At 38.1% G+C, this 243,793-nt stretch overlaps 2 protein-coding genes across 10 annotated transcripts; both read left to right on the top strand.

The window, feature by feature from the left end:
* Positions 1–51,625: 51,625 nt before the first annotated feature.
* On the top strand, positions 51,626–84,499 carry ARSJ (arylsulfatase family member J). Its single transcript, XM_063310418.1, has 2 exons — positions 51,626–52,362; positions 81,793–84,499. Exons 1-2 carry the CDS (start codon positions 52,040–52,042, stop codon positions 83,177–83,179), a joined length of 1,710 nt encoding a protein of 569 aa, XP_063166488.1. The 5' UTR covers positions 51,626–52,039; the 3' UTR covers positions 83,180–84,499.
* Positions 84,500–103,840: 19,341 nt separating this feature from the next.
* On the top strand, positions 103,841–240,066 carry CAMK2D (calcium/calmodulin dependent protein kinase II delta). Of its 9 annotated transcripts, XM_063310617.1 has the most exons (20): positions 103,858–104,791; positions 106,157–106,251; positions 168,124–168,183; positions 181,220–181,274; positions 183,665–183,730; positions 185,926–185,998; positions 191,494–191,596; positions 192,455–192,538; positions 193,642–193,736; positions 199,027–199,149; positions 199,957–200,040; positions 200,854–200,896; positions 207,756–207,793; positions 213,715–213,774; positions 215,181–215,222; positions 218,785–218,833; positions 233,047–233,122; positions 234,058–234,152; positions 236,339–236,567; positions 237,943–240,066. In XM_063310617.1, the coding sequence occupies exons 1-20, from the start codon at positions 104,724–104,726 to the stop codon at positions 237,944–237,946; spliced, it is 1,542 nt and encodes a 513-aa protein (XP_063166687.1). In that variant the 5' UTR covers positions 103,858–104,723; the 3' UTR covers positions 237,947–240,066. The 9 variants fall into 9 exon arrangements, with proteins under 9 accessions (XP_063166694.1, XP_063166695.1, XP_063166688.1 ...); XM_063310624.1 differs by lacking the exons at positions 185,926–185,998; positions 237,943–240,066 and adding an exon at positions 187,005–187,077 and having other exon boundaries at positions 103,841–104,791; positions 236,339–236,571; XM_063310618.1 differs by lacking the exons at positions 213,715–213,774; positions 237,943–240,066 and adding an exon at positions 237,086–237,516 and having other exon boundaries at positions 103,852–104,791.
* The last annotated feature ends 3,727 nt before the right edge of the window (positions 240,067–243,793 follow it).

The following is a 243,793-nucleotide window of genomic DNA, read 5'->3' on the forward strand; positions in this document are numbered from 1 at the left end:
GACGTAGAGGCGGCCGGATTTCCAAGCGAAGCCTCGGTCAAAAGTAACATTGTCTTTATTTGCAAGCAACCAAGCATCGGTTTTCAGTTCTTTTAGAAACTTTTGTTGCAACTGGGAAGGAATTGACAAAGCGTTCGGCTGGGCGGCGTCCGCCACGGGTGGCTGCTGCGTGCGTGTTTGGCTACGCGTCACAGCCTGCATACCCAATTGAGGCGCTGTCCATAGGGTGCTAACCACTTCTGGCGCTGCCCCCGAATCCTGAGGTTGCCTTGACAATGCATCAGCTAGGAAATTCTTTTTCCCCGGAATAAACTTCAAATGAAAATTGAACCGATTAAAAAATTGAGCCCAACGGACTTGTTTCGGGCTCAGTTTTCGAGGGGTGCTGAGAGCCTCCAAATTTTTATGGTCAGTCCACACCTCAAAGGGGTGATTTGCCCCTTCTAACAGATGCCGCCACGCTTCCAACGCGGCTTTTACTGCGAATGCCTCCTTTTCCCATACATGCCACCGTCGCTCAGTCTCGGAGAACTTGCGGGACAAGTAGGCACATGGCTTGAGGCATCCTGTCTCGTCTTGTTGCATCAACAATGCCCCAATGGAATAATCGGAGGCATCCACCTGTACCACAAAAGGTTTGGAGGGATCAGGATGTTGCAAAATGGGCTCTTTGATGAAAGCTGCTTTCAGGCGCTCAAACGCCGTTTGACAAGCAGGCGTCCATCGCAGCAGCGCCCCTGGATTCTTTACTCTCCGAGTATCTCCCACACCTTTAGTTCGGAGCAGTTCCGTCAGTGGCAAGGCAATTTCAGCGAACCCCCTTATGAATGATCTGTAGTAGTTGCTGAACCCCAGGAAACTTTGAAGTTGCCTGCGGGTGCGGGGGCTTTCCCAATCCATGATAGCCTGCACCTTGGCAGGGTCCATTTCTATGCCTTTATCTGAGATTCTATACCCCAAATAGTCAATTTGTCTCTGGTGAAAGGCACATTTAGACAGTTTGGCATACAGTTCAGCTGACCTGAGCTTACTCAGCACCTTTTTCACCAGAGACACATGCTCTTCCATGGTTTCAGTATAAATCAATACATCATCCAAATACACCAATACCCCTTTAAACAGATGCTCATGCAGTACTTCATTGATCAGTTGCATAAATACCCCAGGGGCCCCAGCCAAACCAAAAGGTAACACCTTATACTGGAACGCTCCCAACGGGCAGTTGAAAGCAGTTTTCCACTCATCGCCCTCCTTGATTCGTACACGATAGTAGGCTTCTCTTAAATCAAGTTTGGAGAAGATCTTTCCCTTAGCCAGATGTGACAACATGTCCTTGATCAATGGCAAGGGATATTTATTGGAAATTGAGACGGCATTTAATCCGCGGAAATCGGTACAAAGTCGCAATGTCCCATCCTTTTTTGGGCGAAAGAGGACCGGCGCCCCCACTGGTGAATTCGCCGGCTCGATGAATCCGCGCGCCAAATTTTTGTCCACAAAGTCCCGTAACAGAGTCAGTTCCTTTTGGGTCATGGAATAAATCTTTGGCTTGGGCAATTGGGTGTTAGGCACCAGTTCAATGGCGCAGTCCGTCTTTCTATGGGGGGGTAGCTGGTCGGCTTCCTTTTCGCCAAACACATCCGCAAAAGTCCTGTACTCCATCGGCAAGCCTTCCAGAGGAGGGGCCGGGACATGCGGAGTCGCAGCTGCCGCAATCCCCACCATCTCCTCTGGGGCACCCTTCCCCTCAGTTGCTTGGTAGAACCCATCCCTAAACGTGATAGTCCGGTAAACCCAGTTTATTTGGGGATTTTGCTGAACCAACCAAGGTACCCCCAACACCACCAAAGGACCCCCTACTGGAGCCACGACAAAAGACAAGCCTTCCTGGTGGCTGCCCAGCTGCAGTGACACCCGCCCTGTGAAATGGGTGACCGGTTTGCCCCCTGCCATGGACCCATCCAGCTGTGTAAAGGCGATGGGGCGTTGTAAAGGGAAAGTGGGTAGCTCTAGAGCCGCTACCACATCAGGGTGCATTAGACACCGGGAACACCCCGAATCAATCATGGCCCATACTTCTATAGTCTTGGACTGGGAGCCCAACTGCAACTTCACCGTGAGAATGCGGTAACTGCCACTCACCGATGGAGGCTCGCGCCCTTCTTCCACCACCTGCCCTGCGGCGCCCTTTAAAGCAGGTGGCTGGCGTTTCCCGCCGGTTGCAGGATTTCGGGCTCACCCTCCTCCTCGTAGAACATCGCATCGTCTCCCACGGTTTCAGCCACCGCGGCTTTTTGCTTCCTCGGCAGGGCAGGGGACTTTGTCGGTGGCTTGCCGGGCCGTTCCTCTCCCTTTGCCTTCGGGCACACCGCCACTCGATGCCCCTCCTTACCACATCTCAGACACAGGCCTTTCGCATACCGCTTCTCTCGCTCCTCATCCCAGGGTCGTTGTCCTGTTCTCCCCCCGGTGCTCGATGGGCGGCTGGGCTTCACCTCCCGCCCCGATTTGGCGGTCTTTCGATGGGCGAAGATCTCATGGGCATGCTCAGCCCTCCCTGCCAGTTGGATCCATTCGTAAAGTGTATATGGGTCGTCCCTCCCCAAGGACCAGCGCAGCACCTCGGTATTCAGGCCATCCTTGAATAGCTCGATGATGGTGGCTTGGGACCAGTCATCCACCTTCCCAGCCAGCGCTTTAAACTCCAGTGCATAATCAGCCACGGATCTTGACCCCTGCTTAAGTTCCTTCAGAGCTCTCTTTGCCCTCTTCACGATGTCTGGTTCGGTCATCGCTGGCACTTTCCCTCACAGGGCTAGACAACTTGTCTTTTCCTGGACAGGGGCTAGCGGAGTTGGGATCTTACATTCTCAGCTTTATGTAATGATTGCCCTAGCCCAAATACTCAGACTCACAAGAGGCTGCTGTGAAAAATCTGATTTATTAGGGAACTAAAGACAAATACAGAGAAAGCTGAGAATGAGCAAAAGCGCGCCAAATACAAACTTAAAACTCCTCCAGTGCACACGTATCCCGCCCCGTTACATCAGCGCCCGGTCCAGGTGCTAGCCAACGTCAGACGTGCTAGCCTGGGAAAGGAACCTTGAACATAACAGATAATAGAAAAACATTCCAAAGCAAAGCCAAAAGATAAGCAGTACCATCCTCCCATGAGAGATGAAACACGCAACCCATTAATGACATGAGAAACGTTACGATGGCTCAAAGGCATTGAAACGGCGAGCATGACACTGCTGAAGTCTACCTTGCAGGATCTTGAGCATTACCTTACTAGCATGTGAAATGAGTGCCACTGTTCTATAGTTTGAACATTCTTTAGTGTTTCCCTTTTTTGGTATGGGGATATAAGTTGATTTTTTCCAATCTGATGGCCATTCTTGTGTTTTCCAAATTTGCTGGCATATAGCATGCATTACCTTGACAGCATCATCTTGCAAGATTTTGAACAGTTCAGCTGGGATACCGTCGTCTCCTGCTGCCTTGTTATTAGCAATGCTTCTTAAGGCCCACTCAACCTCACTCTTCAGGATGTCTGGCTCTAGCTCACTGACCACACCATCAAAGCTATCCCCAATATTGTTATCCTTCCTATACAGGTGTTCTGTATATTCTTGCCACCTTTTCTTGATCTCTTCTTCTTCTGTTAGGTCCTTGCCATCTTTGTTTTTGATCATACCCATTTTTGCCTGGAATTTACCTCCAATGTTTCTAATTTTCTGGAAGAGGTCTCTTGTCCTTCCTGTTCTATTGTCTTCTTCCACTTCTGCGCATTGCTTGTTTAAAAATAATTCCTTATCTCTTCTGGCTAACCTCTGGAATTTTGCATTTAATTGGGCATATCTCCCTCTATCACTGTTGCCTTTTGCTTTCCTTCTTTCTTGGGCTACTTCTAGTGTCTCAGCAGACAGCCATTTTGCCTTCTTGGTTTTCTCTTTCTTTGGGATGTATTTTGTTGCCGCCTCCTGAACAATGCTGCAAACTTCTGTCCAGAGTTCTTCCGGGACCCTATCTACTAAGTCCAGTCCCTTAAATCTATTTTTCACCTCCACTGCATATTCCTTAGGGATATTAGTGAGCTCATATCTAGCTGATCTGTGGGTCTTCCCTAATCTCTTTAGTCTGATCCTAAATTGTGCAAGAAGAAGTTCGTGATCTGAACTACAGTCAGCTCCAGGCCTTGTTTTTACCGACTGTACAGATGTCCGCCACCTTTGGCTGCAAAGGATGTAATCAATCTGATTTCGGTGTTGTCCATCTGGTGAAGTCCATGTATAAAGCCGTCCCTTAGGTTGTTGGAAGAGAGTGTTTGTTATGCAGAGTGAGTTGTCTTTGCAAAATTCTATCAGCCTATGTCCTGCTTCGTTTTGTTCTCCCAGGCCATACTTACCTCTAATTCCAGGTGTCATTTGACTGCCCACTTTAGCATTCCAGTCTCCTGTGATGAAAATAACATCTCTTTTAGGCGTGTTGCCCAGTAGGTGCTGCAGATCCTCATAGAACTGCTCTACTTCAGCTTCTTCAGCATTTGTGGTTGGGGCGTATATTTGGATCACTGTGATGTTAGATGGCTTGCCCTGAATTCGAATTGAGATCATTCTGTCGTTTTTTGGGTTGTATCCAAGCACTGCTTTAGCCACTTTACTATTAATTATGAAGGCTACTCCATTTCTTCTGTGGTCCTCTTGTCCACAGTAGTAGATCTGGTGGTCATTTGATGTGAAGTGGCCCATTCCAGTCCATTTCAGTTCACTGACGCCCAGAATGTCTATCTTTAATCTTGACATCTCACCAATAACCACATCCAATTTGCCCTGGCTCATAGATCTTACATTCCAGGTTCCAATGGTGTGTTGATCCTTAGAACATCGGATTCGCCGTTCACCACCAGCACCATCGGCCGCTAGCCGTCCTTTCAGCTTTGAGCTAGCTGCGTCATCACGTCTGGGGCTAGTTGAGCTCATCCTCTGTTCCTCCCCAGTAGCATTTTGACCATCTTCCTACCTGGGGGTCTCATCTTCCGATGGTATACCGACATATCTCTGGTTGTACTGATCCATTTAGTTTTAATGGCAAGAATACTGGGGTGGGTTGCCATTACCTTCCCCAGGGATCGCATTTAGTCTGACCTCTCTGTCATGACCTTCCCATCTTGGGTGGCCCTTCACGGTTTAGCTCATGGCATCATTGAGGTGCTCAAGCTCCAGCACCACGACAAGTAACAATCCTTTGCTGAAGAACCTTACATAACAAAAATCAAATCTATCCAGATTGCCTGCTTGTTTCTTTGTATAACCTGTGTAGTATTTTCAGTTACATTAACCACTAGGAAGCACCGTGCAAGTAGCTTCATTTTTATTGAAACTCTTTAGAGGCAGGTGGGCAGATGTTATTCAATAGGTTTCAAAATCTCTGACAGGAATTGAACTTGCAGACCTTTGCACCTTTGATGACTATATACAGTACATTAGCTTTAGGAGCTATCTAGGTCTTGGTGCTCAGTCATTTCAGAAAGGGATATCTAGAAGCTCATTAGGATGATATATATATTACACCTTCTCTTGAGCACTCAGAGAAGAGAGATAAAGATGTAACATTATGTTATTCCTCCATGTAATGGGTTCAAGTCATGTAACACCTATACTTGGGGGCATGAAATAATGTAACATCTCTATCTCTCGTCTCTGAGAGCTCCGTGTAAGGTGGACTGTATATATCGTTTCTATCACATTAACTTGAGGGTGATATAATCATGTGATTGGTCACTGTTCTGTTTTGCAAAATGGAAAGCTTGACATTCCAAGGTGGCCCTTGATGGAAAACACACAGTTTGATTTACACAGAAGTCTAGCTTCTGTATTGAAACCAAAGAGCACTTGATACTCTGAGTAGTAAAGACATTCACCAGTTCCTTGGAGACAGATAAATGACTGAATATGTTCTTTAGGCAAGACAAGCAATCTTTTAATCTCCAAAGAGTTTGATTTATTTTACTGGCATGGTATATAGACTGAATGACTTCCCTATGTTCTTAGCACAATATAATTAAAGAAGAATAAATTTGCTCACAGCAGAGGATCTGGGAATGAAAATTTGCTTCATGAAACATAATGCATAGTTGCCAATACCCTCAGGCAAAAGGCTAAGTTATGTTTCAAAACTGGATAATTAAATATAACATATTTCAAGGTTTTCGTGTTCTAGTCAAAGTCTATTAAATTCAAAACTCTCATATTGCTAAGAATATATCATAACTAGTTATCATAACTAGTGAGAAAGAAACAAATATTTAGAAGTCATTACTATTTTTCAAAAATACACAAAGAGTATTATTTAATCATTTATTTATATGAAAATTGATAGGCCATCCTTCTAGTACATACACACAATTCTGGATGGCTAACAATTGTTAAAATAGTTTAAAATTAAAATTATTTAAAATAAGAACAAGACAAAACCAGTTCCAAAAGAGAAAGAGAAATTATCTCATAAATGCAAACAGATGTAGCAAATAACTTATACAAATAATTTTTACAATGTCTAAGGAATTCAGAATTAGGAAGGACTTCACCAGTCAACAAAAGATCAACAGAATGTACGAACTTGGCCTCCTCTGAAAGGAAGTTCCATAGTTAAATCTGTGCCATCAAGAAGACCCTTTCTCTTTAAAGAAACAACTATATTACAACAGTGGGAGGGAAAAATTCAGTAAAATTTATCCCAAGCTATCATTTAAGAAAAAAATTGATAAAAAATGTTTTGGTACAGATCTCTGTCCATAATTACAAAATCGGTAAGTGATACAATAATAAATACTGGAAATGCTGTGATACAGAAGGAACATTTTATCATATATGGGAGTCATGTAAAAAAATTCAAAAGTACTGGAAAAAAATACACAGAATTATTCAAAAAATTAAAAAAAACCTTGAATTGAAACCTCAGGTTTTTTCTAGAAGGAATCTTTCCAGAACAAATGAATTTAAAATATCACAATTTATTAAGATATACTATGTTGAGGGCCACAGGGACACATTTCGCCCAACATTGGAAAAGAGATATTTTGCTGACAATATCAAACTGGGAAACCAAACTTGGGGCATATGCAGAAATGGCAAAATTAACAGAATGCACCCAGAATGGAAGTTTGACTAAATTTAAAGGATGGCTTCCCTATATATTACATGTCACACAACAAGGCAAACTCAGGTACTTAGAGTACTGTTTTAAGGAGAAAATATTTGATGTAAAGATGCCATTTTAATGTTTATAAATAATTTGATGTAATCACCAGTCAGGTACAATGGGAGGGAATCTAGAACTTAAAACTGTTTTTACTGTTTTTAGTATTTTTTAATTTATATTTCTTTCCTTTTTTCTCCTTAAGATCATGCACATTTATTTTAGATCGTGATAAATAGTGGTGACATCAATATAAATATTAGTGTTTATTGTTTAATAGTGATTTACAGTTATTTCTCAAGATCTTATAGTGAGTTTTATATATTCAATTAATTATTCAATGAATGAAATAATGATTTTTAAATTTTATGACAATTGTAAATTCTCTATTTATTTCCTGATATTTTGTTTCCCATCCTGTATGTCCTTTCTCACTTTTTTTCTTCTATATAGTCATTTATTTTATTCCTTACATATTTTAAAATAAAAGAAGACCCTTTCCCCTTTTTCTCCCAGTCATGCTTTTTCAGTTAAACATCATAGGGTTGGGCTTATGGGAGAAGGTAGTGCCTAAGTACTGAAAACAGTCCTGAAAGGTAGGTTATCATTATTTTATTATACTGTATGTTGTTTCAGATAGGACAATGAGGAGGCAGGACTACCAAGTGAATTCACAGACAAATTCAGATTTCAGCCAGTTCATGATTCACATTCAAGGTGTCGGAAGGCTGGGCAAGTTATTCCTAAGCCCACTGCCTGTGCCTGCTACTCATCGCTCACTAGTTAGTGGAGAGACTTCAGTGTGAGTAGTATCAACAGTGCCAATAAGCACGCATCAGGACTGGGCAGCCGTGTTTAATTTAGTACCAGGCACAATTCATGTGCTGCGTACCCCACAATTTGGTTTGGTTCTGCTGTCACTTCAGTGTATTGCATCAGCTATAGTGATAATAACACCGCTTGGCAGCAACAGTTCCCGTGGATTCCAAATGTTTCCCTGACCCTGTCTGATTCACTTGAACCACTGCATTGTATTATCAATGTGGTGATTTAATTCAGATCCTGTTGGGATTGGTGGAAATACTTTTGCTGACATCTGCATGACCTGCCTATTACATCAAAAGAGAAAGAAATGATACAGCAGGTGAAGAAAATCTGGTTTGCCTGTCAACTCATTTAATGCCTGTTTTGGCAAATGAATGTCTAATAATGAGATGAGCTCTACATGCTGAGATGTCTGAAAACCTACAATTCATTTGCAAGATGTATCTATCTGGGGAAATGCTGAATATTAGAAACAGTCCATCTGCCTTTGCTTCTGTGAATAATATATTTTAGCAGAATGCATTCAAACAGCAGACATTAAACTGGTTGTGTTCTTCAGTTACATTTCACACTGTGTATCTACTTCAAGACCATTGAGTTCAAATCATTGTGCATAAATTTACAGCCTAAATTGCCTAAAACTCCAACCGTGTAGTAGATCCAATCATCAATTTACAGTATTGTGCTTGCTGCTTCCACCACTGTATTACTACCACATAATAATTATTCCTTCATGCACAGTGGTTAGTGCATATAGAATATAAGATCATAAAATGTGGGCATGCCCTGGTTCTAGGCATTTTGCAAAGATTTAAACAACACATGTGAAAATCACAAGCAAAGCCAATGGATGTGAGCCATATTTCACATTCTTTTTTTGTATCTCAGTCAAAGTGTCTGAATGTCTGAATTGAAATTTTGTGAATATACTTATTAAAATATTGTACAGTAATGGTCCCTTTCATGAATCTTCCAGCCATTTATTAGAAGAGAAATAAAATTCGTAGCACAGGTTCATGCACAGTGCAATTTCTGACCCAGCCTTCTTTTTTCCAGGAAATCCCACCCACAGAAAAGTAATTGATAATCAATTTCCTGGAACAGAAATGTGGGGAAGCATAGCAGCGAGAATTGTCCAAAGGGAGTTTTGGTAGCCTGCTGTTAAGTTTGAATACCTAATAAGCTATTGTCAAGATATTGCCAAAGTCCACCCAGGGTTTTCTTAACCTGTTTAGACTTAAGTTGGCATGAGCACAGAGAGGTGCATTTCAAACAGTAAGTATGGATGTAACTCTGATTCAGATTTTAATAACCAAAAAACTTTGGGCTCACAATACTTCCTATGTATTGATCTGAGGCCAATGAGATTTCTATTTATAAAGCAGGAACTCTGACATGATATCATAAATGGCAATATCATGAAATCAGTCAGCTTTAAGATTTTGATCCATTTAAGAGGACTTTAAAAATTCTGATTAGAGTGGACTGCAAGACATGCCAACTCACCTGCAATTACTTTAAAGAATATATGCATGAGTGCATGGGAATGTTCATATACTTATTCATAATTGATAGTTTTCTATTTTAAAACTGATATCTAATTAATAGATATTGTTCACTATTTTGGGCATATTTTACTGAAAACATGCATACAATATCTAATGTATAAGGAATCAACAAGCAGCAAGGGAACACCCAGATGGTACCATTTTGCTGTCTAGCAAGATCCTTTTAAAAAAAAAAAATGGTTCACATTCACATTTCCTCCATAATCTGAAAAAACAAACAAAAACACAGTATTATTGATAGATTTGTAAAGATGATTCTTCTGGGGAACTGTAAGATACAGCAAAGTTCTTTTCTTCTAGGATTTTCATAGATATAGCTAGATGATAGACCAACCGACAGACAGAGATGTAACTTCTGTAGAAATATTTAATCTGCAGCCAGGTTGAGGGGTTTTTTTTTGGTAAAATAGGCTGGTACACATTCTAAAAACAATTTTCTCATGCTACTCTTGTATCTTTTAAGGGTCGTCTCAAGTTTTAAGGAAATAATACCACTGCATTTTCTTTCTTGGGTTTGCTCCCTGGAGCTCTTCACATATGTTTTAAATTTCTAGCAAAATAGTATGAGCATAACCTTGTTAAAATGAAGAACATAGAAATCTGTCATCATGAAGCTACCCTACCCAGCCCGCCCCAACCTAGGCACATTCTTTGAATATCCTAAAAAGAGTTTAGTTTCTACTGTGCAATGTTCACAGAATACAACTGACTCAGCTATCCCCTAGCTGAATTAATACACTCAGCTCTGTCTGCCAGCAGCATATAACACATTATGGTTGGTGTGCCACACTGCAGCCATGTTATTATTTTATCATATTTTGGTCTTTCCAGCTGCCACAATAGAGGCTGGAAGGCTATGACTTGTGTCCTCACTTCTTGGTTTTTCTCTTCCTTTGGATGGCTATTTTTGAAATCTGCTATAGTACAATTGGAGATTGTGTCCACTATGGCTATGGAGTGATGAAACTACTGGATTCCTGTGAAGGCCAGGTTTTCATGGGCTCTCTCTAGGACATCACCTCAGTCTTACTAGTGAAGAGAATCAACTCAGGTGACAAAGGGAAGTGAAGTGACTGGAGGAAGTCTACTTTAGTCCTCCAGTGCCAAACCAGATGTACTGATGGTCATATTGACTCCTTCCAGGCTCTTCAAGTGAGTTTTTTTTTTTAGGTTTTTATATGTCATGTAAATAAGGCCATTCTTTAAGATATCCAAATATGTACAGCTTTCTCCAAAATATGATTTGGAGAAAGCTGTACAATCTCCTTGGGACAAAGTTAATGCTTTCTTTTAAAATTCAGGTTCATAGGTATATTTTATACAGAAAATAATGGCCAGAAATGCTAGCGCCGTTGCAGATTCAAGCAAATGGTATAGCTGAAACACCATCTTTTTGCCTGAATCTGAACTGGCCCTAGTAACATGTGCCTTAGTTATTATGAGAAAGAATCTGAGAGGGCAGAGTTCAGATGTATTATCTAAATAGGCAACAATAGGTTCCAACATTAATTTATCATGTTAGACTTTCAAATGAAAAAGATCAAAGTAGTTAATAACCAGAGGTATCAAACTGTCTTTTAAAAACAGCTGTATTATTTTACCAAGATTTAAACACACACATACACACACACACTGAGTAACAACAATGCCAATAGACAGACATTCTCAAAATTTGTGCTGGCATGAACCACTAACATTTGAAATAGGATTGACCCTCTTCATCACCTTGATAGCAGAAACTCAGGAACCAGCTATGAATAATACAATTCAACTGTTGTTAAATTGAGACCCTTGAGAAATACACTGGTTTTGGAATATACTGTAAGACCATCAGAAAAAGAATATTCCATATAAAGAATACCCTTTGAGCTAGATGCCGTTGCTTAATAATAAAAGGTTAGAAAATGTGGTCCTGCTTGCTTTATTTATTCAGAGAACTGAAAACACAAGGAGAAAAAGTTATCTGTTGAGTATGGATGGTGAATATATGATTACTTAGATTTTGTTCCTTTTTTAAAAAATCCATTCAGTTGTGCCCGATTCTCAGAGACTACCTGGACAGGTCCCTGCAGTTTTCTTGGCAAGGTTTTTCAGAAGTGGGTTGCCACTGCCTTCTTCCTAGGGCTGAGAGAGAGTGACTGGCCTAAGGTCACCCAGCTGGCTTTGTGCCTAAGGCAGAACTAGAACTCACAGTGCCTTAACCATTACACTAAACTGGCTCTCGTTCCTTATTTAACTCCCTCCTTTTTTAAAATATTGCTGATGTAATAAATAATTAAAATAATCTTATTGGGGCTTTAATAGTTAAGAAGTATCAACTGCCATCCAAAACTTATTGGCAACATTTCTGTGTTGATGTAATATAATTGTGTACCCAAAGAATTATTGAATTAAATAAGTATATGTATATGTACAATTTTGAGAGAAATTTTCATCTGTTAGCTGCAGTTATGAAGCCTGAACTATAACACTGGTACCTGTCTTGAGTTCGAGAGATTGAATTCCCCAGAGATTTGCCAAGTAGAATTTCTTCCAGCACCCATGGAATTTATTCTCATCAAGCTTGCTGTTCCACACCTCTCTACCAATAGGGGGCACTCTAGAGAGTAGCTTCCCTCCTCCTGCCCATCTAATACAGTGTAGAAAAGAACATTTCAGTTCTAACTGTGAACTTTTTACACATTTATTTATATCATTAGGAAAAATCACCCAGGTACATGAACAGTATACATACATGTACAATAAGAACTTTTTTAAAGCTATTGAATGGACAGTCCAGTAACCAAACAATTCTTCCTCTGCACTCTCCCAAACTCTGTTCACTCTGATTGTCCCTGTCAATGCCTCTTGTAGCTGCTTCTTGGCAGAGGGTTTTCACTCTGCTTTTCTTCTCCTTCTCTCATCCTAGAATCTTTCTCCTCTTAGGTCATATATCTGAACTGCTTCTCCTCACAGGTGAATTTCCATTTCTTCACATCACCTTGACATAGCTGCCAATTCTTGCTCTCTCATTTCTTGCACCAAGCCTCATGCCTGTCCTTCTTTACCTCTTACTCACAGTAGTTTCTGTATGAGGGGGCAGTTTGGGCTTCTGCTAGTTATAAACACATTTCCTTTCCTTTTTCTCTCCTCTCTGGTCTCCCTTCTCTATTTTTTTTTCTTTTTTGCCACACCAAAACCTGGAATCTTACAGATGTTTCTCAGCCAGCTTTTTCCACTCCTCTCCCAACAGGTTCCTTCTTCCATTCTACCCCCATTGCCATTGCCTGGCCTACAGGGCTGGGGTTAGCCAGTTTAACCCAGCATCAGCAATCCACTACAAAAATCTCTACCTCTGCTAACCTACCTACCCCCTTAGAAGGTCTTGTTTTCTTCATCCTGTAAGAGGCTACTAGGTTGCAATTATGCACATAAATGCTACTAGAAAGGAAAAAGGTAAATTCCTCATTAGGTACTTAAGTATCCCAGTATTTTCATACAATTAGAGCTAAATTATTAACTCACATCTCCCCCCACTCTGCCTGGACAAGCTGGCTGTCCAGAAAGCCTGGAGTGTGATCCTGTCCGGGCTGTGGCTTTGCTAGCACATACAAAGACTGATCCTGCTCAAAGGCACCTTGGCCTTTACTTCCTATTCTGCCTGGAGAAGTAGGAGAAATGTAAGATTTTACCTCAGCTGTAAGATGTATGACAATTTAACAATGGGTTCTCATTGAACCAGGCCCAACCAGCTAGTTAACACGCCTGGTAGACAAGTCTGTTACGTTAATAACCGAAAACTGCTCAGCTTCAAGACCATGGAACACAAAGCACGGTTCTTTGAAATGTAGGACAGGCAAGAAAAGGCAGCACTGGGGTTTAAATAGTCATGAGTATGAGAGGAAACTGAACCCTTATGCTGTCAGAGAGCGATCAACCATTCATTATGGCTTCAGTCTAATGGTTTTTATCTGTGCTATGTTGTTTGTCTCAGAAACCTCTGCCAAGTTTGTCATTTCTTTAAATACCTTTTTCTTTTTTATATTCTGCACTTTTTCTCTATCTTTTCTTTCTTTCTTAATTTCATTTTCTGTCTTTTTTATGTTTACCTTTTACTTGTATAAAAATCTCTAATAAAAATTATATTTATAAAAAGGATATGTGGATTACTATAATGCCTTCTATAAGACACTGTTTTACAAACAGTTGGAAATCTGATGATCCAGCAACTAACCTGGGATGGGATATTAGGAGCATATTTTTGAAAATCCTATATGACTGAGATATTTTAAAAAATCATGTACTTTAGGAACCAATTCAGCCATTAAAAATGTATCCCCATCTAACAACATCTAAACCACAGTTGTTGGGACAAAGAGGAGAACTCTTCTAGCTGTGCCCAAACTTTAACAATCCCAGCTGACAGATGCTGAATTTGCCCATCTCTGGTGACCTTCCCTTTTCCCTCTCTCTCTCCTTGGTAAGAAAAATAACTGTAAAGATACTCATGAACCTTTAAAACATACTTTTCCACCTTGAGTGATTTCTACAAATATCTGATTGACCACTGCAGGAAGAGAGCACCTTTGGACTCATGTTCTTATTGACTACTGTTGCAGCAAAACAGAAACCAGTGCTCTGTCACTGACCTCATTGTCTATGATAACTCCTCTGTCATCATCCTTGCCCTCACTGGTTCTCCTCTGCTGTTATTCTATGTCCACATGGCATGTCTACTTCTATACACTTATTCCTCAAAGTAGAATAATGCTTTAGCAGATATATACAGTGTGTGTGTGGGTGGGTATATATAAATACATACATACAAACATAATATATCACTCACTCAGATATTATTAGCCCTAGAACCACAGCTTCCATTGATACAACTATATCCAGTATGCAAATATTTATTCCTAATTATCTAAAAACAATAACCAAAAAAACTTCCTTCAGCAAAATAAATTAAAATTGAAGGAGCCTGTTAAAATGGAAAAAGCTGTAGACAGAGCTTTAATAAGTGTTTAAATAACAAAGGTGTGTACTCAGTTCTGCAACTGAAAACAAATCTACTGAGCACATGTTTAGAGGTATGAATAACTGGTATTAGACATATAGCCTTGAGGTAGCATTGAGAAATCATGCCTCGTTGCTAGGTATCTTGTTTCTTAATTCTGTTGATTTATTCATTAACCTAAGCCATGCACAAAGTTTGACATTTTGCCCAAACCAGGTCCAACTATGAAAGAAATGTCCACAGCTATTTTTAGAGGCAAACAATTAATCATGGCCTCATATATGAATGGTGTCCCTCAGAAAGTTGGATTCGGTATTTAAAATATCCACACAAAGCAATGCATCCCATTAAAGGCCATTAAGTTAATTAATTAAATATAATCCCAATAGTTACTTTAATATTTGGGATTTCCCTACTTACTCCTGTTTACCAGACTATTGACTTAACTGATCAACAACAAAATCACAGAGGATGTGGTAAAATGAAAATGTATGCAAGGTACTTGAAATGAATTTTCTTTTTCAGATCACTGAGTTTTTAAAAAAGAGGTTAGAAATGCCAGTTACTTGTCTTTAAAGCAGGGACAAAATGGATATTTAAAACCAAGGAGTCTCTTTCAGTGCAGACTTCACAAAAAACTGCTGAAAATAACATTCCTGTGAGCAATATCTAATGAGAAAACAAGGTGTCCAAAGCATTCCAGACATTCTGTGTATCATGGATTCCTAGAGGAATGGTAACCTGCTTAGAACAATTGTATTGGCAGGATAAAAATGCAGCATAGGATTAAATACTTTGAAATAATTTGAATCAGTAGAATATGCTCAATTTTTAGCTGTCCCATACACATAAGTAGTTGAATTTCACTTCATTTTGCTTCTCTGAAGTTTGTGCACATTTTTATGATTTTGTTTTTATGATTCAATAGATTCAATATTCTGAGCCATGCTGTGTTCTCTTTATGATGTATACCACCAAAATATTGCAAAATCTATTTCTTACAAGAAAATATTTCATGCATTGATTCACTACTGCTTGCTTTGGATACTGATCTCAAAGTATCCTAATGCTCTTCTGTAACAGTTCAGAGAAAAAGAAATAACTACAGTATTTAGACAGCTGTTCAAATTCTGCTCTTTGACTCACATTTTTGCTTTCTGAATACACTTCCAGCTGGCGCAGACATAGTCTGGAGGGATGAAGGCTCAGCCAAAGAAATGTTGCCTGTGAAGATCAGCAGGAGCAAAGAGAACAGAAATGCATGCACAAGAAAGAAATGTAAGTAACATCATCCAGCATCTGTTTCAGGACAGAAAAAGTGATTCTGAATCCTATTTTGAATTCTGACTTTTAAATAGAATGCTTCTACACTTTGCAGAAGGAATTCTAATAGCATTTTGTGAGTGTTTTTTTTCCTGAATAAAACTTTAGATTTTATGGCGTTATTTAACAAATATCTTAACATCCTGCGGACAGTGCAGGATTACTTACATGACACTTGCAGTATCTTAAATTAAGCTACATTTTATGCATCCTGTACTTTGGCAATATTAATAGTCACCATTACGGATTTAAAAGTATTCTGCCATGGGTTCTCACTGGGAGTAATCTGGGTATTTCAATTATAGTGGATCCATGGTAAGATGAATGCTAATAGGATCAAAGTCCAATTCATACAGTGATTGATAAGGAAGACTGGACTAATAGACTTACTTTTTAAATGTAAGAGATAATGTCTTTCATCTTCTGTTTTCAAACTCTAAAAATATCCTGGGTCTCTTATAGTGGAACAAGGTATTTATCCAAAAGGTCTGTTTTTACTTCCTGGATTCAGTAATCACACATTTGTTGTGCTAGAAACCACAAGCCTGCAAAAATGGCAGGAGCATGCTACAGGTGATTAGCTGCCTCCTCTCTCATCTTTCCAATTTGAGTGATGGCACCAAACTGTTGCGATTAAGGCCTACCTTGTGGCGGTAACAGCGGCAAAATGTCAGTATTTTTCCGCTCTTATTGCATCCGCAGAATGCCCCCCAGCGGCCCTGTTTAGGGTCACCTGATCCCTGTTGGGGAAAGGGGACCTGGGAAATCATGTACAGGGCTGTGCTGAGGAGTTTTCGGAACATCCGCAGGATAAAATCGCTTGGATTCGCTCTAAGTTGGACTCCAAGTTTGAAACAGGGTCTGTGGAGATGCCTGGGGAATGTATTTACCCAGTTATCTGGGAACAGTTTGATCCTGTTGGACCTGAGGAAGTGGACAAGATCCTCTGGACTATAAATGCCACCACTGGCCAGTTAGACCCATGTCCCTCCTGGCTGGTGAAGGCAGCTTGGGAGATGACATGTGGTTGGGCCCAGTCAATGGTAAATACATCCTTGCAGGAGGGTTTGTTCCTGGCAGCCTTTAAGGAGGCACTGGTATGCCCCCTCCTCAAGAAACCATTGCTGGATTCTACCATGCTGGATAATTTTCATCCAGTCTCCCACCTCCCCTTTATGGGGAAGGTGGTTGAGAAGGTGGTGGCACTGCAGCTCCAGAGGATCCTGGAGGAAGCGGATTATCTAGACCCCTTTCAGTCAGGTTTCAGGCCCGTATATGGGACAGAAATGGCATTGGTTGCACTTATGGATGATATCTGGCAGGAGTGGGATGAAGGCAGTGCATCCATCTTTGCTCTCCTTGATCTCTCAGTGGCTTTTGAAACCATTGACCATGGTAACCTTTTGGGTCAACTCAGGGAGTTGGGGGTGGGCAGCATGGTTTTGCGCTGGTTCACCTCCTTCCTCCAGGGCCGGTCCCAGTTGGTGTTGATAGGGGAAGAGAGATCGGGCCCATGGCCCCTCCTTTGTGGGGTGCTGCAGGGATTGGTACTCTCTCTTCTCCTTTTTAACATCTATGTGAAACCACTGGGCAAGATCATCCATCTCCATGGGACGAGGTATCATCAATATGCTGATGATACTCAGCTATACACCTCAGCTATTTATCCCTTCCTGCTAGGTCAGCATGCTAGCTATACTATCTCTGAGATATGGTCAGTGAATATAAACAATTTGGTTTACCAAGCCACTGGTTCCCTACTGATTCTTCTTGTTGCCCACTCAGGTCAATTCAGCTTGCTGTGATGTTTTCTTACAAGGGCACTTCAAGTAGTTCACATGTATAGTGGGAGAGGGGGCATCTATAGACTATTCATCTATGAATAAAGAAAGAAAATACTGTATGTTAAACCAGATATTAAAATACCAACAAAAATCAAATCCTACATAAAAATCACCATCTGCCATTTCTGGTTTGGTCATAAATGCAGCTCACATGAATATGGGGGAGTATTTTACCACCACACAATATAAGTTAAAAATCTTGGCTGGCCAAAAACCTGCTTCCAAAAGCAGACACATAAATGGAGTGTATTTATTCTTGTCTACTTGATTATAGTCATTATAAGAAAAGCTTTCTGCAATTTGTTTTTTCTAAGTGCTTAAAATCATTCTTTTACATGTTAAATTGCCTATTTTAAATTTCAGAACAAAACTAACATTTATTAAACTGTCTGAATATCACTTAAGCCAGTTTGCAGCTTGGGTGACTGGTCAGAAATAGAATAAAAATGTTTCTCTGTCTAAGGAATAAACTTCCTTGTTGTGAATTTGATCTTGCGCTTTCCTGTGCAACACTGAATGGATTGAGTTGCGGCTGAAGCTTAACATTACAAGATGGCTCCCATCAAAGATATGCCTTGAATTTGCATGTTGTACAGATACCATCCAATTTACAAAGTGTGGAAAGGATATGTTTTAACTGGAAATGGCAGATGGTGTTTTTTATGTACTGTAGGATTTGATTTTTGTTGATATTTTAATATCTGGTTTAACATATTTTCTTTCTTTAGTCTAAAGTTTGACTTGAATCCTGAAAGCCTACCTGCCAAATTCTATAACTTCCCATAAATTTATCAGAGTTGGGTACAATGGAAGTGGCAATAATTCTAGCGACTTGTAATGATCCCACCCATATCTGGATGATAGCACTTGGAATACTGGTTTGTCTAGTTGCAGTTGAGCTACAAGATCATAGAGTAGGGTAGAGATACTTCCATTTCCTTGGAACAGGACAATAATGATATTGGGAAGCTGCAATTTTGGCAGATATGTTTTCAGGTGCCTCACTACTACTTGAGTCTGGGATATCTGTAGCAGCTATTTACAATGTTAGTCTCTAAAAGAACAAGTTAGTAAATGGTTAATAAAACAGCTACATTAGATTTACTTATTGATTTTATGTAGTAAGTTATTAATTTGCTAATTTATTTTAAATGGTGGCCATGGATAATTATTTGCTATGGAATACACATAAATGATTTTTAAACTCTCTGGAGAAAACTTTATGAACTGGTGAGTGAGGAACATTCAAATGGTCTAGAAAATAAAATAAAATATGGAATAAATCCTCCATTTCCTTCTACAACAAAGGCTACTGTAATGAAACTATAGCTGTTTTTCTGCTTTGGGGACATGGTTTTTCACTCTGAACAAAGCAAATCACTTGGAAGAATGTATAAATCCAGAAGTAAATTCAGGATTTGCATTCCTCAGAAATTCAAGGTAGTTCTTTAATCTCTATGGATTTCTGATTTAAGGGATCCTTAGGCAAGACATAATCATATTTCTTCCCTTGCATTTGCTTCATACTATCAAATGCAAATCAAGAGAGTGGCTAGCAAATGTTATCCCTATTGCCCACTCCTTTAATTTAACCTTGCTATCAGGAGTTGTGTGTTTTTAATGAGAGATTCTTCTAGCTAGGTAGGTTTTTAATTAATCAGTGGTATCACTGTATAAACTTATAATAACATTTTTCTAAGTTAGCAGTAAAACTAACTGGATTCACAGCTTTGATATAAGATGTTTGTCCATCCACCACAGAGGTTTTTAGCCATCCATCCTCTTCTATGAAAATGAGCTTCTAACAATAACATACATATAAGGATCTTGTGCTTACTTAGGCTTCATAATTCAGAGCTCTAGTTTGGTAGGTCATCGTCTCTAGCCTCGTCAGAATTTTTCATTGGGTAATGTCACAGAATCAACATTTTAAATAAAGAACTAAGGTAACCTAAAAATAATAATAGAATGCAATGCAGCAGGGATGGAGAAATTGCAGCTTCAGTGTCTCAAGGAATACCTGAACCAGGTTCAGTGGTGCCTTTTGAAATTTTGGTTTCCTACTATTGTGAGTAGGGCATCCATGAGAACTATAGTAAAGCTTAAACAATCCTTAACGTAGTTTTTTAAATTAATAAAATAAATAAACCCAAATTCTACAAAAATAAATCCTGTCTTCCCATTATAATCAGACATATGTACCAATCTGGCATATCCATCATGGATCAAGTTAGGTTGCACATTTTTAAAATTGTTAAATTGGCAGGCAACTTAATTAAATCATTAAGATCAGTTTTGTTGATAAATACTGCTTAGAGAAATTCCATAGCTTTAAACTAGACTGGTAAGTAAAAAAAAAAAAATCCTAGAAGGTGGCAATGGCAAATCACTTCTACTGCTACCAAGAAAATGAATGGACATGGGCGTGAAGTCGCCAGGAGTTCAGCTCAACTCAAGGTACCCTTCATATTTTATATATAGCCAGTGAAATCAAGCTTTTGTAGGGATTGTGAAACCAACAACCCAAACTAGAGGAGTTCCTGGGAGTTGGGCAGTGTACACATTTAATAAATAAATAAATAAAAATTAAGACTGAATTCACTGATAAAACTGTCTGCAAAATCTTGGTGTTCAGAAATCTATGAGTTCGGTCAAAACAGACTGCCCCAACCCTCTGGAGCTCTGGGAAAAGAGAAATGTTGTGACTCTTCTTGCCCTCCAGCTGAATCAGAAGAAAGACCGCATAGTTGTCCAACACATAAGATGCTGTGAGAACCAGAAGGCCAGTACTGTTTTCAAACTGGCACAGAAGTTTCATGTGGAAGTGCCCTTAGTGAGGTCTGTTTAAGACTGTGGTTAAAAGGCTACAGTATGAACATCTCTCTCCCTCGTGCATGTAAGAGTTTGGAAGGGAAAATATTTTCTCATCTTCTTCCCAGCTATATTTAAAATCCACTCTTCTGCTACTGATATTTGACATTTATTTCCTAATCATCTGTCTATTCTCTGCCTTTAACAGCCATTTTGCACTGCATTTGCATTGGTTTTTGGACTGACTTTTTTTTTAACAATTTCAGCAGCAAAACACTGAAGTGGTCGTCTGTCCGTCCTTCTGTCTGTCCTTCCTTCTTAAGCCAGGCTTCTGACACATTTCTCCCTTTGGCAGGAAGAACTGTAAAAATGATGTCCTCAAAAGACACACCCGCAGAAGAGAAAGGTAATTTATAATTTTATGCAAAAGCCCAAGCCTATGAGGAACAGCTGTTATACTCTGGAGCTTCAGGTGAGATTCCAGGGCTTCATCATTGTTATTTCTGTTGGTATGTGTTTTTTTTCTACTTTTGGCTGTAAAGCCATTACGTTACTATGTTAACAAATCACTCTGGCAGGTGAACAGGTCAAACTTAGGTATCCTCAGTTTGGGTGTGAAAAGAATGACCATATAAGGAACTTGCCTGGAAGGAACTTGCCTGGGCTTGTTACTAGTTTCAGTTTCCTTTCTGTAGCCCCTCCTTTCAGTTCTCTGTCAGCGCGTGTGAATATATAAGCTTGTAAATATGTTTATGTAAGAAGCTTTCTGTAAATACATTTATTTTTATAGAGATGCCTGGTGTGTGATTTTTCTGATCTCTTGGGCCAAATGCTTTCCAGCATTCTGCCACAGGTTATGGGCCCAGTAAACCCCCAGAGAGTTGCAATGGAATGCATGCTTAAAGATTCAAAATTATCATTTAAATTTTGGGCAGAAGGGATGTCCACTGCCTGTTATGTGCAAAACAGACTATATAACTCTGTGATTCAGGACACTCCATTCCATTTGTTTTATGGTGTGAAACCAAAGGTAAACCATCTTAGAGTGGTGGTACTGCATGGGTTTGGTAGTACTGCATGGGTTCATATTCCAAAACAACAGAGAAGGAAAGGAGTCCCCACAACAAAGAAAGCCATCTTTGTTGGATATGAACAAAGCCAAAGGAGCTACAGGTTCATAGTGGGAGAGAAATTAATAATTAGCAAAAGTGCTTCTTTTGTTGAACAAAACTGGGGGAGATTAAATTCTAGCTGTCCAGTTGATTTAACTACAACAGAACAGCAAGGACTTGCTGATACTGATTTTTTTGCCTAGTGAGGACATTAAACCAGAAAAGCAAACTGAAGATCTGTCTGATGAGACAGATGCTTCTCAAGAAAGAAATAGGAGAAATTCAATTAACTGAGGCAGAGAAATATAGATCTGCAACTGGAAGTTTACTGTACATTGCAAATCACTTTCTCCCAGTTATCTCAAATTCTGTGGCCATTTTAAGTAGACAGGTAGAGAAGCCTACATCTACTGGAAAAGCAGCACTGAAGAGGTTAATGAGGTATTTGCAAGGAACAAAGAATTATTGCCTGAAGCTAAATGCCTGTGGAACAGAGAAATTGCAGGCTTTTGCAGATTCTGACTGGGGAGCAGATGTCAGTGGCAGGAAATCCACTTCTGGGATTTTAATTCAATCTGCTGGGTCAAGCTTAGGCTGGCATTCTAGAAAGCAAACACTTGTTGCTCTGTCCCCAGCAGAAGCAGAGTTTTATTCTCTAGCACAAACCTGTAATGAGGTTGTATGGTTTAAACAGTTGTTAAAAGACATAGGCATGGAAGTGAGCCAGCCTATAACTGTTTATGAGGATAATCAAGCTTGCATTGCAATGGCAAAATGTGAAGCTTGCAAGAATAGGACAAAACATATAGATATTCGATATCAATATATCAAAGACATGATAGCCAAAGGGGAAATAATGTTAAAATATTGTGATTCAAAAGACATGATTGCTGATATTTTAACCATGCCTTTTGCTCTACCAAGACACAAAGAGTTAACAAAGCAAATAGATCTACAGCTCACTCCTTAGCATAAAAAAGCGGGGAGTGTTGGTATTTGTTTTTTTCTGCTTTTGGCTGTAAAGCCATTAAGTTACTATGGTAACAAATCACTCTGGCAGGGTGAACAGGGAAAACTTAAGTATCCTCAGTTTGTTTGTGAAAAGAATGACCATATAAGGAAATTGCCTGAAAGGAACTTGCCTGGGCTTGTTACTAGTTTCAGTTTCAGCCCCTCCTTTCAGTCCTCTGTCAGTGCGTGTGAATACATAAGCTTGTAAATATGTTTATGTAAGAAGCTTTCTGTAAATACATTTATTTTTATACAAATGCCTGGTGTGTGATTTTTCTGATCTCTTGGGCCAAATGCTTTCCAGCACTCTGCCACAATTTCTGGATGCCTGGCACAGAGCAGATGTCACAAGCATTAGGGACAGAGATAAAAAGACTCTACAGTCTTGGCAAAGGGAAGCACATTGTTGGGATGTAATAGAAAGATTCCCAAGACTTTTTATGCCCACTGACATGAATTTATTAAAAATAATTGATGCCAAACCAACCTGATCTTGGTATCTGGTACAGTAACCAGTTTAGTTGACTACATATTTATAAATTACTTGGATGAGGAGTTAGAAAATATTTTTGCCAACTTTGCAGATGACACAAAGATGAAGGAATAATAAATATTATAGAGAATAATATCAGGATTTCAGAAGCCTAAGCAACTGGCAGAAATCACCTAGAAGAATTTCAACAGGGAGAGATACTAAGTCCTAAATTTGGGCAGGAAAAATCAAAGGCACAATTATTGGATGTGGATATACTGGACAGCAGAACATGCTAAAAGGTGTCTGCATACATACACAGAAATATATTGGCGATATCAACCATCATAATTCCTCTCTATTCTTCATTAATCGGACTGCATCTAGAATATTGTTTCCAGTTCTGGGGACTGTCCTTTAAGAAGGATATTACAAACAGCAGCATAATGAGAGGAGAGTAACCAAGTTGACAGGAAGCCTGGGATACGTTGAACTAGATGACCTCCAAGTATATTCCAACTTTTAGATGATATAACTCACTACAACTTTAAAATCTTATTCATAAAAGCAATAGTTTTTATTGCTACAGTGACCACATTCTCCCCTGAAGTATAAACCATTTCTTTATTGGGTGAAGGTTAACCTTTACTTTTAGTCTTTTAATAAAGTTAAGATATGTCTTATAGGAAATTTCACCATCCAGTAATTATATTCATCCCATGCTGCTTGTTTGACTACATTATTGACCAAGGCAAGCAATATTTTGTAGCCAACCACAATACATGGTATTTTCAAAGCCAGGGATCATAGATGTGGCAGTGACACAATACCAAAGAAGCAGAGATGGAATTTTTGCCTCTTTTTCACAGTTTGAGAGCTTTTATTTTTGTTTTCTAAAAAATAAGCTTGTTAAGCCTATTAGTGGTTTTCCTGCAAAAAAAAATCACATCACTGTGCAGCCATTATTCTGTGGTTTGGAAAACTTTGGGGAAGTGCAAAGAATGCTATTTCTAGAAACAGAAACATAATATTTAGATGACTCAGGCAATACAATGAAGAGCAACTTTAAAAAGTGGAGCTGGGAAAAATTCTACTGTATGTTAGAGAACAATGTGGACTAGTATGACACATTATTGTGTCTGCCACAGTAGATCAACCTTTTCATTGCGTTTGCATCTTAGGTAAAGGTAAAGGTTTCCCTTGACGTAAAGTCCAGTCGTGTCCAACTCTAGGGGGCGGTGCTCATCTCCGTTTCTAAGCCGTTAGAGCCGGCGTTGTCCATAGGACACTTCCGGGTCATGTGGCCAGCATGACGACATGGAACGCCATTACCTTCCCGCCGAAGCGGTACCTATTGATCTACTCACATTTGCATGTTTTCGAACTGCTAGGTGAGCAGGAGCTGGGACTAGCAATGGAAGCTCACCCCGCCGCATGGTTTCGAACCGCCGACCTTCCGATCGACAGCTCAGCGGTTTAACCCACAGCGCCACCGCATCCCTTGCGTTTGCATCTTAATCTGTTAGAAATCACTTCATTTTTCAACAGTCCTGTTTATGGATTCCAAGGGAATAAATGTTTTGTTTATAAGACTCGATAATGGAAGCTGTATTTCTCTATGCTCTGACAGTCAAGAAGACAGAACCAGCTAATAGCGACATTCTCTTCCAGAACTCTCTACATAGTGTTTCAATGGGAGAAATTAGGTGAAAAACATTCTGAAACTTCTAGCTGTGATATAAAGACAAAAAGCTATGAGGAAACTACCACAGAGCTATGGCTGGGATCCAAAAGTCTTTTATATTGTTCTCTTGACCAATGAAATTGTTCTCTTTTCCCCCTTCTATTTTGATCAGACCTTCATGCTATATAGCAAAGTACTTTAAAGGGATTTATGCATGTGTGTGCTTAAGAAACTGGAGGCTGCTGTTTGAGAAATGCAAGCTAAAGTTTCCATCATTAACCTTACTTTGGAGTCTAGCCTGTAACAATAAAGGCAAATTTCACCAGCAAGCTGCCAATATGAACCCACCCTTCCTTTTATAAAGCTTTTCCTTAAAAGATATTTTATCAGTGAAATGTTCTGGTTATACAAATGTGCATTCCACATCTGTACCACCAGCATAATAAAAAATGCACACATACAGATTATTCTGTATCCACGCAAGAGGCAATTTCCTAAACAAAAATTAGTAAATGCTGGTATGGAGCCTAGAAGTCTTTATTATCATGCTTAAGCAATGACTTCATCTTGAGATCATAATCTATGAATTAGAAAGAAAGGAACAAAATACGAATGTAATGAGAAAAACAGGTTTATTATGGCTTCAGTGGCTTGATCTCAGCACTTTAAAGGAAATGTCTTTGGGGAGGAATTATCAGCTATTCTCAGTACTGCGATAATTTTAATCAAATATAGACTGAAACTTTTAACATTCTCTATTATGAATTTAAATAATCAAGAGTTGCCAGTGATTATATCCTAAGAAAGACTTGGGCTAAATTTACGCCTTCCCAAATATAGTCTGCCAAGAAAACGTCACGGAAGCGGTGTCCCCCCAAACGTCAGACATGACTCGATGCTTGCACAGGGAACCTTTCACCTTCCCAAAATATCTTAACATTTTCAAGGATATTTCTCATTTCCTGTAGACAGTGAAGTATTATATCACAAGGGACAGGCAGAAAGTCTTCCCCATCATTCAACATCAGGTTTATTTAAAGTTGCTTCTATCATCAGAAAGTTTGTATTACTGTTTGCTTTGTTCAAGACCATGGCAGAAACCCATTTTTATGACAGTACTGTAGCCAAGTTTTAAGATACTCCATTCTGGCAAAGGACAAATGCCCCCAAGAAAGCAGAGGAAACTATATGAAGATCATATTTTTAAAAAGTAAGATTAAAGCTAGCACATTGACTTGTATTTCTCTTGCAAGATGGAAAAAGCTTATGCTGCAATTGGATTTAGTATTTAGCAGGGCTGATATTTAGAGAGGGCAAGAGAACAGTGACATTTTGTGTCAGTAGTAAATAACATATGACTATTACTAAGATGCGCAGATATCTCTAGTTATTGTGAACTTTTTTAAAAATCTGGGAGATGATGATAGACAGACATAAGACGATACGATACATAGATATTTACTTTTAATATTTTTGCATATCTAACCAATCTCCCCACCAATGAAAATCAGACTAGAATAGAAAAGCTGTGTTATGCTTCCAAGTTAATATATATTCAACCATTCTATTTATAGAATGACAGACCCAATTATAAATTTATATCTTTCCTCCTCATCTATTTTGAAAGCGTCCTTTATTTTATTAGCTACCCCAGATATTTCTTGCCATCTTTATTGCAGCTGTAATATTGTAGTCTAGTTATCTGCTTGCTTGAAACAGAAAAGGAAGGAAGGAAGGAAGGAAGGAAGGAAGGAAGGAAGGAAGGGAGGGAGGGAGGGAGGGAGGGAGGGAGGGAGGGAGGGAGGGAGGGAGGGAATAATACATTATATAACCTTTTTTCCCTCCCATCGTATAAAATTGAGAAATACAACTAACATTTGAGTTTTCTACCAAGCTTTTGAAATGCAGTTGCAGCACTACTTAACAGAACATCTATTTTTATGGGCAAATATTTTGGGAAGTTTACTAAAGCATGAATCACAAACTTTGACAGATAATTCCATTTCCTAATGAGGAGTTTAACTAGAAAATATACAGTTAAAATATGGTAAGTGTTGCCATAGTATCCACTAATTAGTTCCCTCCTTAAAGTTGCACTTCATTCTAAATAGATACTGTGTGTGTTAAAAGGAATGCTTGGAGGAAGTAGAAACTCCAGTATAAAACTTCAGTAGTATAATTTTCAAGCAGCCACATGCCTGCTAAAATAAGCTTTCAGAAATTTGGCCCTTGCTGCTTCCACAAAACCTATAGCTGTCGTCATGTTTTATCCTTCGTTCTCCATCCAGTCTCAGCAGGTAGGCAGGAGGCCAAAAGGGCAGAGATGGGGGAGATAGGCAGGTGGGCGAGTTCAAGAGGACATAGAGGAGGCAGCCCCTTACCTTACTGAGGCTCAGGGCTGGGAGGACCAAGCCAGAAATAGCTTGGATCAGGATGGGTCCCCAGCTAAAGACTGGTGGGATTTGATTAACAATGGCAATTGGGACTGCTGGGATTGCAATTATACTAAGTGATGTGGTCATGTGATGTGCTTTATGACCACATCACTTAGCAATGGAGATTCCAGTCCCAATTACCATCGTTCACCAAGGACTACCTGTATACCTATAAGCTAACTATAGGGCAAACAGGCATTATTCACCATATGTTCAAGACATTCTTTATTCTTTAATTCACTGGCAATCAAGTTTATTGTAACAAAGGTAACTTTTTAAGATAGGTATAGGTATAGGTATAGATCACCAGCTGAAACTAGAAAAAAAATGTTTACTCTAAAAAAAGTTTCTGCCTTACAGGTGAGTTTTTAATTTAAGAATTGTTCAACCTTTCAGTCCTTTGGTGATATTTCAAAATGAAATCATGAAAATTTACTTTTGATAGCACTGCCTATTTATTTATTTTATTTAATTTTTAATCATATTTTTATCACCATCCATCTCCCCCACATGGGGGACCCTGGACAGTTCACAATAAAAACCTATTGCCATGGAAATAATAATATTCATAGTTCATCTTTACTGGGGAATCCAGACATATCCATATGTACTGCACAAATATGAATTCATTTAGTCATGTCACCCATGAGCACAAGGCTAGGATTTTACAGATGGAAAGTATTACAGAGGAAGTTTGTGGCTGAATGGGGAATAGACTCACAGTGGTCTGTCTCTCTGACCTCTTCTTTAATCACCAGATTTTTGACTTATTACCCAAAAAATGTAAAAGTCATGTTAATGCAGACTGAGCATGAAAGCAGGAGGTTTGCCATCTCCAAATGGTTAAAAATCAAAGGTGAGATCATTTTTAAAAGATGTGCTTGAATATATTCACACATACTCATCTTATGAATGCTATTCAGATCAGTAGTTCTGAGTTCAGTGGAATTTACTCCTTGAAAAATAGGTGGCAAAAAAGGATTGCAACCTTGTTTAAATGCGACAGTTTAAATGGGACAGTCTATAATTAACCTTTACTCCTGTTTTGCTCCTACTCTTTTTCTTTTTTAAAAAAAAATTGTTAGGATACCTTAATATAATGAAGGGTAGATGCATATTGAATCTAATGTGCATCTATGTAAGAATACACACAATACATAAATTCTGAAGGATGCTTCCTTGTCATCCCTCCATAACTCTCTATCCAAATCAGTTTTGCTGTGTATGCTTGAATTATAACTGTTGTGACTAAAATCAAGTCTATTGGGAGTCTGGACATTCTGTTAAGCATTTATTACATTATTTGGTTATCATTTGTTTTCTTCCATTTCTTCCTGCCACCTGAAATTAGGTGGATGGGGAATTGGAAAGGCTCTATTTTTGATTATGACATCCTATTTGTCCATTGCCCTTTTTACACAGGGTGACTTATAACACCTGTTATCAATTTGATACCACAATTTTTAAAATTTATTCCTCATTTCAGCATCTAACATTAGGTATCACTGATATTGGATTTATTCATTGTGCTGACCTATAAGAATTTGTTTTAGGCTGAATGAACAAACAGTGTCCTCCCACTTTCACAGTTCCTTTCAGACTTTACAAAAGTGACCAGTTCTTTTTAGTAAATTTGCAGAGAAAATTCACATTTTTGAAGGTATAAGTTTTGGTACTTTTCCCCTAAAGCCACCAGACATTCTTGCAAATATTTTAGAATGTACTAATTTAAATGCTACATCTGTTGTTTTGTTTAATTTTTAGTGTTTGGTACTTGTATAATACATGTTAATCAGAGCACAGCTTACTCATGAAATAATATATAATACATGATTTCATGAGTTGGCTTTAATTTCATTGACGTGTATTATATAAATATGTCCCTATTTTCATCACAAAAATATTGAAAAGCATGGAAAATAAAATCACATTTGCTTTAAAAAATTGTGATCTTCATAAAAATCAAGTTTGTTTGTCAAACTAAAGGTGTTTTTTGAGCCTTTCCTGTAAAATAGAGTCTCATTAAAAATGAAACTCTGAGACTATACATTTTACCTACAATAAAAGGAAAGACAAAATTACATTGATGAGAATTTTATTCTTTAATTTAAATTTCAAGTTTCACAAAACTTACAAATGTGCGCTAGAGTATTAGGAAGAGAGCAGCTAACTGTTTTTATTAAGTCAATTGTAGCCATCATTTAAAAAAAAATAATGCTCAATATAAAGTCCATAATGACTTTAGCTTTTACTAAATAAAAACAAATAAGATGCATCTGGATAAGAAAGAGTTGAGATCAAGAAAGCAATCTAGTATCTGGGCTAGATTATCACCCATGGCTCTGGCAAAAATCAGTGGTTCAGAAAATCAATCATTATCTAACATGATGAAGGAGGAAATCTCTTGAAAAAGAAGGTTAATGAAAAAAGGTACAGAATGATCCCACCTGTTAAATTATACTCAGAGTGCTATGCTTTTGGATCATCTTTTTCCTTTTCTCTTTTGCCTCTTCCCTGACAAAATCAAAGACTGTCACACAGTAAACTCTGGTAAGAGTCCAATGCTGTTGTAATGGTCCATGAAAAACAAAATTTAAAAAATCCATATTTGAGAGGATTCATTTTGATTGTTACCAATTCTTACTAAGTAAGTGTTCCTTATCCTATACACACTTTATAAACAAAACAAAACAAAAATATCAATAGCAACAACAACAATAAAAGAGGAGGGGGAGAGAAGGAGATTATTATTATTATTATTATTATTGGAATGCTGTCAGTGTGAGACATGAAAAAACTCCAGCCTGTGTAGAAAAGCAGTCATAAAAGTTGGTTTTGGCTTCAGTACAGGCTACATTCTGTTACTCATTCTAGAAGGCTGTGGATATTTTCCCAGAACAGAATAGAGAGACTAGGAATGAGACTATCCAAAAGGCTGGGAGTGTAATAATTTCATTCTATGTATCATGACTAAAGTTTGAGAATGGAGTGTAAATGTCTGTAGGGGAAAAACTCTTCTTGGAGAGATCATAGTTTACAATGAGCTCATTTAAGAAAAATCCAAGGGCCATATGTTCTGTTGACCTGGTTTTGATTTCAGTGAATGCTTTTTGAATGCTAATATTCTTGGAGGAACTGACTCCCAGCATATGATTGCAAGAGTGCCCCTTCCTATATCTTATTTTATTTGTGCTAGTTTTTATTTATTCGCACGAAATATTTGCTGTGAGCCAGATATAGTGTCCCTGCAGAAAGAGGGTGTAATTCTTTAACTTCCTGTTTCTCTGTCACCAATAAGAGTGTAGGAATGAGGAATGAAAAAGGACCAGGTCATCCATATTTTTTTAGTGTACTGTACATAAACTAGGGTATACAGGGATTCCCTGAAATGTCCAGATATGTTGTATACTAAACCTTTTCTATGGCAATCTAAAAAGAACCCCAGCACTATTAGGCTAATGGATTGAATCCCAACTATTCCCAAGTTTGGCCTTCAGCTATGATAATATGAGTTAAAAATGGAGGGTGGGGACACACAATGTGGAGGATCCAGATCATTAATTAGAAATTTCACACACACACATTATTCAAAACAAACCACAACAGTTTGCTAAACTTTTTTATAAGTTGATTAGATTTATAAGATATTATGTACCTAAACTCTGAGGTCAGGAAAAGAATATAAAATATGAAGTCTGTTTTAAACTATAATGATAATTTTTTTGTTTGCTAACACATCTCAGGAGATGATTCAAAAATGATTATTAATATGAGGGTGGACAAGAGAAACAGATACTTTCAAGTAAATTTCTCCAAACTGGTGTCTGCAAATGTGCTGAAATTACAACACCAGTTTGGAGAAAGCTGACCTAAAGTCTACAGAGCAGACTTGATTCATCAACCATGTTATCTAATCCTAAAAGACTACCCAATATTTGCTTGTTAATACTTCTTGTAATGGTACGTGGAAATTACCTTGGGAGACAGGGAGAAGAGACACAGCCGAGAGAATGGTCAATTAAAAAGCAACTTAGCCCACAGCAGGAATGTGGATGAGGCAAGAGGCTTAGAAGGGACCCTCCCTAGTTTCTTGGGCTGTAAAGGGGATGGGGGGAGAAATGTACTTTCAAACTTGCAAGATTCTGTTAATATAATCTTACAATAAAGTATAATTATCCAACTGGTCATGCTTCCTGTCTGTTCTACCTCACAAGGCTGGCACTTCTTTATTTTTACATCAATTCATGATTAGTATTACAAGAAAGCTGTTTTGTGGGCAGGATGTTCGTGGAATGTCAGATCCATGAACCTAGATTACCGACTTATCCAACAGACACAGGACTCTTTCCCATGTGTACAAAAGAATAATTCAGTAGAGTGCCCAGCAAGGTAAAAACAATAGACTATCATAATACTTAAGCTATGTCACAACATGGAGAAGTATCAAATATGATAGCTACGTTATGATCTTCGGATCAGATGATCAGCTACTTCATGTAAAAATTAACAAAGATCTACTTTTTAAACTGTTTGCTCTATATCCCATCACTGACTAAAGTATCAAAGTTCAACATTGTCCTTCTCATTCTATCTGCCCCATGTCCTATTTAGAATATCATTAAGGAAGAAATGGTTGACTGAGAGTCTTACTGCAATGTAAGCAATATTTCCAATTACTACTGATTATTGCATTGTTTTGAAACATTTTAGCTATGTGGAATTGTTACCCATTTAGATAAAAGTGTGCGTGTATGTGTGTGTTCTGTTTAGTTTCAGGATTGGCAAGGGTGCCATTTTTTCTGAACTTTTCATTAGTGCAATGTTCCTAGGGCTTTCTGTCTTTGAATTAGAATTCTACTTCCCTCCTTTTGAAATTTAGAACAATACATGAAAGTAGGGTGTGGTACATCATTTCCTGGCTGGCAAAACCCAGAGAAGATAACTACCTGCCTAGGAACTATTGGCTACAGATCTGATTCTCAAACAATCATAGAGAAATTAGATTAAAAATGGCAGGCAAAGAGATTGCAACTTAGATATATGCCTCTCTTCATTTGACCTGCAACAATAAAAGAGGATGCAGCAATAATTTTTCCTCCCATCCACCCATCCTGCCTGCCTCCCTGCCTGCCATAATGGAACTGACCAGAACTTCACCTCATTTAATTTCCTGCTTCTTACAATAGTCAGCCAAATGGAGATCCCACAAGCAGAGCAGAAATATTGTTGTTGTTGTTTATTTGTTTAGTCGCTTCCGACTCTTCGTGACTTCATGGACCAGCCCACGCCAGAGCTTCCTGTCGGTCGTCAACACCTCCAGCTCCCCCAGGGATGAGTCCGTCACCTCTAGAATATCATCCATTCATCTTGCCCTTGGTCGGCCCCTCTTCCTTTTGCCCTCCACTCTCCCTAGCATCAGCATCTTCTCCAGGGTGTCCTGTCTTCTCATTATGTGGCCAAAGTAGTTCAGTTTTGCCTTTAATATCATTCCCTCAAGTGAGCAGTCTGGCTTTATTTCCTGGAGGATGGACTGGTTTGATCTTCCTGCAGTCCAAGGCACTCTCAGAATTTTCCTCCAACACCACAGTTCAAAAGCATCGATCTTCCTTCTCTCAGCCTTCCTTATGGTCCAGCTCTCGCAGCCATATGTTACTACAGGGAACACCATTGCTTTAACTATGCGGGCCTTTGTTGTCAGTGTGATGTCTCTGCTCTTAACTATTTTATCGAGATTTGTCATTGCTCTTCTCCCAAGGATTAAGCGTCTTCTGATTTCCTGACTTCAGTCAGCATCTGCAGTAGTCTTTGCACCTAGGAATACAAAGTCTTCCACTGCTTCTACATTTTCTCCCTCTATTTGCCAGTTATCAATCAAGCTGGTTGCCATAATCTTGGTTTTTTTGAGGTTTAGCTGCAAGCCAGCTTTTGCACTTTCTTCTTTCACCTTCATCATAAGGCTCCTCAGTTCCTCTTCACTTTCAGCCATCAAAGTGGTATCATCTGCATATCTGAGATTGTTAATGTTTCTTCCAGAGATTTTAACTCCAGCCTTGGATTCCTCAAGGCCAGCTTGTCGCATGATGTGTTCTGCGTACAAGTTGAATAGGTAGGGTGAGAGTATACAGCCCTGCCGTACTCCTTTCCCAATCTTAAACCAGAACAGAAATATAGTACATCTCTATTCGTGTTCTTCAATGACTGGTAGACAGAGAGATGGGAAATGATAATAATATTTTCTAGCGGAGAAACAGAAAGATATGTTAGAAAGTTTGTTTGTTTGTTTGTTTATCTATCAAATTGTATCACCGTTCATCTCCTCCCAAAGTTATGGGCATGATGGGAGAAGCTGGAACTGCAGCGTGTTTCTTACTATTCCTGGTATTGGATCATGCAAGAATTGAGGCTTACAGTCAATTTTTTATGCTGCAGCTTTTTATATAAATTTTTATGTATAGTTTTATTTCCAGCTAGCAAGTCATTATAGTCACTGAGAGTCAGGTGACATATACTGTACATCTAATAAATAAATAAATAAATAAATACGGTCAGCACAATTGAATCGCCATACAGCATAAGAGAGAGGGCATTATTACTTGACTTTTTCATCATCTCTCCATTGTTATCCCACTCTGGCTCCAACAATGATTCATTCTAAAAATGTTCTGCTAAAGTATGGGTATGCTCCAAAAAACCTCTTAAGTTAAATTTTTAAAATGCTGCCTAATGAAAAGTGTTATTCAGCTAGCAGTAGCAACAAGTAGTAATTTCTAAAGCTGCCAACTCGAATGGGAAGACTTACAGGATCTTTTTGGTTACATTAAAGGAAAGCTGCAGCTGCTGCTTTGTATTTTTTCTGTGGCCAAATCGTGCCAGCTATTTACATACACAAGGAATTTCACCGTAAACCCTGTATTGGTACCTATTAATAAACATAGGCACAACCTCTGAGGAATATTCCTTCATCCTATCCATGACTGAATCCAACAAGATTTGTACTTTGACGCATAAAAGTTATTAGAAGTAAAATGCTCCCTTGCCCCCAAAAGGTAAAATTGTACTCCTTGTTGCTTCAACATAAACATATGGCTTTGTTTGTTTTCAAACATTACTTTAAGGCCTATCAACACTTTATTCATACTAGTAGCTTGCTTACACAAGGAGTGCTGTAATATTTAAGCTGGGGAAAGACATTTCTAGAGTCAACAGAATCCATGAGAGAAGGCAGTATGAGGTAGCAACCCCTTTTATTACTATGGAATGCAGTGGCCACATATGAACCTGATTTCCACATAGATACGGTGTTCTATTTGTATAGTGCACTAGACAGACTCATGAGGGAGAACTCAGAATGGGCCAGATCTGCCCTCATATGAAGCAGTTCTACAGTCTTACATCAGTAGGTAAGTACAGCACTTTCTCAATCAACCCAATTCACAGATTGCAGAGAAGCATGGCTACTGCATAACTGAAGAAGTTAGCAAGAAGGGCTAACTCACACAACCTTGTAATCCCCTTGTATCCCTCTGTATATTCTTTCAGCACAATATGTGGGGTAACAGTTGTCACCAACTGGGGATTATGAGACTTGTAAAAAGCAGCACTGGTTACTTTCCTTGAAATTCCCTAGAAACAGCTACTTTAAGATGGCACCATCTCAGCATAAGCATAGATACAAGCAAGATTTTAATTCACCTTTAAGTTATCATCAGAATCCAAATATATAGATCAGCTGTCCCCACTCACGGCTTTCAACTCCCAGAATTTTCAGTTCCTGAAATCCTGGTACTGTAGTACACATATCAGTCAGACGTCCTGGTTGGGGAATGCTATTATAAACTCTTAGATAAAGAAGCAAGAAAAGTAATGAAAGGTGTTTCCTCTACATTACAAGTCCTAGCAGGCACAAAGAAAATAATTGCTGTATGCAAATAGGTACTCTCTTCTAATAACAGAAGCTCTGAAGTTTTTGTTTAATGCTTTGAATACTTTTGCTGCATTAAAGTATCACTATTCAAAGGGATGTATCCATGGTGGCCTTAGCTTAGTGTTTGCATTAGGAACACAGAGTCGCCAGGGAAGTATCTACATGGTAAACTTCCCAAACTGGGAAACAAGGCAACATGAAGTTTTCACTTCCATTACTGCCTGTCTTTACTAAGGAAACACTATCCCACTTGAGAAGGCTGCATGGTTTTATTGTGTGATCAATATCTGTCTAAAACCTTCTGTAGGTTTTATCTTGTACATAAGTAACTGTTCTGTAGTGATGAAATTTGGAAAGGTGGAGAGAAATCTTTAATAAAGCAAAAATCAAAAGAAATTCCTGGTATGGACAGATAATAGGGCAAGGTAAGAACAGATATCCACTGATAAGTTCCAATGTAGTTTAAACTGAGGGGGGGAAAGATGTTTGCCCACATGCAGCAATTCAGTCAGAATGCCCCTTCTTTTCTTCAGTATGATTGTAAGGATGGATGATACAAAAAATGCAGAAATTCAAATTGCTTCAAATGAAGTTTTGGAGAGAGGGGCAATTTTATTCACACAAACTTTGAGATTCTCCATTCTTGCCTAACCAGGTCTCCTTTTTTTTTACCACATCAAATATGTTAAGGAAAAAAAGACAGAAAAGAATATATGTAGCTCAAGGTTGAACTGTGGAGCCCTTGGTGCTCTCTGAGCTTGGTTTGTTTGCTTGCAGATGTTTCATTGCACTGATGATGTTACCTAGTTGGGTAATGGAACATCTGCAAGCAAACAACCAAGCTCAGAGAGCACCAAGGTCTCCAGAGACAGAAAAGCTTCACCCAGTCCCTTGACTGTGTAGTGCTATGATCTGTTATCATGCAGAAACACCTTCAACCACAAGCAAGCCTTCATGGAGGACATTCAAGCCTCAGCTATAATTGAATTCCTACCAGTAGCTGTGGCAAAGACCATATTTGTACAATTATGTCTAGTGTATCAGCAGTGGCTATTTCCAAGGCATTCAGATTTACACCTAACTATTTTGATGTGCTCAGTGTTATGCTACCTTTGAAGTTTGCCTGAAACCAATGTTTGATTCAAAATATAGCAGCTCACCAGTACAAAATAAAACCTGGGCTAAGTTTTTTGGACTGTCAGCAGCTTATCAAAATTAATAGTGTAAAAGTTAGAACTTTGGATTGTTTGCCAATTATGTTTTAAAAAACAGCAGTGTGTGATTCTTCAGGCATTTAGGAAAAATCAGATGAACTGTTCATGGCATAATATAATGTTATAAAAATGTGTTCAATAAAAACAGGTATATATACTGAGCTCTGCAGAAATTCTGCCTTCCTGTCTAACCAAATATAGTGTGATGAGAGCCTGACTCTGTTTAAAACCTAGGCTGGAAACATTCAAGATTTTGGCATAATACAACAACAGTGACCACTAAACATTGCAAACAACATGATCGCCACTTGTATGGCCTTCTCATAATCCATTCATGAGTTCTAAAAAGCTAGATAGCCAATCCTTTTAAATGAGAATGGAAAACAATCAGGATGAAGAGCAGCAGAGCAATAACGATTTTGGAAGGCCCTATTGGTTCCTGAGGGGGGAAAAAACCCAAACTCCATAATTGGGTAACATTTTTATTAGAACTAATCAAAATAAAAGACAGTGCAAGGTTTTGATTTCTCCAGAACCCTTCATTAGGCAAATTGTTGTTCTACAATTGTTAGAAGAAGCAAGAAAGTCTATTCATTAACCTAGATGTTTTAACCCATGGCACTACTAGATTTAGGTGTAACTAAACAAGCTACACCTTAGGGCTTTATGAGTACTGTAGTATTTAAGAGCCTCATGTGGTGCAGAAGGGTAGGCAGCAGTATTGCAACCGAAACTCTCCCCACAACCCGAGTTCAATCCCAGCAGAAGCTGGATTCTCTCTTGGGTAGCTGGCTCAGGTCGACTCAGCCTTCCATCCTTCCGAGGTTGGTAAAATGAGGACCCAGCTTGCTGGGGAAGGTGACGACTGGGAAAGGCAATGGCAAACCACCCCACTATAGTCTGCCAAGAAAGCATCACGAAAGCGGCATCCCCCCCCCCCAAAGGGTCAGACATGACTTGGTGCTTGCACAGGAGACCTTTCACTTTAACCCATGGCCGTACTAGATTTAGGCATAACCAAACAAGCTACACCTTAGGACTTTATGAGTACTGTAGCATTTAAAATCTTGTGTGGCAATTTTTATGTGTAGTTTTAAAATGGCTTTATGTGTAATTAAAAGGCATATATATGTTTTCAATTATTTTGGCACACACCTTTGTGAGACCTTCTGATGTAACTTTTTAACAAGGGGCCTCTAAGCTTTATATAGCTTAGGGCCTCACCAAGTCTAAATCCGGCACTACCCATGAGATCTGCAAGATGTGCCTGCAGAGAGCACTTGCTGAGGGTCCCCGCAACTTGGGAAGTATAATAGGTAATACTTAATGCATATAACCGATTATACTCAGGAAGCTTTTAAAGCATGGCTTTTTCAACATGCATTGGGGATTGAAATGAGAGTTGCTAGAATTATCTACATAATGAATTTCTGTCCCTTAATGATACATGGTTTTGTGATTATAATATTGTAATTGTTGCTTGTATTTTATTGCTCAATATATTGATACTTTTATTATATAGTTGTATATTGCTGCTTGTAAGTCATTTAAGTTAAATGACTGAAGCTGTGTAAAAGCACTCATAATTCATAAATAAATCATACAGTCCCTAGATGGAGTTTGTGGATTGAATGTAGAGGCATTGCTACATATTATTAGTGTCCGAATTTCAGTTGTGGGAATTGCTCTCATACCCATTTTTCTCCATCTATAAAATGCTCAATCATTGTATCTCCTAAGAAGGTATATAGAAACCTAAGCACTGGATTACATTTGTTGTTGCTAAATTCAAGTATGAATTCTGTGTAGATCTACCTTTAGGCTCACCTAGGGACAGACATTTTGAAATCAAAAGTTGGCAACTGTGATTTTGGTGTCATAAGAACCCCAATCAAACATTGGTACTAGGCTCTTCCTTAGGATATCCATACATCAGTGCATACATGGGGTAGGTCAAAAAAGCCAGGGGTGGTCAAAAAAGTCAACCTGAAAATCATGACAGTGTAATGACAGCCCCATTCCTTTTTATGTGAATGCAACACTGATGCTGGAGGGCCTTTGAATGTGCTGCCACACACTCTATCTTAGCTTTTTTCATCCCCACTGAAGACACTACTGCAATGCTAACATTTGCCAGAGAAGCCTTTGAATGCAATTGGGTCCCTGCAGCATTGGGATTCTTGTTCACATGGAAGCAAATGCACGCATGAAATCTTTGTCCAGAGAGTAAGGAAGACTATCTTGATGGAGATATGCAGGAACCGTTACCTAGGCAAAACAGGTGGAAACATTTTTTAAATACGATACAATGAGATAACATTTGGAAATCTACCAGGTGAGACTGATACTTTCATCTGCAGACATCAGTGCTGAAGTATCAGCACCCCAAAGTCATTTGAGCAATCTCAATATTGATGGGGTGTACTGGGGGTCCTATCATGACAAGTGCATGTTTGTAGAGAGGTAAGTGTCTTTCATTAATCTCTTATACATGTATTTATTTTATTAATTTACTAGCATTTACATTTCACTTTGCTCCAAAGGCTCTGAATTGCTAATATTAAATAAGAAAAACATAAAACTGACAAGAATAATAGTAATCAAAAAGCATAACAATAATAACAACAATAACAAATCTCAAAAATAAGATTACATAAGGGTTAAAAACAAATCCAGTGCATCACTCTTAATCTCTAAACACTCTCTTAAAAAGTCAGTTCTTAGTTGCTTTGCATTGGGACATTACAGATTGCCAGGGGCAGCATATTCCATAGGGACAGGACAGCTACAGAAAAGGCCTATTTTTTTGCCCATACTCCCTTACCGTCCCAGTGGGGGGGAACCCAGAACATCCCTTCATGAGTTTATTGGACACAGAGGGTAGCTTCTCTCTGGAGTTGGCAGTCTAACTGTGGTTCATAATTTCATATTCACCTAATATGTAAATCACATTTGTCCCCACTATCAGAAATGTTTCATGTGCTTAGTATAGTGCAGCAAGAATTTTGAAGTTCTAAGGTTTTAATCCTGAAATACACTTTATTTAGAAAATAAATTGAAAGTAAACCAACAAACAAAAAGGAAGCAGGTATTGATTGGTTAATCTTCCTAAATTTTATCCACAGAATATGTCATAGTTTCCTCTGGAGTAAAAGGAGGTTCCCTCTCCTGTCTTTCCACCAGCTTCTGAAGGTACCTTCAAGAATAGAGATCTCAAAACTCTGAATGTGTTAGGCTGGATTGTCCAGCCTCTGTCTAGCAATCCTGTTCAAGTCCTAGTTGTCTGTGGAATACGTTTACCTATGAGATTGCCATAATTATTTCTAAGTGTTTCCTACTTAAGTGTACAGCACCATTGTTTCATTTTCTGTGGCCCTCAGGACAGTGAAGAATGGCCCTGAAAGGATGATAGGTCTTTACCGAGTGCCCTGCTGACTACCTTTGCAGCTGCTGCCTGAGTAACAGGGCAAAAGAAAACAAAAAACAAAAAACAGCACCGTGTCATGAACAATAGGTCCCTACAAACCATTTGCTTTCTTTTTTTAATGCAATGTCTATGATTTGGATGCTCTTCCCAAATTTCAAGCTGAAAGTTCACAGCTGCTGTATTTCAGCTAAGTACTTCAGTGAATGGTTACTTCAAGAATTGCTTCTAGGACATGTGGACTACAGTGAAGAAAGAAAGGAATACAGAAACTCTCTCTTGGCAGGGTTTTCCTACACTTATCTGCTGTGTTTCAGCAATTTTTCATTCTAGTGGTAGGTTCAGGATTTCAGCAATGAGAGTACTAAAAGGCAAAAATGATCACTATTTTCCCAAGATTATCATCTGCAAATTGCATTAGTTTCTTTTTCTGATCACTACTTCCAGTTAAAGGGGATTTAGACTTTCTTAATGAGAGAAAATGTGCTACTATAATTAATGTTCCATTAGCAAACAAAACAACATGTGCATACAGATAAAGCAAGCGAGCCTCCTTCTGTATAATTAGTTCTTACAAACCAATAATCAGGAGCTAATTGCTTTTATTACTGTTCTTCCAGTTCACTAAATGGATCTTTCCCTGCCTACTTCCAACCCTCCAATTTATAGAAAGTGCTTAATTTTTTTATCATTTTACAAATAGGAGATTAAGTAGAGGTTTATTCATGCTCAGAGCTGGCCCACTGAAGATAGTGGGATTTCTTTATCATGATTTCAATTAGTTTTCTAACACATGGTGTCTGGACTGAAATCAGAAACTTTACATTCCTATTTGATTTTTTTTTTACCGCCTTGGTTGCCCCATGCCTATTATTCATTATAGATCTAGGATTCAAATATGTTCTTTAGAAAATTTTACAATCCTTACAAATAATTCTTACAGTTAACTTTCCAATTCTGCCTAAAAAGCAAGAGATAAGAAGTTTTATACTGCAACTATGGGATAATCAGTAATTAGCATGGTTTTAAAATTGGAGGAAGAAACATCAATAAGCTGCGTTATGCTGATGACACTACCCTGATAGCCAAAAATACAAAGGATCTGCAAGCCCTAGTACTAAAAGTCAAGGAACACAGTGTGAGGGTTCTTTGCTTTCCAAGGACCAGACACACCACAGCATAGCAGTTCTGTACGTAATGCTTTATTGCAGCACACACCTTCCCCAACCACAGACTATTGCTCTCCATCCTTCTAGGACTTGCAAGGTGATGTTGCCATGTAAATATGTCTTTAATACTCAGTCCTTTAATACTTAGTTCATGTAAAAGTCCCAAAGTTTTTAAAGTGGCATACAACCTTTCCCTCCTTCCAAATGTCCCTACACTAGTTAGGTTGAGGTGCTGCCTCAGTGTGGTTGTTCTTCTAGTTGCTACGGAGCTCCTGGCAAAGCTCCAGGCAGGACTCCCACCAGGATATGCTGCTCACCTTAGCTTGTGGTCCTGGCAGTTGATTAATAGTCCTCTTGCCTGCTCGTGTTTTTGTTGTTGTTTATTCATTCAGTCAATTCATAGCTGCCAATCTCCAAATGTCGCCTATACCATTCTTGGTCTGTATACCGTCTGCTTATCACCATGATATGAATTGGAAGAACAGAAATAAAAGGAATTAGCTCCTGCTTTGTACCCCCTTTTTTTTTGGCACAGGGAAGCACATACTTGATTTCAAGTGAATGATCTCTGCATTTATATTTGGCTTTAATGTGTTATACAAATTGTTAGTCATTTGGGGAACTTTTTTATTAGAATAAGAAGAATATAAATGAGTGAATCAACATCATTTCCTTTTTTCAAATAATTTTATTGAGGATTATATAAAAAAATAAAACTGATACAACATAATAGAGAAAGACATTATATATACACACACCATATATCGCACAACAAATACATACATTTGTTGTTTATTCGTTCAGTCACTTCCAACTCTTCGTGACTTCATGGACCAGCCCACGCCAGAACTTCCTGTCGGTCGTCAACACCCCCAGCTCCCCCAGGGACGAGTCCATCACCCCTAGAATATCATCCATCCACCTTGCCCTTGGTCGGCCCCTCTTCCTTTTGCCTTCCACTCTCCCTAGCATCAGGATCTTCTCCAGGGTGTCCTGTCTTCTCATGATGTGGCCAAAGTATTTCAGTTTTGCCTTTAATATCATTCCCTCAAGTGAGCAGTCTGGCTTTATTTCCTGGAGGATGGACTGGTTTGATCTTCTGGCAGTCCAAGGCACTCTCAGAATTTTCCTCCAACACCACAGTTCCAAAGCATCGATCTTCCTTCTCTCAGCCTTCCTTATGGTCCAGCTCTCGCAGCCATATGTTACTACAGGGAACACCATTGCTTTAACTATGCGGGCCTTTGTTGTCAGTGTGATGTCTCTGCTCTTAACTATTTTATTGAGATTTGTCATTGCTCTTCTCCCAAGGATTAAACGTCTTCTGATTTCCTGACTGCAGTCAGCATCTGCAGTAATCTTCGCACCTAGAAATACAAACTCTTTCACTGCCTCTACATTTTCTCCCTCTATTTGCCAGTTATCAATCAAGCTGGTTGCCATAATCTTGGTTTTTTTCAGGTTTAGCTGCAAGCCAGCTTCTGCACTTTCTTCTTTCACCTTCATCATAAGGTTCCTCAGTTCCTCTTCGCTTTCAGCCATCAAAGTGGTATCATCTGCATATCTGAGATTGTTAATGTTTCTTCCAGAGATTTTAACTCCAGCCTTGGATTCCTCAAGCCCAGCTTGTCGCATGATGTGTTCTGCGTACAAGTTGAATAGGTAGGGTGAGAGTATACAGCCCTGCCATACTCCTTTCCCAATCTTAAACCAGTCCGTTGTTCCATGGTCTGTTCTTACTGTTGCTACTTGGTCATTATACAGATTCTTCAGGAGGCAGACAAGATGACTTGGTATCCCCATACCGCTAAGAACTTGCCACAATTTGTTATGGTCCACACAGTCAAAATCTTTAGAATAGTCAATAAAACAGAAATAGATGTTTTTCTGAAACTCCCTGGCTTTTTCCATTATCGAGCAGATATTGGCAATTTGGTCCCTAGTTCCTCTGCCTTTTCTAAACCCAGCTTGTACATCTGGCAATTCTCGCTCCATGAATTGCTGAAGTCTCCCTTGCAGGATCTTGAGCATTACCTTACTGGCATGTGAAATGAGTGCCACTGTTTGATAGTTTGAACATTCTTTAGTGTTTCCCTTTTTTGGTATGGGGATATCAGTTGATTTTTTTCCAATCTGATGGCCATTCTTGTGTTTTCCAAATTTGCTGGCATATAGCATGCATTACCTTGACAGCATCATCTTGCAAGATTTTGAACAGTTCAGCTGGGATGCCATCATCTCCTGCTGCCTTGTTATCAGCAATGCTTCTTAAGGCCCATTCAACCTCACTCTTCAGGATGTCTGGTTCTAGCTCACTGACCACACCGTCAAAGCTATCCCCAATATTGTTATCCTTCCTATACAGGTCTTCCCTATATCCTTGCCACCTTTTCTTGATCTCTTCTTCTGTTAGCTCCTTGCCATCTTTGTTTTTGATCATACCCATTTTTGCCTGGAATTTACCTCCAATGTTTCTAATTTTCTGGAAGAGGCCTCTTTTCCTTCCTATTCTATTGTCTTCTTCCACTTCCATGCATTGTTTGTTTAAAAATAATTCCTTATCTCTTCTGGCTAACCTCTGGAATTTTGCATTTAATTGGGCATATCTTCCCCTATCACTGTTGCCTTTTGCTTTCCTTCTTTCTTGGGCTACTTCTAGTGTCTCAGCAGACAGCCATTTTGCCTTCTTGCTTTTCTCTTTCTTTGGGATGTATTTTGTTGTCGCCTCCTGAACAACGTTGCGAACTTCTGTCCAGAGTTCTTCCGGGACCCTATCTACTAAGTCCAGTCCCTTAAATCGATTCTTTACCTCCATTGCATATTCCTGAGGGATATTAGTGAGCTCATATCTAGCTGATCTGTGGGTCTTCCCTAATCTCTTTAGTCTGATCCTAAATTGTGCAAGAAGAAGTTCGTGATCTGAACTACAGTCAGCTCCAGGTCTTGTTTTTACCGACTGTATAGATGACCACCACCTTTGGCTGCAAAGGATGTAGTCAATCTGATTTCAGTGTTGTCCATCTGGTGAAGTCCATGTATAAAGCCGTCTCTTAGGTTGTTGGAAGAGAGTGTTTGTTATGCAGAGTGAGTTGTCTTGGCAAAATTCTATCAGCCTATGTCCTGCTTCATTTTGTTCTCCCAGGCCATGCTTACCTGTAATTCCAGGTGTCATCTGACTGCCCACCTTAGCATTCCAGTCTCCCGTGATAAAAATAACATCTCTTTTAGGCGTCTTGTCCAGTAGGTGCTGCAGATCCTCATAGAACTGCTCTACTTCAGCTTCTTCAGCATCTGTGGTTGGGGCGTATATTTGGATCACTGTGATGTTAGATGGCTTGCCCTGAATTTGAATTGAGATCATTCTATCGTTTTTTGGATTGTATCCAAGCACTGCTTTAGCCACTTTACTATTAATTATGAAGGCTACTCCATTTCTTCTGTGGTCCTCTTGTCCACAGTAGTAGATCTGGTGGTCATTTGATGTGAAGTGGCCCATTCCAGTCCATTTCAGTTCACTGACGCCCAGAATGTCTATCTTTAATCTTGACATCTCACCAATAACCACATCCAATTTGCCCTGGCTCATAGATCTTACATTCCAGGTTCCAGTGGTCTGTTGATCCTTAGAACATCGGATTCGCCGTTCACCACCAGCACCGTCGGCCGCTAGCCGTCCTTTCGGCTTTGAGCTAGCTGCGTCATCACGTCTGGGGCTAGTTGAGCTCATCCTCTGTTCCTCCCCAGTAGCATTTTGACCATCTTCCGACCTGGGGGTCTCATCTTCCGATGGTATACCGACATATCTCTGGTTGTACTGATCCATTTAGTTTTCACGGCAAGAATACTGGGGTGGGTTGCCATTACCTTCCCCAGGGATCGCATTTAGTCTGACCTCTCTGTCATGACCTTCCCGTCTTGGGTGGCCCTTCACGGTTTAGCTCATGGCATCAGTGAGGTGCTCAAGCTCCAGCACCACGACAAGGTAACGATCCTTTGCTGAAGACATTTGCACATACAGCGATAAATTACAATCTCAAATTACCATTCACTTAAAAATTATGCATCTTTTAAGATATTCATCAGAATATATCTCTCACTGTTCATCAGTCAAGTGATAATGAATATATCCATGCATACATTTTAATTTGTGAATAATTACCACTTTAATTGTCAAAGTAAGTTTATGGTAGATGTATAATCAAATTTCTCACTGGGTGAAAATGAATGGTTATTTTGTATCTTAAATAATGTGTATTTTTGTAGTAGACATCACTTTCAAATTTGCAAACCTCTTATGGTTAAAGCCAGTTAGTGAAAAGAAATTCAATAACTTTTGCAATGTGTGAATACTAATAATTAATAGATATGACTCCTGGTCTCTAGATATAAGGCCATAATTTACCTAGGAATGGGGATACAGTACTGGAAACTCTTTTATTACATAGGAGCTATTTGTCTACCTAAATCATTATCAACTTCTTCTTAGATAGGAACTTTTAGGTCCACAAATACTTGCCACTTGTGTACTATTTTAACTGGAGATACTAGATATTTAATCTGAATGTTCTGCATGCATAACATCTACTTTAACACTCGTAAGATTCCTTTCCTATCTGATGAGATATATTACGTTATTTCAGAGAAGCATTACTTTTTTTAAAACAGTGAATCAGTCATTATCTTAAATGAATGCATGGCTATTTAACTTTCACAGGGGAAAAATAACAATGTAATACTGATGTTACATACTTGGACATTTGACATATAGATACTAAATTATGTTGAATGAATGAATGAATGAATGATTGATTGATTGAATAGATGAATGAATGAATGAATGAATATCTTTATTACAGTCTTTGACCAGGCCTTACAATAAAAGAAAATAGTTTAATTCAACAATTCATTGTCAGGAAAAAAGAAAACAATAAAACACTGAAACAATATACCTAATTAATAGTTTGGTGCAGTTGTATAACTTGACAAAAATATTTGGCCACCTGGTGTGTCAGTGTAGAGTCAGCATCCCTTAAAAAGAAATAAATGTAAAATCTATCAGTATGACCCTCAAATTTAGAGATGATCGGAGAGATCAGAGATCTTGGGGCATCATAAAAAGAACACATATGAGGACATGGGCAAGAAACTCTGGTTTCTCTTCAGATCACATAAATCTTTTGCTTTTTACTGAATTATGCTTATTTTGGTTTCATCATCAAGTTTCCAAAGGCATAATTGTGTGTATCTGTTGCTGTTAAAAACAATTATCAAGAGAAAGCTTAAAGCTCAATGCATCATTATTATGGCCTTTGAAAATATATGCCATAATTCACACATAAATTAATATGTTATCAAGATGTCACAAAATATTTATCATTATAAAATTCTTCACTGGACTTCATAAAACAATTAAAAGCACCAGCACCTACCAACTTGATAATAGAATATCTGTAAGAAGAAAAAGTACATCCTCTGTGAAAAAGTTATTCAAAAGAAGGAATGGAAAGTGGACATAAAGAAACATTTTTGAAGCTGCTGGGAACAGACAAATTATGCTACAGAGTGCCACAGAAGTGTGTGGAATTATGATAATGGGAAATTTGTAAAAGGATGCTGGATGGAACAGTGAAGTGAAAGGATCTGCAGGTGAGAAAAAATGCATACAAGAAAATGATTGATGCAAAAAATGACAATGAGAAGAAGACATTGCATAGTGTGTATAGAGAAAGGTGGTTGCAAATAATGTAGTTAAAGAGAGCAAGGAACTGTTAAAATTAAAAGAGGTAGAAAAAATGCAGAGTGATTTTGAAGGAAGTAAACATTTGCTTTGGAAATACCTGAAGAGAGCTAATCAAGAGAATTCCACCAGAGCAAATGGAGTTCTGTTAAAAACAGAAGTGATGACCTTTAATTTAAGTTGAAATAAAATGAACAAAAAGGATGCTGGAAGAATATTGTAAACATTTATGTGGGAATGATAGTGGTATGTTGAGGCATGTAAATTAAATGCATACTGTAAACATTAATGTACATAAAAATAGTGATGAAAGGGAAATTATAAATGCTGTGACTATACATGTGTACCTAAAGCTACAGGTATAAGTGGAGAAATATTAAAATATGGATTTACTTTGCTTATGAAGTGGCTCTATGTGACAACATGGGTGAAGACTGCATCTGTGCTTGATGACTGGAAAATGCTATTCTTGTTCCTCTCTATAAATGGAAAGATAGCAAAAATAAATGCAAAAATTTCAGAGGCACTACTTTGTTAAATGTATCTGAAAAAGTATTTGGAAGTAATTTGTTTGAAAGATTATGACAGATGACATGGAGCAAAATTTGAGGAGTATAATGGCAGCTTTATGTTTGGCAGGAAATATATTGGTCATGTAGAGAGAATCACAAGCAAATATATGAAGGAAGAGTGAATGGGTGAATTATATGTGGTTGTGGTTATAGGAAGTTGATAAGATTGTAAAAAATAAAGAGATGAGAAATTTAAAGAATCAAATGCAATGTATGAAGCAATGTATGGACATGGTACATCAAGGACAGTTACAAGGATAAAGATAAAATGATGTGGAAAGATATATGAATGCTGTTGATGTAAACTACATTCAGATGTATCTCATGAATCTGAAGATGTCATCAAAATGATGAAACATATCACAACACTGCAATGCAAGTTCTACCTCTTAAGTTCATGTGTGAGACATCATGTTGAATGTACAAAAGGAGCACAGTTTGTGTTGTAATGCTGTGAAACACATTTTGTCATTTGTCTCCCCTTGCAGATAACTAACTTGGTTTACTATGTCCTACTTCATTACTCCAAAAAGAAATACCCTGAGATAGATAGATAGATAGATAGATAGAGAGAGAGAGAGAGAGAGAGAGAGAGATGCCAATCTGTCTAGAAAAATTATGTGTATTTTTATGTGTATCCATATGTAATGAAACATCTGCAAGCAAACAACAAAGCTCAGAGAGCACCAAGAGCTCCACAGTTTTATTGTATCCATGCTGTCTTTAATGTACTAATCTCAGATGTATAGATTTTAGCATATCTATACATTTCAGTTTTATTCACTCATGACTATGCTTTAATATCATTAACCACATAAGAAATTCAGGCAAATGTTATATAGATTGTGGTTAATAATACCAGATAGGTCCATCAAATCAATTTTATTACATTAAGAGACTCTAACCCAACAACTACTACTACTGTTTTATGCATACATTTAAATGAAACCCAGTTGGTATTATTTTAAAGTTATATTAAATGAAACCCAGGCATATTCTTCTATGGTACCATAATGGTGGCAGTAAATCAAGACGGTTTGTGGTTGAAAATAAATACTTTTTATTCATATTTTCCAGTATCTGAAGCACTGAAAACAGTATTTTTGCAGTGAAATAAACTTCAACAAAAGGATGCTAAAATGGCTCTTCAAGACACATGGCACCATTAACAAGTACAAAGTAGACGAAAGAAAAACAATCTGAGTATGAAAATAAAATAGACTGTATGTTTGGAAATGGGAAACAGTGATGGGAAAATATGAATAATGAACATGTCTTTCAAAATTGGAGGCATATGTGCAGTACCGGCAATATGTACAGTACGTGTTTACTTAAAAGCAAGTAACACTGAAAATAATTAAAATTAAAGTAACAATAAGTGTGAAAAGTATTGTAAAAGCACCTGCATATTTATGAAAAGAAAGAAGAAAGAACATCAATGGTGATTCAGGTCAATTCAAGAGGTAAATGAGTGATACCATTCACAAAAGCGTGATTTATAGTCACTGTTTCAAAAACTCTACATTTCTATCTCTGACCTTTCCTCTCATCATCCCTTTCTTCTCCCCCACCAACTAACTCTCTTTCACTCATATTTGTCCCTCAAGATATTTCTACATGCAACTGATTAACTAGTCTGTGATCCAAGTATGTTTATGGGACAGTAAAATTGTTATTTTTTTAAGCTGATTTTGCCTTGAATTCCTGAAGAGAAAGTGAAATATTAATCTAACAAACAAATTAAAAAATGGTTGGTTTTGCTACAAAAGACAGTTTGCCATAGGATAAAATCATGTAACGAAAAAGCAAAAGCATTAAAAGAAGAAATTAAGAATAAATAAATGATATGAAGGTTCACATGTAAGAATGCTACCCACTTACAAGTCCAGCGAAGATGAGTCAACTTGTATCATAACTTCATCTTCTGCTGAACTGTCATTCTACTTCACAATTTTCCACATTATAGACAATCTCTCTGTAATCAGTGTATACTGATAATTCTACTTCACCTGCTTTTATATCATTGCTGTCTTCTAACTTTCTACTGTATAGGCAGCATCTCTCATTGCCTTGATTGTCTACTGTAGCATTGTACTTCCTCCCATTTTTGTAGGGTTGGAAGATAGATATACAGTATTAGACAGTTTTAAGAGAGATATGGGAACTATCTTGAGGGTTCCTGTTCTTCTGGATAATCAGTAAAAAAATCCAGGTTCTCCAGAGCCAGTATCACTTGCCATTGCCTTGTTACATCTCTGGAAGGTCATACATCCCCTTACACCTCCTCATTTCTGTGTTTATTGATTCCTCCAAATGTTCCCATAACACAAAAATGGAGAACCACTATTATATATAAGGAGAGCCAGAACACTACACAATCAGCCTTTCCTCTTCTGACAGTATGACTGGAAAGGATGCATGATTTTATATTTATGGCCTCCCTGATAATTTTGAGAAATTGAACCAATGTGCTGATAGGTTATATCCTGTCTTTGATAACAATCAATTCTTATTGTTAAAAATCATTGATGATGATATTATCCATATCATTTTATCAACTGTAGCAAATAACTTGCCTTAACTTTATATTTATTTATTTTATTTTATAAATTTATTCACCGCTCATTTCTCCCCCACAGGGGCCTCTGGGTGGCTTGATGTTGTGCCAACAGTAGAAAAGTTAACAGACATGGAAGCCATTTGTTGAATAACTATGATCACTTTTATTAATGAATGTATGGTTACTCTTGATATTTGAGCATTCTTAATTGTGATTATTGCAAAGGGGAAGGGAGGAAGAGAGAGAGAGAGCACAATCTTGTTAACAAAATATTTCTAGGTTTATTCCCTATTGTATGCCATTTCAGCATTCCCCATTTTCACTTTTTCACTTAAAGTGACAACAATACAGCTTCATTTTTCTCTGTACCATTTTAAATGCTTGTTACTGTTTTGCTCTCTCATCGTTCCATCACCATGGGTTTAAATGATTAATTGCAACAATTTTTTTAATACGCATTTGGTTTTCTGACATTCTTATTTTAGGAAAGACAGATGCAAAGGACAGAGCTCTTGCACAACTTACTGCTGAGCCAAAGGAAGAATCTAAACAGATGTGACTATTCTCACCCCCCACTATAAATTGTACTTGCCAAAAATCCATCCTCAAAACAGCTTCTGTCAGAGTTTAGAATTAGAGGTATTGGCTACATTCACACATCATATTAAACTTGGTTAGTTTTAACTTTGCTTTACGGAATTAATACATCTCCTTGGATTTGTACAGCAGTTTGCACCACAAACTGAATACATTAGCTAAATTCGGACAACACAAGACATACATCTCCTAGCCAAACTAGTTTAGACTGTTGGGCAAACCACAGCTGTGCAAATGGTTCTGTTCCTATCTAATGGTTGTTTCATTAGGTGACACTGGAAAAGAATTTATCTCTTTCATTTCTGGTGGGCACATTAATGAAGCAATGTTTGCTTTATGCTTAATTTTTGGTATGTTATATGGACTCTGCCATGGTGTTTAACATCCCTATTAAACCAGTAGGAGAGGTCATGTAACATGACATCTCTCTCTGACATTTCTCTCTGCCTGTGAATTTTGATGTTGGAGAAAATGTGAATTCCTTGGCCTGTTAGATGGAAATACAATTCAGTACCTGATAACGTTAAAGTAGACTGCTCACTGGGCTGCTAAAGCTTAAATAATCTGAACTCCTAAGAAGAAAGCAAGGGGTGCTGGAGAAAACCCTTATGCTTGGAAAAACCCAAAGCAACAGAAAAATAGGCAAGAACATCCCTGCATAATTCCTCCCCCAACTATTTATAATATATCCTTTTAAGGTTTCAAAAGACCTCCTCCACCTCTTACACATTTCTGTTGAAGTAAATGGGAAACACTTTACATTACTTTCTGTTTCTAGTCTGATTCTAGTTTGAACTATTTGAGTTGTTGTATCTAGTTTTTTTTATTTATTTATTTAAAAAGAAGAATTGTTTTTGAATTGCCCGGGTGCTACTAAATTTTGAAAGCCCTCCCCAGACCCGTCTGCTAAGCCAGCACTTTCCTCCTCGGACAATTCCCAGCAGGGAAGCGGAGTGCGTGCGCGCGCCTGGACCGAAGAAGGCAGGCGGGCGTTTTGTTTGGCTTTTCTCGCCAGGGATGGGTGGGAGAAAGGGAGCCGGAGGGGAGGGAAAGGAAACGAAGCGGGAGTTGTTCGCCGGCGCTTAGGCAGCAAGAGAAGAGCGATGACCTCGCGGGCTGCTCCTTTCCTCTCTTGAGAGAAGCGCGATTTTGGTGGAAGAGATTCTTTCCTGGAGAAAGTCGGGAAGTCGACTCCGTTTTCCCCGAGTCTGCCCCGTCGGCGGTGGGGCAGTGGCGTGCGCTTTCAGTTTGCCTGCCGCTGACCGGCAAGAGCTCCGTTGCTGCGTTTCCTAGGTTAGGATGACTCAGGGAGCGGTCAGTATTGGTGGCTGAAAGCTGCCGGGAAAGATCGCCGGGACCACCCTGGCGCCTCCTCTCCCGTCCCGCCGTGGACATTCCCGAGTCTTGGCCGGGTGACGTTTGCCATGGGCTCGCCTTCGCTCCACCACCTCCTCTTTGGGAAGACGTCTTGAGTCCCAATTTCTCATTCCACCGCGGGAACCTTCTCTCCTAGGGACGTGGAAGGGAGGTGCAGCGTTTAACCCGGCTCTGCCGAGGGAAAATGAGAGCCGGGGGATTGCTGGTCGGTTTCTCCGTGCTCAGCCTCCTCACTCACGGCTACCTAGCTCGGGAGACGGGAGAGGACCCCGAGGAACCGAACGGGGCGGCCAAGTTGGAAGAAGACGCCGAGACACGACCTTCCCCTTTCCAGCCGCACCTCATCTTCATTCTGGCGGACGACCAGGGTTTCAGAGACGTTGGTTATCACGGCTCAGAGATCAGGACGCCTACCCTAGATAAGCTGGCCGCGGAAGGAGTTAAGCTGGAGAATTACTATGTCCAACCAATGTGCACGCCGTCCAGGAGTCAGCTCATCACTGGAAGGTACGTGTGTGTGCGCGCGGGGCGCGCGCGAGCATTTGGCCATTCACTTGATCTCTGCGACCTGGTCTGAAAAAAACATGTTTATTTTATTTAGTTAATAGATTAGCCTTCAAAAAACTAAGTTTGGTGCATGTGTGTGCTTATGGGCTCTTATATTTCCCAAATGGCCTTGAAAACCATTTTACACAATACAAATTTGTGGACATCCTAAACATTAAATAAGCACAATTCTAAATATGCCTGCTCAAAAGTAAGTCCCATTGGGTTCAGTGGGTGGACTTACTTCCAGATAACTGGGAATCTTATTTTCCTGATGAGAGAATCTGATGAAGTCATTTTTCTCTTTAAAGCATCACAACTCCACATTGCTAGTATTTGTTACAGACTTAACATACCATGCCTGGAAGCAGGGAGTTAAAATGAACACAAATCAATAGATGTATTTTGTTAAATCTGTTATTTCTTCGGAGGGTGTTGGGATTTAGAATTACTCATTTCATAATATTTGGATAGCACCTAATTTACATAGATGTACAATCTTTTGTCAATTTGTTCATGTGAATAGTATCAGCTAGATAGCATTGTTCTTTATTTTCCTTAAACATTCATTTTTAGAAAGTACAAAATATAAGCAAATTACCATAGTATACAACAATAAAAACATTAAACAATCCATAACATAAAAATAAGAAAGCAAAAAAGAAAGGATATAAAACAGAAAAAAGACTAGAGTCACTAGGTTAGAAAAAATGCCATATAATACTATATTATAATCAGATAGAAAATATCATAAAATGTATGGCAAAGAAGGACTTATTGTGTCATCCCTTGATTAGTACAAAATATTGCCTTTTCCAGGGTAAATAAATTACACATTTCCAAAGGCAGTCTTTACTTCCAATCTGTCAGTGGTATCCTTTTAGCTACCACCATGCATGGTACAAGCATAATTCCTCATAGACAGTTATTCCACAGCTTTGGTACATAACTGAAGATCACATTGATATGTTTAACATTTAAAGATTTCCCCATGAAACTACTTATACACATTAAAATACAATTCCCCAAAGAGTGCCAAAGATTCACAGGACCATATCATATGGGTCAATGAACCCTCAATTTTTTAACATCTCCAACAGAGAAAATTTGATGTCCATCCTTTAGAGTACATCCTTTGGGGAGTCCAATACACTCTAAATCAGTGGTGATTGGGAGCAAGGGATCCGACCATCGGCCCCTTCTTTGTGGGGTGCCGCAGGGTTCGGTACTCTCTCCTCTCCTTTTCAACATCTACATGAAACCCCTGGGTGAGATCATCCGTCACCACGGGGTGAGGTATCATCAATATGTGGATGATACTCAATTGTACATCTCCATCCCAGGTGAGGTAAGTGACGCTGTGACTGCCCTCTCATGGTGTCTGGGGGCTGTAGGGGTCTGGATGGGGAACAACAGGCTTCAAATGAACCCTGGTAAGACAGGGGCGCTTTGGGGTTAATGGCTCTTCCGTATCTGGAACATTGTCATCTTTGGTTCTGGATGGGGTTGCACTGCCCCAGCAGACCTGGTGCATAATCTGGGGTTCCTCCTGGATTCACAGCTGCTGCTTGAAGAGCAGGTGGCAGCCGTGGCCAGGAGAGCCTTTGCGCAGCTACGTGCTATGCACCAGTTATGCCCTTTCCTGGATCGGGAGGCCCTTCAAACAGTCAGTCATACCCTTGTTATCTCTCATATAGACTATTGCAATGCAGTCTACATGGGGCTACCCTTGAAAAGTATCCAAAAGCGGGCTGTTTTTGGGGTCCCTAGAAGGGCACATGTAACACCACTGCTGTGCGAGCTGCATTGGGTACCAGTTTGCTTCTGGGTCCAATTCAAGGTGTTGATTATCACCTTTAAAGCCCTACATGGTATGGGGCCAGGTTACCTGAGGGACCACCTCTTCCCCATTACATCAGCCCATCCCACCCGATCGTGCAGAGAGGGCATGCTGCAGAACCTGTCTGTAAGAGAACTCCATTTGGCAGGGTCCATTTTCACTCCACATACTTACGACTGATATAATCTAAGCCCAATTATATTTTTGAAAATCAGATAAATTAAAGCCACCCTCCTCAAATAGTAATCTCAGTTTAGCTAATGAAAGCCTTGGTGGCCTACAATTTAAAATAAATTTTTCTAAGTAATCTATCAATGTGAAGAAAATATTTATTTGCTGTTAACACTGGGATACTTCTAAGGACATAAATCAAATAAGGGACAATATTCATTTCAATAAAATTAATCTGACCCCTTGGACATAATGGGATTTTAATCCATCTATTTACATGGAATTAATTTTTTTCTAAAATTTTCAACATTTATTTCCACATATTTAGAAATATTTGGGGGAACATAAATTCCCAATTATTGAATATAATCATTTGTATAAATCACAAAACTCAACTCTTTACAGCATTTACATAACTGTACTGATATGTGAGAGCCTAAAGGAAGGAAGCAAAATTTATTCCAGTTAATTTTATAGTCAAAGTATTTTCTGAAACACTGTACTAACTGTATAAAATTAGCCAGAGAGGTACTTACCAAAATTGCCAAACTATCATTGGAATATAAAAATAATATTACTCACATCCCACCAAAGTAATACCCACAATGTCCAAAGGTAGCCGAAGGATCAAGGATCAGATTAAAAAGCAAGGGTGAAAGACGGCAGCCCTGCGAAGTACTGCATTATTACTCAAAGGAGAGTGAAATCATTTGGTTTCTGATGACTGTAGTGTAGAGTTGCAAATAATAAACCTTAATCCAATGAACAAAATCCCTTAGAAAAACCATGTCTAATCCCTTGCTTTGAAATTTAATCTGAACTAAAAGGCCTTTTCTGGTACTAAAGATACTAGTATGGCAAAGTCCATTCTATCTTTAGCTATATCTATTTGATCAATTAATAAACATAAATTGTCTGATGCTTGTTGATTTTTATAAGGCTGACTGGGAGAATTGGTTACCTTCTGCAACCACCTAGCCAATAAAGTTGTTAAAATCTTACTATCCACATTAATTAATGAAATAGGCCTATCACTAGGGTATAAATTAGGATCTTTAACTGATTTTAAAATCAACCTTAGATATACCTCATAGAACAACAGCATCATCCTTGACCTGATTGTATTAACCCTAATCTGTCTTCCTTGGAAGGAAGAATGAATCAGGGCCTTTGTACCAGAAGATTTTCATCTGCAAAGTCAAATAAAAGTTTCAAGTGAATGAATGAAAGCTAAGGTTGTTCCAGTTTGTCATCATCTTCAAATCTTAACTCCTGTTTGCAAAAAGTCAGAATATCACTCATACATTAAAATTTGTGCTTGTGAAAGCCTGTTGGGGAAAAAAAAGCCCTGTAGTCCATGCATGTTGTAGTAGAAATTAATGAAAACTTATCAGATATAATAAATAAACTTGCCATTCCTTTGCAATATTATATGCATGTTCACATGTTACTGTCATCATAAAAATGGATTAAAAAATACTTGTTTTTATTATTATACTTGGGGAGCGGGTAGGAATGAACAGTGGACAAATACGACAGGTTAGGTCCAGCCCTCTTGAAACCCTGACTGTGGTAGTAGGATTCCAACAGCAAAATTGATTTAATTAAAAAAAGGGCTTCAGTAAAATATAAATACATATAATGTCAGGAAATAGGCAATGCATGATTGTCCAATATGTTCCTGTCAACAGGTTTATGTTATAATAAAATCTGGCATATGAGGGGCTGTTTTCCTATCATGAACCATTTCCAAATAAACCATCCATCTTAGTCACAAATAAATTAAATATATTTTAAATCATTGCTTCATTACCTTCACTGCATCATTCATGCACACATGTTTTGAAAGGTTTGTTTTTAATACTAAAATGCTATGCTATTGCCAAGGTCTAACTGCTTCAGTGAAAATGATATCCCAGTGCACATGTTGTAGAGAAAACTAACATGGTGCACATTTGCTTACATTAGTATCAGCAAGGTTGTTTTAATTTTAAAAAGGAAGGCATTTCTACTTGTGTTGGAATAACTGGAAAAAAATGAAACCCATAGGTAGTGAGGTACTATTCAGCAGACCAGTTCTCATTCAGATTCTGCTTCTTCAGGGCTGCATGATCATTATTATGGAGTGCTTTTCTCTAGTGATGATCTGTCCCTGTTAAAGAAATAACATCACCAAGGGTCAGAAGAAGACAAACTAACTGAGAGCCATAGAAACATAGATGGCCAGTCTAGCTTGCTAAGCACAAAGCACACATTGTTTAGATTAGACAAGAAAGCTAAAACAAATAGAGCGAGGAATGGAGATTGTGCTTTTAAAAACAGTATATTCTGTGGATAATTATAAAACCCACCTGCTAGGCTTTCAGAAATCATTTTAAAACCCTGAAATTTGCCTTAAATTTTATTCTGATATATTTTTTTACAATATACTACACTGGCATAATTTGAATTTACAGGTAGTCCTCGACTTATGACCACAATGGGGACTGTAAAATTCATCGTTAAGCAGTGCGTTAGTTAAGCAAGGCATCACATGACCTCACCCAATTTTACAATATGTTTTGTGGTGGTGGTTAAGTGAATCACATGGTTCCCCACAGATTTTGCTTGTTGGAAGCTGGCTGGGAAGGTCACAAATGGCAATCACATGACCCCAGGATGCTGCAACTGTTGTAAATACATGCCATGCGCCTGAATTTTGATCATGTGACTGCGGGGACACTGCTATAGTTGTAAGTGCAAGAACCGGTCGTAAGTCACTTTTTTCAGTGCCATCGTAACTTCAAATGGTCACTAAATGAATGATCGTAAGTTGAGGACTAGCTGTATGTTCTTTGTTTATTTTTTGCCATCTTATTTTCAGAGCAATCAATGAAAAAAACAACAGAAAATAAGTAGAGAATTATCTAATTTGAAATGTGGCACCTAAAATCTATTTGATAAGATCTACAATTTTGCCAAATTTCAAAGAAATCCAGTAACAGGTGATTTGGAATAATTTTGGACAGTATATTTAGTTCTAAAAATTGGTAAAAATTAATTAAAATTAATTAAAAATTAGTTTCTCCTCAATTAAATCCTGTGTCAGCAGCTACTTTCAAAGTTATATTATACATTGTTTGCGTGTGACGCAAGTTTAAAAAGGAGCAGGACTTTGATATCCTGGGCATACCCCACATCTGGACATTGACCCTCTGAATATCTCTGACTATAACCATGCTATACATGCTTGAGTGCTTCTTGCATATGACTAATTGGCTTCTATGCCCTAGTGTGTGGCATTAGATGGTCTGTACAGAGTTTTTCTGTAAATGTGATTGATTGATTATTTACCATCAAGTCATTTTCGACTGCTAGTGATCAGATAGATTTTCTCCAAGATGATCTATCCCTAACCTGTTCTTTCATGTCTCCCAATGGTGCACTCATCACCTTTGCAACTGAGTCCATCTACCTTGCTGCTGATCATCCTCTTCTTCTCTTTCCTTCTACCTTTCCCAGCATTAGAAACTTCTCCAGAGAGCTGGGTCTTCGCATAATGTGTCTGAAGTAGGATAATTTGAGCCTGATCATTTGTACCTTGGGTGATAACTCTGAGTTGATTTGTTTAATGGTCCATCAGTTTGTTTTCTTGGCTCTCCACAGTATTCTCAGGAGTCTTTTCCAACACCAAAGTTCAAAAGCATCAGTACTCTTCCTATCCTGAAACATGAAAAGATTATTAAAGGGCATGCTTAAATAATCTTTTCATGTTATGAATATTAATGTGAATCTTATACATGAATCTGTTGGAGCTTCTAATGCTTTCAGTGTCTTATACTGCAATTTCAAATGCTTATTGGAATTCTTACTGAGAAATTTATTCCAATATAATTGTTAAAATTATACCTGTAGATATCCTCAACATTCTCAAGAAGCTGCCTATTGATTTTTTTTTTTTTTTAGAAAGGTGGTTTCCTTTATTAAGATTTATTTAAATGAAACTTCTTGTTCCTTGGCCACAGTTCTTCACTGTACTCTTATCTTTCTGGGCTAATGTGAGTTCTCTCTACAGCATTGTGTTCAAGTTCACATTGACTGACCTCTCTTCATTTATTGTAACCTACAGATGGAACAGATATATAATTGATGTAGATTTAATAGCAGTGACGTACTTAGATTTATAACAATTTTTGGCAAAGCCACTTAATAATTATCTAAGAGAATAAATGCTGTTACAGTAATTGGATAAGAGAATAAGAAAAAAATTGAGACAAATGGATGTTCTTAAAAGGGAGCTCTATATTACAGTTATGCTATTTAGTGGTTCATGATAGAGCAAGATGTAAGTGGTTCTACAGATGTCAGCAAATATTCATAACAGTAATATCCAAAGCAAAAAGAAAATCCTGAATTTAGTTGAAACAAGTTAATGGGAAATAAAATAATAGATGCATGCCGTAAGTCAATACAAAACAAGAAGTAATGGGAAAAACCAGTAACACTCCTGATTTTAGCTGTAAACAAAGTTAAATTAGTGGTAAGTTATTGGAGGCAGTTTTAAAGGGATGATTGGTTGGTTGGTTGGTTGGTTATCTGCCATCAAGTCAGTGTCGACTCTTAGTGACCACAGAGATAGATTTCATCCAGGAGGATCTGTTGTCATGTTCCCCGCTGCAAGGCATATGTGCATCACAACGGGGAACATGCCCATCAGGAAGGAGGAAGGGATAACCATTACCCTTTAAGCACACAAACGCTTAAAACAATCACCAGCACAATAGAGGCACACCTCTGTCCGGACCTAAGACCCATTAACAGATCGGGGGAACTTCTACCCATTACCCTGGGGGACGCACCTGCACCGGACAAGAGTGAAAAGACAAAGGAGACCAGCAGAGATCGCCTAAATCGCCCATCGACGAACCCATATCACTGCAGATCGCCCATCCGGATCCAGCTTATGGGACAATGGAGGGTGGAGGGGGACAAGGTCCGCCACGCGGGTATAAACGGGGTACCCCGCTACCACGCTCGCATTCCCGTCTTTTTTCTCCATATGCACTCTGCTTCCAATAAACAGGAAATCCTTAGACCCTCTAAGTGAGTCCGTGTCTTATTGGGAGTAAGGCTACCCTGACATCTGTTCCCAATCTGCTCCTTCAGGTCTTCCAATAGTGCACCTGTCACTGCTGTAATTGAGTCCATCCACCTTGCTGCTGGTTGTCCTCTTCCTATTTTTCCTTCCCTTTTCCCAGCATTAGAGATTTCTCTAAGTAGCCAGGTCTTCTCATAATGTATCCGAAGTATAATTGAGTCTGGCCATTTGTGCCTCAAGTGAGAACTCTGGGTTGATTTGATGGAGGATCTATTTGTTTATTTTTTTGACTATCCATGGTATCCTCAGGTGTCTTCTCCAACACCAAATTTCAAAAGTGTCAATGCTCTTTTTATCTTCAAAGTCTAACTTTCATTCCCATAGAGTATTATAGGGAAACCATTGCCTACATGATTCTGATCTTTGTAGGTATAGACACATTCCAGCACCTGAATATCTTTTCCAGGGTCTTCAGGGCTACTCTACCAAGTGCTAGTCTGTAGTGTATTTTTTGATTGCTGGTTCCTTTACTGCTAATAGTTGATCCTAAAAGCCAACAGCTATCCCCCACTTCAGTATCTTCATAGTCAGTTCTGAGGCTGGTTGCTGTACCTGTTGCCATTAGTTTGGTCTTCTTTATATTTAATCTTAGTCCCATTTTTTTCAGTGTGCTCCTTGACTTTCATTACTACAGCTTGCAGAATATTTGTATTTTCATCTATCAGAATAGTCTCATCACCATAGCACAGTTTATTGATGTTTCTTCCTCCAATTTTAAAACCATGTTCATCTTCCAATCCAGCTTCCCTCAATATATATATTCTGCATATAGGTTGAATAAATAAGGGGCCAGTATATAGTCTTGTCTCACTCTTGCCAACCTAGACCTGTCTGTTTTGCCATGTTCTGTCCATACTGTGGCTTCCTGACCTATCATAGGTTTCAAATGAGGACAATGAGATGTTCTGGGATTCCCATTTTAATAAGTATATACCAGAGCTTCACATGATTACACAATCAAAGGCCGTTCTATAATCAATGAAACACTTATTGACTTCTTTTTAGTGTTCTTTGGCTTTCTTAATTATCTGGTGTGCATCAGCAACAAGTGGGGGGGGGGGAGAAAATAATGCCAAAAGGTAATGAAAAACAACACAACTTTTATTTAAATAGTTCTGAATCAAACAGAACTGGACATGGACATCAGTCGGATGTAAGTCTTTTATGTTTATTACATTTATTAATTACATTTATATCTTACCCTTTATTTAGGTTCACAATACAATAAACTTAATCATACATCCCTCCACTCCCTGCAATGTTATTCTCACAATCACTTTATGAGCTACAGACTAGTCCAGAGTCATCTAACAAATTTCATATTTGATTGGGTATATTAAGACTATTTAACTAATGTTTACTTCAGCAGCCTAATTATGACCATATTACTTTTCTCTAAGTCTTAATCCATTCCAATGAATTTAGCAAAATGTCCATTGTTGTAGCTTATTCCACTTCTGCTACTAAAAATAGGGTTATAAATATATTATTTATTTATCAAGTTATCAGTTATATAAAGAGAGAGTAAAGCGGATCTTAGACAAATATATAATTTTTAATGCTGCATAATCTTAGATATTATTTGGAAGCTAAATATTCATGTTGTATTGTATATTGCTTGTTATGATTTTGATTTTCTTCCTCAAGAATGTTCATTTTATGTCATTTGGCAGAACTCATATGATCCCATTGGAACTATATAAATTATGTCAAAAGACAATTATTTAGTGCAAATATGTGTTTACTTTTACATTTCTGTATGTTCTATAACAGCCACAATGTAGTCCCCTTTTGTAAGAATGCTTCTGATGGCTCACAGCAAGAAAATTTCATCGATATCCTTTTTGGTCAGATGAACAGTCCAGCTTGTCCAGTTATCCTATTATGAATAATAGACATTCAGGCTTTTTCTGGAAGCTTGTAACAACATGCAATATTTTAGAGCTTTCACCCATTCTTCAATTCATAAGAAGTGCCAGTCATACTTGTAACACAATGGATTCTTCCAGTTCCTCCCATTTCTTTGTACATGAGTTTCTTGCAGTATAACCATGAATGGAATACTTGAGAAAGTTCATTAGTTCTTCAGTAGTTGAACATAAATGGTCCTAATCTATTTCAAATAAAAATGCCTTCTCATTATGTATTTTCCTCTTAAATTTAGAACCCTTCTGTTTAATCTGTCCTCTAGCATTTTGTCATTTTGCTTTCGGTTCCATTCCTGACCACTGAATAACTCGATAGCTTTTGCATCTTAGCAATATTCTTTCTTTTTTTTTTCTGAAAATTTTCTTTGGTTATGAGAACCCACAGGATATTGACTAGACCCATTACTGCTGCTACTCCCAGTTTTGTGGTCTTATCTAGGTAGTCTTTAGGTTCAAAAGTCTGTTTTGTCTCCCATGCAACTTTTTTTAGTCAGTACAAATATAATTCATGTCTCAAAGTTACTAATATTTGTGTCATGAGTAAGGATGGTGAGCAGGGGGCTCCCACCCAGACTGTCAAGCGCATGCGTAGCACTGAGGAACTGTTCAGCCATTCAAAGAGACACAGATCGGGACCGCCTTAACCTTTGGGGTTTATATGGCTGGATTTTCCCACGCTTCCTCAGTTTGTTAGGATTCTTGTTAAGTACTACTAATAAATATTAGAGACCAAGTCATTGTCTCAGTGTGTTTCCTGGTAATCAGGACAATTTGGGTCATATTCCATTGTTTGTTGAGTCATCTCTGCTCATTGTACTAGCTAAAAGAAACAGTCCAAAAGAAATATTTAAGTTTTATCTATTTGGATAATGCAGCAAAGAAAAAGCAATCAAGCACGGGATATAAAGGCAGGATATAGAAAGGTAGTTCAATCATTCTGACACTGAAAATATTGTACAAACTCTAGCTAAAAGGTGATTCACATATTACCTTTTCAGATTGTGCAAATATTAGAATCTACTAAATGTGAGGAGAAAAAATATTATGCAAATCCAAAAATATATTATGCAAAAGAACTATTCTATAATTCACAGTGGACCAAATAATGTTGATGGAATGGCAGCGTATAGCTATCAATGCAAGACAGGGTGGGCACCAGTTTGGAGGTAGGGCTTGACTAGGATTAGTTTCATCTGAGTCTTAAGGTATGGAGGAGAGATGACTGTCAGATTAGTATCAAGAGATTTTACTGTGAGTTAATATTCTAGCGTATTTTTAAGAATGCTGCTGTCAAGACCATCAATTAAAAGTTCTGTTTCTTTTGAAGATATTTCCAAGGAGTTTAGCTGACAGAATATGTGCCTCCATTTTACTGGAAATTTGCTCACCTATAGTCAGAATATGAAGGTACATAATACAGCAACTTTTCTAAAGCTAAGAATATATAGAACTGGTTGATACCTATGTATGTTTCTTAAAGGTTGGGGGTAGGACATAAATGTAATGAAGTATAAAGATCACTGAAAAACAGCTAATATATCCTATATAACCATTACTGTTTAGGAATCTTTGGAGTTTATTTATTAACTATGAATGCCTCATATACTTTTTAAAAATATTTTTATTTTACCTGTTACTATTGTACAATTCATTTAAAAGGCTAAAAGAGCCTATTATTATCATTAATAATCCTCAGAAAGGCAATTACTGCAAAACATTTGGAAAATGTTTAGCTATATCTAATCAAATGAATACTGAGAGTGGGAAATATAAAAATTAATTGATCTTATGGCGCTCCAAATGATGTTACCTAATTGAGTTCACCTCTTCTTCAAATCTGTCTATGCTTGGCTGACTTACTACAAGCCTCAAGATTTAGTTCTTTGGTTACTGCAAGTTTATCTTTGCCACCACACTGTAACCCAGGAACCTTTGCTTTGTACTCAATATGAGAGTGAACTGATCTTCAGAAAGCAGAAGTTTGATTCATGGGTAGTGTATTCTAGATTCAAATCTGTCGATATAATAAATAGTTTTGCTGGACTCGGCTTGTTAGACATGAGCAATGTTCCATTAAGCAGGGTGGAACATGTCAGTTTTATGATGTCAAAGCCATTTAAGCATACCATTGAACTCCTTTCTTCCTATACTTTTGAACTTTCCACTATATGAAATAAATGGTATTGTAAAGAAGAGAACCAGATGATTGTTGGATTATGAACCAGAGATACTGTGCTTTTGGGATACAGTGCATTTGAAATATAGTGCTTCATTTCATTAGATTTCACTCTGACCCAAAGAATAATAAATAGTGTTAAATACAATTACAGTATTCTGCTACATTAAAAAAAAAATGTGAGTCAAAATAGAAAAGTCCTTGCTTAGTGGTCTGTCAAGAAACAGGGAGATTAAAGAAATACAAAATAAATTGTGATAATAAGCTCTATTTTACAACTTGAATAAAAAAAGATAATCTACTTTTTTTCAACATTTGTTATTACATTCAGCTCTGAATGGAATGGGAGAATAATTGGGAAGCATCTGTTTCCCATCTTTCCTCTGTCTATAGCATAAGCAAAGCAATATTTTGGGGGAGATAATGATGACAAGTACCTCAGGCCTCACAAATAGGCTCCTTCCACCATTCTCAGGTAGGAACCGCTCTTATAATTTCCAACAGAGCCTTGAGGCTCCCAGCAACCCCACAACTTGTTGATAAGCAAGCCACTGAACATGGGTTGGATTGTATGACACAGAAGTTTATTTATAGCTGCCTCAAAAATCATACTTAGAGAATATTCATCAGTCAAAAAATTGGAGAATGGTATTGAAGTTTCGTAAGGATCAGCCCTGGATTCCTTATGCTTCGATATTTTTTATTAATGACTTGGATAAAAAACTGAAAGAATCACACATCAGATTTGCAAATAATGTAACACTGGATGGGATACCTAATAGCCTAAAGTTAGAAATAATATTCAAAGTAATCTTATCAGGTTAGAAAAATGGGCTAAAAGTAACTAAATGAAATTTAAGAGTGACAAGTGAAAAGCTCATCATTTAGGAAACAAAAATCAAATACACAGATATAGGATAGATGATACCCAGCTTGTTAATGTGAAGAAGACGTAAAAATAATATTTGACTGCAAACTGAACATGAACTAGCAATGTTGTGCAGCTACCCCCCCCCCCCCCGCCCCAAATAAAAGGCAAAAAGAATTTAGGCTGTATTAGTGGAAGTTTACTTTCCAAATCACAGGAAATAATTATTCTACTTTATTATGTTTTGGTTAGACCTTATCTTGAGTATGGTATCTAGTTCCAGCTTTTAAAGAAGCTGGATCAAGTTCAGAGAAGGGCAATGAAGATGCTTAGGTATCTAGACACCAAATCCCGTGAAGAGAAGACTGAAGGAACTGGTTATGCTTGACCTTAAGTTACAGGAGATGGGATTATGATAGTACTCTAAACATCTGGAAGGATGTCAAGATTTGTTCTGTCTCATTTCAGAACACAGGACATGAAATAAAGGATTTAAGTTACAGTAAGGCAGATTTTGATTTAATGTTAGGAGGAAAGTCATTCCTAGTAGTGAATCAGTTATCCAGTGGAGTGGCTTAAGGAAGATATGGAAATCAACAGAAGCTGAAAACTTTGCATCTGTCTTTACTGCAGAAGATATAAGGTAGATACCTCTATTGACCTTCTCAGGGAGAGAACTGTAACAACTAAAACCAATTGCGGAACTGGAGAAGCTGCTATAGGACACTGTGAAAGATTACAGAGGAACAAATCACTGGGTCCTGATGGCATCCACCTGACTTAAATGTAAAATTGCTGATTACATTGCAGAGTTATGTAACTTGTCCCTCAAATCAGGCTCAGGTTCAGAGAAGTGGAAGGCAGCTTATATGACATCATTTTTTTAAAAAAAAAAAGAGCCAGGGGAGCTTTAGGAAATTATGGCCAGTCAGCTTAATGTCTTTTCTGGGCAAATTGATAGAAATGGTAATCAATCAAAGTTAAACAGCTAAACATCAGGAAGAATAATTGTGCTAAAGGAAAATCAGAATTCTTAAAGATTTTGGAAAGATAGACCCCATCTTACCAACTTTCTGGAGGGGTTTTTCACAATGTTTTTTCATAGCATCAGCAGCATGTAGATAGAGTTGACCCTGTCAAGATTATTTATTTCTACTTTCAAAAGATCTCTGACAAATTTACTCATCAAAGGCTCTTGAGCAAACTTAAAGGTCAGGGGATACGAAAACCTGTCCTTTTGTGGATGGTTACTCATCAAAAGACAGCAAAACATGCAACAAATCAGCAGTTTTGTCAGTGGAGGACAGCAAGAACTTGAGGATCTGTGTTGGAAATCAGTGTTTTTAAACTTGGTTTTCATTTAGGGTACAATTAACTGGCCATATTATCGAGAATAGTGAACAGGCAAGTGGCACATGTAGTTGAATTTAAGTAAGTGTAAAGTGATATACCTTTGGCAAAACACCCTGTGTACATAGCTTGATGGGGTCTGAGCAGTCTGTTACTAACAACGAAAAAGACCTTGAGGTTATCATAGATAGCTAAATGGAGGTTTATCTCAAGGTGTGGCAGCTATGAAAATGGTGGCTTCCATTCTAGGAATTCAGTCTCCTGGTTTCTAGCCTGGAGCCTCAACCACTAGACCAAACTGGCTTGTCTGAATTGGTAGTTCCTTGATTAGGATATTGTTTACTGTTTGATTGTTCATCTGGTGTTAATCCTGGTGTTAATCTTTGTTTATCTGGGTATTGATTGCTGGCAAGGAGGTATTCCGGTCTTTTTGTTTCCTTTTTAGCTTTTTTATTGTCTCTTTTGAATGGTATGTAAATGCTGTTAACCTCTATGTGCCTGTTGATGGCTAACTTGTCTGAGTGCCAGGCTTCCAGGAATTCCCTAGCATTTTTGGATTTAGCTTGATCTAGGATGCTCTCAGTTTCCCGGTTGAAAGTATGGTTGAGTCTGTCCATGTGTTGTGAGATTAAGGAGTGTCATGACTAAGGATGGCGAGCAGGGGGCTCCCATCCAGGCTGTAAAGCGCATGCGTAGCACTGAGGAATTGGTCAGCCATTCAAAGAGACACAGATCGGGACCGCCTTAACCTTTGGGGTTTATATGTCTGGGTTTTTTCCACGCTTCTTCAGTTTGTTAGGATTCCTGTTATGTACTAGCAATAAACATTAGAGACCAGTTCCTTGTCTCAGCGTGTTTCCTGGCTGTTAGGACATCAATCCTAACAAACTCCTACTCCCATTGAAAGAGGGAGGAACAAGAAATTAAGGAGAGACGTTTGGAAATCTCTTCAGAAAACCAAGAAATGCGGCTCGCCATCCAACAATTGGCAGCAGCCCTGCAACAACACCACCAACAAGTAGATCTCCAGATCAATACATTACAAGCTGCCATGCTACAGCAGTTACAACAACCAGTTCCAATTAACCCACAACCGGCGCCAGCAGCAGCAGCAGCAGCAGCTCTGCCAGTAGTCTTGAGATCCCAGGGCAGTCTATCAGAGAAATTTGGAGGAGAAGCAGGACAGCTGAGAGCCTTTCTCACACAGTGCACTATGTTCTTCGACAGCAGACCGGCAGAGTTCCCCACAGACAGAACCAGAGTCACCTTCATCCTAGGCCTGCTAAAGGGACCAGCAGCCAAATGGACTATTCCTATGGTGGAGAACAACAACCCGATTCTCAACGACTACCAGAATTTTTTGGCAGGGTTCCGAGCACACTTTGACGACCCGATCAGAGAGGCCATGGCCAGCCGGGAGATTCGGAAGCTCAAGCAAGGTAACAAGAGGGTGGGAATCTACATTGCTGATTTCAAGTTGTTAGCAGGAGATCTGGACTGGAATGAGAGTGCATTAAAAGACCAATTCAAACAGGGGCTGGATGAGGAAATTAAGAATGAATTAGTGCGCCAGGGAACACCAGCTACCCTAGAAGCCTTATATCAGTTATCGGTGGTCATAGATGCCAGACTAGAAGAGCTCAGGCAGATGCAACCGGGGAGAAACAGGACCGTCAGAGCATTTTCAGGATTTCCAGCTCTCTCCGTAGCATCCACTCACTCAGCACAAGAGGAGCCAATGCAGATTGGGGCAAGCAGGAGACTGATTTCCAAGGCTGAGAGGCAGAGAAGGAGAGAGAGAGCCCTTTGTTTCTACTGCGGAGCCCAGGGGCACATGGTGAGAGCTTGCCCAGCAAGAGGCCAAGCAACTTCAGTAAGACCCCCAAGGCAAGCAGCTGAAACAGGAACCATCTCCGCCTCTGCTTCCAACCAGGGAAACTCCATCGGTCTCCCTCCACAGAGCTCAGCAGGGAGACCATCAATCAATTAAGGAGGGCTCATTCCGAGGATTCCAGGCAAGCCTTTTACTACTTACCCGTAATCATGCACATCAGCCCAGAGCACCAGGTCAAGCTAGAGGCCATTATGGATTCCGGAGCTTCAACCAATTTTATTGACGTGCAGACCGTACAGGACTTCAACATCCTGACCAGAGAATTGCCATGCCCCATAGAAGTGGAGACCATTGACGGCCAGTCCCTCAAGGCAGGGCCGATTAGAAGGCTCACGGAACCAGTGCAACTGACAACAGGAGACCACACTGAGTGGATCCAGCTTTATGTTACTGCATCGCTAAATGTACCGGTAATCCTAGGCACGCCTTGGCTGAGGATCCACAACCCGTTGCTGAACTGGACTACAGGAGCAATCTCCTTCCCAGCTAAGGAATGCCAGCACCACAAGATTCAAGCCGCTACATGCTCTCCAGCAACCAATGCAGTCACGGTAGCAGGGGGAGTCCAGTTGCCAGCCAAGTATGCAGATTTCGCAGATGTTTTCAGCGAACAAGAGGCCACAGCACTACCCCCCCCCCCATAGGGACTGTGACTGCACCATTGAGTTGATACCAGGACCCAAGATTCCAGCAAGGAAACAATATCCCATGTCCCCCAAGGAACTAGCCACCTTAAAGGATTACTTGGATTCTAATCTCCAAAAGGGTTTCATCCGACCATCTACTTCCCCAGCGTCTGCTCCTACCTTCTTCGTACCAAAGAAGCCTGACCCGTTGGCACCTGCAACCCAGGAGACACCCATGAGAGTGGTCCATGACTTCAGTTTTTTAAATAAACAAACAAAAAGAGAATCCTATCCTCTACCCTTAATCTCGGATCTGCTAGATCGCTTACAGAAGGCACGCATTTTTACCAGGTTGGATCTCAGGAGTGCGTACAATCTGATCCGGGTGAAAGAGGGGCACGAATATCTGACTGCTTTCGACACCAGGTTTGGAAAATTTGAGTACCTTGTTATGCCCTTTGGCTTGTCTAATGCAGGAGCCATATTTTCCAGATTTATGAATCAAGTTTTCTCTGATTTACTAGATAAGTATCTGGTCATTTATCTAGATGACATATTAATTTTCTCTGAGGATGCTACAACTCATGTAACCCATGTACGTAATGTCTTGCAAAGACTGAGAGAGAACAGGCTGTTCACCAAGCTAGAGAAGTGTGCCTTTGATTTAACTGAATTACATTTCCTGGGCTATAAAGTCTCAACAGAAGGCATATCCATGGATCCTTCTAAGGTCCAGGCAATTCTCTCTTGGCAACTCCCCCAAAATGTTAAAGATGTACAAAGGCTGTTAGGATTTTCCAATTTTTATAGGCATTTCATAAAAAGCTATAGTGATCTCACTAGACCCCTCACACAGCTTTTGAAGAAAGGAGCAAAATTCATTTGGGGGGAGAGACAGCAAGCAGCCTTCCAAGAATTTAAGCAGCTCTTTGCATCCCAGCCGCTGTTAAGACACCCTGATCCCACGAAGCAATTCATCATGCATTCAGATGCTTCAGATATTGCCATTGGGGCAGTGTTATTGCAATATACAAACAAAGCCAAGAATACACTGCTTCCTTGTGCCTTTTTTTCATGCCTGCTCTCACCAGCAGAGAGAAACTATGATGTTTTTAACAAGGAGTTGCTGGCAATTAAAGCAGCATTCCAAGAGTGGAGGCACTGGCTAGAAGGGGCAACCTTTCCTGTGAAAGTTTGCACCGATCACAAGAATTTACAGCTTCTACAAAACAGATCCCTCACCCCACGCCAGATCAGATGGAGCCAATTTTTCTCCCATTTCAATTTTGTTATTTCTTATGTGCCCGGGGCGCAAAACTGCTTGGCAGACGCCCTGTCTCGATCCTTTCAGGCAAACCCCGCCACTCACCAGGAGGTACAGGCTACCATATTACAACCTCACAACTTTGATCAGTCTATGAGGAGGAGCCAGACAGAGACTTTAGCAGCAGGCAGACAAGCAGAGGACCTATTTACAAGAGTCAGAGCTCAGCAGCAACAGGACCCATACGCCAGGGCCCGGATGGATGACCTCCAGAGGGCCCCGCAAGACACTGCCTCCCCATTCAATGTGGAGGCAGGAATCCTCTAGCATAGTGGGCGATTGTATATTCCCCCTTCATTGAGGGAAGAAGTACTGAGACTGTGTCATGACCACCAAACGGCAGGCCACGGAGGCGTTTTCAAAACTCTCCATAGAGCTCTGAGAGACTACTGGTGGCCTAAGATGGTTGCAGACATAAAGGGTTACGTTGCTTCTTGTCACACCTGCAGACAAGACAAGCCTCTCCCAGGGAAGCCCACAGGACTCTTGCAACCCCTACCCACCCCTAGTCAGCCTTGGGATACTATCTCCATGGATTTCATCACTGATTTACCCCCGGTTCAGGGGCTGACTTCCATACTGGTGGTGGTGGACCTTTTCACAAAGATGGCACATTTTATTCCTTGCAAGGGCCTCCCATCTGCACCAGCCACAGCGCAGTTGTTCATGGACCACGTTTTTAGGTATAGAGGCATGGTGAATCACTTGGTGAGTGACAGAGGCCCACAGTTCACTTCCAGGTTCTGGAGGGCCCTTTTCCAGTCATTAGGGGTCCAGATCCACCTGTCATCAGCGCATCATCCTGCTAGTAATGGGCAAGCCGAGAAAATTAACCAGTGGTTACAGCAGTATCTCAGGTGTTACACCACTTATCGGCAAGACAATTGGCCAGCCCTGCTGCCCATGGCAGAATTTACATATAATAATTCTGTACAGTCCTCTACCAAGATGTCCCCTTTCCAGGCACTCTACGGGGTTAACCCTCGGGTGTTGCCCATCTCCTCCCAGCAGGGAACTGTTCCAGCCGCGGCTGATTTTCTTAAAGAGCAACAAGCCGCACAGGAGTTGTTAAAGGAGCAGCTGAACAGGGCAAAGAGTGCTTACAAGAGGGCGGCAGATGCTCACAGACAGGAAGGGCCAGCGATTGCAGTAGGAGACAAAGTGTGGCTCTCTACCAAGTTTTTGAACTCTACCAGGCCCTCCAAGAAGTTGGACTCTAAGTTTGTGGGCCCTTTCACTGTGGCGCAGCAGATAAATCCAGTGGCTTATCATTTACAGCTCCCAGCATCCATGAAAATCCATCCAGTGTTTCACAGAGCCTTGCTAGCCAAAGACCCTCCCCCAAGTGCCTTGCAATCGCAACTGCCCCCCCCCCACCTCCAGTAATTGTGGAGGGAGAGGAGGAGTACGAAGTTGAGGAAATTCTGGACTCTAGGAGGAGGGGAAGGGGCATCCAATATTTCATACACTGGAAAGGGTACCCTGAGGAAGAGCGCACGTGGGAGAATGCCAGAGATGTGCATGCACCAGCACTGGTTCATCGTTTTCATCAGCTTTTTCCTCACAAACCCAAGCCTTGCACTCTACTCGAGATTCCTCTTTCGGCTGAGCAGGCCGAAGAAGCCCAAGCAGAAGAGTTTGTGAGTGTGCACCTTCCCCCCCCCACCCCCGCTGAAGCCTTCACTCCAGTTACAGAGGAGGTGGGGGAGCCACAGCCCTCCACCTCGGGCTGGCATTTCCCAGGGGGGAGGGGGGATGACTTTTCTAATTATCTAGATGTTTTCCAGCAGCGGCCACCTGGCCCAGAAGCATTATCAGACCTGGAGAGCAGCACTGATTCGTCCGTGGAGTTTTCCTTTGAAGACTTTCCATTGTTGCCCAGTTCCCATGGGACCTTAGAAGCAGACGGCAAATCTTATCAAGACTCTGGAGGGGAGGGGGCTGAAATGGAATGTGAATCTGGAGGGGAGGGTGATGTTATGAGTAAGGATGGCGAGCAGGGGGCTCCCATCCAGGCTGTAAAGCGCATGCATAGCACTGAGGAATTGTTCAGCCATTCAAAGAGACACAGATCGGGACCGCCTTAACCTTTGGGGTTTATATGGCTGGGTTTTTTCCACGCTTCTTCAGTTTGTTAGGATTCCTGTTATGTTCTAGCAATAAACATTAGAGACCAGTTCCTTGTCTCAGCGTGTTTCCTGGCTGTTAGGATAAGGAGTTTTCATCGAGGATACTTAGTTTGTTTGATCAACAAAAGCCAGGAGACACCCCTTGGAAATAAGGCCTTATCTTGTCTTTACAATTCTTCCATGGAGAAGATCTCTGGAACATTCCCCAGCAACTCCAGGTGTGTCAGGAAAAAGTCCTCGCTGAAACCCTGGAGACTTGCAGTCAGTCAGTTTTGACAGCACTGGGTTAGATAGCCTGAGAGTATGACTTAGAACGAAGAGTCTCCCAGAAGTTTTTTGATGGCTTTTAAATATTTTATCATTGAGATACTGGGTAACAATTACTTTATTTATGAAAATACCTTATTTCCTTTTATTGTTATTTAAAAATATTTTGCGCTATTCTGAGTTTGATTGTTCTTTTTACAACAACAACAACATATTTTTACAAGATGTACATGACTGCCAGATGTAGATCAGGAGCCAAGAAGTCCGAACTGTTAGAACAAGTTAAGCTACTTAGTGGTGTGGAACGAGTTAGGAAATAGGAGATAAGAAACACACCCAAACAAGATCATGTTGCACAGGCAAGTTTCAGGCAGAATAAGAAACCTTTCAGTACCTGTTGAGGAAGTGGTGATTCACTGCAAGGAAAGTGTTCCAACATAATGCTACATTTGTCAGGAGGATATAAATTGAGGTTTCTCCATCCAGATGAACACATATTGCAAATGTTTCTAATAGTGTGGTTGGTTCTATAATAGAATACAGAACTGATATGAATGATAGCTAATTAGTGACCAATAGGAAAGGTTGTTTCATGCTAAATCACACAACTGATTGCCCCAGGATCTGCTGTTTTTTGATAGTGGCTTTCCAAAACCCTGCTACATTATATAAAGTTTAATTTGCTAGGACAACTTTCCCCAATCTGTTACTGTCCAGATGCATAGCCTGCAGCTACCATAATTGAAATCTAGCTTAATCATTTGCTGGAGGGTACCATGTTGTCGAATTTTATGTGGGTAGACATTAAAACAGACTCTTAAGCAATTTGTAGAATACACTCTTCCAGCTTTTAAAACTTTAATGTTCTTATTATACTGTTGTTTTTCCTGGAGGAGCACCAAGCAGTTTAAACATTTTAATTAAGCTACCCAAGGGAGATTTCAACAGCACATTCATATGTATATATGATAATTATCTTTATTCTATCCATGTTATGAAATTGTCACAAATACCATTTTTTTTCATCTGGAATATCTCTGGAAACAGTTACTATTTTAAATCTCTAAAGGATTTTTAAAATACCCTCCTAACAGCTAATGATATAAAATAAGTTTTAAAGTAAAGATTAAAAATATGCAGAGTAAAGTACTTCCATGCTGTACTTCAGCAATGGGAAGTATCCATCCAAGTATCCATCCATGCTTAATGAAGTCTTAAAAGAGCTGGTGGGATGGTTCTAGCAAATTAGAGTAAATTCCAAAGATTAGACACCATCTCTGAAGAGCATTCCTGTCTGATTTGTGTCTAGGAGATACAAACAGATAATGAAAAGAACAGCCAGAATGATTAGGGCATTAGAACAGATCCCCTGAGAAAAAGCTACAGTATTTGGGGTGGTCTTTAGCTTAAGTATGCGGTGGCACTGCAGGTTAAACCACTGAGCTTGCCGATCAGAAGGTTGGCAGTTCGAATCCATGTGACGGGGTGAGCTCCCGTTGCTAGTCCCAGCTCCTGCCACCCTAGCAGTTCGAAAACAAGCAAACGTGAGTAGATTAATAGGTACCGCTTCGGCGGGCAGGTAATGGCGTTCTGTTTAGTCATGCCAGCCACATGACCACGGAAGTGTCTATGGACAAACGCTGGCTCTTCGGCTTTGAAACGGAGATGAGCACCGACCCCTAGAGTCGGACACGACTGGACTTAATGTCAAGGGAAACCTTTACCTTTACCTTAGCTTAAGTATAGGTAGGCTAAGGGAAACACAATAAAGGTGTAAGCAGGTCATGTCTGGAATGAAAAATATGGACAAATAAGTTTTTTTGTCTCTTTTACAGTGTTAGAATACAGGGTCAGCCATTAAAAGTAAATGTAGAAAAATTTGGGGGCATAGTTAAACTTTGGGATTTGCTGTCACCGAACTTGATGGCTACAATCTAAACTAGCCAAATCCATGGAGGGTATAATTATCAGTGGGTGCTGTTTTTAAGTATGATGGTTCTCTACTGCCTCCTGAGTTTCCAGCAGCATGCCTTTAATATCAGTTAATGGCAATCATCAGTGGAAGGACGCTATCAGTGTCCAGTCCGTGCTTGTGGGCTTCCTGAATGAGTCTAGTTGTTCTATTGAATATTAACAATAATAGAGGCAAATTCCGTACAAGAAAACAGGTCATGTAGAGTTTTGTTTATGTCCGGGAGGCAAACCAATGCAGTCCTTAAATTACTGTTGCTTCCATTAGCCCATTGTATCTCATGAAGCATTGCTCTCTAAAACATTTGTATAGTACAAGAACTCAAGCCACTGCATATGAACTCATCAGAATAGATTCTAGCTAGATTTATAAAAGAATGATGTTAATTGGCAGGAGCACTGGTTTCTTCATAGGGAGATTTTATGAAATACAGATCTGAAATTCCAGGGATGTCAAGAATATATTACAGCAGTCCTCTCAAGCCTGCCACTTGAATTCCTTTAACCATTTCAAATATTTCTTTTCAACAGATATGTCCTCTTGTGTAAATAGTATCAGTTAAAAATGAGATTATATGTGTGGGCTGCAGGACAGCCTTAGAGGAAAGAACAAAATAAATTACTTTTCAAAGCAAGACTGTAGATTCAAATCAATGTTTCTGCAACTTTTTGCAAATGTGGACTATTAAATACATTCAGAAAATGTGGCACACACACCCTCCCCACTTTTATCTTTAAGAGCATGGGAGTTCATGTTTTTCAGTGAATAAGATAATTACATTTGTGTATTCCTTCCCATTCACTCCATTTTCAAAATGTAATTTAGTCATTCCATTGTGTCTGTGACCTGATGGACATAATTTTGCTGTGACTGACTGGCCATAACAGCTTCTTTAAGCTCTTGTAAGTGCATCCTGTGTCATCAGTGATAGTATCTATCCACCTTGTCCTTTTTGGCCTTTTTGTTTTAATGCCTTTGATTTTTCTGTGCATCAGGATCTTCTCCCTTGACATTTCCCTTTACATTATTCATCCAAAATATTTAACCTTTAGCTTCATTATTAATGCTTCTAGTGAGCAATCTGATTTTACATCATCTAGTATTGAGTAATTTGTCCTTCTAGCATGTTCTCAGCCATTTTCTCCACCATCACAATTCAAAAGCATCATTATAAATTTTTTTAACTTGTAACAAAAATGTAATTGCAACAGTGTCATCTTGCTGACATAGTGCTTATTCCTTGCTAAATAAACATGAGGATTTCTTACTCCATGTATTAGTTGGAATGTTTTTGTTTAAAGATATAATGTGTATCTATGCATGTGAATAATTACAAGCCATGAAAGTTTTTTTTAAAAAAATTGTAGACATTCCAGCCTTCTTTTTATAAGGCTTTTTGACTGTGGTATTCATATAAGTAGCTCATAAGTAAGCATATTATTTCTCAAATTGCATTGCTTGTGTTGGATAGAGAGGAAGATCTGTTTTTATTTAAAGTTCTTATTCTACAGGAAATGAGTCTTAGCATGACAAGCAAGCATCAAATTCCATCCAGCTTTCTTTTCTAGTGCTCATATAGTAGATGCCTGTATTCCATAGTATAAACAGAATTAAGAAATTTGATTATGCAATCAGTTTTCTTTTTCAACAAGTAGAGAAGGGTAAGACTAAGAAATGTTGAAAAAGCTTTTGACATGGTGCAGATTAATTTTCTAAAGCACTAAGTGTAGAGGAGTACAGAGATAACTTTGAGGAAGGAATGCAAGAGTTGTTAAGTAAACACCACTCATCCCTGAGAAAGAGGGGTGAGTGAGAAAGAAACTCAAGATTGCCATTTCTTTGTTTCCTTTGATATAAGAGGGGGCAGGAGGTTACTCTGTCAGACTTTCAAGCTTCTGTTAATTATACCCTACAACATTAGAGTTCCAGTAGTGTTTGCAGTGTCTCTTGACCTGGCCTACCTCAAAGGGCTGAAACTAAGTATGGCTTCCCATCTTTTATTAAATGGAATATAATGTATTATTACTCACAACCAATAGCAAGAACAATAACAATTTAATTTCTAACCCAGCTGAGTTACAGCTAGGCACTCAGAAGGGTTATCTAGTTTCTCAGTTGTTATTTCACTTGTTTCTTGAACTATTAGAAATCATTGTTAGGCAATCTTGTGATATCCCTGGATTTCCAATATTATTATGGTTGGTCGCACAGTCAGCCAGATGTTTATACTGGGTCTGGCATTTTTATCCACTTAATAATAATATTAAATGTATTGTCGCAGGATGTAAGCTGTTCCAAGTAAAGCTGCCTTTTGCAATTGACTGATGGTGATTTTGTCAATACTGATGGTGTTCAAGTGGTGCTCCAGGTGTTTTGGGATTGCACCCAAGGCTCCTATTACTACTGGTACTATCTTTGCTTTCTTTTACCACAGTTGTTCTACTTCTGTTTGCAGGTCTTTGTATTTTGTGATTTTCTCCAGTTCTTTCTCTTCCATTCTGTTGTCTCTAGGTACTGTAATGTTCACTATCCAGACTTTTTTGTCTTTCTTATCAACAGTTGTTAAGTCTGGGGTGTTATGTGGCAGTTGCTTGTCTGTTTGAATTCTAACGTCCCAGAGCACTTTAGCTTCTTCATTTTCTATTATTTTGTCTGTTTTGTGGTCCTACCAGTTCTTGCTTGCAAGAAAGTGATATTTCTTGCAGATATTCCAATGCACTATTGTTGCCACTTTGTCATGCCATTGTTTGTAGTCAGTCTGTGCAGTCTTCTTGCAGCAGCCAAGTAGGTGGCCCATTGTTTCTTCAGCTTCTTTGCAGAGGCAGCATTTGCTGTCTGTTGCTGTCTTCTCAATTCTGGCTTTGTATGTATTTGTTCTTAAGGCTTGGTCTTGTGCAGCCAGAATTAGGCCCCCTTTCTTCAACTTTCCTGCTGTTAGCCATTGCCAGGTCTTGTTGTTACCTGCTTTGCTTGCTAGTTTTTTTGTATACTGGCCATGTCATACTTTGCTTTGCCATGTCTCTTTTCTATTCTTCATCTAGTCTTTCTTGAAAGTTAGCTTAGTCTCTTCAGTATTCAGGTGTATTAGCTTCAGTGCATTTTCTTCATTATCTTCCAGATATTCTTCCAATGCCCTTTTTTCTTCTTCCCTTGTCTGGTGTACTTGCAACATTCCACACCCATCTATGCTCCTTGGTAAGCAGAGTCTGTCAACATCACTTCATGGATGAAGGGCATGATTCATGGTCATTTTTCTGGTCTTCCTATCCAGGGCTTCTAGTTCTGCTTGAGTCCAGTCCACTATTTCAGCTGTGTATCTAATGACTGGAATTGCCCAGGTATTAATTGCCTTGATGTTATTTCCTGCACTGATTTTGGACTTTCTTCTTTCAGATCTTCTTCACTCTTCTGATGTATTCACTACTAATCTTCTTGACTTTAGTGTACTTGATGTTGTCAGCTTGAAGGATGCCCAGTTATTTATAGTGATCTTATTTATCCAGATTCTTGATGTTATTTCCATAGGGCATTTGATTCCTTCAGTTTTCACTATTTTTCCCCATTGATGGTAAGAGTGGCACATTTGTCCAGTCCAAACTCCATTGCAGTATCTTGACTATATATATGGACAGTGTTGAGCAGCAATTCTATTTCAGATGGTGTTTTTTCATACAGATTCAAATTGTCCATGTAAAGGAGATGGGATAGCTTGGCAGATGTTTTTGGTGCTCGATAGCCATGGCCTGACTTGTTCAGTAGTGCTTACAGAGGAATCAATGCAATGACAAACAGTAGTGATGATAATGAGTCTCCTTGGAAGATTCCTCTCTTGATATAAACTTCTCCCAGTCTATCACTTGGATTATTAACATTATTATTATCATTATTATTTAAATTTGTACACTGCCTGACTCCCAACGACTCTGGTTGGCTCACAATAAAACAAACAAACAAACAAACAATGAACAAGAATAAAAGATGGCAAGAGCCAGGGAGAAACAATGGTGGACCCACACCACCCAAACGATGGCTTCAATCACCCTCGCCAAAGTCCTATGCAAAGAGCCAGGTCTTCAAGGCCCTTCAAAACACCAGCAGGGTGGCAGTCATCCAGATCTTGGGGAGAACATCATTCCAGAGAGCAAGTGCAAAACACAGTGAAAAGACAAAAGTACAGCATCTGCATCCATCTAGCTTCCTACCTCTCCATCCATGCATACATGAAGACTGTCCTGTCATTACAGCTGGAAAGATCATTGGCCACCCAAGTAAACTTGCAGGTTGCCATATCTGCCTCCCAGTCAAAATTGGCAAGCAAGTGAAAGGGCATTCCAAAGACAACCATATGTGTAAGCTGTTTGTGAGTGCTTTTATTTCTTGTTATGTCTATGATTGCCATTGTAAAAATCTGTAAGTTGTTTAAACTTTTCAACATCGGAGACATTTAAAAAGTCAACAAAAAATTAAATGGATGATGATAAAATGGTGTAAAAATAGACTTAAGGCTTTATGATATTGTGTACTTCTTAATATTTTATGTTTTCACATTTGTGGAAAGATGTCTGGCGAAAATACTGTTCTATTTCCAGAGCCAAATGGATGTTTACTTATTTAGGCTTTATGGTACTGCTTGCTAATTGTCATATTGAATCCATTTTATATTCATATGGGTACCATATGATTTTAAAGTAAGAATTCAATAAGCTATTGACTTTTAAGCTATTTAAATATCATCATGTGACAGAACAATTCCTGTACTGTAAATATGTTTACACTTTCTCAACTCCCAGGGTGATAACTATACCATATAATATTATCCAAAAATGTGTTTTACTGAAAACTAGGCCTATACAGTAAGGGACGCGGTGGCGCTGCAGGTTAAACCGCTGAGCTGTCGATCGGAAGGTCGGCGGTTCGAAACCGCGCGGCGGGGTGAGCTCCCGTTGTTAATCCCAGCTCCTGCTCACCTAGCAGTTCGAAAACATGCAAATGTGAGTAGATCAATAGGTACCGCTTCGGCGGGAAGGTAACGGCGTTCCGTGTCGTCATGCTGGCCACATGACCCGGAAGTGTCTATGACAACGCCGGCTCCAAGGCTTAGAAACGGAGATGAGCACCGCCCCCTAGAGTCGGATTCGACTGGACTTTACGTCAAGGGAAACCTTTACCTTTACTAGGCCTATACAGTAAGCTTAATAAATAGTATATGGCTTTTGTAAAATTCTCAAATTTTGACAGAGAGAGTCAATACAACTTTAAAGAACAATATATTTATAATGACATATGTTTTTTGTAAACTGGAGTCAGAATTTGCCAAATGGCTGAGATGTTACCTTCCTCAGCTGGTATCCTCAAAGAGAGTCCTGAGCACAGGCAGAAGGATGGTAGAAATGGAGGATAATGGATTTCATCCAATAACTAATGGGACTTCCCCTTCTTTCCCTTTCTCTGCAACTCTATCAGATTCTCCCAAATCTGGTCCAGTGTCTCCCAGTTGCTTGGAATAGACTTGGAGACTATGCAAGTATTACAGATTTGAATTCCATTGTACCAAATGATACAGTAGACTATATTACTTTATTGTAATATGTGGTTAAAATACCCACAGATGTGTGGCAAAAATTTTGGATTCTCTAATTCTTTTTTTTCCTCTACTTTTTGTAACACCATACCTGATTAAGAGTTTGAAGAACTCAAAAGTCTGCATAACCTTTATATCATTGTGATTGTTATAATCACAATACTGTCCAATTGTTGATTTTTTAAAATGGTTGAATATGATTACTATTCCTTTTATATATTAATATGATTAAGTAAAGGTAAAGGTTTCCCTTGACGTAAAGTCCAGTCGAGTCCGACTCTAGGGGGCGGTGCTCATCTCCGTTTCTAAGCCTTGGAGCCGGCGTTGTCATAGACACTTCCGGGTCATGTGGCCAGCATGACGACTTGGAACGCCGTTACCTTCCCGCCGAAGCGGTACCTATTGATCTACTCACATTTGCATGTTTTCGAACTGCTAGGTGAGCAGGAGCTGGGATTAACAACGGGAGCTCACCCCGCCGCGCAGTTTCGAACTGCCGACCTTCCGATCGACAGCTCAGCGGTTTAACCCGCAGCGCCACTGCGTCCCCCTATTAATATGATTACACTTCTCAATTTAAGTGATGAATAATCTTCATTTTCTTGATTAATATTGGATTAAACTAGTTATACTCAACAGTCAAAAGGAGCAAGCCTACAAAAACACAGGGAACTCCATTACCATCATTGATATCATGAACATGAATGAGAATTTACAATAATGCTATGACAGCTGAATTAAGAAGGCAGCAGGGCTTTGCAGAATTGGTTCTTTGAGAAAGGAGATGCCTTGAAGTTCATACTTGTCCCAACAATTATTCATATTTCTTTCTATAAATTTGCCTGTTTCAGTAATATTTATTCATTTACCACATTTGTAGGCCACTTATCCAGTAAGACTTTAAGATGATATCAAATGGGTCATGTATGGAAGATGGTGCTACTTTCAATGTTACAATCAACTTGTACGGCTGTAAGAAATCCCCCACAGTCTGGGGAAGAGTGCAAGAATGTAAATGGATTGTCTTAAAATAGCTTTCTTTTCTTACGCGGAGGTGTTTATTGTTCAAATTGAATACAGCTTTGTAGCTGGGCTGGTGAAAATGGGCTTTTTAATTTGCTGTTATGAAAGCCTCACCAGATCTCACAAGGTGCTCCATAAAAGATTGTGGGATCTCTGCTGAAAAAGGTTGCCTGTGGTGATCTTGCCTTTTTTGGGATACCCAATCTCCTCCATACCATAGCTCCTTCTGCACCAGCAAGCAAGGTTTTAATGTTATAAAACATTTTATTCAAACCACTGTGATACAACTGAAGTGCTCTAGAAGGGAGGGGGGAGGGAGGGAGGGAGGGAGCCTCAAAACCAGTTTCTTGTGTAGTTGAAGACCCAATAGTTACTTAGACCAATAAGTGAACTTGAGGCTTTTATGGGAGTCACAGGGATTATTCCTTCTAATCTGCCCTGTAACCAAAATGCTCTGAATGGATTAGTGTTGTTTAAAAGATTACAAAAATGTAAAAACAGTAAAAAAATAAATAAAAACAATAATACAATAAGGTACAGTTTATAGCATAGGAAACATAAAAGCCACTATTCCAGTGAGGTCTGAACCCTTAAAATCAGATTGAATATAAAACTTTACAAATGCTTGGGAGAAGAGGAGTGGCTTTGCCTGGTGCCTAAAAGACATTATGCCAAGCATGCCACCTTGGAGAGGGCATTGTATTGGTGAGGCCCCATAACTGAGAAGGCTCTTGTATCCACCGTCCATACATCACTTGGCAAAGATCCCTGAGAAGACAGAGAAGGGAGGAGTACTTTGGCCTTCTGTTGGAAGAAGGCCTTCTTTACTGTCACTATCTTTCTTAACTAAAGTGTTCCAGCAGGCCAGCAGGAATGAATTTTCACACAACATATCTAAAATCTCAGAGCTGGAAGCCGGTATTTATTAACTTGAAAATAGCCCATGGAGAATATATGTGGGCTTGCATCCAAGTAAAGACGGATAGGGCTGTGCTCCATGCTCTATTGTGCATTCCAGTCCTGTTTGTGACATCTATCTACATTTAAAATTTTTCTCTGTTATCTAAGGTGTATTTTCTTTCTTTCTTTCTTTCTTTCCTTTCAGGTATCAAATCCACACAGGCCTTCAGCATTCTGTCATACGGCCCACTCAACCAAACTGCCTGCCGCTGGACAATGTGACACTACCTCAGAAACTGAAAGAAGCAGGTTATTCAACCCACATGGTTGGCAAGTGGCACTTGGGCTTTTATCGGAAAGAATGTATGCCAACTCAGCGGGGGTTTGATACCTTTTTTGGCTCTCTTTTGGGTAGTGGTGATTATTACACCCATTACAAATGTGACAGCCCCCGAATGTGTGGCTATGACTTATATGAAAATGACAATGCTGCTTGGGATCATGATAATGGAATGTATTCTACACAGATGTACACTCAAAGAGTGGAACAAATCTTAGCCTCCCATAATCCCAGGGAACCTATATTCTTATACATTGCATACCAAGCTGTTCACTCGCCACTTCAGGCCCCAGGCAAGTATTATGAACGTTACAGATCAATCAATAATATAAATCGGCGCAGATATGCTGCCATGCTGGCATGCTTGGATGAAGCTATCAACAATGTGACCCATGCATTAAAGCAATATGGTTATTATAACAACAGTGTTATAATTTACTCTTCAGACAACGGAGGGCAGCCAACAGCCGGTGGAAATAACTGGCCTCTCAGAGGAAGTAAGGGTACCTACTGGGAGGGAGGGATTCGAGCAGTTGGCTTTGTTCATAGCCCTTTACTTAAAATCAAGAGGAGTATATGCAAGGAGCTTATACATATAACAGACTGGTTTCCAACACTGATTACCTTAGCTGAAGGACAGATTGATGAAGATACCCAACTGGATGGCTATGATGTGTGGGAGACCATCAGTGAAGGCAGGCGGTCTCCAAGAATAGATATTTTACACAATATTGATCCCATATACACAAAAGCCAGAAATGGTTCTTGGGCAGCTGGCTTTGGAATATGGAACACTGCCATTCAGTCAGCCATCCGTGTAAACCACTGGAAACTACTAACAGGAAATCCAGGATATGGTGACTGGGTCCCTCCTCAGTCTTTTAGTAATGCTGGCCCTAATCGCTGGCACAATGAACAGGTTTCGTGGACAGCTGGCAAAACTGTGTGGCTGTTCAATATCACTGCTGATCCTTATGAACGAGAGGACCTTTCTAGTAAGTATCCAGGTATAGTTAAGCACCTGCTGCGAAGGCTTTCCCAGTTCAATAAAACAGCTGTGCCTGTTCGCTACCCACCTAAAGACCCCAGGAGTAACCCCAATTTTAATGGAGGAGTGTGGGGCCCATGGTTTAAGGAGGATAAAAAGAAGAAGAAATCAAATAAAAACAAGCTGGGTAAAAAGCAAAAGAAAACCAAAAAGAAATCTAATAGGCAGAAAGGACATTCCTTGAACTGCCTTTTAAGTCAATAATTTCAGCTGGAGTTTTATGCTAGAATTCTCATTATACTTGCCTTCTTCAAAAGCATTTACAAGCTTCAAGGTAAATGTATGTAGCCTCAGGATGTCATTGCTAAAGTGAAAGTAAAATGTTCTCCAACATTTGTAATTGAGAATTCAACACCGAAATGTCATTTCTGCACTCCTTCCGTTTTTGTTTGGGCTTGCATTGGAACAGAAGGATCCATGTGTAAGATGTGGTTAACATCAATGCCTATGCAGAGAATTATAATGTCTTCTGGACAAGTGAGATGTTTTTGCACTCATGGCTATAAGAACCCTAATTTCTAGGACACTTGGCTATACAGTTTTGCACTCAGACACATCTGTATATTTAATTAGTCATGTGAAATCTCCATTGGATCAAAGAAAATAGATCAAAAAGGAAAAGACAAAATGTTAAAATGAGTTTGGGTTTATCTCCTAAGTATGATTCGATGAAGCAGAATCAGACATTAAGCTACCAAGTAACTTGAATAAGTTGTGAAAAGGCTGCTTTAACTTTTGCCTGGCTTTCAACTGGAAAGGACTTTCTTTTTCCCTTCTAGAATGTGCCAGGCTACAATTCCTTCCAATAAAAATAAGCTATATACAAAACTGTTTGTATATGGTTATAATTACAGAAAGATGTAAACTGAAATCCTGGACTGGATTCTGTGTGCATTAGTGCATTCAGATTGACAGAGTAACCACATATAACTTTGCAAAGAATGGCAGTCATGTAATATACCAAGTGATGCTGAGGAGTATCCTCTATGGAAATGGAGTACCTATGATGTCTGATATCTGGTATTATTAGTGAAATCTGAACATGGCATGTTTTAATTGAAATTTATGATTGAAGATTCAAATGCTACAAGATTCTATTTGAATCTGTTAGATATTTAATTCAGTAAATAACCACAGCACAGAGATCAGAAAACTTGCATTGTGATGTCACAATACAAACCCCAGCCTTTCGTACTTGGCATCCCAACATGTAAGTCTTGTGATCTGCACTGCAACATCACAACATGTGTTTCATAATTTGCCTCTATTGCCGATGCCTCTACTGACATGGAGAAAAACTAAGTGGTTGCTAGAGTCAGCACTGACTTGATGACATATAATCCATCAATCCATGCCTCTATTCAGGCATAAGTTCTAAAGGGGAAACGTCAATATGCCAGCAGTTTGTTCATTTTGGGGGTAAAATGAGATGAAAATCTATAGATTGAAGGTTTTGCCCAAATAAATGCTTGAAATATTTATATATACCTCTTTAAAGCCAAAGATAAGAAAATGATAGCACAGTAGTCTTCCCATTGATTATCAAAGAACATATAGATAACTATTTATTTATTTATTTATTTATTTATTTATTTATTTATTTGATTTATATTTTTTCTTTCTACAGTTATGACTATTCAAAATAGCTAAACTATTATATCCTATTTCAATTTAAAAAATATTTGAGGCAACGTTGATAGTTCAACATTGTTTTAAAAATAGAAATATATCACTATTGCATATATAATGTACTATGATATAAAATTTATGATGATATAAGAATAGTTTGGATATATATGCAATAGCAAGTGCATTATCTTAGAGTTCAAGCAGTGAAGAAGATTGAGCTAAGACAAGATATAGTAAAGGTAGGCAATAGCAGAAAAAAGATGTTTTATTTTGGCTTTTGACTATAAATCAATAAAGGTTTTAATTTGAGGGGAAAGGAGAAAATGAAATAAAGGTGTACATAAAGGAATTGAAAGAATAGTATAAAAACTGCATACAGAGATTAATGGATTATACTACAAAATAGATGTGTCTGATAAATGGTATGATCTAATAAAAGGATGATAAATGGTTGTGAATTTAGGAAAACACAGAAGATCACAAAAGAAAAAGAAAAGCAGATAAAAAAGAGGAGCAGAATAAATCTAAGTCTCCCTTCAAGCAAAACCACCCAATAAAGTCTATCGGAGGAGGCAAACACAGACAAGAGCAACAAGGTGATTAAAGTAATTGGCTAGCTCCTCATGTCACATCAGTTCATCACACAATGCAGCTTCTCTTTTCAGCTTTGAAAAACTGCAGGAATGTTTGAAGATCTTGCAAAGCCAAAATTTTCATTAACTCTCTTACACACTTTAAAATTACTCCTAAGCTGATTTGAAGGCACCTGATTCAATTTTATTTCAATCATTCTGAAGATTTGAAAGACATACTCAATTTGAAGGAGTCATCAAATTTTCTAAGTACATTATAAACTTTGCAGCTTTGTACCATTGTCCAAACTCTACATACAATGTGTTACAGAACACAGTGACATTCCTAAATTACTGTTTCCCATCAGTTTCAATAAATCTCATGGATTCAACATAAGCAAAGAAAGCTTGCAGCTAGGAGAGCTATACACTAGTTTTATAGCCGTCAGGTGAATCCATTTGGCAGAATTTAGCCACAAATATATCTTACTAACTTATAAGGGAATTGCTTATATGTAAGGGCAATGGCTAAAGGCTTAGTTCTCATGAACCAAATATGCAATCCAGATCCAATCTTGCTTAGAATAGGTAGGGATCCATGAGTACAAACTATTCTGCAACTGACAATAATCAAATAGCAGTTGTAATCCTATCTATTTTATGGAAGAGCATTTGTTTTATAAACTGAAATTTAATTTGTACCCTTTTCAGGCAGGTGTCAGGACTGGATACAGTACTGAGACAGCATTGATTTTGCCTGTGGGTGATCTCTACTGGGACCAGGATGGTACAATTTTCTTTGTTCTTCTTGATCTCTTAATGGCTTTCAATACCTTCTGGAGTGGTTCTGGGGGGTTGGTAGTGGGGCACTGTGCTTCATTGGTTCTCCTTTTCCAAGGTCAGTTCCATTCAGTGTTGGGAAGGAGAGAAAGATTGAACCCGAGATCTTTGCTTTGTGGGGTATCTCACAGATCTCACTTACCCTGCTCTTAGTTAACATCTACACATGGCTGCTGGACATGATCACTGAATGGTATGAGATTGGGTAACAATATGCCAATGATACCCACTTGTATATCTCAAACCCTGCCAACCATCTTCTGGATCAATGCCTGGAGGCTATCACGGTCTAGAAGGGGAGGAAAAGGTTTAGGTCCAACTCTAGCACAGAATGACTCTGGATTTAGGGATCCTCCATTCCCAGGGTCTGCCCAGCTTACTGGTATGCAATTTTGGTGTCCTAGACTCACTTTGTGAGCAAGTGGCACCTGTGGCTAGGAAAACCTTTCCACTGATTTATCTTGTATACCAATTGCACTCTTTTCCTGCATCAGAAGACCCTTCTCGCAATCCTTCATGCTTTGGCCATCTTTTACTTTACAGTAACTCTTTCAACACAGTCTACATGAGGCTGCCTTTGAAGACCACTCAGAAGCCATTGCTGGTGCAGGATGCAGCAGTATAAGTAGTTATCAATACACCTCAGCATGCCCATGTGACACCTCTACTCCACAAGCTTCACCAGTTGGATTTCACAAAGTGCTGATTATTATCTATAAAGCCCTTCATGGCTTAGGGCCTGTATACTTACAGGGCAGCCTTTCTCCAATTGTTTCTATCTGTCCTAGACTGGCAGATTCAGCATACTCCAGTTCCCACCAACAAGACATCTTAATGGACCTTGGGAGGTGTACCTTCTCCATCACTCCTACCCCTGGAACAGCATTACCCCATTGTCCATATAGTCCCGACCCTGCTCCCTTTAAGCAAGTTTTCAAAATTTGTAACATGTTTTTGATCCTCTTTGGATACTACCTTAAACCACTTGCAGTAATACAGCCGAACAAACAACAAAAGCAAAGAAAGAAACACAGCTCCCAAATAAGGAAGATAGGTTTGCCTTTCTAGCTGCTGCTATCAGAGTATTGCAAAACCAGAATGTGTCTTCAAAACTAGGCTCCATCCACTATTCCCTAACCCCAATATAGCTCACTGTCGAGTACAGTGTTTCTCAACCTTGGCCATTTTAAGATATGTGGACTTCAACTCCCAGAATTCCCCAGCCAACTGCTCTAGTATGTTCTGGTGTGAAAGGAGTTGACCAAGGGAAGAAGCCTGGATAAAGGGTTGTTTACTTTGCAAAAATAGAACAAGGTGGGGAGAAGCAGCAGACTGCATCTTGTAGTACAAACATGTAATTTATTGTGTGTCACAATAAGTCCAAATATTTTGGCTTTGTGGTTTATAGGTGGTTAATTTGTTCATCCATTGCTATTCCTAAGAGACTGTTGTTTCATGTAGCTGTATTTAAAAGTACACTACTGTAAATCAGACCTGTAAAAAGACTTACTCAGGTGTATCTCTTCATTATGTGCTTGTCTCCAGATTTCTCAAGGTAATGATTTGGCTGTGTAACCAGTTACCTTGTTTTCTTGGGAAAAAAAAAACACAGGAAAAAGCTATATAAACGTAATGTACATATCTATTAAAATAGTTTATTTTTATGAAAATTAATAGTGTACTCTGTTACATCATTGACTTTTCAAGTTAAAAAAAACTGATTTTGAAATTGCTTTATGAAATACGAAAAAACAGACTGGACTGTCTGCCATTTTGCTTTAGACATAAATGTATCTTCCTCTTCCCAACTCTAGTCACTAGAAAACATTCAGTGTTACACAGTAAGCGAGTCCAGGATAGGTAATCTGGACTTTTCAGATGTTTTAGCTTCACATTCTTAACTCTTCCTTGCTATTAGTCATGCTGACTGTCACTCAGTGGGAGCTGGTGCAAAACATTTGGAGGAGCACCTAATTCAGACCAGTTTATTTCTTAGATTTAAATCCCGCCTTTATTTTTATAGAACTCCAACCAGGGTACACAATGCTCCTGCCTCCTATTTTTCCCACTCAACAATTCTATGAGGTGGGTTGGGCTGAGAGAGAGTGACTGGGTCAAAGTCCCCAGCCAGCTTCTGTGGCGAAGGTAGCTCTAAAACTCATGGTCCTAGTTCTGGTTCATCATCTTAACCACTACACCAAAGGGCTCTTCAACACCTATCAAGAAGCTAAAATAATAGGTTTAGACATATCCCCCCATGGGTGTGTGTATCTGTGTCTTTCTCTGTCACACACTCATGCTATCTTTGTATTTAACTATGCTTAAAATATAGTCTGCTTGAAGTTTTTTGGTTCTTATCCAGACTAACCTGCATTTGACAGAGATGAACAGTATAAAATGAATTATATTTATCACAGAATTCAGTCTTTTTTTTTCTTCCCCACTGACAGCTTTAGACCTTTAAATATGGGCCGGGGGTGGGGGGGAGAGCATGTTTTTTATACAAACACTGGAAAGCCACATAGGCTTATGGCACTTCATAAAGAATAAAGCAAGCTATATCTATGTATGAAAAATTCTCTTGTGACCCATGCTTATTTCTAATCACTTTTGGAGAACGTTACTCCCTTACAGTTGCTCTCACTCCCCTTCAAAATGCAGATCAAGACCTCATAAACAAGAATAATAAGATAGTGTACTGACTGCTTTAGCAGCACACTCTTACCTTTGAGGTCCAAGTAACCTGCCCTGTTCAGGGCTACAGTAATGTTAAATCATAAAGGCATATTCACAAATGACACCATTGAACTCAGAGCACCCCCTGCTGCTTGAGTAAAGGAATTTCAGGTGAGAGGTTGCACATCATAATTCTTCTGAGATCTGTAGTTTAGTAGTCACTGGTTGATCACACATCCCTGTTGCTTAGAAGAAGGGAGATTGATATAGGTTACTAAAAAGAAAAGTCTTATTTTAAACTGCTATGGGAAAAGGTTTTATTTATCTTTTGTGGATGAAATGCTGTAAACAGTTGCAATAGACTGGAAAGTTGAAGAAACATCCTGGAAGAAGGCATTGGTAAATCACTTCCACAACGCTGCCAAGAAAACTGCATGGATGTAATCATCGGCAGTCGAGCTTGACCCAAGGACATCTTTACTACTCATATACCAAAGAAGCAAAATGGAATTTATGCTGGATATGGTGGATTCCTTATGGTTCATGCTGGACCTGCTTCAGCATAAAACTCTTGTTATTTTCTACTGGGGGTGGGGGATTCTTCAGCATGCAAATCACTAAATAGTGGGCATAGGGGACTGCACAGGTGTGGTGAGGGGCAGGCCAACATTTTGGTGGGCTGAATATCATATTACAGCCTACTAATCTCCAAATCTTTTAGGATTAGGAAGGTGAGAAATAAAGGTTATAGCTTGAGTCTTGTTATCTTAGGTACAATAGCAAGTAAATTTGCAACATAAATAGCAGTTCTTCTCTGGAGTTTTTGTGCAAGCGAGGAATGTAAATCCTCAATTGTATAAGGTGGCCTAACAAAAAAGAGTGCAAGCCCCTTGCAGATTCCCAATATGTAGATGTCCAAATAATTTCTCATCCTGCTTATTATTGATCAAGCATTTGTATGGGAGGTTCAACTGAAAAATTGCCCAAGGAATTTGGATCTGATGGTGTCATGAGTGAGGATGGTGAGCAGGGGGCTCCCATCCAGGCTGTAAAGCGCATGCATAGTACTGAGGAATTAGGTAGCCATTCAAGGAGACACAGATCGGGCCCGCCTCAGTCTTTGGGGTTTATATGTCTGGGTTTTCCCATGTTTCTTCAGTTTGTTAGGACACTCTGTTATGTAGCAGTAATAAAACACTAGAGACCTACTCCTTGTCTCAGCGTGGTTCCTGGTTGTTAGGACAGATGGTGGGAAAAGAGTTTAAATTATTAGTCGTCAGAATTCGAGAACAACCAACCTTTTTCACCTTCATCCTATCACAATCTCCTCAGGCTTGCCTTAAATTGGTTATTAGGATGCTGCAATTTAGGGGTGGAAAAATTCACCAAGCTAATTGTAAAAAGCATGGCATCATTCCTGGAGGTTAAATTTAGCATTCAGAAATGTTCTGTCTCACCATTTCTAGGAATGGCTGTCTTAAAACACATATACATAGGATTCAAATTCATTTCTGTAATCACATAATCAGGTTTTTAAAAAATATACGTGTTAGATTCTGGGAAGATTAATAATAGAATCCAAGCTTTACTACCCTAAACCTCAGGATTCACTTAGTACATCAAATCTAGCAAGAATGCTTACCCACTCATGTTCCTTGGAGGCATCTTTGTTTCCTTCAGGCTATTTGATGGGATTAACAACTCATGACTCAAGGCTGCACCTGTTTATTATTGATTATTTTAATGCTGTGAGAGTGGGATCTCCTAGTCTTCAATGCTGCTGCTGAAATAGTGATCCAGTCCAATCAAAAAAGGAACACAGAACTAATGCTGGATACATTCCATTCAGCTTTCTGAAGAATTGATCAAGTTAGAACAAAACAAAAACAAATCCAGAAATTAATTAGTTCCTCAGAGCCTTTTTCCAAAATGTAAATCCCACTGTCCTCTTTATAAGTCCGTTCCCATATAAGTTCTTGTATCCTTCCCCCATTTGTGATACCCCTTCCTTTTTATGCCAATAGACAGATCCTATGGCTATTTCAAGAAGCTTCCTTTTTCCCCTGGCATCTTGAACAGTGCAACAGCAGCACCAGACCAATGGAAATATTTTCTAAGGACACTTATGTCCTGGGCAGTGAAGGGAAGAGTCACACAACTTAAATTTCCATCTAGAAAAGAATTCTAGCAGATCAACAGGAGAGGCCCTTCTAAGGACCTCTCATCCTCATTGCCAGAAGTTTGACTATCTGGCACATAAGAAAGAACCTTCTGAACACCTCTGAGGCTTTCTTTAGGAGACATACTTGGTCCCCACTATAGAAACGTGAAAGATATTTTCAAAATAAGGAAGTAGGAGTTGTTTATCTTTCTTGTTTTGTAATATGTGAAAATACCTTGAGCAGCTTACATTTCAAGCACCACCTCCCAAAAAGTAATGATGGCCACGGGCAATAAGATCTGTTGTTTGTATTTTTTTGTTTTAATCGTTCGTTAGGATACAGTGATGCGATGTGAACTTAAATATACGTAACTTTGGTACCAAAAATTTCCAAAATTCAGAGTTTTCTCCTATACACAAAAGATAGGACCTTTGATTTTCTGTTGGTATCTAGTATTTGCTGTCTCCATTTTATAGTTTCTGGTTGTTCCTTCCTCTCTTCTCCCTTTTGCACAGACATAAACAGAATTGGCCCTAGGCCCAAAAGTAAAATTATTCCAGAATACCTGTCAAGGCATTTGAGATTTAAAAATTACTTTATGACTAGAGGTAGTCCTCAACCTACAACCATTCCTTCAATGATCATTTGAAGTTATGATGGTGTGAACAAATGATGGTTATGACTGGTCCTTGGAGTTCTGGCTGTCCCAGCACCCCAGCAGCCATGTGATTGCAATCTGGGTGCTTGGCAACTGGTTTGCACTTATGACCCTCTTTTGGGGGAGATGGGCGGTACCAACATTTGAATAATAAATAACAAATAAATAAATGATCCGTTGCAGCACCCCACAATTATGTGATCACCATTTGCAAGCTTTCCTGCCAGCTTCCCCAGAAAGTCAATGGGGAAGCAGGCAGGGAAGGTTGCAAGTCAGTGGGGTAAGTCTCCCCTACCTGTGCACCCTCCCCCAGCCCCTCTGTGCTCGCACCATGCTGGCCACTTGTGCCCCCCCACGCACCCTCCCCAGCCCTCGCCATGCCTCCCTTGTGCACCATCACTGACCTGTGTTGCGCCACTCAAGCGCCCCCATGCACCCGACCCAACCCTTGCCATGCCTCTCATGCACCCCCTCATACCCTCACGCACTCTTCCTGACCCATGCCATGCCTCTCATATACTCCCTTGTTGACCTTTCCTTGCACCCTTCTGAACCCTCCCTGGCAACCCCTCGCTCCCTCCCCCACCCAGCAGCAGCCACTTATCTACCCACTGGCCTGGGACTTACAACTTCCTGCCAACTTCCCCAGTGACTTTGGTTGTGGGAAGCTGGCAAGAAGTTGCCTCACCTAATGACCATGGGATTCAGTTCATGATGGCAAGGGGACTGCAGGGATTGCCTTTGGTAAGCAATGCTGTCATGCTTTACAACTGCATCACTTAGCGACAAAAATTCTGGTCCCAATTGCCATTCTAAGTCAAGAACTACCTCTAATAGCAAGTTTCCCCCCCCAAAAAAAAGAAAGAAACATCTAGACTCTATAAAAAGCCATTGATTCAAAGTCAAACTAATTACAATGTGGTGGATGTTGCAAATAAAATTGATGATGCAGAGATGTACAAAATTTTTGTTCATTATTATATTATTTAAACTTGTGTTCTTCCCTCAGTCATAACTCAGTTAGAATAACTTCAAGCAACAACAAACCAAAATAAAAACATAATTGCTACTGGTTACTCTTGAATAACAAAGAGAAAAGGATGGTGGCTCTTCAGTACTGCAGTCTAATAAGAGGGAAAATAGCACATAATATTTATATAAAACAACTGCATAATACAAAATAACAATTAGGATTAAGTAACAATGGCTGAAGATTTAAAAGGAAACCTTCGAGGCCGTATTAAGTTAAGGATGATGACCAGAACATCCTGTGGGTTCTTAGGTTTTGATAGAAATTCAGTGAAAGACACATCAGGGTTTTTTTCCCTTTGTTAAGAAACATATTAAAGTGAGAAGCATAAAGTTTTATTTTTTTAGCCTCACTTTGGCAAGCAAACTAATTACAATGCATTCCACTGCAGATTCTTCCATCCTATTAAGCCATAGTTGATAAGCAATTTAAACTGCAAATTGAGAACTTTTTTTTGGTTTGTATTCAAGACAGCCTAAAGCAATTCTAAAAATGTATATTTTCAGATTATGATGTGAGCTTAACCCCACAACATGCTAGTTTTAGAGTTAAGAAAGGGCTTTCAGAGATTAGTTGTAGATTTATCTCTTAGGCTGGCAGCTGACTCTTCTCTCTCTACCTCCGAAAACTTTTGAAATTTTTCCATCCAATTCTCTTCAACTTCACCAAGAACCATCTGCACTGAGTAAACAAGTCCCTATGGCATCTCCTTCTCTTCACATCTTCAGCCCGCTTCTCAGGATTGTACCCAACAACTCTTTTCAGCAAACCTCCCCATAGCGCTCTCAAACCAACAATCTTTCAGCAGTGCAAACATGGCCCACTCCAACTTAAGTTTACCAGCACAAATTGTTCATTATTAAAACTATACATCGTCAAAAGCCAGAGCTGTCAACTGCATTTTAGCTGCAAGGCATTACCTCCATTCCAGTTGTCCTCCTTTCTTCTTCCCAGAGTCCTCTCTGAAGCTTTTAAAGATCACTTCTACTGCCAGACCATCTCTATTCTCCTCACAAAGCTTTTGTTTGGGTGTTTGCATAAAAGTAAAGGTATGAAACAAACTCACAAAAAGTCATGGTGATTGCAGCTTCCAACTAAAGCTTCCCAGTGTTAGAAGATAACAGGTACATCTTGGAGCTACTAAAACTATTGCTGGAAGAAAGTCATTCCTAAAACACCTTCCAAACGAGACTTAAATCCCAATTATTTGTCATCATGACTACTGATGATGTTGACTGGGAAAGCATTGGAGCCAAATTCCAACACAAGGACAACAAAGCAAGCTAAGCTACTCCAGAGCAACATTTTTTGATCAGTGGACACATCTGAGAGTCTGTCATGGGTGATCTCACAAGATGGCTGTCCATCATTTGACATGGCCAACATCCTATGCCAGCCATTATAAGTCCAGGAAGTCAGTCTTTATAGCAGCTATAAATCTCACCACAGTGCCAGAATGTGAAACCACACACAAAACACAAAACAAGCAAGCTTATTTCAGAAGCTGAAATTCTATGCAGACAAATTGGGCCTGACTTCCTGATCCTGTGCTGCTTCTCCTTCCCTGGCTGATCTCTGTTTCCTGCATCTTCACTTTGTCTGCATGGGGATCAAGGGATCAGACACCATGTTGCCTACCCCTGCAGTAGAGCATGCTGAAGTACTTTGCATACTCACCCAGAGTTTTATAAATCATAGGTAATTTTCTTCCTGCATAAAAACATCCCATAGATAAAATAAAAAGACAACCTTTTAAACATTTGTTTTATTTCATGATGACACTCTCATAATCACTGAAAACTGATTACATGGATAAATGCAGCTATTATAGTCTGATACACTACACATGGAACTTAAGCCATTCCGAGCCCGTATCAATAATATGCAGGCTACATTCCCAAAACTGTATGGGACAAACACATCAAGTGAGCAATCACAGCTGAGAGTTACAGTATCCACTAGGATGCCAGGTACAGGTCTTATCTAAATTAGTAATAACAGGATCCAAAGACAACTCATGAACCTAGCTTTTGTTTCGTATATACGAGAACTAGTGCAATTATATCCAGAGTACACATGTGGACATGCATTCCTTCAGGAGCTGTTTGTTATCCCAGTCCCTGAATCCCTGAATACTATAAACAGCTTTAAGGTGCAGGAATATTTTTATCAGTCTGGCAATGCTTATATGTCATATACTACTTGTGCTTGGGGGACAGGGGAGAGACTTGACCTTCCTTCCCTAAATTCCCATTACCACACTGGGTGTCCAGCTTCTGTTTTTGTATCACACTTAGCTGGCATCCAGCCCAAGTGCTCTGTGACATCCCCATCAGGAGCACAAATCTAGGAGAATGCTACCTGGCGGCCCACTGCCATCTTTCTGCTGTGGTAAAAGCTGGGTTTGCTTTAGCACTATGGCATATGTTGTCACATACATATGTGGGAAAGTCTGAGGAGTGCAAGCAAGCAGAATGCAAGAAAAAGAGAAGAGAGAGAAAGAGAAAGAGAAGGAAGATTGGACATTTTCACACAAACTGGACTGAATCCAGGTACAGTAGATAACAGCCCAATTTCTAGATGCTGGTTTGTGGCAGGCCTGGTTCACACATAATGTTCACTTTGCCCCTTGACTACTTGTCATCTGGCTAGAAGGAAGTCAGTTTTCCCTCTAGCATGACTCTTACATTCTTATGTAAGGCCGTTATTGCTTATACCATTTAGCACATTATTAAATTATTAGACAACTCATTTAAAATTATTCTTAACTTTGCCTAAAAGGTAAACATTCTTCCTCCAATAAAACAGAATGCCATAGGGTTAGAGCCAGAATAATTTTGTTGAGCTTATCTTTGTTGGCTTGCATTTCATTGATTTTTGTAGAAACTAAACATTGGGTGGCCTGGTTCCAACCCAATTCTCCATGTCTTGTTACATAAATCACATGCATCAATAATGTACATATATATATATATATATATATATATATACACACACACACACACACACACAAACACACATAAAGAAAAGCTGTTGGTCTGGTGAACAGTTGACTGAAGCATATGTCTATTAATGCAAATATGTAATCCCTAAGGGGAATATAAACAGAAGTGGAGAATTTTTAACCTTTGCACAGTAGATACAGATGTTATGTTTTAAAAAATTGACAGGGTCCACACAATAGCCAAGCCAGGGTAGAAAAATCTGTTGATAGCCAAAGGCCATTCTTAACTTTCTAGGCTGTAAAATGGGTAGGGATGAGGCTTGGAGCAGCAGCTTTGTTTGCAGGATTATCACATCTGGGCTGAGAAAGAAGAGCTTTCCTTATCACTTTCTGCTACAGTATCTAGTAGTCATATCAATCGTAGCAACCCACATCTCACAGCCTTAGCTTTGAGGGGTGGCAGCTTTATTTTGTGTTATGCTTATTTTAAGGCATGTATTACAATTTATAACTGTTTCCCAATTCAGAATGTCAGGAAACTTTATCTTCATCTTTCTGCAATCATGGTCAGAGGAGCGTTCTAAGGGATGCATGTGATCCTGGAGCAACAGATTGCCCATTCCTGCAATAAACCATAAACTGTGGTTTACAAGGCACAAGGACTAGACTTATACAATATAATAAAACTAAATAAACCACATTATGATTTAACATATTGTGTGAACTTGGCTTATCTAATCTATGTATATTTTAAGAACAGTTAAAGAAACAAGAGACAACTGAAGCTAGATTGCAAAACACATTAACACAGAAAGCAAAGCATATTTTGCCTAGCATGTTGTATAAACCAAACACTGTGCTTTGTTTACAAGTGCATGTGGCTTAACATGTTGTGTAAACACAGCTTTATATTCAGTAAATATCGGTTAAACCAGCCACATCTTCAATCTGGGCTAGGCAATATATGCAGATTCAGGCCTGCAGCTTTACTTTCTGGAAGATCATCCAGTAACATGAAGATGTCAATGGAGCGGGGTGCCATTTTGTCTGATATTTCAATGGGCTGGAAGGGATTAGGGTAGGAACAGGAGTGGAAGACCAATAGAAGGCCAACTGTTGCCATCCTCAGCTATACAACACCTCAAATCAAATGTTCGAAGCCTAAAACTATGCCATCAACTTTTGGTAATTTTGTTGCCCAATTTGGTAGTTCAGTAAAAGATGCTGGAAAGGGGGAAAGAGGGGTTACAGGTGGACTGTGAACTGCCTACCCACCTTAATGCATTGTGTAAAGGTTGCATAAACTTGGTACAGAAAATTTCTTAAGCAGATTTTGAAACATTCCAACTGAATTTTATACGTTTTTTAAAGGGCCCATTACATGAATGCATTTACTCTGAAGATTGTTTTCTATTCATTAATTAAAACGTAAGTACCTCTGATTCAAAATGAATTCATTCCTCATTTTATGATTCCTTGGTGATCCTCATATTTGGGGATGATTACAGTGACATAATACATACTTTCAAGGATAGCGTTCTGTTTAATTCATGGAGGATATTTAAGTGTTTCCTAGCATCACCTTAATATGCAAGAAATATAGTAATGAGTTTTGGGCGATGGTATCAGAAGCAGCTATGAAAGTTAAAACAGGTTTTATTAAGGCAATTATCTCAGCAAGCACCCTCCTTTCTGGGCCTTGTGACATGGCAGAGAAAACATGGCCATATTTTATTTTATCTGACACAGACAATTTTTACTGACTTGTTCTAGTGTAATACCATAACCCAGAAAAATGGATAAAGTAGAAATAATTTTCCCACAAGGAAAACTGCTATTATTTTCTTCTGCACACTTATACTTCATATTCTTTAGTACATTTGCCAAAAAGAGACTGTTCCTTGTGATGCTTCTTTTAAAGAATGTTAACTGATGATGCTAAAGCATCACATAAGACAGATTATTGTTTTAAAGCTGTCCTAAACGAAGTAAGCATGGCTCATAGGAGTAAACTTTAGTAATGGCACACTCATAAAGTATGGGAGTTAGAACACTGTTATGTGTACTGTTGCACACATAAAGGTGTTATGGCTTTGTTGTCATGAGTTAACTAGCTCCTTCATTATGTGGTTGGCACATGAACAGTTGGTATGCTCCGGATTCTATTGATTAAACAATGCCATCTACTGGGACCCAGGAAGCATGCCCTCTCTGTTGTGGTGCCTGCACTCTGGAATAGCATCCCTCCAGAGATCCATGTAGCTCCCCCTGGATGGTGTTCCAGAAGTCTTTAAAAACCTGGTGTTCTCCCAGGCCTTGGGATAGGGTGGTTGTAGAGCCCATCAGTTGTATTTTTATAGTCAAGGTGGTGTGTTTTGTCTGGCCATATATGGTCTCTTCTGTTTTTTTCTTTTTCTTTTACTCTTTTAAAGGATAAGTTGCCCAGAATCACTTTGGAGTCTTTAAATCAAAATAAATAATGTTTATCTCATAGCTTTGCACTGATTGAGGAGTCTGGGGAAAAGTGTGATTAATTGATTGATTATTTATTGGATTTATATGGCTGCTGAACTCACAAAATTGCAACTCTGGGCAGCATGCAACAATAAGATTATTGCCATAAAACAAAGGAACAACAACAATAAAAACAGTTACCAAACATACAGTTGGAACACACCAACATATACTACATCTCGTGGGGTAAACTTATCTAACATTCCCAATGCCTGAACGAACAGCCAGGTCTTCCAAGTCTTCTTGAAGGCTAACGTTTTTGTATTTTTTTTTAAGCTGTGTATCTCCCCTTTCTGCAGCGTTTTGGAATTTTTCTGACTTCCGTATTGCCCCACGCAGGATAGGGTACAGAACAGTTCAGGTAAAATAAATACACTCTTTTATTTTTCCAGTAGGAATAATAGGATAGGATAGACTTCCCTAACCTGTTTTTTCAATATGCTGCACTAAAACTCCCATCTTTGCAATCAGCACTTCCAATAGCCATTCTAAATGTAAATTACGAAAGCAAAAGACTTAACACTTTTGAAAAGCAGCCAGCTTAGAATGAGAGTGAGTTAATTCATTATTTATTCATTAGATTTATATTCTGCCTTTATACAGCTCAAGGTAGTGTACATACCGCTCACTCCTCTTGTCTGGCCCCACAACAGTAATTCTGTGAGTAGGATGGGATGAATGTGACTTGCCCAAAGTCACCCAGTGGGCTTCTGAGGCAGACTGTGGACTAGAACCTGGGTCTCCCTCCACATAATCCAACATGGTCAATCTTCCCATTTTACATTCGAAACAACTTGTGGTTGCTGAGTTATGAAGTTTAAAGACTAAGCAGGGATTTGAACCCAAGCACAAACAAGGCACTGCACTGTTGCTATGTATTTTACTGAACTTATACACGGCCAGCTCCATACTGGCTCATGGCAGCTTACAACAGAAGTAAAACTTCTATGGTATAACATAATATATAAAACATGTAAGCGAAGTCTAGAACAATATCAACACCACAAAATTAAAATACACCTTGTGACTCCCTGACCATTCTTGCAACTCAATTACATTTGTACTTATGATGTACCATGGCAAGACAGCTGTGTTGCATAAGGAAATAAGGTGAAGGGGATCTTACACGTTTTCCAAATGACTGTATGGCCAAGATCTGTGTATGGTTTTAGTTTAATGTGCTTCCTCCTCTTTCAAAAAACAAAAAGCACCTCCTGTACATTTTATTGGATTCTTGGCTTGTCCACAACTTGTGGAATATCTTGCTTTTGTTGTTTTCCTTGTGACAGCTAATGGTCTCCCCACTGTCAGCCACTATGAATAAAAAACTATCCATTTGGCTGACATCAAGGAGGCTGTATCTAAAGGAAAATGCTAAAATTAATTTCTGAGCTAGGAAAAGGTACAGACATTTGAAGAACCTGTATCCAACACGGAATCAATCTGAGATAAAATCAGTAGAACGTATTGCTAAAACCAGTGGTGTTTCCCCCTCCCCCAAGAAAGAATAAACCAACTTAAACGAAAATACTTCATTTCATTCTCCCATTCTTATGCTAACCCCCATAATCCCTAGCCATCAACCATATGGGGCACTGTAGTTTGATTCAGTAGTGCAGCATCCAGCTGGATGAAAATACTTTTAATTGTCTGATGTTCTAAAACCCAAAACAAAACAGGATAACCTTGGAGAAATGGGATTAAACGGTACTCAGATATGCTATATAACTAAGTTCCTATAGCTAGTTTTGAAAGAGGTTGTTGCTAGGGCAGATTAATGTTAGCATTAGGATTACTAAGGACTTGGAGAATCATTTTAGTCTTTCCTTAAACTTGGCTAAATGGCACTCAGTGCCAAAGGCAGTGTCACATGTATAGTTCTTTCAGAAATATAGCGCCTGCTGGTAATAGCATCTGATGTATCCCAAGCCTTTTAAGAAACAGGAAGACATATTACATGGAAGCTACATCATTTCTTATATGGCCACACAACAGAAAATCTACTAACCAGAGGCAATTTATTTAGGGGCAGCTTTGTACATTCAAGCGAATCACAACCATTTTTCATCCTTTCAGTGTAACTTTCATACTTCTCGTTGTTAGTTTTCTCTGTAACAGCTTTCTCCTGAATATATCTTAGGCTTCACGAGGCTCTGTGCTCTGCATATTGTGCCATCGCTCTGCCTTATTCACACATACAGGAAGGGTTGACATCTGGGGTGAAAACTTATTTCATGTATAATCCTTCTATATTTTCCTCCTGCTTATTCCACTTTTTTTGTTCCGTACCACAGAAAACATGTGGAATAATGTCTCTTGATTGTGTTAAGACCATCAGTCCAGAAATGAATGTGCTAGTATAATGCAATTGTCAAGGTGCTGAACAACCAAGCTCACTTGGTGACTTTGTGGCCATCACTCTCTATGAGCTCAAGTGTCAGCCCTTTGCTAGGCAAGGTCAGGAAGCAGGCTCTGCAAGTCTGACTGGAACTATACTATACTGATGTAGGCAATAATAACAGAATCTTGAAAACCTGAATGAATTTTCTACTCCCTCCCTCTTATATGCTAGTGAATTAGGGCAGAGCCAGTCTGAACCTCTTTATGCCTCTTGCTAAGTGCATAAAACTAATACAAACCATACTCCTGTTTACTCTTGACTCCACTTCCTCCCTCTTTGCCTTACCTTTGTTGAAGCTGAGCCTGCAGTTTGGAGCAGGGATTTCCCCTTTATAGTCTATAAATTGCCATGTGCACACTGGACTATACAAAGATTAAGCAAACTTCTATTTTTGTGAATTTCACTGGAAGTAACAACAGTTGAGTTTCTCAGTGTGGCAATTTTGTGGTTTTAAAGTTAGAGTTAGCTGGAAAGGGTTCTTGACCATGTCACTTGTGGTATCTTGAATAGTTCAAAGAGCTCGTGGTAGGCAGCTTCATCAGCCTCTGAGGTTGCTTCTAACAAGGCTGAGAATGACTTCAAACAGCAAGAGACCACATTATAATTGTTTTTCTTGCAAAGGAGTGCTTATCTTCTAGCAAACATCAATAATTGCAAGGCCTGGCAGCTTTCCTGTTTCAAGTATTCACAAAGCCCACCATGTAGCAGTTAAGGCTTTTTAAAAGAGCTTCTATTGGTGCTACTTTAAATGTTGACCTGCTGTGCAATAGGAGGAGTTGACCAACTGTGCCCATGGGCTAGATGGGGAGATTGTCACCCCTCCCAGGTAATCCACAGGAAATGAGATGAGCTCATTCTACTTTATTGTAAGGCTACATTAACAAAATCTTGCAAGTCTGAAGGAGAAATCTCCTGCCCTCCCTATTTACCACAGGAGTGATTAGGACAGGCCCTAAGTTTGTCAGTTCCTCAGTTGTGGACTTCTTTCTCTTATATACAATTGTTTCCTAGGCCGCATCTCTCTCCCCCCACTGTGAGTCTTCCAAGGCCACCCTCACATTCCATCACAGAGATAGAGCACCCAAGCCCTAGATAGCAAAGAGTTTTCAAGCAGGGTATGTCCTAACAACCAGGAAACACACTGAGACAAGAAACTGGTCTCTAATATTTATTGCTAGTACTTAACAGGAATCCTAACAAACTGAAGAAGCGTGGGAAAACCCAGACATATAACCCCCAAGGGTTAAGGCGGTCCCGATCTGTGTCTCTTTGAATGGCTGAACAATTCATCAGTGCTACGCATGCGCTTGACAGTCTGGATGGGAGCCCCTGCTCGCCATCCTTACTCATGACAGGGTAGTGGTAAATCTGGGTCCATGATTTGGGAAGTGAGAAGAGTATATCCAAAAGAATCCAGCCAATTTTTTTCCCCCATGAAGGAAGGTTTTTGTCACTTTTAGTCTGGTAGACATTACTAAAAAAGCCCTCCTGGCAAAACTTTCCTTTCTAAACATTTATGGATTGTGTCTTCTCTTTGGTAACCACTGATGCTAATGACTAAGAGGAGAAGCTTTGCAAAATAAAATTATAAATAAATAAATCTGAATGCCCTTTACCAATTAACGCACATTATTCAAGTCATAGCCATTTAAGGCTACACAAATAAGTCATTAGCTTAATGGTTTTCAATATTCTAATCTTTACTCATATCTTTTACTCTATTTTAATTATTATAAGCACACACAATTTTTCACAATATTAAACAATGTCTCATGTAAACGCTGAAATTATCATTAAGCTGATGATTAGTCTCTTAATTTAATAATTAAATGCATTCATTCTTTCTTATCATCAGACATTCTAAAAACAAGTTCTGTATAAAATAGGGACATGGACACACTGGCTCTTGGTGTTTTGAAACAATAAAATTACACTGCACTGAAATAGTGGAAGTTTTCTTATAATTTCAAATTCATTGGTGTTGTTTCTGTTTCTGCAAATAACATGTTCCTTCCCTTGCTATCATAAGCTTGAAGTCATTGGCTTTATCTGAACCTATGTGTAGAATGTAAAGAATACTTTTAATTTAAAGATCAGCTGTCTTCTGCTTTGTATCAATGAAAGGATCCAGCAAGCATGACTTCAGTGCTGAAAGGGACAGCTGCCCTACTTGAAGAAAATATGCTGACCTCCAACAGGAATGAAACCAGTAAGGTCTACTGAGATACAAACAGTAGGGATCAGGTTTTCAGTATAGATCAAAAAATCGTAATTATCTCCCCAAACCATAATCACTCAAAGGCACTTCCCCCCAAATTAAATAACCCCCGTAGCATATTCCTTATCCAAAAAATTTGTCAGTTGGAAAGAGGACGAATGAATGGATGAGGCAGAGGAATATCTCGGTGTGAATTTCTGAATGTGGAATACATTTTACTGAGCTCTACTTCAACGAACAGCAGAGCTTGCAACTTTGAAAAGCTTTACGGTATCTTAAAGCAGGCTGCCCAAAATATTATTGTGTAGGCCCAAACAACACTTGTATATAATTGCATGGGCACTGGAAACCTCTGAATCTTTACAGTATTCAAATCCCGCTGTCCCCCAGAGCTTGCTCTCATGGACTTCAGCGAGAAATCCCCACGAATTACCTGTACCGTTGTTTGCAGATTATGCGGAAGGCTTTACTGTGTTCAGTGACGCTTCTTCTAGAAAAGCGTGCAGTACCGGGATCAGAGCCTTCCATCTAATCTTAAGGACGTGACCCACAGTTCTTTCGACTGGGGGGCTTCCCCAAATATGTGTATACAAAATTGTAGCCTTACAGCATGCTGAGTGTTTGCTTACCCCGACACGCTTTAATTCCTATCAAAAAATAGTATAATGCAGAACTCATTTTTTTAAAATTAAGACTTCAGATTTAAAAACGCAGCGCCTTGCTAATTAGGACCGCCAATACCTCTCCGACGGAACGCTCCCTTTGCCAAGGACTCCCGCGGCAAAGAACGATCCCAACTCCTCCTCCTCCCCCTCCCTAAAAGAGGCTGAGCTATCTCGCGAGAATCAGAGAAGCAGCGTTCTGTTTTCTCTCCTCCCTTTTTGTTTCCAAACGGAGACTGGCCGGATGGAGCGCACGAGGTATCGTGTAGATTGTGACGCCACGGAAAGGAACGCGGTGAAGAGCGGATGGAGTGAGAGGGTGGGGACGCCTTCCCTCCTCCAGGCTGGGGGTGGAACCTGCTGGGGATCAGCTGCATCTAAGGCTGGGCGATTTGGGCTGAAAGCCCTTCCAAAGGAGAGACCTTACTGTAAAGGCAGAAATACAAAACGGTCCGTGGCCCGGCGTATTACTTAGTGCCCGTATTTCCAGTCTTTTGTTTCAGACGATCTCCTTGGAAAGCTTTACACGTCCACTCATCCACACGTCTTGGAACAAAGAATCGGACCGGGAGGGAAGGAAGGAGGGGCGCTCACGGAGCTCTCAACAAAACCTATAGGGCCCCACATCCCGCAGTCGGTGTAGGGGCTTAAAAAAAGGGAAAGCGGGGAAGATCGGGCAGCGCCGCTCTGATCTGCCCAGTCGGGCAGCGGGACTTTCCGAGCCGTCGCTAGAGGGAGGTGTGGTACAGAGAGAAGGGAGAGGAGGCATCCGGGAGAGCTGCCAAGGCGGCCGCTGCCGGGGAGCAAGTAGGAAGGACAAGCCAAGCCAGGCGCTTTTCCCGACCGGGCTTCCCTTGCCTTGAATCGGGCGCAAGATTCCCCGGAGGCACCGCTGTCGAGGCAGCCCTCGGGAAAGGGGAGCTTTGGAGGGACTCCCCGGCGGAAACCGGCGATCCTGGGAGGCTGGGCCGCTGAGGTTGCACGAGCAGGGACGACGGTGTCATCCTCCCCCGCCTCTTCTTCGTCCCGCTCCTGATATTAAATCTGTCAGAGCTGCTGCTGCTGCTGCTTCTCGCCGCATAAGCGCAGGCTTTCCTCCGCGGCCTCGGGTTTCCATTTTGGATGGTAGCTCTTCCGTAGCCAGCTCTTCCCGGAGAGACCCCAGAAGCGTGCGAGCCGAGAGCGGGGGAAGTTCGCGGAGAAGCCCGCCCCTGCCTCCCCTCCGGCTCTCCTCCCAAACAAACAAGCCAGCCGGAAAGTCTAAAGAAGCTGCCAAGAAGGAGCGTGACCGAGAGACTCGCCCGGAGGAAAAGAGGAGGCGGAGGAGGAGAAGAAGCGCCGTTGCCCTCCCATCTTCCGTCCTGATCGCCTCCCCTTGGCTGAATCCACCTTTCCTCCGACTTCCCTTCCTCGGAGGCGCCAGGGCAGCGAAAGCCGGACTCATGATGGCCTCAACCGCAACCTGCACCAGGTTTACCGATGAATACCAGCTCTTCGAGGAGCTTGGAAAGTAAGTGGCCGAAAGCCCGCGGACGGGCGTGCCTGTCTCGGCGGCGGTGGGGGAGAAGGAAGGTGGAGAGAAGGAGCTTTGACAGCTGGGCGGGAAGGCGCGCCAGCGGGGAGCTGCGCGGGGTCGATCTCTGCCCCTGGGTCAGACCGCGCGAAGAGGAGAGCGCGCTGCTCGCCAGCTCCGCTCTGTGTCTTCGGGGCGAGCTGCCGGAGGCTGGGCTGGAATAGTGGCCGAGCGGAGGGAGGGAGGGACGGGGGAGCCGTTGCACGAATAGAGGCGGCGAGACTCGGCTTCGCCTCTCGCCCGTTTTGCTCCGCGTTAAGCTTCAGACCGTGAGCTGCCGCGTTTATTGACGCGTAAAGTTCAGCCCGGTCGGAAGGGCGTGTTTGCGTGTGTCTGTGGGCGATCCACTCGTAGCAGATCTTCCCGCTCTCCTTCGTTTCTTACGGGGCGTACGCTCTTGCAGCGAGGAACCTTGTCTCGAGCAAGGTTTTGACGCGGGATTTTCCTCCCTGCCCGCCTCTCGTAAAGTGGAGGGGACACATGAACCTGGGAGAGCTACCGGTGACGAAATTGGCCCCTGGGCAGCGTGGGTGGTTCGCAGTCGAACGTCCACTCGAACGACAGCAGTCCAAAAGAAATGTGGGCGGCAGGGCGCTCTACCCACGTTTAAGTGCCGGGAAATGTAACGAAACCGTGCATTTTGTTCATTAGAAGGGTGTCGTTTAGAGTCAAACCATCTGTCTTCTTCTCTAGCTTCCTTTTTATTACTGTATTTTCTTACAACAGAAATCTATGAATTCAGTGCTGTGTTAAGTCTGTTATATAAACGACTTGAAAATGCTTTACCAATGGCAGGCGGAGTATTAGCGTTGTGAGCCTGTCATAAAGAGCAGCCTAATTCCCGGGCTCGCTCTGCAAGGGAATTGCTTGTGCTTAAAACTGCAGGTAGTGAGATTTATTGAATCCAGGCCACTCCATGGAGGCTTGAGCTTAAATAAAGATAGCAGGTGTTATGTCTACCTGAGAAGAGGAAGAAAATGCGTTAAATAATAACAGCATCTCACTGCAAAAATATATTCACACATGCCTTTGAATCAAAACAGGATGGGTGTGAAAAATGTACATAATTCTTGTGTTAAGGTAGCCACTTCCAGGGCATGTACATGCATTCAATATATTTGAAGACAATACCCCTTGATCACAATTTAAATCCACTTCACTGCTACAGACCCAAATTAAGGTGGTGTTTTTTAGAAAAAATGTTTGTTTATTACCTTCTCTCTGACTCTGTTCAGATTATTAGATGGTTAAGTAGCACAGCCCCAGCTGACATTTATGTTACTCTTGTTTATTGACTTCCAGGGGGGCTTTCTCAGTGGTGAGAAGATGCATGAAAATCACTACAGGACAAGAATATGCTGCCAAAATTATCAACACTAAAAAGCTGTCAGCAAGGGGTGGGTATTCTTAAACTGTTGTGAAATATATTGCAGTAATGCAGATAGACATGAATTGACTAGAGGGGAATGAAAATAAAGCCCTTTGCTTTTTTGCTCTATGGATTTCTGGGTTTGGAAAGCCACATTTAGCCTGATGTATCTCTATGGCAAAATTGAGGAGTGCCTGCAGTGCTATTTAAATTAACTATTTAGATTTGTAATTGTGAAAATAGCTCAGCTGTTACATTTAGATTTTCTGCCTCACTTTTGCTTTCATTGGAGAAAAGAGGATGAATATTGATTTACTAACACTTTCCTATTCTCTCTACACACACAAGTCCTGCACTGTGGCATTAAAAAGCAAAAAAAAAGGGGGGGAAGTGACATGCTTCTCCTATTCAAGCATCCTTGGTTTATAGTAAAACTGGTCTTTGTCTCTCTCTATGCTGTAAATTAAATATTTTCAGCTTGGCAGAGTCAGATTTTTCCCCTTTATAACTTTCAGATTTGCAGCCTTTAATGCATAAGCATTATACAGGTCCAGTTTTTACATGTCTGGAGCACTCTCCAAAATATTGTAAGCAACAGTTTTTTTTCCAAACAAGCTCTGCTAAGTTGTGTGGAAGTTACACAGAGGAAGCTTTGCAAATCCTCTGAAGCTTCAGTATGTTATGCAGGAGAGGCTTCCAGTGGATTGCATCTTATACAGTATATATACCTTAAGTTTATATGCTTTTTCATGGTAAATACACATTGGTGTACGTACATGGGATGTTGAGATTGTGGATTATTTTCTGTTAACACTATACTTTCAGATTAATTTCTAACTTTTCCATGGAATTAATTTATTTCCATGAAAATAAATGAAGTCATTTGTTCAGTATGCAAACTTACAGTGCATACCTTTTATTGTTAAGGCCATTGGTTGCACACATTTATCATGTATTTATCATTGATAATGAACTGGTTGTGTGAATGTGTTTTTACGTGTACATCAAACTTTTAACATGACTATGATATTTAGAAGATTATTAGTGGCAAACTGACTGGCAGTTTCATCTGAAGCTTGTGTGCTTAGAACTGGTTACCACGGGGTTTAACAGGATGTACAGCCTAACCACTATATATTATTTTGAAGTTTTGTAGATATCCCAAAGATGGCAGTTGTGAATTTAAGACAATCTTCTCTAAAAAAAGGAAGATTAAATGAAAATAAATAAGTAACTTGCATAACCATATACTAAGGTAACCCTACTATTTTAAAGGTCGGTTATTTGGGAAAAAAAATCCCACATTTTCCTTTCAGTCAAATCACACTGTTCTCAGTAGGTTGTAACTGTAAGCAAATACTTTTGGCTTTGTAGCTATTACTTCTCATTTTTGGTGGAATCGTTTTTTCTTGTTTCTGTTAATATTACATCCCTAGCCTTTTGACATTTGGAGTTTGGAGTTATACTCTGCAGTAGCATGCTTATGTTTTTAAATTTAGCTACTGTTGAACACTGGAAAAGATGTAATGCATTTTAACTTTTTCCAGCTCAGAGATATTTGAGTCTGATTTTTCATTTCATTATAAATACATGAATTATGTTAGGATTTGATGGAGCAAAGTTAGATGATATGCAGTTACTAATTATGTAGTGATGATTAATTCCATATTTCTAAAAACTGTTCTGTCGTTAGTATTTTCAATATATTGAGGAAGCAAAAAAAAATTAAATAAACCTTTGGCAACTGTGGGAATACCTAAAATAACAAACAATTACATTGGCTGTAGAGAATAAGTAATATAAATAGTTAAACATAAAACTTGATTCAGATATTCCATATTTAATTTAGATGTGAACAAGGTGAGCTTTAACCATCTGCCATAGCTACTTCCATTGTCCTCCACAAACAGCTCATTCCTACTGCTTTTAGCCTAATCTTTGAGCTGTTTTTTGTTCCCTTATAGTATAAAAGAAGGGAAGCTTTCTTTAACCAATATTATTCTTTAGACAAATTCTTAGGGGGATGTTGATCTATTGTATGACTTGATCTCATCCATTTGTTGACATCAATTAAAACCTTTGTAATGATATAAAGGGAGAAATTTTCTCTTCTACTCTTCTGTATGGATGCCAAACTGTTTTAAGCCTTGAACATTTTTTCCACAATTAAATTGTTTAAAAGGTAATTGGGGAAGAAAATAAGATGGTCATTATGACAGGTGGACTATTTTATTGAGCCTCAAAATAATAATTTTGTTAAAAAATTTAACTATGTGGATTAAACAAAGTTTTATTAACAGTGAGGAACTAGAAAATTTATAGATCACTGAAGAAAAGAGATCAATGAGATGCAGATGAGTTGGGAAGAGTGTGACAAGAAAAGAAAAAGAAATGTATCATAATAAAATATGACAACTTGAAGGTAAATATCTGTTTTTTGTTACTACAGTATAACAAGCAATATTTAAGATACAAATAATGGATTCAGCTAAGTTACATTGTCCATTAGGGATGCTTAAGAATCAATTAAAGAACTCTTAAAAGTATATTAACTTCCATCTCAGGCTTTGCAAAATAATGTGTGGACAAGTAATAAGCATTAGATACCATAAATCCCTGACCTTTCTTGGCTTAGAGAATATTAGTCTACTATAAATCCATTTCTGAAGAAAAGCCAATGGGGGTATTATACATCAGTCTGAACTCCTTAAAGAAATGCCAAGGTACAAATGAATAAATAACCTGTGATAAATTATGAATGTGTTCCTCATTTACATTGTTAGGACATTCTTGAGTCTAAAATAGCCATTTCACACAGTACATAAACTTTGCTTGGTTAGCTCAAGTGCAGTAAATCCCAGATTAATGTAGGAATGGCTTGAATTTTAAAAACATTTTTTATCTGAGATGCTCTAAAGAAGTATTTTTCCCATCTGTGATTTGAGAGGGCTCCTTTATATGTTACTGCTGTAAGCATTATGATGAAACTTCAGGTGTGAATAAGCTTTAAAACACTGTGAATTTTAATAGTGGGCAGATTGGTTCCCTTAGGGACATTTAGCTTGAAAAGATTGGTGTTGTTTCGGAATACCTATTTTGTGTATCTAAATGTTCTTTGACATCATTTTTAAGACTGTTTTGTGCAATACACTATTCATTAATGGGCTTTCACTTTTGAGCACATTTATCTTGCTAACAGTTTTTTGTGATCCTGAAATGCTTTCTCTTTCATATGCAAAGGTATTTTAATGAAGGAAAGGAAACAGAACCTGTTATCTACAGTATTTCTTGGTATCCTGAGGGCATCCTGTCTGTGATACTAAACATCTAAGAGGTTACTTTAGAAGTAAAATAGATAAATCAGTATTATGGACCTGTTTATGCTCCTGTAGTCTGACTTGGAAACTTCAGATATAGTTGAGTGATTTTGATAACCCCTGGGCATTTATAATTGGGTATGATGCTCAGGTGCTTCTGGTTTGTAACCTTGTTGCTCCAGTGCATTCAGTCTGAAGATCAACCCCTTTTTCAGTGCTTTATATTCTTTGTGCCATTTTGTAAAACAACAGTTCAATTTTTGTATCTTTCAACAGAGATACCAGTGCTGTTTAATTTGTAATTTGGAAGGAAAAATAAAGAAACAAAGGAATGATTAGAAATAATACCAGATTATTTCTATGGGCTTAATGCATTAAATATGATTTACAAATCAGGGACACAATATTGTTGAGAAGAAAAGACAAACAGAAGAAAACTTTTTGTCTTCCAATTCCATGCATATCATATTCAACAATTTTCCTCTCTTTCTCATCTTTTTGCTCCACTTCTGCTACAGTATTGTCTGATTCCTTGCAGTATGACCCTCTCCTCATTTCTTCTTCCCTCATTTCTTTCGGAAATTTCTTATCCCCCTCCAATAGTAATATAAGAAGAATAGGAAGAAGGAACACAATGTTGCATTTCAGTTTTTTCTATTTATGTAGAAGTGGTTGTCCCTGTTGTTTCAGAAACAAGGGGTGTTTATACCAACTCAACTTTTGTCTTCCTGGTATGATTGGTGTGGATCATTAGAGGCAAGGAGGAAGCCATCACAGGATGTGCTTCCTCTAAGAGTAAACTGAACACCTGTTCACCTTTGAAGAAGTCCCACTATGCTTGTGTGTATGTGTGTATTGAGAGAGAGAGAGAGAGAATGAGTCCTGGTGGATTAGGTTCATCTAGTCCAGTTTCTGATTTTTACACTGAATACCTAGATACAAATGGAAGGCTATGAAGAACTACAGGCTATAGTAGTTAACATCTAGTATAATGGCCTTTCAGTAAAGAGGTTCCAGATAGTTATTATGATTAATAAATGCCAACAAAGCTGTTATTATTGAATTTCCCTATTGTCACCTTTTTGTGCTTAAGGACTATAGTACAAGAAGTTTCCTCTTAATTTTCTTTGAATGGTTAAGTAAAAGCTAATACTTGTATTGTGTTCTTTAGTTCTTGAACTATCACAATGTGGCAAAGTCAGTCCATGATGGTTTGGAGCTTTAGAGGGTTGGGAAGCCATAGTCCTTCTTTTTCTCTTTTTTTACTAGTTCTTATGAAATGTGCTTTTCTTTGACTCAAATCTAGAACTATCTTCTGTGGTCTCATTCAGGTCCCAGTACAGGCTGGACCTCTTAGAGGAAGCACATCCTGTGATGGCTTCCTCTTGCCTCTAATGATCCACACCAATCATACCAGGGAGACAAAAGCTGAGTTGGTATAGACACCCCTTGTTTCTGAAACAACAGGGACAACCACTTCTACATAAATAGAAAAAACTGAAATGCAACATCCTTCTTTTCCCCTTTTTTACTAGTTCTTATGAAATGTGCTTTTCTTTGACTCAAATCTAGAACTATCTTCTGTGGTCTCATTCAGGTCCCAGTATAGGCTGGAAGAGAGGGTTGATAGGAGCAAGAATTTGCTAAGGAAACTAAAATAATACAATTGGAAGGAGTTATTTAGTCTAGATGCCTACTCAGTACAAGACTTCAAATTAAAGCATTCCCAACAAATGTCCGCCCAGCCTCTGCTTGAAGATACTGTATTCCCTGAATGGGATGCTATAATTTTGTTTGGTAATTGATTCCACTGTTCAGCTGTTCTTATTCGTAAACCATTTTTTCTGTCACTGAACCAGAATCTGCCTCCATGTAATTTAAGACTATTTTTCCATGTCTATTCTCTGGGATGATAAAGAACAAGTTGTGGTCTTCTCAGATACCCCCTCCCCCCCCAAGGTACTTGAAAAGTGCTATCATGTTTTCTCTTGGTCTTCTCTTCTCGGGGATAAGCATTTCCAGTTTCCTCATTCTTTCTGTTTTCAGCCCCCTGTTCACTTTCAGTTTCTCTGAATCCTTTTTAGAGTGTTGTGCCCAGAAGTGGACATAGCACTACAGGTAGAAGCTGACGGTGTAGAATAGAATAAAATTATTTTTCTCTCTGTATAGATGCACCCTGTTTGGCAGATACCTCATATTGTTAACTCTCGTTCAACTATGATCATTTAAAATTCTAAGATCCTTCTGACACATCCAACCAAGTATATTACATTCCCCTGTCTGGGAGCTATACTAAAATACGTTTAAACCTCATGTTTTCCTAGTCTGGCCACTTGTGATTTTAGTTCTGGAAATGTTCCTCTACTTCCTGAAAGCTCCTACAACAAGAAAAAGAAAAGAGCCATCTATTCCATCTGTGTAATAGATAGCAATGAACAAGACCCATTTCTGTTCCAAAGTTCCTACAGTTTAGCTTTCAACAAGGAAGGAAGACATGGGACAACAAATGCTGTTGTGTACATATGCTTAACTTAAGAACATAATTCTTTCTCCAGGCTGGTCTCTAGGGAAAAGACAGTTTGTGCCTAGCAGGGTGCTCTGGTATATAGAATAACATGATGCAGAAAAGGATATTCTAGGATCTGTCTGACTGTCACCTTTTGTTCTTTAATAAACCAGGGGAGAGGAGCACTATGCTGTTGAATTCTAATGTTAATAAGTTCAGAATGGGAAGTCCCAGCTTTTAATACATGAATATGTTATGAAGCAATCATCTTTCTTCTAAAAATTAATGTCAGGGTCATTCGTTCAAATAAAGAATATTACAGCCTGCTGTTCTTTCTGTTTGGGCTTCTATCCCCTGCGTTGCTTGAGTAAGTGAAGGAAAGGATTCACAAGACAGCTGCTGTTTTGGCATATATTCACTGATTGCTGATATTGCCTTCAGCTTTTATATATATTTTAATGGGTATAACAGGATGTCAGCATCTGGCTAATCTTGTCTGGGTCAAAAACTAAGCAGGTCTAGGCCAGGTTAGTATTTGGATGGGAGACCTCCATGTAATCCTGGAGGACTCTAATCTAGACTTGGAAGTTGAAAGAAATCCTGGAAGAATATAATGGCAAAACATAATTCGTATTACTGCCAAATCCCTATCCCTCAAAGCCTACACGGACATGACTATGAAGTCAGCAGGAGCTGAGCTTGACTTAAGATACTTTAATTTAATTTACAGAAAACATAAGAACAGCAGACTGAAAATCTGTCTAGAGTTGTATCCTATTTCCCTACAGTGGCCAACTACATGCTTCCAAAAAGCCAATCAACAATCACAATTGACAAGAACAAAATATTAAGCTTTGGTATTACAAGTTGGTTGTGGTTTATGATGTCAGCCCTTGAGGGTAGGCCAGGTCATGAAACAGACAGCTCAAGGATTCCAGGAATGCCAATTTATTGCTGTAGGATATTATAACAGAATTTTGAATGGAGTTTTCCTTGGCCCATCTTATATCAATATCAAGGTGGGGTTATTTTCAGTTTCTTATGCCCTCTTTCCCAGGACTGAATTATCTTTTATTTTTCCTTAACTGCTTCTGCATACCTTCATCAAGATTATATCCACATTCCTGTACATATGACAAGCCAACAGTGTAGACCACCCCTCTCTTGTATTCGTCATGCACAGTGGAAACCCTGTACCTCTTTCCAGACTATGCTCTCAGTCAAACATTCTATCCCTTTTCCTCCTATTATTGAGAACCTACTCTGTTCTTAACCTGGATCTGGCTTCCCTTGCGGATAAATTGGTGGAAAATAGATGGTCCAAGGGGCCAAAAATTATTACCCTGTTCTCCGCTTCCCCTTGTGTGATAAGCGAAGCTTTTGCCACTGCCACCAGTGGTCCAGCCACTGTACATCCTCAGGCATAAGGGTCACATTTCTAAACCTGGAACAGCAGCAATCAGGGCAGGGTATGGTCACAGATGGTAGGAAGAGGATGAAAGAGTCTCATGTATTTGCCTAGCCCTAATCCTTTGTCCGCACTACAGTTCCCGAGTGGCAACGCGAGTGTAATTTGAAAAGAAATCATAATTGCACTCATAATCATTGAGAATTTGAGTGGGGGATTTATGTTTTTTTAGTCCCTTTGTAAGTCACCATCTGCTTTAAATTCATGTTGAAGATAGTTTGTTTGTCTTTACAGCAACCCCCCCCCCTCCTTTAAATATTATATGCCTTATGGGCTGGAGCTAGCTATTGGAGAGTGTTAAATTTATTGCCGGAAATGTTAGTTAAAAGTAATTATTTCTAATATATTAAATCTGAACTGTGTTCTTGGCAGCTACAGGATAAATTGTATGCTGAAAATACTATAATTTCTCTGAGACCAATTTTGTTACTCACCATCGTTAAATGGTACATTTGTGGGGTATATGATCACTGCTTTAAAGTGATCCCATGTGTACCCTTCTCAAAGTGAGTTCCACTATTTTTCTAAAACAAAAGGAGCTCTTTTTTCTAAAATATATCAGTCAGCGATATTCTAGTTTCTTTACTTATTTCAAGTAAAAGCAAAAGCCTCTTTTAAATATCAAACGTTTGTTCTCTTTTTAATTCTTTCTTAATTTTCTTTGCACTTTATCTCCCTCTTAAATTAAATACAGCTATGCATATATGAAGAGAAATTATTCAGTTGTTGATGAAACTGAATTTAAAGACTTGTTTTATACATTTAGCCATCTGCTTTGCTAATATATGTTGTTATTAGTAGTTATTCCGTTCCCTAAAATTTAGGAGTTCCAGACAGTATTTTAAAAATATCCCAGATCTTTAAACCTAGCACGACAGTTTTATAGGCCAAATGTCCAGGCATCTGAGATTTTACGTGTTTTGATTCAGGAAATATTCTCATGCTGATTGTAAATGATTCATAGTCATCACCTTCTGTTGAGATTTAGCTACATACAGTATGAGTGTGTGAATTAGGGAGAACAAAAAGGAGCATAAGTTGTTTCTAGAGCAAACCAGTATTTATGGAAGGGAACATGGGTGTATCTGACACAAATGCATATATGCACAAATTATATATGTACGTATGCATAAGTACTACGTATTGCACTTAGTTGGTTTGATGGAATGTAAATATTTGAAAAGAGCTAAAGTATGTAAGTTTTTCATTATTGAAAACCCTGATGTGTACTGCATGCCAGTAAGAACAGGGATAAGCTGTCCAGCCAGCACTGTCCAGAGTGAGGCATCAAGGTTGGAGGAGAATAAAGTGTCTAAGTGCAAGACCCATCCCTTTTGTTGGTCTGAGCATTTATCATCTTGCTGATAATAGCTGTGTTGTTTGCTAAATCTACATAGTTATACTCAGTGGTACCCTTCTCTAAAATTTAGGAGCCCCAGCCAGTACAGTATTGTAAAAATATCCCAGATCTTTAAGAACTAGCATTGACATCCACCATCTTGCTGTTTTTGACCTCCTCCCAATCCCCGTCGACAGTGGTATGCCTAGTCTGTTTTAATTAAAAGGCTACATTGTTCTGAAATCTAAATACCTTGTAACACTTAACTAGCTTGAAATATTTAAATCTAAATATATGTTGGTTTGTTTTCTACCCCACCTTTATTATTTTTATAAATTAGGCAGCAAACATACCTAATATTCCATCCTCCTGAACCTACAGTCAGGAATAGAAGCTTTCTAAGGCCAAACATTTCTTCCTTGTACAAGTTTACTGCTTGTAGAGATATGAGAAGCTACACACAGTACTTACAGATTTTTCATATTCATACAGTTGTCATGGTGTTGGAAAGTGCGGTGGATGGTTCCTGTATTCAAAGTAACCGTTTTTAGAAGCCATTCTGATCTTTGAAAGTAGTTATACTTTTAAACAGCAGTTATAAATAGAATTATAAATTTACCTCTTACTCTATGGTTACAACATACTGTAACTCTCTTCTTTCTATAATCTATCCAATCTAATTGTCAAAACCATACATCATAAGTTCATTTTTTTCTGTTTTATGCAAAAAGTCCATAAGGGGTTTCCAGTCAGCCAATCAAAATTTTAAAGTATACCATAATAAAACATGTAATTGTCTGAATTAATTTCCCATTTCAAGGGGAAAAGACAATAAACAGCATGTTAGAAATTACTTTTCCAGATGTTTTTATTTTGGTTTTACGGATTTATTGTTGTTTTAGTATTATTTTACCGGCTTCCTGGTTCTCTTGTTGTTTTTGCTGAAGACAGCTTCTCAAGAAAATGAAAACCACAAACTCTTCCGCTAGCCCAGAAGCACCTGCTGTGTTCATAGCCTGGTAAACTTGACAGATGGCAAAAAATAAAAAAACAAAACCCTACCAACAAGTTTTGATATTTGCATATAAAAATAAGAGGAAAATGTGTGTTGGCATTTGTCCTGTTTCTGGCTATAAACTTCTCTAAGTGCTTAACCTTTCAGGTCCCTTCCCTGACATCTTGCTATCTAGTGGGACCTCGGAAGCATGCCTTTTCTGTGGCTGCCCCTCTCTTATGGGACACCCTCCCCCTGGTGATTTGGCAGCCCCCACCCTTTTAGCCTTTTAGAAGGCTATTAAGACCTGTCTTTTTACTCAGGTGCTGGAATAGAATTAGGATATCTGGAGCTGCTTGTGGGGCATCCCAAGGGGATGACCGAGGTGCCAAGTTCTTGTTTTTTGTTTTTATGGTTTATGATTTTATAGCTAATTGGTTTTATTGTTGCAAGCCACCCAGAGTTGTGTTTAAGATGGGCGGCCATACAGATCTTTTAAATAAATAAATACAAACACAGAGAGACAGACCTTCATCCATTTACTGTGGGTAATCTTTGTATTGGTAATAGAAGGATTTTTAAAAAAATTCTACAGAGGAGCTGCTGCACTTCTTTCTTCTTCTTTTTTGGGTCAAATAATCGTAATATACAAAATTCAGATTCTTTCAGCAAGTAGCAACCTCTTTAAGTATTTTATTTTAAGTTAATCATGCTTGAAGTTGAATGAAACATCTGCCTTGAGTCAGAAGGCCCCATCAGTCCAATCTGTCAGTTCACATTAGGAAGTATAGTGAACCCACCCATGTGTTTATATATAGGTGTATATTTATAACTCTCTTCCTCTTCATGCAGTTCCAGTGTTGCTGAACATCTTTTATGCACCAGCATGTTTGTTTATATCATTGCCACATTGCCCTATCTGTATAATAATTCAGTACCTGAATTTTTCTCCATTCTACTTTTATATTTTTTGCTATTGCTGTTCCTCTTCCTCCTCTGCTACTGCTGCTACTACTACTACCACATAATATTTGCAAATGCCTTTAGCTGGGAAGTGTTTGTAACTACTATTGAAAGAGGTTAATTTTAGAGCTGATATGAACTAAAGATTTTGATCTTACAGGTAAGAATTTCCCTATTAAAATGTAACTAAGTCAGCTTAGATCATAGTACCCAAATCTTTTTCAGGTCAAAAGCCATACTTGTCCTTTGAGTAACATGCTGGGTATACATTGAAAAAAATGGACACAGTTACAAAAAATAAATGGTGGGGCCAGGACAAAAACTAAGCTTGATTTAATTGAACATTTAAAGGTGTAATTTAATATCCATTTATATAATTATTTCCCAGGTATTTAATAATTTCCCTCATCTGTCACATCAAAAATTATAATTTGGTAGGAACTTTTTATGAAGCTTGGGGAGGAGGTAAAAATTATGTACCTCTTCCCTATACCTAATTGCAACTTAAGCCTTTATTGCAGTTGCATATTTATTTTGATGAAGAAATTCCATAGACAGATGAGAATTTTGTTGTTTTCAGCCAATAGCTTCCTAACATAAAGTTTATTTTAGTTTTCCTCTTATGAGCTTGTAACCTGACCATCACAGCTGTATGTACAAAGGTTCCTTAGTGCAAACATCCTTGCTGAATATGCAAATATATTTGTAGACCACATGTCACCAGTGGTCAGCCTCTTCTCTAGCACTCACTTGATGAGTTTCTACCTTTATGTCTTTGTTCTTGGTCGTGTACAAAATTTAAAGGCAGGATTCCATTCTCTAAACTGCCTTTTTGAACCCACTTGCAGCATAGAGGCGTTAATTGTGGATAGGCAGCATTTTTGTGCTGGAGATATATTCTGATAGTATATGGAGCATGGCCAGTCCAAAAACATTCATTAATCAAACAATAAACAAGCTCCTAGGATGCTGTTTGCCATCTCAGTGGAATTTTTGTCAGATTCAAAGGCATTGCTTCAGATCAATGGGATGATGGATTAAGACTGATGCTTTGTGTTACAACATGCCAACCTACTATTTATTTATTTTCAATGAAAGACTCTTTTAAACAGAAGGTAGAACAGGTAGCCTTTTGAACATCAAGGGAGGCATCTATGGAAGATCTGTGCTCTGATGTACTATAGTGTCCCTGCTTTAAACCTGGTTTTCTGATCCCAGTGAATAATATTTATCCTGCAAACATGCTTTATAGTATAGAAGGCTACCACTTTCAGATAATATTTTGTGCTTTTAATGAAATAGAGTCTTCCAGTCTATATATGCTGTATGAAATTGGTTATATCATCTGATTCTTACATATGCAACCAAGCAGTAGATGTCTCTAACAGAAAATCCATTATTTTGAAATTTGTTGACTCCAGCTGAACTTTGATTCCTCTGGAACTTTAACCATTATTCACTTCAGAGCAAATATTTTTCAAATGAATTCAGCCTTGCTTGTGTTTGCTGTATTTAAACCCATACATTTAATCCTGCGTAAATATATTCTTAAACTTACATATGCATAACTCACCTTAGGTTGCAGCTAGTGTTGTGTATTCAGAGAGATAACAGATGATTGGTGCATGGAATCCAACAAAGAGGGATAGAAGATAGAGATCCTACTGGCCAAGCCACCCATTTCTCACAGACCTCAAGACCAGAAAAGCTTGATAATATATCACTTTGGAGTTGATAGAAGATGGAACAATGAAAGCCATCTGTGCACAAGATGAAGGTTAACATCTAGTGCTACAAATATTATGATGGTGATTTTCATACAGATACATGATGGTTGTTTTCTATGAAATAATAACATACCATTGGACTGCTTTGATGATTAATAACACATATATGAATGCTAGTGTTATGAGCAATTGTAGTATGCTGTCTTTACCAGCTCACTTCTATATAAATGGCTGTTGTTGTCCTGGATTAAAATTCAACTAGTGTGATAGTAAGTATTTTCACAATTCTGATGCCCTGCAGTTCTATTAGATTTCACCTCCCATGCTGGCAGATAATGAAGGGAGCTTAAACCCAACAATTCTGAAGGGTACCAGGATGATGAAGACTAGCTGAGCCTTTAGACATCTAAAATAATGTTCTAGCCCAGGCCAAAGGCTCCATATAGGTAGTCTCTAAATCAGAGATCTTAGCTTGCATAGAATAGCATGACCTGAGAACTCCCTATATGAGTGAAAGCTAGTATATTAGGAAAGGAAGTTTGGCTAAAAGCCTGGCATGCTATTTCTATGTATAGAATTTTTTTACATGTAGAATGTTCTTTTTATGGATAAATATTCAGTCATCCCTCATGCGTGGTCAGGAATGATACAGTTAGAGGCATAATTAGAATGATCTGGGATTAAAGTACCCATGGACCATATGAAATCCTGACTCCCCTCTTCTGTTCCCCTGAAATGCCACCAAATTCAGCAGCAAATTTTGGGTGTCACTTGGGAAGGGGAGCAGTTCTTGAATAATATAAACAAGTCAACTTATGGAAAGATAAATACAGTATACCTGTTTTGATTGGTTTACTCTTTGGATTGACACACTCTTAACTCTGTCTCCTGCCTTGGTGTAGCAGCTTCGTAGTTATTGCTGCCACTACCTGTCTTGCAGGGGCATCCTTGTTTGCTTGGCATTCTCACCCTTAACCCTGGTGGGTGAAATAAATAGGGATCCTAGAGCTTATGCATTTTACTGGCAAGTAAAAAAAAAAAGGATAAAGATAAATTCTATAGCTCCAACTCCTGTCTCTGAAGCATGTGACTAGGGAAATCAGTCCCCTCTCTTTAATGAGTTAGCTCAATCTCAAGGGCTATAATTATAATCAGCCTTTATTTTTAAAAAAGGGGAAAAAAACCAAAGGTAAAAATTCCTTTCTAACTTTAAGTTGTCACATGCAAAACAATGTGAAGAAGATAGGATTGTTCAGATCGCAGATAGCTATTTTTAAAAGGAAGGTATAAGATTCTGGGCAGATCTTCTCATTTAGAAGAAACTCTGTTCAAAGTGTTTCTAAGTTGCACAAAACACACAGGATTACATAGAGGCATAAAGAAAATAAATATAAATAAAATAACAGTATAGCATTGATCATTTCCTCACAGCTTCCACCTTGACTGTTTTTATCACCCCTGGTTGAGTGGGTTCCAATACTGCCTGTGTTATGCTTGGGAAGATTCTGCTTATTTTGAAGAAGACTGCAATCTCTGTGACACACAGCTAACAGGCTGGGCTCCTGTCAGGGGTTACAGACAGTAGTCAGAACAACTGCATGGGCCTGAAAAGAAACCACAATAATAAGTTTTGATCCTGATCCTGATCCTGATCCTCTGAAACCAACTCGCTGTAAAAAAAAAAAAAAATCTCATGACATAGATGTCTTCCCATATGTACTTATTTGTACAGTATTTAGATTTACCATTCCATTTGCTAAGACTAGTTCTAGTTTCATACAGTATTATTAAGTAAAGCAGCAACTCACAATGAATATTTCTTGAAGCTTTGATTGGATTCCAGAGAAGATAATATATTTTGTCATGGTCCTAAATCAAAATTATGAAGTTAGATTGAGAATATTTTTATCACAGCAGACCTGCATTTCAGAGAAGATTTGTATTATTTTAATAGATTATCTTGATTTACATTGCCACGAGAGGTGCCATTCCATGAACCCTAATGATGATTCAGTCTAGTTTTGGGAGATAACTTTTCCTTGTAACTTTTTCTGGGGGGGTGGGTGGTTATGGAAGCATCTTTAATAAAGAGGAACCATGGATGCCAATATATTTTCAATAATTGTTGTTGCATATTTGTATTCTGTACCATCTAATATTCATGTTGCCAGCTTGAAAGCAGATTTTTCTCTTGTGTGCAGAGAAGCTCAATATGGCAGTCAAATCAATACTGTTTGTTTTGGGTTTTCTCGTTGCTTGTATGTAAGGGATCAAGAAGCACAATGGTTATCAGTAGAGTACAAAGCAGATTAAATAACCATGGCTTACAGTTAGCAATAAAAGGTTTTGCTTGATTACATGGGTCGAATAGTACCTTTCAGGAGCTTATAGAACCCTAAAATGTGGGTGCCTTTTAAAAAAAATTAAAACCTACTAAATGTAAACTTTCAAATTCATGTTCCTAAAAAAAGAAAGTATTGTTACTTGAACATATTAGGCATCATAGTTTTTAAGATCTATTATTTTAGTCTGCCAGTTTGCTCTTGGTTTTGGTTGTAGTTGTAACTTTTTTTTTTTTTTTTTAGAAATTTTGTATCAGTGTAAGTGCATTCTGTGTTTTATTGCTTGGTTGTGATCTTGTATGTTTGTTGTGGCATTATTTATTTATTTACTGCAATGACTTAGAGCTCTCTTTTCAGGATCAATCTTTCCTAAGTGGTGCACAAGCAAAATAAACACTTGTAACAAATACATATTTTTTAAAAAACTAATGTCAACAAACTCCTATGTTCTTTCTCACCAGCAATTGGTGATAATGGGTCTTTGGGTGAAGGAGGGAAGTGTCCTCTGAGCAGTCTTCTGGGATGGTCTCCACTAGAGATGTGTAGCACTTTGAAACAGAAAAGGTGTGTTGGGGAGGGCATGGGGGTGCATGCCTTATCTCTTGGCCCCTCATTAGAAGAAGCTGTGTTTTTTCCTAGGCCTACATGATTGCTGTGCAGTCCCTGGACATTACATGGAAGGAGCCATTGACAGGGTACTACAAGGTGCTTTGGAGCAGGCATAGGTGTTCTGTTGGCCCCTCCTTACTTCTGATGCATATTTTCCAGGGATTGTGTTTCTTCTTTCCCCCAGGTACTTGATAGGAGTGGCATGTGGCAGGCTAAGCGAAGTGGGGAGGGAAAGGTTACAGTAGGGGCACAGTCAAGATTTGCTGTATTTTCATGATTTTTGGAGCAGGCTGGGGTATTTTCCTTTTTTAACAAACTAAGCTTATCTTGGAGTTGAACCAACAGTATATTATGAAAGCAAACTATGATGTGCATGGAATGATGTCATCATGCAAATACCATAAGTATTTGCATCCCAACATCTGATGCTAATATGTAGCTTGTGGCATTTGCATCATGATCTTGTCATATACGTGTCATTATTCCTCTCACCTTGTGGACACCAATGGGTTTAACTAGAATACCAATAAGTTCCCCATCTCAAAATGGTAGAAAATCACATCAGTGGGTTTCAGTAACTGGATCTGTGAATGGGGTAGTAGGAGATGCATGTGGCTTTAAGGTCTCAAGACCAGACACTTCAAAAATTAGCTTTCTGTAATTTTAAATCTAATTAGTAGAGATGGGTTAGTTTGTTTCAGTTCATTATGGTTGAAGCATACCATAGTTTTTGTCCTAACAGCCAGGAACCACGCTGAGACAAGGAATAGGTCTCTAGTGTTGTATTACTGCTACATTAGACAGAAAATCCTAACAAACTGAAGAAGCGTGGGAAAAACCCAGACAGATAAACCCCCAAAGTTAAGGCGGGTCTGATCTGTGTCTCTTTGAATGGCTGCTCAACTCCTCAGTACTACGCATGCGTTTTCCTCCCTGGATAGGGGCCCCCTCCTGCTCACCATCAGTACTCATGACAGTTTTTGAATTTGAAGAAAATGACAAGCTTGTGATTCATCAAAAATGGAAGCAAGAACTCCTCCATGGGGCTGTGATGAAGAAGGCATAGTAGCAGTCGCACCAAATATTGTTGTTAATTAAAAAAAAAAAGATGATTTAATGTTATGTACAAATCACCCTAATGTGATTTTGGTTTAGCACAATGTGTGGCCTGGTCATTATGATTTGTAGGATATTGTTGGTAACGGGTGGCCAACACTATGGTTGTCAGGGTTCTCAACATTTTGAGGAGGAAGGGCTGCAGTAAGCAAAATGATCCTGCAAAATGGGCAAAGCACTGTTGCATATATGAGTGGGACCAGGATTTTCTGTATTTTCCTTGGATTTAGAGGGATTTCTTAATTTAAACAACAAGGTTTAACCTGAGTTAGATGTGAAGAAATATTGTATGCTTATTTGTGCAGAGAAGTTTTTCTGGATGAAATGATAAATTCTACACGCAATAAAGGACAATAAAAGTTTTAAGTTGCAGTTTAAAGTTTAGAGTCTGTTGTTTGCATCTTGAAACCTATGAAGGTGGTAATGTGCATGAACGATTTCTGCTTTCCTGGGATAATAGGCTAGCCAAGTGGAATTAATTGTTCTCTTCCACAGCATTCTGTAAATATTTCAAAGTGTGAAGTTGGATCAATTTCATGAATAAACTAATTATAGAAAAAACAGAGCAGTGCAATATGGAGCGATGCTGGTTATGGTGCAGCATCTGTAAAATTATGTGAACAGTGACCTCAGAGTCATACGTTTTGTCATAGAAAGTGTGGATTTCCTAAGATGGTAGCCAGGGAGTACTTTTTACAATTCTACAGAGGGAACAGATACTGGAAGTTATTTGTTAATGTACTATGTAAATATTAAGTGTCCAAAAGCATTAGAAATGATTGGGTTTTTTTTATAACAATTCTAAGAAAATTCAAGCAGATGGACAGACAGCTGGATGAGAGAAAGAGAGAAAGAGAAAGAGATTATATTCCATCAAGTCAGTATCGACACTTAGCAACCACATAGATAGATTTTCTCCAGGATGATTTATCCCCAGCCTTGTCCTTCAGGTCTTCCAATTAGGTACCCATTGCTGCTATAATTGAATCCATTCACCTTGCTTCTGCTTGTCCTCTTCTTTTCTTTCTTTCTAGTGTTCCAGAATTAGAGACTTCTCCAGAGAGCAAGGTTTTCACATAATGTGTGAAGTATGATGATATGAGCCTGGCCATTCGTGCCTTAGTGAAAACCTGGAGTAGCCATCCATGGTATTCTCAGGAGTCTTCTCCAGCACCAAAGTTCAAAAGCATCAGTGCTGTTTCTATGCTGCTGCTTCAAAGTCCAACTTCACTTCCATTGAGTGTCATAGGGAAAACCATTACTTGCTTCTCATCTTTGTAGGTGTAGACATATCCTGGTATCTTAATCTTGTACAAGACCTTCATGGCTACTCTAGCAAATGCTAGTCTGCAGTGTATTAATTGCCTGATGGTTCCTTTATTGTTTATAATCAATTCTAAAAGGCAGAAACTATCCATCACTTCAATATTTCATTGTCAGTTCTAAGGCTGATTGCTGTTGTCATTAGTTTGGTCTTCTTTATATTTAAACTGGAAATAAGATTGGCCCCCACCTTGGTATTTTTCCAGAAGGCCCTGAAGACATGGTTCTGTCAGTGGGCCTGGGACCCCAGGTTGATACGAAGCTGATCAAGTGGCTGATTTGATCGTGTTTGTGGCCGCCACAAGGGGTGGGGGGTTGATGGGTTTTTGTATTGTGGATTTTAATTTTGTAAGCTGCCCAGAGTCACCGTGTGTGAGTTGGGCAGCTATATAAATTTGTTTAATAAATAATAATAAATAAAATAAACATAATCCCATTTCTCATTGTGCTCATTGACTTTCATTTCTAGAACTTGTAGATCGTTTACATTTTCAGATATCAGAGTAGCATCATCAGCATAGCACAGGTTATTGATGTTTCTTTCGCCAATTTTAAAACCGTGCTCATCTTCCAATCCAGCTTTCCTCAGTACATATTCAGCATACAGATTGAATAAGTAAGGGGAGAGTATACAGCCTTTTGACTGTGGCTTCCTGACCTGTTTATAGGTTTCACATGAGGATAGTAAGATGTTCAGGGATTCCCACTTTCCTAAGCATATTTCACAGCTTGATGTGATTGTGTCAATTGAAGGATTTTCTATAATCAATGAACTATATATTGACTTCTTTTTTGGTATTCTTTGATTTTTCTCATTTATCCAGGATGCATTGGTAATAATGTCTCATGTCCTTGGCCTTTTCTAAAGCTACCTTGAACATCTTACATCTCACTTTCCATTGATGGCTCTGATCCTAAGCATTATTTTGCTTGCCTGTAAAATTAAGAATATTGTATGATAGTTGGCACATTATGTTACTTTATTATTGCTGTGTAGGCTGATCTCTTCTAATCTATTGGCTATCTGTCTACTGTGTCATTCTCCAGATTTCCTAGCATAACTTGGTTAGAGCCTTTACAGATTCTTCTGTTGCTTGCCATATTTTTGTAAATATCCCATCAATTCCTGTAGCCTTCCAATTTGGTAAAGACTAGTAATATTGCCATGCAATATGAAATGATGCCTTTGCTACTTTCATCCGCTTCTAGCATTTTCCTATATCACTGTTGCCTGATGTAGATGCTTGTTTGCTTTATCTGCAGAGGTGAGATGGCTTTCATGCCTTGGGACCCTGTTGGGAGTATGTACTCTTGGCATACACATTGGCATTTTAGCTCATCCCTTCCAAGAACACCCTGTCCCCTGCCAAGATGAGGCAGCATGGTTGAGGGGAGAGTAGTTTGAGAGGTAGATAAAAAGATAAGGGAGAGTGAAGGACATACAGAGATCAGCTAATCCAAGTCTTGAAACTTGGGATGCCTCTCTTTGAAAATATGTGGTGAAGGGGGTGCTGCTTATAGGGGTGCTGAATGATTATTATCTATGTTCAACTTACATCTGTTAAGTAAAGGCCCAATATTATAGAAAAATGTAAGCCTCCAGTTAGCTGTAGTACCCAGGTCCATCCAGATACATTTTAAAAATTAATTTTAAAAAATAAATGGAAAACTGGCATTATGGAAAGTAGCAGTCTCTGGCTTCCTGTTGTTGTTGTTGTTTTTTTACAAAGCTGTCTCTGTGCCCAACATGGATCCTACAGATGTTAGAAAACTGAAATAGTGCAGCCTTGTTCATTGCTTGGAAATGTCCTTGGGTTCTGAAGAAAAGACACAAAAATAAACTGGGAGTAGTAGCAGTAGTAGTAGTAGTAATGATAATAATTTAAACTTGTATGCCACTCCACTTCCAATGACACTGGTAGAGGGCACTTGAGGGGCTACAGGAGATTATGGAGATTATTTGTTGTTTTAAGCGATCGTTCCCACCATAGCAATTATTTTGGGTATACTCCTAAATGGCTCTCTCCTAAGCCAGCCATTATGTAAGGGTTCATTTTGGCTTGTTCTCAGAATTGATTGCCTATAGGATCTCTGCTTGATGTAGAACTTCACTTTTGGAAATTTCTAATCCACTTCAGATTTTATCCTTTGACGTACATAACATTTGGAGACCCAGCAGGGGAATTGATGAAAATCATATGAGAGGACCAAAGCTAAATAGGGATCAAATGTAATTCTGCTGGAAAAGAGTTGGATTAAGATATGAATGACTATTGGGTATTCAGGTTCTACTGAAATGTGTTCTCCCTTACTGTGGATAATATTCCCCAACACTGTAGATTTGGTGTCTTCCTGAATGACGAATCCTGCAGTCCCCCTTGAAGCTTTTCCAATGACTCCCCGTTTTTCTTTAAAAACAAAAGGCTGGCTAAAAGAGAACATGCCAAAGCAATAATCAAATTTTCTTTCCCTAAGAGAGGATAAGTATATTATCCTAGTAATTCTCCTTTTCCTTTCTCTTCCCAAAGGAGTAAATTGCTTGCAAACAGAATCTCTGTCCAAACAATGGAAAATTGGGCATCATTTTCCAGTGCAAAGAAAATGTAATTTTAGTTTAGTGCTTTGGGATTGGTTGGTTTGAGCTGGAGGATAGTCCATTTCATTTCCCTGCCATGGTTCTCTGACCTTCCACTTTTTCATTGAATCAGCACTGATATTAAAATTTGTATGACAGAGGCTTACTATTTGTTTGGAAACACTAAAATTGAAACATATTATTGGAATCAAGAAAGAATAATGAGTTTCTAAAAGAAAGGGGAAAGAAAACAAGAAAAAATCCTTCGCTAATGTATGCAAAGAGCTCTTCATGCACTAATGTGATCATACCTGTGTTTTTTAAGCAGAATGTCTGGCATCAGGGTTTGAAATATCATGTATCTCTGGTGCAGTGCTTATATTTTTCCTGATAAATCTAATGCAATTGCAATTTACAAATTATCCATGTCGGAATTCAGATTAAACTCTTTGAAGTTTTTGTGGCCATTTTAAGCCCCAACTGGAGAAGGTGATAAAGACTGCAGACTTACCACTTCCTTCAGCCTTTCCCAGGCTGGTGCCTTCCAGATATGTCAAACAAACTCCTATAATCCCCCAGCCAATCTGATCAAGGATTATTGGAGTTGTCCAGGAGGTCTGGAGAGCACCAAGGTGGGGAAGACCACTTATGGGCAGAGATTTCCTGATAATTATCAGTAGCCTGTTTGCAGTGAAAGTTTATACTCCAAATGTTTTGTGGTTACAGCCTATCTCATGCCCGAAACCTTTTTCTCTTTCTGCAGCATATTATTTCAAACTTGACTCCAATTACAAATTGTTTTCCTACTATGCCAGTCATTTAGCATTGGCAGCAACATGCCTAGCCAGCCATGGAAATCTGAGACTCTCCTTTTATTTCCCCAGGACCTTGGAGTATTGTGTAAAATCCCTCCATGCTGTATTCTCTCTCCGTGCTTTAAAAGCTATAGCGGTTGTTTAATAATGTTAATCAAAACAGGATGGTACTTGGGGAGGGGCGTGTGTTTAAAATGAGAAAGTATTAGTACATGCAATGAATTGAGAAGAAATGCTTCAGAGCCCCTAGAGACAAAGAGTAGAATCCACTTGTACAGTACTGCTTCTATTTGCAAAAGAACTATGGAATGAGAAGGAATGTTTGCGTTCTTCATACAATTTCTCCACTCCTTCAGCACCTGTATTTGGAGCACTTTCCCTCCCAGCCTTCCAGAGTAGAATTTGAGGAGCCATTGTGAAGAAACTGGGACACAAGAAAAAAAAGGTGCCATTACATTAGTGTAAATTCAGTAGGAGAACATTGAATATTACAGTAGACTCTCAGTTAACCGGCACCCATGGGGATTGGTAGATGCCGGATAAATGTAGTTTCTGGTTGCTTGAGAGTTACTATTAACCCTAATATCCACTAGATGGCAGCAGAGAGATACAGATTTTTTTGCTGGTTGCCTGAGAGTGCTGGTTAGTGTTTTTCTGGCTGCTTGAGAGTGCTAGTTTTTTTCCCCCGTTTGATTTTTTGTTCTTGCTTGAGAGTGCTGGTTGCTTGAGTTCTGGTTAACTGAGAGTCTACTGTATAAGCTTTCACTTATGTAAATACATTACATATAACCTATCACATTTCCTTCATGGAATTCATGGTGCCATACAATGAATTCTTAGGTGATTTTCATAGCTGCCCAGATCTATTTAGCTTCTGCATGGTAGCTGAATCATGTTCTTTTAGCTCAAGCTCTGAACTGTAATAGTAACAGTGTTGTTGCCCTGTAACATAAGAACCAGAAGCAATATCTATGCCACCTTGAGTTGTCTAAACTACAGGGAGAAGCGGGGGGGATAATTTTACACATGCAGTTAGTAGGACAGTTGCCAGTCCTTTGTTACCTAACTCAAACTTGCTTTTAGTTACAACAGCCTCTATATTGTGTGCCCTGAGAAAGTTATTTATTTATTTATTTATTTTCTATCCCACCTTAATTAATTTTATGAATAACTTAAGGTGGCAAAAATACCAAATACTCCTTCCTCCTCCTATTTTCCCCACAACAACAACGCTGTGAGGTGAGTTGGGCTGAGAGAGAGTGACTGGCCCAAGGTCACCCAGCTGGCTTTCATGCCTAAGGTGGGACTAGAACTCTCAGTCTCCTGGTTTCTAGCCTGTTGCCTTAACCACTAGACCAAACTGGCTTTATACTAGTGAAAGAACTGCAAATACATGATCAAGAAGGTAGCTTACAAGAGCCACACATTAATACATTAGGAGAGGCCATCAGACACATGTTAAATTCATTAGACCAGGATGGAGTTTATTTTTAACATATTTCCTGATGTTTCATTAACACAATCCATCACAGTTTATATGATAGCCTTTGAAAAGCCAATTAGTCCTACATATGTGAGTGGGTGCCTGTGTATAACTTTTGTCTTACAAATATGAAGTGCTATTTTCAAAGGCTGTCTTTCCCCTTTCTGAGAGTTATTACTTAGCAACAAAATACTTACTGCTTTATAGGGTGCTTCACAGTTCCAGCAGCTGACACATATTGTGCTGGAAGAGCAGTTCAGATTCTTGTATGCAGCTTCTAAGGAAACTGGCACATGCCATGATTTGTCAAGAGTGGATACTTCTTGGATCCTTCACTAATTTATCCTGTTTTTCCATTTTCTAAATGGGAGCACAGAGCCGGGGAGAAAGAGACCTGAACGGCAAAATACATGCTTGGCATACAAAAGATAGTCCATGTTCTGTTAAAATTATCTGACTGAAAACAGCTAAAGGGAAAGAAAAGTTTGAACAGTTCAAAGTCAGAATGTGAAATGGCATTTGGCTTTGCTCCTCTGTGAGAAGTCAGACCCTCAAAGGTGTACCTAAAGTAGTTATCTGGAGTGTGGTTGTTGATACCGGAAAATACGGATCTAAGATCGAGATCTTTTCTGGCCTTGGCAAGCTTAATGTATTTGCATATTGCATTTCATTGTGTTTTCAAGATATAGTTGTTTAGAATTTCTTGTGTCAGTAACAACAATTAATTTATTGATTAGTCATTTTTATCAAGAAACTATAAACAGCAATTAGAAAAAGGTAAAACCTACAGTATTCATATTATTTCATCACCCCTGCAATCATCCGTAATCTATTCTAAGCAATCCATCCTTTTCCATCCTATACCATCTTTCTGCAAAAGGAATTCCATGAAACTTCTTTGCTATAGAATTTAGTTGTTCAGATCATGTTCTAGAGTAAGTTGCTCTGAGGCATATACGTTCTAAGTTCTTTTACATCTGGAACAGTGATTTATGTTGTGCCAGCCAGTTCAAGAACAGCACATTCAAGAGATGCCATATCATCTTGGGCAGTGATATCCAAATTCGTTTGAAAACTTGTTTTCTTTCCCTGTTTGAACTGGGAATAGAACTGGGAATACATATTGTAAAGTGGTATATTTGTAGTTTTAACAGCCAAAGTGTGAGAAGACTTGTTGAAAGTCTACTCTTCAAAGCACAGCTTTGGTGGTATCAGTGAGTCAATTGATAGAATCTTCAGGCAGTAATTAAATACCATAATTGTATTGTGGGTATTCCCAACTCTTCCCTAACTGCAGAACTTGGAATGAATTTATCCACCCCCAAGATAAGTTCCAAGAAGGTAGACTGTGTTTGTTCCAGTAATGGAGCATTTATAAGTCCCCCCAGTTTTGTATTGTATGTTACCATTGTAACTATTTTAACATTATATTTCTTGAGGATTGGAGTTAGAGACCTAGGCTGATAAGCTGCAATAAGGAATTGCCACTGGCTGTGGCTTTCAATGAGCACCTTTTAAAACGCGGAAGCCAGTAGCCTCTTTCTGAAAACACAATACCAAAATACAAATAGGACTTAACCTGGTCCATATGATCCCTCTCCAGACTCCAGTTATACCTGGTCCTTCTCTTCCCAAACCCTAATGCTGCCTCTTGGACTTGGTCTTATTATCTTCTGTCCTGATGTGCCTCTGAGTGGAGTAAGACCCATCTGCCATCTGAAGTATGGGGTCTAAGTTCTGAGTGCCCATAAAAATTTACAGCAATTGGTAGATGTCACAATCCTCTCTTAAATAAATACAGATGTGAGAGAAAAGAAAGGCTTTATTATCAGAGAGACATATATAATCGAGGGTCCCCTTGATTTCCCCCATGGTAAGTAAAATAATAATTAAAAAAGCTTTGAACCTTGCCTCCTAAGATTTGTAAGTTACACTTCCATACCAGGGTTAGGAGCTGTAAACATGCAGCATTTCTTTTCTGGTCCCTGTATTAGCCATGAAGCTAATGCAAGGAGATCTTCAGGTAAATTGCTGATACTGAAATAATCTTGTATGGATGGTCTCAACCTAGCACTGAAATCACTTAAGACAATTGCCCTTGCCTTAGGAATGTTTATAATTATCTCTGCCAGACTTTCTTACATCTTTATTCATAAAATAAATTCAGAGGAAATTTACCATGCAGCTGCAATAAAAAATTAGCAATAAGTTCATTATGAGTGTGTGTGTATGTACACACACACGCACACACACAGAGCCATCTATAATTTTAATTGTATCAGGAATGACTGATTTACTTCTTGGGCAATTTCACAACTTAAATTTTATTGCAATGTGAGCAGATCTGCATACAATTTAACCTCAGTGGTTAAAAATGTTTTGCTAAAAATGGGACTTGGCAGTCTATAGCTTACATTCTTCTCATTGCTCCTTTGTTGTAATTATTTCATTTATATGCATGAGAGACAGTGTATATCACCGATGTACCAATTTTTCATGCGTTGTAAGATTTAATGGAATGTCATTCAGGCCATTTGCTTTTCCATGATGATCAAATATTATTTCAAGGGCAATTTACTTTCTGGGTAGTTAGTTATTGCCCTTTTTACTACTAGTCGCTGCAAAAAGAAGTTGGATGTATGATTTAATTAAGCTCAGTTAACATCAGAGACATAGAATGCTAATGCTTAAAAAGAAAGGTTTATCTAAATTTTGTTCATAGCAATATAGGGTTAGGAGCAGCTTATATGTAATGGATGCAGCATTTTGACTTTTCAGGACTTGGTAGTTGTAGTCTCCCTATTGATTTTTATTCTCTGTTGCACTGGTTGTGGTAGATGCCACATAATTTCCCACTTTTCTATTAATAATCAACTGTTATTTGATTATGGGTTGTAGAAACAGCCTGTACCTTATCTGTATAAAGAAGATAAGGACAACCAATGGTTGAGGTTTTCTGGATTATAAAATTATGTTTTTGTATTTTATTTTCAGAATAATGCATTTTTGTCTAAATGTTTTTCTAATATGCATTGTTACATCTTTGCTAAAACACATATTCAGAGGTCTGTATTTAAGGTTGCTTGAGATTTCAGGTGGAGCACAGTCCATCACAAAACTTGAGAGGTTCTTATGCAAGAAATGACAATAAGGTTAAAAGATCTATTTCGTCCCTTAAGTACCTCTTTGCAGTTGTGATGCACTGATAATTTTTGCCATTGTCAGGTTTAACATGCTGTACGCAAATGATTCATAGTCCTCTCACTGTGTTGCTTAAAGTGAAAGCAGTGTTTAACTTATAAATAGATACTTCTTGTAAATCATGCATACATTTAGAAAAGGGAAACATACTGATGCGTGAATGATTTAATCCATTAAATTCACATAATGCATGTTTAGCATAAATGGCTAGTGATACTTAATTTTGATGAAACATTAACACCCATTCCAAACAGTGTTGCATATTGTAACACCCCCTCTAAAATTTTGGAATTCTGTCTTAAGTTATCAGAGCTAAAACTGCCTGTGCCATACTAGTATAATATTGTTATTTACGCGCTAACAAAACTGGTAGAATACCTCATTTTTCAAATATGCATATACAGCAGATATTTTGTGTAGGATTGTATTGGTTTTTCCCTTCATACTGACTTAATGATACCAGCTTCTTTCTATTGATTGATTGGTTCGGTGATTAATTTCTATGCTGCTGCAGTCTTAAGACTCTTGGCAGTACATAACATAATCCAAAATAATAAGGCATCCACAGTCAAGGTAATAAATAATTAATAGAAATAAAACCATCCATTTTAAAACAGTTGAAACACCATGTGAATGTGTGTATGTGTATGGGGGGGTGGAGGTATGATATATATATGATAATGTCATCCCCTTAAGCTACTAAAGAACTGTAGAAGAGCTCTTTTTTAACCGACTTCTGGACAGCATTCAGTACTGGAGGAAGTCTAAACACTCCAAGCAGTGTTTCTTAAAGTGTGGTCCTAAGACCTCTGGGGGTTCCCCAAGACCCTCTCAGGGGTCCGCAAAATCAAAATTATTTGCCGGCCTATTTTGAAAAATAACACAATATTAAAATTCCATCGAACAATAATGAGAAGCAGCAGCAAATGTGTCAGTGTTAATTTTTAATATGGTAAATAATAAATGTCACCAATACAAACAAAAACTTTTGAGGTCCTCTGTAATTTTTAAAAGCGGGAAGGGATCCTGAGAGAAAAAAGTTTAAGAAACACTGCTCTAAGGGAAGGTGTTCTATAACACAGAGATCATGATGAGCCAGTTTGGTCTAGTGGTTAAGGCAACGGGCTAGAAACCAGGAGACCGTGAGTTCTAGTCCCGCCTTAGGCATGAAAGTCGGCTGGGTGACCGTAGGCCAGTCACTATCTCTCAGCCCAACTCACCTCACAGGGTTGTTGTTGTGGGGAAAACAGGAGGAGGAAGGAGTATTAGGTATGTTTGCCACCTTGAGTTATTTGTAAAAATAATCAAGGCGGAATAAAATTAAAATAAATAAAATGGGTCAATATAATTTCCTGGTGCCCTCCACACATGTCAAACAAATTTATTATAGAGATTTGGCTGGTATATTATAATTCAGATAACTCAGTTGCAGAGGCAGATATAAGGCTGCACAGTGGTTAGTTCCGAATTAAAAGTATTTTTGCATTTTTTTTGTTTCAAATTTGTACACCAATTTTTACATTTTATTATGTAGACTGATCAACAAAAGAAAAGTGGTAATATACACAACAGCTTTAAAGGATCAAAACAACCTCAGAATTGACTCAGATAATAGTTTAAAAAAAGAGGAAAAGTCTTCTTGATGCCTTTCCTACTGTCTCTTTGTAAAGGAAGAATTCTAATTCATAGAAGGCTCTCAACATGTGACTTGGCTGCTCTTTCATAGAACAGAATCCTTTCTTGATCCAAGGTGTCATGTTGATGTCAGCTAGAGAGTACAAAGCAAAACTTTATTTGAACAGAAAGTCAGGAAGAATCTGGTAGCACTTTTTTGGACTAACAAATTTTATTGGGAGGCATAAACTTTTGTGAGCTGCAGCTCACTTCATTGGTTCTCTTCTTATATACTGTCTACATATAAATAGAAAATCATCACATTGGAGCTCCTGTGTAGTAAGAGAGGGCAGAATAGGAAGAGGAAACAAAATGAAAGCGGGCATTCATAATCTCAAAATTTTAGTAAAATTATTAGGCACTGTTACATTTATACTGGACCTTAATCTCCTTTGTGAACTTTGAATTATATGTAATCAGTTGCATTAAAATAGGAATGAACATTTGGGGTTTGTTGGGCTTTTTAAGTCCTTTCATTCAGTTTGTGGTTAGTACAACATGATAATCGCTTAGCCAATTTTAAAAGAATCCGTAGTGTCTTATACTAAACGTCATAAACACTCAGTGGTTCGCAAAAGGAGGCCTATTTGCCTTTTGTGTATGAGGGCAGGACAAAAGTACGGGCAGTTAATACGATGGCATTGTATGTATTTAATATTTTACCCCTTCTGTCTCTTTAAAAATTACAACTTTTGTGGCTGTGTTTAGGGGGCTTTGGGATCAGTGCTCAAGCTGTGCTAGGTTGACATTGCTGTTGTGAAGGGCCTTTCTCAGGTATATTCGTTGGGAAGTAACAATGATCCTTAAGATATACTGGTGCTGTTTAGCAATTTGGAAGTTAAAACCAGTGATTTGAAGTGCTCAGAATTGTGTAGTGTTCCAAATTGTTTATATGATGTGACCATGTGCTCCAGTGCCTCCCTATTAGGCAGAATTTGTTTCACATATTAGATTTTTCTGAAAGATTCATTGGTTTTTGTAGATGCACTGTCTCTCAGCCTTAGGAAGAAGGCAGTGGCTAATCACTTCTGAAAATCTTGCCAAGAAAACTGCAGGGACTACAACGCAGGCAATTGCCAGGAATCCACACTGACTCAAAGGCGCCATTAAAAAAAAATTACAATACTGTAGCTGTTTGGTTTGGTGTTTTTTCCCCCCCCTACTTAGATCAAGAAGTCTGCCTTTGGAGAATTAGAGACTCCTCCTTTTCAGGCGGTTAAGTGACTCAATTTTCCCCCTGTAGGGTCTGCTATTTATTTTAATAAAATGTACTGAATAATAACAACAATGCCTTAGTAGGGAGCTTGCATGCTTTTCTGTGGAGAGAAAAAAAAATCCAATCCTTGATCACGATTATTGCTTAGAGCTGAATGCTTTTTCCTGCATTCTGAATAGAAACTTTTAGTTTTTATACGGCATCAAACACAGTTAAGAGTCAACACAAAGGGTACATGGAACAGAAATAGGGCCAAAATTAAAGCGTCAGTAATTTTCTGCTTCTACTGGATCAAGTTAAGAGGAAGATTTTGTATAGTTTATTTCTGCCTTCTTGGGAAAAAAATCCCTTTCCTAAAGGATAAATGTTTATGTACTACAGTAGTGTAAATATTTGGTCACTAATATGGTTATTTGTGCAGTGAAAAGAGGCTCTTTTGTAACAGTCAGATTGATGTGAATTTTATCTCCATAGCTTATTTGTGAAAATCTGCCTATAGAAATTAATCTAGAAAATGTAATGGCTTCCACAGAAAATTCCTTGTTTGAAAATGTTTTCATGGTAATACGTTCCTGCACAGACAAAATTAAGATGCCATGTATCTGTTCTGGAACTCTTGTCACTGCTGACTGCAGGTGGAGGACCACATAACCGAATGAGTCCTCATGAAGACAAAATGCACATTCAAAATTCCACATATTTTAAATGCTTATAATAGTCTCTTCTCTCTGGCAGTTTTATGTATGACGGGATGGCTTGATTTGGGGGAGCAGTGAACCCCACCTGCTTTTTACACAGTCCAGTAATGTTTCTTGTTCTTGTTTTGTTTTTACTGCTAATCATACTTAGTTATCCTTACTAGAACTTCTTAAGACATTTTTGACATGAAATATTTTTAAACAGGTAATCTTTAAGGTCAGTGTCTGGCTCTGTTTGACATACTGTAGTTGCCAGAATAGATCTTTGGGGGCTACAGTATATCCAAGCCATGGCACGTATAGACGCTGTAGGCTGACTTTAAAGGAATTTATAGCTTACCTGGGGGAAAATATAAGCAACCTGTTAAAGAGGGACTTGATTAGAGATTACACAGTCCACAGATTGAAGAAAGCATGAGAAAAAAAGCTCAAAATAATCCCACCTTTATTTTGTTTAGTAGAAGATGGGACAGAGAGAAACTTGAACAGGCTTTCAGAAATTCTGTTATTATATCTTACAACAATAAAATAGCACTCCTGAAATTCTTGCAGTGTCTGTTTCTTGACCTAGCTTACCTTGAAGGACTGATAAACTGAGGCTCAAGTCCCATGACATCTTATTTATGTAATTTGCCTTAATTTCTAATATCTTCATTTTTCTGCTCTAGAAGATCTGTCATCTGTTAATTTTGTTAGACATTTATCAACAGGTCTTCAAGGTTACAAGAAACTAGGGAAGTGCACAATAAATATGATTAGTATATTCAAATGAACATAAAGTCCAGTGCAGACAATGGAATATTCAGGAAATCAAGAAGTAGCCAGCACAGTAAGACAAATAGCTTAATTTAAAATGCAGTGCTTAGGAACCAGTGGCCCTTCAGGAGGTACTTCTAGTCCAAGCAACTCTAATGAACATGGTCAAAATATATTAGGCCATGCTAAAATTTCATCTTCTAATTTTCTTCTAAATTTCTTTTTCAAGAACTCAGAATATTAAAAATATTAAAGAACAAAATAAAAATATGAGAGACCAACTTGTGCTGGTGAGAACAGGCAACATGGATGGAAAGGGTTTACAAGAACAATCAAAGAGGCATATGTTCCAGGATAAGATCAAAAGCCTGGGCTCAGAAATATCTTTAGCCAGCTAGGGCCTAAAACATCCATGCTGAACATCTAGACGTGGACTACAGGAATGAGTTTATCTGCTCAAATAGATTCAGAGGGATGATCACAGAACTCTTGATGCATACCTTGATTTCTTAGCTTTTTAAAACATCATTCTACTCCATTTTGCCTCAATATATTAGGAAAAAGTCACAAAAGTTATTACTCGTTGAAAGAACTCCTCTACACTGTGCATCCTGTTCTACTGTTTCCCAGATTCCTACAGCAAATTGCCCATGTATCATAGACCTTCTCTATATTCTACCTGATTCTTGCCTGAGATAAGGTCCCATTTAGACTTCCTATAACTAATCAACTTGAGACAGACTGAACAGTAAAAGGAAGGAGGATTGTCATTATTACTTTCTTAGTATCCAGCAGGCTATTCACCCAAAAACTTACAAATGCACCATATAAGGTGTTCCTTGTTTTGTGTCTGAACCCAGAAAAGAATCCCTTATCTAGTAGTATTTCTGATCTCCAGAAATTTGTACAAGAGGGCCTAACTTTGTATTAAGCCAATCATACTTAAGCAGTGTGATTTAAATAGAATTCATATCTGCATAGTAGCCAGAGCATTAAAGAAATTTGTCACAGTGTAATCTGCAAAGGAGAGTCTGAAATAATTACATTTTTATTTGGAAATGAAATAACACAGCATGATAAAAAAATAAATCAGGAAAGGTTTTCCATTTAGCTGATGAATCAGTGACTTCTAACAGGGATCTAGAGAACTAAATGAAGTCCTATAATGAAAAATGTGGCTGTGGTATCACTACTTTCAGTATAGAGGGTTTAGGTTTTGGTGTCTATGTGTTGATATCTTGTGATGTTGTTGAGATTCAAATCATAGCTCAGAAATGAAAACAAAATTATACATATTAAACTGATAAATATTTAGGCAGAGGAAAAAAGCAACAAAGAATATAAGATTAAATAGCTTATTTTGTTAGGAATTATTTTAATTAATTGATTTAGTGGAAAGCTGTTCTTAAGATGGCATCAGTTTATAATGCAAGACGATTTTTTATTGTACATTCACTTTGATTACATTATTGTCTGGCTAAAAGTTAACAACAAACAGTGGTTATTGAACTATTTGATTTTCGGTCCAAGATTCCTATACTCACAGAGCTACAGAGTCATCTCTATTTGGACATATAATTTTTATTGCTTTAGACTTAAAATACCGTTGACATATTTCAACTGAGCATCATTTAAAGTCTCTTTTTTGTCATCTTTGCTTTTATGAAAAGTAGATACAGAATCTTTACACAGTTGGATGGATTAGCTATACAGGTAGTCCTTGGGTTATGACCATTTGTTCAACGACCATTTAAAATTGTGATGGTGCTGAATGAATGGTACTTATGATGGGTCCTCGTAGGTCCGGCTGTTGCAACGTCCCCCTGGACATGTGATCATGATCTCAGCACTCTGCTCCCAGCTTGTAATTACACCATGACGAGCCATGGTCACATGAGCACAATTTCCAGCGTTCACTGCCAGCTTCCCACAAGCAAAGTCAATGGGGAAGCTGGCAGGGAGTCAAAAATGGTCACATGAGGTCCTCGCTTAACAACCAGCATGGTTCTCACTTAACAACGGCAACCAGGACTGCCAGAATTGCTGTTGCTAAGTGACATGGTCACGTGATATTGTGCTTTACAACCATGTCACTTAGCAACAGCAATTCTGGTCCCAATTGCCATCATAAGCTGAGGACTACCCATGAACATTCTTTCTAAACATGCAGATCAGAAGTTGAGGGGTGGTAGATAGGACACTTAAAGTTTTTCAGGTGCTTGTCAATTTAGAATCCTATACAGTATTTCTCTCTTTCAGTTTGACCAGCATTTTAATATTGCTGGAAATTAAAAGGTCTTAAATCCACTGTATCTGGAAGATACCAGTTTATAGAAGATGGGCTAGCTAGATGATAAATTTATTTATTTATTTTATTCAATTTATATAGCGGCCCATCTCAGACCAGTGACAATCAAACAATAAAAACGATACAAAAAATCAAATATTAATATCAATATAGCCGAGATCTTAAAAACCATTGGTGTTAGCACAACCATGAAATGGGGCCCTTCACACACTAGGGGGCCCAGACACAAAGCCAGGTCTTCAAGGCCTTCTGAAAAGCCAAAAGGATCGGGGCCATCCTAATCTCAGGAGGAAAGAAGTTCCAGAGGGCAGGCACCACAGCAGAAAAGGCACGTCTCCTGTTTCCCACCAGCCGACATTACTTGGTTGGCGGGACCCGGAGCATGCCCATCCTGCCAGACCGGATTGGACAGGTAGAAACAACTGAGAAAAGATGGTCCCTTAGGTAACTCAGTCCCAAGGCATGAAGGGCTTTAAAGAGGACAACCAGCACCTTGAATTGCACCCGGAAACACACCGGCAACCAATGCAGCTCCCGAAACAGTGGTGTTACACGTGCCAAGTATCCAACACTATTTACAACCCAGGCAGCCGCATTCTGTGCCAGCTGAAGCTTCCAGATGCTCTCCAAGGGCAGCCCCATGTAGAGCATGTTGTAATAGTCCAAACAGGAGGTCACAAGGGCATGAGTGACAATGAGTAGTGCCTCCCAGTCCAGGAATGGGCGCAACTGGCATACAACCTGAAGGTGTGCAAAGGACCTCTTAGCCATGCTGCCACCTGCTCTTCCAGCAGGAGCCATGAGTCCAAGAGGACCCCCAAATTGTGCACCAGGTCTGTCTGGGGCAGTGCCACCCCATCTAGGACCTAAGATGGAAAAACTTTGGTACTGGGGGGCCCAAATACCCCAAGCCACTCAGTCTTGCTTGGGTTGAGCCGAAGCCCATTGCGCCTGATCCAGGCCCCTACAGCCTCCAGGCACTGAGATAGGACATCCATGGCATCACACAGAAAGCCCGGGGAGGAGATATAAAGCTGGGTTTCATCAGCATACTGATGATACCTCACCCCAACCCGCCTGATCACCTCACGCAGTGGCCTCATGTAGATGTTAAATAAGAGGGGCAATAAAACCGAGCCCTCTGGCACTCCACACAGTAGGGGCCGTGGACTGGACCTCTCCCCTCCTACCAACACCAACTGGAACTGACCCCGGAGGAAAGAGAACCAGCACAGCACAGTGCCTCCCACCCCCAACTCCCGGTCCAGAAGGATATCATGATGGTATCAAAGGCTGCTGAGAGGTCAAGAAGAGCAAGGATGGTTGCACTGCCCCCATCCCACTCCCACCAGAGGTTTATCCAAGTGTGTGATCGATGCTGTCTCAGTCCCATATACCAGCCTGAATCCTGACTGAAAGGGGTCTGGATAATTTGCTTCATCCAGAGCCCTTTGAAGCTGCCGTGCGACCACTTTTTCAACAACCTTCCCTAAAAAGGGAAGGTTGGAGACTGGGCGGAAACTATCCAGGTTGGTTGGGTCGAGCAATGGTGCCTTCAGGAGGGGGTGCACCACCATCTCCTTAAGAGCCGGTGGAACCACCCATCCCTCAAATAAGAATTAACCACCACCCAGACCCAATCACTTGTCCTCCTCTGGGCAGCCTTTGACCAGCGAGGAGGGGCATGGATCTAACATAGAAGTGGCCGAACTAACAGCTACAAGAACCCTGTCCACTTCCTCAGGTTCAACGGGCTCGAACTCCTCCCAGATAACCATGCAAGATTCAGACCCCGTAGCCTCCACTGGCCTTGCACCAAGGCTGGAATTCAATGCAGAATGGATGTGAGCGACTTTACCCACCAGATTGTCAGCATATTCCTCACAATGGCCCTGAAGGTAGACCCCTGAATTACTCCCTACAAGGAGAGTCTGGGTCACCCAAAACAGGACCGCTGGGCGGCTATCTGCAGATGCAATAAGAGAGGAGAAATAACCACGTTTTGCTGCCCTTATGGCCATGAGGTAAGCTCTAATAGCAGCTCTAGCTCGTGTTCGATCATCTTCGCTCCCCGTCTTCCACCAGCGGCACTCTAGGCGTCTCTTAGCCCTCTTAAGCTTGCTCAGCTCTTCCATATACCACGGGATCCAAGGGCACGGAGAGGCCACTCAGGTGTGATCCGATCCAAAGCCGTGGCCGCTCTCTCATTCCATGCAGCCACCACGGCTCTGTTTGGACCGTGCAGCAGACTTCCTGGAAAAACCCCAAGCTCACTCTGAAACCCAACTGGGTCCATCAGTCACCTGTGGCAGGCCAATCTAATAGGCCCAGCCTCCCTGTGAAGGGGGTGATGCCAGAGAATTGGAGGCTCACCAGGAAGTGGTCTGATCATGACAGGGAAGAAACCAATACCTCCCCCAATTTGAGAACACTGTGCCACTGCTCTGACAGAAAAACCAGGTCAGGTGAATGACCACTATTATGCGTCGGGCCCTGGATAACTTGGGACAGGCCCATGGCTGTCATAGTGGCCATGACCTCCGGAGCTACGTACCTCCAACCCCACCCCCAAGGAAGGCAAGTTGAAATCCCACAGCTGGCTGACACGGAAAGTGGGTCCGGTATGGTGACAACAGAGGCAAGAAAGGCAATTCGTTTTAAAAAATTGCAGGGAGGTTGTAATTTAGAAGGGCTTTGTTTATGTTTCTGTTATTAGGAGATTAGGTTTGAGCTGAATGAAATCTTTGGGGAAATCGCAACTTGATGTTTCTGTAATTATAAGCAGAGACTGTGGGAATGGTCAAACTGGTTGTACAAGCTTAGTGCACCAAATTCCATTAGTTTATATTATGTAGCCACAGATATTTCAGTGGGATTCTGTCTCTCTTTCCAGCAATCTGGAGTATATGTCTGCATTAGAGTAGAAAATAAGAAATCAGTTCTTTGAATCAGGGAGATTCAAACTCAGAAGGACAGGAATGAATTGTTCTTTAATATAGTTTGAAAGTGATGGCTGATCTCAAAATGTGATGGGCAAGCTGTGAACTTTCGATTGTATGCTTGGAAATTAAACCCTAATATTACAAAATGTCACCTGCTGTAGAGGTGTAAGTAAACACTGAAACTTTTTACCTCAAGAGGAATTAAGTACACCAAGGAGTAAAGTCTCTAGTTTTGCTCTACTTATTATGAAAGGGGTGAAGCTATAATATTAAATTAGAACAAATTTGTAAATATTGGCAAAAAGTTGTCAGAGTAAAGAATAGATGCTGGATCAGACTCATGACCCATTTATTTAACATTGTATTGGCTCTGGGCAGCAGCTAAATGTGGTTTGTGTTTGTGTCCCATACTGTGGCTGAGATCAGAGGTAACAGATAAGTCACTATGAGTGTAGTGTAGAAAATCCTCTTATGTATTTTCTGTGTGATATTTTGAATATATCACTTTGTTTTTCAGATAAGTTGAAAGATTTCTCCCTTCAGCAATGCCTGGCTTCCTTTCTGCTCTAAAGCATGTTTCTTTTCAAATATAGGAACAGAGCACAAATGTGGACAGAATTCTTAATTGAGATTTGTTCCCTTGGAATTACTGTATCTGACAGAGCTGAGTGTGTTGATAGTAACATGCAAAGACTTTGGAGAGCTTAAAGCTATTTGAGGATCTTATTTTCTGCTAAGGCAGGATGCGTAATTAATTAGCTGGAGGTACCTGATAAAGCTCAAGTTGCTTAACAACATAAAAGCAAACAATATCTGCCACGTGTTTTCTCACTAAACTCATTGATATCTAACATTGCGGAAGGCATGTCAACTAGGAAGGGTAGATAAATACAATTCAGATAAATTGTAGAGTTAACTATTAGATTGAAATCAGGTGTTAACATTGATTGTATGGTTTATATTTTCCAATTTATGTATTGGAATATGAGAGATGTGTTTGCAAGGTTGTCAAGAAGCTTTTCTTTGCATGGGGACTATTCCAGAAAAAGGTAAAAGTGAAAAACAAATGTATTTTATTTTGGAAATACAGTAGGTAGGTACTTTTAGCACTTGGATATTTCATAGAGTAGTAAGTCTGGGAATGAGGCAGTTTGGTGTAGTGGTTAAGGTGCCAGGATAGAAACCAGGAGACTATGAGTTCTAGTTCCCCCTCAGGCATGAAGTCATCTGGATGACCTTGGGCCAGTCATTCTCTCTCAGCCTTAGGAAGGCAGGCAGTGGCAAACCACTTCTGAAATCTTGCTGAGAAAACTGCAGGGACTTGTCCAGGCAGTGGCCAGGAGTCAACACTAACTTGAAGGAACACACAAAAAAAGTTAAGTCTGGGATTGCCATGAAGGCTTGATAGAAAGCCATCACTTTTCTTGGATTTGCGAAATGTCTTTTTGAATGTCTTCGCACATTTTTAGGTATACCTAAAACATACAATGCAAAGAGGCACTTATATACTATCTTTGTTGCAAATCTGCAAGCTCATTTTATTTAGAACTACTTTTTGTGATCGTTCCCTCATTTATCAAAATTGCAAAATGCCTACAAACAATTTTTTAAAAGTGTGCTAGTTTTTTCCAAAACCTACATGCCAAAGCATGTATTAATTAGTGACACTCGAGCCATTGTTTGTAGAGCTCTCAGATATTCTTTAAACTTTTTTTTACTTACTTTTTTACTCTGAAAAATTTAAGTCATGGGTTGAGAATTTATTGAACAAACAATATATGCCAATAATTGCAAAATACAGTGGGTACAGAATTTTGAGGATTCTTTTTCCTTTGTGCACAAAACATGAACTTCTCTGTTCAAATATCTTGTTACGTTGTGTTTTGTTTGTTTTTGGCGTTTCATGATATGCAGTGTGGTCAATGAATTAATCACTAAACCATTATTTGAAACAATGTTTAATTGATCTACTGCTTGCAACTCTCTCTTAGCTTGATGTGAGAATAGGAAGATGTGGCTTATCGTTTTCTGACTTATTCTTGATTTGGCTTTGTGCCTCATCCAACCCTTTAACCCATGGGTGCCTTGTGGGCTCTGGGCCTTCTGTGGCATCTCAAGATTGGATTACAGGATTTTTATTTTTTTTTTTGCAGGGGGGATTGCCCAAACAATGTTTCCTTGTTTTGGAAAATTAAGGATTGGAATACAAGTGGGAGACTTCTGGGAGTCAAGCTATTCTATTCCTGTTATTAACCCCCACCACCAGTGGTGTGCTGGAGCTGGCATGGACCAGCTCATAAGAGCTGATTGTTAAATTTTCTGGAATTTTGCAAACCAGTTGAGAGCAGACCTAAGCTACCACACTAGTGCACCGATCACCAGATGTAGCTTTGTTGCTTCAACCTTTGACTGCTGTCTCCTAATATAAACACCTGTGCCCACCAACACCACTTTTCTTTTTAACCGACATTGACAATTTGCATAATTATTTTCTCAGTTTTGGTATACTTTTGTCATACTTTTTAGAAATCTTCATTTTTGAAAGCAATTATTGCTAGTTAGCTTCTATGCAATTAAATGTAAATACAATACATTCCTGTTCACAATTCAGTTCAAAGATTTTTTAGGTTGATAAATTGTTTGTGTTTATTGACATAAATTGAAATTTACATATTCACATGCAAACTTAGTAAGAAACCTTTACTGAGTAATAATGGATTAGAAAGAAATAATGGATAAAATTCTGTTAAATGGAAACTAAGTCCTAAAGTGCACCTTGTAACATTTGTACTTTTGGCTTTCCAGCTGCCAGAATTGCCGATATTCCTCAAAAGTCTTGCCACAAAGTATTAGTTGTATGTGCAGGAGAGGCAATCAAGCAACACCTCAAGGACATTGATATTCAAACAGATCTGATATCCCTCCCTAAAGAGGTATTTTTAAGTAGCCTTCGTACCCCTTATAGACCAGCCAACATCTTAACCAAATTACAGTTCCCAAACTAAGCAGGACCTTAAACCCCACGAGGTTCAACACAGTTTTAGAGGGGAGATACAAAGGCATCCCATTTCAATTCAGACTTTGCCCATATGGTAAAGGAGCCATTGAAATCACCAGACATGTTTTATTAAACTGTCTGTTTTATTTTGACACATGCCATGAACTAACAACCCTACACCTAATAACCTGGTCACTCTGACCAGTTTTATTTAAAACTTTTACTTCTAGATTCAAATGATTTCATTTCCTTAAGTGTGGCCAAACATCATGTACAATGTAAGATAGCCAGCAGATTGTCTGACTGAACTGTTTACCTTGGTTAATCAGTATCAGTTTTATGTATGTAAGGCATTTCATGGACTGGTCATTAACTGCAATATTCTTCTTGATAGTATGTAGAAATTTCAGTTTTTACTTACACAAAATTGGGCTCAAAACTCTTTTTCAGCTCCTCCTGATTGAGACATTAATAATGTTAATCTATGTATTGTAGTTTTTTCTGGAAGAAAAGTTTTCATCAGCCATAGTTGTCAGGTTGTTTCTATAGGTACAAATATACTTCAAAATTTGCTGTAATTTAATTCTAAGGATGCTGAAAATTCTGATGTAGGTACAAAAATATACCAAAATATTTCATTAGTGATAACTTATTAACATCTAAGTATTACCTCTTAAATATCCAGATATCTTAAATATCCATTAGTATATTTTCCTTCCATTCCCCCTCCCCCTCCCTTCCTCCTCCTCCCCTTCTTCTCCTTCTCCTTCTCCACAGTTCTGAGGAATGGCCTAGGGCCCTCAGAGGCCCGTTGTCATTCTTAGAAAATAAAAATGGTGCATGGCAGTAGCCCAGTGCTTCAGCTACCAGTCTGCTGATCTACCCATAAAAAGTAAAATTTTGGGCAAGCAGGGTGGTTGCAGGGGGAAATCCTAAATAGGGGAAATAGCTACAGGCATTCTCACCAGTTTGATTTTTGATAAAGGCATGTTTTATAACCAGCCATGTCCATTTACAGCCCAAAATTGTGTGCAGCAGCCGAAACTTTCAGCTTTGCATACCCCTGTACCAAGTGTTCAAAATAGAATATAGTGATAGCTTGGCCCTGTGTAGTTGCACAATCCAAGTTACATCAGCATTTTCCAGAATATGACTCTGAATAGACATATTTCAGCTTTTACTGACCTGAAGAGGGCTATTGAAGACAGCATTTTTCTGCCAAGCTTTTCATAGTTAATGCTGTTATGATTTTAGATTGAATCTCTCGATGTTGAGTAGCTTTTTCTTACTGTGAAACCTTTATTGTACAGCTTTTTGTAGTTTATGAATTCTATCCTTTTTATTTTTTTGCACTATTTTATATTAAGTTTTATTTATTTGTCTTGAGTGCTCACTTAGAAGAAGGGCAAACTAATGCAACAGTGCAGGCAGTTATGGGTGCCTGTCATTCGGCACATATGAGAGCTCTGCCCCGCAAGCTGTGGTGGCTACTGGTGTGCTTCTGGGTACAATTCAAGGTGCTGGTGTTTACCTACAAAGCCCTTCATGGCTTGGGGCCAGGTTACTTACCGGACCGTCTTGCCCCTGTGGTATCTACCCATCCTGTTAGATCCAGCAGCAGAGGCATGCTCCCGGTCCCATCTATAAGGGAGTGTAATCTGGCGGGACCCCAGAAGAGAGCCTTTTCTGTTGTAGTACATCATTCCCTCAGAGATCAGATTCACCCCAACCCTTCTGGCTTTTCGTAAAGCCTTGAAGACCTGGTTTTGCCATGGAGCCTGGGGCCCCAGTTCTGTGGGTGAGCCCATTTTTTGGCTGTATTGACTGGGGATGTTTGTTACGTGTTGTTGCCCAGCTATTATTTTGTGTTATTTATAATTTTACATCATTGTTTTTAGTTGCTTTAGTTCTTAGCCACCCAGAGTCATGCATTTGAGATGGGCAGCCATAAAAATATAATAAAATAATAAATAATAACTATAAATAAATTGTTGATTTAAAACAATACCAAATTATCTTTGGGGGACCAAGGGCTACCCTTGACTTTTGAGAGTTTTGCTAGGAGCTACATTCCAGAAACAAAGTGCAGGGCAGAAGGAAAATTACATTAATTTAATTGAATGTAAATGTAACTAAATTGTTTTGAAGTGCTAAATATGCTTACTCCTGATATATTTATTTATTTATTATTCAGCCTTACTAAAAAATATTTAAAAATTGGGAGAATCTGGGTGCCTTACTCAAGGCTCTAGAGAACTGCATTCAAGACAGTGGTCACTATAAGCAAACAAACAAGCAAGCAAGCTCTGGAATAAAACATTAACAGTCATAGTAAAGCATAACAGCTTTGCTTGAACAAAAGAATAACAGACAATAAAGGATACGGGAGGAGTGTGCTCCCCTATAGGAAGATAGAGTGTGCTGGATATCATCTGCAGGAGATATCTTCAAATGATGTTCATAGTCCTCGGGAGCAGTGATTAAACGTTATATTTCCTGTTTAAAATCCATTAAATCAATAGTTTTAATTCTTTACCTTTAATTAGATAATATTTCTTTACAGAGGCCTTGGTTTTTATTTGGTTTGAGCTTTCAGAGCTAAACTATTAAGCCAAAGGTTGAGCAGACCCACCCACCCACCAATCAATCAATCAACCAATCAATCAATAGCTCACTTATGTGATTCCCTGTGAGAACAGTTCATGTACTAAAGCATGAGTACCTCTATAACTATTGATGAATGCAATAAAAAGATTGTAATTTTCTTTTTAAAATGGTACCAAAAATATTTCAAATGCTTCATAACAGCGTTCAATGCAACATACATGCTTCTATTTTTCTTTGGCTTGTGCCTAATGTATCCATGTGATGTGTATCTCCTAACTAGTGGCACGTGTTAGACATGTAAATGTAGATTCCATTTAAAATTCCCATTAGTATCGAAATATGGGAGGAAAAATTCCTGAAGCACCTTGTTGTTGTTTATTCATTTAGTCACTTCCGACTCTTCGTGACTTCATGGACGAGCCCACGCCAGAGCTTCCTGTCGGTCGTCAACACCCCCAGCTCCCCCAGGGACAAGTCCGTCACCTCTAGAATATCATCCATCCATCTTGCCCTTGGTCGGCCCCTCTTCCTTTTGCCTTCCACTCTCCCTAGCATCAGCATCTTCTGCAGGGTGTCCTGTCTTCTCATTATGTGGCCAAAGTATTTCAGTTTTGCCTTTAATATCATTCCCTCAAGTGAGCAGTCTGGCTTTATTTCCTGGAGTATGGACTGGTTTGATATTCCTGCAGTCCAAGGCACTCTCAGAATTTTCCTCCAACACCACAGTTCCAAAGCATCTATCTTCCTTCTCTCAGCCTTCCTTATGGTCCAGCTCTCGCAGCCATATGTTACTACGGGGAACACCATTGCTTTAACTATGCGGACCTTTGTTGTCAGCGTGATGTCTCTGCTCTTAACTACTTTATCAAGATTGGTCATTGCTCTTCTCCCAAGGATTAAGCGTCTTCTGATTTCCTGACTGCAGTCAGCATCTGCAGTAATCTTTGCACCTAGAAATACAAAGTCTTTCACTGCTTCTACATTTTCTCCCTCTATTAGCCAGTTATCAATCAAGCTGCTTGCCATAATCTTGTTTTTTTTTTTGAGGTTTAGCTGCAAGCCAGCTTCTGCACTTTCTTCTTTCACCTTCATCATAAGGCTCCTCAGTTCCTCTTCGCTTTCAGCCATCAAAGTGGTATCATCTGCATATCTGAGATTGTTAATGTTTCTTCCAGCAATTTTAACTCCAGCCTTGGATTCCTCAAGCCCAGCATGTCGCATGATGTGTTCTGCGTACAAGTTGAATAGGTAGGGTGAGAGTATACAGCCCTGCCGTACTCCTTTCCCAATCTTAAACCAGTCCGTTGTTCCGTGGTCTGTTCTTACTGTTGCTACTTGGTCGTTATACAGATTCTTCAGGAGGCATACAAGATGACTTGGTATCCACATACCACTAAGAACTTGCCACAATTTGTTGTGGTCCACACAGTCAAAGGCTTTAGAATAGTCAATAAAACAGAAATAGATGTTTTTCTGAAACTCCCTGGCTTTTTCCATTATCCATCGGATATTGGCAATTTGGTCCCTAGTTCCTCTGCCTTTTCTAAACCCAGCTTGTACATCTGGCAATTCACGCTCCATGAATGGCTGAAGTCTACCTTGCAGGATCTTGAGCATTACCTTACTGGCATGTGAAATGAGTGCCACTGTTCGATAGTTTGAACATTCTTTAGTGTTTCCCTTTTTTGGTATGGGGATGTAAGTTGATTTTTTCCAGTCTGATGGCCATTCTTGTGTTTTCCAAATTTGCTGGCATATAGCATGCATTACCTTGACAGCATCATCTTGCAAGATTTTGAACAGTTCAGCTGGGATGCCGTCGTCTCCTGCTGCCTTGTTATTAGCAATGCTTCTTAAGGCCCATTCAACCTCGCTCTTCAGGATGTCTGGCTCTAGCTCACTGACCACACAGTCAAAGCTATCCCCGATATTGTTATCCTTCCTATACAGGTCTTCTGTATATTCTTGCCACCTTTTCTTGATCTCTTCTTCTTCTGTTAGGTCCTTGCCATCTTTGTTTTTGATCATACCCATTTTGGCCTGGAATTTACCTCCGATGTTTCTAATTTTCTGGAAGAGGTCTCTTGTCCTTCCTATTCTATTGTCTTCTTCCACTTCCGCGCATTGCTTGTTTAAAAATAATTCCTTATCTCTTCTGGCTAACCTCTGGAATTTTGCATTTAATTGGGCATATCTCCCCCTATCACTGTTGCCTTTTCCTTTCCTTCTTTCTTGGGCTACTTCTAGTGTCTCAGCAGACAGCCATTTTGCCTTCTTGGTTTTCTCTTTCTTTGGGATGTATTTTGTTGCCGCTTCCTGAACAATGTTGCGAGCTTCTGTCCAGAGTTCTTCCGGGACCCTATCTACTAAGTCCAGTCCCTTAAATCGATTCTTCACCTCCGCTGCATATTTCTTAGGAATATTAGTGAGCTCATATCTAGCTGATCTGTGGGTCTTCCCTAATCTCTTTAGTCTGATCCTAAATTGTGCAATAAGAAGTTCGTGATCTTAACTACAGTCAGCCCTGGGTCTTGTTTTTACCGACTGTATAGATGTCCGCCACCTTTGGCTGCAAAGGATGTTGTCAATCTGATTTCGGTGTTGTCCATCTGGTGAAGTCCATGTATAAAGCCGTCTCTTAGGTTGTTGGAAGAGAGTGTTTGTTATGCAGAGTGAGTTGTCTTGGCAAAATTCTATCAGCCTATGTCCTGCTTCGTTTTGTTCTCCCAGGCCATGCTTACCTGTAATTCCAGGTGTCATCTGACTGCCCACCTTAGCATTCCAGTCTCCCGTGATGAAAATAACATCTCTTTTAGCGTGTTGTCCAGTGGGTGCTGCAGATCCTCATAGAACTGCTCTACTTCAGCTTCTTCAGCATCTGTGGTTGGGGCATATATTTGGATCACGGTGATGTTAGATGGCTTGCCCTGAATTCGAATTGAGATCATTCTATCGTTTTTTGGATTGTATCCGAGCACTGCTTTAGCCACTTTACTATTAATTATGAAGGCTACTCCATTTCTTCTGTGGTCCTCCTGTCCACAGTAGTAGATTTGGTGGTCATTTGATGTGAAGTGGCCCATTCCAGTCCATTTCAGTTCACTGATGCCCAAAATGTCTTTCTTTAATCTTGACATCTCACCAATAACCACATCCAATTTGCCCTGGCTCATAGATCTTACATTCCAGGTTCCAATGGTGTGTTGATCCTTAGAACATCAGATTCGCCGTTCACCACCAGCACCGTCGGCCGCTAGCCATCCTTTCGGCTTTGAGCTAGCTGCATCGTCACGTCTGGGGCTAGTTGAACTCATCCTCTGTTCCTCCCCAGTAGCATTTTGACCATCTTCTGACCTGGGGCTCTCATCTTCCGATGGTATACCAACATATGTCTGGTTATACTGATCCATTTAGTTTTCACGGCAAGAATACTGGGGTGGGTTGCCATTACCTTCGCCAGGGATCGCATTTAGTCTGACCTCTCTGCCATGACCTTCCTGTCTTGGGTGGCCCTTCACGGTTTAGCTCATGGCATCATTGAGGTGCTCAAGCTCCAGCACCACAACAAGGTAACGATCCTTTGCTGAAGAAGCACCTTACTGTATGATTTCTTCTTTATACCCCGCAACCTTATAGAAGATTCATTTACTAATCAAAAAGCTGATTATAATAATTTCCATTAAATTGCAGATATTCAGAAACAGCTCCTTATAATACTGTAGTTAATATTAAATTAATACAGCAAAATGCTTCCCTGTTGTTGGAATTGGATGAGGAATATCCACGTATACGTGGACAATAGTCATAATGTGACTTTACTTAATAATATCAAATGTTAAGAGGTAATCACTAACCAGACTTAGATAAAACCTCTGCAGCAGCTGTTCTAACAACGCATGGAAAAGCCTTCATAAAATGTATATTTATTTTAAAATACTAGAATCAAGGCTTAAATTTTGCTTGAATTGGGAAATGTGGTACCTTGAAAATTTCAGTGGGTATCCAAATCAAAGATAAAATACCTTACCATCCAGTTATTTTATTCCTGTAAAAGGAGGTTAAGGGAAAACTTCTCCTTCTGTATGCAAGTTCTATTCCTCTATGGGATAGCACATTATAGTACAGCTCAGAATTAAGTATTTGCATATAGGATGGATGGATGGATGGATTCCGTAGATGCAGGATGCTGAGCAAGCTTCTTCCCTTCCATTGTTTTATACTCTACATTTTCTGAAATCAAAAGGGAAGGGTTGGAGAGCTCCTGCTTTGAATATCAAAGTCCTAATTTTAAATAGCCTGCTGTGCTCTATATAGCAGGTTATTATGAAAGGTTTGGTTAACTTTGAGGGAGCAAACTGAAGAATTGTATTAACTATTTACATTTGTCCAGGGCAAACAAATGAGAAGAGGCGTAAAGTTAGATCACATTATTGCCCATTTATAAAGGCTGACATCAGTTCTTTGCATTTCTTGTGAAAACAGAGATAGGCATCCTTTTCATACTGGGTGCTTAGATTTGTTTGGGAGCAGAAAGGTAATAGTGAAGAGAGCATACATCATTAATTTGGAAAGATAGTATGTTGATATTCACCACTGTGGAGGTTATCCTTTTTTTTTTAACACCTCAAGATACTTAGCCTATTCCCCTGCTTCCTTGCCAGTAAAGTGAGAGCAAATGATAGTGCAGCCTTTGAAAGATGTAAAAACCGTTGGATGTGTTTTTCAGAATATGCTGTATTTTCTAAAACTCCCTTTTGATTTTTCCTTTGCTCTTCATATTGTAAAAACTCCAGCATTTTGTTGGATTTGTTTTCCCAACATTCCATCACTCTTAACTCATTGCAATGCTCTGTATTGGTTTCTTAGTTTGGTTTAGTTTCCTACAAGTGGAATCTGTAGCGAAGCTTGTGGTGCATTCTAAGCTCCTAAGAAGCATACTCTGGTCAAAGACTCCAGCCGACATGAAAAAGGGCCTTGCAGTTCTTATGTGGAAATATTTCAGAAGGAAAAAAGTGGAAACAAAGACAATAGTTCTTTTTCCTACCTTCTTATAATTTTCCCATGATATGCTAAAATATAATAGGTCCCAAGTCTCTAATAATGTGTCCATATTTGCCATGCTGACATCTCCCTTGATTCTTGCCAAGCTTAATGCTGCCAAGAAGAAGCTGCAAAATAAAAAAATCATATTTTTTTAGAGATATTTCTGGGCACTATACAGACCCGTGGAGTCCTTGGTGCTCTCAGAGCCTTGTTGTTTTCTTGCAGATGTTTCATTGCCAGACTAGGCAACATCTTCAGTCAGAAGAGGGAGTGGGCCTTGCTCTCAGTTTATATACTGTGGCTTGCCCTGCTTGTGTTGGTGGGGGTGTTGTTCTCTCCTTGGGAGTTCTTTGATTGGGCTGTTGTTCGCTGCTTGGTTGACTGACTGAGTTAATAATTGTTTGATTAGGGTATATTGTGCTGTTTGATTGTTCATCTGGTGTTAATCCTAGTGTTAATCTTTGCATATCCGGGTGTTGACTGCTGGCAGGGAGGTGTTCTGGAGAAAAGTTTTGGCTTTTCTATTGTCTCTTTTGAATGGTATGTAAATGTTGTTTACCTCTATGTGTCTGTTGATGGCTGCTTTGTCTGAGTGCCAGGCTTCCAGGAATTCTCTGATGTTTTTGGATTTGCCTTGGTTTAGGATGCTCACAGTTTCCCAGTTGAAACTATGGTTGAGTCTGTCCATGTGTTGTGAGATTAAGGAGTTCTCATCGTGTCTTCTGACTGCTAGTTGATGTTCGTGGATGCGCTCTGCTGGTCTTCTGTCTGTCTGTCCTACATAGTGGCTGCTACAGTCCTTACACAGTATGTTATAGCTTCTTGGCTACTGGGTCTTTAGGGTTACTTAGGATGTTTTGAAGAGTTTTAGTTGGTTTATGTGCTACAGTGATGCCGAGTTCTTTCTTTGCTTTTTAAAAGTTTTAAAGCCGTTTCAGTATTTACATTCATTTTTGTGTGTATTTCCCTGCTTAGAATAGTGGGAAGCCATATTGCAAATTTGCAGCAGTTACAGACAGAGAAGGCTCTGGAGATAACAAAAATGGGATTTGGAGGCCATGTGTATATTTGCAAAATGCACATTGTGCATCCTAAGCAATGAAATTGGCTGAATTCATTCTGGTGATCCATTTTCCTTCTCCATTTTCCTTGATTTTTTTTTTTCAAATAGAATTTCTGGTTTGTTATTTTGTATATGGAAGTGTGATATATGTCCACATGCAACTGTTTTCTAGTATGTTTTCTAGGCTAAATTATTTCAAGTATTGTACAACAGCATGGTGTTTCGAAGCATCCCTACTTGTTAGCTGGATAATTGACTGCAGATTTTTTGCTTCCAAAGAATGTTTCCACATATTCAGATAATAAATTTGTCTCTCTGCCCTCTTTCCTAAGTTGAAAATTGATGGGGAACAGCTACAGAAGAGGAGGGAATGTTTTCCTGAAATTTTTTTCTGATTTCAAAGCTGCAGCCAGTATTTGTATTTCTTTGGCTCAAGTGGTTCTTGGGATCACTTTGGGGTGATTGGGCTGTCTGCCCCTGCCCCAGACAGGAGAGCCTCAGAGTCTAATATAGCCTTTCTCAACCTTTTGACCCTGGAGGAACCCTTGAAATATGTTTCAGGCCTCGGGGAACCCCTGCACATTCAGGCTCAAATATAGGCCAGAACTTAAAAACTTATTATATTTGTTTCACGTGTAGGCCTCTATATATGCATTAACAGTGTTCTTAAACTAAACAAACTTACCTCTTAAATGTGAAGTTGCCTGAATTTGAAATAATTTTTTAAATAAATCATGATCTCCCAGAGAACCCCTAGTGACCTCGCAGAACCCTAGGGTTCCATGGAACCCTGGTTGAGAAACCCTGGTCTAATATGTAGTTCCTGGAAATGTCTTCTGGCTGGGCAGACAAAATTATCTTTCTGCTTCTGAAGAGTATATAAGAGAACTTTGCCCAGCAAAGTTATTTATCCACATTTTGAGGCTGCCTGACTTCTTAATGACTCTGGGTGGCTTACAAATAAAAAGAAAGATTGAACATTAGTATTGAAAATGGATAGGGCTTTCTTTTTTATATATACAGTATATATAATTTTTATTAAAAATTTTATTATAATAGTAAAATCTAATACAAACTAAACTTAAAGAAAGAAAATAGAAGTAAAGAGTGCAAGAAAAAAAGGAAGAAAAGAAAGAGAAAAATAGAAATATAATAAGGAAAGAGAAAAGAAATATATAAAAAAGTGACTTCCAACCTTCATCACAACAAGTATAAATGAATTTAGTGACTCTTCACCCCCTCTAAAGTTAGAAACATTTATCTCTTCATCCTGTATCCCATCTCTTTTCTATAAACAAATCCATAAAACATCATCTTTTCAGTCCTGGTGTCAGCAGAAACTCCATAAACAGTTGCCAGAGGTAACACTGTATCTTGTTTTAACCTTGATCAAATAAACCAACTTTATATTCTTTCCTTTTACTTCTGTCAGTCTTAATCTTTAGTTCATTCGATATTGTCGTAGGATTTGATTTCATTTCTTCTTTGTCCCATTGCACAGAATTCTTCAAGACTTTAACAAGCTTCTTTTGTAAATCCAGTAAGAAAAAAATTGTTCAGGTCACTCTCTTGGTTTGTCATTTGTATTTCCCTTTTAATTTTAAAGCCTCAGCCAATTTCTTTTGTAGATCCAGTAAAACATACTTTTCTGAATCATTCTCTTGGCCTGTCAGTTGTAAATCCACTTTCAATGCAATCTCTATCTTGTCAGATAAAATTTGTTCTACATCTGCCATTTCTTCAATATTATCTTTGGACATAGTCTATCCATAGAAGCAGACATCATTACTGACATGTTGATATTGTGGCTACTATTTTCTGATTCCATTCTTCAAAAGTCTCCCTCAATATTTTTATCGTTAGAAGATTGCAACATTTTGCAGGTTTGTAAATCTTTCCTCTACCTAAAAATGTTAGTCCCCTTTAATGTCCAGGTTTTGAAACCAAAACCAAAACAGAATCTATTTCCCATGAGAAGCTGTTTGTTCTTTATAATTAATTCCAAAATCTTACTATAAAAGTTTCAATATTCCAATTTTATCTGGACCCTGTTTATAATTTCTAAGATCAAACTCTTATTTAGCTTTTGCTGTTTATTTCAGATTTTTAAAATTCTTAAGCTTATGATTAATTTTTTATTTCATTCAGCTCCACTTTCACAGAGCCGTCTTCAGTTTGCCGTACTTCCCCCAGAAGTATCCGAAAATGGATGGGGCTTTCAACTGGTTTCTAAACTCTGGGTGAGAAGGGACCCAGGTCCCATAACCATCTATGGGTGAAAGGATACTCTACTGTCATACAATTTTCCAGAATATGCCTGCTTAAGGTTCAGCTTAATCAAAATTGACAGTATTGAAATACAGGCTTTGAATTGCTTTTTAAATCTAATTAAGAAGGCCCATAGATCCCATCGTGCCACTTAGGAAGTAATAAATCAAGATAAGTGCAAAGCAGAAATTTGCATCTGAAAGCAGGAGGTGGCGTATCAGACTGTTTTAAAGACAACTCTCTTTTTTAAAATAATGAGCAAACGTCACCTCTGCCATGGACCTTTCTCATACCTTCTCCTTTCCCATTATTGAAAGTTAAGCCAATCCTATATCAAATTTGATATAGATATAGATATAGATATATATCCTCCTAGGTGCTGATAAGCTAATTCTTGGTTGGTTTTCACTTTGCTTTTATTGGAAAGTGGTAAAACCCAAAGAGCATTTCAGAGAGTCTAAGAGCCTTAGAAAATTGAACTGTTTTTGGTCTGTGATGAAAACCCTCAGGATTATTTTCACCCACAAAACATGTAAGTAGCAAGGCACTCTTTATGGTGGGGTAGTTTCATGAGTGCTGACAAATGGTTGTGATTGCACTGGAAGTCTCGTTGCTAGACAACAGATGTGCTCTGAATATGAATGACTCCCTGCAGCTCTTACTGGTTTTAATGTAATGACCACTAGAAAACTCCATCATTTTTATTACTTCACTTGGATTCAGCACTTAGTTGTTTTCTGCAGCCACTTTATAAATACTAGTTTCTTTTAAAACCAGCTACAAAATCAGCAATTAAACTGTGGTGCAACATACGTAAATGAAGACTAGTTAAGGATATCTGTATTAACAGAAGGAAATTGTATAAAAGAGTTTTAAGTTATAATCTCTACGTGAAAAGCAGGACAATATACATGTAAAGAGTGAAATCGAAGGGAAATATTTCCACAGCAGAATTATGCTGTCTTCCAAACCAGGACTTTTTCTCTGCCTCCTGAAACAGCCTTAACGTGCTTGGGAAATCTGCCCTGAAGGGCCCCAAATCCTCCAGATTTTGAGAATATATAGGGGGAGGAGATAGGCATAAAAACCAGTTTTATGGAGAGAAGCCTGTTACTGTGAGATCAGATTTCACCAGAAGAAAACTACAACACAGTATGGCTTTAGGTTGTAAATAGGGGCGTACAGTGGTTGAGTCTGAAAGGCATAAATGTGCTTCAGAACATGTAGAGGCTCACTGTAGAACCTGCCTGCAATTCCTTAAGACCAAATGCATCTTTTTCCAGGATTGTGCTACAATGTCAGGGTGCAGCTGTGTAATCCCTGGCAAAAATGCAGGGAGTTGGAGACAGATGTTGAAACTGTTCCCACATGTTTAAAATCCGAAGCACTGCACAGCCTTCATTATTAGTAATGACTGTCATGGTTTTTTTCCTTTGGATTGTATTGTTCTTCCTTTGCTGTGAGTTCATTGAAGGCTAAATAAGAGGATTTTGATTAAGCAGAGAATTTCTTTTAAAAGACTTAGGAACAGCAAAGTCAGAATAACTTAAATAAATTATGTCTGTAATTTTGTTCTGAGCCTGGTAACCTTAAAGAATCAATAATAATTAGAAGCTTCAGGCAGGAATTTAGCTCTTTTAACTCATGTCCAAGTGGAAGAAAATGAGTCCCATTTTTGTGGGATAAAAGGTTAAATGTCTTAGGTCCTTCTCTGCTTGGGGCTCCTAGGACCTGTAAATGGGTGCTAACAGGTTTTGTGAAAGTGAAACTAAATTTTATTTGAGATATCCTCCAGGCCAGATAGAAGTGGGGCAAGGGGAAGTCTGCAGATCCAGTGTAAATACTGGTGTCTCCAATTTTGGAGTTATATCTGAATCTTTTTCTTTTGTTTTATTTGTTATATGATAGCTTTGTCTAAGCTCGATAAATTTAATAGCTGGAAATTTTAAATGAAATTTAAGGAAATGATGAGGTTGGCATTTTCCAAAAGATGATGGAAGATGTAGACCAGAGTTAAGCAGCTGGTGTTCACCAGATGTTTTACAGCTCCTATAATCTTTGATCAATGGACCTAATGGCTAGAATTTATGGAAAATATCATTTCAAACATCTGGAGATGCCAGTTTGCCAGTCCATAATGTAACTCATTAGAAATTTACTAGCTTTTAATAGCGCCTACTCCTTAGTAATTGTGCTTGGGCTGAAATCCTGGTAATTCAGCAAGCATTTATAATAATATAATGTGATTATACTGTATTCATTTATATCTGAATGTAGATTATTTACTGAACCAGCTTCACAAAGAAAAAGGAAATTATTTTTCTTTAGTCATCTCAGTGTCATTTCTACACTGCTTTTGGAATCCAGTTTGTATTTCTGAGTCATTTCTTGTATATACTGAAGTGCTACTGGCCAAAATTTAGAAGGTTGAAATACTTAAGAGATGAAAAAAGCAACAGAGCCAAGGTTCAAGCATGACTCACCATTTATAAGCTGTGGACTTTACTTTTCAATGGAACTCTTTGAGGATGAGGTCTGACATCAATAAGGAGACATACCAGAAAGATAATTTAAATACCTCTTATTTTTATTCTAATTCCTGATACTGAATGCCAGTTTGTCCAAATTTTGTATGCATCAGTGCTGAAAGAAGTCTGTGCCTCTTGACATATGGTTTCCTATGTGGTGGTAGATGCCTAAATGTTTCGAGATTTTAGTCAGAGATTTTAATTTTAAAAATTATGTCTTTATTCACCCAGTCTTTCCTTAGGCCTGTTGGATTCTGTTCCAAAGAAGTCATTGGTATTCTTTGTACCTCAAGCCACAAGACAGGAAACTGTCCAGTAGTGAAAAATAAAGACTCAAACTTGTTTACTCAAAGTTTGTTAGAGAAAATCTGATCCATCTCCTTATCTGAAAGAAAGCCAACAAGCATGTATTGAACCTTTCTGCCCATTTGCATATGGGTGAATAGGGAGTGTCTTGATGCTTTTCTCCTGCTTTAGCATCTCTTTTTGGAGAGATTTAATTTTATATAAACATAGCATAACATGACACATATATTCAATTTTAAGTATAAAGGCTCTATTTCAGCATATTAGTTGGTGTTTAATGTATAAGGATATTTATACGTTTTATGTTTACTCTTTAAAAAAATCCTTTAAAAAATAAGCCAGATCCCTGTGCAAGGAATTTGGTACTGAACCTGATTTGAGCCCATACCCTGCCATCAAGATACTTTAGGCTAGCATCAGCTTCAGATACCTTTTGATAGAAGTTGTGGCCTTTGTGGAACCAGCCCTGAGTTAACTGCACTACCCTCACATTTCTAAGTTGGGACATCTGTCCCTCCCAGATTGTAGGCATATGCCAGGCTCCTAAAAATCAAGTGAAACCTGTGGCTGATTTTGCTTTGGGAAACATTCTTTTTTCCCTTTCATAAAATAGGATTACTTAATCTGAACTGCAAAAATCTGGGTGACCATTAGATGACAACGAAGAGGTAGTATGTCTCTTTGCCTCCATCCAGTGTTTGTCTGGACTTTTGCAGCCCAGAACTGACAGTTCTACATAAAGAAAATGAAGGACTGGGGGATGTGACATCATTCTGCAACATTTCCATCCTAATTATATCATTTTTCTTTGTTAAATTATTTTTAATAAAATATTTAAATTTAAAAAAAATTCTTATCCTACTTTATCACTTCCATCAACGCAGACTCAGAATTTTGTAAACATATCTATAATTTATGGGGAAGGGGGAGAAACATGTGTCCTATTCTATTCTCAATAGTCACAACTTCATTGGAAGACACATTTTGTCTGTGGGTAATCATAAAAAGTTAAGCAGAGTTGGATCCTTGTTAGTACGTGGGCAGGAGACCACTGAAAAATAGCAGAGCTATTGTCTCTTTTAGGAATTTGGGAGAAAAAAAAATCCCATTAGAAGAGATGGGCAAACTGTTTTCCTATTGCCTTCATGGAAAAACAGTATGTCTTTGATATGACCAAAGATCTTTACCCATCTCTTCCATAGGCTGTCTTCCTTCTTCAGTTTTCATTTTTAACTTTTTTTTATTATTCAAAATATTTCAGTAAAATCAATTACTCTGAAAAAGTTAGCCTAAAGCAAGAATTTGGCAAAAAGAAAATTAGTAGATTTAGGAAGTCATTTATGAACTCAACAAGGAAGAGGGTTGGTTTTGGTATGTATTTTTATATTGTATTTTTTAAATCTTTAAATCACATTAGTGAGGTGGGTGGCCATATAAATCAATTTAAATAAATAATACAAATAATCCTAAACTTGAGGTCTTACAGAGTATGAGTCTTTTGTCTTCAGTTTAATTTACACTGTAAATAAGCCATGAAGTTGTTGGTTGAGAGGCTTAAAGGGGCATTCTTTTCTTTTTCTGGATAAAGTAATTCAGAGCTCTAGTTCGTAAAACTATGAGGTAGTATACTATTATTCTAGAAAGTCAAATCTTGAGATTCTGGGTGTCTGCCCAGGAAATTCTTAAGGAATCTTTGAAGAATCTGTGTTTTGCAATTGCAAATAAGGGATAAATGAAAAGATATTGGAGGCAAGGTCAAACCATATTTTAAATAACCAAAATAAGTGATTAATGTTTATATCAGGATTTGGAAAATTTCAATATTAGCATTTTAGTTGGTGTTTTTTTAGGTTTTACATACTATGTTCAGTAATTAAAAAAGCTTAATATTTTATAATGAAGCTAGCCATTTAAATACACTAATAATAACTTAGTTTTGATAGTCCATTGAAGGTTTCATTATAGACTAACATTCAGATGTTGATTTAAGAACAGAATCAGCACAAAGTACTTTATCCTCTTAGGCAGAGTAAATTCCCCCCTCCCTACAAACAGAGTACTAGAAAATGAAAATTGGGAACGGTGAAAAACAGATCACAAGCCTGTACTTCTCACACTAAAATACATTTCCCTCTTGAATTATGAAATACTGTCTTCATTGTTGACTGTTCTTACATAGCCTTATTTGAGATTTGAACCCAGTTAATATTAGAAGCTTTAAAGATTAAGTTGTTGGAAATGTTGTAGTTGCTGGATATTCTTACATTAATTCTTGGATTTTTTTCCATACAGGCCAATGCTGGAATATTTTGTTTGTGGGTGTGGGAGATAAAATACAGTTAAAAATCTCATCTGCTAAGATTTCCACTCTCCCTCTGTATGAGAAAAATGTGAATAGTAGTATATTTTTCCTATAGATAAGTCTCTCTTTCCTCCCATCCTCTTCTTTCTTATTTACTTCATTCCTGATGTAAGGTTGCGTGTCAGATCTCAAGCCTCAAATATGTAGATAAGCTCCAGAATGCTCCTATAGTAACCACACAGCCTCTAGATCTGGAATATGGATTTCTTTTTCCTGCCAAGGCAACTCTAAGCATTTCTCTTTTTCATACTAACTTTTGCTGTTGTCTACAGGTTCTAACAGTTCTCCATTGTTATTTTCCTATTTATTTAAATAGGAAATAATTATATAAAATATTAAAATGAATATATTAAGTGGTAAGACTCACATGCTCACTAGGAATCTCATCTTCTTTTAAAGACTAAAGTGAAATGAGCCATAGTTCCAGCAACTAGAACCAGACAAGATCCTATAAAAAAAACCTCTCACCTATGTTACTATATGCCATGAGCAAAACCACGGAATTTGCATTTATGTGTGTCTGTGTGTTTTAATGCGCTGAAGGGAGTAATTAGAGAGGTTTTCATCTATGCAAGTCTTATTTTTAGAACTTTTTTTTTTTTTTTTTTGCTCAGATGTTATTTCTGGAACTGAAAATTACATTAATGTTTTTTGAACTAGAATCTGAATCTTCCTTTGAGTGTGAATATGAAGATGTTGAATTACAGCTGAAAGCTGTAATTAAAGTACTAATTAAAAAGAAGCAAAAGGGTAAGTCAGGTAAAAGAGAATAATGAACATATCAGTTGATACATTATTAGCTAGATATTAACTCATAGTCGTGTCTATTTACTTGGCAGTCTGCTGTAGAAAAGAATGAGTACTGTCCTTATTGCCACCCATACAATGAGATTAAAATTGAGTAGCCAAATTGCTTCTGTAATCTCTGCAGACCTTCACAGAGGTTAGAACTCTGGGAAAATGAGGATTCTAATCATAGGGGGATTAAAGGTGTATATTAAAGATTCCAGCTTTGATAAATTTGTCCTCCACCCATGGAAGACTATGAGGAAATGCTGGAGGCAGAGTGGGCGGTACTAGAGTATACTGAGTCACATTTTCTTCTCCCACAGGTTCATTATTTCCCAAACCAGAATACCCTAGGAGTACTCAAACAGTGGTGTTATCAGTAGCACTTTGGGCTACTGTGAATAGTAAAAAGGTACCTAGAAGAGTACTCAGGTACTTATGAATACAATACCTTTTTTTTTCATTCCTGTTTTAACATTTGAGGACAAATGGGAATCTACTTTTTTTAAAATAAATGAAACCCTTAATGTATGAGTTGAGTAATTGACAGGTATTCTTTCTCCATTCCCCTATCACTACAGTTACCAGATATCTGGCAAAGGGAGGATATGTTCTCCTTTTTGTCCTCATTTCCTCAGTCCGGCAGGCATAGCCTTAAAGTCAAATATTACCCAGCTTTTTGAGCATCTCTTCCTGAGTAGCTTTTCTCTGCAGCACAGCTCTTCCCTCATAAGTGCTATCCACAAATGAACAAGCTCAGCTCTGTAACCTCAGTTATTTGATTAGTACCCTGCTGCTGCCTGAAATTGACGAGACCTTAATCAGTTACATCCTTTTGCCTCCTAACCAGTTCCAGCACATTCCTGCAACTGAAAAGCCAGTGTTCTGATGTTGGAAAAAGTAATTTCAAATACATGTAGGCCTCCTAAGTACTTCTTTTTTTGCAGTTTTTCTCTGTAATTTTCAGCACAGATGCCAAGAAATTAACTAATTTCAGTTAATATGTCCTCCTTTTCCTCCCATTTGTCCTCCTTTCCAGTTGTCCATATCCTCCTTTGCCTGTTCAGATATCTGGTAACCCTACCTATCTCCGCATTTGTATCCAATCATTTACAAAGTGTGTCAGATTAATTGAATATGTTTTGCCTAGTCTTATTCAAAAGGCTGGAAGAATGGCAATGCCCATGCAGAAAAATAACTTCAGGCATACTGTGTGCCCTCATTTAGTCTCCTTTCATCCAACAGGCCTTTAAAAAAATGGCTGTTTTCGTGGCATTGCCTACAAGTATCCATTATACTTTTGTAACCTCTGTGAGAGAGTTGTCTTGGCGATCGTGGCTACCTGACAAGTACGTAAAAATAGGAAACATTAGGAAGACTGGGCGCTGCTGGAAAGGAAAAGTACTTTTCCCATTAAAGTCCGTGATATATTAGAACAGTGCCTTCTTTTTGGGACACCAGGTAGCTCTCCAGAGAAAGTAGTAAATAAAGAAGATAATTCAAATGTTACCCTTGGAGAAGATGATGCTTCCTAAAGGATTTGGTTGGGAGAAGTATGTTACTTGTGAAAAGTCCAGTAGCCAGCTTGGGCTTTAGAGAAGGTTAGATGGATAGAGACCAAGGGGTGTGTTCTTTCTCTTTGAACCAATTTGAGCAGAACAGCTTCCTGGACAGAAAGCCTTGAGAATTGCATGATGTGATGAGAATAAGTAAGCTGTTTTTCAATTGTCTAAGAACTAAAGTTTGGAAATGCACATCTTGTGAAAATAGCAGTCCTATAAAATGTCGTTGACTCTGAAAGAGAAAAATTAGGACAGTTTCAGAAATGTTTGCAGTCTGGCATGTTTTCTTTGGATGTACTGCTCAAACAACAAACAATTAGAAAACTGCCTTGAATACATACTTACTCTTAAGCATGTCCAAAATAAACTCTGGATGTTAGCCTCCACACTTTAAATAAAGCTAGCTTCTTGTGGTATAATATGTAGCTGCTTGAATGTTGCATTAATTTATTCTCTATGAAAATGAAAAAGGAAGGTGTTTTTTTTTTTTAAAAAAGACAATTGCCAATAATGGAACTCATCAGACGCCACCTTAGGTTATATTAGACATTATCCTAATTCTTTTCACAAAAAACGGAAAGTTGTATTTTATTTTCTAGTCCTCCATCTGCTATCCACAAAATTTGGATTTGCAATCTCCCTCCATATTTAAACAAATATGTAGGTTCCACTTTTTCTTCCACTGAAGGTATGGTAGTAGTGGAAACAGCCATCAAGATGCAGAAAAGAAAGGACAGTTATTTTGATCTTTTTCTGTCTCTCACCCCACGGTTATGCCCCCACCACATGCATAGAGGAAAATCTTTGAGAGAATTAAATGGTGCCCTTCTTCCCTTTCTTTATCAATGAGTGCTATGCTCATTCACAGATACTCTCAATAATTCAACAGCTGTATGAAGAAACCAAAAGAGGAGATACATGTCACATAGCCTGTCCCCATTTTATGGCTTGGCTAAGAGACTGGCTGCATCAGGTCTTAGCCTCAACTCTTAGCCAGCCCTTCTCCAGCTTCTGTAATCTGTAGCCACCACTGCCTGATGCAAATGAAAGACTGTAAGTTGGTAAAATCCATTTTAGGCTATATATTCCCTGATTTTAAATGTGTTATATCTTCTTAATTTTCTGCTTGATTCCTTACCTGAAATCTTTTTCTTTTTTTTCCTGTGATGGTAGGGCAGTGCCACTTCTCCTCGCTACTTTTAGTTACATTCTATTTTTATTTCTATCTGGTTTAAATCCAATTTTAACCCAGCTAGTTGGTCTTTTGCTTAGATTTGCTTGAAATGTAAAATTAAGATCAGATGACACAGATTGTAAAAGCATAAATAACAGTTTTCTTTTTTCTTTTTAATAGAAAGATGCCAATTTCAATTAACAATGTAAAAATAACCAAAAAGAGATATATTTGCTGATATATTACTTCTTCTTATCCCATTCTAGACAATAACTGGGATGTTTTCTCTGCCATTATACCCTGCTTTGTTTTTCTTTTCATTATCAAGGAATATTTTAACAGCTTGGCATCAATGATCTGTATCATGTCAGAGAAGATAAATTATTAAGTGTGGTGTGAAATAAATTAGGCTGAGTAAACTTCATTTTTATTTATATAGGGACTTAGTGACTATAGAGTATATAGTAGGTATTCTATAAGAAATCAGCATGTTTTATTAGTCTTTTATGTATGCCATTATGCAGATGTTAAAATGTTTTACTCACCATGGGCAGCAGGACTAATTGAAAACACCAGTTAATAGAAGAATAAGTTATTTTATTTCATTTACTCCCTTAGTTCAGCCATGTCAAATTTTTATGGTAATTCCTATATTCCACCATACATTATGAGATCAACACATATGCAATGTTTTCAGAGCAAAGGTGTTAGCACCTGCATCATAGGGCTGGGTAGCTCTTCAGATTCAAAGATATAAATGTGTTTTGGAGTGCTCGGTGGCATTTCTATGAGCCAAATGGGTCTTTTCCTGGAATTGTGCAGCAGTCGAAGAAGGATCCTGAGAAATTTGTAGCTGTTTTAAGAAGATGCAGAGAGATGGTATGTTCACACCCTATATGTGTGGAAGCACCTTTTCTCATTTCAATTCAAATCCCACACAGCCCCATTACATCCCAACTATATAACAATAGCTATCTTGGAAATTCAGCTCCAAACTTGGCCACTTTTCAGGAGCATTACAAGATATTTTGTAGAATGTATTGTCTTGTTTGCCTCTAAGTTAGTATGCCATTCAAGTTTCCAGAATACTCTATTATACCAAATAATTATACAGATACAATATCTGACTTGCATACCTGTGAGAATTTGACCTATATAATCCGTCACTGTATGTTCCACGGCCATCTGAAAACCTCATTCAGGGTACTAACCTACTACTAAAAACTGAATGATTGCTTAGTGACAGGTTAACTCAGAGGAAATTACAAGCTATTCTCAAAGAAGCAAAAAATTAGGTTAAAGTTCATAAAATAATTGACCTATAAAATATTCGCTCCATTGCTAGTAATAGCAGCACTCCTTGAGGCCTCCTATAATAAGCTCAGTTTGGTTGTGATCCAGACTGGCTCAGTTTCAGCATCCCGTTAGCTTGCTGCATACATACTTTTTAAACCTTAAAAGCTTTAAGGTTAAAAATTAAAACTGCTCAATTTTTAGTTATAGTTTGTTAACAAAAATGATTATCATTATTTAATACTAATTATATTGCTTTCCTTATGCATGTAGGCACATAGATGTAATGGGACTCCTTATTCACAGAGACTTCGCCCTTGTGGATCCAGGGCGGTAGAAACTCTTGCCCATGACCTCATACAGTGTCCTTTATACGATGCCCCAAGATGTGCTTTGATCTCCCCAATCTTTTCTAAATTTGAGGGTCATGCTGATAAATTTTATGTTTTATTTCTTTTTGAGGGATGCTGACTCTACACTCACATACCAGGTGGCCAAATGCTTTTATCAAGTTGTACCATTGTGCAAAACTTTTAATTAGGCATGTTGTTTCACTGTTTTATTGTTTTCTTTTTTTTTTCCTGGTAATGAATTGTGGGACCAAACTATTTTTCTTCTTCTATTTATTTTTTATTTTACTATTTTATTTTATTTTTGCATCCTACTGCATAGTGCCTCCAAAACATACTGAGATGAGGCAATGGATACTGATACAATTCAGATTAATCATCATAATATATAATCATTATAGTGTATTGAAGGCAGGTTCAATATGACATTACTGTAACAAGATAATCTCCTTAAATATTTGGTATTTGGAGGCCCAGAAAAACCTTCCACCCATTTTTTTTAAAGCTTTCCTAATATAAAGTGGATGAGCGTAGCATGAATTCGTGTATGCTTGTGGGAAGCAATGAGCCAGGGTTGATTTTGAATTAGCAACCATGGGATGCACTGAGGTCAAACTAGTGGTACAATAATAATATCCATAATGAAGCAGAATGCTGTTTTCTCAGGTGAGCTAGTTTGTGTCTAACTTATTCAGTGCTTAAAGTGGAAGAAAGAAGTTGTCTTTTGTCTTTGTTTTGCTGGGGGGTTTTTTGAAGGAAGAAGCATCGCTGCAAAATAGAAGAAAAAAATGTGCTGCTTAATCCATTTTGTTACAATGTTTGAACAGCTGTCTGTATGTGTGTGTGTACTTGTATTAAACTTTTTGATAATTCTGACAGTGAGGTCAGTATTATCTTATATTTGGTAGGTCTCAGGCGGTGGGCCTTCTCTGCAATGATGCCCACATTGTGGAACATCCCCCCCCCCGCAAAAAAATTAGGTTTGCTCCATCCCTCTTGACGTTCCAGAAGTCCCTCAAGACCTGGTTATGTCACCAGGCCTGGGGGTCCCTGGGAACCGGAGACTTGTTTAGATGGCTCCACTATTCAGGTGGATATACTCATTTTCTGTCTGCCTAGGGTTTGTATACTTTAAATTTAAAAACTTTTAATTTTTAATGTTGACTTTTTATATTTTATATATGTGCTGTTTTTTACTTGATTATTGTACGCCATCCAGAGTCACTTCTTGTGAGATGAGCAACTATATAAATTTGATACATAAATATTCTTTGTGAAGGTTTAGAAGAGGTAACTTAGATCTGGGTTTTATTATGGACTTGGAGTCTTTTTGCCTTAAATTATCCAGGAGATAGTTGGATTGAGGGAGGGCAGATGAAGAGGTTAGGCATATCTTGGCGGTAAAAATCCATACAATCATAGATGGCAGCAAGGAATTGAAGCTTTATGTACCCCATCTAGTGGGCATCCAGATTTTTGCATCCCAGATATAGTATACAGTACCTACTTCTTCCTCTGCCCTCTCTCAATCCATTTCTCTCCTTCACTCATTTCTTGTGGTTATCATTCACCATGATTCCTAAATTGGCAATGATTTTTGTAAAACATAAACTCTGTAAATTATTGATATATGGTTAAGCTTTTGTAAAAAAAAAAAAAAAAAAGCAGGTCTACACATCCTCTGCTAGCCCCTTGCAGACTTCTGATTGGAGCCTTTTCATTAAAGTTGTTCACAATTATAGGAAAAACCTATGCTTGTATAATATATTTCCTCTTTACAGTAATGCCTTCAATTCTCTCCCTCAGGAAAATGAAAATAAAGAAGTAAGAGAGAGAATCAAAATATGAGTTGGAAGATAGAGGTGGAAGACTGAGGCACAGCCCTTTACTGTCCATGTCCACAACCTCTGACTTGGACCCCTCTTGTCAAAGCCACAATTTTATAATGAATACAGGATATGAAAGTGAAATTTTTCATTTTCAATTCTTGACTTGAGTAGATATGATGACCACTTCCTGTTTTGTTTCAGACAGGAAAATGTCTAGCTGGAATACAGAATTATTGCAATTTTACTTACACAAAGGAAATTATATATTATATGTCCAGGTTTCAATTTGTTTTACTTCTGTTAAATTAAGAAAATATTTTTTTTCTAAAATTAATGTATATTTTTATTTCTTGCAGAGCACCAGAAATTAGAGAGAGAAGCTAGAATCTGTCGCCTTTTGAAGCACCCTAATATTGGTAAGAATATAGAAAGATAACTGCCATTGAGAACTGCAGTAGGACAATTACCATGAAGATAGTTTCTTAAAAGTAAGAGATAAAAGAGAGAAGCAATAATTGTTTTGCTCTGGTATAGTACTGTTGTCAGACATTAGCTCCTTTCAGATGTGAATATTGTAATAAATTAAGATCATTTAACAGGAACAAGCCTAGTATCACTGTCTAGCCCTTAGAACACAATCTCTTCCCTCTCATCCACTGTGGCCAAAATGAGGAAAATGAAGAATTGACAATAATTTAGTGTCTTCTTCAAACTCTAAACTGTGGTGCTTTATATAAAGAAACAAGTTTCATAAACTATGGTTTAGAGTTGGGTTGTTTAAAAAAATCATAGTTAAGATAAACAAGATTTTTGGTTCAAGCAGTATGATAATTTTAAAGTAGATGTGAAATTTAATTTCTTCTAAAACTAGGTTCCTTCTAAAACTCTAAAACTATGATTCCTTTCTATAACTAGGTTTGGAATCTGGCCTAGGAAAGCCTTTCATTTTTCTCAGAATGCTCTCTATTTGTTCAGATATGCAAATATTCCACAGTTTCGCAGTTTCCCTTCTCCACACAGAGACATGGCTGTGCCACTTCAGACAATTGCACTGCTGAGTAGTGGAGGAAGTCTTGCTAGATTTGTGCACATTCTTTGCCGTTGAGATATTTGCTAGAGTAGAGTGAAGAGGCAACCATTCCCTTCATGACAAAGTGCAACAGAACATGTGAAACTTGCTGAAGAACTTAAAGCATGTTAGATTCAGTTTTGCACATTGTTACAGTTTGGCAGTTGTTAAATTCTGATGAAGCACTGGTCCTTGTCCTTGTCCTTGTCCTTGTCCTTGTCCTTGTCCTTGTCCTTGTCCTTGTCCTTACCCTTATCCTTTCTAAGCTGGTTGATGTTTTGATGGTTCCTGTCACTTTAAGAATGTTTCTGGACGTAGTAAAGCTACTGTATTGCTTGACTTTGGGCCTCTGGCATAGACTTCAGCAGGTTCTTTGCATGGTGATGTTCTGAGTTTCCTGGTCCTTACTGTATACATCTGTGAAAAATAGACAGTGTTGAAGTTATGTGAGACTTGGCTGTTCAATTTGAGAAAAGTATATCCACTTTTGAAATGATGAAATAAAAATGGTTTTTTTCTCGTTCTTCTGTAGTATAGAAGAGAAAAATATGCTCACGTGAAATAGGCAGTTCCAGGGTGGCAGAGTTAGAAAAGACTTGAGGCAGGCCAGAAGATTCTGTTTTGTTTCTTGCATCAAAATGTTGGGCATATTTGGAGGCAATTTTCTCCTTGAGTTGCTACCCTTTTGGGAGGAAGGAAGTCAGAGACCAGAGTATGTCAAGGATAAAAGGCTTTCTGCCCATTCCAGAATATATATCTCAGTATAATTATTCTTTTAGCTTTATCTTGCTTGAAACACTTGGTTTCCTTTTGTAATCACTAAAACTTACTGTAATGCTTTTAATTATTTAGAAGATAGGCTTTTTTTAAAAAAAGGGTTAAAACATATTAATTTTCAAATAGAATGGCTGAAAACTGCAATTATACAATGTACACACACACACACGCTTCTCAAGCTATGGGAGGAGGCAGTGCTATGCAAAGTGCAGAAAAGAGTGAGAAATTGTAAGCTAAAGGAATTAAACACATGAGATTTAAAAAATGGAGGGAAATACTGTATAGTTAAATCTAGTTTACCCCAACACTGTTTGCTGTATCACTCTATAACTTTTTATCCTTGCAAACCATCCTTGCTTCCATCATATCTATACATTATAGATTTTATTTTGATTTTTGAAATTCTTTCTTTTTGAGGCTCTCATCAACACCATCCAACCATGATTTTCTTAGTATTGGTCTTCCTCTCAACTCATGAATTCCTCTTTCATATATTTGTGATTCATTTGTTCCTTATAGTTCACCAAACTACCTTCATGTTCTTTATTCAAATGGGTCACTCTTTTTTACACTGAATCCACATTCATCCAGCATTTATTCAGTCTTTATTCCACCTGCTCTTGTTTTCCATATACAGTTTTTAAATACCCCATTCCCACTGCATTCAGCTTATTTTTATGTTTCTCTTAACACACCAAACTTGAACTTAACATTTAACAAAATAGCAGAAGCAGGCTGCTATTCGCAGTCATTTTGCTCCTTTTGATAGATGTTCGTTCCTCACAAGAGATCGCATCTTACCCACTACCTTGTACCAGCATTTTTGCATGTTAAAATTTCTCCATACGGTTTTCCATCATGTTGAACTGTTTGCTAAGCATTCCATTCATTTCCCCACATGTATTCCTTTTAACATATATTATTCCTATCTTATTCAGCGACAGACCTTCATCTTGTAAATTTCTGTTCTCTTTCCTCATCTTCCATCTTTCTCTTAGTTGCATACAGTTTATCTGTTTTTCATTCATTCATGTTCTTTACCATTTACTCTCATACATTTCAACTCACAATCTTCCAAATACATGGACATGGCTGGGTAAGCCCCAAAATACTAATTTTTGCCATCCATCATAGCTTTGGTAAGTCAAAGCTTTCCAATTACACATTTTAGTAAGCTAGAGAAGGAGTAGATAGGTTACCAGTCTTAATTATTTTCATACAATATTCCCTTTTAATGATAATGACAGTAGCATATTTGATACATTTTGACCACTGTGTTACAAAGACAAAGTACAAATTTATTCCAAGCATGGACACACTGTTTTCTAATCTAGATGCTATTGATTGCATCCCGCCAATTTGGATATACTGTATGTGGAATGTACTGGCACATCCTCAGGATAAGCAAAGATTACAGATGAACACTTCGTGAAACAGCCCTACTCCACACGGTCCATCGGTGGCCCTGGCGGCAGCCTGGAATAGGGAAGCGGCTAGGGCCTTGGACAAGATCGCGCCTGTGCAGCCTCTCTCATCCCATTGAACCCGACACTCCCCATGATTTACGGAGGAGCTGAGGGTTCTGAAGAGGATTGAGAGATGCCTAGAGTGCTGCTGGAGGAAGACAAAGACCGAACCTGACCGAACACAAGCTAGAGCCACTATTAAGGCCTACCTTGTGGCGGTAAGAGCGGCGAAATGTCGGTATTTCTCCTCTCTTATTGCATCCACAGAATGCCGCCCGGTGGCCCTAAATCTTAATTACCCATTCCCTTCTGGGGAAAGGGGATCCAGATCCATCTACAGGGCTGAGCTGAAGAGTTTTCTGTGTATCTGCAGGATAAAATCGCTCAGATCCATTCCAAGTTGGACTCTGAGCGTGAGGCAGTGTCTGGGGTGATGCCTGGGGGACGTTCTTACTCTGTTATCTGGGAACGGTTTGAGCCTGTGGAGCCCGAGGAAGTGGACAGGATCCTCCAGACTGTAAACTCCACCACTTGTCAACTAGACCCATGTCCCTCCTGGCTGGTGAAGGCAGCTCGGGAGGGGACGTGTGGTTGGGTCCAAGCGATGGTAAATACTTCCTTGAGAGAGGGGGTATTCCCGGCAGCCTTCAAGGAGGCGCTGGTGTGCCCCATCCTCAAGAAACCATTGCTGGACCCTAGTGTACCGGACAACTTTCACCCAGTCTCCTACCTCCCCTTTTTGGGGAAAGTGGTTGAGAAAGTGGTGGCGCTGCAGCTCCAGAGGATCCTGGATGAAACAGATTATCTAGACTCCTTTCAGTCAGGTTTCAGGCCCGGTTATGGGACGGAAATGGCATTGGTCTCACTTATGGATGGTCTCTGGCGGGAGCGGGATGGAGGGAGTGCATCCATCCTGGCTCTTCTTGACCTCTCAGCAGTTTTCGATACCATCGACCATGGTATCCTTTTGGGTCAGCTCAGGGAGTTGGGGATGCGTGGCATAGTTTTGCGCTGGTTCACTTCCTTCCTCCAGGGCTGGTCCCAATTGGTGTTGATAGGGGAGGAGAGATCGGCCCCATGGCCCCTTCCTTGTGGGGTGCTGCAGGGATCAGTACCCTCCCCTCTCCTTTTTAACATCTACATGAAACCACTGGGCGAGATCATCCGTCACCACGGGATGAGGTATCATCAGTATGCTGATGATACTCAATTGTATATCTTCATCCCAGGTGAAGTAAGTGATGCCGTGACCACCCTTTCTGAGTGCCTGGGGGCTGTGGGCGCCTGGATGGGGAACAACAGGCTTCGACTGAACCCTAGTAAGACAGAGTGGCTGTAGATTAACGGTACCTCGAGTGCGAGGAACTTGTCATCTTTAGTGCTGGATGGGGTTGCACTGCCCCAGACAGACCCAGTGAGTAACTTGGGGGTCCTCGAAGAGCAGGTAGCAGTCGTGGCCAGGAGGGCCTTTGCGCAACTTTGGGTTGTGCGCCAGTTACGCCCTTTCCTGGACCAAGAGGCCCTTCAAACGGTCACTCATGCCCTGGTCATCTCCCATATAGACTACTGTAATGCGCTTTACATGGGGCTACCCTTGAAGAATATCCAGAAGCTTCAGCTGATCCAGAACACAGCCACACGAACAATCTTGGGCGTTCCAAGATTTGCACACGTAACACCTTTGTTGCGTGAGCTGCACTGGGTTCCAGTTTGCTTCCAGGTCCAATTCAAGGTGTTGGTTACTACCTTTAAAGCCCTACATGGCATGGGACCAGGATATCTGAGGGACCATCTCATCCCTATCACATCAACCCGCCCCACCCGGTCATGCAGGGAGGGCATGTTACGGACCCCACCTATAAAACAATTTCATCTAGCAGGGTCTCAGAAGCATGCCTTCCCTGCTGTAGCTCCCGCCCTTTGGAACATCCTTCCCTCAGAGGTGAGACAGGCCCCCTCGCTCCTGGACTTCCGAAAAAGATTAAAGACCTGGTTTTGTTAGCAGGCTTGGAATGGGAGGGGGAATAGTTATACCTGGGGATGGCTAGCGCCCTAAGTGATTTTGAGGGGCCTGTTACACTCTTTTGCCACTTAGATTTTATTATATTTTTATTGTATTGTATTGTTGTATTGGAATGGTTTTAAAACTTAACTTCATTTTATTGTAAACTGCCCAGAGTCCCCCATGAGGCGGAGATGGGCGGTGAATAAATTTATAATTAATTAATTAGGACAGTGCATAGCAGGCAGACAGTGCTTAGCGGAAGAAAGACATTGCTGAATAATATAGTTGTTTATTATTATTATTATTTTGAAACAGTAGAAAAACTTTGCTTTTTAGTTTATTGTTTTGTTTATATCATATAGTTGTTTTTATTTATTTATTCATGTATTGCCTTCAAGTGATTTTTTGACTCCTGGCAACTGCTTGGACAAGTCCCTACGGTTTTCTTGGCAAAGTTTTTCAAAAGTAGTTTGCCATTGCCTCCCTTCGAGGGCTGAGAGTAACTGGCCCAATGTCACCCAGCTGGCTTCATGCCAAAGGCAGAACTAGAACTCACAGTCTCTAGTTTCTAGCCTGATGCCTTAGCCACTACACCAAACTGGCTCTACTTGTTGCATAATATTTTACCTAAAATGAAATTTAGTAGTTCTGTTTGCAATTATTAGTATTGTATTATCTTCATTATTATTTGTATGGGTATAAATAATTTTATTATTTTTTTTAAAAAGGTTTAATGCGATGTCCATGTTCACACACACAGCCACACTTAGAGTTATTTTGTGGTACTGCCATTTCTTATTAGGTGATACAAACCAGTTGTTTAAGACAGTGTTCCTCAACCTCAGCAATTTTAAGATGTGTAGACTTCAACTTCCAGAAGTCCCTATCCCATGCATGGGCCAGGGAATTATGAGAGTTGAAGTCCACATGTCTTAAAAGTTGCTGAAGTTGAGAAACACTGGTTTAAGATACTCACACAGCATTAGATAAAATGCAAGCAAGCAAGCCAAACTGTTTGTATATTACCCAATAACTTAGAAAGATATGATCAGGAAGGAACTACCTCTTTTGGGAGGAGATGGGTGGTAGCAAAATTTGATAAATAAACAAATAAACAAGCCAACTACTTCATGGTCATTTTTTAAAAACCCAAAGTATAATAATAAACACATAGTATTCAGTGACAGAACTAGTCAGTAAAATTCTCCTGCAGTCTTGTTTTTATTATCTTATCTTGTTTTCATTCATTTCTTAAAGTGTTTTAATTGTGATATTTTTTCAACTATTGGTTGTATGCTGCCCAGAGTCATGTTTAGTGAGATGTGCAGCTATTTACATGTGATAAAATTAAATTAAATTAAATTATAAAACAAAACAAAACAGGGCCGCAGCTACAGTAACCATAGAATAGTTTGCAACCACAAGGGTTAAACCGCTGAGCTGCTGAGCTTGCCGATCGGAAGGTCGGAGGTTCGAATCCGCATGACGGGGTGAGCTCCTGTTGCTAGTCCCAGCTCCTGCCACCCTAGCAGTTCGAAAACATGCAAATGTGAGTAGATTAATAGGTATCGCTTCGGCGGGCAGGTAACGGCGTTCCGTGTAGTCATGCTGGCCACATGACCATGGAAGTGTCTACGGACAAATGCCAGCTCTTCGGCTTTGAAACGGAGATGAGCACCGCCCCCTAGAGTCGGACACGACTGGACTTAATGTCAAGGGAAACCTTTACCTTTACCTATACTTCAGTATACATGAAAAACAGATAAAGATTTCCATATGATAAGTTGATTATCATCATTATTAGCCCAGTACCTAAATGGATTCATGCTGGTTTGTGACCCCACCAAATCAGAAGCAAGCACTCATGGAAGTGGTTCAGAGAGAAAAAGTGGAAGAGGAGATGCAAATCAAGAATTGTATGTGCACTTAGCTTTATCTATAAAACTATTTTTGTGCATCTTCCAAGACAATGTACAGCTGAAACCTTTAAAATAATAAACAGTGAAAATGTCACAGGAATGTGCAGCTCATCCCAACCAAAGGGAAAAAAGGTCCTTTGTATCTTGTATGCTATACCTCTCAGCACTCTTGAAAGAATTTACAGCTGCATGATCCCAGGGCAATATGTGTTTGAATTAAGGAGCAGAATCAGGATAGTTGCACATCTGTATTCCTGCTGAACTTACAATCTCAAAGTGGTACAAAGTGTACAACTCTTATTTGGGAAATGTCCAAGATGAGATAAGAAACAAAACATTTCATTGTCTCTCTAAATTATTCCCATTGGTAAAGGGACATAACTGCCTTGGTACTTACAAATAAATCAATGTATAAAGTGAGTTTTACTAATCCATATAAGGCAACTACCAACAAAGAGATAGTATATGATCACTTTCACCTGAAAATCAAATTTACTTTGAGAACTTTTATTGCTGCTGCTTTGTCATGTGCATTTAATGTCCTGCCCAGTGATGTTCTGTAATGGTTTCTGAAACATGGTATTTTCCTTCTATATAGTAGTTCATAATAATATTCCTAGATGAGAGTTAGATACTGATTTTGCTGCTCCTTTCTATAAACATCCAACTGACTTTTAAAATTGCAACATTTTCTTTTTTCAAAAAAAGGAAAACTTAAGAAAATCCAAACAGATCATTTGTTTTTACAATTAAATGTTCTTCTTAAAATGTTTTTACATGAAATGTTCTTTAAAATGAAATGATTTTATAGATCAATGTAGAGGTGAAAGGCATATACTCACCAGTACCAGTTATTTAAATAGTCAATTATGGCAGATGATTATACTTTAACTGCATTTTAAAGCATAATTTTTAAAAGGTAACTAATTCTCCCACGGATAAAAAGGGTTTCATAAGTAATAGATAGCATATTTCCTGGTCAACTATGGCAGTTGAAATATTTTCTAACTATGGTTAGAAGTTGCAGTAAAAATATTTAATGTCGTGTTAAATGAGGCTTTATGTGCTTTTTTTATGTAGAAAAGTGGGATTAAAATATTTTACATAAATAATGAATTTCATTTAAAAAGCCGTATGCCAGTGGACTAAAGCTTGATAAAATCAGTTTCTGAAGATTCTCAGATCTTGATTCAAAGGAAGAAGAAGCTGTCAGGAAATGTCTGCAATGACAGATAAGGATCTATTTTCCTCAGGACCCAGATTCTTCTCACACGCTGCTATTTCCTTTGACTTCCAAGGAAAATTGGCTTTAGTCGATAAAACTTACATAAGAAGTCTTAACCAAGTCAGAACTCTCTTTCTCTAGGACTTACATAAATTCCATTCATTTCACAGAGACACAATTGCCCTTTTCATGTGGCCATCCAGCTACACACAAGGAACACATTTCAGAGGACCTAAGATTGTGTTGCTTTTTGTATTTTGTATTTTTCTTAGATGCTGTGTCTCCATTTTGTTCTGGAACCAAAAGCCATGCTAAGAAGCATGTGGAGCAACAGCTGTATTACTGGTATTTTCATATGGTTCCTCTGCTGAATCATTTACATGATTCCTCTGGTAATTAGATTGTCAAGAATTTCCCAGACGAATACCAAGACCTGAGAATGTCTATTTGAGTGCAAACCACCACTGAATACTTTAGCAGGTTTATACAGTGAACCCTAGAATTGTTGCCTTACAAACCGGAATGCTTACCTATCATTTGACAATCTTCACACTGTCATGAGTTAGTTTGCACAGAAATGGAAGACACACGGCAAGAAACAAGTGAAGTACAAAAAGCATGTATTCACTATGCCCACTGCAACTCCAGCTTCTATGTTCTGTGCTCATTGTGTAGAATGGGCAGGTTCTCTCTGTCTGGTCCTGTGCAGCAGTCTCCAGAGTTCCTCAATTACCATAGTCAGTAGAAAGAATTCTGGAAGTAGAAGTAACACATTCAAAGGACTTGGTGCAGTGTGGTGGCCTTCAAGTCAGTTTTTGACTCCTGGCGACTCCGTGCAGTTTTCTTGGCAAGGATTTTTGGAAGTGGTTTGCCGTTGCCTCCTTCCAGGGCTGAGAGAGAGTGACTGGCCCCAGGTCACCCAGCTGACTTTGCGCCTATGGTGGGACTAGAACTAACAGTCTCCCAGTTTCTAGCCTGATGCCTTAACGCTCTGCCAACATTAACCACTACACCAAACTGGTTTTCATGTTTCCAATAGATGTGTTAATTAGCGAATGAAAACTGTAAATACAGACAGTGCAAATTGTCTGTTTTGAGGGATAGCATAGTGATGGCCTCATGGACCGATCAGTAGGTGCAGTGGAAGGTGCTGAACTGGAAATGGTTTGGAGATGCCAAGTAAAAAACTTCATGTCTGTCATTCCTGTCCTTTATTAACCAAAATTGAAAATTGCTTCTGCCAGCCATCAGTTCAATTTATTTTAGGAGCTCTTGCTAGGGCAGTGAAACATTTCTGTTTTTAACGAAGTTGTGTGGAAGTTGACTGCACAGTATTGACAACTGGAAGTGTAGTACCAAATATAACAGCAGTCATTTCCTTTCTTTGGTCTCAAATACTCTGTTTCTTCTGAGCTCCTTCCCCTTTTCTTTCTCCCTTCCTTTCTCTCTCTGTCTGGCATTAAATCTGGCATTTAATGTAGTAAAGCAGTTGCAGGCAATATGGAATGCGCAGGCAGCATGACCACTTACCAGGCTGTCTTACCCGAATTAATGTTTTAAAGCTTATTTTAATTATATAAAAAAAAACAAATAAAAAGGCAGCAGGCTTTCAGCAAGGCAGAGTACTGTAGCCTCTTGCATCATCAGAATTTTATTTTTGACAAAAGCCTCTGGGCCTCATATAAACTCCAAAAGCTTCCTTAAAAAACAAATATGGTGGTTGGTTACAGCCCAGTGCCGGAGAAATATCATTTGTAAACACACTGTATGCCTTTCTAGGACAGGAAGAACTTCAGAACTTAACCTCACCACTCCCTGTACATTATCAGTCATATTCATGCTGATTTAAAAAAATTATTTTTGCTATTGTAGTTCGTTTATTTACACTAATCATGTGTTAGCTACTTTAAAATGGCATGCTTGTAGAGAATATCCAGGTTCTTATTGTGATATGCATTTATTTCTTAAACATAATGAACGAAAAGAGGAAAATAAACTTTAAAAATTAATGAAATATAAAATATTAGTTTTTGGAGCAGATTGTTCTTGGTTCGAAATGTTCTCAAAACAGAAAAAGCTAATAGTTTTATAATTATTATTTTAAAATCTTCATATTCTTTTAAGTTTTATGACCAGGAAATAAAGCTGTGTTGGCTAGTAGAAAAAAATACAAAAGATAGCATTAATATTGGTGCAGGGACTAAAGGAAGAACTAGCATCAGGCTACAGTTAGCATAATGGAGTAGTAATAAATTGTGCAGCAGCTTGTTTTGGTAGAATCAGAGTGTTGATTTTGCATTTGCACACAAGAATGGAAAATCAGTATTAGAAGTTTGTCACTAATGTAACAGCACTGTTGGATTCAACTTACATACATTTTAAAGCCCCCCCCTTAAAACTTTCATTATAGAAAATAATGGGAGAATAACGTATTGATGTGTTATATTTTCACATGTTCATAGAAACATGTGATCCCTGAGCTGGTCATTTAGGCTATTGACTCCAAACCCCTCTCAATACTGTACTGAAATCCCAATAAAAATATCCTGGATGGATGGCTATCTAGCTTTCACTCATCCAGTCAAAAGGAAGTCATCAGTCTCTTTGTAATTGGTTCCACTATCAAACTAATCTACTGTTAAAAGATTTTTTTTTTCTAAAAGGTTAAACATACCCTGTTCCCTCAATCTCACTCCATAAAATTTAGTTTCTAATCTCCTGGTCATTCTCATTTCCTTTCTCTACACTTAACCTTGCTTTGCTTGTCTTAAAATACTATCTATTTTATTTTATTTTATTTTATTTTATTTTATTTTATTTTATTTTATTTTATTTTATTTTATTTTATTTTATTTTATTTTATTTTATTTTATTTTCCCACTGCCCATCTCCCCCCAAAGGGGGGACTCTGGGCAGCTTACAACAAAGATAAAAACATTAAAATACCATAAATAAATACAAATATATATTAAACATAAATACAATATAAAATCCAGATGACAATAATATTTGGAATATCACTCATGTGTATCTAAAGGGGCCATTTTAGGGCACTAACCATCTCCAGGTGTTATTACTTCTGTCCCACCCCAAGCGAGATGGCAGAACCAAGTCTTCAGTTGTTTTCGGAAGGCCGCAAGAGATGGATCTGTCTTATCTCTGGAGGAGGAGTGTTCCAGAGGGCGGGCGCCACTGCGGAGAAGTCCCGCTTCCTGGACTCCACCAGATGGAATTCTCTTATAGACGGAGTCCGTAATGTGCCCTCTCTGCACCATCAGGTGGGACGGGTTGATGCAATGGGGATGAGACTGTCCCTCAGGTACCCTGGACCCATGCCATGAAGGGCTTTAAAGGTATTAACCAACAACTTGAATTGCACCTGGAAGCAGACTGGTACCCAGTGCAGCTTGCGAAGCAATGGTGTAAGATATGCCGATCTAGGGGCACCAAGAATTGTCCGTGCGGCTGCATTTTGGACCAATTACTCTTGTCTTAAAATGCAATTTCAAGAAAGCATGTGACAAATATTACATGAAATACTGATTAACAAGCTAGTTAAGTTGGGAGTAGATGACATAGACATTAGGTGGATGCACAGCTAACTTAGAAATTAATAGTGAAAGAAGTCAGGTGGTTCATAATATGATGCAAAGAACTTATTTTTTTCCTTCTAGTCATGTGATTCCCATATGAACCAAGTATTTGTACTGCTGAAGACAGTAAAATGCCTGTATTCAGGCTGGATTTCAGTACAGGTGGGGGACCCAAATGATAATTCAAAGAAGTGACAGGGCAAAAGCAAAGAAGTCCCACCCACACTGCTTGCCACAACATATCTTTTCCTCTTCCTTTTTCAAAATATGTATAGTTGGGAGGGGGTGGTTAAATATAAGTTACAGGTTTTCATTGTTTTATTTTTACTTTTAAAATATAGTGTTATTTTCTGAAACAAAATAGTACCTATTCCGAAGTAAGAATATGGCTAACTGAAGGAGTGATCGTGATTGTGGTGATGGTTATAAGATCCTCAAGTGCAGGGCCTAACACTGTTTTGCTGTATCGGTGTCCAAATGTTATTTATGGAAGAACCATTCACTGTGGGAAGGTGCAGGTGAGGGCTATGCATGTATTGTGGGTTCAGCTTTCAAGACACAAAATGGTTTTCTGTTATTGCATAAATTCCACTTACCATAAAGAGGCTGTCACTTAAACAGAAGAGGTTTTTGTAAGTGGGAATGTATGCATTTCTACCTAGGAGTCAAATGGATACTTGATAAAACTAATTACTCACTTGGAAGGTCAGATCACTGGTTTCAGCTCTCAGAAATGTGTTTTGAACCAAGGCTTGGCTCATTTCAAGCTTGAACCTGAAAAATGGAAATGTGTGGCAGTTACCCTATACAGTGGCTCTTCTCCCCATATAAATTGCCATGCATTGACTTAATATAAAACAAAATGTTTTGAATTCCAGATACATTCCTTTCTAGCTAGAACAAAGTGCTTTTGATAGACTCACTGCAAAAGCTGTGAAAGATAATGTACCTTTGTTTTTGTATTATATCTTCTGCATGTTTTCATTTTTAAGGTAATGGTTGAGCAGTTTATTCTGTTTGCTACCCAGTAGTTGTTGACACTTGAAACATTGTACAGTATGTGCTGATTCTTATTTAATGGGTTCAGGAAAAACATTTTTTTCTTTAATGTATAGATTGACTTACTTAGGCCTCCAAATAGCTATCAGAACTGCAATTTAATCTGCAAAGATTTATGTATGTAAAGGGCATATAAATACATCGAATGTTAGTCTATAACATTTATAGATAAATGGTAAGATACTGCAAATGTATCTGTTTTGCATAATGGCAGTGTTTCCAATTGAAGGTTGGAAAATAGTGGAATATTATTAGATGTTAATAGAAGTAGAAGGAAAGGATAATAAAATTAGGAGAACCTAGAAAAAAACTAGAAAAATCTCTCTCTTCTTTCAACAGTGCGACTTCATGACAGCATATCAGAAGAAGGATTTCATTACCTAGTCTTTGATTTGTAAGTCGACTTGCCTGTTTGCTCTGTGTGTCACAGCATTTAATACATAAAATGAAATACTACGTCATGTTAATGAAATACTGTGTCATGTGAACAAGATTAAAAAGAAACGGAGCGGATATTGCCAGACACCATAAACAAGCCTAAAAGCACACTAGCCTATGTGGCTCCGCAGAAGCCGTTGTTCATGGTGTGCACTTACAGTGCAAGCCACCGATGGCCATATCCTACCTGCAAGGGAAGCCAGTCCATTCCAGGTAACCCAGGTTCACCATGTCAAAACAGCATCACTGTGAAGGGTTAAGTAAAATCCATGTTTATAACTACTGTTATCTATTTACGGAAAATAGATAAACTTTGATGAACTTTCTCAGGGGGATTCTCTAAGAATGAAGAAAGGATTATGAAAAACTCTGCCTTTAACAAGATAAAGTATATAACACCTAATATTGATGCCTTGACAATAGACAATAGAATAGACAGTACTCTAATAAGGAATAACAGGAAACTGTGGTCTGTCCATTCTGATCAGTTCCTGGTTTTGCTTGGAGATAAACCAGAATTTCCAGGTTAGCAAAGCCAAGATGTTTTTTGCAGCAACAGGTAAGCAATTTTGAAGAGAAATGAGGAGCAAGCATACTAGCAACACAATAATAATATTACATCAGAAATAGTCTGTTGTATGGTTAAAGTTATTTATATTGTTTTGTGTGAGTTTTCCATTCTTTTATCCAGACAGATCAAAATACTTCAAATAAACAAAACTCCTCAAGCTAATATATGACAGCATTACAATATAAACAGATGGGAAATGTTGAAAAAAAGTTATATTATAATAGTCTAAATTAGAAAATAATTCCAAATGTATATATTTTTTATACTGCAGACCTGTTTACAGAAGTGTTTCAGACTATGTGATTTACTGAAACTGTAATAAAAAAAGAGGTCACTAAACAAAAAATACATAATTGCAGTTAAGTAATAAGGCTCCCTTTCACCCAGTTATATCCAGGTTTGAAAGATGTTTTTATAAAGAATTGGTCTTTTGTTTATGAAGCACATTTCTTTTGCTGAAAACACTATTGAGCAAAATGTAAAGGTCATTAAGTGGGCTTGTTATTGCCTTGAAAAGTCTCATTTCAGACCTCACAGAACAATGTTCTGAACTAAATTAAAAAGAAAAATGAAAACCCTCATTTTAACATTATCTGCCTAGTAATATAAATTGTTTTCTCTCAATTCTTTATTGGATCGTTTATTTAGACTTTTTAAGAAAAAAACTACAGCTAATTATTGAAGTTCATATGTATGAAGGGTTTTATATAAAATTCAATGCAAAATCATTAAAAAAAATTAATGTGACTTGAGGAGATGAGCATTTTGCAGTAAAGCCAATGGAATGTGATCCTGCTTCCTATCTTGGAAAAGCATCAAGTTAACAGTTGAAATAAAATAAGAGCCAAATAGAGCTGGTACCTGATCCAAAGTGATGGAGTGGCAATTTGAAATGCTATAAATCCTTACAAGGTAATCTTTTGCCATATCCAGCAAAAACAGACAGCAGCACTAGACAAACTAACAAATTGTGTAGTTCATCATTTATGTATTATATTATAGAGGTCCCACAATGAAATACACCAACTCATTCATGATTTTTCATGCAGTTTTAGAAAAAAAACAGTAAAATAGGCCATCCTTTTGGGAACTATATGCTGAAGTCCAGAACAGTGAATGACTGAAACACCGTACTGCTAAGGAAAGGTTCATGCTTTATGTAGGCAAAAATTTGCCTGTGCAGAAAATTTGGAAGTCAGTAGATTTTAAAAATGTTATGTGCAAGTGTGGTAAACATTTATTTATTAAGGTTATACACATTATCTGTATCCAGAACTGAGTCTGGCTGCAGATCCTTCATTGTATGAAGCAGCCACATAATTCAGTATTTGCAAAACTTGGGTAAAAATTACATTTCTAATTTAGTTTTCTTTGTGGAGTCCTTGGTTCTCTTTGAGCTGCAAGCTTGGTTGTTTGCTTGCAGATGTTTCATTACCCGACTAGGTAACATAATCAGTGCTAGTGAGTGTGGGGTTTGCTCCCTGTTTATTATATACAGTAGCTTGCCCTGCCAGTGTGGGTGGGAGTGTGGTTTTCTCCTTAGTAGTTCCTTGGTAGTTCCTTGATTAGGGTATTGTTTTCTGCTTAATTGTTTGTCTGGTGTTATTCCCTGCTGATCTGGGTATTGGTTGCAGGAGGGGATGTGTTTGGGTCTTTGTTTTCTTCTTAGCTTTTTTATTGCCTCTTTTGAATGCTGTGTAAATATGGTTTATTTCTATGTGTCTGTTGATGGCTGAGTTTTGTTTTTCTGTAAACATGTTTTATGTTATTAATAGAGTTACCGGAGGTGAATTATTTGAGGACATTGTTGCGAGAGAATATTACAGTGAAGCAGATGCAAGGTCAGTGCTGAATTTTCAGAAAAAAATAATCATCGTTTCTGTTGTTGTTTTTTTAAAGAAGACTTACTTTTAATACTTGAATTTAGTGTAATACCCTGCAACAAATTACAGTAACGTTTCTTGGATTATATGTAATCTTGGAAAACAGTACTCATTCAGCATACAGGGATTTCACTTGTTTGCTCTTGTGGAGAGTCTATTTTTAGGTATTGTTTCCACAATACATTCTCATTGGAACATTGCCATATGAGAATTTGGTTCTACAAATAAATGTACTTTTGTTATTCTATGGGTTGGTATCTTTCCTCTTACATTAGGAACACTTAACATCATTTCATTGTGATGTCGTTACACTACAGCATATGATGCTAGTAAAGTGTGGTTTTTCCTTCCTCCAGTCCCACCCAAAATATCCTACCTTACAAAAATGATTGTATAGAAGTTGAATTATTCCTGAGAGAAAAAGGAAAAAAATCAGTATGGCGGTGATTGATTTGCTCATGTAGCAAGTTCTGTATTAGTTTGTGTTGGAATCTTTAGAAGGGGAAGGGGTGACACTTCTCTGAACAATTTGCGTCCACTAAAATCAAGGAGGCCAGCAAATTCTGAAAGACTCCAAAACTAATGAGTTCCAACACCCTGACTAGCCTGTGTATGAACCCCCCCCCCCGCCTGTTTTTGTCTTTTCCATTGCAGACAGATGGAGAACTGAGTTCGTGTGGCTTTATTCTTTGCCTGCCATCTAGCAGTGATATCAGAGTAATGTTCCGTCTTTTAGGCCTATTGACACCAATAAAATGTCCACCTATGGCTGTGAAAGCAAGGAATTATTGTTTACCTTCTTCAGACCTGAACTCAAAGCATCTAAAGGCCCATATTTAATTTGTTGCCTATTTTTTCTATATTTAGCAAGTGTGTAATAAAAATAGAGATTGAGGTAGAGAGAGAGATAAATAAATGAATGGGTTGAAGGCAGAGTGTCATCTCTAATACCAAAAAGGTTGCTTCTGTTCATGAGCAGAATTATCTGCTGGAGGAATGGAGAAGTTATTTTTGCTGACTCTACTTTCCCCAAAAGCTTCATGGCAGCACCCATTCAAGCGCTGTGAACTCTGCAAAAGAGCACTGTGGGGTTGTGCAGCCGAAGAGGGAGAAAGAAATACCTCTTCTTCCAGTGGGGTTGTCTACTGAAGAAAGTCCCACCCCCCCAGGAATTCTGTATCCTACTAAATCATGTTCGGATTCTCCCCATTTTTTTTTTCAAAGATGACTGCTAATAACTGACTGCTACAAATGCAGTTTTCAATTAAACACACTGATTTTTTTCCACATTTTCTGTTCTATTAAACTGTTTAGTCTTCAAGGAGTTTTGTGCTTTTCTTTTGTTTTCTGTTTTACTGTTCCCTTTATGTTCCTGTATAAAAATGTTGTATATATGTTGGAGTTAAACATGAGAAGGGAATGCACACAAAGATAGCCATTATGCCATTAATTAATATATGGAAAACATGCATATATTAGAAGGATTTGCATAGAAATGTGTCTGTTTTTCAATTAATATACATTCTCTCTTAGTCACATTGGACAATAGAATATAGCCTATGCTGGTTAGCAAATATTCATGCTTTCCAAGTGAATATGCACACTCTCCAGATTGTATAATAACCACAACTTCATACTGTATTTTCCAGTATCATTCTAGTTAATAAGCCAAATTCTTTGTTGGTCACTCTACATATTATTGCCCATAGTGGCCAGTGTTTACACACGTTCTCTATGCTATTTATGTTGACAACATTTACACTGCACTGCTAACCACAACAAGCCTATATTATTTACTATAGTTCTATCACCTAGTATATGTTTAATTTTTCCTCTCATAGTTCAGCAAAAATTCCACCAAAAGCTTATACCTTGCAGCATTATATGTTATATGTTAAATGTCATTTCTTTTGGTTCTCTTAACAGTTTTCCTAAAGAGAAAGAGAGAAATGCTATGTTTCAGTTCTGTTTGTAAATAAAACCTGTCCAAAAATGTGATTTGATTATTTTAATTTATTACTATTTTAATTTATTTTCATTATTATTATTATTATTATTATTATTATTATTATTATTATTATTTTCTGTATTTAATGTGATTATGTGCCTTAAAATGTTTTTTCCCCTCCCATTCTGCCCTTGTATCTTTGCAGTCATTGTATACAGCAGATTCTAGAAAGTGTTAATCATTGTCACCTAAATGGCATAGTGCACAGAGACCTCAAGGTCAGTATCTGGTGCCCCATAGGTTTGCTAAGAAGTTTTTATTATTTATTTTGTTTCTATCTCTCTTCTTCTTCTTTTTTTTCCTTCCTGGCTTGAGTTTTAAGGGTGGGTCGGCTGAGAAGTTCCCTTGGCTATCCCTCCTCACCCTTAATATGAGAAATGGATAATGCATGATGCTGCTTTCCACTTTGCAAGTGTCACAGGTCTAATGTCCATCACAGAGAAAGGTAGAATAGGTACTGCTAAGACAGTGACCTTCCAAGGGATGTGGTAGGTGCAGAAGAACTCAGGATCCTTTTTGGAAGGAGATTTCATCCGTCCTGTAGCCGGTATCTGTGACTGACCTTTGTCTGTGATAGATGTTAGCCTGCAGGTTTAAAACACCACTTCTGTTCAGAGACAATGGGTTATTGTAGCAGAATGACCAGTTATGCATTGCTCTGCTAGAGTAGGATAGATTCCCTCAGGCAAGAGTGATCAAATAATTGCTTGGCTAAATGAAACCATGAGGGGTGAATAATTTATCTCAAATACAAAGCTACTTAACGTAAATTTACTTTCAGGGTTGCTGGTGCAAAAAGGCCTTCAAGGCAAGTAAGGGAGGGAAGGAACAAACTCCACCAGATATTTAACCCAAGTTTGTAAAATGGTTTTATCAGAACTGATATGCTTTCATTGTCTACCTATCAGCATATTATGTACATTCCCAAGAATAGGTCCTACAACCCTTCTTTTGAGGTTGAGCCTAAACCAATCCCTATCCCTCCTGTTACTGCTCTACATAAAAATGGGGTAGACCATGCATGTACTTTACAGTGCACATTCACAGTGTCTGAGGAAGTAGCTGTTCTAGCGGAGGAATGCAGGTCCATACGTTTTTGAGAGGTTGTGAATCACAATCTCAGCTTGTTCATCATTTTGCACTTTAACCCAGTCTCACTGAGGTTATACAGACAGTGAGTGTACAGCTTCAAACTAATATACGCCCCCTGGTGTTTGCATGCAGTCATTGCATTCAGCAGATCCTGGAGGCTGTGCTACACTGCCATCAGATGGGCGTAGTCCATCGGGACTTGAAGGTGAGTAATGCTGTGGGGGAAGATAATCATACTACACAGATTCAAAGCACTACATAGCTGCATTTTTGCATCTAGAAGCAAGGAGACATCCACTGATTGTTTTGCAGGTTGTTCATGATTGCAGAAACAGTCAACTACTTTTCTCTTGCAGATTTAGGATTATTGTGATACTTTGCTTATTTTATTCCCACCCCACCCCCACCCTCTACACATTAATTCAGCTATGCCAAATATGGCTAAGGTAATCAGTTTTTACATATGATTAGCTTCTTTAGTTTTTTCCTAATGTAACCATTGTTGACCAGCAGTTCTAGCTGATTTTTAAATCTTATTTTTACAATTTAAAGAAACAATTTATGGAGACCTAAAATATACAGTGAGAGCCAATTTGGTCTAGTGGTTAAGGCAATGGGCTAGAAACCAGGAGTCTGTGAGTTCTAGTCGCACCTTAGGCATGAAAGCCGGCTGGGTGACCTTGGGCCAGTCTCTCTCTCTCAGCTCTAGGAAGGAGGCAATGGCAAACTACTTCTGAAATCTTGCCAAGAAAACTGCAGGGACTAGTCCAGGCAGTTGCCAAGGATTGGACACGATTGAACGGCGCATATATATATATATATATATATATACACACACACACACACACACACACATACATACACATACATACATACACACACACACACACACACACAAACACATACACATACACATAGAGTAGCAAAGGTAGAACAGTAATAATGAATATGAACAAATGGTTTGCCATTCTTTTGGAAGTTAATACAGGTACTTTCACGCACACATACGCATGCACACAATTTTTCATAAATTTAGAACAAAAATGTTTTCTATTATATTTTACAAAGTAAAACAGTAATATCTAAAATGCCCAGTTGGAAAACTAAGCAGAATATCATGGAATCTTTTAAAGCAATTTCTTTCATTTCCTACCTATTTGGATGAGAGCTGTAATAAACTGTACAGCTGCCCATTATTCTCACAACACAAACATTTTCAAAAGGAAATTCAGACACAATGGGGCCTCTGGCATTCACTAATATATTTGATACTGTGTACATTAATCATAGCAAATCTGCGTAGCTCACTTTAGATAATAGTAGTTCCTCCTGACAGTTATTTGGAACGGTTCACTCCCAAACTGGATATTGTATACATTTGAACATATTCTGTAGTGATTTATGCTCTGTGTGTTATGTTGTTGTATTTATGACAATATATTCATTGTCTAACCTTGACAAATACCCAACACAACCTTGCACTGGGTGAGGAAATTGGGGAGGCTAAGTGTGCATCTATGTCTGTACATTATTTCTGATAATAGTCCTAAATATGCTTTGGACTAAAACCCATATTTTATGATGCATGAAGTGATTGCCTAGATGGCAAGGATACACACTCAGAGCACAAAAAGACAGAATGAAGACATGTATGTGTATTGGTGTGTATAATTGTATATAGTTTGTTTTTTTCTGTAATCAGAGAACATTTATTTATTTATATGCTTGCTTTCCCAGGTGTCCATTTCATGCACACGCAAGAGTCTACATCACAATTTATTTGTTTAAAACAACCCAAGATTCTCTGCAGAATTTAATGCAAAACAAAGAATTAATTAAAATTATCTCCCATTAGAACAATAGAATAGATCTCTCCAAAGCCAAGTACCATTACGACTGCAGTTTCCGTAGCTAATCCTGCAGAATATCTAAGAAATATGAAAAGACTTCCTTAATATGTTCCAAATTATACAAAAGGAAATCTTTCCAAGGCTGTTGGATGTTTTTGTTAAAGAAAAAGTACTTTAAGGAACAGAAGTCCTTGCTTTCAAAAACATAATTCTTGCCACCAACAGAGCAATGCTGTATATGCAGTAAATGATTTCTGTCAACATTCTGGGTTCTGTTTTGTTTTTAAATCAAAACCCTTCTTCAGGTATAAAACCTTAACTTTTTTATCTTGGATAAGGGGTTCTATAAATCATATACTGTTTAAATACCTGACTGTGTACATTTTTAAATCATTTTGCAAGGATAACATAAAACCTGGCCCCCAAAAGTTTCGAGAGGCTAATGACTTCAATCAGTCTTGCATTAGTGCTGAAACCCATTAAAACCAATAGACTGAATACAAATCTGACTCATATTTATAGAATATGATTAACAGGACTTAATTTCAACACAGCTATAGTTTTCTCTAAAGATGTAGCTTTGGATCTACCCAGTCAACTCAAGTACTTGTGACTATTTCCGTTTCTTTCACTGTCATAACTGGATTGGGCCGAATATCTTTTTCCAGAGGAATTGTACATCATACAGAAAATACCTGTTGTGACTTGTGGTTTTTTTAAAAAAAAATTCTTTTCATTTTGCCAGTTAGATCACCAACTACGTGGAATATAAACATAAACTTAAACCTGCAAGATTCTTTTAGGACATCCTTTGCACATATATAACACAAAATATGTTGTATGCCTGTTTTATTAATGTTATAATAAACAAGAGCAAGAATAAATTACTGTTTTCTGTCTACTATATGCACATCTGCAGCTAAAGTGCAACTTTGTGATCATTTTGCAAGGACTTGTTCCTTTCTTGGATGGAGTCTCAAGATTCCATGTCTGTTAAATCCCCCATATTTTTGTCCAATTGTCTACATTTGTCCCAACCTATTCAGAACTCATGCATGACAAATCTATTAACATTTCCATTGTCCTGAAATGGCTGATGCATGTTTTTTTAAGGGCATAATCAGCTGCCCAGAAGTCAGATGAGCTTGCTATTGAGTGTATGGCTGTTCTGTAAGGATTGAACCATATTTCTTTCCTTATGGCTATGATATTTGCTTTACATGCTTTATGTCCAAAGTTACTTGTTGACAATATTTAGTGGTTCTTACCAAGTGAGGAAGATGATTAGGTTGTTTTCTCAGTTCTGTGTTGTGATAGACCAAGGTATTTGCTTATGGGAAGAGTGTAAATGTAATAAAATGTACTCTAATCTGACATTACAGAGCCAGTTTGGTATAGTAGTTAAAGGCATCAGGCTATAAACCAGGAGACTGTGAGTTCTAGTCCTGCCTTAGGCACAAAGCCAGCTGGATGACCTTTGGCCAGTCACTCTCTCTCAGTCCTAGAAGGAGGCAATGGCAAACCACTTCTGAAAAACCTTGCCAAGAAAGTTGCAAGGACTTGTCCAGGTGGTCTCCGAGAATCAGAGATTCTGATTCTGAATGGATTAAAAAAAAAATCTGACATTATGAGAAGTTGCATTCCCAGCCACCTGGAAAATGTCGGTTTAGAGAGAAGCTGGTGTAACATCACAGCTCTTGCATAGGATTTTGAAAGTTATAGGTAGTAAAATATATCTATCTACCTATCTATCAATATATCTATCTATCTAATTTTTCCACTGCCCATCTCAACAATGATTCTGGGCGGTTCTCAGTGATTCTCAATGCTTTCCAAGAACTAATCTTTACTACCTTTTTTCTGCCGTAAAAGAGTCTTTACAGCTGAATTAGCCTGGCAAACTGCTTGTAAAATTGATTGCACTTTTTATAACTCCTGTAATAATCAAACTTTTTTTTTTTAAAAAAAGTTCAGATACCAAAAACAATATTGAGTATATTTGGATCTTATGAAGGGCTTCCATGTTAAGATGATCTTCACTATAATACAAACTAGATCCTAGGGCTATTGTAAATGAATTGCAAGAAATCTCTACAGTTTTATTTGTATCTTTCCTGCTATCCAGCGGTTATGTAGGTGTTGACAAGACAGATATAGGTAGTATTTCTAGGTAATTTATCCATTTTATAATAAACCATGTTTATGGTGTATCTATTTTCAATAAAGAAAAAGATTTGAGCCTTAGTCTGGATATCAGTGATTGGTTGTTATACCATAACTTTTCGTACAAGAGGAATGTGTTGAATAAGCATTCTGTGGGCCACGTAGTTCAGAATTCCACAACTGGTTTCTCCAGAAGTGTTGAAGAGCTGGGAATTCTGGGAATTTTAGGCCGACTAATCTGATGGGCATCAGGTTGGAGAAAGTTAATAATCCTATTATTGAGAAAAACTTCAGATTCTCAAGCAAAAGTTGTAGATGCTTGATAGACGAGTCTTAGAATCTTGTGGGTCTGTGCTGCTGATGTTGGGTTTCTATAGAGAATAGAGTTTTAAAACATGTACACAAGAAATCAGCCCTACTTTGAATAATTTGTGGGTTTGGGATCCACTTAAAAATTCTCAGAATCAAACATTTATTGCTTATCGTTGAAAACAGGAGAAGTGTGTTGTCCCTGTCTCCAACTTAATCTATCTAAAGTAAGTTCTGAGTTAAATATACTAACTTACCTTCTTCTTTTTCCTTTTTTTTCTCTTCTACCCTACATAAAGCCTGAGAACTTGCTTCTAGCAAGCAAGTCGAAAGGAGCAGCTGTAAAACTGGCAGATTTTGGATTAGCAATTGAAGTGCAAGGTGAACAACAGGCCTGGTTTGGTAAGAAAACATTTTCAGTTTTTATTATTCTTCCCTGTTTATCCTGCCATCCCTACACCATATTAAATTAGTGTTCCTGCAAGTGGAACATTAAAGAAATCTACTACAGATTTGCAAAAGTTGCCTCAATTGACACTGTACTATTGAACTAAGCTGTTCTAGCATCCATTTTTCTCCAGTCAGAAATCTACAGTAACTCCCCCAAATTAAAAGCATAAAATGCATGAAATAAAAAAGTATATTTCTGAAAATTGAATATAAAAAGCAGCAATGACTATTACCTGTAACTATATTTTAAAATAAGCTTACAATGGGGAAACATTTTTTTGAAAGTCCTGTATAAAAAGACTTTGAGAAAGTTAAAACTATGTATACATAAAAACTATGTATATAGGAGAAGTTGAAAGTACAAGTCCTACAAAATGTAGAAAGATTCAAATGATGGGATGTGATAAAAGTTGTGCAGTTATGCCAGAGGTCTTCTTTACTATTGAATCAGGAAATCATAAATTGGTTGTCCTTTTCAGTTCTCCAAAATATTCAAAGCCCAGCTAAATCCCTGGAGCATAAAACAAGATGAAATGGTAAAGAGGGAGGGAGGGAGAAATTCATATTGATAAAGGAACTGAATGGTTGGGCTTCTGTCTAAATGGACTTGCTTCTCCACAGATGAAAGCCCATAGTAGGTTTATGGAACTAATTCACAAATACCTCTATTACAAAAAACAAAAATACACAGGCAAAGCTAAGGTGAAATAGATAGTGATGATATAACCTAAACATAGATACATATTTTTAGAAATATGTATTATTCTGATTGGATGCTTTCTGTTTCCAATAAGCATACTTTGTTTTCAGGCTTTGCTGGTACACCAGGATACCTTTCCCCTGAGGTGCTACGAAAAGATCCCTATGGGAAGCCAGTTGACATGTGGGCATGTGGTAAGCTAGTTATGATTCTGGGGTGATGCTTTTTTTTGAAAGAGGGGGTGAGGTTTGGGAGTGTATTGCTATCCCTAAAACACTGTGCTTTATGGTACTTCTGTGTACATTTTAAAATATATATTTCATAATTATGCCTTCTTTTTTCCATTTTACTTTCTAACACCATGAGAATATTAGCAACCCATGAGAGATTGTGGAGAGGCTGGGAAAGGAAGGGAAGGGGGAATAGACATAATCAAGAGATGCTGGGCCCATCAGCTGACAGTTTATCTCCCAAATGGCAACTTAACCCATATAGGAAGAAAGTGGAAAAAGTGTTTCAAATCATTCAAAGATAGTTTGCCTTAACTCACTATAAATGAAAGTTGGAAGTTCTTCTTACCATTTCCATAATTATTTATTTATTCCTGACTAGCATTAAAGAAGAACCAGTTTGGTGTAGTGATTAAGGCATCAGGCTAGAAATCAGAAGACCATGAGTTCTAGTTCCATCTTAGACGCAAAGCCAGCTGGGTGACTGTGGGCTAGTCACTCTTTCTTAGCCATAGGAGAAGGCAATGGCAAACCACTTCCAAAAATCTTGCCAAGAAAACTGCAGGGACTTGTCCAGGCAGCACCAGGAGTGAACACTGACTTGAAGGCAACCCCCTCCCCCCCAAAATGTATTAAAATATCTTGTTGAAATATCTGTAGTGTTTGCTTCTTTGATCTTCCCCAGATGTATGAAACTTGACATACTGTAGCTTGGATCATCTGGATGAGCTCAGGCTCCAGCAGCACACACTAATAAGCAACACTGCGTTATTCTTCACTGAATACAAAATGATTAAAACATAGATCTGAAATTCAGGTCTGCCCCTAATTTCTCTAGCAAAGATGCTCATGTGGCTTCTGTGTGCCTGTATTTGGGTCCTTATATTCAGGAAAAGAAGATTCAGTGAAAGAAAATGCTGTTCTTTCCTCAGCATGCTGCTCTGATTAAAATTAGTGTCCATATGCCCCAAATGCTAGGAGATCTTCCATGTATCATCTCCTTCAGATAATCTTTATCTGTGTTACTTTGATTCATTGATTAGTTTAGTCCATTGGGAACTTTGCAGGTGTTATTCTCTATATCCTCTTGGTGGGATACCCTCCCTTTTGGGATGAAGATCAACATAGACTCTATCAGCAGATCAAAGCTGGTGCTTATGATGTAAGTAACATATGCCTCAATTTCTGTTTGTAAGTATCTGTGTTCTCTTACTTCCCTCCTCACCTCTGAAGTTATTCTGGTGATTGAATTTTTCCTTTATTGTATTTTCCTTTCTGGGCATAATGACACACTACTATTTAATACTCAAGAAACTGTGCAGACTTGAGTATTTATACTATGTACTTTAAGAGTAAATGGATGCATGATGACTGGCATGTGTAAGGAAATTTTAGTATGGCATATCCTATGTAGTAACGTAGTTTGATTTCTTTTAAAAGTAAATTCAAAAATTTATTTCAGAAACAATAAATAAATAATTTCATACATAAATCTCTACACAGCCATAGTTTCATTTTGGAATCAGGTATAGAGATAGCCAAAAGCCAGTTTGGTGTAGTGGTTAAGGCACCAGCTTAGAAACTGGGAGACTGTGAATTCTAGTCCCGCCTTAGGCACAAAGCCAGCTGGGTGACCTTGGGCCAGTCACTTTCTCTCAGCCCTAGGAAGGAGGCAATGGCAAACCACTCCTGAAATCTTGCTAAGAAAACTCCAGGGAGTTGTCCAGACAGTTGTCAGGAGTCAACATTGACTCAGAGGCATAACTCCCCCAAAAAAGAGAGATAGCCAAATTTTTTTAAGAAAGGAGTACACAAATTCATGGCTATTAATCTTCCAGGCAGCAAACCTTAAATATCAACTACTAAGGAGTGACCAGGTCTGTCACCCTCCTGTCAGTGTGTGTCAGTTGCCTGAATGGAGTCGGTTTGCCACTGTGTAACCAAACATGCTGGACCACCTAGGCCCCTGGCTGATCTAATAGAGCTCTTATGTTTTAAAATGAAGCTTCCACAGCTCCAGTTACCCACAGATTTACTGGTTTCCCTTTGATATACAGTATATGTTCAAGCAGTGTTTCTCAACCTTGGCATCTTTAAGGTGTGTGGACTTCAATTCCCAGAATTCCCCAGCCAGCCATACTGGCTGAAGAATTCTGGGAGTTGAAGTCCACATATCTTAACGTTGCCAAGGTTGAGAAACACTGTTTCCAGCTAATAGCAGGAAGCCATCTGTTGATTATTTAGATTCCTTATTTGAGCAGGAGGTTGAATTAGTGGTCTAAAATGACCCCTTCTAGCTCTAGGATTCTCTTGTTCTAACACATTGCCCTCCAGCTCTGTTGGACTACAGCTCTCATCACACCAATCACAGTGTCATGCTCCCCAATCAAATGTTCCCAGAATGGAGTTGACACGTGTTGGGACTTGCGAGTTAGCAGAATTGGGAGGAGGAACATGCCAGGAGTGTGAAAGCATCTTGTTTGGACTATCACTGGTATCCAAGGTCAAGCTACTAAGCCATTGAAGACTACCAAGCATGGAGCTGAACTGACTGGCATGAAGAGCGGGGCTGCATGCCTGAGAAAGGGGGGGGGGGTTGAATTCATTGGGCTGTTTAACTTGGGGAAAACACGGGAACTTTCATTTGCAACATTTTCACTGTTCTGTATGCTATACTCCATTAAAGCGATTTCTACTATAATCACGTATGAATCAAATTTGATGGCAGTTTGAGTAATACAGTCATTACACACGGTTAATGGGGGTGTAGTCCAAGAAAGCTGGAAGGTGCCCAGTGATGCTGATATAAATAAATATCCTCAGTATAGTTCTTCTGTTACCATATTATGTCCATCCCTGACAGACATCACTCCTTGACCACAGCTTCTTCCTTTATTAGGGCAACCAGTGTTTTCATACCTTATAGTTAGGTTACAGATTCCCACACCTTTAATCTGTCTTGATTTATTTACAAGTTGGCATATTCATTCATTCATTCCTAACATTTCTTCACTGCCCATCTTGCCAAAGAGACTCTGGGCAGTTTACGATCAGATTAAAATAATAAAAGATTAAAATACTATAAAAACAGATTCTGCATAAAAACGTAAATATAAATTATAAAACATAAAATCCAAGATGGAGAAACAACAGTCTCAGTAAAATTCCTCAGGGCCTCATCAAAGTGCCAGTCACCCCCATTATTGACTTTCCCCCCTCCCGCTCCAAGTGAGGTGGCAAAACCAAGTCTTCACTCCCTTTCAGAAGGCTGGGAAAGTGGGGGCCTGCCTCACCTCTGGGGTAACTTATTTCACAGGGCGGGGGCCATGGCAGAAAAGGCGTTCTTCCTGGACTCCGCCAATTGACAATCTTTCATGTACAGGGTCCGTAACATGCCCTCTTTGCCTGACTGGATGGGATGGGTCAATGTAATGGGGGTGAGGCGGTCTCTCAGGTAACCTGGACCCATGCCATGTAGGTCTTTAAAGGTAATAACCAACATCTTGAATTGGATCCGGAAGCAAACTGGGACCCAATGCAGCTTGTGCAGCAAAGGAGTTATGTGTGTCACCCTTGGGGCCCTCAAAACTGCTTGTGTGGCCGCATTCTGAACCAGCTGTCGCTTCTGGATACTCTTCAAGGGTAGCTCCATGTAGAACGTATTGCATAGTCTATATGGGAGATAACTAGGGCATGAGTGACTGAACGGAGGGCCTCCCGATCCAGGAAGGGGCTAACTGGCACACAACATGAAGTTGGGCAAAGGCTCCCCTGGCCACGTCTGCCACCTGCTCCTTGAGCAGGAGTCATGAGTCCAGGAGAACCCTCAGGTTCCGCACCGGGTCTTTCTGGGGCAGTGCAACCCCATCCAGAACCAAAGATGCTAAGTTCCACAGCCCACAGCCACTCCGTCTTTCCAGGGTTCATCTGAAGCCTATCGTTCCCCATACAGACCCCTACAGCCTCTAGTCACCGAGAGAGGATGGTCACAGCATCACTTAAGTCGTCTGGGATGGAGATTTACAGTTGGGTATCATCAGCATATTGATGATACCTCATCCTGTGGTGACAGATGATCTCACCCAACGGTTTCATGTAGATGTTAAAAAGGAGCGGAGACAGTACCGAATCCTGTGGCACCCCACAAAGGAGGAGCTGTGGGTCAGTTCTCTCACTCCCTATCAACACCTATTGGGACCGGCCCCGGAGGAAGAAGGTGAACCAGCACAAAACCATGCCACCCACCCCCAACCCCCTAAGCTGACCCAAAAGGATACCATGGTTGATGGTATCAAAAGCCTCTGAGAGGTCAAGAAGAACAAGGATGGATGCACTGCCCCCATCCCGCTCTTGCCAGAGACTATCCAAAAGTGCAACCAATGCTGTTTCTGTCCCATATTCGGGCCTGAAACCCAACTGAAAAGGGTCCAGATAATCTGTTTCATCCAGTATCCTCTGGAGCTGCAACGCCACCACTTTCTCAACCAACTTCCCTAAAAAGAGGAGGTGGGAGACTGGACAAAAATTGTCCAGTATGGCGGGATCCAGAGATGGTTTCTTGAAGAGGGGGTGCCCCAGTGCCTCTTTAAAGGCTGTCAGAAACACCCCCTCCTTCATGGATGAATTTGCCATCGCCTGGACCCAACCACACATCACTTCCCAAGCTGCCTTCACCAGCCAGGAGGGGCATGGATCTAATTGGCAAGTGGTGGCATTTACAGTCCGGAGGACCCTATCCACTTCCTCAGGCCCAACAGGATCAAATTTCCCAGATAACCAGGTAAGTACGTTCCACAGGCATCTCCACAGGCCATGCCCCATGCTTGGCATCCAACTTGGCACGAATCTGAATGATTTTATCCTCCAGATGCCTAGAAAACTCCTCTGTGTGGCCCTGTAGGTGGGTTACTGGGCCCACCTTCCCCAATAGGGATCAGGTGATCTTGAACAGGACCGCTGGGTGGCATTCTGTGGATGCAATAAGAGCTGAGAAATACCAGTGTTTCGCCGCTCTTACCGCCAGAAGGCAGGCCTTAGTAGCAGCTCTTGCTTGTGTTTGGTCAGGTTCAGTCCTTGTCTTTCTCCAGCGGTGCTCTAGACTTCTCTTAATTCTCTTCCGAACCCTCAGGTCCTCCATAAACCACGGGGAGTGGCGGGTTCAATGGGATATGTACATCTGGGGCAGAAAAATGTGAAATGAACCATGAGGAACTGGTTCGGCCTACGATGTTTCCATCCTATTTTCTTACTGCTCATAATTTTCAAGTCCAGCAATTGCAGCCACAAGAATCATTTAAAAAAATGATGGGAGAGAGTTTTCCCCCCACCCTGCCTTTTAAGCACTGATGCCTGTTGGAATGTATTTTCAAATAGACAAATGTCTCTTCTACAGCATGATTATCCTTCTTGTTATCTCTGAGGAGTCCATCATACAAATTGCTTTTCATAAAATAATAGCCTGTTTTCAGAAGGACAGTCAGTCTTGCAGGCTTCACCTATGCTGAAATGTATGTGATTGCTTTCCATAATCAACAGGCAAGACTCAGTGGCATACAATGGTCAATTCAGGAGTAGATTATCTTTCCCAATTGTCTGGAAGGTTATCTGAACCTATTACAGCTATTCCCTCTCTTCATATCACATACAATTCAATTTTATCTAGACTTGACTCAGGTTTTCTGTGTCTCAATTCAATACTAATTAATTTGTTTGTTTTCATTAGTGCTGTGCTGAACCATTCACTTGGATTTGAGTTGCTCAATTTGTGAGAGTAGGAGGAATTCATAGTGAGGTGAATGGGGAAAAAAGGAGTACAAATTCTACTTCACATTCATGGGAAGGGAGGGGAGATTACCATATTTGGTCAGTGGCCAGTGACTGTTTTCTTCTTATCATCTTTTTTTAATCTTCCTTTCATTACATATGGCAGTACAAGGGCTGTCGTCCATTTTTTCCCTACTTCTTTCTTTGAATGATCAGCTGATCGCGCAGTATTCAGGGGACCATTCTACACTCCTTGTCAAATGATGTTGTGAGAAAGAAGAAAGGGGAATGTGGAGAAAAGCTCTTGTGCTACTGCAAATATGCATAGAGATTTTTAAAGCAGAGAGAGAGGGAGAAAAGTCCCATCAGCCACCAACCCAAGTTACAGTAAGACAACCTCAAACGCTTCAGAGAATGATTTATTCCCTAGAAAAGAGGTACAACAATCTCTGCTTTCTTTTCAAGGAGTAAAGATCCCTGCAAATGCAGCCCCAGTTCAGTCTGACATGATTTTTATTGTATCTTTTATTTTCTTAAAATATGGCAAGGTAGTTAAAAGACATACTTATTTACCTAGTGTTTGATCAGAAGTCTTCTCGAGGGAGTTCACAAATTAAAGTTGGAAAAGAGTTCACCTCCATCAGGGTTGTGGTGTCTGTTTGATTTTACATGAGTGTGTGTTCTTCAAGTTTCCTTCTCCAGAATGGGATACGGTGACCCCAGAAGCAAAAGACCTTATCAACAAAATGCTTACAATCAATCCTGCCAAACGTATCAATGCGTCAGAGGCCCTCAAACACCCATGGATCTGTGTAAGCCATATTTACTTCATTAATTCTGTTCTGCTTGGCAGTCATCTGATTGGGGGCAAAATACAAGGTTAGATACTTGTTTACCACCACTGCCCCGGGTATTAACTATTTTGCAGTTACTGATTCCCTTCTATAAAACCTCACCTCAGTATTATAGCTTAGATTCAGACATGCAGATATTATACCATAGAGGTATCTTCCTTTGCTCTTGCAGAGTATTGGAATTCTGTAGTGCCAATATATGAAGTTTCTGTAAATAGTCATGTAAGATACAGCTACAGGTAGTCCTCATTTAGCAACTGCCTCATTTACCGACTGTTTGCAGTTAACAATGATGAAAAAGTAAACTTATGACCTATCATCACATTTACAATCTTTGCAGGTCTGTAAAGCAAAGGAAAGCTGAAGTAAGATCACAAGCACAGTAACATTTTCACTTAGCAACCACTTCACTTAATGACTGAGTTGCCAGCCCCAATTGTGGTTGCTAAACAAGGACTACCTGTACTTTTAGTCAAGCAACTAAATTGACCCTACAAAGCAGAGGGTATAAAAGCACAATATGAACACTAATCTGTGATCATCTTGAAGAAAAAAAAGGGTTCAGAGATCAGAAAGTCCCATTGGTAATCTAATACATTGCTTTATTTAGCAGTAACATGAATCAGGTTGACCTTAAATGGTGGGAAGGAGCATTGTTATACTGACTGGGAACTCTAGAATTGTCACTGACTTCTGGATGCATCTCCAAAAAACATTATTAATATGGAAGGATAATATAACATATACTCTGTTCTTGTCTTTCAGCAACGTTCTACTGTTGCTTCTATGATGCACAGGCAGGAGACTGTAGATTGTTTGAAGAAGTTCAATGCAAGAAGGAAACTTAAGGTAAGAGGGCAAGTTTTTCATGGACCCTTTTGTTTCCTTTATTGTTCTTTAAATAGCTGGTTGGGAAAATAGCATTCCCAAAAATGTATTCTAAGTAATCCATACAAATTAATTGTACATGCAAAAGTATCCAGTTACAATATATTGGCTTTTGTTCTTCTTCTTCTTCTTTGTGCAGACTTTATATTACATTGTTGCAGAATTTGGTATCGGTACTTCTTTGTTTTAGTATGCAGACTAATAAAATAAAGCCAGCTTCCCAATTCATATGTGCATATTCTTGCTCTCTCTTTTTGGGAGTACAGCATTCCTGGATACTGAAATAATGTAGCAGATACTGATAATCTGAAACTACATTTGTTTTAAGCCCTAGAGAGATTTTTGTCTCTGTTTTAATATTCCATTTCCTCTCTTTTCTGGGTGGGTCTGTATGTGTGCATGTACAGTATGTGTGTGTTGGAAGGTGGAAGGAAGTTTGTGTTCACAGGTGAAATTGAAGACAAATGCAAACATACCTCCCTTTTTAACGTAAATTGTAGTGCTCTTTTTTCCCCAAAGAGTACCAAGTATTGTCAATTTATCTTTTTAACAGGGAATACAACTGACACATACTTTTACTATATTTTAGAGCAAAAACTCAACAAACATCAGAAGAAAAGTATGCAGTTTAGTATATATTATACTACTGTTTATGAATACTATATATTAAGATGAGCCATGAGTGCATTTAGAATTAAATTCTGTATTTTGATATTCAAATTAAATGGTTTTATCTTCTAAAATATCGGCATATGCTTGATTGTGTCTTTTCAGGGAGCCATTTTAACAACAATGTTGGCTACAAGAAATTTCTCAGGTATGTACAGTTCACTTCTATGCCTCTGTATTGTTAGCTGTTGGTATGCATTCATGGAATATATTTAATAAACCTTCAATTTGTTTACATACTATTTTGTTTGTTTGCTTGTTTTGCCAAAAATATTTATTTTTTGTTATGCATTGTCCAAGTACAAGTGGAATGGGATGAAAATTCTAAAGGGTTACCTTTGTCATTTCATCCTTTCTACAGAGTTCTTTCTAACTTCTTTTTATGTTATAGCTGAAAATTCTAAAAGATCTGAAAGCATCTGTTAAAATATGCAAACATTAGATTCACAACATACCCCCTTTCCTAAATTCTCTTTTATATTGGTATTGGAAAAGAATTCTAGAAGTAATTCTTGACAGAGTTTATTGAACATTTTTGCCAATTGTTGGGTTACATTTTCCTTTTAAATGTGTCTGGAGGAATAGTTGGGCACATTATGTGAAGAACTTTTCTTCAGTATTCAGACCAATTATCCTGCTGTATTAGATGACATCCTTGCCATATAACTCATGAAAAACCGCTTGTTCAAAATGTATGACATTTGTCTGCTAGACTCTTATGTTGGGTATATGAAATTTCTTCCATAGGTAATCTCTTCATTATGCCAAAAATGTAATTTGAGCAGAAGGCCTCTGATAGTTAAGTTTACTAATATTGTTTTAGATAAGCTTTTTCCAGCTAGCTTGAGAACTGACAGTAGATTAGCAAAGATTGTTCTAGGTAATGTATTATTCCCTTTCTTGCACAGTCAGCTACTGTAGATGTTTAGAGTGGATTTGGCATTTTTGTCCGCCTGTTGAGTCCTTCCCAAGGATGATGATGATGATGATGATGATGATTTGATACAGTCACTCACTCCAATGGACTCTGGGCAGCTTACAAATTATGAATTTATTTATCTACTTCTGCCTATTCATATGATACAGTATATATTCAAATGGGTGGGAGGACTAAACTGCCACTGTCGGTTGGTATTCTATAATCAGATTATAAAAACAGAACTAAGTACAACTGTAACTTTAAAAAGCCAACTTTTGAAAGAAGATACACAATGGAAATGCAGAAAATTGATGAAAAATTTTCAAAATCTACAGTCATCGTTTGCTCAGACATCTAACATCTTTGCTCCTTTTTTTTTCTTTCCTTTTTTTAATAGGGACTTTGGAAAATATGGAATACCATACATATTGTTGTCTGTATTCCTTTACATTTTAAATCCATTTTTCCACAGCTGTGATATACTAGGTACACACATTTTTTAAAACTAACTTTAATGGAAGTTCAAAGTTACTTTGAACTTTGATGGAACATAAAAAATACACAAATTAAAACTGAAAACTTTGAATCACCCAGTGATACTAGATTCCCATAGAATACCAAAGAAGAACAAATACCTACAAGCTAGCTGTAATGAATATATAAGTTATTTGGAACATCAAGATCAAGATCTTTATTTCTTTTCATACATTCTTTCTACCATTCCATTAGTGGCAGAGAGCTACACCTCTTACAAGTGAAAGTTTGCTATCTTGTTTTCTAACATTTGGCAATGCTACTCCATTATTCAATCTGATAAATCCAAGCAGAGGTTGATACAGAACAGCTTCTAATGGTCCTAAGCATTTGGGGAGAATATTGTGTCTGCATGTCTAGAGGGTACAATCTATGAGTCTTTTCTATTCATGGAAATTACACAACCAGGCAAAATAAAGAATGTAAAACATTTAATAATTAAATATATTTCTAATAGTAGAAATTAAGCAATCTGTCTTGCAAAATATATCCTCTGCTGCTCAGGAATGCTTGTCAAGAAATGTGATAACTTTCTTTTAAAAGTGAAGGGAAAAGTTCCGGAACTGAATGTCCTTCAAGTTCTATTGTTGTTTTAAATGTAATGATTTGCAGGAGGAATTTAAACTTGCCATTAAGATGGCCATTCACTGTTGGCTGTTTTGATTGCCAGAGGAAGCCCTGCCCTTTCATTCCTTCTTAACAGTTAAGGAACGTATATTGGACATGGAACAATTTTGTAATGATTCCTGAATAGCTGTTCCAAGATGGTTGTATCAATTCTAATGAAACTTTTGTGAAATACCTATTTCTGCTTAACTCTATATGGAAATTCAAATGGAATTCCTTATCACTAAAATGAATTATAAAACATATCTAATAATTTTCAGCACTCACTATTCCACTCACTATATCATATGTGATTTTGTATCCTGATATAGCCAGCCAACAGAGTACCATAGATCAATTATTCCATTCACCCTTTTCTGTTCTTCGTTAACGTATTGTCATGTTACCTATTGTATGGTGGTTAATTTAAGAAAAGGTGGCATCCAGATGTCATGAATGCATTTAATTTTAATTTATTCATTTTCTTTTTGTACATGTTGTGTACAACATGCTACTGTTCCTTTTTTCTTTTAGTGACTTTTGTGCATTTCACTATATTTATAAAAATGTTTTATTTTTTCCCCCTTTTGGTTCTTCCTGTAATGTGGAATGTTTGTTTCTTGTGAGGTAAGCCCCTAAGAAGCTGAAAGGGTTTTTTTTTTTCTTCGAGCTCCTAAGAAATGCTTGTTCCAACCCATGTGATGTTGTTGCCTTTTATATATTGCTTTAGGATGGAACTAGATGTTACAGGAACCACATCATAGTATCATGTTGAGTTTCCCTTCCATTAAGTTGGCTGGTGCTTATGTAAGCACGGAAATTCACAGCAGGTTGACGTGTTTCAAAATCCTAAATAATATTGGGGAGGCATGATGAGGAAGCTTAGAGGCACTGTTTGTCATTGTCATAGCAATGACATGGCTCCCATAACTTCCAGTTCCAGCCTCATTTCCATTTCTTTGGGTTAGAGTGCTTACCAATCAGTAGGGCTTTCCATGTAATAGTCTTTTAATTAAGAAAAATAAGCAAATGCCAGTTTTTTTTCCAATTCCTAGTGTGATTAGGAATATTTGTAAACTGGAATAGTATGAAACATCTATTCCATTGTAATATAACTCAGCATATCCCTACTGTGTTTCTGGTTCTCATTTACTTGGGGAAAAAAGTGATGTTTTCAGATTTGCTTACTGCTTTAAAAAGATGCCAAAATAATATGTCAAAATGGGGATTTTTGGCATCTTCCTCAAATAACTGAGCTTCATTATTTTAGTTAGATTGCTGGTTTGCACATTTTGATACCCCAGTTTTAATGTAAATATGTAATTCTGAAAACATTAAGATTTGTGCTGGTTGGAGAATTCTGCTAGTTGGTCCACACATCTTAAAGTTCCCAAGGCTGAGAAACACTGCTCTAGCATGTATAAAGTAGCGCATAAAATTAAATCATTAATTTTATACTCTATACTTTAGCATGTATTCAGAGTGGCTCACTCAGATTGGATGTACATTTTACAGTTTGCTAAAATATAGCTTGATATCTCAGCAGAAACCTCTGTTCTGTGGCATCCATAATAAGCCACAATGACGTCAAAGCAGGTGCATTGTGATATTGCACACAAGACGCAATTACATATTTGTGTTGTGATGTCTGAAACAAATATTTAAGTGCACATCATTATCCCCTTCCCCCACACTTCCATTACTTTATTCTTCCTCAAAATTCTTTAGCTTTATCTGTGTCAAGTTCTTAGTGGCCCCACTTACACAGAAAACAAGATTCTTCCAGAGGTCTTTTAACAAGATTTATTGTAAGAGAATGTGATAAGATTACAGAAATTTCAGCATCTGGATTGTTTCCCTTTAACAATCCAGTTTATCTTCCACATTCCTAAGACAGAGACTCTCTCAGTCTGTTACTGCTCTTGTGTGAACTAGCGAGGAAGCTGTTCTTTTAAATGATAAGGGGGGATGTCCAGATACCATTTCAGTGTTCTTAGCATGTCTAATGGTGCTCAGTTTTAATATTTTATGAACCAGGTTCTTAAAACTCATATAAAGTATAGGATTATAGGATATGATTAATAAACTAACATTTAACCACAGTTTCCCTTTTTGTATGAATCATGCACAGAGCAGTTTAGTTAATCATGATTAACACAATGAGGAGGCAAAGACTTGAGTACATTGCCAATATCAGTCATCCTCAATAAGATGCCCTTCAGATATATGAACCTGCAACTCCAAGAATTCTCATCCAGGACAGGAATTCTGGGAAGTTTATACCAATTTTGTTGGAGAAGGTTGGTGTAGATGCCTTCAGTAATAAAAGTCTGTTTACAAAGATGGGAAACATACGATCAGTGGTTCAAAGGCAAGTCCATAGTTTTCATCACTGAGTTAGATTTGGACTTTTGTGTTTGATATAGTAGCCAAGCATTTTAGCCATTGCTCTACTACAATGTCAGACAGTGTTGTTTTAAATGCAGTTCTTACAGAAGAAGGATGAATTCATTTTGATCCTGGTAATATTCAGCTAAATATAACCCAAAGAATTATCAAAAGGTAATCAGGCATATGCTTATTACACCCTAGCTAAAAAGCTACGGATTCACCAAGCTTAGCGATTAGTAAAGTCATCATTAATTTCATTTGTATTTGTATCCATCCATTGTTTTTTATGTTTAGAAATGTGTAGTCCCAATGTACCAACTCCTGATGAAAGCACTATTCCTCAAATAGCGTTTTACCATGACATTTCAAGAAAGTTGCTTCATTGCTTCAGCCAAATAGTCAGCTTCAATTATTGAAGACTGATATTATTTTTGAAATGTAAGTTGCATTAATATAATCTTGTGGTAAACATGATGAGTAAAAACTTTGTGGTTCTGTTCTTGAAGCAGCAGGGCTTACATAATTTTCCCACAATGTTGTTACTGATTTAGAAAAAATTTATGTCATCTATTTAATGGCTCTTGACAGTATACAAAAAATAATAATAATAAAATATCTTGAAAAATAAGAAATATAAAACACAAAGACAGGAAACACTAAAATATTAAAACTTTAAAACACCAAGTTTTTAAAAGCCTGAGTGAACAATTATATTTCAGTGAATAAATGTAGTTAGTCTTCCTAAAATGCAATAGGGGGGAGGGGGCTTGCTTCAACTTCAGTGACAATTTGTCCCGTAAATTGGATTTTGTATTGGAGACAGCAAAATTAAACAATACTATCAAATGCATTTGTGGTGGGACCTGTAACAGATATCCTATTGTTGCTGGGCAGATTTTTGGACTGCCTGTTCCAATTTAAATAGTTTGAGCCTAAATTACCAGTTGTACAGGCAGCATAATCCTTCGGCCACAAAAGAAAGACTTCATAAAGTACAAACTCAGTTTTCAAATTATTTATGCAGATACAGTCTTGTATATATATTTCTTTCTCCCATCATGACAACAGAATTCCTATCCACAAAGTGTTTCTGTTCAGAGCAGACATTAATAGCGCCATAGAGAATGCTTCACTCTCATTAAGATAATTGCATTTCTGTTTGGTAGTATGATATAATTTAGAAATCCATTTGCTCAAAACAGGTTGTTAAATGTATAGTTCCAAATGCATTTATAATTTGGAAACTTACTTAGTTCATACGACTATTAAATTTATAGCTGTACAAACGTCATTTATAATGCAATGATGGTATCTATAGTGTAAATTCTAACAATATTTGGGTTACTATCTTATTAATACTAATTTTCCATATATCTGTTAATGTTATTCTCACATAACCTCAACAAGATACACTTGACTACAAATGAAGATGGAATGAAGAATAAGGCATATCCCTGCATAAGCTCCCTAAATCTGGTTTTCTCTTGGGAAAAACAAAACAAATGCCTAGGCCATTTACAAAAGCATATCAAATACATTCATGATTCTTAATTATATAACTTTTACCTTTTTTTTTTTTACTGCCAAGGACATGTCACTGGATAATAGGGATTAATGTGCACCATTCAGTCTTCTTTGATTTTTGCTTTTTTGTCCCATTTGGGGGGATAAAAGTTGCTTGATATACTTCTTCCCATCTCCTTTTTAGTCTCTGCGGCTGAGAATTCCTAAATCACGAAATCCAGACCTTGGAATGTTCCCCAAGCCATTAGGTAGGGGTGAGGAGGAAAGGAAATGAGCTTCTGAAAAATCCCAACCTTCATTTCCTTCTGGTCTCAGTTCTCTTCTGTTGAGTATAATAAGGGGTAATTTATATTTCTTCACAAAGCAAAACAGGAGAGGCAGTGAATGCTTTCTGTCTCAGTCCTTCACTTGCACAGCTTCAGGAATCCTTTCTGACCAATGAGTAGGATTCTTCTATCACTCATTTATAAGCAATGGGGATATAATTGATGATACATAATACTTTATAATTATAATAATAGTGTATCCTTTTTATAGATAAAAGGAAGGATTTACAGTCAGAAAAGTTTTTAAATCAACAAGCAACAATGTAATATGGTACAAAAATATGATCTATAATTTTCTCCAACTTTCTCTGTTCCTCCCTTTTTGTATACTTCACATACCAAAATGGTGACAGTTCTGAGTAAGAGCTGGATATTGTATTTTCAAACATGGAAAATCATAATTTGCTTTTTCTTACCAGAATCCAAGGAATTGTGCTAGATGCTTGGTAAAATCTGATTTAAACCTATCACAGTAGCTGATAGAAACCAAATCAGCCCTCCATAGATTCAAAAAGTTTTGGAGGATTCATAATTGTTGTTTGTTTAATAAAGATATTACACTAGTATGGAAATACTTTGCTAAGAGATAGTGGAGGGATGAAATGACCAATTATGATAAGTGGAATTCACAAAAAGAAAGAAAAATATTTTTCATTTTTCTTGTTGAATTAGTCAACTGACACTGTTTCTTTCCTTCTGATTTATAGCAGCCAAGAGTTTACTGAAGAAACCTGATGGAGTAAAGGTAGGTTACAAATATCAAGGGCAGCTAATGATATTCTCACTCATTTTTCACTAGCATATCACCTTCTAAATTCCGTTCCTTTGGGCACTGATATAATTGGTTCCATTAAGAAGTTTGTATATACACATGTGCATGCACACACACACACACACACACACACACACAAAGATCTTGAGCATAGTATCACCACTGCTCTGTTGCCTTTTCAGAAAACAGTTAAGAGAATACTTTTCCAACAGGCCTTTGAGGCAGCAGGTGATATTTACCTAGAAGTAGGTGAGCAAGGGAGAAATTATTTTCCTTAGTTCAAAGGTGTTTTACTTGTTGAATTTCTTAATGTTTCAGAGTTGTATACGTTTTGATTTTTATTGTGGGCTGCCTAGAATCTTACCTTAGGAAGGGGCAATGTATACATCAATGTATTAATTAATTAATGTACCCCTTTCTAGTTATTTTAGTGATGTAGCCATTTTTGAATAGCAGCCATGTTATGTCATTAGCATTCCATTTCTCATAAAATCATCACAAAGTATGCATATATTCTTTATTCTGCCACAAGTAATCAGTGTTTCTTGGCAGAAAGTAATATATTTTAATATCTCAGCTACCATGTTCAGATTGAGTAAGCAATATTGAGTAAGAAATAGAAAAAGGTTGTAGCTTTCCTTTATGTTACAGAATATCTGAGCTTGTAGCCTAGAATCCATACAAGGAGAGATTGTGTCCATATATAATGTTTTAGGTAATAAATTGCAAATTAGCTTGAGAAAAAAAAAAAAAAAATCCAGGATTATTACTGTTAAATAAAATGCTTCGGCTATTATTAGAAGTGTAATTTCTACCGATCTTTCTCTTTAATAGAATGGTTTTTGAGTTAAGCTTTTACTCTTGCGTTTCCTTTTCTTAAAGCTGACCTTTGAAGTATCTAACTCACTGTATGTTTCATCTGAATTTCTGAAATTTATAGTTATATATTTCGTGTATAAGCACATTGGTAACCTAAGCCAGCCACTCAGTAACAGCCAAATTCAGTACGATTCTTTACTGGACCCGGCCGGCGCACTTCCCAAGATTAGCTGGACCTATTGCAGAACATTATTTGCTATACTGAGACTTGTATCGTACTCCATTTTCCATTTACCCCACTGACTATGTAATACTTCTATGTGTCCAAAATCTGTCCTTTCCAGTGGAATAAAATGGCTGCTTTTTTCCCACTGTTGGATAGTTCACTAGAAATGTCTTAATGTTTCTGTAATATGCTCCAGTTCAGGTAGTTCAACAGTATTTTTATTGCAGATCTGTAATAGTCTCTGTCAGAATTGGTCTATTTAAACAGAAGTGCTGATGATAGTTACTACTGGCAATTTGCAGGTATTATTCTTGGAGTGAAGGTGTTATGCCTGGTATTCAGGATTCTTTCTTATAACTGTTCTCATAGGGCATCATGAAAGGAGAATGTTTAATCATTTTCCAATGCCTGTCAAAGAGGAGATTCTATTCATATGCAGAATATTCCTTCCATTTCTGCAAATCGGGCATTTTTCAAACAAGCAGCCAAACTACAATGAATATGCTGTTCTCCATGCATTGATTCTTTAAATCCAACCAGTCATATTTTCTTCTTTTCCTTTCTCTCTGACTGGTCATATCAGAAAAGGAAGTCCAGTTCGAGTGTTCAGATGATGGTGAGGATCTTTATCTGCCAGACTTTTCATCCTATGAAATGTTCACACTTAGAAATAAGATAGATGTATTTATCAATAGATTTGATAGTGTAACATCAGAAGCTACAAGACGTTTAAAATACATGCTTGTGACTTCTGCATCACTGTGGTGTTACATCCTAAATTAATCATTTGCAATTCTTTTACACACTGTGCAAATATTGGCGGGAAATTTGGAACAGTGGCCATGACCCTATTCCAATACAGTAGCATTGTCATTTGAAAGCCTTCCATATTTTTGCTATAATCTTTTTGTACTTAAAGCAGATAGCTTTCTGAAAGCTAAGGGGGGAAAAAATGACGTATTCTTTCAAATAGTCTTAGAAGCTGATAGGAATCTGGTAGGTGTCAATGTAAATTATCACTGGAGTCACCACCCAGTGGTGGATATTGTGCAATATTTGTACCAAATAATACAGTCTGGTTTCTGTTATCACACACTTACTTATATATAATTGAGAGTGACAGATGTTGAATCAGATAATTTAACTGATTTTATTTCTGAAGTATTTATTTTATCAATAAGATTTCTCTATTTTTTAATAAAACAGTTTTTATTTTCTTTCTTGTATTTTTATGTAGAACAATATTTTTTTCTTAAGTGCTTACAACTGCAAAACTGGATTCATAGATATTTATCCTAAGATACAAGAAGCAAATTAAAAACAAGTTACAACCAAATATTCCAGAGTATCATAAATGGTTAATTCAAATCAAACAAAGCAAAATGACATATTGGTGAATAGTAAATGTGGAATCCTACCTGGCTATGCTTTGTGTGTTTTCTGGGGAATTTTAAATCTTTGTTAAATCTTTAGATGATGTAAATATTGTTTCAATATTTAATATTGTGATAGTGTAAAAATAGATCAGAAGTGTTGTCAGTGAATCAATCACTTTATGTTATTTCCTGTCAGAATAGTTTCTTGCTGTTTCTATTTCTGTCATGTTCGTAATGCATCTGCAAAAGATGCAGCCTGTCTAAATTAAGACAAGAAGAAACTAATGATTTGTGGGACATGAGTCTTTATGAAAGGGGTCTGCAGTTCCACACTCATTTTAGAAGGTATTGATAATATTACTTTGGAACCCTAAAAATTGGAATTAGCTTCTAAAACCTTTTTCTAAATGTTAGTCCTTTAAAGAAAACACAAGATTACATGCACTGAAGGTGATAACTCTCATTATTACTGAAAATAATGCTCTTCAATGTAATTTGTGAGCAGTTTGTATATAATTATGCAAGGACTAACCAGGTAGACCCTTTAAATGCAAAGTTTTGAAAGGTATTTGCACCACTGGTGTATAGGTGTACATTAGAAAGTATTTATGTTGGCTAGTTATCCTTCTCCAGATTAAAATTACTTGACTAATGCTTAATATTTGATTCCTGCTCAAGATTTTGAAAAAACATTTCTTTTTGTCTGTGGGTATTTCCCCTCTATTTTTAAAGTACTAATTTTGTGGTATGCCAACTTGTGTTTATATTAACTTTATGACTTTCTTTTCTTTTGAGCTTGCTTGAGATTATAAGATACTTTCTTGTTACACAGAAAAAAAGCATGAAATGAGTTTTTTCACCCCTCTTTTAATTCAAAATAAATCCATAGTAAGAAAAATTGTTTAATTGAAAGGGTGCAGAAGTTCGTGAACAATAATGAGGTGATAACAAAGAGAAGTCATAAAAATATGAAGTGAGGCCATTGCCTGTGGACTTGTCTGTACATCATGCTTATAGATTGCCTAAATTGCAATCTACAGTACAGAGCTTAGCTAGTGTGACTTTTTGTCATACTGCAGACCCCATTTTTAAAAATTATTACTGTTTATTGTTAATACTGTTATCTCTGTTAAAAGCCTTGTGAATATTTCCCATTTTAAGCATACTGTAACTGGTTAAAGACAAACATAGTGGGTGTATCCCCCACCATGTTATTATATCTCAGACCTATGCATGATAAGCCATCACAGAGTGATGAAATGATTTTTCTGTGAAATGATTTTTTTTTATTTTTATAGGTGAAGCTAATACCAACTTTTTGCCTTAAGCTACCCTTTGAATTCCAAATTTTTACCATCTGCCCTGCTGTGTTTAAATAACCACTTCAGATTCATCATCCTAAGGCCTCAACTTTTTACTCCCATTAGTGGTTTTTTTAAGGATAGTGATCAATTTCACATTTCAGGGTAATCTGCAAGAATAGTACTTGCATTACCCAATGACAAGTCTGAATGTGACATCATTAACTGGCCCGTACTGATTTAATGTTGATCAAAGAAGATGGGTGAAAAACAACAGTATTGTTTTTCTTTTATATATATTGTAAAAGTGTTCATGTTCTTTGTGTTACTGGAGCAGTAAATATTCTGTGTTGCTGATCAGTTAAACTTTTTGTCTGATCAGCTCTATTGTTTTGATTGCTTCTTCCATTCTGCAGTCTCTGTGTGTGTGTGTTTATGTGTGTATTTGTGGGTACACAAACATGCATATAGACACACATACTCCCATGCCTGAAAACATAAATATTTATGGTAGCTTTACGTTTTACTTTGCATATGATAATAAAAAATGAGCCAAACTTTCAAAATTACACTTAACATTTCTTATATACATGTATATGTGAGGTAATTTTTTAAGTTCCTGATACAAAATATTTGCTATTTTTTTAGGGTTCAATTGTGGCATGTATGAGTATTCAGTTCTTAAGAGTTTAAAGCTAATTCATAATATGGGTTAGACTGAAATATTAAATTGTCTTCAGGAAAACCAGCCAGTTTTGGATCAAGTGATCTTCTATTACCTTAGCTAACTTTCTATGTACTTTACCATAACATGTGCTTGACAAATGTTAAAAAAAAACCTTTAAACATGTCTCAATGTTATGAATACTGTATGTTAATAATCCATTAATTATCTGAGCTATGTTCGTTAATTCACATCATGCTTAAAGTTATGTTTTAGGAAACTTATCTTTCTGTCTACATTGATTTTAAAAGCTCAATATAGAGGAGGTATTTGCTATAGTACTTAAATAATAAATGTTTTACAGTTGATTGAAGTTATTTTCATTTGTATCTGGAGAAAGAGAAGGATATTATACTGTGCTGAAAATTTAGCCTGAGCTTCAGATCAGAACATTTTTCTTCCTTGACAGTGAGATAACATAATTTTTCACATTTAAGAGATATTACTTAACAACAAAATGAATTTTTTTTTCTGAAATAAATGTTTTTCTTAAACAGTAAGTATCCTTAGGATGAGAGCCAGTTTGGTTAGTGATTACGGCATTGGGCTAGAAACCAGGAGTCTGTGAGTTCTAGTCCCACCTTAGGCATGAAAACCAGCTGGGTAACCTTGAGCCAGTCATTCTCTCTCAGCCCTAGGAAGGAGACAATGGCAAACCACTTCTGAAATCTTGCCAAGAAAACTGCAGGAACTGGTCCAGGCAGTTGCTGAGGATCGGATACGGTTGAACAGCAAAAATTAAAAAAAATATCCTTAGGATACTTATCGAAGAATATATACTGTGTGTGTGTGTGTGTGTGTGTGTGTGTTTAAGGATAGATACTGACTCATCAGAAGCAAGAAAATATTTCCTTGTGCTAACAGTAGCAGACTGAGATGTACAGTACATGAGTCTGAAACTGAACTAAAACCTGATGTACTTCTTCAGTAATCAACAGAAAGCAATGGGTTGATTTCCAAATGTTCCAGACTCCTACAGCTCCCTTTTTTTTTAATAATTGACAATGCTAGCTAAGGTTGATGGGAGTTGGAACAAAACATCATTTTGTTTGTTATGTTCAGTAATATCTCATATAAATGTGGAAAGTGACATCAGCTTTTAGAAATGTGGTCCTACCCACTCTAAATTTGCATTAATAGCATACTGCTTAATATAAAGTATTGTTAAGAAGCCTCTTAGTATCACATTTGAAATGATGATCTGTAAAAACTCCTATACAGCAAAACTCCTATACAGCAGTTATGAACTGCATTGAAAGATGCTGCAATAGTTTCTTATAAATCTGTTCTTGCTATTCCTTTTGATGCTGTAAATTCATCCATTTTTCTTTATCATCATACAGCATCTATATCTATCTACATTCATTCTATAGAGGCAGATATAGATATGATTATCTGAAGTGAGAGGTCTAAGGCTTGTTTTGTTTCTATTTTCTGCATATCTACAGATAAACAACAAAACCAACGTGGTAACCAGCCCCAAAGAAAATATTCCCACCCCAGCGCTGGTATACCTGGCTTTATCCTTAATTTATTTTTAAGTTCCATTTTCATTTTTTTTTTCCTTCACTTTCTTTCCTTCCTTTTTCTTTTACCTGTTGTTTGCTTTTTAAAATTGTGAAGCTTTCTTCTTCTCTTTCTTGGGAGCTGGGGATTGTATTTCTTAAGAGGTAGTTCATTGTCAAATAGTGTGTTTCTAATTAGCCAGTGTGCCATGGAAATGGATCTGCTTACCACAGTAACGTTGGTCACCGCCACAGTCAAGTTTCTTTGCATGCTGTGTAAGAAAGTGAATAGAGTGTGCTTTTGTGTTGCCTTTAGCTCTTTGCCTGATTGCTATTTCAGTATTTACAAATTAGGTTTCAACCAAATTTCTTCAATCTAAGAAGAGTGTCAAAGTCAAGGAGAGCTAACAAGATTATTGCTAGGCAACAACCAAGTAGACCTTATTCAGCTTTTCATTCCTTTACTTTCTCAGCAGGACTTTGCATGACTTTGCTTACTGAGATCAAGAGGCATCTAGTTCTAAAAGCTGGTTATATACCACAGTTATCTTTTATTACATAAAAATCATTGTGCCATAATAGGCTCTGCGGGAAATGTGTAACTAATGAGTTTGGCTATTTATATCATAACCTTGCTTCCGTTATTTATTCTGATTTCTCGTGGCTATGTGGCAAAGCTTTAAAATTAAATCCTCTCTATTAATTGGCAGAGGCATCCCATCTTGCATATTTTGATAAGTTCGTTTTAAATTTGTGCAAGATGTTCCTATTTACCTGTAAGTACTGGCTTGATATGTCTGCCAGGTATTTCCCAAATGCCTTTGCCCAAATTATGAAAACTTTTAAATCCAACCGTGAATGAAAATGCTGAGCTCACAGCTGGAGATAGTGTGGCCCTGGAAGACTCTGTATAAAATGAGTTAGAGGCTGTCAGCGCTCCTCACTGCATCCTGGATGGTTGCAAATATATAAATGTTCGTGCAAGTGATTAGCCTATTATGGTCCCTTGTATCCTTGTAGGCTTTAATTGTGCTTTAATCAGCTAATTAATGTACTTTCCTTTATGGAAGCTATGACATAAAATAAGATGATATGAATGACATAAAGAACAGGATGGTATAAATGGTCAGCACATTCACTAGGAGAACTTAGTGCCTCTCTAGATCTCCAGAACTTCAAAGCCCTGCAAATTTCCAAATCATCACTAAGATTTTTTGCATGCTGCTACAATAGATATGATTACCTTTCTAGCAGTTTTGCCAGTGACATCCTGGCAGCAGTTAACATTGCTTTAGCTCTTGTCAGTACTTAGCACATACCATCTGGTCATCTCATTCTTCCTCCTCTTACTAAAATGCAAAATCTATTGACCAAGAACTGTTTTTTCTCTCTATTTTACTCTCACTTAGGAGCCCCAAACTACAGTAATCCACAATCCAGATGGAAATAAGGTATTCAGAAAGAACAAGTCTGCTCTGCTCTTTTCAAATTCCATGTTCCATTCAGTTTTCCAAATCACAATGTTAATGCAAGCCTTAGCTAGGGAATTAATTAGGAATTCGTGAAGTCTGTAAAGCCCTATGCTGTTTGTAACTGGATCCTGGTGAGTACTTTTCCTCAACCACAATAGAGGTCAGATAGGTTGAGGAACAAGAAATTGTAGTGTGAGCCATTTTGTGCTTCTAGTTTCCATTTCACGTTTCTGGTTTAGATTAGGAAAAAATAGTTTTCCTCAAATGCAGAGTAGTCCTTTTTTTTAATGCTATCGTTACTGAAATTTAGGGAAGACACACTTGGAGGTCTGTTTTATCTTCTGTTTCTCAGCCTGGTCATTCATCTTTATCCAGTCAAAGTAGGGAATCTTTGGGGTAATACTGCTAATTTTAAATTACCTGGCGAGCTACACCTATGTATGAATTTTAGCAGATGCTGTTCTTATAAATTGTAATATATCCTCATTCATACAAACTTGAATACAGATTCTCAACTATGTTTTTCCTCCTTGAGTCATCATCTTAGACTTTTCCAGTTATGAGCAGCAATTCTGGTGTTGGCAGTCAAAAGAAGTTTACGTCCCTTATGTTCCTCTTTGCCTTCCTGAGGACTCCAGTAGCCCAGTGGCTTTAACTGGCTGATGTGACCCTTGAAGAAGATGCTTAGGACCAACCAAAAACAATATGGTTAGACGAGAAGCTTTCCATTCCTGATTAGAGAAATAACTTCTCCACTGAACTTCAAACTTCTTTCAAAACACCATTCAGCTGCCCACACCTTCAGTGACAAAAATGTTAATGTGGATTCCTCCTGTTACATTTTTGTTCTTGTGTCAGCTGTATGTGTAGGATTGGATTGCATTACATCTCCATTTTCTTTCTGTATAAACTTGGAAAAGGGCTAAGTGACTGTTGAATCCTGAGATAAGCAACTATCATTTTGAAAAAGAAGAAACTAGTTTTAGCCTGTGCTACAGTGTTTTATTCTACAGTGTGATTACCGCTTCATAGTCCAGATATTGAAGAAAGTATCACTATGTACTTTGTCATCAGTATTCTTGTCTGACTTAATTTAATTACTTGTAACTATTCTGTTGCATTTCTGGATAGTAGCTGAGCATTAGTATTAATACTATAACTTTTCTCAAGCACATATCCTAGCTTATTATATATAGATCTGTAGCTCCATCATATTTATTTTATATATATTAGATTTTTATGTTTGCTTTGCTATCACTTGCTCATATACCATATTTTGGCTTTTATATTATATGTAAATAATATGTTTACACTGTATATTTTCACTAATATCAAAAGTTTACTTGACCTCCAAGTCTATATTAGACAAACCATCGTAGATCTTTAACAAGACTAAATTATTTGTCTTCTTTGTATAATTATATAAATGGTTATAAATATGCCCCTCCCACTTCCTGTTAAACAGAACCCAAATGAGTTTCAGTATGGAAGAAAAAAAAATGTAGAGGAAATATTTGTTAAATGTGCATCACTTACCCCCTCCCCCCAATAAAAATAAAACAAAGCCCAACATGATGGGTGAATTCGATGTTACCATGGAGTTGGCTTCAAAGGTGATACATGAAATTTCTTCTGCTTATGTGTGTCTGGGTTTCATAAGCATTTCTAAGAGTATGTTACATAACCAAGCATGATACAACTCTCTCTGTATGTATCATTTTAAACTAGTCAGAGCATGAAGATTTGAATGGATGGACAAATGTTTGGGATGGTGTGGCACTCACTGACACATATGTTGGTGTGCATATATCTTGCTGACAGTACATTAAACTTTCAGACGCTTTCATTTGAATTAGCCTTACAGAAAGAAAGGACACTACCAAGATGTGTTGATGTTATTTGTGATTTATTGTTTTATCCCAAACCATGGGACACCTGAAATCAGTAAACCTTATAAATCTCAAGTGCATAATGTAGTTTTGTAGCTTACCCACATGTACATTTAGGATATGAACAGAAAAAGAGAGCTATCTCCTTTTTAACGTGGTGATGAATCTTAGTTGCCTCAAGTAGTTAAACCAGTAAACATATACAAGTCTATACTTAGTGCAAACTAGTGTTTGATGAGCTATTGTCCTTATCCGGATATAATAATTGTGCTTAATTAAGCATACTTTTATGGGTCTTAATGCCCCGTAATTCTTGGTTTCGTACCCTTATTTCTTAAATGAAGACCTTTTTTGCTTTTATATTTTATTTTTTATTTTTAATCTTACTTATTTTGCTGTTTTGTTTTTTTTCTCTTTTCTTAAGTTTCCACAAACACGTTTGTAAAGTCGTTTTTTAAAAAAATAAGCTAAACTTTTTACTATCTTTGATAGTGTCCTTTTAACTGTGTCAACTAACTATTTTGTTATTTGTAATCCATCAAACCATCAGAGGTACTTGCCTTTTTGATACTAAAGTGGGTTTTTAAAAACTGCTGTCTGAAAAACTAGTAATTTTCAACTGGCAGAGAACAACATGTCTGAAAAGGATAGAGTGAAAGTATCACAAGAAGCAAATATAAACACTGGAAATTTTTTGAGCACATCTGTGTTTTAAGATTTCCCAATAACTACTTTTTTATTGAATATATTATTTTTAAAAAAATTATTGCAACCAAACAGAAAGCTTTATTTATATTTCAGTTATATTTGCACTCCTATATTTTTCAATACTGAAAAGTACAATATTCATAGGAATCCTTGCAAATCAATTGCCCAGACTAAATTTTGCTGTTTCATGATAGCAAATTCTTTTAAATCCTACATCTGTCTCTATAATTTTAGTTGTATCTTTAAGAATGTAAGACCTTTCTATTTTTTTATGCGTGCATGTATGCATACATGCATTGGACTGGAAGCCCATTATACAATATCATGCCTTGAAACTCCCCTTTCTCATATGGCCAGGAGAAGGGGGAATGGCAGGATAAGAACTGCTGCTGTTTAAGATGCACATGCTCAAAAGTCCTTGGGCATGTGGGACTTTTTGGTTATAAAGTACTGTGAATCCTGGCAATAGCCACAGACTGAATCAATGTAAAATCAATGTGAGGTTTTCTGTGTCTGCAGCGTTATTAAGAGATTGTACGTTAGGCTGCATTAATCAGGGCCTATTTCTACATGGACTATTTTGCTCTACATCTTGTATTTGCCAGTCTTAAATGGCTAGTTCTGACAGCCAGTGATCATAATTTTACTATATCTGTATAAAAAGTGTCAAAAGGGTTTAAGAAAGCCAAATCCGCCCATTCTTCACAGTTGTATTTCCTTTTTGTTCCTATGAAGCCCAGCATAGGTCAGTAGGAAATGCATCTCTTTTAATGTTTCTTTCAAATTGGATGATATTTGGCTTACACCAGAAGCAGTCATTCTCTGTGATTATTTGTCTCAGTCTTGCATTCATATTGTCTGCTTCTGGGTTTGCATGATATGTATGTACAAAGCAGAAGTTAAGAGTGTGGGATCATTTAATGAATTACTCTTGTAATCAATAGGAATCAACAGAGAGTTCCAACACAACCATTGAAGATGAAGATGTAAAAGGTATGATATGAAGAGATGTTATATCTTATATATAAATGTAAGCTACTCATATTTAGTATCATTTGTTTAATGCACTAAGTATAAAATTTCATTATAAGGAAAATTTTTATTAATTAGAATAAGAGAAGGAGATGAGATACATCAACTCATCTGTCTACATCAGGGTTTCTCAACCAGGATTCTGTGGAACCCTAGGGTTCCGCGAGAGGTCACTAGGGGTTCCCTGGGAGATCACAATTTATTTTAAAAATTATTTAAAATTTGGGCAACTTCACACTAAAGAGGTAGGTTTCATTCTTTATTTTCAGTTTAAGAACACTGTCAATGTGTATATACAGGCCTACACGTGAGAGAAATATAATAATTTTGTAAGTTCTGGCCTATATTTGAGCTTGAATATACAGGGATTCCCCAAGGCCTGAAAAATATTTCAAGGTTCCTCCAGGCTCAAAAAGTTGAGAAGGGCTGTTCTACATAATGGCACTTAAAATCACATCCAGAAGTTAGTCTGCTTTAGAACTTTAGTAACTCCTTTTCCCAGAAGCTGTATGTTGTTTATGCTGTCTTAAGTATTGTCCACCAACCCTGAACTTGAACAACATATGTAAATCAGCATATGTAATGCGGACACCATAAAATAGTTGTGCTATTTCCTCAGATTTCTAGGAATATATTTTTTCCCAGTTTCTTGGTTTCATAAGCTATTAGGTTGATACACTGTCAAAGAAGTAAGATTGTTTCTTATTTAAACAGTAATTTCTTTACCATATACAGTATTTGTAGAAGTGTTCCCATGCCTTCTTCTCTTACCAACTGAGTACGTCCGTATGCATTCAATGCATTTCAACAATGTAATGTTTTGTCTCTGAAAAGCTTGAATTATATAATAAAATCTCAGATAAAATCTGATCACTGGTCATGTGACCTGCCTTCATGTAAGGATGAAGCCCACTGTTTGGGCTGTACATCTGCTAAAGGAAGAGTAAAACCAAATAAATAGAATATATTATTTATAAATTAATGTTGTAGTTATGGTTAGATGTATGACTTGTCCATTCTTTTCCATTTCACACCATGACTTTTCAGTTGAGGTAGGGATAGGGATAGAGACAGGGAGTCTTTGCTTACTGACCACAATTGGGACCAGCAACTCTGTTGTTAAGTTCTGTGGTTGCTAAGTGAAAAATCACATGATTGTGCCAGACCTACAATGTTACTTCCACTTCTGTCGTTAAGTGAATCACTATGGGTCATTAAGCGAGGCATCACATGACTGCAGCTTGCAATTTCACTTCCACTTTCATTAATTCTGCTTGTTGGAAGTCCGTTGTGAAGCTTCGAAATGGTGATCAAGTGACTGTGAGACAATGCAACGGTCATAAATGCATGCCAGTTGCGAAGTGCCCAGATGGTGATCATGGGACACTGCAATGGCCATAAGCACAAGGATTGGGCACAAAGCTTTTTTTTCCCCCAAACATCATAACTTTGAACAGTCGCTAAAAAAGGCAGGCAGTAAGCAAGGACTATCAGATAAAGGTATATGCATAGGTACTGATATAGATACAGATATAGAAATAGAAATATGGAAAAGGCCAGGAAGAAAAAATACGGAGTATTTTTACGAATAGAATCTATTTAGGTGCTAGTGTTTCTTGCTTTCTGGATATTTTTTTAAAATTTTAACTAGTTCTTTTTATTATGATAGCATGCTTCCTAAGGCATGAGTAGGGGACAGTGGCCATTTGGATATTATTAGCATACATCTTTGATCACCTCCCATCAGGGAATGATGGAAATAATAACCTAACAACTTTTAGATAGGCATCAGTTCCTTAGATCAGTTCTTGGGGAATGATCCATCAAAAGTTAAATGGCTGAAGATGACTTTGCCATATAAGTTCAAAAGCAGATTTTTCCAGATAGAGCACTCTCTTGTAAATACTGTAGGAAAAGAAAAGAAGGCTTTCCCATATTTATAACAACCTCAAAGGTTGATTTTCATTTTAAAAAATGCCTAAATGCTAAGGGTACTGTACCTAACCGCTTTTTATAATGAGTAGTTTCAGTACAAGATTTTTTTCAACAGTGCTGGTTGACAGATAAAGGGCAAGTTGGAAATATTAATGCTTTGGCTATCTTTAGTTAAATGTGTGTTGGAAATTAGGCAGAATAAAAATGTAAAATATTGGGAGCCTTTCAGCATCTTCCTAAGTATAAAAAGATTGTATAACATAAAATAAGTTTTGGTGGATACTATTGCACCAGTTATTTGTTCTGTGAGTCCTGGTTTTAGGATTAGATGCTTTTAAAATTTGTTTGATAAGACTAATTTATATTTTTATGGTAAGACTCTCAATATGATGTAGTGGAATTCATCATTATAGTCAGAAATTTGTAAGAGAAAACAATATAAAATAATAGTTTGGGACAAAATTTAATAGTAAAGAACTGGATTAGCTGCAGCAGATTTGGGTTCTCTTATTCTTACACAAGATACTTTAATGCACTTTTATCAAATCTCTCTTTCCCCTTCATCATAGTAAACTCGAGCATATTAGACTTCATATATATGGAAACCACTAGATCAAGTTATTAACTGTGGATAATCAATCTCAGAAAAGTTGTTTGCCCAATTACTTGAGTTTTACATAATTAGCATCACAAAGAAGTCCTACTTAGACTGGGATTCTTAGGAAGGCAAATTCTTCACCAGCAATTCTTCACCAGCAATCTAAAGGCAATATATTCTAATTTTTGCATGGCCTTTCTCCAAGTATGCAGAGTTTATGCATCTTTGAAAATTAAACTGGGAATTATTACTAAAACTTGTAGTTCTTAAAATTCATAATCTGAGGTTGCCTCATTAGAATACATACAGTATATAGGTAGACTCCCTTGGTTTATTAATTGTATTTATATGCTTAGCAAGTGCTTAATGAATGAAATCCATATTCCTTATTTAGAGGTTCATATACTAATTTATGTTAATTATAGCTGGACAAGAATGTTATAAACAGACAATGTATACTGAACTTGGTTCTTGTGATAATTATTTATCTTTGTAATATATGTATATCATTATGGGAATTTAAAAATATCTTCTATCTCTTCTGCTATGTAAATAGAGACCAACTGTGATATATCCATTTCTTTTTTTATTAGAGTTCTTATTTGTGTTGCAATGATCTATTTTCAGTTGTTGTGTGTAAATTATTACTTTGGGTGTTTTTTTTCCTGGCCCTCCTTTGTTTTCCTTATATCTCCATGCCAACCCCCAATACATTTCTCAAAAAGGAGAGTCACATGTAGATGTCCTGTTCTATTCACCATTCCTCTGCTCCCCTTACTGTTTCATTTTACTGATCAACATATTTTGGGATCCTGGTAGCTACTCCTACTATCAGTATCTCCTGACAATTCTCATTATACTTCTATAGCATCATCTTTGTTCAATTGTTGTGTTTCTTTTCATCAATTCAGTAGCACAATCCAAGAAATTGACAAATTCACAGAATATTGCATGAATCTGGGCCCTCTCAGTCCACTCCTTCCTCTCTTTTGTATAAATTGAGAGATGCAAACAGTTCATTTAATTTCTTCCCATTCCCAGTTGTAATTAAGATAGTAGTCATTTAAAAATAGTTTATAGAGGTGGAGTGAAAATAGGCACTTACTATAATTTGAAGGCTTGGTGCTTCTCTGATGATGATGGTGAATATATTTTTTTCTTATTTCTGTGATTTCATAATGGACTGGGACTAATACAGTATGTGAAAGAGGAAACCTAAAGAAATAATTTTTCCCTGCAAAGTTAATTGAATTTAAATTTTATTATGTTGATAGTAAACCATGAAACTTTTTTCTTGTAATCTGGTGTTGTATATGTACATATATCAGTAGATAGTTAAGGAGTAGAGAGTTAAAGAGGAGGGGGGGGGGTTTGGCTGACATAGTTGCATATATGATTTTGTCCTCTCTTACTGAGCCTACTGAATAAAAGCTAGTACCAATCAAGGGACGTTCTCCTGGGTAAATCCCATTGGATGAATTGGAGCATTCCCATGCTTTTATCATGCTTACAGTTACTTGAGCTTCCAGAAAAAAAAAATTGGTTATCAGGCCATTGGGCAGAAATTGTAAGCCACTGTTTGATCATATATATTATGCAAGCATTCATGTTTTGATTTGATTTGATTTGATTTGTTTTAAGCATCTTACTTGGTATTTCATGTGCTATACGTAGTGTTAGCTGAAGCTTGAGATTTCTGTGCCTATTTCTTGAAAAAAACTAATCTTGATAAGCATTTCAGGAATAAAGAGAAGTGAGTGAAGAGAAGAGGAGACCATCTAGTCTTTGAACTGCTTGGGATGATGAATTTGTTTCTATCATTCACAGCCTGTTATTTGTTTACAACAAAACCCAAGCAATAAGCATTTGTTATTAAATCATATTGCCATGTAGTTAAGAAATTTAGTGGGTTGGAATAATCAGGTATTTTACTCATTTATTTGTTAGATTTTTTTTTTTGTCTTTCATCTGGAAGCCCAAGGCAGAATATATAACATTTTTTCCTCCATTTTTTCATACAACTACAAACTTGTAGGTTGGGATATTGACTGGCCCAATGAAATAGCAAGGCTGAAGGTGGAGTTGAACCTGAGGCTACCAGATCCTCATGCAGCACCTTCACTCTGCCACCATGCTCAGTCAGCTACATTATATATATCATTACTTTTCCCCCGGAAAACATTCTGGGGGTTGTAGTTGGATGAACATGCTGAAAAAAACCTCCTTGCCCTGGTTGTCTGACAAGAGGAAGAAATTGGATTAAGCCATGAATATACAATTGCCCAGTATGTATGGTATAACAACAATATTTAAAATGCTTAAATTTACATAAATATTTGTATTTAGTCATTAGGAATTTTTTTTGTTATTGTTAGACTAGTTTGCTCATTGGTTTCCATTACTGAAACCTAAAAAAAAGTCACCCCCATATTAGTTGATTGTACATGAATGCTTTGATAGACAGCTTAACTGAACTGCCCTTCATGTTATCTGAATCAGGTTAGGTATTTTGCAGACCTACAGTAGCCTTGGCATCGTGTATTTTTGTTCAGATTTTAGAATCGTGTGATGGCTGCAAAGAATTAGAATTTATAGATGGATATGAAAAATAAGAGAGTTCCTTAGGTGAAAATCCCAAAAAGTAAGATCTTAATGACAGGTGACTATGCTGTAAAATTGGAACATTCAGTAGTTATGCTACAACCAAACGGTAATAAGCACTTTTTAAAAACATAATTTGGTATACATGCTCTTATATTTAAATAAAACATATTTTCTTTTAAATAGAGAACCTGCATGAAATCTATGAACCCTCACTTTGCATATCTGCAGAAAAGTTCTCCTGCCCAAATTCCATCAAAATAAACACAAACCTTGGTAGAGCACAAATACATGGCTTCCATCCATTTTGGAGTGGCCTGGACAAAAAAGTGTTCTGACAGGCCTAATGTAAACCAGTGTAGATGCTAAATATATGTCCATATACATGGTTATTTTGTATTAGTAGTATGAGTGCAGATACTTCATTCAAACAGGGTATTTTGAGATTGATGAGTGTCCCCTTTTAAGAGACTACCTGGAAGTTCTCTGTACCCCTGACTATTTTCACAAAGTAATCTTTAATTCAGGAGACGCATCCCACTTGCGTGCTGACCTAAAGCAGTCCACAAAGAGAACTCTCCCACCATATGAATATATGTCAAAAATAAAAAATGAAAGCACAAATAGTTGGATAAAGATGGCCATAAGCCTGCAAACAATAAAGCCTGCAGCCCAGAATTAAAACAAAACTTGGTAAGTGAGTGGGGAAAATGCATTAGTTTTCATAGTTTAATGCATTATGAAGCATAATAGAGGTTCTGTGTTGAATGTTAATCTCTGCTACAACCTCAGAAATTTTTGCGGGCAGGAAAATGTTAAGCATTCTAAATGAGAGTGTGTCGATACCAATTTATATACATAGCAAGTGCTTAATGAATGAAATCCATATTCTTTATTTAGAGGTCCATTTACTAATTTATATTAATTATAGCTGGACCAGAATGTTATAAACAGACACGGTATAATGACCTTGTATCTTGTGATAAAATTAAATTAATATTCTTTTTGAGTGAGATGGGTGATGACTAAATTTGAAATATAAATAAATGTGTTCAAGAAAGTTACATAGCATTCCCTAGCTTTGCAAACCGAAAGCATCTCATTCCTACAGTGTATAGAAAACATTAATATGTGACTGTTTTCTATTAGATAGATATTGCAGCCCTTTTCTTTTCTAGATGGTGTTGTTGATTCCGAAAACATCTCTGAAAAGGATGGGGGTAATGAAGAGCATAACTGCTCTACACAGCATCCATAACCAAACCTTGGACACAGAGGGAGAGTGAAACCTCCCCCAGGAAAGCAGGTCTGTGTCTTGCTTATCTGGAAATAACTGAGGTGTGCCACACTTCCCAGGGATAAGAAAAAAAAATATTGCAAGAGGTTCAAATGTAGGATTATTTATTTATTAGATTTATAGCCTAGCTTTCCTCGAAGAGCTCAAGGTGCCATACATAAAATCCCTTCCTCCACGGTTCCACACGAAAAGTACCCTGTGAATTGGTTCAGGCTAAGAGATAGCAAGAGATCCAGAGTCACTCAGTGAGCTTTTATGACTGTGGATACATTGGGTAGACAACAGAATTCCAATCTCTGTTTTAAATCTTAATTAAACTTCTTAATCCTCCCATTAACTTCTTGATTTCTCTCTTCCCCACAAAAAGGAAAGTCTTATATTGTACTGGGAAAGAAAGAAAAGGAATGATTCGAGTCTCTCTATGACTTTGAATCCCTCGTGGTGCATCTTTTTCCATTGGGGCTGCAAGCCCCAAGATTTCTAGAAAGGAATAACTCACAGGATGTCCTTTCCCACCTTCTTACTTTCCACTGTGTTTTTCTCAGAGTAAGGAATTCTTTGTTGGTAAGATGGAGGGAAATGGCAGAAAAGAAAGAGAGCAGAAGAGCTGCAATGCGGGGCTTGAGCTGAGTTTATTTTTTCAGGAACATATTCTCTTTTTTCTGTTTTAGAACACACCCATCCTTAGTGTATTAAAGTTTTGGACATGAAGTTGCAAAAGAAAAGATTTTTTTTTAAATTATCAATATTAATCAGTTAAAAAGTATTTAAAAATGACTGGTTGATCCCAGACTATAAGCATTCCCAGAAATCCACATACTACAATCTCTCACTCAGTATCAGTATTTTAAAGACAGTGGTAAAAAATTGTTTTTGCACTGCCAGTTAGCAATTTTATTGCTATTCACTGAGTCTAGAATAGGGTTTCTCAACCAGGGTTCCATGGAACCATAAGGTTCCACAAGAGGTCACTAGGAGTTCCCTGGGAGATCATGATTTATTTAAAAAATTGTTTCAAATCCAGGCAACTTTACATTAAAGAGGTAAGTTTCATTCTTTATTTTTAGTTTAAGAACACTGTTCATGCATATATACAGGCCTACACATGAAACGAATATAATAATTTTGTAATTTCTGGCCTATACCTGAATGTGCAGGCCCTGAGGCCTGAAAAATATTTCAAAGGTTCCTCCAGGGTCAAAAGGTTGAGAAAGGCTGGTCTAGAACATGAGGGAGTAGACTGTCTTGATATCTTTGGCTTCTCCAAAGTCAAGACATCTAGTCTTGGCTGTTGCACTTGGCCTAGGGTATGTTGATCAGACTGTTCTGAAGTTGATACTTAATAAAAAGTCTCCCTTTTTCCACAACTGTGATCCCATATCTGTAACCAATATTCACACCAAATGCAGAAATAGGATTTACATATTTGGGAAACAGTAATTATTTATCTACCTGAGGCAAGCTGCCATATATTCTAACATGACTAAACTGTTACAGTTGAAGAGATACCCATATCCATTAGTATATTTGGATAGAAGATATACAGTAACTTTATTGGTTTTCATTTTAGGGAATGAAGTGTTCGAATTTTCACTAAGCGTGCATTGAATCTCAGGAGGATCTTTGCTTCTTAGGAAATTGAAGAAAGAATCAGCTATCTTAATACTCTTGCCAGATCATTACTGAATGAATTGCTTGAAGCTCCACAAATTTGAAAGCCAGATCACTGTACAGAGGACTGTTTATACTGTTTAAGAACAACATAAAATTGTTCACATGTGTTAAAAAGTGTCCCTGCCTTCCTTTTGTAGTATGCAATGTCAGAATAATCTATTTTTCAAAGTGAAATATTTCTCACTTGTTTTTTCTGTGTGAAATTCATACACTGTTTTACAAGTAATCAAATTATAGCCTTAGTGCAATTAACATGAAGTCAACTTTCAACCAAATATGTGGTATGAAAATAGCCTATCATATCCACCTACAACTGTCCAAAGTTACTTTATGGAAACAATTATCCAGCACATTTAGAGATGTTACGTTGCAGATAGATGGCCTAGATTGCAACTCTCATGGAGTCCATATATGAGAAGAAAGAGCTTATGCTGTAGTAAATTTACCCTGCATCCTCAGGCTCATATATGCCTGCATACTGTGGTTTCTCTTCAGATGCATATGCATATGGAGACTCTTTTATGTCTTGAATTAAAACATACCACTCCCCAATACAGTCCATCCTCATCATTTTAGAAGACTATCTCCAGGGTCATATGGCTATAAGCATCAAGAGATAATTGAGCTTGAAATTCTTGAAAATTATTTGTAAGATCCAGTGAGCAAATTGCTAGGAATATTCTCTTTGAGTCCTCGCTGAATATTATAGTAAACTCATTTACTGAGGGCTTCGTTTTGTTCTCATTTCTGATACAAGTTGAAGTCTCTGGTTCATTTGTGTTGACTGACAAGAATGCTCCTCTGTCATCATTAGTTACCACCATATGCATATAGATATAGGCAGATCATTCCTACCGCTGTACAACTGAATTAGTTGTACACACTGGATAGAACAAGGGAATTTAGACTTCATCTGAAATTAGGAAACGAATTGCTCCCATTGGAATCAATGAGTCTGAAACCTATGCTGAAGCAGGCTTGTGGAAGAAAAAACTTGAAGCTGCCAAAGTGAGTTTTCCTTTCTTACGGTTTTGTGTCCCTTGGGACTTTAAGAAAGTAGAGGATCACATTTGTACTGCAGAGAAATAAAAAGAAAAACTTCAAAGTCACACAGGGTGGGTGTCGATGAAAAAGAGAAAGGGAGTTGACTTGGAGAACTGGAAAAGCAAGTCATGCATGAAGGAGGTGAAACTGAATGTAAACATATGGTGGAGTGAGCAGTGAGACACTGACACAGGTAAAGTGAGAAGTAGCAGAGCCTAACAGCCACACAAGCATTCTAAGATGTAGGCCAGCTACAGCCAGCCAGCAGCTGGTAATTATTTCCCACCCACCCCCACCTCAATAAACCTGATAAGAACTAAGAAGCAATTCAGAAAAAGGTAGCAATTATCAGGCAACCTCAAACTGCAGCAGGACCTACTGAAGTATGGGAGCTAGGAAGTGGGAAAATGCATGGATGCAAGGAATAGGATTCTCAGTCCTTAAAGGAGAGAACTAGAGAAAGAACTATGCTGTGGCAGTTAAGAAAGTGAAAAAAGGAAATATGTAACCTTGTTGAGTACTGTAAATGATATCCTTGTTGCTCATTATATATACTTGTGGATAAGCCGAGAGTCTTAGGTGCCAAAATACACCAAAAGCATGGGGTTCAACTTATGCGCGGATGGGCTTATCCATGATTATATGCAGTAGGTTTTTCCCTCAGTTTTTTAAAAAATACTCATATATACCATATATACTTGCAGAAAGCCCATCTGCACTCCATTTTTTTAACCAAAATACCATGAAAAATGCACCATTTACGGATAAACCAATTGTGAAAATTAAAACATGAAAATTTTGAGGGTCGGTTAGTCGGCGAGTGGCACATTTTTCATGATACTTTGGTTGAAAAGTCGAGGGTCAGTTTATCTGCAGATGGGCTTTCTGCGAGTATATATGGTAGTATTAAGTACAGATAGGTAAAATAGTATATAATAGGCTTAATACACTAGGAGCGTGTAGTTTGCATAATGAACCTACGTTTTGCAAATACAAGAGAATACTCAGCCTCCTGGTCTATGGTTTGTACCATACCTTAAGTCAGAAGTTCCCAAACTCTCGGTTCACGGTGCTCTTTGTGACTCAGTAATTTTCACAATGCTCCTATGCCAAAACTGAACTACCTCAAATTTGTTGTTCATGTGGTGTCTGACAGATGTCGAATATTGTGTTTCCCTCAAAAAGTTAAAATCTCCCATGGTGCCCTGTGAGTTCACTACAGTGCCCTGGGGCATTGCAGTTTACAGTCTGGGAACTACAACCTTAAGTGTAACTCTGACACAAGTCTTCAGAAGTGGGTAGGGGGGGATGACTTGACAATGTCATTAACACTTTCTGTACAAATATAAAGGGTACAGATACATTGAGACAAATTCCCAAAAGGATGCAGCTTACTTAATAAGCTAAGGTACAGTTTGGCATTACCAAGAAAATTTGTGATGTCATAATGGAAATAAAACCTCGTGAATCTGAGCAACATCAAAGATCAGTGGTATTATCGGCAGAAGTAAGAAAAGCAGTTGGATTCAAGATTAGAAAGGGATAACGAGAGACTGGATTGTTTCAATTTAGAGCTTTACATTTAAACGTTGAGAAAATACCTTTCAACTAGAAGAGACCAATAAAGTTTAAAAAATACCCAACACATGGCACATTTTGCATTGCCTTACCATGGCCTTCTGTTTGGATTGGACAGCTATAATACCTAAGTTTTCTCATGCTTGGGGATTTTTCTCTGACCCAGTTTTTTTTTTAATCATCATTTTTTGTTATTTTCTAGTATTTCTTGCAGGAAATCTCTATGTAGCTGTCTGTAAAGTCATTCAGTATGAATAATGAGCAGGTAACGCTTGCTTGTATTTTCTTTCAAGTTTTAATTCTTCACAATACTCATAAGACATTTTTTCTATTTGGATGATGAAGAGAACTTCTTCCCACTTACTTTACTGCATTTCATGCTTAGAAGTAGAAAATAAAATTGTTTTGGAATCAGAATTCTTCTATATATTGACTGAGAATAAAAGAAGCTTAACGTCTTGGTCAGCTCTACTTATCCAGCCGGGTTGCAGTTGATACTTTGTAAGTTTGAAAATTGCTTGTGGTTTAATGGATTTTTGTGCCCTTGAGATAGTTTTTGTTTTTCAATCTTAGTTATTAATGATTAAATATACACATTCTTTTTTTTTAAAGCCTCTGGTTATTTTATTTAAATATCTATGTACTATGCCACCAAGTGTATTTCTGCCATTTTTTATTTTTTAAATCCGTTCAATTGTGTCTGTTTCTCAGCAACTGCCTGGACTAGTCCCTGTAGTTTTCTTGGCAAGATTTCAGAAATGGGTTGCCGTTGCCTCCTTTCTAGCTCTAAGAGTGAGTGACTGGCCCAAGGTCACCCAAGCTGGCTTTGTGCCTAAGGTGGGACTAGAACTCACCGTCTCCTGGTTTCTAGCCAGTTGCCTTAACCACTGAACCAAACTGGCTCTCATATCTCTTTCTCTATTTCTGCAATAAAATATTCTAAATGGCTACATAATAAGTATTTTTAAGATGCTGCTGAGAAGATTGTTGACTCTAGGTGGACTTTTGTGGGGGAAAAAGGTATTCTAGAGTTGGGAACGTGTCACAGAAAGCGCTCTCTTTTATGGATAAATTAACTTCTCTTTCAGAAAGAACAGAAAAGATTTCTCTAATGGTCTGAATGCTTAAACAGGTTGATGTAGAAGGAGACACACTTCCATGGGGTCATTAGCTTTTAACATCCACAGTGGTCCAAAATCTGAATATTACACTTTCTGTTTCTTGTTTATGTGTGTGTGTGTGTCATTTGTGTCATTTTGTTTCCATGTGGGGGTTAATGTGGTTATTACTCTGAATACTGTGACTGTTTTGATTGGTTTTAACTTCACTGGATATTTTACTTTTGTTCATATAAAAGCCATCAAGTGTTGTTTGATTGCTGTAGGGTAGAAAAATTACAAATAAATAAGTGAATGATGCATTTTATTCTATGGAAATGTGTTTATCCTGTAGATTCGTGGCATATTATTTCATATATTTTGTGTAAAATATTCTGCAGCTCACAAACTTGCAAAGAATCACATTGTATCCCAAGTTGAAAATATGTATTTGCTCAGAAATCATTATACCATCTTTTCTGCTTTTCCTATAAGTATGCATCCTCAAATTTAAAATGTGGCAGGTCTTGCATCATGGATATTCCTCAGCTCCTGTTAATGTCCTAGATCTTCCAAAATCTCTTCCATTCAGGATCTTTTGTGCAAGTAATTTCAGCAATAGCAAATGCATCCCATGTATTTTTACCCTATGAGTGATTTTTATTGTTTTTAGTAATAGATATTGTTTGGCTCCTACTTTTCTGAGATTCTGATGATTGTTGCTCTCCATGTTAGAGATTGTAATTAGGAAGATTTTAAAAATACATATATTTTCTTGACAGAGCTAAGTGCTTTCATCAAAACATTGATCTATCTTCCTTTGCTTGTTCCAAAATATATTGAATGAGATCTATAAGTTTGCCTGCCTGCTTGCCTTTTCTTCCTGAACAGTTTTGCAGGATAGAGGGGGAAAAATCATCTGAAAACTGAGGAGGAGTGGAAAGTATCAAATTACATTTGAGGAAAATGCACCTTCTCTTGGGAGGGAGAAAACTATCCTTGTGTAGCAAAACTTCTTAGAAATTGCAAAGGGGAATAGTGGTGCTTTCTCCTGCTCTGGAGAAGATGCTATAGTTTGTATGGCATCAGCAGCCAAAACTAATGTACCTGCAGTCAGCTCTCATCTATCTGAATGATTACCAACCAACATTGTTCCAATTTAAATTTAAAAATGCAAAAGATTGCTGTAGTTAAGAGGTCCCATAGAAGAGGGCAAAGATTAAGTTTTGGCAAAGTATTCAAGCAGTCTTGCTCTGCTCAGTGTTTTTATTGGATGGGTGGATGGATGGATATCATGGCTTATATTCACTTAGAGCAGCAATGTGTTTATCATTAAATAAAGTGTGCACAAAAAAATTAAAATGCAAAGGTTTTTCAGCCAGCAACTCCAATAACTCCACCTAGCATAGTGAGAGCAGTTCTGGCCATGGCATACAAAGTTTGGAGTCTGAAATGACTGGACAACAACAGATTAGTAAATGGCAGATTTAGAGCAAAAGCAAGCACAAATGCTATCTAAGAACTAAGCCAGGTGCCAGCAGCCTTTTCACACATGGAGTGCCATTACACAATTGGGAGAAGCAAAAAATGAAATAAGTTCTAAAAATGTCCAAAGCTGCCAGAGGCTCAAGAGATTTGTGTTCAAATAAAAACTTGAATTTCACAAGATTTCACAGTTTCAAAAGATTTCAGTTTTTAAATTTGGAGGTCCGACTGATGTCATTAAGGATGTCAGAGATGACTTGATGCCCCTGGATACTACAGTGCTGATCTCTGAACTATGCTTATGTTAAAATGCATAAGAGTAAACAAGAGGCAATATTGTGGAACCCAAGAAATGGAAAGAGATAAGAGAGGTGGGTATTTTGAGATGGCTAGGTTTCAAAAGATGGCACAAATCCCCACCTTTGAAAATACAAGGAGAATAAAGACAACCTGCAGGGAGTGTCAGAGGAGTATTCTGTCAAATTCATGGGACTCCACAAAGGATTATTCCTATTATGCCCATGCTTCCTTTTACAATCCTCTCTGAATGATTTTGAAGCTACAAAAGTTCACTGGGGGCAGGAAAACGGATAAACCATAGATCTCCAACCACTGCTTCCTATTCATCCAAATAGAAATATGTGTAGAGGTCCATTGCACAAAATTGGCAGCAACTCAACTCTTGGCTGTGTTAACAGCAAAGGATGAAGGGACTGCAGAGGCTGTTTGAATGCATGGCAATCATAATTGATCAGAGAGAGAGAACTCAGTGGTTTAGACTGTCATTCATACAGTCTTTTGTTCCACTGGCTTTCATTTGTTCCATTTAATCTTGTGTCATTTTACTCATGTTTCTTGTCTCCAGCTCGTAAACAAGAGATCATCAAGGTTACTGAGCAGCTCATAGAAGCTATCAATAATGGGGATTTTGAAGCCTACACGTAAGTTGCTTTCCACTCCCTACCCACCTTTCACTCACTTGGATATCAGTACTAATGTTAGACTATATTCAGCAACTGGTTATTATAACCGGAACATGGGTGCAGTCCTCTTGATCATATTGAGAAGAAGGAAGAATTCCTCAAATTGGAGGTGGGGGACCTTTTAGTGGTCAAAGGGTACTGAGGGGTATGATAGGCCAGCTTATGATTCAGGTTTGTATCACAGTTGAGGGCAGAGATTGGATTTTCTGGTTTCAGGGGACAGGTTAAATTCCTGCTTTCTTCTAACTGTGTTAAGTTTCCATATGTTTCCTGCCTCAGAATGGTAGGAAATCACACAACCAGGATTGGGTTAGATGGTATTACACAGTTCAGCATAAACAACTTTCATATGTTTGTTTGTTTAATCTATTTCCAAAAATTAGACATTGAGATATGATCTGTGTAGGATTTATCTCAGCTTCTTTACATCATCAAGAATTAGTACTAAAGGGAAAAGAGAGGGTGGGTAAAAAGTTCATCAGAAGGCACTTGAAAACATTTTCATCTAGCAGCTGCCTAAGTGTTTCATGTTTCAAAAATACATGCATTGATGGGAGATGGAACAGCCACCTGAAGGCATTCCCACGTGAGAACACCTTCAGGTATCAGCAATACCAGAGCTGGCTTTACCTGTAGTGTGCCTTTTTGTTTCTGTGTGAAAGAAGGGGTGGGAAAAGCAGCAGGACAGCTCTGTTTCAAGGCACAACTAGTGCCTGTGGTTCTCCAACAAGGGGATCATAAGAGATGCAGGATTTCAGGAAGGAACTGAGCCCTCATAAGATGTCCTGCAGACTGGATATGGAATGTAGGCTCATCAGATTCAGCCTGTACATGATTTCTTATTCTTGCAGCATAATGTGTACAGGGAGATTTTTTTTCCCCTTCTTCTATAGGAAAATCTGTGATCCTGGTCTTACCTCATTTGAGCCTGAAGCCTTGGGAAATCTTGTAGAGGGGATGGACTTCCACCGGTTTTACTTTGAAAATGGTACGTTATTACGTGATATTTATGTCTTTCAGGCCAAATATTTTAGATTACTATCACAAAGTACAACTCACAGCAACATAAGAAATTCTCAGCTGGATCAGGATCAGACCCCTGCTCCATCTAGTCCAGCAGTATTCTCTCAGTGGCCAACCAACTGCAGAAGGAAGACCACAAGTCTCCTAGCAGATGGCCTTCAGAAGTGGTCACACTGCCATCACAGCTAATAGCCATTGATCCCCATGACTTCCATGAATTGGTCCAACCCTTCTTTAAAGCCAGCAAATTCAAATAATTTAAGGCATTACTTATATTGGGTAGGCAAGATTCCTTTGATCAAGAGCCACAATTAGCTCCCCCAACCAGCTGGATAGTCGCAGGTAGCATCGCTTGAAGGATGACTACATCAGCAGAAGGAATATAGCTTTTTCTTTTGATGGGTTCAGGGCAGAATTAGAAGCATGGGCTCTCAGAGACCTTTCTACTCTCAAAAAGTTTTTATGGTGTGTGGAAATTGCTGGTTGAGGAAAAAATTATTTTACTTAAAACAAGAAAAGACTGCATTTCTAATTATTTCAGAGAATGGTCTGTCTGTGGAAAGAAAATTGAAAATGGGTATGATAGGACTGAGAACAGAATGAAATTTGACCGAATCTAATGCAGAGTTCTTCACATAGGGAGACAAAGTCAAATCTAAAGGTAAAAGACTGGAGGCTACTTGGTGTGCATAAATACGATTATGGTGACTAGCACATGCTACTCAATAAGCGTCTATACTCAGATGATCGAATTGTAATGTAAATGAACAAGCCATTATGATAATTTAATATGTCCAGATAGTATTAGCAAAGATTACATTTTGGTTTGCTTTTATAAAAAATTAAAATATTACTGTCCGTGGTAAATGCAAAGTGAAATGTTACATATCAGCATTCTGAAGCCATTTGTAAACCAAATCATTTAATGCTAACATATATCTGTACATTTTGTATCTGTAGTCTCTCAGCATAGGCCTAACTTCAGGAGAAATTCCTAGCCACATTTTTTCAAAAACTCTATTTTTCTTCCTTAGCACCAAATCTAAGCAGTTAAGTTTTAAAATGGTAGAGCTGCATCAGTATCTTATTAGGGCTTTTTGTTCTTTTCATTCTGAAGGATCTGACTCCTCTTGAAGATTCTGGTACAAGGAACACAGGTTTCATGTTTACTAAGAGAAACACAAATTATTTTACTTGTAAAACAAAAAAGTGAGTGGAGGTTTCACAGTGTTCCTTAAATATCTTATATATTACTTATTAATAAGTTCCTTAAATAAGTTTGTATAAGCCATAGATTATAATTTTAACACTTTAAGATATTCGAATAATGGTTCCATAAAGGTGTTGTAAAACAAACTTCCATGTTTCATGTTTGAAGACAACCCATTGTACAAAGAATGGAAAACCTATGGTTTTGTCAGTGAAAAGCAAACTGGAAACCGCTGTCTCAGTTTTATTGTTCTCCTTGCTCCTTCTGACTGCTAGATCTCCAGTGTTTAGGGGAAAACCCCAGGAATAATACGTTTCAGAATGGTACCAGATGTTTGGAATTTCAAACTTTAGAGCCCTAAAGTTGAAACCTGGTGGGTATCAGGTTACCTGTTCATAAGTGTCCTAGAAAATAAATATTGTATTTTATTTTCTGATAAATTTTAAGTCTACATCAATCTCTCTGAAGCAGGAAAACAAAATCATAAATAAGATGGCAGGAACTGTAGACTCATCCAACCAAGGAATTTAAGGTTTGATGCATATTTCTCATGGTCAGTAATGGCATACTCCACCGCAGGAATAGCCCCTTTCAGGGCATGTGATAAACATTTCTATAGACTGCAGCAGGTGAAAAATAGTTTAAATATTTTTAAAAATGTCACAGGTCCAATTTTGATCCTCACCTAAGGATTAATGTTTTTAACTCCAGCCCCACTATGTAATTAAGATCTCCTGTCCCAATAAGCATACAATGTTGTGTGATATATTCATTGGTGCTTACACTCTGTGAACACAATCCATAGAATGTTAGATGAGTTTATCAGTGATTCCTCAGAATTAATAATTTCTATTTATTTAATCTTAAACATGCCCAGATGATCTGGAGTACAACTGTTTTGTGCATTAAGAGATTTCTATAATACGCCTTTCCCTCCATAGCTTTGTCTAAGAGCAACAAGCCAGTCCACACCATTATCCTGAATCCCCATGTCCACCTGGTAGGGGATGATGCTGCCTGCATTGCGTATATCCGACTGACTCAGTATATGGATGGAAGTGGAATGCCAAAAACAATGCAGTCAGAAGAGACAAGGGTTTGGCACCGCCGTGATGGAAAATGGCAGAATGTTCACTTTCACCGTTCAGGATCACCGACAGTACCTATCAAGTGAGTAATGATTCGTGTCCCCTCACTGCAACTTTTCTGCCTACCTAGCTTTAGACCTTTGTTGCATCATTTCATCCATACTATCTTTTATAGGTGCTACATTTTTCCTCATTCCACATTTCTCTGCCCATTCCAATCACACTCTCACTAACAATCTCTGGGAATCTGAAATTTGAATTTGTTTTACATCACCCAGCATCTGTATCAATTGGGGGAGTATAAAAATATTGCAAATAAAATAAAGCCCCATATTTATATCACCATTTATATGCCTATTATTTTTAAGTAGGATTGTGTCCTAAGCAGCTCACAACATTAAAAAATTAAAATAAATAGACTGTAATAAAATCAGGTATCTGTTCATAGCATGGATAAATAGTCAATACAATTTTGCATAAAATAAATCACACTGAGTCAGTGGCAATTAACAGAATTAGGGACATATTGGATGTAGCCAAGCAGAAAAGATTGCAATACTAATTTCCACTTTGTATCTTTCCTATTATTTATCAAATCAGCTTTGGAAAAGGTGACAGATTGTTTCTTGGAATTTGCTACAATGACTAGTCACAGATGCAACAACAGAACTGAGTTGAGTAGGCTGTTACAGATGAATTTTCTGATATTAATTTGGCTGTGGAAATAACCACAAATTCTTCCTTATTGTGTCAACAAATGAATAAAAATCTGTGGCATCCATCTGTTCCATAGCTTCTGACTATTTAAATGATTTAGCATACCATAACATACAGCCCTTCAAACCAAACCTCCACTTGATATTACCAGAAAGTACCAGAAATAGGAAAGGAGTTTTGTGAGGATCAGAATACCAAGCAGATGAGGCTCAAAGTTATGCTGTGATTTCAGCATGCTATATCTGAGCTTAGGGTGTCCTGATCATAGTACAGTGTGTTCTGCCTTCTATTGGATGACCTTCATGTTCATTCCTTGCTTAATGAATAATATTCTGGAAGACCTAGCCTCTTTTCACATGTTTCTAGTCTCCATTATAGTCAGGAAGTGGTGGGATTATAATTCTGTAATGCTGATAATAGAAAACACCACACCAAAACCAATAGAATTGAATTGTATGTCTGAATATGGTGTAGATTATTACTGAACTCTGTCATAGCAGCAAGATACAAAAAAATAATCCTCTTGTACAAACTTACATCAGTTTTCTCTTAATTTAAAAAATAATGAATATAAGTGTTTTTGAATTTAAAAAAATAGTTATGAAATTTGATTTAATGAACAATAAAATAATTCAGTTTCTTTGGAAATTACTCCAAGATTTAGCACAAAATAATTAATGTTCCTTTCATTCCCTCCTTCCTTTTTTTTTTTCCTTTTTCTCTCTCTCTTTGTCTTTTAGCTAAATGTCAGCGCCGCCCACGTTGTGTCCTCCGCACTCCGCACTTGGTTGGCTCCTTCTGAGCCATCCCGTTGCCCTCTTCATGCATGTTCTCTGAGTGCATGAAGCTGTGAAGTTTCTTCAAGTGATACGTTTATGATTGCATCATTTTGTTGTATATTCCATTGGTACCTTTTGTTTACACTTCATTAAAGGAGATGTTCCATGGCAATTAGAAATAGAGGTACAGGGAGAAAGTGTAAAGGGAAAAATTGAAATGCAAGAGTATATTCAGACTATACATCTCATGCAAAAATATGAATATCATCTGCATGTGCACCCTATAAAAACAAAGGTTAAAAAGAATTAACTTCGTTTTAATTTTTATTAATTTCTGAGTTATTTGTTTTTAAAGGTTGTTGCCTAACCCTTTCGTCATAGAAGGATTAATGAAATTCCTACTAACATCATCTTTAATGTAGGATATATGGCAGACATAGTGACTTAGACCAAAGCATTTCTATAGGTTTGAGGTCTTAAGAAGTTGCCTTTGCTGGATTCACTGTGTATAAACTGGAAAAAAGGCAAAATTTGCAGCTTTGACTTCAGCAAGAATGTTCAGTCACGGTGGTCATTTGGTCAGCAAATGTAACAGCAAATTGTTTTCTTTCTTTTCTAATTGCTTATTTAGTGTCATTTTAGGAAAAAAAAGAATTAACATTTGTAGCTTTCAGAAGCCAAGCAGTGAACAGATTCAATATAGTTTCTGGTGATATAGTTTATGGGTAAAATAAAACTTTTTTTTAATCATTTTTTGGATGTACAGTACATTTATTAAAGCAAGATGTAGATGATTTTTTTAACTGATATTCTAATAAGATGTGTAGCAATCTAGAACAATTAGGTCTTAAAAGCTTAGTATCAGGAGATGTCTAAATTTTCTTTGTATCAATTTATTACCAGGAAACACCTGTTTTCTAATAATGTTGTCAAATTTAATAGTAACAATTTTATCCATTTTTTCATGGCTTATTGACAGCCTTGAAAGTATGAAATAAAACAATAATTGTAGCTTTATTAATTTCTCCCTTTTCCCACATGTCAAATGTCCCTCAAATGTCTATTGCTGCATTTATACCTGCAAAACAAGCAGGCAAATATCTTCACTGTCAGTTTAAAACACATTACTTGGATAATGTTTGTTTGCTTTTCTTGTATAAATATGAAATTGTATTTCCAAAAGCATTGCTCCTTCTATTTCAGTTTTTTAAAATTGTATTAGTACTTTTCTTTCTTGTTAAAGTCTTTTTCTTTCATTAAGTAGGGCAACCGATTTTCTGTAACGTGTATAGCGCATGACATTTTAAATAATGTTCTTTTTGGTAAGTAAAAATTTACAACTTATAACAGCTTGAAAATTTTTAAAGCAGAGGGGAAGAAAAGTCCCAATTTGTATAACTTTCATCTCTCTATACTGATTATTAATCAAAAGTGGATCTTATTCTTTATACCTTGATGTTGTAAACATTATGTTAGAGAAATGTAAGCTTCTCTGGTGATAGTTATTACATACTTTCAACCCACAGAATTATTTAGAACAATCATCAGTAAATGTCTCAAGCCATATAAATCTGCTAGAGGGATCTGTGAAAAGATAATGGCCTCATGCATAATTTTTTATTAATAAATTCCTTCTTTTGTGAAGCAGCTTTAGGTGGCATTAGTGTATTTTTATGTTATGAAATATGGCATAGGATATTTTTACTCTTTTACCATAGCATGCTATAATGCCATATTATTCTAGATCATCTGTCTTCCACACTGAGATGTCAGAAATACAGTGTGAGTTAGTTCTTTATACTCCACCTGAATTATTCATCTAATTCTTTGCCATTTTAATACACTGCAGTTTACTGTGAGACACAGTGTGTAGGTATTTGTGTTGTATACATATATATGTCTTTCTGTGTGTGTACACACATATATATGTATATACATATATATGTACATATATATGTGTGTGTGTCTATATATTTATATATATATATATATATATTGATATATAGATTAATACATATCTCCTGCCACAATGGTAAAGAACTGACAGATATATTTAAGAATTAATAAATTTGTGATTTATGCTGACATTTGATGTTTCATTGTTTTCCTTTGAAATTGCGGGCCTCATCATTTCTTACCTTCCATTTACTACCAAAATGACCATTATCATAAAGGGCTGCATATATTAGGACTATGCAAGGTGCTTCGAATTCAAAATATTTTGACATTGAGATAGTTCTTTCAAATCTAAAACAAGATATTCCATCTTCCTAGAAAAGTTCCTACGCTGTTCCATCCATTCCAGAAATGCTTTGAGCACCACTGCTGAATGTTACAAAAATATCTGCGGTGGTACTCCAGTTGTGGACAAAGAATCCATGTCATAGATGATTAAAAAAAAAAACCACCACCACCTTTATTCATTTCAGATAGCTGGTCTTAGTAGTGCTTGTTATTTCGTTAATTATATTGTATGGTATGGTATCATCCAGTGGGCTGTCATCTAGTGCTATTCCAAGGGTTGGTTTCAGAACACCCTAGATCCATTCAGTAAGGCTTTTTGCTTTACATTAATTATTCTGCATACTTTACTTTATGATTGGCTTGTATTGGGGTTAATTTTGCATGATACACGCCAGTAATTTATTTCAGTGCTGCAAAAATATCTGTAACTGCACTAACCTATTCAGATCTCGAGTCAGTTGCCTGCAAGACAAGTAGCCACACTGAGGCAGATACAGCCATACCAAAAGCTAATGAAAGCCAGCTTTCTGTAATATTTTAATTGAAGAGGTTGTGCTATTTTTTTTAAAAAGGATTTAATTTATCACATGAATTGTTTCAGTTTACCCATCAATTATGTTTGGTACTTTAATTTTATGTTTCAAATAGTGGGTGTTTGGGGGGAACCACGCAGTTTGCTTTGAGAAGTTAGATAAAGGCCTCCACTTAATTTACTGTATTTTTCAGTTTTCAGTGGGGTATAGTGGTTGAAGTGTTGAACCAGAACTGGTTCAGGTTCAAGTTCATCCTGAGCCATGAAAACTTACTAGATTACCTACGATTAAAATAAATAAATCGCACTGTGCTTTTTTAAAAACTGCTTTTAGATCCTTTCCAAGGAAACAATGGAGTTTTTCCAGAGTATGACCTGTGGATCCTACAAAGGCTGGTCGATTTGATTTGATTTGATTCTTGATTTGATTTATACCCGTCACAATAAAAAAATACTCCTGGTGGTTTACTATTCATCCATCAAAATACAATAAAATGTCCATGGTATAATCTTAGACTGAACTTGGCTGGATGCAGTACATGCAATCTGATCTTTGGATTTTTCTCCAAGTGGAAGTGATCAGGTTCCTACATGCTGGTGCACATCATTTATAAGATCATTTACTACAGTGCCTGCTTTTATATACAGCAATGGCAGAATTATTTATTTTTATTCCCACATTCAGCATCAATAAATTAATTGTAATATATCCATCTGTTTTTCATTCAGTTTTCCCTCCTTTGCTGGCAGTCATCTGGATCCTCTCTCTGGCTCTTGTTGTAGCTTGTCAAATGAATAATACCTTGCTCTCTCTTCAGAATTTATGGAGAACTTCTGCAAACACTTCATATCAAAACATTAAGCACTTGTAATGGGTGGCATTCAGCTTATGGCTGACACTAGTGTGGAAATAACAACTTACCAGAAGGATCAGATTTGAGGAAAATAAAGAGAATCAGTGCAGGATTGCTTATGCTTAAATTGATTGTCAGTGTCATATTTTCCATTACAAATCTATATTCAGTTTTCCTTTTGCCAGATAAACATGTTCTAAACATGTTTATATCAATTTGTTATATAATATTTGACTTGTCCATCAACAGGAAGACCTAATATCAAAAGAGAATGATAGTGACATTTGGGGTTTGGTTTTGTTTAATTCCTGGTTATCTCCAGAAGCTGAATCGTGTAATATTGAAGAAAGCCTTTTTCCCATGTCGCCGTTCCACTTCCCTTCAGGGGAAATATGTAGAATAAATGAATATACATGATCCTATGCCAGACCACAGGCTGATGAAGAGTGTAATTCACCGTTGCTCTTATTTTAGTGTCGCTTGGTTGATGTGATTAAAAAAAACATTCTCAGCTGGATATTGAATATGCTCAAAATTTAATCAGTAGAAACAAATGTTTTATGTCTTAGTTTGATTTTAAATTTTAAAGGGATGTTCTTTCAAAGTCTCTTCTCCCTAGGATGCTACACATTCTGCCAAACAATGATGGGGAAGTTTCAGCCTCTGTTTTCTGGGTGTAATCGATGCTGCCTTTCTGAATGTCATACTGTTTTTTTGCCCTGCTCTGACAGGCAGTAAAACAAGAATGCTAGGGACATGAAGATAGATCCTCTAGCCTTATAGGGAGTCATGTAATTCCACACAAAGACAATAAATCAGGTAGATAAAGCAACTCCTTGTCTCTATTCATTTCTGTAGGCTTACATTTTAATGGCACCTGCTTTCAGTTGGGCAAACAAAATAGCATGTCAAAAGAGGGTTATTAAAGCAGGCCAATCATGAGAGAAGAACTCACTTGGAGGATCACAAGCAATTGGAAAGGCAAGCTACGTTTTGTAGTACCAGCTGTCTATGCAAGGACCCACCGAGAGTATCCATAAGGACTGTAGTACTGCTGACAGAGATGGTGCATTGCCATCTCATGCGTGGACCCAGTTCGACATGTTCATCTTAACCCAAAGCCTGAGTCACTCGGGGCCAGGGAAGAGGAAGTTTCGCTTTTAACATGGACTGTGTAGACTTTTCTTGAATGAATACAGGTTACTAGCTGCCAGTTTCCTGCTCCAAGAAGCAAACAACAACCAAAACTTAAAGTGGAACAAATACTCGGGGTGAAAAGTAAAAGGTTTTACAGAGATATGTACACTGGGAAAAGTGTGTACAAAACTGCACATAATGGGATAAATGCACATGAACTATATGCAAATGTTCCTTCAAATCATTTTACATTTTTTGATGTGAAAATAGGATAGAATAACTAAGACAGCAAATCAGGTGATGAACAAAATTATAGATTTGCTGTGAATGTGTACACTGCATCAAATCTGAGTGGAATAATCAGTCCATGTAATCTAGATTGAGTCATTGATTCAATGTGAGTCTCCAAAAAGAAAAAAAAAACACCTCTGTGCATTTTGATGCCATTAAATGGTTTGATTGATTTAGAAGAAGCCAATTCAATTTGATGACTGAATCCAAATAATCCAATTTAGAAAATTATTAATTCAAAAGTTTTGTTCAAATCACGTTTGAATTGACTCAATCAAATCTTGTAGCCCAAAGATATACATAGTTCTGCTTCAAGACAGACCACATTTCCTCTCACTTCTGTCTACTTATTTTATTTTATTTTATCCTCTTTTTTTATTTTTATAACTGGACTTCCAGTTATGAGGCTACTGCTGTATCCCTGCAGCAGTTTTGTATATAATTGTGTGGACTGTGTGTATATATTTGCCTTTTCTCTTGTCATGTACTCATTATACACTATATATTTTTTTTTATAAATAACTCAAGGCGGCGAACATACCTAATACTTCTTCCTCCTCCTATTTTCCCCACAACAACAACCCTGTGAGGTGAGTTGGGCTGACAGGCATTGACTGGCCCAAGGCCAGGTGGCTTTCATGCCTAAGGTGGAACTAGAACTCACAGTCTCCTGGTTTCTAGCCCAGCACTTTAACCACTAGACCAGACTGGCTCTTTTTACTTTAGATGATCATCTAAGGCCTTTTCAATTAGA

This window comes from Candoia aspera, chromosome 8, assembly GCF_035149785.1.
Source record: "Candoia aspera isolate rCanAsp1 chromosome 8, rCanAsp1.hap2, whole genome shotgun sequence".
In the NCBI taxonomy this organism is placed as follows: domain Eukaryota; kingdom Metazoa; phylum Chordata; class Lepidosauria; order Squamata; family Boidae; genus Candoia; species Candoia aspera.

Coding starts and splice junctions, on each gene's coding strand:
- CAMK2D (XM_063310624.1), top strand. CDS start 104,724: ATGATGGCCTCAACCGCAACCTGCACCAGGTTTACCGATGAATACCAG. Junction 193,737..199,026: donor TCAAAGCTGGTGCTTATGAT/GTAAGTAACATA, acceptor GTGTTCTTCAAG/TTTCCTTCTCCAGAATGGGA. Junction 233,123..234,057: donor GGGGATTTTGAAGCCTACAC/GTAAGTTGCTTT, acceptor CTTCTTCTATAG/GAAAATCTGTGATCCTGGTC.
- ARSJ (XM_063310418.1), top strand. CDS start 52,040: ATGAGAGCCGGGGGATTGCTGGTCGGTTTCTCCGTGCTCAGCCTCCTC. Junction 52,363..81,792: donor AGTCAGCTCATCACTGGAAG/GTACGTGTGTGT, acceptor CTTTCCTTTCAG/GTATCAAATCCACACAGGCC.